The sequence below is a fragment of the Nyctereutes procyonoides genome, unplaced genomic scaffold (assembly GCF_905146905.1).
Source record: "Nyctereutes procyonoides isolate TBG_1078 unplaced genomic scaffold, NYPRO_anot_genome, whole genome shotgun sequence".
Taxonomy (NCBI): Eukaryota; Metazoa; Chordata; class Mammalia; order Carnivora; family Canidae; genus Nyctereutes; species Nyctereutes procyonoides.
Window position 1 is genome coordinate 59,423,724 of NW_026575049.1, and position 288,358 is coordinate 59,712,081.

The window sequence follows — 288,358 nt, forward strand, 5'->3', positions numbered from 1 at the left end:
AATATATGTATTATATGCATGTAAATGTCCTATGTAAATGTATATATATATATATATACATACAATACATTATAAGTAGATTTATATATTATTCACTCAAGTATGAAGGATATTTCTGGAAAGGCTCATAAGAAATAGTGGTTGCTTCTTGGGAGTAGAGGTGAGGGTAAAAAAAAAAGACTCATTTGTTATTGTATAACTTTTTGTACAACTGAACATTTTGTTGATGTGCATGAATTACCTTTTAAGTTTTTAAAAGTAAAAAGTAAGGTAAAATCTTGGAAACAATTCTGATATTGTGAGTTAAGAGCCACTGGTTAGTATAAACCACTTAGCCACTATATAGCAGAGATTCTTAAACTTCTCTGTAACATGCACGGATTTCTTTGACAGTCTAAGAGAGCCTTTGGACCCATTCCCCATAAATTTTTTGTGTTTTTTAAATGGATAAAATAAAATACATAGGAGCATAAAGGAAATAAAATTTATTAAAATTAGTTATCAAAATAGTTTTAGAAACTAGACCTGACATTGGGCCACACTTTTGTAATAGTGATCAACATAAATGATATTTTGAGGCATTTATAACAGCTCTATTATGATATGAAAACACCTCTGATCTTTTTGGTGGAAAAATCACAAGAAATGCAGATACCACATGGTTTGTTATGTAATTGCAGAAAATACTAATTCCAGTTAAAATTAGTGAAAATAAAGATATGATATTTTCCCCTTTCTTCCAGTTTCACAGAATATTCCTAAAGTCTATTCAGAATTCACTGAGTGTCTATGGACCCAAATTAAGAACACTTTCTTTAAGAGAATCCCCTGGGCTTAAATTATTTCATATTCAAAATAAAAAATTAATATACATATGTCTGTCATAAGAATTTCAGATGAATAGCTAATATGTTACTGTAGAATTTTTCTTAATTCTAGCTTATAAATATGCTTGGGATATTAATTTTCTATAAGATACCACAGTCAAAAAGTTAGAGATATTACAACAATTTTGTTTCAGTTTATACTAATGTATGAAGTGAAAAATATATCCATCAGTTTCTAGCAAATCTCTTCCACATAGACATCTATTAATGCTGATTCTTGGCTTTCTAGCTCTGTCTCTCTCTCTCTTTTTTTTTTTTTTTTTTGTAATTCAATTTCCTCTTTTCTCTACCCCAGCCAACAATCAGTGAGTCACAGTTTTTAACATTTTAAAAAAATCTTTTCCTTTATGCCCAAGTCTCAGTCAGTAGCATCTTTCATGCCTGTGTCCTGCCACACTGTAACAGATAGCTCCTGAAACTTACATCTTCATTTGACTTTATACAGCATCTTTTCATCCTGGGGTATGTGATTGGAAGAAATTGTTCAAAAATCCAATGCCCCTGACTTTTAAACAATCATTGCTTCTTCCTTTTGTATCAACCATAAAGCTGTTGATACTTTGAACCCTCTTTAAGTTGCAAAATGTCCACTTGAAAACCTTAATCAGTTAGAAAGTTGGTAAATTATACCTTCATGCTATCCATATTGAGTACCCATTACTCCTGGACATAGCACATTAACTGACTCATTAGCTATTTCAAACCATATGGACTTGGGTTTGGGCGGGTCATTTTGATAATATCCTGAGGTGAGTTTCCTAATTATTGCAATTATGTGATTTCAATCACGAGGCCAGGCTCACGAAATAGTGTCAGTGCCTTTAGAATGAGTGTCAGTGCACCCAGACAATGACTGAGATGAGCAACATGCTCTTTGGTTGTTATAAGTCCCCTGATACCCGAAAAGTAATTACTTGAAAAGTTTTGAGAAAATGCCAGAAACAGTCTGAGAACTAAGGAAGCATGGAATGTTGCGGTGCTTGACAATCATGTATAAAGTGTTCCGTGTTGAAAGTGGGAAAACTTGAATGCCTTAATGTTGATGCTGTTTCAACATTATGTTTCTAATGCAAATCCTGTGTAGCATTTTAAACAACAAACAGATAGATATTAAGGGGGGAAGCAGTGAGAAGAGAGCAAGTGCAAAAATTATGCTGTCCTTGAGAAATTCTGGGTTGGTATTACAAAACAAACATAACAAGTTTGTTCTTGTTCTCATATTGGAGGTGGTGGGGGGATGGTTCTCATACTGGAGGTGGTAGGGGGGATAGAAAGAGTTTTTTTAAACATAAAATTGTTTTTATTGTAAATATACATAAAAGTTATCATTTCAGCCATTTTAAAGTGTACAGTTTTGGATGTTAAGTGCATTTACATTGTTGTGCAAGCATCACCACCAGTCATCTCCAGAATTTTTTCATCTTGCAAAACTGAAACTGTACCCCTTACACAATCATTCCCCATTCCCTCCTCCCCAGCCTCTGGCTACAACCATTCCACTTTATGTCTCTATGAATTTGACTATTCTAAGTACCTCATGTAAACAGAATCATACATTATCTGTCCTAACCACCTTATGTCTTCAAGGTTCATCCATATTATAGCATGCATCAAAATTTCTGTCATTTTTCAGCCTAAATATTTTGTTTATCCATTTATTTGGGTTGCTTCCTCCTTGTGGCTATTGTGAATAATGCTGCTATGAGTTTGGGTATACAAATATATTTTTGAGTCTCTGCTTTCGATTCTGAAAGGTTATTTTTATTTTTATTTTTTTAAAGATTTTTATTTATTTCTTCATGAGAGAGAGAGAGAGAGGCAGAGACACAGGCAGAGCGGGAAGCAGGCTCCTTGTGAGGAGCCTGATGTGGGACTTGATCCCAGGACTCCCAGATCCTACCTCAACTCAATCACTGAGCCACCCAGTTTCCCCCTGAAAGGTTATTTTTAAAGAGCAAATAGCAAATGTGTACTTTTGAAGCCCACCGCTACACAAGTACATAGAAGTTACCAATGACAAATTAAAATTAAAATGTCTGCAATTAAAACGATCAATTTGAGAAGTGAAAGAGGATATCTCCAAAGTGCACCTCTTCCTTTCATTTTTCTGGCTTCTTACATAACAGTCAAAGATAAACATTAGAAGTAAAAACTTTTTGTTTCTAGAACTCTAAAATACATGTGAAAAGATTATCACACTCCAAGCTGCCAAGGTGGGTCAGCTGGGGACAACACCTGAACACCATTACAAAATCAGTATTGAAGCTTTGCAGGAGAGTGGTCATGCTCAGTTTGGTATAAACAACCAAGTTGCTGAAATATGGAGGTTTAGTAGAAAAAGGAAAGAAGTCAGTAACCTCACAATTGAATACTAATGATGAACAGATAACTACCTGGTAAGAAATACTTTCGTTTTTTGGGAAAAGTCCAGAGATGGCGAGACCGAAGAATAGTTTCCGAAATAAACATCCATTTACGCTGGAATTGCAGACTGTGTCAATGGGTCTCAGGTTTCTCAAGAACCATTCACACTTATGAATAGCTTAAGGGTTCAGGAGAGATCTTTTCCAATTTACAGGTTGAAATAACAGGCTTAGAAAGTAGGATAACTTAGGAATTAATAGAAGTGTGTGTGTGTGTGTGTGTTGTCATTCTGTAGAATTAAAGTACTTGATAGAATGTGTTCTCAGTTGGTAGTGGGAGTCTAATTTCAGTGGATTTATAATGTTCAACAATGAGTCAGTTTGGAAGACATTCCCAGTGGCTAGAACTCTTTTAAGTTTATTTTTGATGGGAAAGAGAATCATGGCCTTCTTGATATTTTATTTTCGAATTGGGCCTGTCCAACTTTATTCCCAGCCAGCCTATCCACAGATCCCATTGAAGCAAATCTATTACCTCTGGTATAAGGACCAAATACCCTAAAGACATTTTATTTCAAGGTGTTGATGCTTTCATAAGGACCTGATTCTTAAAATACTAAGCTCTTAGTTCTCACACAGTATTCAAGTAATGATGCACGGTGAGGGTGCTAAACTTAGTTGGTTAATGTGACAGCAATTAAAAAGGATCACATTGAAAAGGAACACATTGAAAATATGTTCCAATATTTTTTTGGAGCTAAGGATTACCTAAAGAGATTCAAATATATATAAAAAAAAACAAAAACACAACTTTTTTTTTCTGTTAAAAAGGTAAAAAAAAAACTTTTACCAGAAACTAAATGCAGATGTGAGTGAGGCCCTTGCATAGGTAGGGGTTCGTTCTGGGTAAAAGATATGTCATATGGTACTCTTTAGGTGAGCCATCTTCACTTAATCCCATGTAACACTGAACATTGTATACATATGGCAGAATTTTTAAGAGCACAGGCTCTGAAGCTAGTCTTCTAGATTCAAATTTTGTCACTGCTGCATTCAAACTGTGTGAGCTTAGGCAAGTAACTAAACTGCTTAGAGCCTCAGTGCATCCACTGTAAAATAAGGTCAATAATATACATATATCATTTCTTTTTTAACTATTAAATGAGTTAATGCCTTTAAAGTAATTAATGAATCAATAGCTCAATATGTAGTAAGCCATTACTATTGCTAGCATGAAGTTTCCTTCTTTCATTTGAACTATCAAGAATTTGAAGGCCAATTTTAGAGAAAGCCCAAATTGAAGAACCAGACAGAGGGAGAAAATCATAGGCTAATTTTTAAAATTAAAATATTTGCTATATTTCAACCATTTCTAACGTAAATCTCTTGTATCTACCTTTGTGTTCATTGCTCAGGGCTATTCTGTGAATTCTGCTCATGCCCAAATCATGGTTTTTTTTTATTGCCTAACTTCGACCTGATGGACAGTCAAGAACTGTGATTGGAACTTTTTTTTTCTAGCTGGATTAAAGATGCCCTTCTATTTTGGATTGTTTTATCATGGTGTTTTCAAGGTTGGTTCAGTTTACCAGAGAAAGGATGCCAGTTGGGTGGCTTTTATAAAAAAAGTTAAGCTTCTGCCTAAAGACCCTCAAAAACCTTTTGCCTGCCCTTTGCAGATCACTGGCTCCTGCATTAGCCTTCACAAGTTGTGCCTCCTTTATCTAACTTTTGCTCCCATATCCTAGTCCCCTTTCATTTAATTTATAATTTGTACAAAGTATTCATCAGTTTGTAATGGTCCCTGTGATTTCAGTATAGATGACTACTCTTCAGGCATTAAATGGTGCTCCATAAAACTATCTGTAAGTGAGATAAAATGTGAGTCTACTGGGGGATTTTAATAATTCAACTATTGCAAGTCTTCCCGCTTCTAGTGTACTCCGTCTTACTTGTTCCATTACATCATGGAGATGTGCAAAATGAAAATTGCCTGGTACATCTTCCCTTCTGAAAGAGTAATGGAAAAATCTTTGAATTGCTGAGATTATTGGGATGTCTATTACCTAAGAGCAGGTGTCATCAGTGAGACCAGTGGTGTGTGTATGAGTGAGAAAGGGAGAAGAGTAGTGGGATGGTTTAGTATCTAATTTATGTAATTAATTTCTATAGCATAAAGTCATACTATATATTTAGCTAAGGAGTGCTGATGTAACTTTTAAAGGCTAGGGATCCACAATACTCTTCCTATAAATACAAAACAATGAAAAATAGGCAGGTTCTATAAATAACTTGGAGGTCATGAGCAAAGCTTGTCTGTGCTGGCATATGCAGCATTTTAGGAGAGTGAGTAATGTGTGAGTAATGTTCTGTCTTATTTTTAGAATGTATGGACTTTAATAGAATAAAAGATTATTTAATAACTTTTCTTACAAGGCTGATGGGAAAAAGGGAAATCCTTGTTGACTGCTGAAGAAACATGAATCTGCAAATTTTAGTGAATTTAGGTAACCTAGAGTTGTATAGTTGTAAACTTGTATTTAAGCAAAGTAATGTTAGATAATTGTACCATTTATGCAAATTAAGGGTACCTTTTTATTCCTAACATTTTGCCTTCCTACTTGTTTAGCATCTTACTTCCTTCATACTGGAAGCCTAAGAGAACCAATCTGGGATGCTCAGTGACTCAGTAGGATGAGACAAAAACCTTTGTATGGAACCCAAGATATAATGTAAATATCAAGTGCCTCTCTGTCCAATCCCATGGACATAAATAAGATTCCATAGTATTTAAATGACATCTAGGGAAATGAGGCAGAAATGAGTAGTGGTGAGAACACTTCAACAGAGGGAAAGCAACAGCCATTCCTGAGAGCAAAACCTCTAAGCTGACTGAATAGAAATCCATGCTTGTGTTTTAAACAATACAACAGGGCTTCAGAGTTAAAGGAAACCATTGATTGTATAGTTAGTCAATTATATAAATAAAAAATTACTTTTCGTACATCTGAACCAATGGATATAAATAGTGACCCCAATACAGACAGAAATTTTTTTTTAAATTTTTTTTTAAATTTTTATTTATTTATGATAGTCACAGAGAGAGAAAGAGAGAGAGGCAGAGACATAGGCAGAGGGAGAAGCAGGCTCCATGCACCGGGAGCCCGATGTGGGATTCGATCCCGGGTCTCCAGGATCGCGCCCTGGGCCAAAGGCAGGCGCCAAACCGCTGAGCCACCCAGGGATCCCCAGACAGAAATATTGACAGAACTTTCTCACATGTGCTTCAGGTAGCAAAAGAATACTGGCTCATTCTACAAGATTTATAAAAGTTTAAGTATCCAACATGGGAAGGTGACCAAAGGCAGGATAATAGAAATGGTGACATTGATAAAGAAAAAAGTCTGTGTTCTGAATAGAAATTTACTTGTATTTCCAGGAATATGGTCAATATTTTTAAATAGAAGTTTTAAGTAATGGAATTGAGTGTGGCTAAATTTTCGCAAAATGTGACCAACACTACAGTATTTATCTACATGGTAGAAGAGGGAAATACCATGGCTGGGGCTTTCAAATGAAGAACTGCCTACTAAGGACAGCAGTAACTACCTGTTTGTTTGTTTTTTTTTAATTTTTATTTATTTATGATAGTCACACACACACACAGAGAGAGAGGCAGAGACACAGGCAGAGGGAGAAGCAGGCTCCATGCACCGGGAGCCCGACGTGGGACTCGATCCCGGGTCTCCAGGATCGCGCCCTGGGCCAAAGGCAGGCGCTAAACCACTGTGCCACACAGGGATCCCCTACCTGTTGTTAAGTAGAACTCAAACAATTCCGTAATATAGGTCTTTAATCTAGATGGGAAGTGTCTCAGTACTGTATCTGGGCTCATCAGCCATTTTTTAGAATTCAGAGCAGGAGAAATTGTTTTCTATCTTGAAACTTCTATTGATTCTAATTTAATGCTTTGTACTCCAGGGCTCCCAGAGAGAGGTGACACTTAAAAGGGACAAGTAATAACATCATTTCCTGGTCTTGTCCATAGTTCCTATTTACTATAACTGTATATCAAAGGTTAGAATTTGATATTTAAAAATTCCCTTAAAATCCTGAAGAGCTCTGCAGAAACTGATTAATTTCTATTCCAATTATAAACCAAACACAGGAGAAAAATAAAAGGCAAACCTCCAGGCATGAAGTGATCACCATAATTTGCATTCCAATTTTCTTCCACCTTCAATATCTCTCACCTTTCTGGACCACTTTCACCATTCTCTGTCTTTGGATTTAAGTTCTCAGAAATCTCTGATTTTCCCCTCTAATGTCGCTTAGGTGGGACCATTTTGCTGTGTTGTCAATTCAAGTAGAACTGACTTTTACAAAAGGAATTTTTATTAACATTATAGAAGAAAGTGTTTTTACATTGACCAAATGTAGACTTGATCAAAAGCAAGTAGTACGACTCGAAGAGCTTGCGAGATCCTGCCCTGCCCTGTTTCCTTGTCTTTTGCATTTTTTCTCATGACCAGATTAAATTATTTGAATTGCTAGGCTACAACAGACATAGGCTGCTCCCTTGTCACACTGAGGTTCTTAGGAATTTTTGTTTGTTTGATTTTGTATCAGAACCCACTTTGGTTCTGGGTTCTATTGAGCTCCTGGTCTACAGTTATCTTTCATTGTTGACTGTTACCTTTTATAGTCATCTGACTTTTCCTAAGGTATCTGGATGGAGAAGGCCCATCCCTATCTAGCCCAAAACAATGCTTTTTGAGGTTCTGAAAGAAATGCCGCCACATAGCACTTACCACTGTTTCATGCCTTTTCTAAATATTATTTGAGTTCTAGAGTCATTGGTTTGGTCTTCTAGTCCAAACATGTGAATGATCAGACCTTCAGATGATTCTGGTACTCAAGCTGAGAGTCACTCCCAGCTTGCAAATCATCCCCGCAAGAATGAGCCATCCTCTCCGTGCCTTTTCCAAGCTGCTGACACACAGAATATATGAGCATAATAACATAGCTGTGGTTTTATGCCACTAAGTTTGGAGTGTTTGTCACTCCAAATGGTAACTGAAACAACTGGGGGTATAAATTTTGGAGTTCATAACACATACATTCCATTTAAAGCGTTGGGATGAGATGGAATGAAAAAAGATCAATGTATGTGCCCTGAGCAGAGACTGAGCAGAGACAGACTAAGCGCAGCAGATTTAGAAGGAATAGCCAGTGGGCTGAAAGAGCACCCAAAAACTATGGTGTCATGAAAGTGCAAGGAAGAGAGAACTGAGATAGGAAGTGATGCATTTTTTGATAATGATACCAAGAATATGATTGTCAATTTCCTTCCTTCCCTCAAAGTGACTGACTTCAGCTGGTTGGCTTCAGTAGGAATGGAGAGAAAAAAAAAATCATTGACAGGTCAAATAAAGATAACTTTAAACACATTTTGAAATGATATTTAAAATAATTACTTAGACTTCCAATCATTAATGCTCACCACCAGCATCTTCTAGCTGTAATTTCCATAATTAATGTGCAATCCAAATGATAGCCAGGTGCTTCCCAGTTCTTCAAGATCTAGACCAAAGGAACTCAAGGCCCTTTCCTAAGTTTTTTGTAGACTTTCTCCATAAAAACACCTTGTGTTTCTATTCTTGTGGCTACCTTGGACTACTGCTTCTTCATGTTCCATCCCTGCTCTAAGTCTAACATGCACGGATATGGAACATGGACTCTTCAATTTACACACTCATTCATACAAACTGAAAAAAGTGAAAAGAAGGTGGAAGAGGAGTTAAGATCATAGCAACGCAAACAACTTGGAGTGGAACAGTTGACATCAGTCTATTATATAATTATATATAATATTATATATAATATATATAAATATATATATATATATATAATTTAAGTTCAATTTGCTAACATATAATATAACACCCTAGACATCAGGTCTTGGTTAATTCTTTGCCCATCCTACATGCAATGTTTACCTCCTCTGGCATCCAGTCTCACACCATCTCTCAGGTTGATCTCTCTTCCACTGTCTATCTTGCTTCCTCCTCTTTCCTCCTGGAAAATTCCAGGAACACCACATCATTTTTGAATTCTATGGAGCAAATCTCCCTTCGAGGTGTTCAGCAAATGAAATTCCCTTCCACAGGAGGTGGTATGGTTACGAATAGATAGAAACCCTGCTCTTACTTTTGCTTCATTTTTAATGTTTTTCCCCCAGGTTTTGGTTACTTTACTCAGAAAGTTTTCCTGGTGTATGTTCTGACTTTTGCATATTTGAAAATATTGCTATTTTTGCCTTCATGCATAAGGATAACTTGACTGTTTTAGCATTCTAAAGTCACAGTCATTTTATTTACAACTCTGTGGTTGACACTCCTTTTCCTTCTTTCACTTCGTGTCATAGAGAAAAATCTTTGCGGGCAATCTAATTTTGCAAGGAAGTAGATTTTTGCACTAAAATTTTTGAATGTTTTCCCTCATCATTAAAGTTTATTATTTATCCATTCTTGAATTTTAAAATAATTTTATATGTTTATCTTCTATGTGACTGATTTTGCTTTTTTGGATATAACAGATTGGGTTAATTTTATCTTTGGTTTATAATTTAGAGTTATGTTATTTATCTCTCTTTCTTTTGGTATGAGTTTTTTTTTTTTCTAGAATATTTGTGGTTGTCAGAATAATGACCTCCATCTCCAAAGATCTCAATGCTTTAATCCCTGGAAACCAACCTGAGACTATGTTACTTTATGTGACAGAAAACATTTTGCAGATATGATTCTGTTAAGGATCTTGAGATAGGAAGATCATCCTGGATTATCTGGGTGAGCTGAATTTAAGCAAAAGGATCCTTCTAAGAGGAAGCAGGAAGATTAGACTGAGAGAGAAATATTGAAAGATGCTCCTTTACTGCTGGCTTCGAAGATGGAGTAGGAGCCACAAGACAAGGAAATTGCAGGCAGCATGTAGAAGCCAGAAAAGTTCTAGAGGCTCTAGAAGGAACAGAGACCTACTGACACCTTGATTTTAGAATTTCTAACCTCCAGCCTGGTAACAGAATACATTTTATTACTGAAGTCATAATTTTGTGGTAATTTGTTAAACAGTAATAGGAAACTAATACATATTATCCACAATTTCATAGTTAAAAATCTCTTATTTGATTTTATTGTACATATGAATAAAAAATTTATAATGGTCTTGTTTATTGTAATAATTTTATTTTTAAAAGAAGGTAGTTTTGATTTTTCAAAGAAGGAATGGAGTCTAAATTATAGACTCTATCCTAAAATGTGGTAATTTTTCTAGTTTGGCATCTACAGAGGGCTCTCTGTGCTTTCCTAATCTTGTTTTATGAGACAAATAGAAACAGAAATAATTTTTAATCTGATATGATTTTCCTGCTAGTATCCTTCCTGTCTAGATCTAGTGATAAATGGAAAAAGTTATAACATAGTGGTGTAATTCTGATGTCTTTCCAAATCTCAAGGTTTCTGGAACAACTCTTTCCTCTCTTATAGAAATAAAGTAATTCAAGCTCTGATCCAACATGAGTGCAGATAACGTAGTTGTTTCTCAAATAACTCCTGACGATTCCAGGTAAGTTCTTATAAATTTTAATGACCACTTGCCACCTATCACTATGAATCACTTAGAGAATAATTAGTTACTCAGGAGCTAACTGTGATCTTAAAATGTAGATAGTATCAGGTCATTCCCTTGTTCAAATTCTTCAGCAGCTCCTCATTTCACTTAGGAAAAAGACAAAAATGTTTAGACTCACTAACTGTAGCATTATTTGTTCTCTGCCTATGTCTCCAGGACCATCCACTACCATTATCTCTTAACCATTGTCCTCTGGGGGTCTGGAACACACTAGCTTTCTTCCTGCCTCAGGACTGTGCATACATCCTTCTCTCCTTGGAGTGTGCTTCCTTCTTCCTTCTGCCTCCTGACAACCCATCATCCTGCAGGTCTCTTGTCAAGTGCCATTCCCTCAAAGGTTTCCCATGACCTTGCCTGCCAGTTGGAATGAGCTCTTCCTGGTACAGGGTCTAAGAGAATCCTATAAATTTTCTCAATGATTATTTAATATCTGTCCCCTCCAAAAGGCTCTGACTTGAGGAAGGCGAGGACTCTGCCTTTTGATATAATCTATCTCCAAAGCCAAGCTCAAGTAATATTCGAGTAAGTGAAGGAATCTGCATTACTTTCTGGCTTCTACATGGGGACTTCTGGACATTCCATTTCACCCTCTGTTTTATTCTATTAATGTGTCTTAGCCTCAGAGCATGTCCACAAACTCTCATCTTTGTTTCTTTATCCCTATGTCAATGCTAAAGGAAGGCTGACACCAGGTTGCAAAGTTGGCTGGTTTTGTTTTTTTTTTAACTTCATTTATTCATTCAGAATATTTACTGAGCAATTATACATCAAGCACTATTATAAATGTTTGATGGTTCTGTCTTGGTGCAGGGAGCAGGGTGCTATGTTGCCAGCCCACTGCTCCATGAGGCCTTGCGGTACCAATGATATGATCTAGATGTTTGTACCATTATCATTGAGGTTGTGATCCTGATGATGCAATGCATGGATTTCACTCTCAACCTTAATACCTTCACATTTCAAAGCTGGTGGTATTAACTGGTCAGTGTTTCATTTATTGCATTATTATTTTAGTATTATTTATTTTTATTTTATTACTATTTTTTAAAATTGTATTTAAATTCAATTAATTAACATATAACATATTATTGGTTTCAGAGATAGAGGTCAGTGATTCATCAGTCTTATTAACAGCCAGTGCTCATTACATCACATGTTCTTTTTTTTTAAAAAAAGATTTTCTTTATTCATGAGAGAGAGAGAGAGAGAGAGAAAGGCAGAGGGAGAAGCAGGCTCCATGCAGGGAGCCTGACATGGGACTCGATCCGGGGTCTCCAGGATCACGTCCTGGGCTGAAGGCGGTGCTAAACCACTGAGCCACCCGGGCTGCCCTCACATGTTCTTCCTAATGCCCATCACCCAGTTTACCCCGTCCCCCACCCCCCTCCCCTCCAACGACATTGCTCTTTTAAAAGAGGATGTTTGGCATTGATACTCCATGCTATCCTTCAATGTAGTTCCACCTGTATAACTTTTAACAGAAATGCCTCCAAGTTTCTTTGTATGGCCAGTATTCATTTTTACTTTGGTGCTAATGTAGAATTGTTTTTCCTCTTTCCACTTTAAAAATATATTGGGCATTGTGATTAAATTTGAGAGCAGGGAAATAAAAATCTGCTCTTGTCATTATCTTGCCCAGAAGCTTCCAAAGATTTCTTCACCAAACTATGGTCTCTATACACTCTCTCTTGCCTGTTGTCTATCAGTTTATTTTTGTTATGAGTAGGGACTGAATTCCAGGAAATTATTATGTATATTAAAAACTCAAGAGTATCCATAGAGCATGAAATATCCTGTAATAGATTGTCCAGATAGCTTCAGAGGAAGATTTCATGAAGCTAGTAACATTTGCATTTCATAGTTGATTGAGTACCCTTGTGAAATGAACGAGCACTGTCGTGAATGCTTCACACTGTTGATTCACTCCAATATATTGGCATTTGAATGTTCATCACCCCTATCAAATCAATTCAGCATTACTAACTTCACTTCGAGGGAATGGGATTTTTGTAGCCTTCTTCTCCATAACTTGGCAGAAGAGAAGAAAGCTCCATGAGATATAAAAGTGTTAGAATTCCTCCATTTTATTAGTGAATTCAAGTAGCATCAGATGAAACCCAACCACATATCTGTGAAAATATGAAACACTAGGTATGGATAGCATTCAGGTATAAAATGAGATTACTGTGTAAAAAACACTATCCTCAAAATAGATTTGTTCTTTTGAACTGAGTCATTGGAGAATAATATTGGAAAGAAGAACTTCCAACACTGGTTATGGCTGTTATCCATTAGAATGACTTCATAGATGTGGCTTATAAATATCCTCTTAAACATCCTTGAATTTTTCTCCTATACTCCAGAGATAGCTAAATAAAGCATGGTCTTTCGAGAACAGAGATCAACACAATATATCATTAATTTTATACAAATTTAATCATTAATTTTATACAACTGCTTCCTTGAAGTGGTTCCAGTTATGATAGTTTCTTGTCCAGTATAATCCTCAACAAAAAGTTAGAATATATGTAACATTGAATTTCATTTTCCACCAAGAAAAGGGAATATATTTGGGATATTAACTTTATTAATATAATATTAAGGGATTTAATTTTATTATTTTGAACCCTTCATATTGAAGAAGAAAATATATACCCTTTTAAACTATAAAGTGCCTATATTCTACTGGATACTTAATTATCTTCCCTTAAAACTTAAAAAAAAAACAAATGTAATAAGGCAGTGAGTGTAACATTGATTTCATTTTATAGAGATAACATGCATGGATTTTTCTTTGTTGTAGTAGGTAAAGTATGGTATAAGTCTGAAATAAAATATTAATCTACTCCTATCTTTCCTATTCCACATCCTGAGATAACTCAATGTTATCAGTATCGGGATGGTGTCTATTCTCCACATCCTTTTCTATGTTCATACCAATAAAATTATTAATACAAACTTTATATACGTGAAAGTATATGTGAAATATGTGAAAATATCTAAGACGATATAAGAAATAAATGAAATCTATTATAAAATTATTATAATCTGAAGAATATGGCATGGGCTGAGGAATAGACCTTTCACATACACAGCTCTCTATACTCTGGATGCTCACACACGTGAGCATTTAGGGTTGGTCTCCTGCTTGAGTTGCCAGTGATTCTCCATCATCTGTAGTAACACTGTCTAGCAGAACTTTCTATGATGGTAGAAATATTCTATAACTTGTTCTGTCCAATAAGGTAGCCGCTAGCTACGTGTGGCCACTGGGCACTTGAAATGTGGCTCATGAAACTAAAGTACTGAATTTTTAATTGTGTTTAATTTCAGTTAATTTAAATGTAAATGGTCACAAGTGATTTGTGGCTCCAGGACTGGAATGGACAATTTTATAACTTCAAACCCAAACTCCTTGTTAAGCATTTAAGAACCTCCGTCATTTTATCTCAACCTGGGCTCAAAGCTTATAAGGCCTAAGAATAAAAACTGAAGAGGGTTGTGCTGGTAGTACGCGAAAGGCAAGCCCAAAAGCATGGCTGACATCACTCGTGGGTAAACTGTCCTCACCTCGCCTTTGAATACATCATCAACTCTATTCTTATTGAAAGCCCAGCTTCTGCTTAAACATCGTTCAGCTGGGATCCCTGGGTGGCGCAGCGGTTTGGCACCTGCCTTTGGCCCAGGGCGCGATCCTGGAGACCCTGGATCGAATCCCACATCAGGCTCCCGGTGCATGGAGCCTGCTTCTCCCTCTGCCTATGTCTCTGCCCCTCCTCTCTCTCTGTGTGTGTGACTATCATAAAAAAAAAAAAATCATTCAGCTAGTTCCCCTTCCTCTTTTTCAAGCTCATGTTTTTGATTACTGCAGGCATGTTAGTCAGGAAGAAAGAGGATGTAAAGTGTGAATATAGTCTTATGGTTAATTAAGCTTTTATGATGCTTGTATCAGGGGAATGGACAGGGTAGGACTAACATCATTTTGGCTAGCTGTATTAGGTTTTACCACGTTCAATTGTTTGAGAGATAAGTTGATACACATTTACCTCCAATTGTTTGGCAGCAGGGCTCTACTAATTAATATCTCTGGAAAAGATTTTATCAAGCCTGTTGACATATTGACAGATGACATTTTAAATTGTTTTTTTGTTTCCTCGTCTTTCACTTATATGGACAATCAAGAACTACAATTTTGAGACAATAAGTTGAAATGGTCTTAATCATAGAGAATGCAAAGGACACAGATATTTGGTCTGATTGTATATCTGATAGCTTTGAGATTCCACTTATCTGAATACTATTATTTTCAAAATTTCTATGTCATAACTGCTTAGCTCTTATGGGTGCAAATGGCCTCCTGGATTTTTATAAAACAAAAACTAGCTCTTCTTTGGCAGGCAAAATGTTTCCAGTGAAGTGATCTCCTTTTTTTCACATTAAATTACAAAGATTGGATTTTTCTAAATGTTTTGTCTATGCAACATCTTTAACACTTTAATTGATTTGAAATGATCTTGGGCTTGTAAGGTGTGCTCACTGAATGGCTAGGTTTTTCTTTTTTATTTGAACAAGTATAAGCATTTCATAGCACCTGGTTCTTTGAAAAGCAGAACCCAAGCCATACCTACAATGTTGGCACACCGCCAAGAAAGTCCTTTTGTGTGTGTGTGTGTGTGTTTCTGGTGAATCACTCATAGTCTGTAAGATCTATCAAAATAGCTTTGTTTGAAAGCCTTGTTTTCCCTATTTTTTTTTCTGATGACTCATACTTCAGTGCTTCATGTCTAGATTCTCTTTTCTTTCTTGTTTCTCATCATGTTCATTCAGAAGACGCTCTTTCACTAGTTCCAAAATTTGTATTTCTATATTCTGTCAGTTTTCATCTTGAAACATACACACAGCAATATGCTCTGAATCATAAAATTCTGCATTAAAACCCAACACTTAAGAAAACCCCACATATTCTCAATACAGGTTTACCTGCACTTCTGTTCCCATTTTTATTTATGACAAATTTATTAACATTTTAAATTCATTGCCACTTGAAACTTTATTTCATCTGTTAGGAAGATTTTGGCTGCAAGAAACATAAAAAAAATCAATGCTAAGAGGCTTAAGCAATAAGGACATTTAACACTTCACAGAAGAATATGAAAAGTATGGTGGCTTCAGTGTCAGTTAAATGAGTGATTCAATGAAAGTCTCAACAAATCAGGTTCTTCCCGTCATTCTCCTCAGCCATTCTTTTCTTTTTAAGTCTATTTCACTGAGGCATAATTTACATATCATAAAATTCATTAATCTTAAGTGTGCAGTTAGAGGAGTTTTTACAGATGTATACTCATGTAATCATCATTACAATCAAGAAATTAAACATGTCTGTCATTCCAAAAAGTTCTACTAGCTCCTTTGGAATCAATCCACCACTTCAAAGCAATTCTTGGGAATTTCAGAGGAATTTTATGATACGTATTCTTTTATGTTTTCTTTCCTTTATACAGCGCTGCGCTTTTGGGATCCATCCAGATTATTGCTTGTGTTAGTAGTTTGTCCCTTTTTATTGCTGAGTGATATTCCATTGTGTAGGAGATATATTATATACCACAATCTGTTTATCCATTTACTTCTGGATGGGAATTTGAGCTGTTTTCAATTTTTGGCTATTACCTAAGAAGCTGCTATAAACATCTACATACAAGTCTTTGTGTAGATATAGGTTTACATTTCTCTTAAATATCTAGGAACATGAATGCTGGGTTGTATGCTAATTATACATTTAATATATTAAGAAACTGACAAATTGCTTTCTGAAGTGGCTGTAGCACTTTGGATCCCCATGAGCGAAGAAAGAGAATGTCTGTTTTTTCATATATTACCAAAACTTGGTATCTTCACAGGGCTTTTTGAAGATCAAATGTTTTTAATTTTGATGAAATTAATTTGTCAAGTTCTTCTTTTAGGCTTTCAGCTTCTTTGGGAACATTCTAATCATATAAACTCAAAGATCACAAAGATTTATCAATTCTAAGACCATAAAGGGTTTCTCCTAGGCCTTCTTCCAAAAGTTTTATAGTTTTAGCTCTTGCATATAGATTTAGGTCCACGATCAATTTTGAGTCAAGTTCTAAATGAGGTGTGAGTTAAGGGTTGAGTTTCTCTTTTCTTCCCCCCCCCCCTTTTTTTTGGATATGTGAGTAAATATTCTAACCTCACTTGTTGAACATTTTGACATTTGTGGTGTATTAGATTTATAATTTGTACCCCTATGTTCACAAGATGACTGGAGAAATTTTAGACATCACATCAGGAATGATATCCAGAAGAGAACATTTCTTTATAGAAGTATCCAGAAAACTTTTCTTTGCCTCTACCTATATTTCATATATACATACTGTCTAAACCAATCACTGGGAAAGGAATGATACCATCATGATTCCTTTTATTCATTTAACAGGAATATGGTGTGTTTTCTCTATTTGTATCATAGGGACTGGGAATTATTAGTGACGCAAAGAGTCAAAAATGTTGCCTTCCCATGGAACATACAGTTTACTGAGGAAGACTATTTGTCTATTTTCTGAATAAAGAAGTTACCTGTATAATATGTTGTTGTACAATACTTAAGTACTGAGAGGAAAAAAGGAAAGGGGGCTATGAAGTATTGTTGGTAGGTTAGAATTTGAGTTGGGTTGGTGAAACAAAAAGGTCTCCCTGAGTTGTCTTTTGAATAAAGACCTGAAGAAAGTGATAGAGTAAGGCCATAGAGATACTCTGACATTTACAGAATTTGGTAATAGTTGATTTTTGGTCATCATAACTTGGTGGAGACTGCTAGGGAGGCCAGGGATGCTGCTAAATATCCTATCTACGGGAGATAGACCACCTCTGGACAACCCCCAACACCCAAAAAGGAAGCATCTGGTCCAAATGTCAATATTGTCAGGGTTGAAAAACACTGTTTTAAGTCACAGTAAGGATTGGCTTTTATTGAATAACTTGGAATGACACTAAAGTATTTTTAACGGAGGAAGGATGTAATTTAGGCTTCTAAAAATATCATTTAGCTGTTTGCTGTGAACAGACTGAAGGCATTGAAGGGTAGAAAACAAGACAGCATTTAGAAAGGTACAACAATTATCCGGGAAACACATGATGGTTTGAACCAGGATGGTGGCAGTAGGGGTGATGAGAAATGATGGATTCTGGATGTAATTTGAAGGTTGAGCTAACAGAATTTGCCAAGTACCCCAGACTAAATGTGTGCCCCCACATTCCTATGTTGAAACCTAATCCCCAATCTAATGGTGTGAAGAGATAGGGTCCTGGAGGTGATTAGGTCATAACCTTCCTAGCCTTAAGAACCGTGAGAAATAGGGATCCTTGGGTGGCGCAGCGGTTCAGCGCCTGCCTTTGGCCCAGGGCGCGATCCTGGAGACCCGGGATCGAATCCCACGTCGGGCTCCCGGTGCATGGAGCCTGCTTATCCCTCTGCCTATGTCTCTGCTCTCCCTTTCTCTGTGTGTGACTATCATAAATTAAAAAAAAAAAAAAAAAAAAAAAAACCGTGAGAAATAAAATTCTGTTGTTTTAGAGCCACCAAGTCTATGGTGTTTTGGTTTAGTAGCCTGAACAGACAAAGACACAAGTATATTCTCTATATAAGTATGAAGGCAAGAGCCATGTATGACCCCCTCAGGAGTAACCTATTGTGGTTGGTGCTGGAGCTGCATCTTCCCAAAGAAATTAACCTAGGAAAGTGGGTAGAAACCTGAATAAATCTGGAATGTGAGAAAAAAATGCCCACATGGATGTTTGGCTAGGCAACCGATAGCTTCTATTACATATATATATGTCTTATGGAAATAGGAATGGACATTATTGGATTACTGAAGGACTACCTTAAAAAATGCAATTATTCTACAGGTAGACCACTGAATTTCTTTATAAAGGCTCTCAAATCTATAGCACCAAGTGCTTAGGAAATGTTTTCTGATGTCATCTTCCATTTGGTGATAGATGTAGGAAGTCCTAAAACCTTATTCCATCAGAGTCACTCAAGGTCTCTGATTTTCCTTTCAGTTTGCATCCCACGTGAATTACTGGCTTCCTACATAGGATGTTGACATATTGTTTAACGATTGTTTTTGGAGCATTTATTTTGTCTACAGTGAAATATCAGAGGCTCACTAGGAGTCTTTATTATGTGTTAGAAAACCACTTAATTCATTTCTCTCACTTAAGTATCATCACAATTTTATAACTAATATAGCCTGCTCAAGGTCCTCTTTGACCAAACTCGACTCAGGCTCTCCAGAACTCCTTTTCAACCGGGGATGGCTTTTGACTCCATTTGTTCTCTCTACATTGTCCACTTTTAGTGAGGATCCTGCTAAGGCAGGCCCAAATCTCCCATCTAACCACAACCCTCTGTATCGGAGTTCTCCATCCTTCCCCAGCCCCCAGGTGAGTTCGGATCGCCCAGGCCCGTCTTCAGCAAGAATCCTGTTAGCTCAGTGTAGCCAGACTGCTCCCCTCATCTCTGACATTTCCTCAATAATTTTCCATGCCCTGAACCCCCCCCCGACCCCCACCCCACCCCTACTTGGCCATAAAGTCCCACTTTGTGCTGTCTTCGGCATTGAATGCAGCTTGCTCCTATTGCAATAGTTTGGAATAAAGTTTTCTTTACCATTTTAACAAGTGTCATTACAGTATTTTTTCTTTCACATCCCTTATAACCTAAATAATAACTACGGTTATTTCCAGTCTGCAAAAAAAAAAAAAAAAAAAGCCACCTGAATTTCTGTAAAGTAATTACGTTGAGTGAAGGTTATCCCATCAGTTGCCTGAGAACTGGACCTCGGTCCGGGCCGCAGGGGCCTGGCCCGCGGCACTCGCCGGGGTGCGTGTCCGTAAGGGCTCGCGCACGGGGGACCCGAGTCCTCCTGCACGGATGCACCGCGGGGACCCGACGGCCCAGCCCGCAGCCCCCGGCGGGCCGCGTGCCGGCGCCGTCTCCGCGCAGCCCCCGTCCCCCGGCGCCCGGGCGCGGAACACGCGGCTGGGGCGGGCGCGCGGACGTCAGCCGGGCCCTTCCGAGGGCCGGCGCGGGCGGGACCCGCCTCCCCGCGGGATTGGAGGCCCGCGGCCCCGCCCGGCCCCAGGAGCCCGCCCGCCCAGGTTCCCGGGCCCCGGGCACCGCCCTCTCCGCCCGCCCCGCCGCCCCGCGAGGAGCCGCCGTCGGAGCGAGCGCCCGACACCCCGGGCCGCGCAGGCCCCGCTTCCGCGCCTGGTCGCCCGCCGGGTCCTAACTCCCACCGGCCGCCGTCGGAGCGAGCGCCCGACCTCCCGGGCCGCGCAGGCCCCGCTTCCGCGCCTGGTCGCCCGCCGGGTCCTAACTCCCACCGGCCGCCGTCGGAGCGAGCGCCCGACACCCCGGGCCGCGCAGGCCCCGCTTCCGCGCCTGGTCGCCCGCCGGGTCCTAACTCCCACCGGCCGCCGTCGGAGCGAGCGCCCGACACCCCGGGCCGCGCAGGCCCCGCTTCCGCGCCTGGTCGCCCGCCGGGTCCTAACTCCCGCCATCCGACGCCCCCTTCGCCTCTCGGCCGCCCCGAGCCCGGGCCGGCTCCGTCTGTCGCCGGTGCGGAGGGAGCTGGGGGCGGGCGGGAGGGAAGGGAGGGGTTGCAGGCGCCGGGGGCTCGCGGGGTGGGGGCTGGGCCGCCTTGGGCCCCGCGCCCGGCGCCGCGCGTGCTCAGGCCTCGGGACACCCGGGAAGGGACCCGAAGCGGAGGGGCCGCCGCCGCCCGGGGCCGCGCCCAGGAGGTGCAGTTGAACGGCCCCTTCCAGCTCCGAGTTCCGATGCCCCCGGGCTGTGCTGTGCCCCCGCTGAAAAGTTGTTCTTTGCAGACTTTAGGTTTTCAGTTCCCAAATATGTATTGGATGTCAGTGTGTATAAAGCATCGGGGGGAGGGACCCTGGGGGGGACCCTCCCCCCCCCAAAAAAAAATACCCCCCCAAACGCCTTGAGGCCCTGCTGCCCTCGTGGAGGTGAGGTCGGTCTCCTTAGAGCCGCGGCCCTCGGCTCCCAGACGCTAGGGCCTTGGTTTAAGTGAAGGAGGGAAGCCTCATTAAAGGAACAGAAACTTTGAGAAAATTGGGAAGATCATACAACGAAAACTTTACATGAACTTCCAGCTCGGTAGCACTCAACCAGTGCTGCTAAAAAAAAAAAAAAATTTTTTTTTTTTTTTTTTTTTTTTTTTGTAAATTCTTAGAGGATTGCAGTGAACCCTCGCATTTAAATTAGTTTCAGGAAGACGAGCTGTGTGTGTGCGTGTGTGTGTGTGTGTGTGTGTGTGTTTCCCTATGCAGCTTTCTCTTCCAGCCAAAAGTCTTTCATTGTGAAATCACACAAACCTGTGATTACTTATTATTGATTAATTCCCTAAGGCAGGGCAATTTTCACTTTGGTGAGGATGGGGGAGACACAGGGTATAAAGAAACAAGAGTAGAGGGGCCGGCCTTGAAGCTGCCTGGTGGCCTCGTGCTCTGAGAAGTCCTATGTCCTTGACAATTCCAGGCTCATTTAACAGAGATTTTCCTGAGTGCCTCCTCTGTGTCGGTAGTGTGACCTGCTGTGCTTGGTGATGGTCTTTGTTGCCATTGCCCATGCTTTCCTAATCCAAAGCTGTATTCTCTCCTAGTGGCCAAAGACCTCACCTTTGATGCTTAACATTCCTCAGTGAAAGGAGTAAAATTTGCACGTATATGAAACTTATTTTCTCTTCGTCCTCCGGAATTGCAAACTCATTTCTTAAGGTATGTTTTGCACCGTTAGTAGGTATTCTAGACTCCCCTGAATGAATTTTGGAAATGTTACGTGAAGTTCAAAAGGTTGGTTGGTTGGTTGGTTGGTTGGTTTTTAGATGCTAGTCTTTTTTAGGCTAGTATTTCGGTATTATAATGTATGTGAAATTCCAGTTTGAATATAATGTGTGGGCTTTCCCAAGTCCGATTGACTTCATAATCCTAACCGGTAGGAACCTGGGAAAGTGCCCCATAGAAGATGTTTTGAGAAATGTATTTTAATTGTTTTTTTTTTTTTTTTTCTAATTGCTTATCTCTTTCTGCCAACAGAAGTGATGCCACCAAGAAGAAATGAGAAATACAGACTTCCTGTTCCACTTCCAGAAGGCAAGGTTCTGGATGATACGGAAGGAAAGCAATGGGTGCTGGGCAAAATGATTGGCTCTGGAGGATTTGGATTGGTATATTTAGGTAAAGTATAACTATAAGTTACTTGGTATTCTTGTATATGTGACTGGAATGTGATTACTTAGTATTTTGAAAATTGAAACTTTGAATTACAATAGAATTCATAAATGCACTTTATTAAGTAGATGAGGCTTGTTAGTGTTTACTAGAATGTCTGGTTTAAGACATCACTGACCCCCCTCGTTGCTGTCCGTGTTTTTTTGAATGAATGAGTCCTAGAAGTCCTTTCAGAGCCTAGTTACAAAGCCCATGAAACAAATGTTAATGTTCTTTTGTTGAGAGTGTGTTTTCCTGGAAACATTGCTTTTTAGCTCAGAAACCAGAACTGTATAAATCCAAACACTGTGAATCTTAATCATTAATATTTAAGGAATACGGGGTTGCGGCCATTTCTTAACTAAGCTTCACTAGAGAATTGAGTCTTAATAACTCAAGGCTTCTGTTGTATGGAATGAATTAACTTTTGTCCTGTGCATCTAGATGGTACTAGTCATTTGCCATCCTTGATAAATGAGAAAATAGACTCTCAAAATTATTTCTTGTGTTCTTTGGTACAGATAAGGAGCTCTAATTGAGTGTATTTTTATACTAGATTTGAAAGTTTTTAAATTACATTGAATTTAAAAGGATCTTTCGGGGCTACCTTAAATCTGTAGTTTAACGATCAGAACTATCCATTACATGGCTGGATTTAATGAATAAAATAAGATAAATATTAGTGATTTAAAAAAAATTACCCTCAAGGATAAATTCTCCTAAATGGATTGACTCATTACATTTGTTCTTATAGGAGTTTAAGAAGCTGGGAAAAGACCTCCACTGGGGGAATCTTGAATTCCTTATTAAACATTTGAGACAATAGGGAAAGAAAGAGTTTCCCTGCTCTTCTAGGTTTGAGAGCTGGGTTTATGAAAGAAACTGACAACAGGAGAAAAGGTATACATATTTACTAATCTTTAATGTTATGTGCACACAGATATCACAGAGGAAAAAAGTGAATATCCCAAAAAGCTGTGAGATGTGAGAACTTATACACATAGAGAGTATTGTCTTGGAGAAGGAGAGGGAATGGAGACCACTTAAAGGGCAGTAAATGATCTTTAGGAAAGATGAATGGGCCTGTAGGAGAATAGATGGGGGATATGATAGTTTGTGACAAAGTTTGGCAACTTCTAATCTCTTGTGATAAGAATTAGTCTTTTCCGGTTGATGAAACTTCCCTGAAGGGAATTTATAACAGTTGAGTCTTTTTTGGAGAATCTGTCTTTATGCAAATAAAGGGATTTTGGAGAAAGCCTCTCCCTGCATTTGTTCCTTTTCAGGTGCTCTCAGCCCAAGATAATCCTTAATGCTGAAGAGGCATATTTTAGAAATTAGGCATATTTCACCACCCTTCACCAACATGTTTCATAGATCACAATGGATAAAGCTCCTTTTCTGAGAAAGTTGTCATTTTGAGCAAATGAATGAAATTCAGTAAAAAAATAATTCATTATTAATCATCTCAGTGTCTAATCAAATTGGAAAGATAAGACCAACACACACAAAAATGTATGGATTAGAGAACAGTTTTCTCATCGAAAGAGATTGAATTTGGGTGTTTGGGTGACTCAGTTAAGCATCTGCCTTTGGCTCAGGACATGATCTCAGTGTCCTGGGATTGAGCCCCACATTGGGCTCCCAGGGAGCTGCCTTCTCCCTCTCCCTCTTCTCTGTTGCTCCCCCTGCATGCGCGCGCGCGCTCTCTTTCTCTCTCTCTGACAAATAAATAAAGTATTTTAAAAGATTCAAAAAAAGTTTGAACTTGCTTGGAAAGTGCTATAATGAGAGTGACAAGCAGCACTGTTCAATAGAACTGTAATGCAAGCCACTTATGTAATTTAAAATTTTCTAAGAGCCACATTAAAAAAAGTAAAAAGGTGAACTTTATTTCAGTGATCTATATTATTTAATCCATTATACCTAAAATGTTATTATTCCAACATGTTATCAATATTTTTTTAAAAAAGGAATTGTTTTTAGTTACAGTCTTTAGAATCCAGAATGTATCTAGTCCCATTTTAAGAGCTAAATCTCTGTGTATAGCTAGTGGCTACCATATTGGATGGTATAGGTAAATACTCTAAGAGTATACTTAGAGTCCACAGAGAGTAGAATTCCCCATAAAATAAGTGTTGACTGAGACTTTGAATTAGTGAATTCTCTTGTATAGCAAAGAGCTAAGATCTCTAGTAGATAGTCTTGACTCAAAGCCAGGGATAAGGAGTTGAATAAATTTTTGTTGTTTCTGAGCTATAGCTTTGGATCCCATAGCTTATTAGTTATACTTTTAGATTTCTAATATTTGAATTATTTGAATAATTTCAAAGAAATATGGAAAAGCATTGATTGTAATGATCTTATCCATTTTCTTTTTTAAAAATGTAAATATATGAAATGTTAATGTGTATTTAAATTTAAGTGCATTTTAAAAATTAAGTGTAGGTCTATACACACACACACATATATATTCACTACTTGTGTGGTTCTTGTTTTGAAAAAGAAATTTGCTCAGGCATGTGACTTATTTGTCCCTGTTTTTAAAAGGTCTGTGCTTCTTTCGGTCTAAGTATGTGTCAGTTATTTTTTACTTATTTTTTCTCATTATCAAAATAATATTTATTTTACAGTTTTTTTTAAAGATTTATTAATTTTAGAGAAGATAGCATAAGCATGAGCAGGAGGGGGAGAGGGAGAGGGAGAGAGAATCTCAGGCAGACTCCACACTGAGTGTGGAGCCTGACATGGGCTGGATCTCACAACCCTATGATGACAACCTGAGTGGAAACCAAGAGCCTTACACTTAACCAACTGCGCCACCCAGATGCCCCTATTCTACAATTTTTAAGGTTCCATATATTATGCTGTATCCTCTACTATCTGAATGTTAGAACCTGGATCCTGGGAGTATTAGCAAGTGCAAACCACTGGGGAAACATTTTGAAGAAATATTTAGCTATTTTGAGGAAGAGGCTCCATACTTCAGAATGCATAATAAAGTTGTGTATATCAAATGTCGTCATTGTTCCATCCAGACTGGCACTTGTGTATCATAGGATCAGCTCTTTAATGAGACGCCATCAGCAATCACCTCATTCAACTTAGTCTTTATAGATGTATTTTCAAAGCCATCTAAGCAAATTCATATGAAATTATATATTTTTGCACTTTACCATGTTTCTTATATATAAGTGAAGAAATTGAGGTTTTCCCTAACAACACCTGTGTGTCCAGCTACCTTCTTTCCAGGTGTTCTTTCCAAATGAGTTTCAGCAGACATTCCCTCGGAGTTTGTTGCCTGAGGCTGACAAGAAACTAGCCCATGTGTCTGTGTCTAACTCATTGTGCGTGTCCAGTTGTCCTTTAGCTTTGAGATCAGTAGCCAAGGCCTTTCAGTAATCATCAGTTGAGAGTGAAGGGGAAGAGACAGAGAATTTTGGTATTTACTCTTGACTTGGAGAGATAATGTGCCTCTAGCATTAATAGAAATAGTTATAAGAGGGAAAAAGAAAAGCCTGAATACAAGAACATAGACAGGGTTCTTCTTTGTATATGAAAAGAAGGAGGGCAGAGGAAGAAAGGAAGCTGGTTCAAGTGGTGGGAACATTTGCTCTCATTTTAGTATCAAATAATTGTAAAACTTTCTAAAATTCCAGGGAAGGAGAGAGAACTCAGAATCTGAATTCTGTTTTACTGCTAGGTACAACACAGAAGCAAGCAAACGAAGGGAGAATTGAATAAATGAGGGTATGGGTTTTGGTGTTAGGCAAATCTGGATTGAATCCTGACCCAGGACATTTAGAAACTGAATGACTTGTACCTAGTCACAAGGCTTTGTTCCTATTCTGTATGACTGAGATAGTAATAATTGTGGGAATTAAATGAAGTAATGTTTTTAAAGAACTTGGAGCTTAATAGGCACTTAAATGTAATTAATTAATTTATTTAGAAACTCCTATGCTCCTTGATCAGCTGAATCCCAGGTTCAGTGTCTGGTGCCACAGGGGATTAGGATGTTGCAAAGACATCCATTGGAGGGATTTTCCATTTATCCTGCTCTACGTAGATTGTGATAAATTTAGCTGCCGATGTCATAAAACTAAGAATATAGAGAATGCCATTTAAAGACTATGACATTTTACTTACTGATCTAAATATTTTTACCAGTAAAATTTATTATAGTAGCCATGATGACATAGTAACAATTTCTTATTTGAGTTGTATCTCATGTACTTCAGATATGGAACATACTGGGTTTCAGAAATTCGTCAAAAAAATCCACAAAAAAGTTATACATAATAAAGTTAAACTGAATTCCTTTGAAGGCTTATATGAGTAAAAACAGAAATGATTTTCTGTAGAAGTTTTAGTTTTTTGATGTCAGTCATAGCCAGATGACCATTTAGCTTCTTTGGAGTATCAAGCACAGAGTAGATGCTAACAGTCATTTGCCTGAGAGATTGAGAGTCTGATTAGGATATTCAACCTACACAAACCAGTTGTCTTTATTCCCTTCCATAATTACAGATGTAACCCCTAATTCTGGCTTGTAATTTTGTAGAGGTACAATCTTAGTCACAAGAAAAACTGAGACAATTATCATGACATCTTCTGTGTATGCTTTATTGCCATAAATCAATGGCATTCTTTTTTTATAAAAAAATAACACATTATTAAAACTAAAATTAAACTCTTAAGATCAAATCTCTTATCCATGGATAAATGTGTAGACTTCATCTAGGTGATGGTCTAACATGTTTTGGGTTGTGTTTTCAGATTGGCCTATTTTGCTTTGAGACATAGAAGAAATCTTTTTTGGAGGGAAATGAGAAACAGGTAGCCTAAGTAGGATCTTTAGATTTACCAAAGTTTAACTCACTTATTGACAAAGAAACAGACTTCGATTTCTGAAGAAATAGAAAAGACTATTTATGCATATATAGTTTTTACTTACTTTACTTTTTTCCCACAATAATGGATTCCTTGTTAAGTTATGTAGAATAATGTTCAGAAGAACCCAAGGATAATGCAACTAGAGTGGAATTATTGGAACACTTATTGCTTTATTTTACATACACTGCTATTTTTATTTTGACAATGTCTTATAGAATAGGCTTTGGAATAAGCAATTAGTTTTATCTGATGCTATGCAACATTATGGTGCCATGAAGATTGTAACTAGAAAATTTTGCAAACCATACCATGAGGGTAAAAAGAAGAAGAAAATAAACATGAAATAGGGGAAACTTGTACTAGAAACTCTAGTGTGTATGATAAAGTAGTTCCCAGGTGAAGGTGAGGAAAGAGAGAACTCCCAGGAAGAAATAACTTGGGATTTTGTAAATTTAATGTGCTTGTTAGACTTATTCACAAGAAATAAATGTCTGTAGGAGATGTGTTTTCATTTTGTATTTTGCTGTCCAGAGGCTATTAATTTTGAGTTTTTAGAGAAAGAGGCGTATGCATGTGCCTATCAGTTAGGAGATCTAAATATTTACAGAAGGGTTCTTTGTTTAAAAAGAGATAGTTCTTCTAAGGCTTAGCTTTTCCTTGTCTTTTTCATTTTCTTAAGTGTCTGATCTTCTTTTTAACATATATTATGGTTCTTCATTTTCAACGTTTTTACTGTCAAAGTCTCTTGCCTTTAGGGAGGACTTACAAACTGCTGTATTCCTCCTTGATTTATATATTATGTTTCTTCTGCACCTATTACTATCTTGTGACTGTTTATAGTGGTCAAGGTTTTAAAATTTGAAACCTATTGCTATAGGGAAATTTCTTCTTCATGAAATGAACTCACCTCTGTTGCCATATAATAAAAGATTTCTCAGCTTTTGAGAGCTTCTGGCTTCCTTATGAAATATGGATAGACTTTGCTTCTGAAATGTTTTGGGTTTTTTTTTCTTTCGATATGGGAGAAGAATAAATAGTAGCTATGGTCTTTCTAAAAAGTGCTTACGTACTTGGTTTTGCGATTAGTGCTTCTTCAGAATGTTTGTCCCTTATAATAACTCCAATAGATGGACTGAGTACACTATACGATATTCTACATGAAAGAATATTTTAGGAGAAAAGGCAGAAAACTCAGCAATTATTTCAAGACAACTGTCAGAGATTTCCACCGTTCCTTTTAAAAGGATGGACTTCAATTTGTTAGACTTTTCTTTAGTGTCTCCAATCAAGTAATACTTGAGGAAAATGCTTCTGTAGAAAGACATCCATTGAAGGCCAGAAACATCTACAGATGCAATGTGATCCCAAGCAATGAAGCATGTGGCCCTTCATTGGCATTATATGATAACAGGAGGATCTTCTGGCAGAAGAGCTGACTTTTGCTGAGTTCTGCATGCTGCCCCTCCAAACCCATCTTTGATTGGCACCTATGCCCTATTGAAACTGGCATCACACCTTCTGAATGGGCACAGTGCCAGGCTAGCAGATGGGTATGGGCAAAAGCATGCCAGAAACCCAGTATGTGCATCAAGTTTAAGTATTAGGGGCCCAAACTCTCATCCAGGGATATAAAAACTGCAGTCTGTTGAGAGCTTTTTGTGCTTAAGGTTAAAGGACATGCCATTTCTACTCCAGCTTAGAGGTTGATTAATTTTGAAAGTCAAACAGGAGCTCCCGTGGCTGTGTCAGGCAAAATTCTATCTTTGGTGAATGAGAATTACTACTTCATGTAGGGAAGAGAAAGTATTGTAATGAAGTTTCCAATGAGAGTTTCTCTCCTGCAAGAGCCTCCAGCACTTAAGCAGCATGCATTCAGTGGAGATGAATATTTCTATTCTCCAGCAGAGCCAGGTGCAATCAAAGCCAGATCTTCAACCTGCTGCAGTAAAGAACCCTAAATTTAGAAAGGGCAGGCAAAGTTTGGAAGAACTCCTTGGTGGCAGCTCTCACCATGAGCTGATGAAGCTTCACGAAAGTGTATAAAAGAGATGAAGGAAAGAGTCCAAACAAAAAACCCTTCAGAACACTTCAGCCTGAAAACTGAAAGACCTTTAGCAAACCAAAGGAAAAAGTTTAGCCCTTTATCTTCCATGCAGAAATTCTTCTGAATTTTATATCAATAAAAACTTAGTTTACCAAAATGTTAGAATCAACTTAATGCATAAGTAACAAAGTTTTCTATTCTAACATTTATTTCATTGCATGTCTATCATGTATATAAACTTCACTTCTTGAATAATGGATTTTGCATAAAATTGAGTTCTAAATATCATATTCCTTATGATCGTCTCACACCAACTACAGAACTGGGCAAAAAAATGGGGGGGGGCATCATTCCTTGTGATCACTTTAATCATATCCCCTACATGCTCTTAAATTTACAGAAATGCCTATAAGGCCAGCTGTGGCCAAGAGAAGCTTTTCCTAATCGCCTTATAGCCATTGCTTTTTCTTTTCCACTGTGTAAACTTTATCTATGGAACAGATTCCATGAGACCGTTGTGAATACTTCAACGTATTCAAAACATATAACTGCCACAAATTAAACTACTAAAACTAAAGCTGGTGCATTGTAACTGCCAAGTAAAGCTGGCACGTCCCTCTGTCAGACTGCGGGAGAGTATGCCATACAGTCCTCAGAAAACACAATTCATCCAGAAGCACTCTTGTCACTTGCTCTGATATTAAAACAGAGAAAGTGACATTAATTAAAGAAGTGACATGAGCCAACAAAGGCAATGAAATTCTAAGCTTTGGCTCATGTGCAGACCTTATTCCAACTTCCTCTGCTTAGGTATTGTGGCCATTTCTGGAGTAGTGTGGCTACTCTCATCTCCCCATTCTGAAACATCATTTGCAAGCAACTAAAATTTTATATCCAAGGCTGGACTAGCCAATTGGTGCACTGGTAGTTATTGCAGGGTTTCCCAGAATAGTAGTGTGATGGCATGTGATGCATTTACCGTACTTGGTAACTGCATGAGAAGAACAACCAGAGGCAGAGGAGAGCTGGTCTAATGAAAAGGCAAGCAGCAGCTATGCGGAGCAGAGTACCTAGATTTGATAGTCTGGGAGTGGGGGGAGTCTGGTGCTAGGATGGGTTATGAAAACAAATGGTGGCTGGTGGCCCTTAGGAAAATTCTAGCACGCTAAAGAAGCGAGCCACAACTTTCTTTGTTTCCATGGTGTGTTCTTTCACAGCGCTTCTCTCGTGGTTTCATAGGATTACTGTTTGTGTGCTCTTGTATTCACCACACCCCCCTGCCCAACACTAGATTATAACCTCCTTGCAGGCCATCTTTTAGAGTGCTAAAGCAAGGCCATGCATTCGATAGTTTTCCAAAAATGATTGGTTAAATTAACTCTAGAAGTAAGAAGTGTGTTGTGGAAAAAATTTTTCCCCCACAGCTAGGTTATCTGAGATGACATTTTGTGCTGTATATACTATGACATGGAGTAAGTGTGTGAGGCCCTGTACTTTCAGATTTAGAGACATTATTTTGTAAATTTTGGGGGGAGAGGAGTATCTGTTCATTTTCTTTTCAAGTATATTTTTAAAATATGAGAAGCCATGTACTTCATCCATAGGTTATAGGATTTACTGGGAAATGTCTGCTTTGCTGATGCATAGTGTCAGGTGCTAAAAAATAGGCTTTATATTGAAGACTTAACTGTTTTGTATCTAGAACAAAACAATTCTGAGTAGCACTTACCTGAACTCATTCAGAAGCACCTAATAGCAGACCTAACAGCAAGTATAAACTTTTGTGGAGGAGATGGATGTATGTTGTTTGTTGTTAAATGAATTGATTTGTAGGCATGTAACATGCATAAAAAATCTGCTTTTCAAAGAATGTAAACACAACTTTAACAGAAAATAAATTATTGGAATTTCTTTTAATTCAAGTGAATGAAAGGTTTGATTAAGAGTTTTGTACATAGTCAGAAGCTTTTGTTATAGTTTCTGGGTGTAGGTATTTTATATTTGAGATCAGGAATTTTCTGCCTGTGTAATTAGTCATGAGGTTTAATGTACATTTTTCATATCAGGCAGACAATGGCTTCAAAGAGACAGCAATGCTGCAAAGGAGCAAGAAAAGAAGGCCAAAGTTGACACACACAGAGGCAAAACAGTGTAAGAAAAATCAACACGTTTTGCAAAATCAATCATTGAAAATGTGTCAGTGTTCAGGAGACTGTCTTTAATTTGCAATCCAAGTGAAAAAGAGTATTTAAATATGAGAGGCAGTATTATTGAGCCCAGCATGCCTGCTACCACTTGTTTGACTAGCTCAGAATAGAACACTGAGAGGCAAGGGCTCAAAGTTAAATGAACATTTATACATTTTAAAATCAAATGAAAGATTCAGAGTATATTCATGAATTAAATTTTTTTTTCAGAACCCTAAATTTAATCAGCTGGAATTACTTTTAAAGTGTCATTCTATTTAACTTTTGGGAATGATGAATTTGCCTTCTAATAGGGATGCTGTATTTTATCATGAAGATGAAACAAACTGTCTTTTGTTAATTATTCCCCAGAGACACTGGCCATTTTTCTCATCTACGCTCAATATGGAGTAAAAGCAGCTTTCCCCAAATTTATTTCAAGCAAGAGCAATTGGGAGCTACAACATGTATGAAAGAGGCTCATGGAGAGCATAGCTTCCATTGTAGGTGTTCCGAGTGCCACCTAATGAAATTCTTAGAGGGAATGTTACCAAAGCCTCACTCAGGAGGCTGTGAACATAGAACATAGAAAAGTAGAAAAGAATGAAAGCGCAAATCTACAGTAAAGAGTAGCAAATGAGTCATAATGTGTCTGTGGCATCTGAGAACTACTACGGATAGTTCTTGAAATCTTTTTTAGGAAATCATTATCAACATCAACTACTACTGAAATCTTTCACTTAGTGCGTGCCAAGCTCTGTGTTAAATGCTCTACATGCATTATTTCATTTCATTCTCCGAATAAACTAATAAGGAAAATACAGAGGCTTAAGGAGGTTAAGTAATTAACTTGCATGCCACAGTTTTCATAATGTCTCCATCTACATTTGAACTCAGGTCTCTTTGCTCTACTGATTGATGTCCTTTGTCACAGAACACTTTGAATTTATTGCTAGCCAGAGAAAATAGTTGCAAGTGACATGCTTTTGACATGCTCATTTCTAAAATAACCGTGAAATATCTAATTGATAGTATTGGCAGCTAATTTAAGAAATCTGTTAGTGATGATGCTGATAATGGTGTCATTTTCATTCAGATTGACAACTCGAGGTGTAGAGCATCAGTGATATGTTTTTAATATTAAGTTCACAAAATCTGTGGAAGAACATCTGATATTTATAGTAAATCTAATGCTAAGAACTGGAAAAATACATTAAAAATGTACTATACTTAGGTCAAACAATATTTTTATGAAAAAAAGTGAGACTAGTCAACCAGTAGTGCATACAAATTAATAAGAAAGATTTGGATAGATTTTTTTACTTTTTGAAAAATGAGTGATTTTATGCATTTGTTTTGAGTCTGATAAGCAGCAGGAAGATCAAAAGAAGTCTCTAAATCCCTATGATACCATTTTAATAAGCACCATGTAAAAATAGATCTTTTAGCAAATACTAGATTATTTGTGACCATCATTCTTTTTCATTGGGTAGTAAAGATACACTGTTGAGAAAACTAGGTCTTTTAAGAGTACCACAAAAGAAAACAATATTTAGATAAGTGGAGTCTTGATAAAGAATAGGTTTTTGTATAGGATTTGTTCAGATACCAAAATACTTAATTTGGGATAAAAGTATAATCTTTGGAAAATTACTCAATTCCTTCAAGATGTTATTACGTAAAAGTGATTTATTACACATCTATAAATTAATTTATAAAAAATCATAACATTTCATACAGAGCCATACCATTAAGTGTTTTTAGTGGAAAAGAGATATTTAATAGGTATTGCAATGCTAGTTTTTATGCCAGAATCCTTTTTTCTTTGGAGTATATACATAGCAAGGGGAAGAATGAACAAAATATAATACTACATTAAAATATTTGTTTTTGAGCACTTATGGTAGTATGGGGTTATTAATTTCAGTTTCTTGAAAATGTGAGGAAAAGCTGTTCATGATACTTGATCTTGTTTCTATTAAAAGATCACATGTTCCAATTCTAGCATAGATATCCAGTGTCAAATGTGAGTATTCCAGTTGAGAATGGTATTAGTTATGTAAACCTTCCATCCTACAAAGTGTTAGGAGGAGTAAGACCCATTTAAAAAATCCCCACATGATGCATTTCAAGAAAAGTGAGAAGAAAGCAAAAGAAAGTTGTATGTCTAATGGGCAAATGTTGTCATGTGATGAAAAGGGGAAGCAAAAAATTGTGTAGACTCTATAATATCAGAATTTCTACTCCAGCAGAAAGCTGTTGAACAAGTATAACTGTTCAGAAATTTAGTGTAACATATATTGAATGCATTATGGAATATTTGTAAAAAGAGAGGTTTTTATTGGGAGAAGGACATTTAAGTCCTTTCTGACCCTGAACTTCTGTGAGATCCTAAAAGGTTGTGAGATATCCTGAAACATTGATAGAGGCTTTACAGAAAGAATTGACTCAAGTGAGTAAAAATTAGCTGTACTGTTAATGAACAAGCAAAGCGAATCTGCATCAGAGAAAAATGACCTGAAGAAAAAATAATAGCAATTTATGTCTCTATGTAATACGTCTTTGGATGATAAGATTATCATATGAAGAGGTAAAGAACTGCAAAATAGGGGATCCCTGGGTGGCTCAGCGGTTTGGTGCCTGCCTTTGGCCCAGGGCGGGATCCTGGAGTCCCAGGATCCAGTCCCAGGATGGGCTCCCAGCATGGAGCCTGCTTCTTCCTCCTCCTGTGTCTCTGCCTTTCTCTCTCTCTCTGTGTCTATCATAAATAAATAAATAAATAAATAAATAAATAAATAAATAAATAATAATAATAATTCAATCATCAATCTAAAAAAAAAGAAATTGCAAAATAAAGACCATAATTAAAGAGAAAAAGATTTCCCTTATTTGAAACCCTAATTTCAGCATGAATATTAAAAAGTGTTTCAAAAAGTGAGGGGGGACTAAAGTTCTTACCTAGTAGATTTTAAGCAGAATACAAAATTTCCAATAACATTTTAGGAAGGGAGGGCAAGAACTATATTAGCCCGTAATTCATAGGCTGAGAATACAGAGACCTAATGATAGCTAAGAGAAATGTGGCTATCATTCCAGTGTACCATCTGGCCAAGTTAAATGTCTCTTAAGAAAGGAGGGAACATTTGAAGTCTTAGGAAATCTGAAATCATTTAATAGCAGATTACCACAAGGATAAAGTACACTTTAAAGTATATAATTGAAAGAGATTTACAAAAGGTAAATGAATTAAGCTATTAGAAGATATGATGTAAAGTACAACGGTTTTAGTAAAACCTGTTATGAACATAGAGTTTTATAATGCAATCCATATTTCCAAAGTGGATGAATAAACTGTGGTTAGGAATCATGGAGTTAAAAGTTAAACCAAAAAAAGGTGAAATTACCTATCAGTCCTTCAAACAAGGTCAAATGTATTTAGTGACTAATAATGAAAATGCCTAAACTAGAGTGTATCAATGTTAGGTGTTTGAGAAACAGGTAAATGGATTGAAAAATAGTCTACCATAAAATGAAGTAAAATAAGAGATATGTGCCACCACCAGTAAGGAATTGGCAAAGGAGCACAGAGGAATAACAATAATATAAATTTACAGAGTGTTGGATTGTAAGTGCAGTTGCCAATTACTATGTTAGATAAAAACAATCTAAAATCATTTATGGAATATCATCACCAGAAATCCCTTATTAGTTGTCAAAAGAGAAATACTTTTAAAAAGATTTTATTTATTTTTTTGAGAGAGAGACAGGGAGCAAGCAAGCAAGCTCGGGGAAGGGTAGAGGGGGGGAAAGGGAGAGGGAGAGAATCTCCAGCAGAATCTATGGTGGGCACAGAGCCTGACTTGTGGCTCTCGATTTCCCAAACCTGAGACCCTGACCAGAGAGGAAACCGGGAGTCAGCTTAATAGACTGGAGCCACCCAGGCGCCCTGCCTGGAAAAAGAAGTAGAAGTAGAAGTAGAAGTAGAAGTAGAAGTAGAAGTAGAAGTAGAAGTAGAAGTAGAAGTAGTAGTAGAAGACACTGAGTTAAATCCATAGATAAATTTGGAGAGAATTGACATTTTTACTATGTGGAGTCTTTCAATACAGTATGTTTCTCCATTTCTTTAGATCTTTGATTTCTTTCATCAGCATTTTATAATTTTTATCATAGTTGGTCCTGTACATGTACTGTTGGGTATATGTGAAAGTTATGTTTTTCTTTCTGCATTTTTGGTGCTATTGAAAGTGGCATTTTTTTTTGTAATTTTGGTTTCCAATTGTACACTATTAATATATAGATATACAATTGATTTTTGCATATTGACCTTATCTCCTGGTAAATTTATTTATTCTAGGAATTTTTTTTTGCGGGGTTTTCTGTGTGGATAACCATGTCTTCTGCAAGTAAGGACCACTTATATATTCCTTACCAATCTATATGTCTTTTATTTATTTTACTTATTGCACTGGCCATGACTTCTGGTACTTTATTGAATAGGAATGGTGATAATGATAATCCTTGACTTGTTCCTGATTTGGGGGAGAAAGTATTGAGCCTCTCATCATGTAGTATGATGTTACTATAGGGTTTTTTGTAGGTAGTCTTTATGGAGGATCCTAGCTCTCCACTAGTATACTGAAAGTTTTTTTTTTTTAACTTATGAATGGGTATTAAATTTTTCAAATGCTTTTTTTTTTTTTTTGCTTTTCTGTATCAATTATGATTGTGTGGTTTTTCTGATTCAGACTTCATATGGAGGATAGCAGTAGTTTCTTTTTCTTTCTTTCTTTCTTTCTTTCTTTCTTTCTTTCTTTCTTTCTTTCTTTTTTTTTTTAGCGTCAGTATCATGAGGGCTACTGGTCTGTAGTTTTGTCTTTCTTTTTCCTACTGATTTTGTCTGCTTTTGATTTTAAGGTGATGCTGGCTTCATAAAATGAGCAGTGAATTAATTATCCCCTCCTTTTCTGCCCTCTGGAAGTGAATATGTGGAGTTGGTATTATTCCTTTTTTAAATGTTTTTGTAGAATTCTGTAGTGAAGTCATTGGACTTATAGATACTTTTTTTCAGAAAAAAAATTTTTAACTTGATTTTACTTTCATTAGTAGTTTTAGGACTAATTTGGTTGTTTCCTCTTAGGTAACTTTTGGTAGTTTGTGGTTTTTAGGGAATAGCTTCATTGAATCTAAATTGTGAAATTTATATATGTAGAATTGTTCATAATTATACTTTTAATGTCAACAGCTTCTATAGTGATGCTCCCTCTTTCATCCCCAATATAATTTTTATCTTTTCTCTGTTGTCAGTCATGATATGGCTTTATTAATTTTACTGAACATTTCCAAGAACTAGCCCTTGGTTTCATTGATTGACTCTGTTGTTCTTCTATATCAATTACATTGATTTCTATTTTTTCTTTATTATTATCTTCCATTTGCTTTGGATTTAGTTTGCTCTTTTCCTGGTTTCTTTAGGTAGAAACTTATTTGAACCTGTCTTCTTTGTAACATATGTATTTCATGCTACAGTTTCTTTCTAAGCCCTTCTTTGGTGGCATCCTAACATTCTGGTGTGTTGTAGTTATCTTATATATTACCACTTTATTCATTGAAAATCCTCCAGGCCGTGTTATAAGCTTTACTTCAACTATAAAATATGTTTTAACTGAAGAGAAACATTAATCCATTAAATTTCCCCAATATTTACCATTTTTTATCTTCTTTTATTTCTAATAGTGCACATTTCCTTGTACATTTTTCTTTTTTCTGAGTATCTTCCTCTAGCAAATCTTACATAGCAGGTCTGCTGACTATGAATTCTTTTAGTTTTTCTTCACTAGAGAATGTTTTATTTTACTTTAATTACTGAAGAAATTTTTGGTGGATATTATTGACAGGTTTTTTTCTTCAGTATTCCAAACATGTTGTGACGCTTCCCTCTGTTCTTCATGGTTTCTGATGAAAAATCAGAAAAGTCATTAGAGGCATGTTGTTTTTGTTTATAATTAATTAATTTTTATAATATATTGTTAATATATTGTCTTACTCTGGCTCCTTTCAATATTTTTCTTTGTTTTTAGCTTTCAGCCATTTGATTAGATATATTTGGGCATTGATATCTTTAGGTTTATCCTGTTAGGCATTCCCTGCACTGTTGGTTTTTGTGTATATAAAACTTGGGTTGTGTCAGACATTAATCCATCAAATATTTTTTCAACACCACACTCTTCTTTACATCCAAGACTCCAGCACCATGAGTATTAAAATGTTTTGTTATTGCCTACAGGTTCTTGATGCTCTGTACAGTTTTTCTGTATTTTATTCTGCTGTTTTACATTTTGGATAAATTTCTATTGGTTCGTCATCAAATTCAGTGTGTCATTTGCATGTCATCTCCATAATCCTATTGACCTCACTCATGAATTTTTTTCTTTTAATTTTTGGTCATTGTATCTTTCAATTCCAAAAGAACCATTTGATTTTTCTTTGTATCTTCTATGTTTTTACTGCATTGGTCTGTTTCCATCTGTGCCAAATGGGTTTGCCTTTACTTGATGGAGCATTTTTGTAATAGCTGCTTTAGGTTCTGTGTCTGATAGTTCCAGTATCTGTGTATAATTTTGGCATTGTTGACTTGAATCAGTGTGGTACATTTGTTAACTAAAGGTCCATAGTTTACATTAATATTCACTTTTATAGTTTTATGGGTTTTGACAAATGCATAATGTCACATATCTACTATTACAGTATCAGAAAGAGTTTCACTGTCTTGAATTTCCCCCGTGTTACACCTATTTATCCTTCTTCCCCCTACCCCAAACCCCTAAAAACCACTGGTTTTCTTACTGTTTATATAGCTTTATCCTTTTCAGAAAGATATATAGTTGGAATTGTACTTTATTTAACCATTTCAAATTGGCTTCTTTCACTAAGCAATGCCCATCTAAGTTATCTCTATATCTTTTTATGGCTTAGTTCCATGTTTCTATTTATTGCTGATAATATGTCTTTGGATATATCACAGATTGCTTATCCATTCACCTGCTAAAGGGTATCTAGGTTGTTTCCTGTTTTTGGCAATTATGAATAAAGCTGATATAAGCACTCCTGTGTAGGTTATTGTGTAGATATAGTTTGTAACTCCTTTGGTGAATAACTAGGAATGTGATTCCTGGTTAACTTTGTAAGAAACTGTTAAACTGCCTTCCAGAGTGCTATACCATTTTGCATTTCCACCAGCAATGAAAGAATGTTTTTTGATTCAGAGTTTCTATTGCTCCACATCCTTGTCAACATTTGATATGGTCAGTGTTTTGGATTTCAGCCATTCTAATAAATGTGTAATTTTATCTTATTTTTGTTTTATTTTGCAATTCCCTGATGACTTATGTGTTGATCATGTTCTTTCATACACTTTCTTGCCATCTGTAAATCATACTTGTGGAGATATTTATTCAGATCTTTTGGCTATTTTCAATGGGTTTGATTTTCTTATTGTTGAATTTTAAGAATTATTTGTATATTTAGGATACAAGTCCTGTTTATTAGGTATATGCTTTGCAGACATTTTCTCTGAGACTGTGGGTAGTTTTTTTTTTTCATTCTATTAATAGTGTATTACAAGGCAGAAATTTTCAGTTTTAATTAAGTCCAACTAATCAATTTTTTCTTCTCTAGATTATGCTTTTGGTGTTGTATTTATTTACGCTATTATGCTATTTAGTGTTGTATCTTTTTAAATAAAAGATATCACCGGAGTTCACCTAGATTTTCACCCATGTTATCTTCTAGAAGTTTTATAATTTCATGTTTTATATTTAGGTATGTGAACCATTTTGAGTTAATATTTATGTATTCATTCATTTTTTTGCATGAAGATGTCTAGTTCCAGTGCTGTTTGTTCAGACTGCCATTACTCTATTGAATTGCCTTTGTTCCTTTGTAAAATCAGTTGATTGTATTTGAGTTTTTGCTATTGAGTGGTATGAATTCTTGTGTATTTTGTACTAATCCCTTATTGGATATGTGGTTTGCAAATGTTTTCCGCCCTTCCATACATTGCCATTCCATTTTGTTGATGGTTTCCTTTGTTGTGTAGAAGCTTTTAAGGCAGATGTAGTCCCACTTGTTTATTTTTGCTTTTATTGACTTTGCTTTTGGTGTGAAATCCAAGAAATCATTACCAAGATGAGCATCAAGGGACTCATCCCCTATATTTTCTTCTAGATATTTTATGGTTTCAGGTCTTACACTCAAGTCTTTAAATCCATTTTGAGTTGATTTTTGTCTATAGTATAAGATTGAGATTCAGTTTAATTATTTTTCATGTGGCTACCTAGTGTTCCTAACACCATTTATTGAAGGACCTATCCTTTCCTCATTGTATATACTTGGCTTCTTTATAAAAAATTAATTGACCATGAATGCATGGATTTATTTCTGGGCTACCTATTAGGTACCATTGATTTATGTGTCTGTTTTTATGCCAATACCATGCTGTTTTGATTAATATAGCTTTGTAATGTGGTTTGAAATCAGAAGTGTGATGCCTCTAGCTTTGTTCTTCTTACTCAAAATGCTTTGGCTATTTAGGGTCTTTATGGTTCCATACAAATTATAGGATTTTCTATTTCTGTGAAACATCCATTGGAATTTTGATAGGGATTACATAGCAATCTATAGATTCCTTTGGGTAGTATGAACATTTTAACAATATTAATTCTTCCCATCCATTAGCACAGAATATCTTTGCATTTATTGTGTCTTCGTCTTTTTTTTTTATCAATGTTTTATGGTTTTCAGTGTACAGATCTTCCATGTATTTGGTTAAATTTACTCCTAAAAATGTATCCTTTTTGATGCTATTGTAAATAGGATTGTTTTCGAAATTTCTCTTTCCAATAGTTCATTGTTAGTGTACAAAAGCACAACTGATTTTTGTATATTGATTTTGTATCTGCAGCTTTACTGTGTTTATTAGTTCTAGCAGTTGTTTTGTGGAATCTTTAGGGTTTTCTCTGTGTATAATACTGTGTCATCAACACAGACAGTTTTATTTCTTTCTTTTCTGTTTGGATGCCTTTTATTTCTTTTTTCTTGCCAGTTGCTCTGGCTAGGATTTTCAGTACTATGTTGAGAAAAAGTGGTGAGAGTGGGTGTCCTTGTTTTTTTTTTCCTGATCTTAAAGGAAAAGCTTTAAGCTTTAACAGGTATGATGTCAAGTATTGGCTTCTTGTAATTGGCTTTTATTATATTGAGGTAGTTCTTTATGTACCCAAATTTTTGAGAGGTTTTAATCGTGAAAGGATGTTGAATTTTGTCAGATGCTTTTTTTGTATCTATTGACATGATCTTATAACTTATACTTCATTTTTTCAATGTGGTGGATTGCATTGATTGATTTGCATGTGTCAAGCTATCCTTATGTTTCAAAAATAAATCTAGTTGATCAAGGTGTATGAAATTTTAATGTACTGTTGAATTCATTTTGCTAATATTTTGTTGACTACTTTTGTATATATATTTATCAGAGATACTGGCTTGCAGTGTTTTTTTTTTTTTCTTGGAGTGTCCATGTTTGGCTTGATCTTCCTAGCCTCTATTCCATTTATTTCCACTTAGATTTTTGTTATGTCCTTCTTTACTTTGAGCTTTGTTTGTTCTTTTTCTAGTTCCTTGATGTGTAAAGTTAGGTTGTTTATTTTAGATTTTTCTCTTTTATTCTTCGTGTACAAGTTTATTGTTATAAACTTTCCTCTTAGAAGTGTTGATATGTTATGTTTTCATTTTCATTTGTTTCAAGTTTTTTTTTAACTGGAAAGTGTATTTTATTTTTATTAATTTTTTTTGAGTATATGATGTTATATCAGTTCGGGTGTACAATATAGTGATTCAGTTTCTGTATAGGTTATGTTATGCTTACCACAAGTGTAGCTACCATCTGTCAAGATACAGTGCTATTATAGTACTATTGACTGTATTCTCTATGCTCGTCTTTTATTCCCATGACTTAGTCATCTATAACTGGAAGTCTGTGTATCCCACTCCCCTTCACTCATTTTGCCCATGCTCCCACCCACATTCCCTCTGGTAACCATTATTTTGTTCTCTGTATTTATGGGTCTGATTCTGCTTTTTATTTTATTTATTCATTTTTTAAAAATCTTCCACTTATAAGTGAAATAACATGGTATTTGTCAGTCTGACTTATTTCACTTAGCATCATACCCTCTAGGTTCATCAGTGTTTTGCAGATAGCACATTCTTTTTTACGCCTATGTAATATTTGTGTGTGTGTTTAAGATATCTTCCTTATGCATTCAACCATTGATGGACACTTAGATTGCTTTCTGTCTTGGCTAATGCAAATAATGCTGCAATAAACATAGTGGTAAATATACTTTTTGGAATTAATGTTTTCATTTTTCTTTGGGTAAATACCTGGTAGTGGAATTATTAGATTATTAGAACACGTGGTATTTCCATTTTTAATTGTTTGAAGAACCTCCATACTGTTTTCCACAGTGGCTGTACCAACTTATATTTCCACCAACAGTGTGTGAAAGTTCCCTTTTCTCTACATACTTGCCAACATTTTTTATTTCTTGTTTTGATTTTGGCCATTCTGACAGATGTAAGGTATCTCATTGTGGTTCTGATTTGTATTTCCCTAAATTAATGATGTTGAGCATCTTTTCACGTGTCTGTTGGACCTCTTTGTCTTCTTGGAAAAATGTCTATCTAGGTCCTCTGCTCATTTAATCAGACTTTGTGTGTGTTGTGTGGTATAACTTATTTTTCCCTTTTTTAATTCTTTAAGCCATTGGTCATTCAGGAGCATGTTGGTCAGTCTCCATATTTTTGTGAATTTTCTAGTATTCTTCTTGTAATTGATTTATAATTTCGTACCATTGAGGTCAGAAAGGATACTGGGTATGATTTCAATTTCTTAAATATGTTTCAAGAAATTTAGTCGTTTTTGGTCACTTAACCTGACTTACCTTGAAGACATTCCATATGTGCTTGAGAAGAATGTGTATCCTTCTATTGGAAGGTCTGTTCTGTATATGTCCATTAGCTCCATCTTGTTTAACATGTAATTGAAATCTAGTGCTTTTTAAAATTTTTTGTAAAGATTTTATTTATTTTAGTGAGAGAGTGAAAGGGCACGAGTTGGGAGGAGAAGCAGAGAGAGAGGGAGAAGCAGGTTCCCTCCGAGCAAGGAGCCAATATGCGGCTCAATTCCAGGACCCTGAGATCATGACCTGAGCCAAAGGCAGGTGCTTAACTGACTGAGTCACCCAGGTGTCCTGAAGTCCAGTGATATTTATTTATTTATTTATTTATTTATTTATTTATTTATTTATTATTTTATTAATTATTTTATTTATTTATTTATTTATTTATTTATTTATTTATTTATTTATTTATTTATTTATTTATTTATTTTATTTATGACAGTCACAGAGAGAGAGAGAGAGGCAGAGACACAGGCAGAGGGAGAAACAGGCTCCATGCACCGGGAGCCTGACGTGGGATTCGATCCCAGGTCTCCAGGATCGCGCCCTGGGCCAAAGACCGGCGCTAAACCACTGCGCCACCCAGGGATCCCAGTCCGGTGATTTTTAATTGACATTTTGTATGATGATTTATTCATTGTTACAATTAGGATATTGAAACCCACTAATAAGACTTGTATTGCTGTTTCCTCTTTCAGATATGTTAGTATTTGCTCTTTATATTTAGGTGTACCTAAGTTTGCTACATAAATATTTATTATTTAATATTTGTTATATTCTCTTGATTAATTAATCCCTTTTCCATTATCTCATTACAGTTTTTGTTTTAAAGTCTGTTTTGTTTGCTATTAGTACAGCTTCCCCTGCTTTCTTTTGGTTTCCATTGACTTAGAACATCTTTCTTTCTTCTTCTTCTTCTTTTTTTTTTTTTTTTGTTCCTTCACTTCCAGTCTCTGTGTGTCTTTAAAGCTGAAGTGAATCCCTTACCGGCATCATATAGTTGGATCTTGGCTTTTTTTTTTTTTTTTTTAATGTGCTATTCAATCATTCTGTGTGTTTTGATTGGAGAGCTCAGTCCATTTACGTTTAATTATCTATAGGTATGGACTTTCTATTACCATTTTGGTAATTGTTTCCAGCTGTTTTATAGTTCTTTCATTTCTTCTCCTGCTCTTCTTTGTGAATTGATTTATTTTCGTGGTGGTATGCTTTGATTGCTTTATTTTTTGTGTTTCTACTATAAGTTTTTATTAGTTACCATGAGACTTATGTAAAACATAACACTCTGTGTCAAGCTGGTAATAACTTTCAACATATTCATAAGCTCTACATCTTTATACTGCTTTTCCTTAGATTGTATGTTTTTTTTTTTATTTTTATTTTTTTTTATTCATGATAGGCACACAGTGAGAGAGAGAGAGAGAGGCAGAGACACAGGCAGAGGGAGAAGCAGGCTCCATGCACCGGGAGCCCGATGTGGGATTCGATCCTGGGTCTCCAGGATCGCGCCCTGGGCCAAAGGCAGGCGCCAAACCGCTGCACCACCCAGGGATCCCAGATTGTATGTTTTTATTGTCAAAATTTACATGCTTTTGTCCTGTTTATTTTTTAACACATTATTATAGTTATAGTTCTTTTTATATTTTTGTCTTTTAACCTTTATGGTACAATTACAAGTGATTTACCATCTATTACAATGTTAACATATTCTGAATTTAACTGTATATTTTACCAATTAGTTTTTTACTTTTATATATTTTCACTTTGAAAATTAATGTCCTTTTGTTTCAACTTAAGCACTCCCTTTAACATTACTTGTAAGGTGAGTCTAGTTATGAATTCCTTCAACTTTGCTTTGAAAACTTTATGTCACCATTAATTGTGAAGGACAAAATTGCAACTAGAGGATTCTTGGGTCTTTGGGTTTTTTTTCTCTAACACTTTTACTATATCATCTCTTTTTTCTGTCCTGCAAAGTTTCTGTTGAAAATCCACTAATAGATTTATGGAGATTCTCTCATACATAGAAAGTTGCTTTTCTCTTACTGCTTTTAAGATTCTACCCTGGACTGCAACTTTTGGGAATTTAATAATAATATGTCTCAGTGTGGGTACCCTTAGATTAATCTTGTTTGGTACTGTGTTTCCTGGATCTGGATGTCTATTTCTTTCCCCAGGTTAGGGAGGTTTTCAGCCATTACTTCTTTAAATAATCTTTCTGCTCCTTTCTTTTTTCTCCTTCAGAGACCCTTATAGTGCATATAATGGTCAGCTTGATGGTATCCCATAAATCCCTTAAGCTATCTTTACTCTTTTCCTTCTTTTATTCTTACTGCTTCTCTAGTTTTGTGAATTCAGTTGCCTTCTCTTTGAGTTCACTCAACTTTTCTTCCATTTTACCTAGTCTGCTGTTGAAGCAATCTCTCTATTGAGTTTTTTTGTTCATTTATTACATTCTGCAGCTCTGTGATTTGTTTTGTGCTTTTTAGTTTTTTCTTTCTTTCTTTGTGGAAGTCTTACTTTGTTTGGGACGCCTGCATGGCTCAGCGGTTGAGCATCTGCCTTCAGCTCAGGACGTGATCTTGGAGTTCTGGGATCAAGTCCCACATTGGGCTCCTTGCAGGGAGCCTGCTTCTCCCTCTCCCTATGTCTCTCCCTCTCTCTGTGTCTGTGTCTCTCATGAATAGATAAATAAAATTTTTTAAAAAAGAAATCTTACTTTGATCATATATTGCTCTCCTGAGTTCATTAATCATTTTTATAACCATTATTTTGAACTGTCAGGTAAATCACTTATCTCCTTTTCATAAAAATCTGTTTTTGGAAACTTTGTTTTTCTTTGGAAGATATTTCATTGTTTCTTCATTTTACTTGATTCTCTTTGTTTCTGTGCATTAGATAGAATAGCCATCTCTTCCAGACATGACAAAGTGGTCTTGTGTAGGAAATGAATCTTGTTAGCCCAGCTCAAGCTCCTACTTCAGTGTTCAAGCTGATTGTCCTAGCTGCCTTTTTTGTTTTTGTTTTAAATAGCCCCCAAAACTTAAGACTGTATCAAGACCTGTCAATGTTACAATTATGGGAAGAGCCCAGATGTCCATTGACTGATGAATGGATAAAGAAGATGTGGGATATATGTATGTGTGTGTGTGTGTGTGTGTGTGTGTGTGTGTGTTACCACTTTGTAATACAGCTTAAAGTTCATAATTGTGAGGCCTCCAGCCTTGGTTTTCTTTTTTAACATTTCTTTGACTATTCACGGTCTTTTCTGGTTCAATACAAATTTTAGAATTATTTATTCTAGCTCCTTGAAAAATGCTGGTACTATTTTGGTAGGGATTTTGATAGATTCCTGCCTCACATTTAGGTCTTTCATACATTTTGAATTAATTGTTGTAGATCATATAAGAAAGTCATCCAGTTTTATTCTTCTGCGTGTAGCTGTGCAATGTTCCCAACACCATTTGTTGAAGAGACTATCTTTCTTCCATTGGGTGGGTATTCTTTCTTGCTTTGTTGAAGATGAGTTGACCATATAGTTGTGGGTCCATTTATGGGTTCTCTATTCTGTTCCTTTGTTCTGTGTGTCTGTTTTTGACCCAGTTCCATCCTACCTTGATGATCACCGCTTTTTGATGACTGAGTAATATTCTGTTATATATAAAATTTGGTTATTGTCGATAGTGCTGCTATAAACACTGGGGTGCATGTTGCTCCTTCAAATCAGTATTTTTATATCCTTTAGGTAAATACCTAGTAGTGTAATAGTTGGGTCATTGGATACATCTATTTTTAACCCTTTGTGGAACCTCCACACTGTTTTCCACAGTGGCTGTGCCAGTTTGCATTCCTTCCCAATAGTGTAAGAGGGTTCTCCTTTCTCTGCATCCTTGCCAACATTTGTTGTTTCCTTTGTTGTTAATTTATTCAGACAGGTGTGAGGTGGTATCTCATCATGGTTTTGATTTGTATTTCCCTGATGATGAGTGATGTTGACCACTTTTTCATATGTGTGTTAGTCATTTGTATGTCTTCTTTAGAGAAATGTCTGTTCATTTATTCTGCCCATTTCTTAACTGGATTATTTAATTTTGGTGTGTGAGTTTGATAAGTTCTTACAGATTTTGGAAACTAGCCCTTTATTCATTATGTCATTTGCAAATATCTTCTCCTGTTCAGTAGATTTTCAGTTTTGTTGATTTTCCCTTCACTATGCAGAAACTTTATCTTGCTGAAGTTCCAGTAGTTTATTTTTGCTTTTGTTTCCCTTGCCCCTGAAGACCTCTCTAGTAAGAAGTTGCTATAGCCAACGTCAAAGAGGTTGCTGCATGTGTTCTCCTCTAGGAATTGGGATTTTGGTAGGGATTACATTAAATGTGTTGATTGCTTTGTGTAGTATAGACATTTTAACAATATTTGTTCTTCCAATCCATGAGCATAGAATGTTTTCCCATCTCTTTGTGTCTTCTTTAATTCGTTTTGTAAGTGTTCTGTAGTTTTCAGAGTACAGATCTTTTAGCTATTTGGTTAGGTTTATTCCTAGGTGTCTTATTGGTTTTTGTGGAATAGTAAATGGAATCATTTCCTCGATTTCTCTTCCTGCTCCTTCATTATTGGTGTATAGAAATCCAAGAGATTTCTGTATGTTGGTTTTGTATCTTGTGACTTTGCTGAATTCATGGATCAATTCTAGCAATTTTTTATTGGAGCCTTTTGGTTTTTTACACAGAGTACCATGTCATCTACAAATAGTGAAAGTTTGACTTCTTCCTTGCTAATTGGATGCCTTTTATTTCTTTTTGTTGTCTGATTGTGGAGGCTAGGACTTTCAGTACTATGTTGAACAACAGTGGTAGAAGTGTGGACATTGCTTTTGTGTTCCTGATGTTAGGGGAAAAGCTCCCAGATTTCGCCATTGAGGATGATAATTAGCTGGGGGTCTGCCATATATGGCCTTTATGTTGTTGAGGTGTGTTCCTTCTATCCCTATTTTGAGGGTTTTTATTAAGAAAAGGTGCTGTATTTTGTTAAATGTTTTTTCCACATCTATCGAGAGAATCATATGGCTCTTATTCTTTCTTTTATTAATGTGGTGTATCACATTGAGTGATTTGCAGATATTGAACCATCCCTGCAACCCAGGAATAAATCCCACTTGATCATGATGAATGAACCTTTTAATGTACTGTTGGATTTGATTAGCTAGTATCTTGCTGAGAATGTTTGCATGTTCACCAGGGCTATTGGTCTGTAATTCTCCTTTTTAATGGGGTTGCTGTCTGGTTTTGGAACCAAGGTAATGCTGGCCTCTCATTCTGTGAGATTTCTTCCAGATTGCCCAATTTACTGGCATATAATTGTTCATAATATTCTCTTATAATTGTATTTCTGTGGTGTTGGTAGTGATCTTTTTAGTCATGATTTGGGACATCTCTCTTTTCTTTTTGATAAATCTGGCTAGGAGTTTATCAGTTTTGTTAATTCTTTTAAAGAACCAGCTCCTATAGTTTTGTTGGTCTGCTCTACTATTTGTTGTTTGTTTCTAAATTTATCATTTATTTCTGCTCTAATATTTACTGTTTACTTTCTGCTGGTTTTAGGCTTTATTTGTTGTTCTTTTTCCAGCCCCTTTAGGTGGAAGGTTAGGTTGTATACTTGTGGCTTTTCTTCTTGCTTCTTGAGGAAGGCTTGTTATTGCTATGTACTTCCTCTTATGACCACTTTTGCTGTGTCCCAAAGGTTTTGGACTGTCATGTTTTCATTTTCATTTACTTCCACGTGTTTTTTAATTTCTTCTTTAATTTCCTGGTTAACCCATTCATTCTTTAGTAGAATCTTCTTTAACCTCCATGTATTTGAGGTTTTTCCAAATTTGTTCTTGTGATTGACCTCAAGTTTCATAGCTTTGTGGTCTGAAAATATGCATGGTATGATCTCAATCTCTTTGTATTGGTTGAGTCCTGTTTTGTGACCCACTGTGTGATCTATTGTGGGTAGTGTTCCATGAGTGCTTGAAAATAATGTGTGTTCTGCTTTAGGATGAAATATTCTGTAGATATCTATGAAGTCCATCTGGTCCATGTGTCATTCAAAGCCCTTGTTTTCTTGTTTATCTTCTGCTTAGATGGTCTGTCCATTGAGTGGTGTGTTAAAGTCCTCTACTATTATTTTTATATTATTATCAGTCAGTTTCTTTAAATTTGTTATTAATTAATTTTTATATTTGGGTATTCCCAAGTTGAGGGCATAAATATTCACAACTGTTAGGTCTTCGTGTCAGATACACTCCTTTATTATGATATTAGTACCCTTCTTCATCTTTTATTATATACAGTCTTTGGTTTAAAATCTAGTTTGTCTGATATAAGTATGGCTGCTCCAGCTTTCTTTTGATGTTCATTAGCATGATACATGTTCTCTATCCCCTCACTTTGGATCTAAAGTGAGTCTCTTATAAGCAGCATATTGGTGGTCTTGTTTTCTTTATGCATTCTTATATATATCTTTTTATTAGAGCATTTAGTCCATTTACATTCAGAATAATTATTGATAGATATGAATGTAGTGTCATTGTATTACCTGTAAAGTCGCTGTTTCTATAGATTGTCTCTGTTGCTTTCCAATCTTAATTGCTTTTGGTTTATCTTTTCCACTCAAAAGGTACTCTTTAAATTTCTTGCAGAGCTGATTTAATGTTTATGAACTTCTTTAATTTTTGATTGTCTTGGAAACTCTTTATCTCTCCTTCAATTCTGAATGACAGCCTTGCTGGATAAAGTATTCTTGGCTGCTCATTTTCCCCATTTTGCATGTTGAATATATCATGCCACTCTCTTCTGCCCTGTCAAGTTTCTGTGGACCAATCTGCTGTTAAACCTTATTTTTCTACCCTTGTAGGTTAAGGATCTTTTTTCTCTAGCTTTTTTCAGAATTCTCTTTATTTTTGTATTTTTTAAGTTTCATTATGATATGTCTAGGTGTCGATCTACTTTTATTGATTTTGAGGGTAGTTCTTTGTGCCTCTTGGACTTGAATGCCTGTTTCCTTCCACAGGTTAAGGAAGTTTTCAGGTATAGTTTGTTTAAATAAGCCTTCTGCCCCCTTTTTCTGCTCCTCTTCTGGGACTTCTATGATATGGATGTTATTGTGCTTTATGAGTTCCCTAAATCTGTAGTTGTGATCTAATAGTTTTCTTTCTCTCTTCTTTTCAGCTTCATTATTTTCCATAATTTTATCTTCTGTATCACATATTCGTTCCATCCTCATTGTTATCCAGTCTGTTTTACATCTGTTATAGCAGTTTTTCCAGTCAGTTTTACATCTCGCTTATTATAGCATTTTTTATTTCAGCCTGAAATAAATACTTCAGTTCTTTTTATCTCTGCAGCAAGGGTTTCTCTGGTATCTTCTATGATTTTTTCAAGTCCAGCTAAACTCTTGTTCAGATATAATGCTTATATCTCTTTTGAGCAAGTCCCTGGTTGTGATTTATTGTTATCTTTCTTTTGAGGAGATTTTCTCCACCTTGTCATTAGGTCTAGGTTTCTGTCTTTGTTGTGTTGTCTGCTCCTCAGTAATATTACTGTATTAAGAAGAACTCATAAACTATCCAAGGCCTGCTGCTTCAGGAAGAGTTTCTGGTGTATGCTGTCTGCACTTTGCTATTACGTTTTGGCTGTTCTTTCCCACAGGTCAGTCATCTGCAGAGTTCCTCCTTGCTTTCATTGGGGATATTTAGGCCTTTAATTAGGTGTGCTTTGATTTGTTTGTTAGGATAAGTCTAATTAAATAAAGGCAGTCTGGGTGGCTCAGTTGGTTAAGCGTCTAACTCTTGATATCAGCTCAGGTCATGATTTCAGGGTTGTGAGATTGAGCCCTGCATTAGGCTCCACTCTGGGTATGGAGCCTGCTTAATATTCTCTCTCTTTCCCTTTCCCTCTGCCCCTCGTTCACCCCTCTTAAAAAAACAATATCAACAATAAAAAACAAAACCTGCTCAAAAAAAAAGAGAGAGAGAGAAAAAAAAAAAGGAAAAGGAACAAAAAAGGAAACAAAGAAAGAAAAAACTATAAGCCTAATTCCAAAGCAAAAGAAAGAGAAAGAAAGGTAGAAAGAAAGAAGCCTGATCCAAAAAAATGAGAAAAGCAAACAAACAAAAAACTATAAGATTGAGTCCCAAGAAAAAAGAAAAAAAAAGAAAGAAAAGGAAAAGCCTGGTCTTATTTCCACCAGAACTGAAAGTGATCCTTTGGAGCACTCTATGATCAGGAGACTTGGTATGTGCAGGGGGCCTGTGTTGGTACTTTGAGGGAAACACCTGCTGCATTGGCTCACTGACAGACCTGCCCTAGTAAAATGTCCCTGCAGGGTGCAGGGGGGTGGGGTTTGGTGTAAGCAACCCCATCCTCTGCTGGGGGTGCTGTGTTGCTCACTGAAGTCAGACTGTGCTGGTGAGTATGGGACAGGTGGAAGATGGCATTACCCTACCCCCTAGTTCCTGGAAGGGGAACTCACGGCCCCAGCTGCTCAGGAAGCCCTCACAGAAAAGCAAACAGTCTCCCCTTCTGTGGCCCATGCCCCCTTCAGATCTCTGCTCTCAACCTGTCCATGCAAGGGCTGTCAGCACACCCTGCATCACTTTCTGTGTTTTATTTTGGCATGCAGCTGGGATTTAAAAATCCATATCTTAAAGGACTCAGCAAAGTGTGGACCTGCCCTGCTCCCCGCAAAGGAGAGCCTGGCAATGCTGTGCCTGGATCCACTCTGTCAGAAAAGCAGTCACACAGGCATGCGGATGCCTGGAGTCTATGTCTGAAGCATAGCAGAAAGCTGTGAACAGGTTATCTGCCCTCTGTGCCCTCCTCCTGTCCCCTGCTGTTGAGTGGCTGCTCAGTGGCACCTACCAGGTACCTTGTCCTTGGAGAGGACATACCCTGGGAAGGGAAACGTCCTCTCCCAGTGTTACCCAGGGCATCCCCGCGCCACATTGTCGGCCTTCCACTCCTGGGCCTCTGTCTTCCCTCTCCAGGAGCATAACTGCCTGCCCGGCTTGATTCTGGCAAAAGGCATAGACTTCCAAAACCTCAGAATTTGAGCTCCACTGTTTGTAAAACACTCACCACAGTTTCTCTCGAATCCCCAGTCAGTGGTCCTGGGGAAAATTACTCTTATGCAGACACAACACCCTGGTCTCTCTCCCTTTTTCTCCCTGTCCTCTCCCCACAAAAAGGGATCCCACCCACCACCTGGTAGTGCAGCTTTTCTGTCTCCCAATTTATGTCTCTGAACCTTGCAGCCACCATGTTCTCACCCTCTAATTGTGCAGATTATTCTCTTAATCCTCAGATCGATTTCCTAGTTGTTCAAAATGTTTTGATGCCAATCTAGCTATATTCGAGGGATGAGGCAAGCCCCAGGGTGCCTCCCACTACTCCACCATCTTAAATCCTCCTTAAAAATTAATTTCTAAGTACTACTTGCATTCATTAAATTACTCATCAGATATTTATTTATATATTTATTTATTTGAATTTTTTCAAAAAGATTTTATTTATTTATTCATGAGAGACATAGAGAGAGAGAGTCACAGGCAGAGGGAGAAGCAGGCTCCATGTAGGGAGCCCGATGCAGGACTCGATCCCGGGACTCCTGGATCATGCCCTGGGCTGAAGGCAGGTGCCAAACCAGTGAGCCACTCAGGGACCCCCTCCATTCATCAGATATTTAATGAATGCTTATTAGACCCTATTTGAGGTTCTTGCGAAACATCTAAATAAAACCAAATATTTCAGTCTTTGTGAAGCTTACATTATCAGAGAAAAACAAGTCATAAATATGTACTTATTCACTATATGCTAACTAGCTTCAATATGATATTTTTAGTGTTCAGTTTTGTGTATTTTCTAAATTCCTTTGTGATTCTTCTTTGACCTAGGTTGTAGGCATTATTCTTTGATAATTTGAGAAAGCTTGGTTTTTGGGTAAAATTACAGGCAGTTAAAAAAATGTTTTATGTTTGAAAAGTACGTATGTCCTTTAATTATTTTATCTTACGTGGTCTTTAGATAAAAACTGTTAATTGTATTATTCCAATTTATTTTTGTCTGCTTGCTTATACATTATGAAGTTGTTTAGAAGTCTTCCATGATTTTTGTGCTATTTCATTTTTTTTCCTGTAATTCTGCTGGTTTTTTATTTTTATATTAAGAAACAATATCAGGTGATTTCAAGTTCATGAATTTAGTCTTTCTATTGGATCATTTTTTTCATTGAATAATTTTTAATGATTAGGTTGGACTAACTTTATATCTAGTAATTCTTTCCTGAGAGTTCTGTAATTTTGAAAATACATATTCCAGCCTTTTTTTTTCTTCCAGGCTGTTTTGGCTAGTTTATTAATCTTTTTATTTTCTCTGTATCATTATGTTTTAGTTGTGTCTCATAGTTAGTATACATTTATTTATTTTTCTAATGATCCTGTGGTTTCTTATCTGGTGAACTTAGTCTACTCAAATATATTATGATTACTGGCATGTTTTTTTTTTTTTTTTCCACATCTAAGGTGTCCATGATTTAAGATACATCATTTTTTATATACATTTGTTGAGTCTTAGATGCTTAAAAGTTCATAATTTTCTTCTTCTTGAGTCAGTCTTTTTGTGTTTATGTAAGATATGCTTTATATCTAATACCTAATAGTGCTCATTAAACTATGACACAGTAACTTTAAAATAGTCTTACAAATGGAACTCATAGAGCACTCAGTGTTGCAGTCCTATCTTAAAGAACATTTTTTTCACTAATATCAAGTTTATGTCCCATTTTTCTGTTTTGGGCTGGTTCATTAATTAATTTTTCTACATGCACAAATCATTGTAAATGACAATTAAGTGGAACATGTAATGCTATCAGCAATGTATATGACTCAATTGAAGTGAAGACAAATAGACATCTGGGACTAGGTTTGTGACTGTCAAACTGCTATATGGTCAGCAGCAACTGTAAGATGTCTTTGGTTGTAAGATGCATTCAAATTTCAGAGGTAATAAAATATTTAAAAAGTATGTCTAAAAGCTGATATAAAATTGATATTTTAATTTATTTCACTTACAACATTTTATATTTACTCTTTTTTTTTTAGAAGAACATATTCTTTTCCAAACTTCTCTTAGATTTTTAGGTTTTCTTTATTCTTTTTTCTTTACTGATTTTGAAGTTCTGAATTTTATTTCTATTATTTTAGTGGTTACCTGCAACCTCGATACACTCTCTTGTTTTAATAAACTAGGAAGCTCATCACTGTCTACACTTTTCTCCTGGATAAATACATGGCATTTCAACACTGTACCTCTAGTCACCATGTTACTATTTTGTACATTATTGTTGTTTATGTTTTTAGTGTACCTTATTCTAGATTGGTAATTATTTTCTCTCAGCATATGAATATGATATTATTCAATGTCTTACTGCCTTGTTGCTGTTGAGAAGTCTACTGTCACTTCATCTATCTTTTGTATGTAATATTTTCTATTGTTTGTTAGAACTTTGTCTTTAATGTTCTGCAGTTTGACTATGGTGGGGTGGCATACAGATATTATTTATCTTGCCGGGAACTTGTGATCCTTAAATTAGAGGGTTCGTGACTTTTATCATATTTGATAGTTATGAAATATTATTTATTCAAAAATGTCTGTCTTCTATTCTCTCTATCCTCCAGTTCTGGAGCTTTTTGGAAAATTGTGTTTCTGTCATATTTCTGTGGTGTTTCATAATCTCATCTTCGTATTTTATGTCTCTATATTTCTGTGTGGTGAATTCAAGAGTATTTTTCCATATCTAATCTATTTTACTCTTTGTAGCTCTATCTCATCTACTATTTAGGCTATTCATTAGGTTTTAAATATTAATGATTATGTATTACATGTATTAATATATAGAAAAGTACACGCAACATAAACATAATTTATCAAGAAAATGTATCTAGTAGCAAGACTCTCATAATCCCCATCCCGGTCAAGCATATAACATATCAATATAACCATCACTCTAGAAACTCTTACATCTCTTCCATACCTTGTAATAGTAAAACACTTTCTAGGCTCTTTATGGTTTTTATTTTACTTTTTTTTCATTATAGTTATTGTGTATGTATGTATCCCTAAACAAATATAACTGGTGGGTTTTTAATTTATATAATCGTCAGTATGCATTGTTTTATGTTTTTTTCACTCAACATTATATCTAAGATATATCTATGTTACTACTATATCTGTATTTCATTTTTGATACAATGCATTTCATACTATGACTAAATACAATTTGTTATACATTCTACTGAAGATAGATTTTGTGTTATTTCCAGTATTTCACAATTCCAAATCAAACTTACTCCCATATTTCCTCTTGGAATTCTAATGTATTTCGTTTTTGGTTACTGTCTCTTAGATCTCTCATGTTTTTTGAATTTGTTTATTTTTTCATAGAACATTTTACATTGTTTCTTATGTTACTGATACTTTGTGTCTGCTACTATTTTAAGTAGCTATTTGAGCTATATGGGAGGTCTGTGTTTCTTGGGGTTTATGCCTTTTGTTTGTTTCTTTCCTGTGTTCGATCATCTACTCACCTTTAGCCATGTTTTATATCTGATAACCATGGGGGTCCAGCCTGTCTCTTGAAGATTTGTTTCTTTTGCTTCTGTAAGGTGTTTTGGGTTATCATTTGGCTTCAAGTCCCTATATCATACTGCTGGGTCAATTTGAGATTCAAATTCCTGAATGCAGCTATAAAGTAACTAATTATCAGGAAAGATTACCTTTCCTCATGCTCAGCGCCTTAACCACAACAAGGTGGGATGTTTTGTTTTTGCTTTTCTGTCTGGGTTTAACAGTGGTGAAGTCTGTCTTGCTTTCGTTCTTACCTCTGCTTCCCTTTTTCTCTTTCTCCCCTTCCCCTATCTCTCCATTTCTTTCTCTTTCTTATTTTTAATGTTTCACACTACTGAAGGCATAGCAGTGGGAAAATCTGACTTTATGTGGCTATCTTAACTTCAGATACCTGCCTGTTGCAGGCCCAAAGACTTAGTTTTTTCCCCCAAGAGGGCTTTGACACTTGATATACTTGGTTGACCAGAGTGGGCGGCCTCTTTTAGGCCTGCAGCATAGTGTAGAACATTAATCCTCATATACATTTCCCTCTGGTTTTAGAGTTCTTTCTGTTTTGGGCTATGTATTTATTTAACCAGATCAATTCTTTATTTATAAGAAAGTTTGATTTATTATAGTCAACATCTTGTTTATTTTATAGAAGAAGGTTTTCGGTTTATCTAGTCTGCTACTTTATTGACATTGTTTACCAGACTCCATCATATTCTAGTTTTTCTAGTTCCTTTCTGTGTAAGTCTTTGGTTGTCAGAAGCCGAAATATATTTAAGCAAAAGAGGGATTTCTTAACTCTTATAACTGAGAAATATAGGGCTTTTCTGGTTTCTGGTATGCACAGTGTAGAGCTTAAGCAATGTCAACAGGGCCCTCTCCCTCTTTCTGCCTTGACCTTACTTTTTTTCAGTGTCGGATTTGATTTTCAGACTTGATTTTCCATGTAGATGAGGAAAGTAATTTCTAGGATTTGGTATCCTTTCAGCTTATGGTCTTCTTGTGTTACATAGCATTGTACTGCCATCCTAGGAAATAACTTTTTACCTAGTTGGTGCACATTACTCTTCTGAACTGGTTACTGTGGCCAATGAGCTGTATATTCCAGTTAGTCAGGTTTAGTCATGTCCCCAACTCTGAGATGTAAGGGTAGGTGTACTGTGTTACACAGCCCTACTAAGTTCACATGGGTAGCAGGAGGTTTAGTTCCTCAAAGGAAAAGCCAGACAGTTCTCAGTGAATAGAAAAGAGTGCTAGGAGGGCAGGTATCCTGTATGTGCAATATGCATTTTTTAGCAGCTCCTTAGGCCTCTGGTCAGAAATTTAAATGAAGATATAAGACTCCTGTAATTTCAAGACTATCACTATCTGTGATTGATCATTCTTTTCAACCCTGAGTAGATTAATCAGTAGTAACATACTCAACAAGATCCCTTTGCCTCCTTTATCAAGTCCTAACAGTTTCACTTTCTGAAATCTCTGGAATCTGCTCATTTTTCTTTATTTGCCACTGATAGTCTAGTCCAAGCTGTGGTCCTCTTTTTTCTGATCTATCAAAATTAAATCCTTACTGATCAGTTAGTATCTACTCTGGGTCCCCTTCAGTCTGTTCTCCACACTGTGGTGTAGTGATCTGTTAAGAATACAAATCTAATTATGTGTTTCCTATCCTTCAACTACACCTCAAGTTTTCAAAACCTTTCATCAGGCAGAAGTTATTAGCTAGATTTGCATCTGGCCCATCATCACTTCTCTGACTATTCTTGCTCAGTAATTCCCTTTTTATATAAATTAAATTATATATTCTCTTATTACTGTCTACCTTTCCCCTTTACATTTATTATAATTACAGTTCTGCACTTGTATATGAATATTTGGTGAATGTCCGATTTCTCCATTAGACTATGAAAGCAGATGTCTGTTTTCCATTATTTTTTAATTTCACTAGCTAGAATATGGCTTGGCTTACAGTAGAAAATAAATATTTATTTCATTAATTAACTGATTGATTACTATAAAGAGACCTCCATGGTAACTAGGACAATTTATTTGTTCAACCTCCATCTCCAAGAACTTTCTAGTCAATTGATTTTGGATTTAGGCTTTCCAATATAATTTGACTTGGTAGTTTATGGAGAATATTATATAGCTATCAAATGCAAGTGTGGGGTGTTTTGAGTATATGTCAACATATAATCATGTGAAATCATGTGAAATCATGTGAAAGGCTATAAAGTAATAGGGCTATACTGATTGAAATCAGCAAAGAGCAGCCCTTTGAACTGGTTGGATATCTCTTTTCCCATTCGAACCCAAATAAGTTATTTATCTAGTTGAAACTAATTTTTCTTCTGTGCTTTTCTGCTTACATCTGTTGGGCTTGTTATTATGTTTGCTGATGTGGCTACTTGCTTTTAGACAAGAAGCAGGAAGTTTCTACCAACTTCTACCTCAGGAAGCAAAGACACTTGCCCATAGGAGTACTGCACTAAATGGACCAGTGTGAGGGCAGGGCAGCTTCTCCACAGGCTCAGGCTCCACACTACTAAGAAAAGTCTGCTGTAGGGTGGGAAGAAAGGCTTTTCTTACCCCTTCTTCTATAACAGGACTGGACCTCTTCTTTTGTGTAGACTTTCTTTAGTTTTTTCTTGCCTTGGGTATGGATAATCCATCCCTCCTGGATTTCCTTTGGGATTACCGCATGAGTGACAGTGAAATGACTTTACATGTATAAAGGTGAAAGGGTAAAAATTACTTGATACAAATAAATTTTGTTTCTTTGGAAAGAGGTCTGCGTTCATATTTTATATCTAATATTAACTAACCCTGAAGTAATAATTTCTTCAAATGGTTGATAGCATGCTGACATAAAAATTCTTGGAGAATGGTTAAAAAAGTTGTGCATGAGTTGGCTCACCTGTAAAGTAGAATTGATATATATTGTGATAAATTTGCCATTTTTTTTACATCTGTCATGTGAAAAAGAGGAAAGCTGATGGAGTTAGGAGAAAAGAGAAGGAGAAATGTTAAGAGTAGTCATAAGAGGATAGCATCTGATGAACATACTGAAAATATACTGGAAGAATTGATATTGTTCTCCATCTGTTAGCTGTGGAAACTGAATCATAATCAATACTAGCTCCACCTTTCTTCCTTTCATTTTCCTTTAAACATACTACTGATGCTTGACACAATGCCTTGCAAATTCTAGCTTCATGATAAATAATTATTGGTTAGTGGAATGATTGAATGGATGAAGAGGGAAGAGATGAATGACAAGATTCTAGACTTTCACAGTACAAATAAATACACACATTGACTTATCAAGGTTTGAAAACCATAACTTTTAAATAATTTAGGTAAAATAGATGAAAGGACTGATTTGATCTAAAAATTTGAACAGTGGAATTATTAGAAGTTGGATTACTATATCTAAAATGCAGGGGAGCACCTGGCTGGCCCAGTTGGTAAAGCATGTGATTCTTGATCTTGGGGTTGTAAGTTCGAGCCCCAGGTTGGCTGTGGAGCCTATCTAAAGAATAAATAAGAAATTTTTTAAAAAATATTTTATTTATTTATTCATGAGAGACAGAGAGAGAGAGAGAGGCAGAGACACAGGCAGAGGGAGAAGCAGGCTCCATGCAGGGAGCCTGATGTGGGACTCGATCCTGAGTTTCCAGGATCACACCCTGGGTTGAAGGCGGCGCTAAACTGCTGAGCCACCTGGGCTGCCTGATAAGAAATTTTTTAAAATGCAAGTGGCAAATAATAAAATGAAGTGAAATAACTTGAAATGAGATTTATAGGAGATACATATTCTTTAATGTAGGGATGATTCATCGGCAGGTTCAGAAGGTGATTTTTAAAAGAGTTTATCCTCATTTTCACTTGATTTAGAATTTTGCCATATAGAAATTGTTTTGAACTTTCTAGTTAAGATGAATCAGATTTCATTTCTGAATTGTCATAGACTTTAATTTTGTAAAATTATATCAGTAGGTTTTACTATTTATCATATACTGGGTTTAATGCTGCATATCTAGAAAATATTTTCCCCTACATTTGGATCTGTGTGATTAGTATCTGTTGGTTTCCATGTTTGAGTATTTGAATATGGTTTATGGCATGTGTGGGCTATGGTGCCCGATAGATTGAGTTTCAGTCCCCAATCTGCACTTCTTAGCAAATTATTCAAATTATTTTTGAACCTTAATAGGATCTTGTGTAACATGAAGATGATACCTACCAGAAGAGGTTCTTGGAGGATTTCATAAATAAGTATATGTAAAATGCTTAGCATGGTATCTGGATTATAGTAGACATTCAGTAATTGGGAATAACTGTCTCTCTCCTCCACCCTATGTTTTGTTCTGCAGCTTTTCCCACAAATAAACCAGATAATGATGCAAGACATGTAATAAAAGTGGTAAGTGTTGCTCTTAAATTTGTATTTCATGTATACTTCACTTTTTTGTTTTCCGCTTTATACCTTGTATCTTTGTAAAAACATTTTTTAACTTAGCTTTTATAATTCTACTTATTAATAAATGTAGTGTTATAGTACATTTTCACATTATTAAAATGTGGAGATTGGAGAACTGTGTTTCTCTGTGTTGGCATTTATCATCTTTGTATCCTATCTGTTACTCTCCTCTCCTGTGTTCCCTTCCTTCCTCTTTTCTCTAGATGGTAAGGTCCTTAAAGGCAAAGGTGAGGTTTTATATTGTTTATATCTCTTATGCCTAGTACAATGAAATATATATGAAATATAGTAGATACTTAGTAAAGGTATCATGTGTGAATGAACCCTGAGGGAGTTTGCAGTATATCTACCCTGATGTCCATATCGGTAGACATTGAATATCTTTCATATGTATATATAAAATTCTCAGTGCTTTTAGTAAGTTCTTTCCATTAGAAGACTACTTTCATATATAAGATTGTGTAGAGATATCATTACAGTGTATAAATTTAAACATGAGATTCTCCAAGTTTATTTAGTGCTTTTCTAAGATTTTTAATGGAAATTTGATTCCTGTTTTATAATGAATGACTCAAGCATTATTTATATACTATGAATATATACTCTTATTTTCACAGTTAAAATATGAAATCTATCTTTAAGATTTATTTTTTTCTTAATAAAAATTAATTGTTCTTTCTTTTATAGGAATATCAAGAAAATGGCCCATTATTTTCAGAACTTAAATTTTATCAAAGAGCTGCTAAAAATGACTATAGTAAGTAAATTTAGCAAAGCAAGCTACTTCCATACACACACACACACACACACACACACACACACACGTATATATATGGCTTGCTAAAGTGAATGTTAATATTTTTGTTTTTCTAGCCTTTTGGAAAATTCTTTCCTATTAGAAATTTTATTATAAAATGATACAATTAACTATTATATAAAAATAAGGTAGATGATATATAAATGTTGATATAATATACATATACTGGGTTATATATCTCAAATCAAAGTTATTTTTGCTACTTTATATATAATGTCCAGATCTTGTTGATCTAAGCTACCAGGCGTTCTCTAAGTATAAAAGGTAGTAGAATGATATCATTTCTTTCATAGGAAACATTTGGAACCAAAAGTTGTAAGGAAGAAATATTAAAATGGGTGGTAGATGTATAAACAAAAGGAGTGGACATAGAATGGATTAGTGTAAGGTGTATGGAAATGATTAAGCATTAAAATGATTTAGAACATAAGTTAAAAGTGTTAGAAACTTGAATGGTGGGAAATTAACTGGAGCTGGAAATCACAAGTAAGAAACACTAGTTAGAGGAATTGAATACAAAATGAATCTGAGCAGAGTTGAAGAACAGCAGAAGCATTTTTAAATACTGTACAATATAGGTGGACTAAGCAGAGCTTTTAGGAACTTGATATGAATAAAAAATGATAATAGTCAAGGTCTTCTACATTATATTTAAGAAAAAGAATGATGAGACTAACCTCAATAATTAACTTTGTTTTTCTTAATCAAACCTTCTAAATGTTACGACAGTAGTCTTTACTAACTGCTTAAACTATGTCAGAGTGACAAATAGAATCCATTAAACTTGATTGTTTATCGTAGAGCTGTCTTACACATTAAACGTATATGGTATAAAAGTGGAAAATAAGCTACCTGATGGTTTCAGTAGATTTGATTTTTTTTAAACTAAATTTAATCAAAGCAGTTTCTGTATAATAATTTCATAGTAAGATGATTTTTCTGCCCAATTTCTATTTTTTCAACTATCATGGCTTTAAATTTTTAAGTAATGGAAAGAAAAACACATCTCTCTACTGATTCTTTGGTAGTTAACATATGTTCTATTTTATTTTATTTTAATTTTTTGAACATATGTTGTATTTTAGAATTTAATGTATAAGGAAATGACTTTTTTTCAGGAATTAAAACACTTGTTGTATATGATACTAATGCATTTTATGACCATGACTACTTTTGTTTGGTTATAATTGCTTAAATTTAAAATTTCTATATATGTTTTTATGTTAATCACAGTGATAAATGAATTTGAAGCCACTAGGTAGATATATTTGATTCTTTAAAACATTTACTAGAAAGGTCTAATTTCTGTTTAGGTTAGCTAAGTAAGTTTAAGGATCTGTATAAAAATAAGAAATAACATTTCTAAAAATATATATATTTTTTTCCTGTTAAATTTGTCTTTGCAGTCAAAAGCTGGATAAAACTCAAAAAACTTGATTATTTAGGAATTCCTCTGTTTTATGGATCTGGTATTACTGAATTCCAGGGAAGAAGGTAAAATGAAATTATTATAATAAAATATTGTTCTATGACTATTTCTTTCTTTTTTTTTTCTATGACTATTTCTTATGTGCTCTAATACCTGTTTCTGTATAACCCAAATCATAGTACCTTACAATGACAGACTACTATCATTTTAGTTTCCATGGGTCACCAACATGGAAGTTACCCATGGAAACTATTTGTTCTCCACAGCTGATTCCAGCTGAGGACTTCTGAGGAAGTTGTCTGTTGGGTTGCAGACATCACATGATCTGACTGGGGAAGGATCTGTTTTCAAGGTCACTCATGTGGCTGTTAACAGGCCTAAGAAGATCCGCTTCTAAATACACTCATGTGATTGTTTGCATACTTCCCCTCCAGCAACCCTCAATTTGTTCTCTATAGTTAAGAGTCTCTTATGGCTTGCCTCGCTTTTTCCCCTCTTCCCCCCACATTCATCTGTTTTGTTTCTTAAATTCCATATATGAGTGAAATCAGATGGCATTTGTCTTTCTCTGACTTATTTCAAATCTTACAGTGATGTCACATATTTCCACTATAGCCTCTTTGCTAGAGGCAAGTCACTAAGTCTACTCTATACACAAGAGAGGGGATTTAATTAAGCTTTGTCTCTTGAGAAAAGGCACAACAAAGAATTTGTAGAGACATTTTTAAAAATCACCACATATGGCTAGTCATCACTTATAAATAATTGACTAATGATTTTTTAAAAAGAAAAAAATCAATTTGTTAGATACCCCATTTTGTCCTTTCAATAGCCTTTTAAGATAGGTGATGGTTTTTTTCCTAGGTGAGGAAATAAGCTCTGTGGTCAGTGCTTTGTTCAGATGGTCTTTAAATGCTATCAGTAAAAACAAAACGAACAAACAATTTTCTTTTTTTTTTTAAACAATAATTTTCAAACAAAGTAAAGGGCTGCCAATAGAGGACTGAGTGGCTGAGTGGATCATGGTATATCCATAGCATGTAATATTATGCAGCCCATTAAAGAAATTAATTAGAGCTATACCAGTTGATGTGGGGGGATGTGAGATACTAAAAGTATGATGAAGAAAAGTACATATAATAAGATCACATTTTTGTAAAACAAAGACAAAAATTCCTTTATGTGTGTGTTCATGTGTATATACATAGATGAATGTAGAATAGGGCCTGATGCAGGCATGTAAGTGAAAGGAAGAGCAGAGATGGAGGTGCCAAACAGAGAAGAAGTACATTTTTTTCATTATTGGTTTATGAGACAGAGAACATGAGTGTGGGCAGGAAGGGCAAAGGGAGAGAGAATTTGAAGCAGACTCCAGGCTGAGTATGGAGCCCAATGCCAGGTCTGATCTCACAACCCTAAGGTCATGACCAGAGCCAAAACCAAGAGTTGAACATTCAACCGACTGCACCACCCAAGTGCCCAACACATGTTTAAAAGTGTATAGAGAAAAGTCATGTTTAAAGTGTGTTTAAAGTCATATTTATAAGTGAGTAGATAAAGTAAATGATTTATAAGTTCAAAAAACAAATCTAATAAAATTTTCTGTAGGGACAAATGATTTGTTCAAGGTCTTACAGTGAGCGAATGATGGAATCAAAATGAATCAAACTCAGGACTCTTTAATTTAGAAAGACCATTCTCTTTTCATGACCCTAAGAGTGAGCATGAATGTTTCAGCACAGCATTCTCTTCCACTAGAAACTAACTGCAGAGTAAAATAGTGACTAGTATCTTTCTGTAAAAGAACGGCGAGATTATTAATGTACGTTCATTCTTTAATGGTTCCGATTGCAATATTCTTCATTGTTAGGTTGGGGGTGTTTTTCCTTGTTTCAAATTCATAAATAGGCAGTTTCAAGCATTGCTATCTTAAGATCTCTTTTTGACGTCTCCTTCTTATAGTTACAGATTTATGGTAATGGAAAGACTAGGAATAGATTTACAGAAGATCTCAGACCAGAATGGTACTTTTAAAAAGTCAACTGTCCTGCAGCTAGGTATCCGAATGGTAAGAATGAACGACTTGTTTCGCATGCCTCATTTTCAGATTATTTACTTGTTACAATATACAAATCGTTGCCCTTTGTGGAATTATCAGAGAATGAAGGATTATTGCCCTAGAAATGTCAGTTATTTAGAGTAGAGGCTATTTTGGTGAAATTGATAACAGTGGGCTCTGTAAGTGACAGAATGTGCTGTGTTTGGCACTACAAACTCAATTAGGCATTGGTTCTACAGTCTGATTTTTTTTTCCCCTCACAGCTTTGTTTTACATATCAGAACAAGCTTGCATTGCTATAAGAATAACCTCTCTTTTGTCAGTTGTATTTATAACAATGCAAACTATGGCAAAATATATTATTTTCCATACTAAATACGTGATGATATGGGGGTGCTATAAAGTTTTTATTACGAGTTTGGGATGGTGGCAGTAATTAGTATGGCAATGAATAATATATACTTTGCCAAATAAGAAGCAATGAAATCTTAATAGCACCCATGCACACATTTTGTTTATACTACATATTTGTCTTATCTTGTTTGTGTTTGGTTTGCCCAAGCTCCATTATATTTTTTCCATTTTAAATAGAATGAAACTGCTCATGCCAGGTTGGGATGTGGCAAATAGAACTCGTTAATGTTCCTGTTCATCCATTCATCCATTTATCTAGCCAGCACATGTTTATTGAGCACTGGGTGTAGGTGACATGGAAGGTTCAAGGGCTTTAAAGATGAAGCTAAGGTATTTTCTGTTATTGTCCAGAAGGAGAATGCCTTTCTATGTGCTCAGAGACATGGTGTTTTGTTCTGCGGTCTCCAAAACTTGATTTATAATCATTGCTTGGGTGAGGAATTGCTGAGTGGGCTTCATGATTATTTTACTTTGGATCTCTGATGTTATTGTTTTTCCTCTTTGCACAGTGTGACTTGGGACATTAGACTGTCCGGAGCATAGGCCTAGGCATTGTTGAATCTTGGTTTCTTTCCATCAGAGATTTAATTAAAACAATTGATATTTGAGGATTATGTTATTCAACTTTTTTCCAGGATAAGTGACCAGTATATATGATAAACAGATAAATATATGATTGTAGAAATGTTACTTTGCACTATGAAAAAAATACATGTTGTTCTATATTCAGAATGTTCGAAGTTGATCATGAGTTTGAAACAGATATTAACATAATCTTATATATTTCTTCCCATAGTTGGATGTACTGGAGTATATACATGAAAATGAATATGTTCATGGTGATATAAAAGCCGCGAATCTACTGTTAGGTTATAGAAATCCAGATCGGGTAAGTACGGTATTAAGCTTCTGCTTCCAGTAAGGACCCTCACAGTATCATACTGAGACATTAAAAAAAATCACTCTCCTAACCCGGAAGAGTTTACAAATGAGGATTAGCATGATGAATGTTGTGATTGATCTTACCTTGTTTATCTCATTTAATGCACTAAAGTAAAACGTACCTAGGATGGGGAAACTGAGACTCAGAGGGATTTAAATAATTTGTTAATGGACCTATAGTTAAGTGGCTGAAACTTGAACTTCTGAGCGACTATGAACAAAGGACTATCAAAATCCAGTGGGAGAAGGGATGGATTTGTGCAGAGAAAAAAAAATTAAAAGTCACAGTGGCTCCTGTTTCACTGTATAAACACTTAAGTTTTAGAGCAGCATTTGCACAGGAACTTTTTCTGATGATGGAAGTATTCTGTATGTTACTATCAGTATGGTAGCCATTAGCCACAGTGGCTCTCAAGCCCTTGAAACGTGGGTATGCTGAAAAAGATGTGGAGCAACAGGGACACTCATTCATTGCTGCTGAAAATGCAAAATGGTATACAGCCACTGCGGAAGACGATTTGGCGATTTCTTTAAAAACCAAACATATTCATAACATATAATCTGCAATTACGCTGCATGGTATTTACCCAAAGGAATTGAAAATTTACATCGACACAAAAACCTACACACAGATGTTTATAGCAGCTTTATTCAAAATTGCCAAAACTTGAATCAATGAAGATGTCCTTTAATAGGTGAATGGATAAATAAGCTGTATTACATCCTAGCTATGCAGTGTCACTCAATGTTAAAAAAGAAATGAGCAGTGAAGACATGAAAAGACATGGAAGAACCTTAAATGCATATTACTGAGTGAAAACCTGTATAATTCCAACTCTGCAACATTTTGAAAAAGGCAAAACTGTGGAGACACGAAAAAGATCAGTGGTTGCCAGTGGTTACACTGAGGATTTTTAGGGAAATGAAACTGTTCTGTATGATATTACAGTGGTGGAGACAGGTTATACATTGTCAAAACCCACAGAATGTTCCACACCAAAAGTGAACCCTAATGTAAACTATATAGATTTTTGGTTATAATGATGTGTCGCCGTGTAATGAATGTAGGTTCATCCATTGCAACAGATATAATACTCTGGTATGGGATGTTGATGGTGGGTACAGTGGGTATATGAGAACTCACTGTACTTCAGTTTTACCTCAGTTGCTCTAAATTTACCAAAATTGAATCTAAAATTCCTCTAAATGAGTCTTTAAAAATGTGACTGTGTGGCTGAGGAACTGAATTTTAAATTTAACCTAATTTTAGTTAATTATTAATTATTTTTAAAATTTGACTTTGCTTTTACCACCTAGCTTTATCAAGGTATGACTGACAAATGAAAATTACACTATACACAAATATTAACTCAGCATGGACTAAAGATTTAAGTGCAAGACCTAAAACCACAAAACCAGAAAAAAAAAAAAAGGAAAAAGTTTAATTTCAATTAATTTAAATTTAAGTAACTCTGTGTGGCTAGTAGCCACTCTACTGGACAACAGAGATTTCAAAAGTGAAGAAATTGAGTGTACAATTTTTTTTAAATTATAGTTGAATATTTAACTGAACTTTAGATGAGGAAAGAAATTTCTAAGTAATGGTACAGAAGAAAAAAATCTTAGAAAGTATTGAGAATTTCACATTTTAAAATGTCTACATTAAAAAATGAGGAAAAAAGAAAGATAAATGAACTGGGAAGTATATTTGTGGCAGATATTTGGGGATACATCTAGTAGACTTGAAAAAATTAGTAAGAAAAACACCAAACATTTTCTTAATAATTGAATGAACAGATAGAACATAGAAATACAACTGTCAGAATTGGATGAAAAAATGTTCACCATCACTAGAAAGAAGAGAGATGCATATAAAAACAATGAAGTATCATTTTAAAAGAACTTCTCAAATTGGAAAAGCCTGAAATAATAATCTGATGATATTGAGGCTGACGAGGGTGCAGGGACGTGTAGAATGCCAGCGGGAATGTAAATTCAGTAGGAGTAGAAGAAATTAAGTTAATGGAAGGGCAATTTGGCAGTATATTTAAAAATCCTTTAAAAGTCTGCATACTTTCTGTAAGGTTAGGTTTACTGAAGTATAATTTACAAACAGTAAAATTCACCCTTTTAACTACAGTTTGATGCGTTTTGACACACGTATGTCTCAGAACCACCATACAGTTGCGATATGGAGTGTTCCTGTCCTCTTCAAACTTTCTGTCCTCCCCCATTGCAGTCAGCCCTCATCTCTAGCCTGACCCCCACCCTGGCCCCTGGCAGTGATTTCTCCCCCAGGAGTTTTTGCATTTTTTAGGAATGTCATATAAATGGAATTATAGGACATACTCCCTTGTTCTTGGCTTCTTTCACCTAGCCTGATGTTTGTGAGCTTTACCCATGCTGTAATTCATTAGTAGTTCATTCTTCTTTAAAGATAGGTAGTTACCCATGGAAAACTACTACAGTTTATCTCTTTACCTGTTGGAGATTTATGTTATTTCCAGTTTGGGGGGCAATTATTAGTAAAGTTGCTATAAGCATTTGCGTAAAGGGTTTTGTGCAGACACATGTTTTAACTTCTGGGTAAGTAACTGGAAGTGGGCTTTCTGGGATCATAAGAAGTATACTTCCTCATGTTTAATTTAAAAGAAACAGCCAAACTGGTTTTCAGAGCGATGGTACTGTTATACATTCCCACCGGTGATGGGTAGTTCTCTACATCTTGCCACCGCTTGGTTTCGTTAGTTTTTAAAATTTTAGGATGCGTTGTCCTACCTAGTAGTCTTAATTAGTATCAGTTAGGTGATGACTAATGATCCTGAGCACCTTTCATGTAAGTACATTTGCCACTCTTTTCTTTGATGAATCAAGTGTGCCCATTTTTAAATCGGATTGCCTTATTTTAAGAGAGCTTTATGTTTTAAGGACAGGAACCTTTTGTCAGATACTTGTTTGCACATACTTTCTGCATTTGTAGCTTTTCTCTTATCAGTGTCTTTCAGAATGCAGATGTTTTTAATTATGATGAGGCCCAATTTATGATTTTTTTCTTTTATGATTTGTGCTACTTATAAGCCAGGCTCACAAAATGTTTTCACATACATTTCCTTCAAGGAGTTTTATAGAGCTCTTAGGTGTAGATACCTCCTGACCTGTTTTAAGTTTGTATTTGGTGCAAGGGAAGGGTCTTTTTTGGGAGGAGAGGGGACACATATATGTGCTGTTGCTCCAACAATACGTTGAAGTGAACATCTTTTCTCCAGCAAATTGCTTTGGCTCCATTGTCAGAATTATTGACCATCTATGAATGAGTCTATTTCTGGATTCTCTATTATAGTATCATACAGTCAATATCACACTTCCATGGTCTCGAAGTTAGGTAATAGGAGCCTTCCAACTTTGTTCTTTTTTTTTTTTCAAAATTATTTGTGCTATTCTGGCTGCTTTGCAGTTCCATATGTAATATTTTAAAATCAGTTTGTCAATTTGTGCCCAAAAGCCTGCTAGATTTTGATTGAATTGTGTTGAACTGTAGATTAATTTGAGGGAATTGAAATCTTAACCATATGAGTCTTCTGACTAACTGCCAGGCTAATTCACTGGGAAATGAGTTGATCTTTTTAATATGCATCTTTATTTCTTTTGTTTTCATTTTTAACTTAAGAATTTTTTTTTTAATTTCCAAGGTAATTTGTTTTTTGACCCTGGGGTTATTTGGAATATGTTGTTTAATTTCCAAATATTTAGGTGTTTTCAAATTCCTCTCTATTCTTAAATTAATTCTGTTGTGGTCAGAGAACTACTCTGTATGATTTCTGTACTTTTAAGTTTATTGGGAATTACTAATGCCTCAGCGTATGTGCTAACTTGCTGACTATTTCATGAGCCCTTGAGGAGAGTATGTTTTCTGTTGTCTGTCTTGGGGTGGAGTGTTGGCTAAATGTCTGTTAGGTCCAGTTGGTTAAGTATTGAAATTTCCTAAATCCCCACTGAAAAGAGTGTGGAAACCCCCAATTATAATTATGGATTTATCTTTTTTTTTTTTATCCCATCGGTTTTTGTTTCACATGTATTAGAAGTCTATTATTGGGATACATGCTTAGGATTTTTATGTCCTCTTTATAAGCTGTCCCCTTTATCATTATAAAATGTGAGCTTTTATCTCTAGTAATATTTCTTGTTCAGAAGTCAACTTCATCGGTCATTAACATAGCCACAGAGCCTTTTTTTTTTATTAGTGTGCACGTTATATATCTTCTTCATTCTTTTAATCTATTTTGTCTGTACATTTAAATTTCTTGGAGATAGTGTGTTCATTTTGAGGCTATTTTTAAGCTTTGCTAAGATGAATCTATAGTAGCCTATACTCTGTGGATAGTTAATTCCAACTTCTATGCTGTGAAGTTCTGTGATTCCTATGGAATTACATGTGAGGACTTATTCTGGTTGGTCAAGAACTCCAAAAAAAAAAAAAAAAAAAAAAGCTGAAGGCTCTTTGTAAGCCCTGGGAATGATTCTTCTCTTTACTCCTCATTGGTTCTTTGTTCCAACTTTTATGCTAGAGATAAGATCCTTGTGCAGATTTTTCTGGAGGCCCCCTTGCCTTGTAGCCTCTTCTTCTGAACTTCTCTCTGGAATTTGATGCTCTTTAGGAGCCTTTCTGAACTCAGGCACTCTCCCAGTGTGATTGCTATAAGGCAGTTAGGATTTCCCTTCCTGTGCCTGGGTTTGGAATTGTCACAGGCTGAAAGCTGGGGCATCTGTGGGACTCACCTAATCTTTTTTTCCCCCATTTTCACAAGGATTGCTCAGTCTTGTGCTGCCTATTTAATACTCAAAAGCAATTGTTATCTTTCATTTTACCCAGTTTCCCACAGGCAGTGAAAGTGTAAATCTAGTCATTGTATTCCTTTTTGCTGAAAGCAAAAAAGGCTAGTTTTAAATCATTTGTGTGTGTGTATGCTCAGGTCTTTTGCCCATTTTTTTCTTTTTCTTTTTTTTTAAATTCCTTCAGTTTTGAAAAGCTCTTTAAATATGTGTTATATAAAGCCCTTCATCTATTACAGATTTTGCAGATATTTTCTTTCAGTTTGCCTCCTGTCCTTTGATTATACTTGTGATGTATTATTGCCACAAAGAAAGTGAAACTTTATTTTTAATCAGGTCAGATTTCTCAATCTTTTATTTACTATGGATATTGAGTTATGTGTCTGTTTGTTTGTTTTTAAGATTTTATTTACTCATTCATGAGAGACAGAGAGGTGGAGAAGCAGGCTCCATGCAGGGAACCCCATGCGGGACTTGATCCTGGGACTCCAGGACAACGCCCCGGGCCAAAGGCAGGCGCTAAACCACTGAGCCACCCAGGGATCCCCATGAGTCATGGTTCATAACTTTGTTCTACAGACAGATTTTATATGAATTTAATTGTATAGTTTTGTTCTTTTACTTTTAAATCCCTTACTAATTTAAAGTTCATTCTTTTACATGACATGAGGTATGGACCCAATTTTATCATTTTCTAAATGATTTGCCAGTTTTTCCAACACTGTTTTAAAAAAAAAGTTGGTCCAGTGTTATTAGAAGCCACCTTTATTATATACTAAACTTCCATGTGTACTTGAGTTCATTTTTGTACTTTTTTTTTTTTTAACTTTTATTTATTTATGATAGTCACAGAGAGAGAGAGAGAGAGGCAGAGACACAGGCAGAGGGAGAAGCAGGCTCCATGCACCGGGGGCCCGACGTGGGATTCGATCCCGGGTTTCCAGGATCGTGCCCTGGGCCAAAGGCAGGCGCCAAACCGCTGCGCCACCCAGGGATCCCCATTTTTGTACTTTTTTATAAAGATTTTATTTATTTATTCATGAGAGACAAAGAGACCAGGGAGGGGAACAGAGGGAGAAATGGGTTCCCTGATGTGGGACTTCATTGCAGGACCCTGGGATCACAGCCTGAGCCAAAGGCAGACACTTAACCACTGAGTCACCCAGGTGCTCCATTTCTGTACTTTGAAACTGAATCCTTCCGGTTTGTCTTATTATGTTTCATCATTATACTAGTGAATCAATTTCTTAGGCTTTGTAATGTATTTTAATATCTGGTGATCCTTAGTGCCTTAGCTTTTCTTTTTCCGTATTATTCTATTCATGATTTTCTATATTATTTTGTTTAGCTCTACTTAAAAATACTTGTTGGCATTTTTATTAGAATTTTAATTAACCTGGCATCTTTATGATGTAGAGATGTTCTTCAACAAAGAATGTTTATGTATTTTGTCATTTTTTTCATTTGTATTTTCACTCTATCCTCACATTAACTTTTTCACAATTCTTGCTACGCTTATTTCTAGATAATATACCACTTTTGTTGGTATTGTCACTGCTCTTTTACTATACTACGTTATCTTCTAAGTTATTTTTGTTTGTATATATGATTATTGATTTCTGTGCATTTATTCTATATCCTATCAATTTGCTGGCTTTGAGGTCATTTTAGTAATGATCCTTTAGGGCTTTCTTAGGAAATGTTTCATATGCAAATAGATACAGTTGTCTTTCTCTTCCAGATCTTATATCTCTGATTTATTTTGCCTAATTGTATTGCTAGTACATCTAGTATGTAGGAAATAGTAAGGAAGATAGTGATTATCCTCACCTCTTCCTAATCTTAGTGGAAATGCTTGAAATTTACTCCATTAAATGTGATACTGGCCTCAGGACTAAGATTTCTACATGTGTGTATGTGAGTTTGTGTGCTTCTGTGTCATTATAGTCATATTAAGGAAAGCACATCAGTTCCTATGTTCTTGAATGGATATTTTGTTTCTATGGAATGAGAACTGAATTTTACCAAAGATTTATTTAGGATGTATGGAAATAATCATATGTTTTTCTCAGATCAGTTAATATGGTGTGAGATATTGCTGTGCTTTTAATATTGAACTAACCTTACTTTCCAGGAGTAAATCCCACTGTTATAGTATATTATTTACTTGATATGGTATTGAGGTATGTTTGCTAGGATTTTATGTAGTATTTCCGATAGGTATTTACAAGTGATATTGTCCTGTAATTTTCTATTTTTGTACTGTTTTTATCAGCTTTAGGTATCAACATTCTATTTCATAAAAGAAATTTGGAAGTTTTACTTCATTTCCTATGTTCTAGAAGTATTTCTATTAATACTGTTTGTTTTTCTAATATGAAACTATCTGGTTCTGTTTTTCTGTGAGTCAGTTCCTCATAACTCTCCTTTTTCCCATGGAAATGTTTAAGGTTTTTATCTCTACTTGGGTCAATTGTAATAGTTAACCATTTTGTCCACTTTTTCCAATTTATTTGTATCGTGTTAGGCATTGTAGCCTCTTACGACTTTCAGATTCCTTCTACTTCAGGGGTTGTTTCCTTCTAGTTTTTTATTTTTGCTTCCTTTTTTAAAAAGTTCTTTTAAGATTTATTTTTTTAAAGATTTATTCATTCATGAGATACACGGTGTGGGGGGGGGGCGGTGGGCAGAGACACAGGCAGAAGGAGAAGCATAGTTCATGCAGGGAACCTGATGTGGGACTTAATCCTGGGTCCCTAGGATCATGCCCCTGAGCCCAAGGCAAACGCTTAACCACTGAGCCATTCAGGTGTCCCGCTTCCTTTTTCTGCCTTAATGAATGTATTTTTCAACTCACTTGGATTCTGATTTATTAATAAGATACATTTTCCTTTATCTTCTCATTAATGTCTGATTTTGCCTTTATTATGTCATTTTTTGTGCTCTTTTAATTCCACCTTTTTTTCTTTCTCATGGCCTTTAGTTTCAGATCTATTTCATTCACTTTCAGTAATTTTTTTTTACTTCTCTAAGTGTTTAAGGCTCTTATTTTTCCTCTGATCACAGCTTTATATTGTACTCATAGATTTTAATGTTTTTTATTATTTTTTAAAGAACGTTTTGATGTCTTCTTCAAAAGGTTGTCTATTAGAAGATTTTAAAATTTTCACATAGAAGGACCGTTTTAAAAAAATTTGTTATTAAACTCTAGACTTGTGACAAGATGGTCAGGATATCGTTTATGATAATGTTACTCTTCAGAATACACTGAAACTCTTACTGGTGACTGAGAAGATCAGTTTTTGTCTGTATTCCATGTCTATTTGAGGAAAAGGACTAAGGTCTGTATTTTCATGTGCAAAGTTTAATATCTGTCCAAAAGATCTACCTTATTGACTGTATTTTTATGTCATCTATATCTTTACTTAACTTTTGTTCACTTGATTTGTTTTGTATCAAGAGTGATATTTAATAATCTTCTCTTAGGGGCACTCTGGTGGCTCAGTCAGGTCTTCATCTTGGAATCATGGGCTCCCTGCATTAGGCTCCATACTGGGCGTGGGGCCTACTTAAAAAAAAAAAAAAAAGAATTTGTTTTCAGTGTGTTTCCATGTTGCCTCTAGGGCCAGAATCATGCATTCCTATAGTTTTTGTTTCGTGAAGATCATTGCTGTGCTGCTTGGTAAATATTCATTATTTATATTTGCTCTGCTACATATATGTTTTCTTTGATCTGATGTTCTTTAAGGTTTCTTTTTTTTGGGGGGGTACTTTTTATGAGAGCTCATGTTTATTAATAGTGATTGCCTTGCTAACTATACTTTTTAAAGATGCTTTTAACTCATTTTGTGTCTGTATTTAATCCTTTACTGCTACTCTGATAGTCTTTTATGGTCATTGTTTACTTCTTACTACTAATTCACTATTGCTTGTTTTACTTTTCTCTTTCCCTTATGTTGTCACCTTAGTTTCTAGTTCTACCACGTTATCATGTCAGGGCATCTATCATTTGTATATTCTTCATTTATCACCAGCCTTGTTTTGCTCTTGGATATAATTAAATTTATTAAATGTTCACTTTTCTGTCCTTTTGCTAAAGCTACCCAGTTATCTTTAGATTGGATGAAACTAATCTTCCAGTAGATTGCTCAGGAAATGCCTGTGGATACATTTTTTTGCATGTGTAAAACTTTTTCAATAGCATTGATCCTTGCAGGATAGCATGGATGGGTTTAAAATATTTAGTACATACTTTTTCTTCTTGAATCTCTTGAAAGTGTTGATCTGTTGCTTCGTTTTTCATGTTGCTTTTAACAGATCTGCTGGTAGTTTAATTCTCTTACCAAAGTATGTTATTTTCCTTTTTGCCTTGTTGCCTTTGGGATTTTTCTTTTCTTTATTAATAATGTCTGATGGTTTTACCAGTATATGTTTAGAGTAGATCTTGTATTGGTTTTCCCAGGTATCTGATGGGCTCTTTTGATGTGTAGATTGAGCCTCTTATTTCTAGAAAGTTTGTTGGATTGTAGTTTTAAATAATAATTCACCCTTCATGTGTGTTTTGAATTATAATTATGGGAAAGGAACTTGAGCAATAAGCTGTTTAATGAGGAGAAAAAAACAAGTGGAAAAAGAGATTCAAGAATAGAGAGAATTGTTGAATGATGTGGCAAGCAGAAAAAGCAAGAAAAGTTGACATTTATACAGCCAGTTGTAAGGACCGAGATAAAAATAGGAAATACATTCAAAGAGGTGTTGCATAGGAACAACAACCATCTTAGTTAAGGTGGAACGAAAGGGTCCTAACAGGGATGACAGTCAAAGTAAAGTTCTGGATAGCTTTTTGAAGGCACACTTGATGTTCTAGCCATTTTCATCTTATTATGTTTTTTTTTTTTAATGCTCCAAACACTACTCAGATAGGAATCAGTATTTTTCCTTAAGATCAGACAAGTAACCTCATTGAGAGTCAAAATAGCTCATTGTAGGTTATTTTATTCTTTTTCCCTATGCTTTTGTTAGAGTATGAACATTTTTTGGTAGTTCATCTGGGACTCTCTAAATTTGGAATTTTGAAGACTCTCGAAGTATACACCATATACCTTCTTTCATTTTTTGTTGAAAGAAAAAAAACACTGTGGAAAAGTCTCATTTAAAAAAATTTGTGATTTCTTATGTACTTCTTTACATAATCTCTATTTTAATAAGATTTCTTTAAAAAATCTGTTTAGACAGAAGACTAAAGAAAATGCTTCAGTGGTAATAATTGTATTCAGTAGAAGAAAAGGAAAGAAATCAAGTATATTGGTTTGGTTAAAAAAAAATGGTTTAAATTACAAATTAAAATTATATTAAGAAACATCTACCTCCAGAGGAGGTACATCTTCAGAAAAGACAATTCAAGTCAATCACAACTATATTTTGTACATTTACTATTTTTTAGTGTAAAAGGCCACTTTGTTGATCAGAAGGACATTATTTTTTAAATTTTTATTTAAATTCCAATTAACATACAGTGTAATAATAGTTTCAGGTGTACAATATGGTGGTTCAGTACTTCCATATATCATCTAGTGCTCATCACAACAAGTGTACTTGTGTAGGAGGGAGGGGAGAGGGAGAGAAAGAATGTTAAGCAGGCTCTGCACCTAGCACAGAGCCCAACTCAGGGCTTGATCTCATGACCCTGAGATCATGACCTGTGCCCAAATCAAGTCGGATGCTTAACCGACTGAGCCACCCAGGTGCCCCGGACAAGTGCACTCCTTAATCCCCATCACCTATTTCACCCCGACCGATCTCCCCTCTGGTAACCATCAGTTTGCTCTCTATAGTTAAGAGTCTGTTTCTTTCTCTTACTGTCTTTGTTCATTTGTTTTGTTTCTTAAATTCCACATGTGAGTAAAAGCATTGGTATTTGTCTTTCTCTGACTGATTGACTTCACTTGTCATAGTACTCTCTAGCTCCACCCATGTCATTGCAAATGGCAAGATTTCATTCTTCTTTATGGCTGAGTAATATTCCATTTTATATATAAAATTTGTATGTATATAATTTTTGTGTATAAAGTATATATATATATTTATACATACACACACATCTCCTTTATCTTTTCATCAGTCATTGGAGTCTTGGGCTGTTTCCATATTTTGTCTATTGTGGATAATGCTGCTATAAACATTGGGCTGCATGTATCCCTTTGAGTTAGTGTTTTTATATTCTTTGGGCAAATACCTAGTGCAATTGCTGACTTGTAGGATAGTTCTATGTTTATCTTTTTGAAGAATTTCCTTAGTGTTTTCCAGAGTGGCTGCACCAGTTTGCATTACTACCCACAGTGCAAGGAGGGTTCTTCTTTCTCTACATCCTCACTAACACCTGTTGTTTCTTGTGGTGTTGATTTTAGCCATTCTGAAGGTGTGAGACGATATCTTATTGTAGTTTTGATTTGCATTTCCCTGATGACCTGTGATATTGAGCATCTTTTCATGGAAGCACATCATTTTTCAAGCACCACCTTATATATCCCTGCTTTTACACGAAGACTTTCTGGATGATTCTGGTTTATAATGATTTCCTTTTCCATTTTCCTTTGGCTTCTAATATATATTTTAAATACATAAGCCCTCAAGTCTCAGTTATCTTATGTTCTGAACTAGAATGGACTTCTTGAGGCTTATAGATAGGTTTACTTCTCTTCTTTTGTATTCCTCATAGTACTTAGGTTAGTGTTGCTTTTGTAATTACCCTTCAAGAAGTACTTTATTGATTCCTCAGGAGGTGAGGCCAGCCTTGATGCAATGCCTGCCATCTCACTTGTACCCAGAACACCCTAATTGTTCAGGTTCTCCACCCTACCACGCTCCATGTGTTTTTGTCCAAAAGCTTCCTGCTATGTCAAAGAGAAAGGCCCTCATAGGTAGAGAGAACAGTTCTGAGTGTCAACAAATGGAGGAATAAGTATGGCTTTGGAAACCTGTGGTTTTTAAAAACACTTACATGACTATTAGGACTTGTGTTGGACTGAAAGTCAGACCCTGAGATTCCAGACTCAGCCCTGACCCCTCAGCAGGATGGCAGCCTTCAGCAAATATTTTAACCTGTGAGGACTTTAGCTCTCCAGTCTATAAAATGTTAGACTTCGGGTGATTTCAAAAATTCCCTGTAGCTCTAAAATTCTGTGATTCTCTGAAAATATGTTTCCAGATGCTTAATGTTCATTGCAGAAGGTAATGTTTCTTATAATGTTTCCAAAGTGTCCATCTTGTGTTGAATAGTGAAGGAAGTTAAAAAGTTTAAATTTAGAAAAAAATTTAATGATCTGGGAGCAGGAATTGTAGTACCTGACCTGTATCTGGTGGCAAAATGCTCACTATGATCCATAGGGTAGGGTCATAAGCCTCATTAAAGCTACTTGTTCACTGTTTGCTAGAGGGAATTCTAACATAATCCATTTATCAGTTACTTGTAAGATGGAGTGTGAAAGTGTGTTTATAGGAATTTTGCATGGTATATTCACATAATATGGTATGATTTTTAGAGATAGCATTTCCTTTTTTGAATATATATATATATAATTTAGTCCTGATGATGCACCCTTGTATTTCATTATCTTTGGAGTAGTGTTGTATATCTTAACTTGATGTTACCATAATATCATTGGATGATATAGCTGGTAAAGCTACTTTAAAGTATTTTGGTATTACACGGATGGGGTTATACCTTAGATTAAATAGCGTGGTGTGTTTATAGTCACTTATGACGTGCAATAACGTGTATGTCTTTCTTCTTTGTGAAGTTCTGGTATATATTTTTAGTTGAGCAAAAGGACTTTGAAATTTATTCCTATGATTTTAGTTATTTGAACTTTTAAAATTTTATGAGCTTTATATTATTTGGTCTCAACGTAATTTGTCATATGAATATGTGTTTTTAAGATTTAATACCTTGTGTGTATCTTTACCCATAGATCAGTTTTATAAATTTACTATTTGGGATTCTTTCAGTATGATTTGTCAAATTAAAAACAAAGTCAGCTCCAAACTTTATTTCTATCTAACATTCTGTAATGTGTTAATGCTGCTATGTTTTACTGCACTTCAATTTATTGAATTACTTTAAAATTGTTTAAGTAATCAAATGTATTTTAGCTCTGTTATCTGATATTGGTGTTCCTGTTATCAAAATTTATTCTTAACATGTGTATATTAAGATGTCTGATTTTAAATCAGATTAGATCCATATAAAAAGAAAAAAATTCTTATTCAAAATGCTACACAAATGACAGTAATATGAATATAGGCTACTAGAGTCTTATTGGAAGGTGGTGATGAGTGGAAAATATTGAAGAAAACAGCATAATAATTATGATTTAGGAGCCATGGTCTCCATATTTAAAATTAATATTTTGTGAAGCTTATTTCCCACTGCTGGGACTCTGAGACAAGTGAGAACCTAGTAAGTAGATAATTGTGCCTCTAGGAGGATACAGGTTTTTTTAACCTTTTATTTTGAAAAATTTGAAGCATACAGAATAATAGAGAATTTCTGATACCCATGACTTTGACTTAAAAATTAACATTTTGAAATTTTATCTATTTTTTGGCTGAAAGGTTTTAAAATAATTAGAGATATCATGAGATTTTATCTCTAAATACTTATGTATGCATTTCCAAAAATAAGGACAATTCACCATATTATCACCATGCTAATACTTAACAAAATCACATCATTCCTCAATGTCAAGTACAGTTTATATCTACTTTCTCCGTTTTCCTAACATTCACAAGAAAATACAAATACAGACAATTTTTATTTTAATTGTGCTTAAGCTCCTTTTTCCTTTTTTAAAAATTATTTATTGCAGTAGACTTCTCTGCTATAACTTCCTTTTCTGTAATCGAAGTCACCTAGGTCATGCGATCTCTTTGACTCCCTTTTAGTTCTCATAGCCTCTGACTTTCTGGATAGAACTGGTTGTAAGCTACAAATCTGATTTAGGAAATTATTGGTACAGAACCAGGTGAGCATGATTTCTTCCAGTTGAATGTCCATCAGGAGAGCAAATCTCTAGTTTTGTATATAGGAAGATAGGGATTATGTTTTATTCACTGATGTGTACCCAGTGGCTGGCACAGAGCATGGCATACAATAAGCACTCAATAAATAAATGATGAATGAACAAGAAGTAAGTGAACAGGTTAATACGTAAATGAATTGATTAATTAGTTATTCAATTTTCAGTAGTAACATAAAGTGAACCGAGTAGAGCTGGATGTACTATAGCCACATATAGCAACTAAGGCATCTGTACCTTTCTTAAATTCCTATTGAGAGAAATCTGTCCAGTGTCAAAAAGGTCATTAGTATTTTATATAGCCATTACCAGTGTTTTTTTTTTTTAATGGATAGAGCTCTGCCAGCATATTCATGAAGAGAAACCAAAATATGGGGCTGCTATGGGTTAAATTGCATCTCCTCAGAAAATGTTGAAGTCCCAACCCCCAGTATCTGTGAATGTGACCTTATTTGGAAATAGGTTAAGATGAGGTCATTAGGGAAAGCTCTAATCCAGTACAGTTGAGGTTATAAATGGGAAAACTTGGACATAGAGACAGACCAGACATGAATAGAGGAAAGACAATGTGAAGAGACAGGAAGAATGCCTTGTATAAAGCTGGAGCACCTGAGCTCACCAGAAGCTAGGAGAGAGGCATGGAGCTGATCGTCCCTCACAGTGCTCAGGAGGGACCAACCCTGACAACACCTTGATGGCAAACAGGTAGCTGTGAGGACTGGGAGACGATACATTTCTGTGATTGCTACCCAGTTTGTGGTACCTGGTTAGAGCAGCAGCCCTGCGAAACTAATAGAGGGACATGGACAAATCTTTAGTTGGAAGTCGAGATAATAAATTTTCCAAACAATTTTAATAAAAATCTCAGGATAGCATTTTCTTTCATACAAGATGCTAACACTTTACCATGAATACCAGTTTATTTTGACCATATGTGGGCAGTAGGATAGGGGGAAAAATGGAAAGGGGGAAAAGTGAGAACAGAGGGGAGAGAAAAGTCCCCTCTTTTATTTTGCCTAGGGCCTCTCTGGACTGAGCCAGATCAGCTAGTGTTTCTAATATGATTTATTCTCACACACAGGATCTCCAGGCAGTTAATTTTTGCCCATGTGTGGTGGGCTCTTCATGATAATAGACTGCTTGTTTATTCTGGAGCTAAATGTCCTTGTTTAGAATCAGAAGATTTAAAAAAAAAAAGGGTGATGGGGCATCTGGGTGGCTCAGTCCATTAAGCATCTGCCTTCAGCTCAGGTCATGATCTCAGGGTCCTGGGATCGAGCCTCATGTCAGGCTCTCTGCTTAGCAGGAGTCATCTTCTCCCTCTCACTTTCCCCTCCCCCCAAAAATAAATAAAATATTTTTAAAACAATTTAAGTTTAAAGAAGGTTGGTTTACCATCTTCTCATCTCAGGCAAAAGGTTTATTTTTTTAAAGATTTTATGTATTTATTCATGAGAGACACACAGAGAGAGGCAGAGACACAGGCAGAGGGAGAAGCAGGCTCCATGCAGGGATCCCGACATGGGACTCAATCCTGGGACTCTGGGATCACGCCCTGAGCCAAAGGCAGACGCCCAACCGCTGAGCCACCCAGGCATCCCCAAAAAGTTTAATAGAAGAAGATGGCAACTATTTGAATCTATTCAATATAGATTCAGTGTAGAAATAGTTAAGGGTGTGAGCTCCAGAATCAGACTCCCTCCCTGGCTTTGAGCTCTGGCTCTGCCCCTTATTAACTATTTCCTTTGCCATATTATTTCATCTGCCTGTGCTTCTGTTTCCACATCTGAAAATAAGGATAATAGTCCCTCCCTCAAGAGGGGGAAGAATAAAATGATTTAAACATATGAAAGACCTAGACAAATATCAGGCACATAAGAAGCACTTAGTAGGTAACATTACTAGAAAGTAATTTCATTATTTTTATACTCATGATGAAAGAATGCCATATCTTCATTTTCCAAGAATTCTTTAGATTTATGAAAAAGACATAATGGTGTTCTGGTTAGATATTAAGAAGTTGCTAATAAATTGGATTTATTAAGTGTAGTTCTGCCGAGGTGTGTAGATGTGTAGTTTGATATGATAGACATCCTTCCAGTTGTAGGGACCAGAACATCCAGGGTCTGTCTTCTATATAAGGGAAAATATTTCACATTTTAGGAGTGTATGTGCACTGTAAATATAGGATGGCCCATTTAACAAATTACCTATTCCCAAGAATATGGTTCCCAAGACAGTTAGTGCTGTTGAAAAATTAGTGTTTTCCTATAATCAATGCATGCTTTATTGAATGCCTACTGAATCCCACTGGTCATATTATTTGTATTTCTAAAGGCCAGATGCATATACGACCAAAGAATGTTTGAACATCCTGATTCACGAAAGGGGGTTCATTTGTTGTTTGTTTTTTAGTTAGTATGGGAAAATGGTACTTTTGGATTCTGAGTCACCTCATTAAGCTGCATAAATTGGATGGGTTAAGATGTAACCCCATTTTAGAGGCTGTTCAAAAACTGTGGAACCCCAGGGGACTGTATGTATGAATGGCATTGGTGCTGGCAATCTCAAATGCTGTCTTTGAAATCAGGGGAGTTTTTAGTTAATGTAGAACAGGGGGCGGCTATGTTGAATGTTGGTTAGCTGTGTTTTATGTAGATAAAACTTCCATGTGGTGAACGTGTTTATAATATTATATCAATGACAGTCAAATTATATCAGCTAACATTTTGTATCTATTTACAGATATACAAAGCTCTGAGAATGCTTACCTACATGCTGAAAGGTCTTTGGTTCAGATTTTATTTAGACAAAAAGGAAGACCATAAATTGGATGCAATTCAGATTATCGTCCCCATTGCCTGTTTATTTTGTTAAAGGACAGACACAAATTATGTGCTTTGATATCACATTGGAAATTCGGAAGAAAGGATAGGTTCTTTCATATAATTCTTGTAGGTTCTTTCATATAATTCTTGAGAACTTATGTCAGAAGGACAAATTGGAAAGAGACTGTAATTGGAAAGGTTTTCTTTTGTGGGTGAAAGGCATTTTTAGTAAAGAAGCAATTGCTCACATATGATCTATTGAGGGAATTTCCCCCCAAAGTCTGGAAAGCATATTAAGTCACAGCCCTATTTGATCAAATGGGCTTTCACATATTGCTAAAAGAACCAGACTGGAATAGAAAAACAGGTCATGGGCTCAAAATGGGCTCAAAATCATAGGATACTTCTAAATACCTTGGAATTCTGTTATGATGCTTGAATCTATAGCACCATTTAAAGGAGCCATAGACTTGGGCCTGATGGAACAGTAGATGCCTTGAAGAGTTCATAAGAGGCACAGCTTGTCTGCCTTTTCTTCATATGTTAACCTCATGGATGAGTCTTTAAATCTCTCACTCTCAGTGAATATTACATATAAAGGAAACAGGACAAAATTCCAGATTTGAAGTAGAGTAGGTAGTTATGAGATCTAAGAGGGGAAAAAACCTCCAACACATAAAACGGATTTTTTTTTTTAAAGAATAATCGCATGTTGCATCCATCAGGAAACAAACTGCAGACTTTTTATAGCTCAGATAAGGTCAGGCTTTCGTTTTGAAAAATACATCTTCATGCTTATTCTAATAAGCATCATGTTTGAAAGTAAGCTGGCACCTCAAAAGTTGCATTATTTTGTCTAGACTGTATAGTGATAATATGACATTACTGGCAAAAACAAGGTAGGGAAGTTGAAAAACAAAAAAGTACTATACAATAAAAATAAAAAGCACAGATTTATATCAAAATGTAGTAGCATCTCTAAGGTTACATACAGGTTTTTAACAGACACAAGTGATGTTTATGAACATAAACACGCTGCTTACACATTGCATGCTTCATTCCTCTTTCAGCACATAGTGATTTTCATTAGTAAGCATTTAGTTTATTGTGAAGATTTTCACATTATAGTATCTTGTTGGAAAAATAGGGAAATATTATACCCTATTCAAATAAGATAAATGCTGGCTTTTTTTTTTTTTAAAGCCTTTAGAGTTGCTGAATAAGTCTATGTTCTTGATAGAGTTTTAAAAGTGTTTTCTAAATTTCCATTTAAAAAAGTCATGAATAGTGACTGTCTTCCTCCACAGTATAATATCCATCAGTCCCTGATAATGAGAGCTTAACAGACACGTTTCTTGATACAACATGTGTTAAGTAAAAGGATTTAATTGTATAAGTGTAAATTATGAGATATGACAAAAATAGTTCTTAGAAAGGGAATCCCATTTTGGGGGCTGAATATACATCTCTAATGTATAATCAGTCTGCAAGGGGAGGTAAAGTAGTAACGTGAGCTAATGGGTGGCCACACCCCACTGGGCAGTGACATTTGTTCACATTATGTCTTCCTTCTTTCTGTCTCAGCTCCATAACCTCTTGCACCCATTCCCCAGCTGACATTTTTCTTATCCATCACATTAAGTGTTGAGAAATGCTTCCATTTGAGCCAGTCTGACCCCTTGGTACGTAGGACTCCTGGTTGCTTGGGGAGCAGGAAGGCAGCCGATTTGACTCTTGGTGGGAAAGAGGTCCTTTACTTTTTCCATCAACTATGAATATGTCCCTCAATCTTGCATAAACTGAAAGAACCAGGAACTAGTTGGGTTAGAGTGTTAGCCACTAACCAGCCAGTTCACTTTTGGTACAAAAATGAATAAATCATTTTCCTTCCAAACCACCTCTTCCTCCTGTTTTCTTTGTTCACTGAATCCTCACTGGTGTGGAATCCAGCCACATCATTTTTAGAGTTGTCATTGGTCCTCTTTTCCAAGAACCATGGTTCCCCTTTGTCTCCCTTCTTTTGCTCACCAGGGTCCTACTCTGCCCTCCCATTGCTCTTTGCCTGGACTGTTGTTACCCACTCTTACTCTTTGCTACTTTTTCCTCATTATGGTGCTGCCAGTACTGATAATACTATTTCTTGCCAAAAGCCTCTGGTGACTGTCATTTGCATATAAAAATTATGTCTCAGCTTCTTAAAATGGTTTTAGAATCTTTCGGTGTAAGCTGATGCTAACCAGCTTTTCTGACTCGTGATGTATTTCCAATAACCTCTGTACTCTCGACCTACACTAACCCGTGCCCTGGTTTTCCTTCTTGGGTTACCTCTTTTTTGCTGTCCCCATTTGTGGAAATCTTAGATATTTGTCAAGGCCCAACTCAAATGATTCTTTCTCTGAGCCCCTCAATTAGAAATAAACTCTTCTTGCTCTAAAATATTACTGAATTTAAATCTGCTGTACTTTTCTTAAAGTAAATGTTATATTTGAACCTGTAGATGCACTTATATCATCTCTTTTCTCTATGTGAGACATATGGAAAAAAATTCAGCTTCTGATCAGACTGATAGAGGTTCACTTTCAACTTTGCCCCTTACCCTAAGTTTGTTTTGCACAGAGTACCTAACTTTACTCATTGTTTTCTCATCCTCAAGATATCTTAAAATATACCCCTTTTAGGGTCATGAGGGTTAAATGATTTGATTTCTCTAAAGCACTTCATGCTTTCACATGGCAAACACTCAATAAATATGCATTCTTTTTTTTCTTTAAATAAACAATTCTCGATAGTTTATCATGCTTGGCACTCAGGTGTCTACTGAAAAGAATTTACTTCAATTTTTCCAGTTATTACCATCAAGTCAAATCAATAAAAATTTACTTAAGCCTGGGCAGAAGGCCTTAAGAAAAGGTACTGTCATGGATACAAATATGTATACAACATTATCTTGGCCATTTGTCCCTATGGAGCTTATAGTCCATAAATGGGGAGCCAGGGCTTAAATAAAGGAAAAGCTAGGGGTCCTGTGGGTGGCCCAGTCAGTTAAGCATTCAACTCTTGATTTTGGCTCAGGTCATATATCTCAAGGCTGTGAGATTGAGCCCCGCATTGGGCTCTGTGCTGGGCGTGGAACCTGCTGAAGATTCTCTCCCTTTCCCTTTGTACCCCTCCCCACCCCAGGGAAAAAAGAAAAGAAAAGCTAAATAACTCAATTACATTTTTAAGTAGTAAGTCTGTGGGACACAAATGAAAACCCAGTAAGTTTCTTTGTGGTTGAAGGAATGTACATACCAGAATAGGATTCAGGGGTGAGTGGTGAACCTAGGAATTATGAAGTGTGAATCCAAGGTTGTGATAGGAAGCAGAAAAGAGCACGTTGGGCACCCCTAGAGGTGTGCTGGATTGAAGACAAAGGCGCTTCTTCCCATGTAATTCACTGCAAAGAGGACTTATCACAGGGTGTTCTGTAATCATTGGTTCTACCTATCCATTTGGTAAAATAAAGCAGTGTAAGAGCCTTCCCACATTTGGAAACAAAGGTGATGGGAAGTGAAGGTTTAAGTGCAGAACTTGAGAATGTGGCATATATGGATGCAGATCTGGCTGAGTAAAGGGGGAGAATGTTTGAGACAGTCCTGTTCAGTATAAGAATTTTGGGTTCTTCATGGACACCAAAGTCTAATTTGTTTTCATCTTAATTTGTTTAGTGCTTTTAATGAGGGCTATGATTTACAGGCCACCTGTGCCAAATTCAGATCTCAGAGGGTCAATGCCGAGATGGAATTAGGAGTGCAAGGCCTTACAGGGGGAAAGCAAGTATATTACCAAGGAAGTAGGAAAAGAGAAAAAACAGGATTGGACAAGCAAAGCTTTAAGAGTGGGATGTTGACATGACCCATGTGACAGGAAGGGGGGACAGGAAGAATTGGGCTAGGAGAGCTCAGATTGTGATACAGTTCTGACAGGGAGCACCAGAGGGGCTCCTGGGTGGCTCAGTTAAGTGTCCGCCTTTGGCTCAGGTCATGACCTCAGGATCCTGGGATGGAGCCCTTGGGGCTCCCCACTCAGTGAGGAGTCTGCTTTTCTCTCCTTCTGCCCCTCCCCCCTGCTTATATGCTGGCTCTCTCTCTCTCTCTCTCTCTCAAATAAAATCTTAAAAATAATTAAAGTGCATTAGGGAGCTAGATATTTACATTTTCCTATACCTAGTATGATTACAATGCAAATAATTACTTCCTACTTGACCTTGGTACTATTGAGTTTCCCACTACAGGCTTGTCTAGAACTAGGGATATTATATATATTTATACTGAAAGTGAAAAATATTAACTAGTTATTTTTTATTTCATAGAAAAAAGATAATATTTAAAAAGTTAACTGGAAAGCAAGTTTTATTTTAGATTAGGGGTTGGCAAACTTTTTCTGTAAAGAGCCAGATAGTAAATATTTTAGGCTTTTATGAGCTCTGTGGGCCACATATGGGTCTCTGCTGCATATTCTCTTTTCTTCTTTCTTTTCTTTTTTTTTTTATAATCCTATAAAAATGTAAAAATTATTCTTAGCTCAAGGACACACAAAAATAGGACCTAGACTGCAAACCTTATTGTGGATTAAGTTCTGCTTAAACTTATTTTCGACTCCAAAAAAAATTCAGAAATGGACAGAACCCCAAATTCTATACTATTTTAAAAAAGAGAGAATGGACTTTGATATTATATTGGCATGGAATTGAATCCTGCTTCCGTCCTTTACTAGCTCTGACTTGGACGAGTTAATTAATTAATTACTGGGATGCTTGTCCTCCTCATATGTAAAGTGAGACCCAGTGCTACCTAACTGGGAGATTGCCTGTATTTAATGACATACTTTGTGAAAAGTACTTTGCCCAGTGATTATCACATAATAAGAACCTCAACAAATTTTCTTCCTTTATTCCCTTCTTATCTTGTTTGACAGTATCTCCCAGTCTTTTCTTTCTTTCTTTGAATTGTTCTTACAGAATTCTAGATTGTTTTTCTACCACCAAATCTTCATAGAAGCTCTCACTTTGACCTAATTTGTATCAAATTAATTTATAAACATTTTGATACCTTGGGACAAATTATTGACGTACACCAAAATCTCTACTTACCAAATGCAGTCACTCCTAAATTTTTTCAGTAGTGTGTCAAGATCTGTAATACTGATAGATGCTAGCAGTAAAACTTACAAGAATTTTAGAGACTATATTCAGTTCTCATAGAATATAAATATTCTAAGCCATATACTGCCTTAGTAGATAAAAAACAAATTAAAAAAACAGGAGGGGTTATATAGGGTGGTGGAGATAGTTGTTTTATCACTTTGCTCGATAGCATTCCATGATTATTTGAATCCTGCCCACAACTCTATTAAGACCACTGACCGGGGATCCCTGGGTGGCTCAGTGGTTGAGCGTCTGCCTTTGGCCCAGGGCATGATCCTGGAGTCCCAGGACCAAGTCCTACATCAGGCTCCCTGCACGGAGCCTGCTTCTCCCTCTGCCTGTGTCTCTGCCTCTCTCTCTCTCTCTCTCTCTCTCTCTCTGTATCTCTCATGAATAAATAAAATCTAAAAACAACAACAACAACAAAAACCACTGACCATGCACCCAATATTGGAGCACTAAATATATAAAGCATACATTAACAGATTAAAGATTATCACCTATAGACAATAATGCAATAATATGAGGTTCCAGTATCCCATTTTCAATAACCAGTAGAACATCCAGGTGAAAAACAATGAGGAAACATTGGGCTTAAACTACATGTTAGATGAGATGGATTAACAAACATATACAAGTCATTCCATCCAACTGCAACAGAATACACATTCTTCTCAACACACATGGAACATTCTCTAGGATAGATCATAGGCCACAGAATAAATCTTAATAAATTTAAGAAGATTGAAATATCAGGCATCTTTTCCAACCACAACAGTATGAAACTAGAAGTCAATTATAGGAAAATTGGAAACTTCACGCATAGTGGAGATTAAAGAACATGCTCCTGAATTACTAGTATTAAAAGGGACATCAAAGAATACCTTTAGATAAGTAAAAATGGAAATACAACATACTAAAACTTTTGGGATACAAGAAAAGCAGCTCTAAGAGGTAAATTTATAATGATAAATGCCTACATTAAGAAAAAAGATCTTAAGTAAACAACCCAACTTTATACTTAAAGGAACTAAAAAAAGAAGAATAAGCACAAAGTTAGTAGAAGGAAGAAAATAATACATTTCAGAGCCAAAATAAATGAAATAGAGACTAAAAAGACTAGAAAAGATCATTGAAACAGAGATGACTGTTTGAAAGGATCGACAAAATTGGAAAACCTTTAGACTAAAAGAGAAGACCCCAATCAATGAAATCAGAAATGAAAGAGGAGGGATCCCTGGGCGGCACAGCGGTTTAGCGCCTGCCTTTGGCCCAGGGCGCGATCGTGGAGACCGGGGATCGAATCCCACGTCAGGCTCCCAGTGCATGGAGCCTGCTTTTCCCTCTGCCTGTGTCTCTGCCGCGCTCTCTCTCTCTCTCTCTCTCCCCCTCCCCCTCTCCCTCCCTCCCTCCCTCCCACCCTCCCTCTCGCCCTCCCTCCCTCTCTGTGACTATCATAAATAAAAAAATAAAAAAAAAGAAATGGAAGAGGAGACATTATAACTAATAAATTCTAACAATAGTAAGAAACTACTATGAATAATTATATGCCAACATATTATATATGCTAGAAGAAATGGATAAATTTTTAGAAACATGCAACCTACCAATATTGAATCATGGAGAAATAGACAATCTGACCAGACCTATTACTGGTAAGGAGACTTAAGAAGTAATCAAAACCTGTCAACAAGGAAAAGCCCAGGGTCAGATGATGTCATTGGTGAATACTACCAAACATTTATTTTTTTATTTTTCTTATTTTTTTTATGAGAGAGAGAGAGAGAGAGAGAGAGAGAGAGAGAAGGGCAGAGACACAGGCAGAGGGAGAAGCAGGCTCCATGCAGGGAGCCTGACGTCAGACTCGATCCCGGGTCTCCAGGATCGCGCCCTGGGCCAAAGGCAGGCGACAAACCGCTGAGCCAACCAGGGATCCCTCTACCAAACATTTAAAGAATTAATATGAATTCTTTTCAAATTCTTCCAAAAAATAGAAAAGAGACACTTTTATTTATTTATTTATTTATTTATTTATTTATTTATTTACTTACTTACTTACTTACTTACTTACTTACTTATTTTAAAGGAGACACTTTTAAACTCATTTTAAGAAGCCAACATTACTGTGGTATCAAAACCAGACAAGGGTACTACAGGAAAAGAAAATTATAGGCCAATATCCTTGATGGCCATAGATGCAAAAACAGTAAACAAAATATTAGCAAACTGTTTTCAGCGGTACATTAAAGAGGAATATATCATGATCAAGTGGGACTTATTCCTGGGATGCAAGGATAGTTCAACATAAGCAAATCAACCAATGCAATACATCACATTAACAAAATGGGTGCTAAGAATCCCATGATCATGTAAATAGATGCAGAAAAAAATTGACAAATTTAACATCCTCTCATGATTAAAAAGTCTCTAAAAATTACACGGAGAAGGAACATACCTTGGGGCACCTGAGTAGCTCACTTGTTTAAGGGTCTGACTCTTGATTTTGACTTAGGTCATGATGTCAGAGATTGAGCCCTGCATGGGACTCCACACTGGGCATGGCGTCTTCTTAAGATTCTCTTTCTCTCTCTCCCTCTGCCCCCCTCCAAAATAAAAATTAATATTTTTTATAAAGGAACATACTTTAATATAAAAAAGGCCAGTTATGACAAGCCCATAGACAATCATAATCAATGGTAAAAAGCTGAGTGTTCCTCCTTTAAGGTCAGGAAAATGACAAGAATGACTACTCTCACCTTTCATCCCAGGAATAAGTCCCACTTGATCATGATATATTCCTCTTTAATGTGCTGCTGAAATTTGTTTTATTCAAGAATGACTACTCTTACTATTTTTATAGTACCGGAAGTTTTACTTAGAGCAATTAGACAAGAAAAGTAAAGTCATTCATGTTGGAAAGGAAGCAGTAAAATTATCTCTGTGGAGGACATGATATTTTATAGATAGAGAAAACCCTAAAGATTCCACCAAAAGTCTATTAGAACTAATAAATGAATTCAGTAAAGTTGCAGGATACAAAGTCAGTATGCAAGGATCAGTTGCATTTCCATACACTAACAATGAGCTATTGAAAGAGAAAATTAAAATAATTCTATTTATGATAGCATGGATAAGAATAAAAGATTTAGGAATAAATTTAACCAAGAACATGAAACACCTATTTACTGAAAACTATAAAACACTGATTAAAAAAATTGAAGAAGACACAAATAAATAGAAATTCCATGCTGATGGATTGGAAGAACTAAAATTTTTAAAATGTCCATACTATCCAGAATAGTCCACAGACTGTATAGTCCTTATCAAATTTCCAATGGCCTTTTTCACAGAAATAGAAAAACAATTCTAAAAATTGTTTGGAACCACAAAAGGTCCTGAGTTGTCACAGCAAACCTGAGAAGGAAGAACAGTGTTGGAGGCCTCATACCTCCTGATCTCAAGCTGGATTACAAAGTTCTAGTAATCAAAACAATATGGTATGAGCATAAGAACAGACATGTAGATCAATGCAACAGAATCGAGACTCCAGAAATAAACTCATGTGTGTATGGTCAATCTTTCACAAGGACCCAAGAATATATATAAGGAAAAGATGATCTCTTTTTAAAAAAATTTTTTTTATTTAAATTCAATTTGCCAACATATAGTGGAACACCCAGTGCTCATTCCATCAAATGCTCTCCTTACTGCCCATCACCCAGTCGCCCCCACCCCCCTCATCCTCCCCTTTTGCAACCGTTTGTTTCCCGGAGTTAGGAGTCTCTCATGCTTTGTCTTCCTCTCTAATTTTTTTTCTTTTCCCCCCACTCGGTTTACCTCTGGGAAAGGGTAATCTCTTAAATGGTGTCAGGAAAACTGGACAGCTACATGGAAAAGAATGAAACTAGACCCATATCTTACACCATACACAAAAATTAACTCCAAGTGGATTAAAGACTTGAACATAAGATTTGAAACCATAAAACTTCTAGAAGAAAACAGGAAAAATCTCCTTTTTTTTTGTCTGTATGCTTTTATTTATTTTTTTTATAAATTAATTTTTATTGGTGTTCAATTTACCAACATACAGAATAACACCCAGTGCTCATCCCGTCAAGTGTACCCCTCAGTGCCCATCACCCATTCACCCCCACCCCCCGCCCTCCTCCCCCTCCACCACCCCTAGTTCATTTCCCAGAGTTAGAAGTCTTTATGTTCTGTCTCCCTTTCTGATATTTCTCACACATTTCTTCTCCCTTCCCTTATATTCCCTTTCACTATTATTCATATTCCCCAAATGAATGAGAACATACACTGTTTGTCCTTCTCCGGTTACTGTGGCCAAGTTCAAAAAGGGTGTTGCCTGAGTTCTCCTCTGGGATTTTGATGGAATCTTGTCTCACATTTAGATCTTTCATCTATTTTGAGTTTATCTTTGTGTATGGTGCAAGAGAGTGGTCCAGTTTCATTCTTCTGCATGTGGATGTCCAATTTTCCCAGCACCATTTATTGAAGAGACTGTCTTTCTTCCAGTGGATCGTCTTTCCTCCTTTATCGTATATTAGTTGACCATAAAGTTCAGGGTCCACTTCTGGGTTCTCTGTTCTGTTCCATTGATCTATATGTCTGTTTTTGTGCCAGTACCACACTGTCTTGATGAACACAGCTTTGTAGTACAACCTGAAATCTGGCATTGTGATGCCCCCAGATATGGTTTTCTTTTTTAAAATTCCCCTGGCTGTTTGGGGTCTTTTCTGATTCCACACAAATCTTAAAATAATTTGTTCTAAGTCTCTGAAGAAAGTCCATGGTATTTTGATAGGGATTGCATTATACGTGTAAATTGCCCTGGGTAACATTGACATTTTCACAATATTAATTCTGCCAATCCATGAGCATGGAATATTTTTCCATCTCTTTGTATCTTCCTCAATTTCTTTCAGAAGTGTTCTATAGTTTTTAGGGTATATTTTGAGAACCATTTGAATGGTAAATGGTTCTCCAACCTTTTATTTTCAGGTTGTAGGTGTCCTTCTGTCTAAAATGAGTCTCTTGTAGACAGCAAATAGATGGGTCCTGCTTTTTTATCCAGTCTGAAACCCTGCGCCTTTTGATGGGGTCATTAAGCCCATTCACGTTCAGAGTTACTATTGACAGATATGAGTTTAATGTCATCATGATATCTATTTAGTCCTTGTTTTTGTGGATTGTTCCACTGAACTTCTTCTTAAAGGGGAGTTTTAAGAGTCCCCCTTAAAATTTCTTGCAGAGCTGGTTTGGAGGTCACATATTCTTTCAGTTCCTGCCTATCTTGGAAGCTCTTTATCTCTCCTTCCATTTTGAATGAGAGCCTTGCTGGATAGAGTATTCTTGGTTGCATGTTCTTCTCATTTAGGACCCTGAATATATCCTGCCAGCCCTTTCTGGCCTGCCACGTCTCTGTGGAGAGGTCTGCTGTTACCCTAATATTCCTCCCCATGAAAGTCAGGGACTTCTTGTCTCTTGCTGCTTTAAGGATCTTCTCTTTATCTTTGGAATTTGCAAGCTTCACTATTAAATGTCGAGGTGTTGAACAAAAATCTCCTTGATACTGGTCTTGGCAGTCATCTTTGGATTTGACACCAAAAGCAAAGGCAGCTAAAGCAAAAATCAACAAGTAGGACTACATCAAACTAAAAAGTTTCTGCACAGTAAAGGAAACCATCAACAAAATGAAGAGGCAATTATAGAATGGGAGAAAACCTTTCTGAACCACCAGTGAGGGTATAGCCAATATATGCAAAGAACTCATAAAACTCAATAACAAAAACAAAACAACCCAATTAAAAAATGGGCAAAGGATTGGTGTAGAGTTTTCCAAAGAAGACATCCAGATGGCCAACGGACAAATAAAAAGGTACTCGGCATCACTAAAGCATCTGAGAAATGCAAGTCAAAACCATAATGTGATACCAACTCACTCCAATTAGGCTATTATCAAAAAGACAAGAAATAAGTGTTGGTGAGGATGTGGAGAAAGGGAACCCTGGTGCACTATTGGTGGAAATGTAAACTAGTGCAGCCACTGTGGAGGACAGTATGGAGGTTCCTCAAGAAATTAAAAATAGAACTACCTGTGATCCAACAATCCACTTCTGGGTATTTATCCAAAGGAAATGAAATCATTATCTCAAAGAGGTATTTTTACTTAATGTCCCCTATGGGGAGTAAAATGGTTACCATATGTTTTCTTTACTATATTATTAGCTTCTTGTTCTTATATTAAATGTAGACCCTGCTTTGCCCTTCAGAGTTGGTGCAAGCCAATACCATCTTGAGGCACATACCTCCATGATGATCAAGAAGACCTTCGTGTTCCCCTTCAGCTTGACTAAACTTTAGAACAATTTTCTTCTGGATTAGAGGCCCCTGTCCTTTTTTAAAATTTTACTTATTTATTTATTTTAGAGCATTTACCTTAGAAAACTTGAAATTGTAAATTCTTTCTCTGCGTCTTTGAGATGTACATCTTCTCCCAGCCTCTTGCCAGTTTTAAAACCTGGGAATGTCTTTCTCAAGGACCTGGGAGCCACCCCCTTTAAAATGTAGTCATTAAGAAAGATTGTGCCCTTGTGCCCTTGTCTCTGAGCCTGTACACCAAATAACAACATGGACAGCCTAGTCATTCTGAACAGCCTCCCCTTAACCTCCTCCAGTTATTTCACTAGCTCACCCCCTGCACTTAAAAACTTGCCCGTTTGTTGTTTCAGTGGAGTTGAGTTCAAACTCCCTACCCAATTGCAGCACTCTCTCTTATTTAGTAGCTTTGAATGAAGTCTTCCTTGTCTGTGTAACTTGTCCAGTGCAATTTCCCTCTGACAGTGATTGAATGTGAAGATTCCAGTGTCATCTTACTACACAAATCACATAATCTCACTAGGCTTCAGTTTGTACTTGAGTAAAGTAGAGGTAATGGTACCCACCTACAAGATTTCTGTGAGGATGCCATAGGTCAGTGAATATAAAGCTCTTAGCATGCTATCTGGTGCATATTAGGCACTCCATAAATTTTAGGCCTGATTTTTTTTTTTGAACTACCGACTGCATGAAAACTTGATAGGTCTTTTTAAAAATTTTTTAAATATTTTTATTTAAATTCAGTTAGCCATCATTAGTTTCAGATGTAGAGTTCAGTAATTCATCAGTTGTATATAACTCTCAGTTCTCATCATATCACATGCCTACCTTAATGCCCATCATCCAGTTACCTCATCCTGCCTTGTGCCTCCCCTCCACCAACCCTCAGTTTATTCTCTGTAGTTAAGAGTCTCTTACGGTTTGCCTATAGATCTTTTTTTTTTTCAAATAGTAAATTACTCTAGCATATTTAAAATGTTTCCTTTTGCTGAGTTACCAGTATGTACATTTTCAGGATATCTACTTCGCGAAGTGAAGTCTATTTAGTTCTCAAACTAAATAAAGTGCATCATAAATAGTGAAAGCAAGCAACCAGTTACACATCTGATCCTGGAGTCTAGTTATTTAGGGCAGAGGGATCGGTTACTTCTGAGGCCATGTTGAGAAATGGTGTCTGTGGGCGAGAGAGAGAAAACTGAAATATCATGTTTCCAGACACTCTAGCAAGCTATATTCTCCATCAGATGAAGAAAACTCTGTGCTGTTTATATTTTGAAGGTCAAATTATCTCCTCCTTAGGCTATCGTAAAACCAGAAACTTAGAGACTTAAATTTCATACTAAATTTTCTTTTAATGGGTATTCTATTTTAAAACACAGGTTGTATTGCAGTACTCTGTTGTCTTGAAGCTCTATCATGAAATGTCACCTCAGTCCCCCAATTTTAAAGAAATATATGTGAAACAACACATTTAAAAATTTAACTGCTTTCTTTTTGGAGGGAGCATGGTAACAGAGTTGGGGACTCCTCTGTTCTGACTACATGTGAGAATAAATGTCTAGTATCAGTTCCCTATTCAGTGCATGCTATATCTGTAAAACTACTTCTCCCCCCTTCTTTCTCTCTCCAAAAGTAATCTGAGAAAAATTCACTTGAATTGCCATCTGACTTTTAACAATCTATATTCTGTTTGGAGACCCTGCTTGCAATTCTGACTGACTTACAGAGATAACAGTGATGATATGGATCGGTCTGAAAGGCCAAAAGTACTGCATTGATGCTCCATTCTTAAATACAGACAACATGGTGGTTTCTTTCTTCTTCTTCTTTTTTTTTTTTAAGAGTCATTACCTCTTATAGTCTGTTCACTATTTTTATGCTTCCTGTTAATGGAGTTTCCTATAACATTGGGTTTACATTTTTAGATTATTTGCTCTCCTGTCCCCTCCCTGCTTGAAAACGTTTATATTTAGGGGAGGGGTTAAAAGAAAAGGCAGACCTCATAAGCTGTATGAATACAGATTTAAAAAAAAAAAACTATTGTAGTTTATGATATCTGGATGCCCACCTGCAGGGAAGGGAATTTAGGAGTAAAATAAAAAGGACTAAAATCTAAGTCAGCTCAGAAACAAGATATGCCCATGATGAAGTAAGGATTTAAGCTGGGAAGTTAGTTGTTATGACCCCCAGTTGTACATATTTTATCCTGAGGCACCATTTGGTTTAATAAAATGTAGATGTGAGGCTGTTCTTAACCTATCAGTTTCTTAAGACTTAATTATAAAGGTTATATTTCAGAGGACAAAAGCATTATTCATTTCTCTGTTCATGTCTTCCAGGTTTATCTTGCAGATTATGGACTTTGCTACAGATATTGTCCCAATGGGAACCACAAACAGTATCAGGAAAATCCTAAAAAAGCCCATAATGGGACAATAGAGTTTACCAGCGTAGATGCCCACAAGGGAGTAGGTAGGTTTCCTTTTTTCTGTTTCTTAATGTTATTTCAGAAGAATGATTAAAGAGTAATAAGGCCCATGATATGCCCCTTGCATAGTCAGTCTGAAGAGTGAGAACGTGGATGAGATTTTTATCACAAGTAGTGAGTTCCTGTATGCCAATGAATATTTTTCCTAACTGGGGGAGGAGACAGATTGTGACAAGTGAAAGGGCGCGGCAGGATGTCAAGTAAACAAAACTTGATGCTGATTTGGGCCAGGAAATCACTAGTTTTTATAGTTTAAATTTGGAGGTCAGCAAGTGAGTTTGTATGCTATCACCACTATTAACAGATTTGGTAAAGGTGCACATGGGAAGAATTATTCCTGTTTTTCACCAGGCCCTTATCAGAGTTTTAGAAGATAACCATCTCTCAGCAATAAGGAAATCTTTTCTGAAACTATAAAGTGTTAACTTGTGGAAATCTCTCCTAGTCGCCTTTCATATATCTTACTTATTTAAACTCACTTTGATGGTATTGGAAACACATTTGCAGGTAAATTACATACATAGTCCTTTTATTGGATATTGATTGTACTGCCTTGCATTCCAAGGCAGACTTAATTCAACAATTCCCTAATTAGTTAAAGTCATAACCTATGTCTTGTATTCATTTACCATTAATTAAACCTTAGCTGTTTATTACACTGCAGTCCAAATCCAATAGCCGACCCAGAAAGCCATGGAAAAGGAAGTAGGAGGTCAATATTGAAAATATATGGTGCAGAGTCCCACTGATGGTTGCTTTGTTCACAATCAATATGGTCAATGCAACTGTACTTTCTTAGTTGCTCTGTCAGCAAGACAAAAAGTCAATTCTAATGTTATGCTAGTAAAAAAATGGTGATTATTGAAGAAGTTTGCCTTTCAAAATCATATTCTTTGTAAACTTTATTTATAAAAGTATTTTCAAATATGCTAAACCATAAAAATAATTTAAAAACAGTGCTGAAAGGACTCCATTTCACTAAAAGACAATTAGACATTTGCACTGGTTAATGGCTGTTGAACTGTTACCCTAAGCTGATACTTTCTGACGAGTTTTGGTTGGTGCAAACAACTGTATATTATTGCCTTTTCTGTTAAAAGGACCATTGACCATGTAATATAGAGGGTCTTGATCTTTTTCCAGAGCAATTAAAACCCACACTACTGTAAGGTAAGCCAGTAAAAAGTGAAATAAGTGTGTCAGTTGTATGCCTTCTTTCCAGGAAGAATTCATAGGTTACAGTTTCTGAAATGGAAATTACCTTTTGTATTCCTGATCAGAGTAACAGAAACCACTAATTTTTTTTTCAAGAATAGGATAGTTAGAAAAGTAATGATCACTAAGAAATTTAGTGATATTGTGTAATTTTTCACCATTTACATTGTTAATGAATCAATGAGCATTTAAAAATATAGTGGGACATGGCTTTAATTAAGGACTTTAAGAGGCAAATGCTTACTGATATATTTTTCAATTTAAAGTTCTTTGACTCCAAATGAATTTTGTTTCTCGTTTTTGCTGGATTTATTAGTATGAAAGAATTTGCAGAAACTCAGAAGTACTTTTTCATAGCAGTATAGCTAGAAATTCATCATACAGATTCTTAAGCATTGGTCCAGTTATGTTAATGATATTAACTTATGTGATTCAGCCACTTATTTCTGTAGATAGCTCTAATTCTGGTCCTTTCAGATTTTAACTGTTGAAATTGCTAAGAAACAACTGTGATTGCAGTATGGAAAGTAGAATTGTCACATGTTAGTTGGGTCAACATTCAGTCTATGCTAATTCCGAATGCCCTCTATACTCTGTAGGTTAAGGCAATGATTTTTGTTGTTTTGTTTTTTAAAGATTTTATTTATTCATGAGAGACAGAGGGAGGCAGAGGCAGAAGGAGAAGAAGGCTCCCTCCTCTGCAGGGTGCCTGATATAGGACTCGATCCCAGAACCCTGGGATCATGACCTGAGCCGAAGGCAGATGCTTAACCTACTGAGCCGCCCAGGCCCCCCATGGCAGTGTTTTCATTATGCTATCTTTGTGAACAGTTTAAACAGTTTTTTATCTTGTAGTCTATTTAAGGTTTTTCCTCCCCAAATAATAACACATGTTGATGAGTTGGGTAGATTTCACCATGCTGAGTCTCTGAGGATAAGACTAAACTGAGAATGATGGTAGAAAGATGGTATTACCTCCCTGGGAGGACTATTCAGAGAAGTGCCTTTATTACATAATTTTGGTATTTGCTAGAAAGTTATATGCTGTAGTGAATAATGCATTTTTATCATGGGTTTCAGAGGATTCTTATAAAAAGTGGATTCCCTTAAATGCATTTAAAATAGAATTTACACTAAACTTCTAGGCATATCTATATCTACACATAGATATCTACATATACATATCTACTGCATACATATACAGTTAACCGTTGAACAATCTGAGGGTTAGGGATGCTGATGCCCCACATAGTCAAAAATCCATGTATAATTTTTGACTCCCCCAAAACTTAACCACTGAAGTCTACTGATAGCCAGAAGTCTTACCAGATAACATAGTCTACTAACACATATTTTTTATGTCATTTGTATTACATACTGTATTTTTACAATAAAGTAAGCTAGAGAAAGAAAATGTTACTAAGAAAATCATAAGGAGCAGGGATCCCTGGGTGGCGCAGCGGTTTGGCGCTTGCCTTTGGCCCAGGGCGCGATCCTGGAGACCCGGGATCAAATCCCACATCGGGCTCCCGGTGCATGGAGCCTGCTTCTCCTTCTGCCTGTGTCTCTGCCTCTCTCTCTCTCACTGTGTGACTATCATAAATAAATAAAAAAAAAATTTAAAAAAAAAAAGAAAATCATAAGGAGGAGAAAATACATTAACAGTACTGTATTGTAAAAAAATCTGCATATAAGTAGACCCAGGCAATTCAAATCCGTGTTTTTCAAGGGTCCGCTGTATACACATACATACATGAATGCATATATACACACACACACATGCATGAATACGTACATATAAATATATACATTTGTTGAAATTACAATGCGCAGTGTCAGTCTAATATATAAAGTGAAGGGTTTGATATCCTCAAATGTTTGAGTACTATTCATTCCTAATGTTTTGCATTTAATTTCCCAAAATAAAACATTTTACTTTAGGATTTTATTAGAAATGAAATGATCATTTAGTCATATCTAGAAGCCAGAATAAACAGGGCCATAAATCCTGTAGTTAAATGTAGAAGGTCAGATTCATAAATATTCATGTGTTTACTTTCAGTACAGTCACTATGTAGTTTAATCTCAGAAAAATCTTTTCTATACCAGTCCAGCTATGAGATCAAATAAATACTGAGAAAGATAATGCAAAGGAAAACATAAAGAGCAAAACAAGTTATCTCTAGGAAATAGAACCTCCAGTTGTCAAAGCATTTGCTATATGTCAGGTATATCTGTGTCTGGTCAGGTCCAGGGAAATATTCAGAATTTAGTGTAAAACTGCCTTATGAATTAGCCACTTAACAGAGCCTGATAACCTGATCAGACTGTCTGGTCTCTCCTACGTTTTGTAGTGAGTATTTGGAAACCAGAGCGAACTCTCATTTTTCTGTGGATTAGTTGGGTTTTCTTAATGAAGGAGTTTGTATAAGGTACCAATCACAGTTTCACGTAAGCATTTTCTAGTTCAACCTTATGTAAAAGGAAGGCAGCTTGTATTACTATAAACCAAAAAATAGGAATAGAGATATCTAGAGACGGATGGTTAATTGAATGAATGTTCCTGGGACTGCCATATATCTATGTAAATCGGTATGCTTTTTAAAAATTGCAGTTATTCTTCCAAACTCAATTCTCTTGTATGACCTAAAGGTATTTTCTGAGTGGCTGAAATGCTTCATTTAATGTAAAATTAGAGTAATATACATTGGATTTACCTATCTCTTCTATTATTAATTTTTTCTTCTTCATAAAAACTAACATGCATAAACATTGACATATTTTGGGCTTGTTGCCTGATAATTAAAGAGAATTATATCTGTGTCAAATATACTATTTTAAAATTTGTTACATTCTTAGTAATGTTAAAAAGCAATATTTGGATCAATGTGTGGTATGGATTTTTGTAGATTTTTCTACTCACTGAGGCATGCAGTCAATACCTAATTTCTCTAGAGATATACTGCATTTAACATATTGAGCTTTTTTAAATACTTCAGACCTCTGCATTGAGTGTATAATACCTGTTTTAATTTGACATCATTGATGACCATAAAATATGATGTCTAAATTGCATTTTAAATGTCCATTTGTTTGTGTAATATATTCAGTATCAAGGAAAGAGACATATACTTTTTATTTTTGCCAATTGCTATGATATATGAAATCCAAGTCTTGTGTTATTTTTTGCACAGTTTCCTTTCACTCCAATCTAGCACTCCAGCTTACAAAATATATGTGAAATAAACTGAGAGTGTATTTTCATGTTACCAAACTTGAGGAAATGATATAGTTTACACAATATTTATCACCTCAAATAATAATTCAAAAAAGGGAACCTATTTTTCAATTATGATATTAAGGTACACCATCAAGCTTGGATCCTGTTAGTAGTCAGAAAAGCATACCATTGATTTCTGTTTTTAGGTAAATTTACTGCTATAAACAGTCTTCGGTCGATATATAAATAAAAAATAATGAAGACACTATTTGTTCTACATGGTATAACCCAATTTTGACATTTAGCCATGACTTTTAAGGCCTTAATGTAGGTCTTGAACTATTTGATTGGGTTAATAATATACATTGGCCAAATATAAGATAACTTTGTGAAATTTAGGAAACAAAATAAGCAAAGGTGAAAAAAACAAACAAACCAGAAAGGGAGGCAAACCAAGAAACAGACTCTTAACTCTGAAGAACAAACTGATAGTTACCAGAGGGAAAAGGGGTGGGAGGATGGATAAAATAAAAATTAAAAGAACAAAAAAACAAAATAACACCTTTGCTCTACTAAATAACTTTTCCTAAGACTCACAGAGTAGCGTTTCATTAAAAAAAAAAAAAAAAAAAAAAAAAACTAAGACTTAAAATTTTAAACATACTGGGGTGCTTGGACGGCTCAGTCAGTTGAGCATCTGCTTTCGGTTCAGGTCATGATCTTAGGGTCCTGGGCTCGAGCCCCATGTAGGGCTCTCTGCTAAGTGGGAAGTCTGCTTCTCTCCCCGCCCCTTCCCTCCCTCCCTAAAATAAATAAATAAAATCATTTTAAAAACCGGCCTTTGAAAAAAAATAAAATTTTAAAGGTACGGAGAAAATAAGAGAGACTGAGTTTATTTTATTTTATTTTTTTTTTGAGAGACTGAGTTTAATGCTTTCTTTGAGATATCCTTTTTGAAATGCAATATATTGTGGCCACCGTGAAATTTTTCAGCTCTTTGTCAATCTGAATTGACAAAATATAATGATACAGGTTACTAGTTGGGAATGAAAGCATACACTCTAAATTTGTTCCATGGGTAGTCACGATTCACTTCTTCAGGTGAGCATCCTGTTCAGATGTTTTCTTCTTTCTTAGGTCATTTCTGGGCATAGCAACTCGTATTTTGGGCATTTCAACCCTGTCTGCTTAAGGCAGAAGTTTTTAAGTTCATTTTATTATTTCTTATTTTTCTTCATACTTCATGTTACTCTCTATAAAAAATAAAACTAAACAGAAAGCACTTTAGGCAAATAATCTGATCCATTTTGGGATTAACACTTAGAGTTTCTTTTTCCCTCAATTCCTATTTCATTCCATTTGGTGAGTTGGCCCCAGAGACTTTTACTCTGGTTTGTCTTTAGAATAAGGACCAGTCCTCCTAAGTTAGCTTCTCCTGTTCTCCTAGCAGCTGGGAAAGACATTCAAAACACTTTATAAAGTAATGCTTTAAGTAGACCCCCTTCTTCATCGAATGAAGTGATTTGAAAGAAATCATTTCATAGAAGGATAGTCGCATGGAAACTTTAGTTACTGCTGCCTCTCAGGACCTGCTGCTGATTTATTCCTTGCCAGACAACCATGCTTGCATCAGTATGTCTTCTGGTGTTGTAAGTGAAAAAGCCCACCTCAGGTACTCCCCCGACTGTAGAAGTACTATGTGTAATGTGGTTTAAAGGGTGTTAAAACTAATGACAGGGCAGAGTAATTGTTAATTGACTGTCGGCTCAGGATTCGGAAAGATTGGGATTTCAGTGCAGAGCTTCATCAATTTTTGCTTTGTGATACTAAACAAGTTGCTTAACCTCTCCGAGCTTCTCTTATTTATCAATAGGCTTAGTAGTACTTTATACTATTGTTAGAATGATTAAATGAGATAATATAAAAGCAGCTGGAGCGTCTGGCACAGTAGCAGATCCACAAATCATATCAGTTAGTTTTATTTTAATTATGCATTCTAGTGTCCACTGTTCCTGGAATCTGCTTTTTAGAAGAATAGATAGAATTCAAGTCCCCACCCGTGCCTTTTTTTTTTAATTGTTGTTACTCTTGGCAGTACTTTATAATTTAGAAATGTTAAACAATTGAGAACACAACAGGTTTTCAGTGAAGAGTCATTTGCATTGCTCCATATTAATGAGGTAAATAAAAACTAGATGCGAAATTATATTTTAAAACTAACAATGTAGTGTAGAGGAAAAGTATTAATAACAAAATCTTGCCACATTTCTAAGCAGTAGCATCATAAGTAAAATCTACATAAAAATATACTACTGTTAATGATTACATTAATAATCAAATTCAACTGAAGAATATATTATATATTACAATAAATTATACAGAGACCAAATTCTACAGAAACAAAATACTTCATATTTCAACTTTCAAATTAAAAATATTTTTATAGTTAGATATTAAGAGTTCTCTTCAAATATAATCAGTTCTTTTTTTTTTTGCTTTCAGCATTTTATTTTTTTTTTCAAATGCACAGGAAATAATAGACTAGTATAATTCCTATCCAACTATTTAATTCCTGAGTTCTATAATTATCCTTTTGTCCTATCATCTATATTTCGAAGATGCATTTTAAAGTCAGTTAAAAATATATGATCAATTCATTGTGTTAATTACACATCCACATAGCTGCTAATGTTGTCATCTAGAATATTTATTTTCAGTGAATTTAACAGGTATTAGAATGACTCTTCTCTGTACAGTAGCTGGAAAGAAGACTTAATCATGGGTCGAGTCTTGGGGTTGAACTTCATTAAAGTTCATTAAAACACAGAATTTTGCATTTGTTCCTCTGAAGGCACTTCAGGGAAAGGTGTCTCTTTCATGGTGGGAAAGAGTGACTATAGGATTTTTTTTTTTCTAACATTACATGTATTTTAGTGGAAACGTGGTAAAACATTTACGTAACTATAGTTATCAATGTATACGTGCAATAAAAGAAAATAAAGATCGAAAATGCGATAATGTATTTTAATTAGGTAAGATCAAACTATAATAGTGAAGTAAAGTTAACTCTCAAGGGGCTATTTCGAATGAAAACCAGTTTATGAAAGATTGCCTTCAGAAATCTAAAGGACTTGTCCTTACTTTTACTTACAGCTTCCTATCAAGTCATCCCTCTGTTGGAGGAGGGGGGAAGTGACTGGGAAAGTTTATTCCACTTTAATTCTGATTATTTTTCCTCAGAGGGCCTCTTGTGTGTAGTCTATGTCGTCCAAACCGGTGCCAGATTTTTTTTTTTTTTTTGAAAATTAGAGGATGTGAATTTTTTTTTTTTTCAAGTGGTGGTAACCAGGAATTGCCATAATGGAAAAGGGACTTGTGAACACATCTGTACAAATGGAACCATTCCATTATTAGTGGGAGATTTATGACTGAAGAAATCAGTACCAAACAGCGTGGTAGAGATTGTGTTTTTATTTTAATAGGAGAGCCAAGTCTTGCATTAGGACATTGTGGAAGCTTGTGAAGAAAGCAAACGGCGCCCATGGGACTGTAGCATTCTGCTAGATTGAAGGGCCTTTAATAATCCAGTGCTCTAAGAGCAGTTAAGATAGACTACGCGGAACGGCTCATCCTGTCTTCTGCTTTTATGATAACTTGTGTATGACCACCAAAAGTCGTTATGATGGGCTAGCAGCGTCCTTCTTAATAGGTGACTTTTTAAATTAAAAACTAAGTTTACTGAGTGACTTTTCAGAGTTTATTTAATGAACGTTAAGAAAATAGGATACCTGTTTACAGCAGGCTTAACGGCCACATATTGCACTTAGGGGATTTTATATCCCCGCACAGATGAACATTCAAGTAATGGCAGAAATGTAAATACCAGCCTATTGTCCTATAACAATTTGCAGTGGTTATAAAAAAAAAAAAATGAGTTTATTTTGTGGGGTCTCGTTAATGTCTTCATCGTTATTCCAGTAATATCTGTTCTACTTTGGCTTACGGTGGATTTCGTTTGTCTTGTCTTTTCACATCAGACGCTTTAAAAAACGCAAAAAATTACCATACCATTAGTCTGTAGCACCGAGTAGTTCGCTAGAAGTCATATTTACGGTGGCCTAAAAATGCTCCCCTGTATGGGTTTTTTTTTTGTTTTTTTTTTTTTTTTTTTTTTTGACGAAAAGCCACCCTGTTTTAAACCCGGAAGGCCCCCGGCCGGCTGCCTCCGCACAGCGCCGCCTCACGCGTCCGGCTCCCGTCCGGGCGTCCCGTCCGGGCTGTTGGACCAGACTCGGAGCTCAGGCTGCCCCTCTCCCAAAGTATCTGCAGGGCTTTGGCACCGCACGCCTTCAGCAGCTGATGTTTTCTCTCCTTTAATCGAGAAATCTTCAGCTGGGCCTGGTTTTTAATCCTGCACACTAGATGGCAGTTTTGTCATATTCTTCCGGCTGCCGGAGCTGCTGGGCGAGCGGAGCAGGCCGGGCCTGCGGCGGCCGCGTCCCCTGCGCCCGGAGGGTCTCGGCCGGGCCGGCGCGGCCCCGGGGCCTCCTGCCACATATGGCAGCAATTTAGCCGCAGACATTTATTTCTTTGTTTTCCTGCTTGGCTCTTTGAGAAAGTGTCGGTGCCAGGTTATGGGTCGTCTGGATCCTGTCAGAGGCCGCGAGCTCAGGTTCCCGTGACAGGCCAGACCGAGGGAGGACGGGGCTGGAGGCCGCGGAAGCCGACCCGTCCCCTCCGCGGCGGCCAGGCCGGCCCCGCGGCCCCGCGGCCCCGCGCAGCTGAGCAAACACAGCGCCTCTGCCCCCTCGGCTGCTCCGTTCGTGCTGCGTCGCGGCGCTCGGCGCGAGGCTCGGCCTCACGCGTGTCTCCCGACGCCCCCTCCCGCAGCGCCGTCCCGGCGGAGTGACCTGGAGACCCTGGCCTACTGCCTGCTGCGCTGCTGCGCCGGCCGCCTGCCCTGGGAGGCGCGGGACCCCGCCGCCGTGCAGGCCGCCAAGACCAGGTGCGCGCCCTCGGGGCCCCGGGGGGCGGGGGGCGGGGGGGCGGGGGGCGCTGGGGGCCAGACGCGGCCTCCCTCCCGGCCGAGGGCCCGTCCGCCCACCGCTGTGGCGTCCACGCAGGCAGCCGCCCCGCCCCGCCCCGCCGCGTGCAGCGCGGCTGGGGAAGGTTCCAGAGCCGGGGCAGCCCGGTGCCCGCGGGAGCGGCGCTCTGCCCTCCCCCAGCGCTGCGGGTGCCACGGAGTGTGTCCTGTTCCTGAGGGAAGCAACACGCAGAGCTCGTTCACGTATACGGAGCGTGTCTACGCCCGACACGGCCCTGCAGCACGGAGAACGCCCCGGATTCCCCCGCCACTTTATCACCTAGAATGTGCCCGCCCGAGGCCCGGGTCACCCTCCGGGGGGGGGGGGGCGCCGCCTCCGGACTCCTCCCCGCGGAGGCCCGAGGAAGGCCGCTGCGCGCGCAGAATAGCCAGGCCCCGCCGCCCAGTAGGCAGCCCGGGCGCTGCGCCCGCAGGTCAGGTGAGTCGCGGCGAGGGGGGCCGAGGGGCCGCGGGGCCGCAGGACCGCAGGACCCAGGCTCACCCCGCGGGCTCCCCTCGCGAGCTCCCCTCGCCCGCGGGTGCGGCGGGCAGACTCCGGCAGTTCCGCGAGGCCTCCCTGCGCCTGGGAGCCGCCTGGGAGCCGCCGCGCCCGGCCCCTTGCCCGGAGGAACACGTTTCTAGAAGTCAATATTAGACTTGGCTAATCAGTTCTTTACCGCGGTGATTAACTGACTGTATTAACCGACATTTTTCAATATACGGGTCACGGGCAAAGCACAGTAACGGGCATATATAAACAATCTTGATACCCAGTTTTTCACCTCGGTTCACCTCATTTGCATAATGTGCTATATTTAAAAGATGCGCGTCTTAACTCTAAAGGCGCTGTGTATTTCTTCTTTTGATAAGACTCACTGATACGATTTGATCTAGTCTTTCATCAGTGGACCTAGATGGAGGCTCTCATTGTAGATGTCTAAAGACCGTGCCTACGTGGGTCCACTCAAATATGATACGGTGTCGTGCAAAATAATGAAATCTAATGCCAGTAAGCATGACCTCATTTACATTTTGGGGACCCTTATGTGTATCTTCTTTTTGATTTGAGTACTAACCTAAACCTATAAGCCAGTAAAGCTAATACCTGATGAAGTTTATAATTAAGGTGACGTATAGACATTTTTAGACTGATGGTAAGTATTATATGACCACAGTTCATTCAGCCCGCTAAGAAGGCACGCGCGGAGTTTCCCTCAAGGGCGTGCTTGCCTGTACAGCCATGAGACCGTATCCGCCCCATGCCCTTTAGTTTCCTGACGTAGGGTGCCCTTAGAGCAGTGCATTTACTGTTGCAACTCTGCCTATGCCCGAGTTTGCCAATCAAACATTCATATCAATAACCTTGGTTGCATGTTTATATATTGGTGGCTGAAGCCACTTCAAAGAATTGTACTTGTTCAGTAAAACACCAGAAAGGGTTAGAATAATGCCTTTTCTTGTTTGTTTTGCTGTGTGGATATTTCTTGTAAACCTAATTAATCACAGGATAGCATAAAGCACTGCCCAAAGGAGAACAGTGCACATAAACAGGGAAATAATTTGCCCCTCCCCGAGGGTGAGCGCCAGAGGGAAACATCTCCTGAAAAATCCTGATAAAATTTTCCCACGTATTTTTTCTTGTTTTTAAGAAAAAAAAAAAAATCATGATAATGTCCCTACTTCTGCGTTTCTACAAGTACGGACTATGAATTAAAGCATTTACACTGTAAATCTACATTTAGTTTCTAGGTGATTGGTAGAAAATTGGTCATTGAGAATTGAGGGATCTCGCCCACCTCCACTTACCCTCTTGCCCATTACAGGTGGGTGAAAAAAAATATTGAAAGGCATAATATGGGTGACCCGCCAACACAGAGTTTGAGTTTTGTTTTCTAATCAAAACAGTGAATCACAGGATGGTAAACAGATTTCATTGTGTATCACTCTATTTTATTTTAGTCTGTTGGATGAGCTCCCTGAGTCAGTGCTTAAATGGGCTCCTTCCGGAAGCTGCTGCCGTAAGTCAAATGATAACTTCCACCACCTTCTCCTGTATGATTTACAGGTCACCACATTTGCACATTTGTCACTCTTGTTTTACAGCTTCTGCTTAATCTACCCGCTCCCATCCCCATGGGGCAGGAGAAAGTGCTGTGTACCGGGTTACTAGAGGAGAGAACGTTTAGATCCTCTCTGACATTAGAACCCAAGAAGGCTGCAAGAAAACATTGAGGCCACGTTCTAGGCTTTGCTGACTGCAATTTTTTTTTTTTTTTTTTTTTTTTTTTTTTACGGGAAGGGAAGAATCATACACAGGTTTAGTAGTCAGTTGTATCTAGTTCTTTCAGAGTTGACGTTCTGATGTTGTCCACCTGTACATAGTTGAAAGGAGATAAAGTCGATCTAGGGGAAGACTACTTTCAATCGATAATTTGAAAAACCAAATCATCCAACACTTGAGTGTTGTTTAGACCTGGGTTGCACTCTGACTAAACAGCCAGCAAAAAAAAAACAAAAACAAAAACAAAAAATACTTTTGGATTGGTGAAGGCATATAGCCTTGGGATTTGAAGGTATGTTTCATTAAATGGTTTTTCTCTTTCAAGTTAGTATGGATCTTCTTGCAATTCTTTAATTGACGGTATTATCAGTAAAAAATAGTAAGTCAATTCACAATTACCCAAGTGCCTGTCGTTTGCATATGCATGCATGGCACATTGTTCACCAATTTAATAAATGAGTTCGATTGTCTTATAGAAAAGAGCTGGCTTGTGCTGTCAGGCTCGCTTTTTCTCAGAGACAGATAAGCAGAATGAATCTTGTTCTCTCTCTCTATTGGGCAATCTCAAAGTTGGCTTTTAGCTGACTTACGAAAGTGAATGTGTACGCCGACCCTCTAGATGAGGTCAAATAGCATCAGTTTCCATCTGAGAGTTTAAATGTAGAGTTAAATTATCTTAAACTTCTATTTATAGCCCCTCTTTGACAAGAAACCAAAATGTTCATTTCCATGAGAAACGAAAGAGGAACAAAGCAGTTCTGCTTTTCCACCTCCATTCCCCAAGTCCTAAGGCTGCCCCAGCGTGAGCCTCCTGCCTCCCACTTTCTGGAGTCCCTCTTCTGACGGAGGGCACAAACCCGGGAGTATTCTCCTTCAGGGTGGATGGGTTGAAGGATGAAAACTCTCCGTTTCTGTAACTGCACTGAGTAACTTGGTCAAAATGCCAGTCTGCCTTTTTGGCTAATAGGCTTACTGGCATTTTGACCAAGTCATACAGCTTATGTTTTACTCAAGAGGACAGCAAGAGAAAGAGAAGATGTCAAAGAAAGTTTTCTCTGCGTATCTCCCTTACCTTTTCTGCCCCTCGGGCACAAAAGGTGACTGTTTGGTTCAGGATTAGAAAAGAAAGCCCTGCTGCCCTGGGTTGCACAAGATAAATGCTTGTGGGCCTGTGTATATTCTGTGATACTCCTACTACTGGAGATGAGATCTGAGTGATAACAAGAAATGACAAGAGTGCCAGGTTCTCCGTTTTCAGTACAAACCATTTATTTGAGCCCATCCTATTATTTTATAAAGTCCAGATTTCTATTTCTAAAGCACAAAACATTGAAACTTTAATATTAACCAAAGATCTCTTAGTTGGCTGTACTTAGGAGTGAATACCGCAAGCATGACAATTAATCTGATTTATAAAAGGTTTGTTACTGAGGCAATTTATGAAATAAAACCACCAACAAGTTTCCAATACACACGTCCAGCTCAGTGTAATAATAATAGTTGCAAAAGTTTCTATCTCCTGAAATGATAGTAATGATATTTAATACTTCATTAGCTTAAAAGCAGATGATTCAAGAATATCATAATTTCATACTACTCAAAGCATTTTGTTTTATAGCTCCAGAGATATGCTAGTAAATTAAAAAGTATACTTAAAATAATAAATCCAGATCTTGGAAGGCTAGCATTTAGAGCAGTAATACATCACAATAGTCTAAGCTTCAGGTTGATAATAATGAATTTATAAGAGGTGGCTTTTCTTTTTCTCTCTTTCCAACCTCCCGGATACCTCATTTTTCCACGCCTCAGACCCACGAAGACTTTGCAGCACAGCTGCTGGCAGTTGGTGGGGTTCCAGGAATCTTCCATTGTCTTCAAGCCATGACCTGTGAAAATTTTCCCATCACATTCAGCTCTCTTCTCCATTTGGGATATTTTGGTTAACAGAACTGTAATAATATATACCAGACTTGGTTTACCAATCCCGAAAGGGCCAAAGAACAACAGAATATTTACATGAAGATGGTAGTGAATGTAACTTAATCTTTATTCTTTTTTGATCATCCCTTCAGGAATCGGATGCCCGCACTGGGCATCAGGACACAGGAGTTATAAATGTGATGAAGCCATGCCATTTGCTAGTTAATAGAGATCTGGTTGATTGAATGTTAGATAGCAAGAATGTGATAAATCTTACAACATTAGAGAAGGAAAAAAGTAGGTTGCATAATTGCCACAGTATCTAAAAGAAAAAAAAAAAAAAGAAACCAAAAATAAAAAACCCTGGAGCCAAGAGTTCTCATTTTAGCCGCAGTAGCCTTATGTTCCTAGAACATAGCTGCGGATAATAGGGTATAAAATGGTCACCTTGACTTTCCATAGGGAGAAGGGGACTTTCCATAGGGGGAAGGGATGGTGACTGTTCCTTCTGGAATTTCTTCCCCCTTTAGGGAGTGAAAGCCAGTGTCTGCAGTTCCCTCTTGAATGGAGGTGGGCCTGGAGGGGAAGGGAAGGATTAGGAAGTCACTCCTGCCAACCCACAAAGCTTCCCAGATTTTCCCCGCCACGGGGATATAGCAACTTAGTGAGAAAGTAAGAGGTACTTATGTCTGCGTGAGTAACACATTTTTGAAGGGGAAAAGCTTGTAAAAACTAGTTTTTGGAGTATCTAAACACCTCTCCAAACAAAGGAAAACATCCTGGATTTTAAGCAGTATATGGTATTATTTACTTATGTCTTGATTTTAGATTGAATCTCCACCTGAAATAAAAATGCTAACCACATCTGTTTAAGGAGTGATGTTTGTTACTAATTCTATTTGTATTTAAAAGGTTTCTAGTTCATATTTTTGGAGGGGATTACTATATAGTTCTATGGAAGAGATTACATTAAAATGAAAAAAAAAAAAAGTAGCAACATCTCATCCTTCTGCTCTAAATCAGGAAGACAATGCAGTGAATGCCAGGTATGGAGGACTCGAGGGAGCCAAATGACCAAATTAGTCATGGCTAAAAAACCTAGAATTCAAGGTCATTTCTAAATGTACTGTTATAATCTTAAAATCAAAGCCTGAATTAAAGTTTGCAGTGATTTTTTTTTTCTGTCAAAGTAAGGAGGTTTATAATAAGTTAAACTTGTTTTTAACTGAATTTTTAAAACTTCAAGATAAAGTATGAAGGTACCTGGTCTATTATATTATTTATGTAGTTCTTAGTAATTGCACTCCATAAATCAAAATCATTAACTATAACTTTAAAAATTTGTGCCCTTTGATAAGATTAGTGAAAAATAAACATACAAAGATATTTAAAAAAAGAATTACCAGTTTCTCCCATCTTGTCAAGTCTCGGGGGTGACTATTTCAGTCATTTTTCAGTATCATTTGAAAAATGCTTTTCATCAGACGGTTCGTTCTTAGCTTCTTCAGGATGTGTGTTGTGTGCAAGTGTAAGAGAAGAGAGGTTTTGATGATATTGGAGCCTTGACAATTCTTGCCAATTATAACTTGTAAAAAAAATTTAACACTTCACAGGTGAAATAGCCCAATATTTGACATGTGCTCATAATTTAGCATATGATGAAAAGCCAGACTATGAAATGCTCAAGAAAATTCTGAACCCAGGTGGGATACCTTTAGGACCACTGGACTTTTATACCAGAGGAGAGAGTGTAAATGTGCATACTCCAAACAATCAAAAAGTAAGTAATTTAGTCCCTGGGATCCTATGATTTACCTTCTGTGAAGCTTTTCTACCAAATGAAGTTGTTTGAGGTCTCAGAAGGAATCTGACAACCCAGTTTCTTGGTTATTATATGTAATTCCTATTTCTCCTCAGCTCCAAGAAATTTTGTTGAAAGTTCTTTTGACCTGTTGTCTCTTAAAGAAAAATAGTAGGATCCATGGCCTATTTAGTGTTCTATTAAAGAAATAAGGCAGTGACTGATGTCACAGAGTTATGACCGGGGTCAGATTAAAGGCTAATCTGACTTTACTCCTGAGAACTTTTATTTGCTGCTTCTCTTCAGACTTCCTTAGTTACTGCCCTCTGTTTTTGCTTACCGGTTTGGCCATAATTTGGTGGCAATCACAATGATATTCTTAGATTTATAACCAGAGGACTTGTTTGTACTGATATTTCAATCTACAAAAGTAACCTTTCAGAAAACATTTTTTTAAGTTACACCTTCTCTCCTTCACTCTGTAATCTTCCAACTGACTCACATACGTCAGCTTAAAAAAACTGAACTTGAAACAACACACAAGAATTAGGACTCACATAGCATTTCGTAGAGGGCGGGGGAGACTCGAGACTGCTGTGAGGGCCCTCACTGGACGGGCAGCCAGATGCCCAGGCCTTCCTTGATGCTGTCCATACACACAAGATGGGGGCGGGGGGCGCTTCTTCCTGATGCGTGTACAATAAGGTAGGGTCAGGATGCCATTCGTTTTTAATATTTCTTATGAACTTTGGATCATCGCAAGTGTGCATGAGCCAAGAATGCAGGATGCAAACTGATGTGACTGATAGGCTGCGAGATGAATGGTGAGTCAAGTATCAGTGCACAGATGGTTCTGATTTGCTGAATTTTGTAGCTGCTGCAACTGAAGACATAAAATATCCTTCTAGTCATAAATTAGCTCTTTGGAAGCAAAACCTTGGCACCAGAGCTTTACAACCTTCAATTAGTAGGGAAAGAAGTATTTGAATGACTGTGGTATTGACATCTGTAGGCCTGCATAGTAATCATTCCTAATAGAAGAGAATATCTGTTTGAGGAGGTTTTGCATGGCTAATTAACTACCAGTGAGAATATGTAATTTTTTCATGATCTCCTGATTGTCACCTTTCTCTCATGATACAATTACATTTTATTGTAGCAAATGCCTCACAAACCAATTGTCAGCACTATTTACGTATTGCAGAAGGCAGAACAAAAGTTCATGTTTAATAAAAAGCCAGTGGATTTTGATCTTGGTAATTACTGAGACTTATTTTAACAGTTTTATTGACTTTTGTGTTTTTATCACTTTTGCAACAAAACAAAGAGCCATTTCCTTAACATAGTATTTCCCTTGCAATAATGGTCACCACTTAATCTACGCTAATTTAAGTAGATTTTTTTTCCTTTTTTGTAGTTTTTCAGTTTCATAAACTTAATTGAAATATAAAAGAAGCCATTTTAAAAACTGATAGTTATATCCTCTGATGTAAAATTCTAATTATTATCCACCAGAATTTTCAGAAGGATGTTTGTTGTGAAACCATTTTTATATGCAGAGAATAGAACATAAAACATTTGTTCCAATGAGCCCCAGTCAAAAATATTTTATTCTTCCCTTTTTATTAGAGCACTTTGATTATGAGCAAAAAGAAAACACTAAAAATAATGTGCATTCTTAAGACCTTAGTTAATTTCTAATAATATGACCAGCTCCAGTGGTCATAGACAGTAAGGTGATTTGGAGATATTTTCACAGCAGATGAATTTTTATTGAATAATGCCTTTATTTCTGTAATAGTTAAAGTGTGCAAATATATTTAATAGTCATAATATAAAAATGGGTTCACCATGTGGCTAAACCCAGTGTATCTCAATTTTTATTTTTAAAGTTTACAGATTTTGTAATGTTGCAAAAACTAAGCTTGGAAATGTTTAAAAAGCAAAATATGACAATATAAACTGTCCTGTAGTCCGTTACCCTGAATGTTACAAGTACAGGGTAGCGCAGCTGATTGCTTCCGTAACAAAAATCATTTTCGGTCCAGAATGAATATCAATCACATAGCTCCAGATTTCTCTTTTTAGTCATAGAATCCCTTTTTAGTAACTAAAAAACATTTCCTGTTACTTCATACATGGTTTACTCTAGTTATTTAACAGAATATTGGATGAATTTTGGACTTACACTTTTTGGACAAAGATAATTAAAAAGGAGTCAGTAGACCAGAAAACATACACAGTTAGATAAATAAAATATTTCTATCATTCATTCAGTATTCAAAGAAAACTTAGGATTTTTTTTTTTAATGTTATTTCCCTCAGTGTAAGTGGTTGTGCGTTTTAAATTTAGCATTCCTAACAAAAATATGTTTGGTTAGGTATTAGAAAATAGCATATCACCAAAAGAATCTTGGCAAACTTATAGCATCTTTTTGCAAAAGAAAAATGAGGTATTTTTCCAATACTGGGTTTTAGTAGGCATCATAAACTGTTTCCTGTAAACTGAGCCGCTGCCTTGCACAAGTCCTCGAATGCTGTTACTGGAGTTAAATTGGAAATGAATTTTTGTCAAGACAGGGGAGACATTGATATTTTTTTCCTGAAAAGCAAATCTTTTGGGGCATTTGCCTCAATCAAAATGATAGTCTGTATGGCTGAAATCACTCCTTAGTAGCTCTGATGGCTCCTGAGGTAACACTGTCAAATTAGAAGAATCTATCATCAGGGCTACCACAGTCTATTTATGCCTTCCACTGGGATTTAATGTCCAAAATTCACTGAAGGAAACCATATTTCAGTAAAAATGCTTATTGAGGTGAGCTAAAGCTCTCGAATTCCCAGATGAGAATGCTAAAGCCAAGTTAGAAAACCATGATTATGGAAGGGCCCATTCAACCCTTGAATAAGCTGTTTCTTCAGGAGACAGTAGTGGATCCTTTTATCTCCCTGTTAGGATGCCTGCATCCCTATTGTAATAGCACAGACACGTGGGCGTAATGAGCCACCCATCCTTCCTAAATGCTCTACCGAGGCAGAGGAGTAGCTGTAGAACAGCTGTCCTACATTTCAGACAAGTAAAACTTTGTCCTTTCATTTACTCTAAATCTGAGATTCCCACAGCAAATCCAGGGGTGAATATATCATTATTGGTTATAGTAAACTTTGTACTGAACTTAAAAATTCATAAAATTCTTTCTAGCTTTAATTCTCAAAGTAATTCTATTAAACTTGTCTTCATATTTATATTGTGTGAGAAAAGGAGAATATAAATTATCAGCTCTGAGCACGTTTTTGACTTACTGAATTTTGGGAGCCCAGCGTATTCCTGATATCTTAGAACACTGTGAAGTGCCAATGGAAAATTAAATAAAAGGTACTTTATTTGAATGGCCACTTTCTTGAAAATGACACATATTTGGACAATATCATTTTATTTGATTATGTAAGATGCTCAGTGTTTCCTGTACTACTTTTATGTCTTTGAGGAAAGTTTTACCTCTGTTCACAATTGAACAGAGGTAAAACTTAATCATCCCATTTCACTCTTACCATTTAACAGTTTCCGTAGAAATAGGAGTTTTTTCATAAACTGGATATCATTTTGTTTATTAGCTAGAAGTGCTTATGGCAGCACAATCTAACCATCCGGCCAACTGACAGCAGATCCAGTAGGCATCAGCTCTTCCAGAAAGCCTCTCAGAGGACTGAATATATTAGATCAAATTTTGTTTGTAGATCAGAGGCTCCCAGGCCAAAACCTGTTATACCTCAAGTGCCTAGCATCCAGGAGGAATTAAAAACCTCAATTAATATCTCAACTAATCCTTTATATCATAAAACACAGTTTTACAATGATTGGCAAGCCAGTCTTTTATTAGGATGAAATGGTGTACAACGGCCTTGGGAAAGCCTTTGCTTCACACTAGTGGTATGATGAGCATTTGTCACCAAAGACGACGTCAGTGGGAGAGTGACTCAGAAGGTGGTTACACATGAATTTTCCCAGTAGTTTGGGAGAGTTGAGTGGTGAAAATAAAGAAAGCCTGAGTGATGAGGGAACAATTCCAATTGTCAGGTTACTGAAAAGCAATGGCTTTGCTATCCTTTGAGAAGCTGGGATCCAGGAGGAGGGGCGAATAAAGAATGGTGTTGTGACAGCTTAGACCTAGCCACAAAACACCAGCATATATTAAAGGGAAGGAGTGAACACATTTGGCAATAGAAGCTAAAAATTGAGAGACTACAAATTAAGGCTCTGCTTGCCCAGCCTATGTAATTCATTCTCCGTTTTGGCACAGGCTACTCCATTATTTCCCCTTGTGCTGTTCCTATCTTCTGCCCCCTATTTAACCCATGAAAAAAGGTGATGGCACTTTCAGCTGCTGTAAACATGAAGCTGCTGAGCAAATACTTCACATAAGGGTCTTCACTGTGGCTTTCAATCTTCCAACTCTATTGTGGGATCTGCCCTTCTATTTCCGTGTCTACTTCAAGGTTATTAAGAGTCAGTCATCCCCGGGGTAGCACCGTGGTGTGAAAAAGAAACCTTAGAGACAGCAGGCTTGTTGTAGAACTTAACCTCTGATACTGGTACAAGGTACTGGGTGACATGAACTGTTACTCACCCGCTCAAAGGTTAAATTACCTGTTTAAAAAAGTAAGCAACATCATAAGCTCCTTTTATACGTTCACATTAATTAGGCTCACTTCAATGATAGAAAACTAAGACTCTAATTAATAAGAATTTAAACTAAAAAGATGTACTGGATCCACTCCCAGCAAAGGTTAATAATGAATTCATGTGCAGTTTTAGAATGTGACAGTTTTCTGTAAAAATGCCGTTTTCAATAAGCAAGTTATCTGTAGAGATAATTTCTAAAGAGCGTACAACAGTGACACTAATTTTAATTGGTCTTGTAGTATTGATGAGAAAGAGTCTGGATCTTGCCAACTCCTATATTCTTTCCATAACATCCATTTGTTGCTTTCCTCTTTATTTCTTCCTTTTTTCAAAGCTTGGCAAGTTTAAAATTTTCAAGAATCTGGACATGAATGTATTTTTCTTTACAAGTGTCAAAAGTTTTCTTTATACATTATTACTCTCTATCAACAGGTTGTTCCTCGAAAGGCTGCAACAAAGCAAGTCAATCAGATGCAAAATAGGTTAATAGAAAAAAACATCCATAGTGAGAGAAGTGCTGAGTCCTGCTTAACGGGGAGAAAAGTGCAAAAAGAGGAACCGCTGACTGGATTTTTTAACAGTGAGACAACTCAGGTGAGAGGCTTTTTGTTGTTTCTTTTTTCCTTCATGTTACATTAGAATATGCCCTTTGGGAATAAAGACGTTTTATTTTCTCCTGAGGGCCAAGGTTGTATGGTTTGGTTAAATGAGAAGGGCAGAAAAATATCCTATCCAGTGGATGAAATCAAAGCAGCCGACACCAGTCATCATAGAAACAGAATGACAGTGAGCACATTTGCGTACAGATCTGATTTCTTTCTTTAGCCTTAAGAATGTAATGAAGTGCACTTAAATTTTTTATGCCATCTATGATCCATTAGGGACTCTTCACATATTCCGTACTCTTACATGGCTTCCTCCAATCTCACCCTTCTAATCAAATAAAAGGGGAGAGTTTCCCTGTCAATATGGTTGTATTTTAAAATGATGTATTTTTTACGTTAGTCGATCATTTGGTTGGGTAGTGACTTACCTTTAGCAGAGGACTCATCCAGGCAACAGCAAAAGTCTTTCCTGATCTAACCCCCACCCTTTTTTTTTTTTTTTGACAAGAAGCAGAAGCATACAATGTATTTATATCTTTTGTGAAAAAAATTTTTTTTCCAAAATGACCAACATTTTACGTGATTGATATTCTGTCATTTTCCCCAACATGATTTGAGGTAGTTTAAAATATGATAGGATATTTTAATGGCCCCTCATCTTCTATCTCCCCCCACCCCCCAGATTGGTGTATCAGGCAGCTGGGATGTTAATCACGAAACTGAACACTGAATTTGGCTTTGAACTTTTTGGCAGCCAAGGCAAAAATTAGATGCGTAGAAGTTGGGCATTTCTTCATCCAACGAGCAAGTGTATACGTTTATCCACAGAAGGCTTTTTTAGTACTAATAAGAATCTTTTGCAGTTACAGTTCCCACCTTATAAAATTATAGACAAATACTGCTTGGTGATAAAATTTTTAGATCTTGAATGTTCGTTTTCAACCCTTACTGTCCACCAGAATTACTTATATATGGAGATAGGGAGGGATGATAAAAAATTGATGCCCAGGTTCTCAGCAAAGATTCTAAGCAAAGACATTGATTTATTTTAATTGGGGTGGCACTGAGATACATGCATGCAGATATTATCATTCCAGAAAGCTCTTTGTTCCCTTTCTCAGTCAGTCCCTTTACTCCCAGGCAACCACTGTTCTGATATTCTGATTTTCATCACTAGGCTTGTTTGGCCTCTTCTAGAATGTCAAAACCATGTAGTCACACAGTATGCACTCTTGGGTCTGGCTTCTTTCGCTCAGCATTGTTTTTGTTTGTTTGTTTGTTTTTTGTTTTTAATTCATATTGCTGCATCTATCAGCCATTTGTTCTTTTTCTTGTTGAGTGGTACTCCATTGTGGAACTACATCATAATTCATATATCCGTTCTCGTATTAACGACACCTGGCGGGACACTGTGGTGACTCAGCTGTTAAGCATCTGCCTTTGGCTCAAGGCATGATCCTGGAGTCCCTGGATCAAGTCCCACATCAGCTCCTTGCATGGAGCCTGCTTCTCCCTCTGCCCCTCTCTCTCTCTCTCTCTCTCTAATGAATAAATAAAATCTTTAAAAAACAACAACAACAAAAAAAATGACACCCGGGCTGCCCCTGGCTCTAGCCACCATGAATAATAGTAGTTGCTATGAACATTGTGACACAAGTCCTTCTATGGCTACGTTTTGTTTGTCCTAAGAAGTGGAACTGCTAGCTCACAGGGCAGATGTATGTTCAGCTTTATAAAAAGCTGAAAAATACTTCCATTCTGTACTCCTACCAGTAATCCTAGATCCTCCCCAACATTTGGTTTTGGTGTTTTTAATTTCAGCCATTCCAACATATGTTATCTCTGTTGATTTCAATTATCACATGCCTGATAATAATTTGGGCACCTTTTCATGTGCTGACTGCCCATTATCTTCTTTTGTGAAATGTCTTGATCAATTTTATGTGGATGATTGTCTCTTTACCACTCAGTTGTAGGAATTCTATGTACATCTGTATTGTGAATATAGTCTAGTGTGCAGCCTGACCATTTATTTATTAGTATCTTCAATGAGCAAAAACTGTTATTTTTATTTGAGGTTCAGTTTATCTTTTTTTTTTTTTTTTTTCTGTAAAGAAACCTGAGGAAACTTTGCCTATCTCAGGGTCACAGTTTGCTATGCATTTTTTAAAAACGTTTATAGTTTTAGCTTTCATTTCAAGTTTCTGAGCCATCTCAGATCATTCTTGTGTATGGTATAAGGGGTTGAGGTTATTTTTACATGAAAGAGCCATTTGTCTCAGCACCGTTTGTTAAAAATAGTTTCCTTTTCCTAATTAAGTTTTGTTGGAGTCTTTTTCAAGTCAACTAATAGTGTAAATCATGGTCTGTTTCTGGACTCTCTTCTCTTCTGTTAGTCCTTACACCAAAACCACACTTCATCAATTACTGCAACTTTACAACAAGTTCTGAAATAGGTAGAAGTCCTTCAAGCATTTTCTTCAGAATGCTTTACCATTTTGGGTTCTGTTCCTTTCCATAAAATTTAGTAACCAGTTTGTCAATTTCCACTAAAAAGCAAATGGAATTTTGATTGCGATTCTGCTAAATCTAAAGATCAGTTTAGAGGAACTGAAGATCCCAGCAGCACATTTGAGTCTTCTGATGTATGAAACTGATACTTCTCTCCATTTATGTAGATCTTTTACTTGTCTCAGCAGTGTTTTATAGTTTTTAGTGTAGATATCTTATACATTTTCCATTAAAATTATGTCTAAATATTTTAAATTCTATTGTAAATATCATTTTTGCATATTGACCTTGTATCTTGGGATCTTTCTAAATACACTTTTTAATTCTAGTAGTTTTTTTGGTAGATTCTTAGGATCTTTCTACATGATCATGTTTGTGAGTGGAGTTTTATTTCCTCCTTTCCAACACGTATGCCTTCATATCTTTTTTCATGCTTTATTACACCTGCAGTGACCTCTAATACTATATCCAGAGTGGGAATCCTTGCTTTGTTCCTGTTCTTTGCTGGAAAATATTCATTCCTTAACCATTAAACATGATGTTGTTAGCTGTAGGTTTTTCTTAAATACTCTTTATTGGCTGAGGAAATTTCATTGTAGTTTGTTGAAAGAAAATAAAATTTAGGTCATGAATGTATATTGTTTTGTGGGGGATCTGCTGATCATATGATTTTTCTCCTTTACTAGAATAATGAATTACATTGATTTTTGAATGTTAAATCAACCTTTTGTCTCTAGGATAAACCCCATTTAGTCATGATGTGTTGTCATACTGAATTCAATTTGCTATTATTCCATTAAGGGGTTTTTTATATCTACATTGATGAGAGATACTGATCTATAATTTCTTTCCTCATATCCTTGTGTGGTTTTGTTTTTAGGTCATTATATCAGTTGGAAGGGTTTATTTTCAGGAAGTGTTTTACTAAGATTTGTCTTTCATAAATATTTAATAGAATTTAGCAAGAAAATCATCTGGGTCCAGAGTTTTATCATAGGAAAATTTTTAATTATGAATTTACTCTAACATCTATAATGAAATCATTAGATTTTTCTTTTTCTTCTTGTGTCAATTTTGGTAATATGTGTCATTCAAGGAATTTGTGATCTCATCTAAATTACATTTTTCAGTACTATGTAGTTCATATTATTCTCCTTTTAGCATTTTCAGTATCCATTTTGATGTGACACTTTTATTCTTGATAATGGTAACCTTTCAGTTTCTTTTTCCTTTTTTTTTTGTTGGTAGTCTAGCTAGATGCCTGTTGTTTGTATTGATGTTTTCAAAGAACTGATTTTTAGATTTGTTGATTTATCTACTGTTGATTTTTTTTGTTTCACGAATTTCCATTCTTTATCATTTCCTTCCTTATACTTATTTTGGGTACTCTTTTCTTTCAAGCTTCATAAGGTTATAGCTAAAATTAATTTTAAACCTTTTTTTTTTCCCTAAAATATATAGTGGAACACCTGGGTGGCAGAGTTGGTTAAGCACCTGACTCTTGGTTTTGGCTCAGGTAGTGATCTTGGCCTAGTGGGATCATGCCCCAGGTCAGGCTCTGTGCTCAGCAAGGAGTCGGGGAGTCTTTCTCCCCCGCCCCAATCTTGCATGCATACACACATGCTCACTCTCTCTCAAATAAATCTTTTTTAAAAAATAAAATAAAACTATACAAAATTTTTAAGCAGTCCTTTAGATGTAGTCCACAAATTTTGATATGTTGTGTTTCACTGTTGTTTAGTTAAATATATTTTCGAATTTCCCTTGACTTCTTTGATCCAGTGGATTATTTAGAAGTATGCTTTTTAATTCCTAAATATTTTTGAGATTGTCTTTGTACCTTTTTGTTTCTGACTTCTAATTTAACGGTTATTATCAGACACATATCCTGTATTCTTAATATCCTTTAAACTTGTGTTATGGCCAAGTTGACCATCTAGTGTGGTGAATGTTCCTTGTGTACTTCTAACAAATGAATACTCTGAAGTTTGCCGTTTACTATTTTAAAATGTTATTAGGTTGATTTTTTGTCTTACTCAAACCTTCTATATCCTTACTGTTTTACTTTATTTTGTCCTTCTGTTGAGTCACGTAATGACAAAGAAATGTTAAGTCTTCAACTGTAATTGCACATTTTTCTATTTTTCCTTTAGTTCTGTAAGTTTTTGCTTCATGGATTTTGATGGCTCTGTTAATAGGTACATACAAATTTAGAACTGTTACATCTTCCTGGTGAAATATCTGTTTATCACCATGAAACATCTTTCTTCTGTCAGTATTCGTCTTGAATTCTACTTTATCTGATTTGATTTTAACAATTCCAGCCTTCCTATGATTAGTTTACATGATATATCCTTTTCCATCCTTTTATATTAATGTTTTGTTTTATATATTTTTTAAAGATTTTATTTATGAGACAGAGAGAGAGATAGAGAAAGGCAGAGACACAGGCAGAGGGAGGAGCAGGCTCCCCACAGGGAGCGTGATGTGGGACTCCATCCCTGGACCCCGGGATCATGCCCTGAGCTAAATGAAGGCAGCGGCTCAACTGCTAAGCCACCCAGGCATCTCTATTTTGTATTTTCTATGTTTTTGTGTCTGTGAGTGCTTTTGTAAATAACAGAGTTTGTCTTCTTTTTTGTACAACCTCACAAAACTTTTAATCTGTCTGTTTCCATTGAATGTAATCATTGGAGTTAAATGTACAATCACTGTTTGATTTCTTTTTGCCCTCTTCATTCTTTGTCACTTTTTACCTCCCTCCTGCTTCTTTTTAGAGTAATGAAGAATTTGTCTTTCATGTCTTCAATTTTTAAACTATACTGCTTTGGGTTCTTTTTTAGTTTCTTGGTTTTTGTTTTTGTTGTAGTGGGTACTTTAGTTCAGCAAGTTATGGCCTATGGGCCAAATTCAGCAAGCCACCTATTTTTGTAGTTATATTACAACACAGTCATACTTACTCACTTACATATTCTCTTACATGTTGTCGGTGGCTACTTTCATGTTATAGTGGTAGAGCTGAGTAATTGTAACACAGACTACATGCCCTAAAACTCTGAAAATATTTGCCATCTGTCCTTTAAAGAAAAAGTTTGCAAACCCTTGCTCTCAAACCACTCTAATAGAAATAAAGTGAAAGCTACATATGTAATTTTAAAGAAACAGGTAAAGTTTTCTTTAATAATATAGTCTGATTGAACCAATATCCAAAATATTAGAATTGTAATAAAAATTGAGACATTTTACATTATTTTCTTCATATGAAGTCTTCAAGATCTGTGTGTTTTACACTAACAGCACACCTTAATTCAGACTAGCCAAGTGTTCAGAACACTCCCAAGTGTTCAAGTCATACGTGGTCAATGGCTACTATAGTAGCATAGCTCTAGAAACTACAATATACATCTTTAACTTATCATACCATGGTCTACCTTGACTAATATACCAACCACTTCACATATAATGTAAGAACCTTATGAAAACACATTTCGATTCATCCCCCATCCTTTGTGCTATTGATGTCATACATTTTGTTTTTACATATATAATTAATTCCATAATACAGTTACTGTGCTTTAAAATATCAGTTTTAGGGGTGCCTGGGTAGCATCTAGTTGGTTAAGTTGCTTCTCCCTCTCCCTCTGCTGTTCTCCCTGCTTGTGCTCACTTACTCGGTCTCTGTCAAATAAATAAAATATTTTTTAAAAATTAAAAAATAAAAATCTCATTTCAAAGAAATTAATGAGGAAGAAAAAAAAAGTCTTAAATATCCCCATATTTACTGTTGTTGGAATTCTTCAGACCTTCCATAGATTTGAGTTTACAACTGGTTCTTGGTTTTGAAAATTATAATGTGGTTATTAAGATGATGTCACTGGGGAATCTGGGTGAAGGGTACACAGGAGTTTGCTATTTTTTCAATTTCTGAGTGTTGCAGTTACTTTAAAATGTTAATATATTCAGAAGTAAAATACAGTTCCAGCTCTCCCCACACCAAAAAAAAAAAAAAAAAAGGTGAAATAAAGATATTTTCAGACAGATAAGCGATAGAATTAGTTTCTAGGAAACCTATACTACAATAAATATTAAAGGGTTTTTTGTTTGTTTGTTTGTTTTTTAAGATTTATGTATTTATTTTAGAGGGAAGGAAGAGAGAGCATGAACGGGAGGCGGGAGAAGGGCAGAGAGAGAGGGAGACAAGCAGATTCCCCAGTGAGTGGAGCACCTAATGCAGGGCTTGATTTCAGGACTCTGAGATCATGACCTAAGCTGAGGTGGGCTTTATTTCATTCTCCATAATGCCCTCAAGGTCCGAGTGTTGCATGTTATCTATTAGTAGTTTAGTTCATTCCTTTTAATTGGTAAGTAGTATTCTAAAGTATGGATGTAGTGTTGAAGAATATGTGAGTTTTCAATTTTTCACCTTCCACCTTTTTTTTTAAATTTTTATTTATTTATGATAGTCACAGAGAGAGAGAGAGAGAGGCAGAGACATAGGCAGAGGGAGAAGCAGGCTCCATGCACCGGGAGCCCGACGTGGGATTCGATCCCGGGTCTCCAGGATCGCGCCCTGGGCCAAAGGCAGGCGCTGAACCGCTGCGCCACCCAGGGATCCCCACCTTCCACCTTTTAGTATGATGTTAGCTGTAGATTTTTGGTAGGTGTTCTTTATCAAGTTGATGAAGTTCACCTGCTTTTCTAGGATATTAAGAGTTATGAATAAGTATTGAATTTTATCAGGTGCTTTTTCTGTATCAATTAGTATGATCATATGATTTCTCAAATGTCACAAAATCTCATTCTTATTTGGTAGCTCTACAAAAACAGGTGGTGGGCTGGATTTGGTCTGTGGACCACAGTTTACCAACCTGTAGTAAAGGTTTCATCTTGATTTAGCTTTGATTATTTGTGGTTTTCTAAGAATCAGCCCATTGTATCTAAGCAGTCATATTTTTTATGTGTAGAAGTGTTCATAGTACTCCCTTATTTAATCCTTTAAATGGCTATGGGGTCTGTAGAAATATTTCTAGATCTTGAGAGTTTATCAATTTTATTGGTTTTTTTCAAAGGATGAGGGTTTTTTTTTTTCCTATCGTCAATCTCCCTGATTTCTATTCTTTTTGCTATGTATTTTCTTTTCTAGTTTCTTGAGATAGTAACTTATGTTTCTAATTGTTGAATTGAGACTTCTCTTTTTTTTCTAGGTATTTAATATATAGATTTAATATTTAATATATAGATTTCACATCTAGCACTGTTAGCCAAACCTTATATACTTTGATATATTTTAATTTACTTCAATATGTTTTTAAGTTTATCTGGGGTCTCTAACCCATTCTGAAGAATGTTTTTAAATTTTCAAGTGTTTGTGGAAACTTTCCTATTCTTTCAGCTTGATTCTTGGTTTATTTTCCTTTTCTTTTTCTAGTTTAGGTGGAAGTTAGACTATTGTTTTGAGCCCTTTCATTTTTTCTAAGTATTAAATGCTATAAATGTCTTGTTAAGCCCTGATTTAACTACATCCCATAAATCCTTCTGTATTGTATTTTTGTTAAATTTTGTACTTTTTCAGGAGACCTCTTTTGATGCTTTGGCTATGAAGAGTATGTTAATTTATAAGTATTTGAAGATTTTTCCCATTTTGTTACTGATGTCTAATGTATATTATTGTCTGAGAATATACTTTGTATAATTTTATTTTAAATTTGTTAAGGCTTATTTTATGACCTCGGGTATGGTCTGTCTTGGTGAATGTTCCAATGCCAACTGAAAAGAGCATGCATTCTGCTGTTTTGAGGCGGAGTGCTCTATCAATATCAGTTACATCCCATTGGTGTCTGGTGTCATAATTTTTTTCTATAGCTTAGCTAGTTCTCTTGTAGTCTGTTAATTACCTAGAACAGGCTTTTCTACTTAGAATGATGTAGGGGTACTGCCTTTTCTTAATGCATGACAATGATGGATCAATAGGGCTCCTCTCCAGTGCTGGAGGCCAGTGAGAAATAGAGTTGCTGCTTTTTGCTGATGTTTGCTTAATGCAGGTGGGAATGGCCCTTAGGGCTCTACTGCACGATTTCCACAGTGCCCGTTGGGGAGGAAGAGGTACTGCTTCTGCCTATGTTAGTGCAGAGGAGAACAGTCTAAAAGGCTCTGCCCTTTGGTCTCCATAGTATCTGGTAAGGAGGGGGAAGTACCACTGCAGTAATATAGGCTGGAAATGGGTGACAGGGTTCTGACTCATAAATAACCCCAGTGGGATAGGGTACAGCTTTGTTGCTTTGTTAGTGTGCGCATGGTCTTGCTGACAGGGCTCCACTTGAGTCTCAGTCCTTGGTGGGGAGGGGCAGGTATGCTTCCTGGTTAGCACAAGGTGGCAATGCTTGACAGGACTCCACCCCACAGTTTCCACATCACCTAGTGGGAAGTAGAAAGGGTATATACAGCTTCTTTCATGATGTTCATCTAGAATAGAGCAGGTATAGTCAAAAGTGCTCTGAACTGTGTACTTGCCCTCCTGCTGATCCATTGTTTAAAGACAGCAGGCTTTTTCTTGGACCTTATTTTGTCTGTGCATTTTGTTGTTTCAAATGTAGACTACATTATAGACCAGGCTGGGATAAATAGGCATCAAAAGGTGGTTGGGGGTGAGACATCTGGCTGGGTCCTTCCTTGTGTCGTAAGGTCCTTATCCAGTCTTCCTTCTATTCTGTACCTTTCAGAAAGTTCTCTTAATTGCTCTTTGTCCAAAAAAACTTCAGTAGTAATTAAGCAGAAGGAATAGAGTAATTCTACTCTATTCCTCTATACTTACTGTCTTGTCTGGAACTAGATGCTCCTCAACTTCACCATGAAGGGTTCACTGGACATGGAATTTTTCGTTCTGAACTTAAAAGATGCTGTTTCCTGTCTTCTGTATGTTTTTTTCCTAATAAGTTAGCAGTTATTCTTACTGACGTGTGTGTGTGTGTGTGTGTCTCTTCTGGCTGCTTTTAATATTTGCTTTTTTATCTTTGGTTTTCTAGATATGGTTGTCTTTATTCTGCTTTGGATTCATTGAGCTTTTTTTTTTTAATCTGTGGGTTGATAACTCATCAAATTGGAAAAGTTTGACCTATGATTTGTTTCATGCCTTAATCCTGATTCTTCTTCAGAGACCCAGGTACATGTAAGTTAGAATTCTTTACCTTTTCTCAACAGGACTTTCCGGAGGCTTTTGTTCATTTTCCAAATTAGTCTTTTATCTTGTGCTTCAGTCTAATCCTTTGCCTGACCTCTAGCTATTAAACCTAACCAGTGGATTTTTAAATTTCATGTATTTTTCCATTCAAGCAGTATTTTATGTTGCCCATTTCTCTGATGAGTCTCTCAATCTGTTCACTAATTATATTTAACTTTTCATTTAAGTCCTTGAACATACTTATGTAGAGGTTTTATGTCCTTGTTTGAAATTTTACCATCTGGGTCATATCTATTTCTCCTTTTTACATTTTCCTGTTCCTCATGTATAGTAAGGTTTTATTATATGCTGAATATTATGAATACAAGTCAGTTCTTGAAATTCCACATTTTATTGTATTCCTTTAAAGAGTGCTGACTTTTATCCTGGGAGGTAGTTTATTGGTGATTCAACTTATTAGTCAGGTCCTGACTTGTTTGGGCTTTTTGGAGGCTGATCTAAGGTAAGGGTCATCTGAAATTGTAGCCTAAGATCTAGGTGGTTTTCCTTTTTTCAAGAATGACAGCCTTGTTTGTTTTCTGTGCCTGATAGGTTGCTTCATTTGTCCAACTCTGTTGTGTTCATTTCATGGGCTTTAACAGCAGGAGAGAAGGTCTGATGCCCATTTTTCATGGCCAGAACTAAAGGAGATATTGATATTTTTAATAGGTTTTTAATTGACTCTGATATGCATTCAAGGCTAGTAACTTGCTCAGAATTCAAAGTTTCTCCACAGCATCCACTCTGGGCATACTGAGCTGGGTTAAGGGTCTATCCTGTACACTATAGGATATCTCTGGTCTTTATCCAATAGATCCAATAGTACCTTCTCCCAGTCATAGTAACCCAAAATCTCTCTAGAAGTTGCTAAATGTCCTGTGGGGCAAAATTGTCCCAGGTTGGGAAACACTAAACTAGCAAAATAGATTACTGCATACCTTAAGCCCCTGCTACTGAAAGTATGCTGTGCCAACCAGCTGCATTGGCATTACCTGGAGCTTCTTAGAAACACAGAATCTAAGGTCTCATGTCAGACCTTCTGAATGAGATCTGCATTTTAACAAGATCCCAAAATGATTTGTATGCTTTTTCTAATGTTTGAAAAACTATGCCATAGATCAGACTTTTTCTTAAAGAGCCAGACAGTAAATATTTTAGGTTTACAGCCTACTCTTTGTCAGAATAATTCAACTCCACCATTGCAGTATAAAAGCAGCCATAGACAATACATAAACAAATGAGTGTGGCTGTGTTCCAATCTTTATTCACAAAACAGGCAGCTCACAACATTTTTACAACCCATGCCACAGACTATCTTTCCCAAGCAGATCACTCAGTAAACTGAAGACAACTGGTGGTTAAATCCTTACATGAGCGCCTTCCTATTTGATATCAGTTGTTGCTTAAAGAGAGACTGGGCACACAGGTTATATAGTAGACAATTCCATCTTGAAATTCTAGTAGCTTGACTTCTGTTCTTATCTAGGTGGGTTATCATCTACTTCCACATGTATATGTAAATGCTACTTAAGTTAGCTTCCCGGTGGTCTCAGCCTTTAAAAATATACAATTTGATGGCATATTTTCTTTTTCTTTGTGGAAGAACAGTGCTTTATGGGAGTAATTATCACTTACTTTGCTTGTAGCAAATAAAGTTGAAACTTTTTTTTTAAGTAGGCTCCATGGCCCACATAGGGCTTGAACTCATGATCAAAATCAAGTGTCATATGCTCTACCCTGGGCCAGCCAGGTGCATCAAAGATAACAAAACTTTAGGAAAATGGTGATAGGATGACTTTTTAGCTCTCAGGCAGTAAAGAGTAGCTTAAAGTCAGTTATTTGACTCTCAATAGTTTCTTCGAAGTAGAAGAACTAAAGTGCTTCAAGACATCTATTTTGTTTTATATACCTTATGTAGAAGTTACTTTTTACCTTCTAAAACTCTATCCTGAAAGTGACTTTTGTGAGAGTAAAACTCAAGTTTGAAGAATGGTCATTTAGAGGTCGAGAAAGTAGCTATTGTGAGGAATGATGGTAATACATCAAATGAAGATTGAAATATTTTGCCTTGTTTTTAAATCTCTCCTGACTTGATAAATAGTACAAGGAAGGTCAGGTCACCAATGTGAAGCAGAAACAGAACTTTTAACCAGCTTATTTGAAAGCAGGAAACAGATTCTTGGAGCTCTGGCCAACAGGAATGATGTTAAAAACACTTAAGAAATTCCTGGAACTTACATATATTGTATCTGTTCAGTCTATAGTGGTTGGTCTGTTCCTAGGTAGTTTACTCTGGTTATAGATGGCATATACGTTGGGTAAAAGATGCGGATGTCATGATGAACTTTGGGAATCACTGTTTTTAAATTTTATTTTTTATTGTGGTAGAAAGCATATACCTCAATTGTGTGGTTTAGTAGTGCCAAGTACAATTCATACTGTTGTATAACAACTTCCAGAACTTTACATTTTGCAAAACTGAAACTCTAGGCCCACTAACTACCAGTTCCCCTGCACTTTGACAACTGCCCCTTTACTTTGATATTTGACCTCTTTAAATATTTTGTGTTAGTGGAATCATATACGTCCTTTTGTGACTGGCTTATTTTGCTCTGCATAATGTCCTCAAGGTTCATTCATATTGTAGCATGTGGTAGGATTTAAGGCTGCAAAATATTTCATTATATGCTTATATCACATTTTCTTTATCCATTCATCTACCTATAGATCTTTGGGTTGTTCTTCCTTTTGGCTCCTGGGAATAATGCTATGATGGGTGTATAAACATCTTTGCAAGAAACTTATTTGAATTCTGAATATATATCTGAAGTAGGATAGCTGAATCATATGGTAATTCTACTTTTAATTTTTTTTTAAAGATTTTATTTATTTATTTATTTATTTATTTACTTACTTACTTATTTATTTATTTATTTTATTCATGATAGACATAGAGAAAGAGAGGCAGAGACACAGGAGGAGGGAGAAGCAGGCTCCATGCCAGGAGCCTGATATGGGACTTGATCCCGGGACTCCAGGATTGCGCCCTGGGCCAAAGGCGGGCGTTAAACCACTGAGCCACCCAGGGATCCCTTACTTTTAATGTTTTGAGGAATTTCTGTACTGTTTCCCATAATGACTGCACCATTTTACAGCCCTACCAAGAGTATACAAGGGTTCCAATCTATCTTCACCATGTTATTTTCTGTTCTTTTGATAATGGCCATTGGTAAGATATACCTCATTCTGGTTTTGATTTGCATTTCTCTTATAATCCATGATGCTGGCATCTTCTCACATGCTTTTAGAAAACTAGTCAAGTCTTCTTTACATATTATGGATACAAGTCCTTTATCAGATAAATGATTTGCAGAATTTTCTCCCACCCTGTGACTTTTTATTTTAAATGATGTCCTTTGAATTACAAATATATGAGAACTCTTTGGGTCTACAGTTAGACAAAGATTTTTTTTTTCCCTAAAAGTTTTATATTCTAGCTATTAGGTCTAGAATTTTTGTGTAAAATGAGGTAGGGGTCTAAATTTATCTTTCTGCAAGGATGTCCAGTGTCTTCCACACCTTTGTCGAAAATTACCTGTCCTTGGTCCTTTTGTTGGAAACCAACTGCTCATTTATGTGAGAGTTTACTTCTGGACTTTCAGTTCTATTCCACTGATCTGAATACTGGTTCTTATGCCAGAACCATTCTGTCTTGATTTCTCTAGCTTTGTGGTCAGTTTTGAAATTGAGGAATGTTTCTTTCAATTCTGTTCTTTATCAAGGTTGTTTTAGCTACTTTGGGCCCTGTGCATTTCCAAAGCCTGTTAGGATTTTGACTGAGACTGTGTCCAATCAATGTGTAGGTTAGTTTAGCAAAACAAAACAAAATAAACCCACATTTTGCCTAAATAGTAATTGCCCTATGCAATCAGTTTCTGGCTGGAGTTGCTAAGATCTGAGTTCACGTATATTAGGTCCTATCCTTGGAATAGTGGCTGATTCTTCCTAAGAAATAAGCATGTTGCTTCTTGCCTTACGGAATTCCACAAATACCTGATTTTTATGTTTATCCAGAGATTTATTATGAGGATATCCTCCTTCATACCTCCACAGGTAGACAACTTGATCCTGCTTGCCATACAGTATATTCCAAGTCCCTACCAGAGTACAAAGTTAATGTTTATCTTCATGAATCTCTGGCAACATCTCTTGACAAATTTTGTTGTGTGCTTCTAGGCATTTCAGTTTAACACTGCAAAACTATAATTTGTAGAGCCTGCTTGTTTCCTTTTTGGCTAGGAGATTAGAATGAGCATCTTTTCTTGGATCAACTTTCAGGACAAATAAGGATTTTAACCAGCTGTCTTCTCAAGCTCTGTTATTGGAAGACGTCATTCTCTGGAGCCTGGGCAGGAGGCTGCTGATTGATACTGCTCTGCGGACATGTAGCACTGCCCCCACCATCTTGTTCTGCTGCCTTGGCTCCTTTAGAATCATTAATTATTAATGACCAAAAAGCTTTCTAATTATGACTGTCCTGCCCATGTAAGATTAATAAGCCCAGTTTTTTGTCTTGCCAAGAAAATTGTTTTCATATTTCATATTTTTAGAGGATAAATTACTTATGGGATGGCCTATTTGCTGATTTGAAAGAACCAATCAGTTTAACTAGATTCTGGTTGGTTAATGTGATAAAACATAGGATCCAGGACCTAAAACTTCTCGGGAAAAAATATACAAAAATTTGTTCTTTTTGTGTAACATGTTTTATTTAGTATTCTTACAGAATACACAAAATAAGTACTAGGATAACCCAAACCTAACACCATATATATATGATTGATATATTTTTTTTCTTCCCTATAGGAAAGCACAAGAAGAAGACAGAAGTATTATGAGTCTCAAGAAATTCGGAATGAAATAAAAAGTTCTCCACAACAAGCCAGCAGTATACAATTCCCAAATTCATTTTATGAACCCTATCAAGATTTTACCAGTCCAGATATATTCAATAATTCAAGATCTTCCTCTTGGTATACATATACTTCTACAACTGGTTTGGAGGTCACAGACTTTACTCTTAGTGAAAAGACAAAGGCAGACATGTATTATTATGGCTTCATCATTCTTTTTCTTTTGACTTTAGTATGTCTTGCTTTATATTTTCTCTGAAGAGCTCAAATAAAATCCTTTTGATAATTTTTAAAGTTGCCAGTTCTTCACAGAAATGTTACATTCTTATTTCAGGATTTCCTCCCAGACATTTTCAAGGTAATTGGCTTGTAAAAAGAGAACACATTTTAACAAAGTAAGTTTGTGGACATTCTAAAAATAAGACTGCTTTGTACTAGAAAATAGTGTCATGATACAGTTTAGAAAATACTTTTTTTGGTCAAAGGAGCAATTTAAAAAAGATGTAACAAAATGTTTTAGATAGATAGATAGATATAGCATATCAGCTTATCTTCCAAAACATGTTACTAAAAGCTAGGCACATTATATGAAATGTGATTAATGATTTTCTTACCTTGCTGCAATATGGGCATTCACCAAATATGATGTTAAAACTCTGTCTACTAGTCAGCAGTCCTCTCAACCACTAAAGATTTTAAAAAGAGAAGATAAAGGGATCAGTGTCAGCATGATTACAAATCACAGATACTCCAAATAGCACATCCTTTGAGTACATATTCTAAAAGATTTGCCTTCTTAATTTTCTTTTACAAAAAGTAAAGGGAACATATCCTGAACCCATACCAGACTGGTAATAATATGCTGAATAACAAGGGGAGACCAGCATGGATTTCAAGGTCAATGCCATTGGTTTATGGGCCCCTTTATGCACTTTCTCAACTCCCAAAACAGTCACAAAAATAATGCACACAAGTCCATGTGGTTCACAGACCCCACCTAAAATCATTTATTACAAATTAAGCATTGCTGCTATAAAAGATACCATAGGCTCTTGAATATTTAGGTCTTAATCACCAATACTGGGTTAATTCTCAATCCATTAATTAGAAGCATGAGGTGTAGTCCATTTTAAAAAATTAAATGAATATTCATTATTACAAAAGAAAGCATATGTTCCCTTAAGAATATCTCTATAATTAGACCTGGTACTTTATGATTTTAATATAAGGTAAATTGACATCTCTATGTTCTCCATTGTTAAAGTGCAGATAACACCAACTGCCGTCTCTAAGCACAAAAACGGGAGGTGATATTAAAGAAGACAAAGCACGATACAACTACAAGATGTTCTACATATATATGCATATATGGTTAATCATGTCAACTGTGCACTAAGATGAATGCTATAGAGACCAAGTGACTACACAGGAATGAAAGCAGAATTCATATATAGTAAATAAATAGTAAAAGGTTAATGCATTCTTCTCAATATCAAATGTAAGATTCTTACATTTAGTCTATACTTGTGCACTCTGAAGAGTAATAGAGACTTGATAGTGCTACTTCCCTTTCACCTTATTGCCACCACTACTCCCATTTGGATGAGTCTACAGAGTTTGCACTGTGGTTATTACAGGAGATATTTACTTGAAGAAACCAAGATAACATCAATTTGATTTGTGAGCATCAATAAGCAGTCCATAAACATATTCTAGGTATTTTTTTTCCCTGTTTGGGATTTCTTCATTTATTAGTGACCAGGATGAAAAAAATGAAAGCACATGAGCATCTGGAAATGAACTGGTAAAGAAGCTAATGGCAATAGAGATCACCATTCACTAAACAGATTTTAGACTCCTATATTCCTATGTCATGGTAGCCAAAAAAGTCTTGCCAAGGTTATTTTTTTATTTGTACCTCGTATAAGCATATTTGATGGAAAGGCTGTCCACAATGTAAATTATCACACACTTGATCAGGAATGGCACCATCAAGCTGATAGGCATAACAAATCCCACAATCCAAAGAAAAATCCTTCAAAAGAAAATAAATATTTATAAGCATATGTGTTTAAAACACACATGATAAAATAAGAAAAAATGAGTAATACGTATAAATATTAACTTTATATAAAGTTTTTATAAAGGTAGCTATATCACTATATTACAGAAAATAGTTACATCACTATTTAACACCTTAGAAAAGCTATTTGTGAAAAGAATACTTCCTTTTTCATCCAACAAGTAACACAGATCTCCTCAAAAAGATTCTATTTTGAGCTCAGTTTTCCCATATTGTATGTCAATATAATGGCACAGTAGTATGGAAAGAGAAGAACTGACATTAGCTAGTGATTACTAAACTTCAAAATTCTATAACTAAAGGAATAAGACAAAAATATCCCCACCACTTTGAGTCTACAACCTTTCAGCAGCTTTATCAAAAATCAATTCTAAGTTTATTATTTTTGCAACACAGTGATGTCTATTCATTTTTAAAAACTGTACAGCCACCTTTCACAAATACATCAAGCTAATTAAAACTTTATTTCAATGATTCATAAGTAGATAGTAAGAGAATATCCAAACATCTCATTAGCTACTTTGGACCTTTCCCCCTATTTTTAATAATAAAGATGTCTGTCATTAATCACTTTACTGCTATGAAGACCATGAAAAAAGTATACTTAAACCACTTATCAAAGGTTAACAAGTTCTTTGATGCTACTGTTGCTTGCAGTTCAGAAGTCTGTTATAATATTCTTCCAATTCCCTCCCTTTCAGCCTCATTTTTCTCTGGTGTCTAAAAGACGAACATTTAACTTTCATTATGCTATGCTGTTTGGAATATCAAAGCACTGATAAAACTTACAGATTTTTCCAGGTTAGCACGAGCTGGAAAATCTATTTCTAAAACATCTTTCAAGTTTTGTAACAGACTATTTTCTGGATCCCTGAAAGCATGAAAAGAATTTTGTTACTAAATTTGCAAATTAATAGAAAACATAATTGTATTGCAAAGTTACCTACCACAAATGTATGTTTCTGCTCAGTTTAATTCCCAGCGGTTTTACCACTTCAGATGGGGGGAAAAAAAAGTTTAATAATTTAGCGTCTGCTGCTCTCACTTTGTGAAGTGACATTTAGCACATAATTTTTTTTAACTGAGATATAACTGGCATACAACATTGTATTAGTTTTAGGTGTACAACATAATGATTTGGTATATGTATGTATTACGATACACTTACTACACAGTTTAGTTAACATCTATCACTGCATGTAGTTATAAATTTCTGATGAGAACATTTAAGATCTATTCTCTTAGCAGCTTTGAAATATACAATATTGTTAAATACAGAACTTGCTAATTACTTAACTATAAAATCTAAATCATGTATGTTTTAAAAACTACAAAAGTACATAGTTCAGAATGAGACATTTTCATTTAAAATGATTACCAATATATATTGATATTTTAGAGTATTTTAACAGTGCAAGATAATTTTATGACTCTGTTAAAAACACTTAAATATGAGAGCTCATACCATGGTCAGCTCCAAGAAAGCAGCACTCAGGAAGCATAGTGGGATGCCTGGGGTCAACCTCTATATTTATTGAAGCCTTATTCTCTAAAATACAAGAATATTAAAGTTTATAGAAATAGAAAAGTTCATCAGACAAAAAGTAAAGGAGCATTTATCTGGATACTTATTGTACCAAAGGATAGATTAGTTAATGTTTTATAGTTTTTTAAATAAGTATATTAGTATTTTATAATCTAATATAAATTTTGAAATTACGATTATGACTAAAGATTTGGGGATCCATCCAGAGTTTCAAAATACACAGTCAATTCACTGAGTTACTACAATTAATTTATACTAGAATTCTGGTCAGAATTTTATTGCAGTTTAAATAAAAATTATCTATAGGGTGATAAAGATCTTTAATGTTAAAAAAAATAGCAAGATTGAGAGATAATTATCTAAATGACTTCTATGACTTTCTTGAAAAGCAGAACTGTGGTCAAACATAAAAAGACAAAACACAATAAATGGTAAAAACAACATGTTTATGATTTTTTATGAAATTTTATCAAAACATTCTCTATCAATAATCACTTTTAATATAAATAGAATAAATGCTCCAATCCAAAGACAGGGTGTCAGAATGGTAAAAGGAAAAAAAAAAAAGACCCATCTATATGCTGCCTGCAAAAGACTCATTTTAGACTTAAAAACACCTGCAAATTGAAAGGGAGAGGGTGGAGAAACATTTATCATGTAAATGGGTTTCAAAAGAAAGATGGGAGTAACCATATTTATATCGGACAAACTAGACTATTTTTTTAATTCAATTAACATATAGTATATTATTTCAGAGGTAGAGTTTAGTGATTTATCAGTTGCATATAACTCCCAGGGCTCATTACACCACTTGCCCTCCTTAATGCCTATCACCCAGTTACCCCATTCCCCCACCCACCACCCCTCCAGCAACCCTCAATATGTCTTCTATAGTTAAGAATCTCTTATGATTTGTCTCCCTCTTTGATTTCATGTTATTTTTACCCTCCCTTCCTCTATGCTCCTCTGTTTTGTTCCTTAAATTCCACATCTGAGTGAAATAATGTAATTTTCTCTGACTTATTTCACTTAGCAATAATACCCTCTATTTCCACCCATGTCATTGCAAATGGTAAGATTTCACCTTTTTGATGGCTAAGTAATATTCCAACCCACACAGACAGACACACACACACACCACTCCACATCTTCTTTATCCATTGATATGTTGATGGACATCTGGGTTCTTTCCATATTTTAGCTATTATGGACACTGCTCCTATAAACACTGGGGTGCAGGTGCCCCATCAAATAACTATGTTTGTATCCTTTGGAATAAATACCTAGTAGTGCAACTGCTGGGCCATAGGGTAGCTCTATTGTTAACTATGGACAAACTAGACTTTAAACCAAAGAGTATAACAAGAGATGATAAAGATGATATTATATTATATCATAATAAAAGAAAAAATCCAACAAGAACATCTAACAATTGTAAATATTTATGCACCCAGTAGAAGCACCCAAATATATAGAACAATTACTAAAAAACAAAGGAGCTAAGAGATAACAGTAATAGGGAATTTTAGGACCCCATTTACATTAATAGATCATCTAAGATCAACAAGGAAACAATGGCTCTGAATGACATACTGGACCAGATGCACTAAACAGATATTTTCAGAACATTGTACCCTAAAACAGCAGAATACCCATTCTTTTCAAGTGCATATAGAATATTCTCCAGAACAGATCGCATATTAGGTCACAAAAACAGGCCTCAACAAATACAAAAAGATTAAAATCATACCATTCACCTTTTCTGACCACAATGCTATGAAATTTAGTCAACCCACAAGAAAAAATTGGGGAAGACCACAAATACATTGAGGTTAAACAATATGCTACTAAACAATGAATGGGGTCAAACAGGAAATAAAAGAAGAAATTAAAAAATACATGGGAACAATTGAAAATGAAAACACAACAGTCCAAAACCTTGGGGATGCAGCAAAAGTGGCCCTAAGAGGGAGGTATGTAACAGCAATACAGGAATACCTCAAGAAGCAAGAAAAATCTCAAACAACCTAACCTTACACCTAAAGAAGATAGAAAAATAATGACAAAGCCTAAAGCCAGTAGAAGGAAGTAAGATTAAAGCAGAAATAAATGATATAAAACTAAAAATAACCCCCCCCCCAAAAAAAAACCAGATCGATGAAACCAGGTGCTGGTTCTTTGAGGAAAAAAAATAATAATGATAAACCTCTAGCCAGACTTACCAAAAGAAAAGAGAGAAGGGGTCCAAATAAATAAAATCACAATGAAAGAGGAGAAATAACAACCAAAACCACTGAAATAGAATTATAAGAGAATATTATGAAAAACAAACTGGGATATGCCAACAAACTGGGATAACCTGGTGGAAATGGATAAATTCCTAGAAACGTAAATTACCAAAACTGAATTAAAAAGAAACAGAACACTTGAACAGATTGATAACAAAGAAATTGAATCAGTAATCCAAAAACTCCCAAAAACAGAAGTCCAGAGTTAGATGGCTTCACAGGTGAATTCTACCAAACTTTAAAAGAAGAGTTAGTACCTAGTTCTCAACTATTTGGAATAGTTCTTAAACTATTCCAAAAAATGGAAAAGGAAGGAAAACCTCCAGATTCATTCTATGAAGCCAGCATTTCCCTGATACCAAAACCAGATAAAGACTCCAGTCAAAAAGAGAACTTTTGGTCAATATCCCTGAAGAGCATGGATGCAAAAATTCTCAATAAAATACTAGCAAGTTGAATACAAAAATACATTCAAAAAAATCATTCACCACAACCAAGAAGGATTTATTCCTGGGCTGCAATGCAATGGTGGTTCAATATTCACAAATCAATCCATGGGATATATATACCATATTAAAAGAAGGATAAGAATCATTTCAATAGATGCAGAAAAGGCATTTGACAAAATACAACATTCATCATTCATGATAAAAACTCTCAACAAAGTAGAGTTAGACAAAACATACCTCAACATAAAGGCCATCTATGAAAAATCCACAGATATCATCCCCACTGAGGAAAAACTGAGACCTTTTCCTCTATGATCAGGAATAAGACAGTGATGTCCACTTTCACTACTGTTATTTAACATAACATTGGAAGTCCTAACTACAGCAGATGGCAAAAAAGAAATAAAAGGCATCCAAATCAGCAAGGAAGAAGTCAAACTTTGACTCTCTGCAGATGACATGTATTCTATATACAAAACCCACAAGATTCCATAAAAAAACTGTAAAGTTGCAGGATACAAAATTAGTGTTCATAAATCTGTTGTATTTCTATACACCAATAATGGTTCAGCAGAAAGAGAAATTAAGGAATCAGTGTCACTTACAACTGCACCAAAAACAAGATACCTAGGAATAAACCTAACCAAAGAGGTTAAAGACCTGCACTCTGAAAACTATAAAACAATTATCAAAGAAATTGAAGATGACACAAATAGACATTTTATTGAAGATTAAAAGAAAAAAATATTGTTAAAATGTCTATATTACCCAAAGCAACCTACACATTTAATGTAATCTCTAGCAAACTACCAACAGCATTTTTCACAGAACTAGAACAAACGATCCTAAATCTTGTATGGAACCACAAAAGATCCTGAATAGCCAAAGCAATCTTGAAAAAGACAAGCAAATCTAGAGGCATCACAATTCCAGACTTCAAATAATATTATAAAGCTGTAGTGATCAAAACATCATGGTATTGGCACAAAAACAGACACACAGGTCAATGGAACATAACAGAAAATCCAGAAATAAACCTACAACTATATGACCAGTGAATCTTTGACAAAGCAGGAAAGAATATCCAATGGGAAAAGAATAGTCTCCAACAAATGGTGATGGGAAAACTGGGACAGAAATATGCAAAGGAATAAAATTAAACCACTTTCTTACACCAAACACAAAAATAAATTCAAAATGGGTGAAAGACAACCTGAGTGTGAGACCTAAAACCATAAAAATCCTAGAACACAGACAGTAACCTCTTTGTAACACTGGCCATAGCAACTTCTTTCTAGGTCTTCTGAGGCAAAGGAAACAAAAGCAAAAATAAGCTATTGAAACTTCATCAAAATAAAAAGTTTCTGCACAGAGAAGGAAACAACAAAACTAAAAGGAAGCCTACAGAATGGGAAAATATATTTGCAACTGACATATCTGATAAAGGGTTAGTATCCAAAATATAAAAGAATGTATAAAACTTAACACCCCCCAAAAAACAAATAATCCAATGGGAAAATGGGCAGAAGATATGAATAGACATTTCTCCAAAGACATACAGATGGTCAACAGACACAAAAAGATGCTCAAAATCACTCTTTATCAGGGAAATACAAATCAAAACTCTAATCAGATACCAGTTCACACCTGTTGGAATGACTAAAAACAACATAAACAGGTGTTGGTGAGAATGTGGAGAAAGGGGAACCCTCTTGCACTCACTATGGGTTGGAATTCAAACTGGTACTGCCACTCAGGAAAAGAGTATGAACTCCCTTAAAAAGTTAAACATTAGAACTACCCCACGATCCGGCAATTGCACTATTAGGTATTTTCCCAAAGAATACAAAAATACTAATTCAAACGGATACACGCACCCTGATGTCTACAGCAGCATTATCTATAAAAGCCAAATTATCTACAGCCAAGGGTCCATCGACTAATGAATGGATAAAGAAGAGGTGATACAGATATACAATGAAATATTACCCAGGCATAAAATACAATAAAATCTTGCCATTTGCAACTATGTGGACAGAGCTAGGGAATATTATGCTAAGTGAACTAAGTCAGTCAGAGAAACACAAATACCATTTGATTTCACTCATACTGGAATTTAAAAACTTAAAAAATAATAAAAAATATAGAAAAAATCTTTACTGAGTTCTTTTGTCCCATGTGAAGCTTTCTATTGTAAGTTAACAACGGATTCTATCCATATTAAATCAGAAATTCATTCAATACATAAACAAAAACAACTAAACTGTTTATAGAATCTAAGAAAATCTATTTCTACTTGGCACCAGATTCTTTTTATAAACTCTATCTGCAGGAATATTGTATTAATTTCAGAAGTTTTACTATTTTTAAAGGTATACATTAATATAACTATAAATAAAGTCTATTTGGATTTTATTTTTACAGTAAAAATGGCTTGATAAATTTCATATACTATAGCATTAGCTTTTGGCTAAGGCTGGCAATAATATGAGCTCAATTACAACAGACCTGACAAAAAGATAATCATGTAAAATTTAAAAAATGATTACAAATCATTCATGGGAAAAAAATACAAGTTAACTTATAATCTCATTTTTTTAGACATTCTTTACCATGAGCACAAATTCCATATTAGCCTTTAGCAATGTCATGTACTAAAGGCCCCGGAAATTACTTAACAGTGGGTACATTATTTAATATACTTCAATTAATTTGCTAAAAACTTGGCCTTAAAAAGGCAAATCAATGCTTGAAGGGAAAATAAAAAGAGCTTAAAGGTATATATAGAGTGAATAAAAACCAGGTTGTTTATGCTGAAAATGAGAAATATAATAAAAGGTATATTTAATCATTACCTGATCAAAATAATTATTTAAATGGAGCCATGAAGGAAATTAATTACTATAGTTCTTTGATGAAAATATTTTCATTAATATCTATTTGTTTACAAGTACACCATAATTTGTTATTCCAAATTAAATACCATTAGACTTCTTAGATGGAGTAACAATACTAATTGTAGAACTGCTGCACAATACCTTCCTTTTCTCATAATTACATGTTACTTTTCTCCCAGATAATCTATTATGCCTGGGGGGAAAACTACAAAAATTTATAATGTGGATATGATTCACAACAGAATTTTGTAATATCCTTTGGAATATATACCTTTTAACAATTTATTTGGGCTAAGAAAAACACGAAGGAAACATAAACAGGTATAATCATCAAACTACACTACTTACTGTGAACTCAAATATAGCTTAATATATCTAAAATATTGACAGCTTGAATTCTAAAACTAACATATATTACTAGTTCATAATGAAAATACAGTAATAATTTATAATAAAGATAATATGGTAATAGTGCAGGGATATTTATAATTATATCACATATTATTCATTAATATGTATTTATAGTAAAGAAAATACTTAAAATATGTCTAATTATTATTTTCTGCTTTCTATTTACTCTTCAATGACATGCATGGCCCACTTCAGCTTTTTTTTATCCTCTCAATTTTATCAGAAAATATTCCCAGATCATTCATATCAATCTTATCTAGTTTCATGGATGAAGACTTTCATTATTATAATTTTTTTCCTAAGTAATAATGTAAGTTTTGAAAAACTTGTTCCACTATTTCTGTGCTAATTAGAAGCTAATTAAACAGTATCTCTGAATGATACTTCCATTGGATCATCACCTTTTATAATGAAATACCTCAGTACTTGCCCTTTTCTCCTCCATATATACAAATGAATATTTACATTCAAATACGAAGTAATAAACCACAGTTCATCCCAAAAAGTTTTAATCGTTGACTTCATGCAAAAAAGTCTCACCTAAGAGTCCAACGTCCTCTTTAGATCCATTTTCCTAAGTAATACAAAGTACAAACACACATATGTGAAAAGCCTCCATAATCCTTTCTCTTACCTAGTGCAATTCTGCGTGTTGTTGCACTCCGGGTAGGTTTTTCTGGCTCAAGTACCCAAGTCTTCTCATCGATTTCATCCATAACATCCCAGAATGCCTTCAGTGATTCTAAGGCTGCCAAAAACTGACTGTAAATGCTTATTAAGGAACTCTGTGAAAGACAGATAAAAGCTGCATAAGTTGCAGGACACTCTTATCAACAGCAGATAATCTTTCACTTAAAACACAATTCTATTTAGAAATTTTAAGCTCTGTTTCATTTCAGCTGAAACTATTCTAGTAAACAAGAGTCAACTCTCCCCGCTTCATGTCTCTTCATTTCCATTAGCACTGACAGAATCTTTTGATTGTCATTACAACTGTGCACCTTACTAGGAAGTGTTTTTTAAAGACCATATTTATTTTTATTATGATGCATTCTGTACTCTATTTATAGAATAATTACTAATACAAGATGACATGTAGGTACTTTATTAGTGACTATACTATATACATATTGAGCATAGTGTCTATGTAATTTTATATGAAAGTTATCAAGTTATCTAGTATGAAGTTATGAAGTGCAGCATTTTTAATTCGATTAAATTACTTTAAAAATTATTAACTTTACAGACTTATTTAGGCAGAGTATAAAAAGGTTCTACATATATTTTCCCATAAAGTTTTTTTGCCATAAAGTTTTTGATTAAATTCAAATAATAATGCAGTACATTTTTTATAATATGGATCTATTAATGAGAATAATGCATCTTTTGGTGAGTGGGGAAAAATGTTTAATTGGGGCTGAACGTTAGTGTTTCCCTTTATCAAAATCAATTGCAAATGTTTATCTGTTAGCGCCTGTAAAGAAATTTTACACGTCATCCCTGAAAATGTCTTCTCATGCACACAGGCACCATAGACAGTACTGACAAAGACCGATATAAATACAGAAGCAGGGATCCCCGGGTGGCGCAGCGGTTTGGTGCCTGCCTTTGGCCCAGGGCGCAATCCTAGAGACCCGGGATCGAGTCTCACGTCGGGCTCCCAGTGCATGGAGCCTGCTTCTCCCTCTGCCTGTGTCTCTGCCTCTCTCTCTCTCTGTGTGTGACTATCATAAATAAATAAATAAAATAAATACTACATACATACATACATACATACATCCAGAAGCATAGGATTTTAATAGAAACTTTTCACTACCAGGAAGATCTAATATCTGTAGATATTATAAGGTTCTACTCTTTTTTTTTTAAGAGGTAAAACTGTCATACATTGTATTAGTCTCAGGTATACTACTTAATTATTTGTATACACTGTGAAAAAAAAATCAGTAAGTCTAGTTATCTGTCACCATACAAAGTTACAAAAAATTTTTCTGTCCTTGTGACAAAAACTTTTAAGATTTACTCTTCCCAACTTTCAAATATGTAATATAACATTTTTGACTAGATTTTACACATTTCTAATAATTCAAACAAATTACAAATAAGATTTCTTCTAATATTAAATAAATCTTTAGCCAATGACTGAATTCAGTATTTCAGACATTGATCTTTTATGGGAATTAAATACATTTTCACTAACAATAAGACCTAAAGCCATTACTGATTTTTTAAAGATTTTATATATTTATTTGAGAGAGGGGGAGGAAGAGGAAGAAAGAGAGAGAGAGAGCACGCATACCAGGACCCTGCGATCATTCCCTGAGCCAAAGTCAGAAGCTTAAAGGACTGAGCCACTCAGGCACTCCTACAATTACTGATTTAAAAAATCAATTTATAATTACTTTCAAACAAAGACAAGAGTTTCTTATAAAGTAATGTTAAAAGGTATCACTATTTACTAAATATTTTTATATTAAAAGCATCCAAAACGAAAAGGTTAATGGAAGAATTAAATATATTATTGTTTCAAATAAGCAAAACTTATTTTTTTAAAAAACCACTGAAAATATTATAAATGTATTTAACCCAAATAACTGATAAAAAACAGTAATATGAGAATGCAGTACACCTTGAGTAATGTAAGAAAAAAGTACTCATTTCCTTAAAGGTATATTTTGTACTTCTATGTGCTTAATGAAAACCCATTTCATCTCATCACTTCAGTCAGAGTTTACACCTAGATGAAGTCATGGCTCAGTTTCACAAAGCAGGTTTCAACTCTGCAACCTTCAATAAACCGGGGGAAAAAGTTAAGAGTAGGAACAAGAACTTGTTCTCTTTTGGAATACCATACTTATCTACAAGTTGGATGCCAAAACCCAGAAATCAGAAACCAAACTCTCAAGTTTTGTTTTGTTTTCACTATGGGCTGTACTTTATTTCCTCTTTCATTAAACGCGCCACAATTCTTTAGATATCCAAACATGAAAACAGCTGTGATCCTTACAGATTTCTTTTTACACCTAATTCATTCAATAACTAAAGACCTGTTTTTATTTTTAGCATAGCTCTTGGTAATTCTATTTACTCTAGTATTATGCACTATTACAATAACCACCCCCAATCTTATTTCTGCATCCAGACATGCCATCACTGACTTCACATACCTCACCACAGAATACCCAATACCCTATCTCAAATGTAAAACTGAACATTATCAGTTGTCTCACTCAAAACAATCTTCGAACTGGATTTTGTCCCTAGTCATATGCCCCTGAAGTCCATTATTTATAATTAGCTTGATATTTGTATTCTGCAAACCTGATACTGTAACTTCCTGGCTTACAACAAACAATGTAAGGGCAGTTCTTCTCAGTGATACGTTTTCCTTTGTAATACCACCACTTAAGGACAGCAACACAAATTCCAAAAGCGCTCAATAAATATTTAAGTAAACTGAAGTCAACTACCTGATATAAAAATATTTATGACCTTTATCATTTTATTCACTAAGGCTACTGTTACTTACAGATAGCAAGCAAATTATGTTTTATGTTATTAAAATCACAGTTCTTTCTCATAGTTTGCCATTACACTGTTTCATATGTATCCATAGATATGTTTACACAGAGTAAACTGAAATACTTTCTTTCCATGCGTATATTTACCACTCCAAGCTTCAGTAACCATCTTCTCTACCTATGATCATTCTCATATTTCTTTAGGCCACGTAGAGACCTCCAGAACTGCTCAGCCAGGGCTATACAGATGATCTCTATAGGGCTAACAGACACTTCACATTCCTACTGCTCCACACTGATCTCATTATCTTCCCAGAGAAATCTTCCCTCATAGTTTTTTTTTTTTCTTCCCTCTAGGTGACAGAGGATACTACTTGCCCTGTTGCCCAAACCAGGAATCTAAGCATAGATTACTAACTAGATAACTAGATTACTAAAAAACTCTTCTAACTGAATTTTCTTCCTTTAGTCATAGCCCCCTAAAACCCATTCTTTACATTGCAATTAAATTGGTTTTTGTATTCTGCAGATCTGATACTATAATTTGTGTACGATAAGGCATTGATCATCAGATTCACATCAATCTGCTGAAAAGTATGTTGAGTTTTCAATAGCTTTATTGAGATATAAGTGATATACAAAGAACTATACATATTTAATGTGTACAGGTTGATGAATATGGGCATATGGGCATATGCATACACTCATGATACCATCACCACAATCAAGGTAATACATGTATACACACTTCCCCAAAGCTTCCTTGTGTCTTTTTTGGGGTTTTTGGTAGTAACACTTAACACTTCTCAAGTTTGAAATGCATGATACTGTATTGTTATGTACAGGCAGGTTGTATAGCAGCATAGCTGAAACTTTATTTTTAGTGAGCTCTATGTCCAATGTGGGACTCAAACTCAAAACCCTGAGATCAAAAGAGTCACTTGCTCTACTGACTGAGCCAGCCAGGCACTGCTAGCCTAGATGAAACTTTATACCCACTGAACAATTCCCTACTTCCCCCACCTTCCAGGCCTTGGCAACCACTATTGTATTCTCTGTACATATGACTGTTAGATACTTCATGTTAGAAATATGCACTATTTGTCCTGTGACTGTTTTATTTCAGTTTGCATAATGTCCTCCAGATTCATCTGTATTTTTGCAAATGGCGGGATTTTCTTCTTCCTTAAGGCTGTCTGTATATGGCATATTTTCTTTCTTTCATTTGTTGATAGACCCTTGGATTTTTTCCTATCTTTGTTATTGTGAGTAATGCTACAATGAACCTGCAAGTGCACTGGTATCTCTCTGAAATTCTGTTTTCAGTCCTTCTGGATATATACCCAGAAGCGGGGTTGCTAGATCATATGGTAGTTACATTTTTTATTTTTTGGAGGCACACCCACACTGTTTTCCACTGTTGCCACACCATTTTACACTCCCACCAATAGTGTACAAGGGTTCCAATTTTTCCACATCCTTGCCAACACTTGCTATTTCATGGTTTTTGTTGTTGCTGTTTTTAAATAACAGCCATCCTAACAGGTGTGGGATGATAGCTCATTTTAGTTTTGAATTTGCACTTGATTTGCACTTTAAGTTTTGATTTACACTTTGATTTGCACTTGATAATTAATGATGTTGAGCATCTTTTCATATCCCTGTTGTTGATTTATATGTCATTTTTGAAGAGTATCTTTTCACAAATCCGTTGCCCAGTTTTTAACCGGGTGGTGGTTAATAATAATAATTATTATTATTATTACCACTGCTACTGAAGGGTTTCTTTCATATTTTGGATTAACACATTATCAGATATATGGCTTGCAAGTATTTTCTTCAATTCCATAGGGTGCCTTATCATTCTGTTGATTGTCCTTTACTATGATAAGTCTTTTAGTTTGATATAGTCCCATTTACCTATTTTTCCTTTGTTGCCTATGCTTCTGGTACCAATCAAGAGATTATTACCAAAACTAAGCACAGGAAGTATTCCCCTATGTTTTGTATTGGGAGTTTTTTAGTTTCACATCTTATAGTTAAGTCTTTAATTCATTTTAATTTTTGTATACAATGCAAAGGGCAGGCCCAATTTCCTTTTCGGCATGTGGATAACCAATTTCCCACTACCATCTGTTGAAGAGATTATTACTCTTCAAAATCAGCACAATAATGGCTCTTTCCTTTCTCTCCACTAATAACTATATCTGTATTTAAAAATCTATTATTACCTATTTCATTGTCAACCCAAGGAAAAGCTAACCAAAAACAAAACAAAACAAAAAGTCATAAAATGTTTTCACAGTGGTATGTTTCATTTGAAAGTAAGTACACTGAAACACAATGTCCATTTCTGGTGTGCCTGACTATAAATGAAGTCCTAAACATAACTCTACTTAAAATTAACTCTGCAATTGAACAAAATAAGATATCTTTAAAAAAATGACCAAAAAATGACAGTTAAAAAGAAAAAAAATACAACAACCCTGGAACTAGAAGTCAGTTGGTAATTACAGAAAAAGTAAATTTTAAATCCTAAAAGTCATCATCAGATTTTACTATGTACTGATGTGAAGCAGATACATTAAATATTATTTTTAGGGGCACCCCGGGTGGCTCAGTGGTTAGTGCCGGCCTTCGGCCCAGGGCCTGATCCTCAAGACCTGGGATTGAGTCCCATGTCGGGCTCCCTGCATGGAGCCTGCTTCTCCCTCTGCCTGTGTCTCTGCCTCTCTCTCTCTCTCTCTCTCTGTCTCTCATGAATGAATGAATGAATGAATGAATGAATGAATGAATGATCTTTTTAAAAAAATATTATTTTTATGTCCCAGATAAAGAGTCCAAAAAGGTGAAGAGTGGGACACAGAAACATTTCTCTTAGGAATTATAAAATCTATGAGCTCTCTACCTGCTGACACTTGGCAGGAGGTGAAGAGATGCTGTCCTCCCAAGACCTTTGTTTAAGCACATGGCAAACAAAAATAAATAATGTGAAAATTTACAAAAAATAGGTACAGAAAACACAATGACCAGTCCTTAAAAATTGACCTAAATGCCTGGGGGTCTAATCTCCAGGAATATTAAGTATGCCAATGTCCAAACATCTCTCTTTGAATTCTATTATCACCACACTTCAGTATAGGATGAAGAAGGACTTGGTTGTTGAGGGAAGGCTCCAAATATATTTGCTGCAGGTAATTGCTTATGTTGCCTATTCTAACAAAAATCAAGGATGGTAGGAGTACAAAGGGCAAAACTGGGGGGTGCCTGGGTGGTTCAGTCAGTTAAGTGTCTACTTTGACTCAGGTCATGATCTCGGGGTTGTGCGATAGAGCCCCACAGGGAGCCTGCTTCTCCCCCTCTATTTGCTGCTGCCCCTGCTTGTGCACTCGCTCTCTAATAAATAAATAAAATCTTAAAAAAAAAAGGGGGGGGAGTACAGTCAATGCTGAAGTAAAGTGAAAAGCACTAAAGCACTGTGTATGGATGTTCATACAAATTATTCTGGAGGAAAAGACTGGTGGATAATTGAGGAAAGAACCAAACTTGAAAGGGTGTTGGGGAAGAGGAAGAAACAAGAAACATAAAGAGGCTTCCAACCGTTCTGTGGTGGGAAAAGACCATCAGCATGGACCTCACCTCTTTCTCCAAAGCTGTTCATGGGTGGCTGCTGGCTCTCAGCAATCTGTGAGGGCTGTTGAGTGGCCTTAGCCTACACTTTCCTGGCACTGATTTCATGACCCTCGCCTCCCCCCCACACTGTAACCTAGGTCGAGAGCACAAAGCAGGACTGATACAATTCAGTATGATATTCAGTACAGATACTGGTAGGAATGACTGCATGTAGTAAAGGGTGCAGACTAGATGGGAAAGAGTACTGACTGAAACAGGAACCAGCAGGCTTGGTTCAAATCTCAGTGCTGACACTCAAAATTTAACTTCCCAGGACCTCACTTTCCCAGATTGTAACATGGGCATGTTGTGCCAGCATCATAAGGTTGGAAGAGTAAGTGAGAGAATGTACATGAAACCATCTCACACAAAGTCTGACACGTGGGACATTTCCATCCTTTCCTCTTGCCTGGAGCCTTTGAGTAAGAAGGTATCAATTCTCCCTACCTTGGTTTTAAATTATGACTGGTTTTTTTTAAGATTTTTTATTTATTTATTCATAGAGACACACACAGAGAGAGAGAGGCAGAAACACAGGCAGAGGGAGAAGCAGGCACCATGCAGAGAGCCCGACGTGGGACTGGATCCAGGGTCTCCAGGATCACGTCGGAGGCTATAGGCGGTGCTAAACCGCTGTGCCACCGGGGCTGCCCTAATTGTTTAACCTCATACCATAGAGTTTAGGCTAAAAAAAGATTCATCTTCAGAATCTTTTCAAGTGGGACGCCTGGGTGGCTCAGGGATTGAGCGTCTACCTTTGGCTCAGGGCGTGATCCCGGAGTCTCCAGATCGAGTCCCACATCGGGCTCCTTGTGCATGAAGCCAGCTTCTCCTGTCTCTGCCTCTCTCTCTCTCTCATGCATAAATAAAATCTTAAAAAATATATATTTTCAAATGTACATAGAACATCCTCCAGAACAGGTCACATGTTAGGTCACAAAACAAGTCTCAATAAATTTAAGAAAAATAAAATCATATTAAGCATCTTTTCTAATCATTATGGTATGAAACTAGAAAACAATTATAAGAAAAAGTCTGGAAAGTACACTATACATGAAGGGTAAATAACCTGCTACTAAACAATGAATGAGTCAACCAAAAATCAAAAAGGAAACTTTAAAAAAATGGAGAAAAATGAAAAGACAATGGTTCAAAAATTTTGGAATGCAACAAAACCTGTTCTAAGAAGGACGCTTATAGTAATATAGGCCTACTTCAACAAAAATTAAAAAAAAAAACAGGAAAAATCTCAAACAACTTAACTTTACACCTAAAGCAGCTAGACACAGAAAAATAAATAATACCCAAAGCTAGAGGAAAAGAAAGATAAACAGGAGAGCAGAAATAAATGAAATCACGATTAAAAAATAGAAAAGGTCATTAAAACCAGGAACTAATTCTTTGAAAATAAAATAAAATTGATAAGCCTTTAGCCAAATTCATCAAGAAAGAGAGGTCTCCTATAATTAAAATGAGAAACAAAGAGAAATAACTGACTACAAAAATAAAAAGAATTTTAAGAGATTATGAAAAATTATATGCCAATAAATTGTGGACAACCTTAAAAGAAAATGGAGAAATTTCTAGAAACACATCATCTTCCAAAACTGGATCATGAAAAAATAGAAAGTTTGAACAAACCAATTACTACTAATAAAATTGAATCAGTAATCAAAAAACAAACAAAATTCATGATAAGATAGATTCACACAAAATTACTACCAAACATTTAATTAAAGAGAGCTAATACCTATTCTCCCCAAACTACCTCAAAAAACAGAAAAGGAAGGAAAACTTCCAAATTCATTCTACAAGGCCAGCATCACCCTGATAGCAAAACCAGACAAAGACATTACAAAAAAGAAGAAACTATAGGCCATTGTCTCTGATGAACATATATGTAAAATTCCTCACAAAAAATTTAATAATACATAAAAAAAAATCATTTACCACGGTCAAGTAGGATTTATTCCAGGATGCAAAAATGGTTCAATACTGGTAAATCAATGTGATATATTACATTAACAAGAGGAAGGATAAAAACCATATGATTACTACAATAAGATTTTGACAAAATAATGACAATCCATTTATGATAAAATCTCTCAGTGAAGTGGATTTAAAGGGAACATATCTCAACATCGTAAAGGCCATATATAACAAACTGACAGACAGCATCATGCTCAACGGTAAAAAACAGAGCTCTTCCCATAAGATCAGAAACAAGACAAGGATGTACACTCTTACTACTTTTATTCAGTATAGCACTAGAAGTCCTAGCTGCAGCAGAGAGGAAAAAGAAATACAAGCCATCCAAATTGGTAAGGATGAAGTAAAACTGTCACTCTTTGCAGATGACATGATACTATATTTTAAAAACCCTAAAGACTCCACCAAAAAAAAAAAAAAAAACAATTAGAACTGGTAAGTGAATTCAGGAAAACTGCAGGATACAAAATTAATGTACAGAAATTTGTTGCATTTCTATACACTGAGTAGCATGAGAAATTAAGAAAACAATACCATTTACAATTACACCAAAAAAATGTAAATACTATGAATAAACTTAAGAAAGTGAAAGACCTGCTATACTCTGAAAACTATGGAACTATAGTTTAGTTCTATAGAACTAGAGAATAGTGATGAAAGAAACTGAAGATAAAAGAGAAAGATGTGCCACGCTCATGGATTGGGAGAATTACTGTTGAAATGTCTGTACTGCCCAAAGCAATCTACAGGTTCAATGCAATCCCTACCAAAATACCAACAGCATTTTTCACAGAACTAGAACAAATACTAAAATCTGTGAGGAAGCACAAAAGACCTTGAATAGCCAAAGCAAAAAAAAAAGAACAAAGCTGGAGAAATTACAATGCAGATTTCAAGATATACTACAAAGCTGTAGTAATCAAAACAGTATAGTACTGAAATAAAAAGAGACACACAGATCAATGGAAAAGAATAAAGAGATCAAAAATAAGCCCACACTTGTAAGGTCAATTAATTTATGATTAAGGAAAAAAAAATTTATGATGAATGAGGTAGGAATACACAATGGGAAAAAGATCGTATTTTCAAAAAATGGAAATGGACAAGAGGTAGTAATCTCTTTGATATCAGCCTTAGCAACATTTTTCTCAATGTGCCTCCTCAGACAAGAAAAACAAAAGCAAAACTAAACTACTGGGACTACACCAAAGAAAAAGCTTTTATAGTGAAGGAAACCACCAATAAAACGAAAAGGAAACCTAGTGAATGGGGAAGATACTGGTAAATGATATATCCCATAAGAAGTTAATACCCCCAAAATATAAAGAACTTACATAACTGAACACCAAAACAAACAAACAAACAAACAATCCAATCAAAAAATGGACAGAGTGGGGCACCTGATGGCTCAGTAGGTTAAGCATCCCACTCTTGATTTCAGCTGAAGTCATGATCTCAGGGTTGTGAAATTGAGCCCCACAATGGGCTCTGCAATAGCTGTGGAGTCTGCTTAAGATTCTCTCCCTTAAAAAAAAAAAAAAAAAGATTCTCTCCCTTTCTCTCTGCTCACCTATTGCTCTTAAAAAGGGGGGGGAGGGGCGCAGAGGACCTAAGTAGATATTTTTCTCAAGAATTCATACAGATGCCAAGAAACACATGAAAAGATGCTCAACATCACAATCATCATGAAAATGCAATTCAAAACTACTATGAGATAGCAGCCTACACCTGTCAGAATGACTAGAATCAAAAAGACAAGAAATAGTAAGTGTTGGCAAGGATGTGGGGGGAAAAAAGGAACCCTTGTGCACTGTTGATCAGAATGTAAATTAGTGTGGCCACTGTGAAAACAATGTGGCAGCTCTTCAAAAAATTAAAAATAGAAATAGTATATGACTTAGTAATTCTGCTGCTGGGTATCTACCCGAAGTATAGAAAAACACTAATTCAAAAAGATGTATGCACCTCTCTGTTGATTGCGGTGTTTTGTACAGAAGCCAAGATATGAAAGCAACCTGTGTACACTGATAAATGAATGGATAATGAAGACATGTGTGTGTATACATATACACATAATGGAATACTACACAACCATAAAAAGGATGAAATCTTGACATTTGTGACAATATGGATGGACCTAAAGGGTAAGCTAAATAAAATGCATCAGACGGGGAAGACAAATACCTTATGATGTCACTTTATGTAGAATCTTAAAAAAAGAAAACAAGCTGGTGATTGCAGGGGAGGAAGAGGTGAAACAGACAAAGGGGATTAAGAAGCCCAAACTTCATGGAGATGAAAAGTACAGCATAGCGATTATAGTCAAGAGTATTGTGATAACACTGTATGATGACAGATGGTGACCACAGTTATAAGTAAACACTGAATAATGTATAAAAGTATTGAATCAATATGGTGTACACTTGAAACTAATAAATTATGTTAATTATACTTCAATAGAAGATTCAACCAGTCCTGGTTATGAGGAAAAAGGCATCCTTAAGAATCTTTCATCATAATTTTTATGTTTGTAATGTTTATATCATATTTTACTTTAATTTGGGGATTTTGGGGGGTATACAATAAATTTGTAAAAATGAACAAATTATTTCATTGTTTATGAAATGAATTCTATAAATTAGACCTATGGAAAAATTTTTAGCTTCAACTTAGAACAATTTGCAAACCATTTTCCACAAACTATCTGGGTCAAGAATTGAAGAATGCAGAAAAAGACAAATATGTAATTTCACTTATATGTGGAATCTAAGAAACAAAACAAAAATAAACAAAAAGCAGAAATAAATCCATAAATACAGAGAACAACTGATGGCTGCCACAGGGTAGGGAAGTGGGGTGACAGGCAAACAAGGGAAGAGTAGGAGATATAGGATTCTAGTAATGGGATGAATAAGTCATGATGATAAAAGGTACAGCATAGGGAATATAGTCAATGGTATTATGTTATTGTATCGTGACAGATGGTGCTACACATGGAGTGAGGCACAACATAAAGTATAGACTTGTTGAATCACTATGTTGTATACTTGAAACTAATGTAACAGCACATGCCAACTATACTTCACTTTAAAAAAAAGAATTAAAGAATGTATATTATTTACAACACACTGAAATATACAAAATTAAATAAGCAAATAATACCTAAATGAAATGTGTTGATACAATTCAATCCAGCAATAGTATCTAAGTGTTACGCTCTATCACAGATACTGGTTGACCTAAAGAAATAGAAGATGTAATACATGTTAGTTAAGATCACAGAAATTAGGGGTGCTTGGGTGACTCAGTCAGTTAAGTATATGCCTTTGGTGCAAGTCAAGGTCCCAGGGTCCTGGAATTAAACTCCAAGTGGGGATATCTGCTCAGCACAGCATCTGCTTCTCCTTTTCCTTCTACCCCTCTCACTGCTCATTCTCTCTCCCTCTAATAAATAAAATCTTAAAGAAAAAAATCAGGACTACTCAAATCTTGAGTCTGGTTCCTAGGTCCACCTCTTAAAGCTAACTGAATCGTTCTGAGCGAATTAATTTCACTTGGCTTCTGCAATATGGAAATTGTGTTAATCCGTATAAGACTGGGTTGAGATAATGTATATACAATGCTTAAGTCCTTAGTACTTAGGCTATATAGTCCTTGACCAGGAGAAATTTACATCCTGTGAACAAAAACAACAAGCTAACAATATCTGTATCATATCAAGCAATCAATATTCCTAATATAAAAGGGTTTTTGAAAAATCAGTAAAAAAGTACACAGGATTTTAAAAAAGGAGGGGAGATGAGATAATTCTCGAAAGAAAAAATACTCGTAATCAAATAAAAAGTACTCAACCTTGTAAGTTTAGACCTTACTTCTACATTGCAAAATTCAGGGTAAGAGAAAGAGGAGAGAGGAGCAAAGCCTCAAGAATTAAGGTAAGAAAAATGAAGTATACTGGATGGGGGTCTGCTTTCACCGGAGCAGCTTTTCCTTCAAAGCTGAGGTAGCTCAGTTTCACAGCGTGGCTCTTCTCCTATAACACTCCCATTACTAGTTACTGCTTGATTTTAGAACCTCACTGAAGAGGTCACACGGAACCACAATGCATGCTTTAAAATTAATCAATCAATTAATTAATTATTTTTATTGGAGTTCAATTTGCCAACATATAGCATAACACCCAGTGCCATCCCGTCAAGTGGCCCCCTCAGTGCCTGTCACCCAGTCACTCCAACCCCCCGCCCACCTCCCTTTCCACTACTCCTTGTTCATTTCCCAGAGTTAGGAGTCTCTTATGTTCTGTACCCTCACTGATACTTTCACTCATTTTCTCTTTCCCCTTTATTCCCTTTCACTATTTTTTTAGACAATGCATGCCCCCTTAATGCATTCCAGAATCATCCAGGTCGTTTTGTTCTGATCTGGCTCCAATGACTTTGTTCCAATGTTTCAATGGTCCTTAGTTAGTGTTGGCTTTAACCATTTTATGACAATTTTTATTTCCTTCTTGGCACTTTTCCATATTACCTACAATATGTATTATTTTCTAATAAAAAACAATTTTTCTAATCATAATCATTTTTATTTCATACATAAAAATCAAAATAAATGGTCTGTGAGTCATCCTTTCACTTCATGATGTGCACAGATTAGAAAAAAGCACTCTAGCCTTAATTTAATGAAACTAGTATTTCAACTATGTGTCAAGTCTATGTTGGGATCTCTGATACAAAGATAAGAACATCCTTTTACACAAGGAGGTCACAGCTCTCATCTTGATGGTAACGAAGTATTTGATCAAGACATATTCAGCTTCTTAAAGACTTAATATTGCATCAATAAATATGAGTGTGCATTAGACAACTTCTAAGGTGACTTTCAACTCTAAAAGTCAAAAATTCTATGTACAATTGTCTGAAAATCCATAAAGCAGATAGTCTGTCCACTTAAAAGTACCTAGCTTTCTTTTCAAAATGCCAATTACTATAATGTACTCCCATTTAATTTCAGTTTGTTTAGAAAAACATTTTCTCAAATTATATATAAGTATCTATCCATTAAATATGAGCAATTTATATGATTCAACATAGTCATTTCTTCTTTAATCATACCAGAACCAAACTATTTGGACAACATTTTATCTTCTATCCCCATGTATTCAAGGACAGAAGTCAATGATGCATTACACAAATACCATTATTTTCTAAAATACAGGGGAAAAAATTAAGTCTTCCAAAACTTTTAAGTTTTTGGAATACGTTAGGAACTACAAATTTCTAGCAGAAATAGCAAGCAATTATAGAGTATAACTTGGCAAAGATCCAAACACTACACCCAGAACACTGCAAGGATTAACTTACTAATCAAAAAGAAATTGCCACTTTTTTTTTGCACATATACATAATACTATGATTAAAGAAAATGAAATAGAGGAATGAAGACATAAGACAGGGAACAAACTAAAGAAGGACAACAAAAATAAGCAGGAAAAAACAAAAGCAAAAGCAAAAACAACAACAAAAAAATCCCATAAACACACACACAATAGGTTTAGGGTCCCAAAAGTAACAAACCGTCCTACAGCAAAGAAATGTATCCCTGTAACCAAGATAATGATGCAGAAGCCTAACCCCTAGCCTTCCTGAGGTGGAGAAAAGGAGAAGACAGGATGCTAAACAACCTCTTGTCCTTAAAACATTAAAAAAAGTGAAAGGGGCCCCTGGGTGGTTCAGTCACTTAAGCATTTGCCTTTGGCTCAGGTCAGGATTCCAGGGTCCTGGAATTGAGCCCCACATTGGGCTTGGGGAGCCTGCTTCTCCTCTCCCTCTGTCACTTCACTCCTACTCCACTCCTACTCTTTCAAATAAATAAAATCTTTAAAAAAAAAAGTGAAAGGAAGAGAAATTCTGAACTAGCTAGAAAATATAAAATAAGGTGGGAAAAGGACATTCTACTCTACCTCCTCCAAAGATATGCAGCAAGAGCCCATGCTGAGGCATACCAACCGCAGTCTCTATATTTCCATGTGGGGCAGAACAATAACAGGAAAAAAAAAATCAAACAGCAGGAATTGGAAAACAAACTGTAACATTACATGCACAGGGACCACAAGAGTGAAGTTAACAGGGGAGATATTCTCAGGTATGGAGTCTAATCTTCCTGTGTGAAAAGCAAAGGTCAGAAGAATAACAAGAATGTATTAATCTTGAGGGAAAAAAGTAAAAAAATAGACCTCTTGACATGATTTGAAAAGAGCAAGCCCAAAGATATTAAGAGATCAATCTAATATTAGGTTCACCTATGACACTTAATGAAATTCTCTGCAGTGAAATCAGAAAATCTAGACTAGTCTGTATATGAGCTTCTCGATGGAAAGATCTATATGTGGGATCCCTACACTGATTCACTGAAAATTTCTGAACAAACACAATGAAAAGTTTTCTAAGCAAGCAGTCTGGTCAGTGTGATAGATTTGGTATTTAAACCTTGAGATCATGAATCAACAGAAAGTCTGGTCAAAGGTCTACAGAGGCCTTACAAAAAAACCCAAAAGGCTTATTCTATTGCCTGACTAGTTTTATAATGCTAAAACACAGACTATTTTGGCAATGCCTGCCCACTTTTATCACTGGAAGTTGTACATGATCAAGTATCCTGATATTTGAGCACAGAAAGGTCAAGTTGGTTATTATAGTTCATGTTTAATAAATAAATAAACCATCAGAAAAGTAGGTTATATCATTATTCTAAAAACCTTAAATGGTGTCCTATTTTCTTATGAAACATAGCCAATGAACAGGGAAGTAGATAAAGATGTTCTTATTAGTTCCATGACTAGACATTTATAGAAGAAATCAGTGATCTGGTTTCCACACTATTTTTGTCCACTGATGAACTGTCTGTATGCTTAAGTCTAAACTCTTTTCAAAACATGCTCAGTACCAGAAAAAGGGGAACCCTCTTACACTGTTGGTGGAAATGCAAGCCGGTACAGCCACTCTGGAAAACAGTATGGAAATTCCTCAAAAAGTTGAAAATAGAGCTACCCTACGACCCAGAACTTGCACTATTAGGGATTGACCCCAAAGATACAAACATAGTGATCCAAAGGGGCACCTACACCCCGCTGTTTACAGCAGCAATGTTCCCAATAGCCAAACTATGGAAAGAGCCCAGGGGCCCACCAACAGATGAATGGATAAAGAAGATGTGGGGTGTATATTTGTACATACATACATACATAAAGTGGACTTCTACTCAGCCATCAAAAAGAATGAAATCTTGCCTTTTGCAATGATGTGGATGGAACTAGAAGGTATTAAAGCTAAGTGAAATAAGTCAATCAGAGAAACACAATTATATGATTTCAGTCATATGTGGAATTTAAGAAACAAAACAGAAGAACATAGGAGAAGGGAAGGAAAAACAAAACAAAATCAGAGAGGAAGATGACCATAAGAGACTCTTAATCATAGGAAACAAACAGTGTTGCTGGAGGGGAAGGGGAACAGGGGATGGGATAACTGGGTGATTGACATTAAGGAGGCAGGTGGTATAATGAGCACTGGGTATTATATAAGACTGATGAATCACTGAACTCTATCTCTGAAACTAATAATACATTATATGTTATCTAAATTTAAATTTAAAAAACAGTAAAAAAAATGGCAATTCCATAGGGAACACTAATCTTTAAATGCATTTAATTGAAGTCTATATTCTATAGGTTAGAAAATGCCAATAATAAATGAAATCTTACTTCATAAAAAATGAAATGGTCTATCACAAAGCCTCAAATTCTGCCACTGATAATATTTGGTCTTGTTATTTTTCTACAATTCCTTATGAAACTGCATGAGAATTGTTCAGATATTGTTTTAATTAAAAAAAAAGCAATCCCTTTTGAAATTTGAAAAAAAAAAACATGCTGGTACCTATTACTGAAATGTGGAGAAGCAATTTTTTTCTTTACAGTCTACAAAGAAACTAAGTACAAGCTAATATGTTAGTGCCTGTGGCCCACTGCTATAAGAAGTTACATACAATTTTCCAAATAGTGGTGACAAGTTAAGGAAGCTGATAACTGTGAAGATTACAATTTTCTAGCATCAAGGAAATCACCTGAGAGAAGACTAGTGTAGTCTCTGACTTATAAATTGATTTTAAAGAAGCCCTGTCAAGTGCTTAAAAAGTCCTATATAGTTGCATAAGTTTTGTTCAATCTTTAAAAAGAAAAAAAAAAAAGAAAAAAGAAAATGACTTTTTTTTTTTTTAAGAAGGTAAAGTTCTGGGCCATAGGTATGACTGGTACATATGGACCCTTGTCCCACATCACCTTTATTTGTAGCTATAAGAGTAAGTGATATACACAATGATAATTTGAGCTTCTCCCCCCACCCCAGAAAGCACTCTGAGACAAGAGCCTGAGTACAGAGAGGTTACTGGCTGTAATCTTAGGGACTGAGAGGGAATAGGGACCGGGATGAGTGAAATAGAAGACAGAAAGCCAAAATAGTGACAAGCTGGTCACAGTGTTCAATGGTGGCTCTGTGGGAAGTTGTAGAGAAAACTCAGAATTGTGGCCCTAAAAAGAGAATCTCAGAACAATTATTCACTGGCTTCTGTTCCTGTCTGGTCAAGTTGCCCTAAGAAGGTCATACAGTTTGTATGGGTATACACATGATCCCCAACTTACAACGGCTTGACTTACAAAATTTCAACTTTACAATAGTATAAAAAATGATACACATTCAGTAGAATCCATACTTCAAATTTTGAATTTTGGTCTTTCCCAAGCTAGTAATATGCAGTATGATATTCTGGTGATACTGGGCAGTGAGCCATACAATCACAAAGGTAAACAACTGATATGCTTACAAACATCCTGTGCCCATACAACCATTCTGCTTTTCATTTTCAGTATTCAATAAATTATATGAGATATTCAATACATTATTATAAAATAGGCTTTGTGTTAGAGGACCTTGCCCACCTGTTGGTTAATATAAGTGTTCTGAGCACGTTTAAGGTAGGCTAGGCTAAGCTATGATGTTTGGTCGGTTATGTGTATTAATTGCATTTTTGACTTAAAATATTTTTAATTTATGATGGGTTTATCAGGATGTAACCCCATCTTAAGTCAAGGAATATTTCTATGATAATACCACATTGTCCTGATAAAGGTAGATAGAGGTCACATTAGTCCTTTAATTTTGTTCTTTTTCAGTTTCCTATTCTAGGTCCTTTGTATTTTCCTTATGTACTTTAGAATTATATTGTCAGTTTCTAAAATAAATTTGTTGGGACTTTAGGATTGTATTGAATCCGTAGATCTATTCAAAGAGAACTGGCATTTTTAACAATAATGAATAGTCTAATGCATTAATGTGGCCTATCTCTCCATCAATATAGGTCTTTAGGCAAAAAATTTACAGATATTTTATCAAAAAAGATATAAGGATAACAATTAAGCACATAAAAAATATGCTCAATATCATTGGTGACTAAGGAAATGCAATCAAAACCACAGTGAGTTACCACTACATGATATTAGGGTGGCTAAGATGAGAAAGATGGGGGCACCTGGGTGGCTCAGTCAGTAAAGTGTCCAACTCTTGATCTCAGCTCAGGTCTAGATCTCAGGGTCATGAGTTTGGGCCCCACAGTGGGCTCCACGCTGGGTGTGGAGCATACTTAAAAAAAGAGAGAGAGAAAGAAAAAGACTGGCCATACCAAATGTGAGCAAGGATGTAGAGAAACAGGAACTTTCGGATACTATTGTTTGGAATGTAAAATGTAACAACCAGTTTCTTAAGCAATTGTTTTCTTTTTAAATGTTAGCATTTTCTTAAAAAATTAAACATACACCTCTTATCCGATTCAACATTCCACTTCTAGGTATTTGCAGAAGAGAAATGAAAGCATACATTAATATAATGACATTACATAATGTTCACAGCAATTATTTGTAATAACCAAAACCTGAAAACAATTCCTATGTCCATCAACAACTAAATGGACAATATGTGGTAAATCCATACAATGGAGTACTACCCGGCACAAAAAGAATGAACTATTATTACATGCCACAATGGAAGACCTCTATGCTGAGGAAAGAAATCTGACAAAGGAGAATATATAAATTATACAAAATTCTAGAAAGCAGATCAGTAGCTGCGTGTGGACTAGGTGAGGGCCAAGAAAGACAGCGAGATTACAAACGGGAGTAGAGAATCTTGGGTCTAATGAAAATGTTTATTATCTTGATTGTGGGATGGCTTTCACAGGTGTAAACAATAGTCAAAACTCAAATTGTACACTTCAAATACATCGGTTTATTGTGTATCAATTATACCTTAATAAAGCTGTTAAAAAATAAAACCACTTGTTCTGACTTTTGGGGAGTAATGGGATCTACATAGCAGCACCTTTTTTACAGATTAATCAACAATTAGGAGCTAAAAAATTACAAAATAGCAATATTTCTAACACCAAAGACAAAGGCAGAAAAGTAACTGCTCATAAACCCAACATGTAGAAATGAAATTTTATCACTTTCACATATATACACACACACACACACATATATAGAGAGAGGGGGGGGGAGGGAGAAGGAGAGAGAGAGATGTATAAAATGTGAATATACTGGAGAAGGAAGGAAAAAAAGATATATATGAGAATTCAGATGTTAGCTATTCTCCCATAACTGTTATTAAATTATGTTAAACTAGGAAAAGCACTTAAGCAGAAAAGTGTGAACACTGCCAATCTCAAAATGTAACGCTTATTATCTTTAAAAGCATTTTGTTACTTTTATAATACCTGAAGTGATATAATAATGTCAGTCACTTAACCAGATCTTAGAGTATAATATCTTCATCTTAAGTACTATTATTTCCAGTATTTTAATAATTTTCTCACAGTCCTGGAATGTGATCTTTTGTGCTCTGATGACACTTAAATTAATAGCATAATTTTCTGGTACTTGCAACAGTTGCTTTCCCTTCTGATTTTTTTTATACTTTCCTATAATATGTGCAGATAAATTCTCTAATAATCATTTTTGTCTTTATCTCTGGGGGATTCAAAAAGCTTCAATAGAATAAGGAAATATCAAGAGATTAAACTTTTTAAGAAATTTAATTTTAATATTAATTGCAATATTTCTAATCAGATATCTTTAAAGAGATAGCAAGTCTCTTAAATATTCAGCTCATTTGATCTTATTTGCAAGCTTCATTGATGTTCTCCACACTTTCTGTAAGTAGCTCTATAACTACATCTATTTAATCAAATGCTATTCTCTGTCAAGCAATCCACAGAGAATGTACCAACTCTTCTTATACTTACATTTATTTTGTTTACAACTGACCACTGGTCAGTTGTACACTGGTGAGGATTATTTAAAAGATCTGCTACTATTTTTAGGTCATGTGAACAGGGTATCTACCCACAAAGTCAAACGAAAAATATTCATTTTAAATGTAGCCATTACAAAATGACTATAGCAACTACCTTTAAAAAAAAAAAGATTAAGAAAAGAAACATCTGTCAAGTGCTGCTGAAAATTAGTAGGCACTTTCATACAGGGTCCTTAGCTATCCTATATTGCAGACATTAAGAATCAACACCAAGCCAATTAGGAAAGAATTTTGAGTAGAGGGCTAAGCAGGAATCTGTCTCCCCACTCAGACAACATCTACACCAACAGAATCTGTCCGATACATTTTGGACCTCAGGAGTCTACTGAAGACTTGCAAATTCTATCAACTTCAGTTCTTAGCTTGACAGAGGCTACCTATCACTAAGCCCAGGACCAGCAGCCCTGCAAGTACTCCAGGAATGACTTACACACAGCTTAGAGGAGGTAGGGTAGGTAGAGGGATCTGTGCTCTGATACCAATGTGACTTCTAATCTCAGAAGGGTAGACAAAGAGGCAGTCAGTCAGAAATTGTTGACCTCCTTCCATTGTTGCAAGCCCCTCCTCCTCCTGCAGAAGTGACTTGCAGAATATTTAAAAAGCCAGTGTCCTCCCCTCTTCATTTTTCTTTTTTTTCCCCCATTTTGGGAGTCAGACATTAAAGACACAAACATTTAAAAATAACTGCATATACGCGCCAGTGGCCCAGCGGTTTAGCACCGCCTTCGGCCTGGGGTGTGATCCTGGAGACCCGGGATTGAGTCCCACATCGGGCTCCCTGCATGGAGCCTGCTTCTCCCTCTGCCTGTGTCTCTACCTCACTCTCTCTGTGTCTCTCATGAATAAATAAATAAAATCTTTAAAAAATAAATAACTGCATATACAAGGGAAATGTGAAAGTCACTGTCAAGCCCAGGGAAAGATACAGGCTCAAAAGAGACCAGGAAAAACCCTAAACTTATACCTCAAGCTGTTCCTCAGCACAGAGATAGCCTATGATAATAAAATGATAGATAGATAGATAGATAGATAGATAGACAGACAGATAGATGAATAAAATGAAAAGGGAGATAACTGATCTTTCCTCTTCAGGGAGAAAGGAAAATTCAATTTCTAGAGTTAACCTCACTAATAAAATATCCAGTTTTCAACAGCAACAAAATTACAAGCCTAGAAGAACAGGAAAGTGCGGCCCTGATCCAAAGAAAAAAATATTAAAGACACTGTCCCTAAAAAAGACCTGAGGGTAGACTAAACAAAGAATCTGAAAAAAAAAAAATGGTCTTAACTATGCTTTAAAAATTAGAGATGTGGAAAAAGTCAAGAAAATGATGTATTAACAAAACAGAAATAACAATGAGAAAGAAGACCTAAAAAGAAACCAAAAAGAAATTTTGGAGCTGAAAGTACAATGACTGAAATGGAAAATTCACAAAAGGAATCTAAAGGCCAATTTGAGCATACAAAAGAATTTGAGATCTTAAAGACATAACAATCCTGACTATCAAATCTGAGCAACATAAAGAAAAAAGAATGCAGAGGTGTGAACAGAACCTAAGAGAACTGCAGGACAACAAGTTGACCAATGTATGCACTGTAGGGAAAGTGGCAGAGAAAATATTTGAACAATGCCTTAAAACTCCCAATTTTGATGAAAGACATGAATATAGACCTCCAAGAGATCAACATAGTCCAAGCAAGATGAAATCAAAGAGACTTGTACCAAGACACATTATGATCAAGCTTTCAAAGCCAGAGACAGAGAATTTTGGAAAAAGAAGCAAATCATCAGACACTAGGGACCCTCAAAAACAATCAGAGTTCTCATCAGAAATTTTGAAAAGCAGAAGGCAGTAGGCTGATATATTCAAAGTGCTTAAAATAAGTGTTTACCCTGTATTAGCACCTTTTAGCAATAATGTATTTTTAATCAAAGTATTTATTTATTTTTAGACCTATGTTATTGCTAAAAGGTGCTAACTATCTTCTGAGCTTTCAGAGTTATAATCATTCTGATGGAAGAGGGTCTTGCCTTAATGTTGACGGCAGTGGATGGATCAGAGTAGTGGTTGCTAAACGGTGGGATGGCTATAACAATTACTTAAATAAGACAATGAAGTTCGAAGCATTAAGGGACTCTTCCCTTCACAAACCATTTCTCTGTAGCATGAAATGCTGTTTGATAGTATTTTACCTACAACACAACCTTCAACATGGGTGTCAATCCTCTCGAACCCTACCACAATTTTCTCAGCTAAGTTTACGTAATATCCTAATTCCTTGCTGTCATTTCAACAATCTTCACAGCATTTTCACCTGATATAGACTGCATCTCAAAAAACCACTTTGCTCACTACTAAGAACAACTCCAACTATTAAAATTTGATCATGAGATTGAAACAACCCTCTTCAGGCTCTACTTCTAAGTCTAGTTCTCTTGCTATTTCTACCATATCTACAGTTACTTCCTCCACTAAAGTCTCAAGATTCTTAAATTCTTCCAAGAGGGTTGGAAGCAACATCTTCCAAACTCCTATTCATATGGATATTTTGACCTGTCCCATGAATCACAAATGTTCCTATGGCATCTAGAAGAGTGGATCCTCTCCAGAAGGTTTTCAATTCACTTTGCCAAGATCAATCAGAAAAATAACTATCTATGGCAGCTTTGGCCTTACAAATTTCTTTCTTAAATAAGACTTGAAAGTTGAAATGACCCTTTGATCCATAGGCTGCAGAATGGATGTTGTGTAATAGGCATGAAAACATGAATCTCCATCAGAGCTGTTGGGTGACCAGGTAACACTGTCAATGAGTAGTAATATTTTAAAAGAAAATTTTTTCTTTTTTTTCTTACCATATTGTAAATAAGTGTGCTGTCACTCGTGCTTTGTTATTCCATTTATAAAGCATGGGCGGAGTAGATTTAGCATCATTCTTAAGAGCTCTAGGATTTTCAGAATGGTAAATGGGCACTGGTTTCAACATAAAGTAACCAGTGGCATTAGCCCCTAACAAGAGTCAACTTGTTATTTGAAACCTTGAGGCCAGACATTGCCTTCTCTCTCTGAAAGTCGTAGATGGCATCTTCTTCCAACAGAAGGCTGTTTGTCTACACTGGAAATATATTATTTGGTGAAGCCACTTTCATTCACTATCTTAGCTAGATCTGGATAACTTGCTATCACTTCTATATATCAGTACTTGCTCCTACCCCTTGCACTTTTAAGCTAGACAGAGACTTCTTTCCTTAAACCTCAAGAACCAATCTCAAGCCTCAAACTTTTCTTCTGCAGCTTCCTCACCTTTTCTTTCCCTTCACAGAACTGAAGAGTTAATTAAGGCTTTGCTTTGGTTTAGATTTTGGCTTAAAAGAATACCATGGCTGGTTTGATTTTCTATCCAGGCTCCTGAAACGTTGCATCAGCAAAGAGTTGTGCTTTCTTATCATTTGTGTGTCCATTGGAGTAGCACTTTTAATTTCCTCCAAGAACTTTTCCTTTGCCTTCAAAACCTGGCTAAGTTTTTGGCTCAAGAGGCCTACCTTTTGGCCTATCCTGGTTTTGCCATGCCTTCCTCACTAAATTTAATCATTTCTAGCTTTTGACTTAAAGTGAAAGATGGGTGGCTCTTCCTCTCACTTAGAGGCCATTCAGGCATATTAATTGGCCTAATTTCAAAATTTTTGTGACTTGGGGAAGAGGACAGCCAAGAAGAGGGAGAGAAATGGGGCCAATGTGAAGTATGTACAGAGGTCAAAACACATACATTAAGTTCACCATCTTATATGGGTGCAATTCATAGTGACTCAAAATAATTACAATAGTCATATCGAAGATCACTGGTCACAGATCATCATAACAAATAATAATGAAAAGCTTGAAATACTGCAAGAATTACCACAATGTGAGAGACACAAAGTAAGCAAATGCTACTGGAAAATGGCACCAACAGACTTCCTCAAGGCAAAACTGCCACAAACCTTCAATCTGTTAAAAAACAAAACAAAACAAAAAACAAAACAACCATTATCTGTGAACTACAATCAAGGTATGCTTATACACCAGGCTCTGCCTAATTCTAGCAAAAGCTCCAGTCTTATCTCTAACTCTGACCAAAATGTACCAAATGCTGTGTAATTCATGCATCATCTCCTATAATTTCATGTATTTGTTCTTTGGCTAATGCAGTTCTCTCCTGAAGTATCATCTCTCCTCCCAAGCCTAACTTCTCATTCCTAAAAATACACTGAGCTCAAGTTAATAGCTTATCCAGAAAACTTGCTTGACCACATCAGGTTAGATTACATCTTCTTTACCTTATCAAAACGGCTCATCAAAACACTCAACAGATTTTACTGAAATTATCTTTTAAAATATTTCTTGCCTCATCAGACCGAAAGTTAATCCTGAAAGCCAATCCTAGGTATTCACCTAGGATTCACCTGTCTATTCACCTTAACAGCCTCAGAATCCAGCTCAGTGCTCCACATATGGTGGATAATAAATGTATGTTACATTTATTTCCTACTGAAAAATGTTGCTCCTTGCTTTTCTGTTTATGTACTTTTTCAAGGTAACTATTAAGAGAGACTTGACCATGGCAGCTATACAACTTCATCTAAGAAAGCACTAAAAATAGGATATAACTTCCCTAGTAGACTTCTGTAAGTTCTTCTTACTAACCCTATGAAGGTCCAAGGAACCCTGAACTTCCCATACTAATCCTCTCCATATTAAAGAAATGGGTGGGAAAATAAAAGGATTTATTTCTATTGTTATTTGCCAATAGTTGGAAATGTGAAACCCCATTTATATTTCACATACTTATTTAGAAATTTCAATACTTCTATTTAACTAGTAGCCCACTGGTGAAAGCAATAAAAAAAAATTTGAACATTTCATGTTCACAACTAGTTTATACAACAGAAGTCAAATAAAGTATTAACTACACATTTAGTATTCTATGAAAAGAGGGTAAAAGCTACTAGGTAAGGAAAGTGAACTAAATACACACATCTATCACAGTTGTTGTTAAACAGGAAGAACTGGAGAGACAACACAAACAAAATTCGGAAGCAGAAAAACAAAGGGATTGCTCATATAAGCATAGGTGCAAATTCCTAAAAAAAATAAGAAATATAATCTGGCAATATACAATATACATTGGAGATCACATGTGTGTGAGCAATAGATAAATATAAAATACAGTGTGACGAGTATATTTCAAGAACACAGGACTGGCTTAACAGTAAGGAATCAAACATTTAATTCACCACATTAACAGATTAAAGGAGAAAAAAATTTGATTATCTTAACAGAAAGAATATATTTGATAAAATGCAACTTTCATTCACAACAAAACTCTCAGCAAACTAGAAATCGAAATAAATTCTATTAATTATTGTTAAAGGAATTTAGTACAAGAAATACAGACACATAAATCTAAGTTTTTTTTTTTTTTTTTTTTGAGGTCTGGAACAAGATAAGAATGCTTGGGTTTACTCTTTATATTTCATATGGTATTGGAAAGTCTTGCCAGAGCAATAAAGCAAAAAAAATAGCTGTACAGATGAGAATGAAGAAAATGAAACTGCCATTACAAATGTTCGTAGAAAATTATGTTCATAGAAAATCCAAATGAATTTACTGATAAATTATTAGATAAAAGTTTAACAAGGCTACTAGGTAGAAAATCATTTAAAAAATAGATTTATATACATCAGCAACAAACAAAACTGAGGAAAAAAGAAAAAAAATTACCACTATATATAACTAAGAATGGCCCAAATTTAAAAGTCTGAAAATACCAAAGATAACTAGGATACCATTTTTTGCCTCTTAGCTTCAAATCTATCCTCATTACCTGCTCTTTGATAATAAAGAGATATGCTTACAGGGCAGGCCTTCAACAGCTACATGATGTTCAGCCCTAACAGAAGATGCCATCAGGTTAAGTGCTTCAGGCTGTGATTTCCTGTCCACCAGCCTTGGTAAACTTATACCTCAGAGGAATGTTTTCTGCTTGCTCAAAAACAGAAAGGTGGAAGAGTCTTCTCCAAGAAATCAGACCAACCAATCAATCTTTCAAAAAGAACTAAAGGTATTGACATTTGGCATTCCTCATTATGAGATATAGTCAGATGACTTTACAATAAAGTTCACAGTTGGCAAGCCCCATCTATGCACTCAGAGCTTTCAAACAACTTTTTATATCTGATTTTTAATCACAAGCAAATACAAAGATTGTAAGCACACACACACACACACAAAAAGAGCAACTCAAGGAAACAGAAACTACTCAGAGAAGGAAAAATAGTATCTCTGGAGAAAAAAAGAATGTACAACTATGAAGTAAGCTCTTAAAAATTAACATGACAAAAGTAAAAAAAATTCAACAGGAAAGTTATTAGGTAAGTCTCATGAAATTTCCCAGAAAGTAAAGCCAAGGGAAAACCTAATATAGATGGCTAAGATATAGACAAGTAATGAGAAAAACTGAGGTCTGAAAGAGTTTTATGTATAGAGAAAACTACAGAAATGGAAAAGTAAGATAACGGTTAACTCTAGGAATAACAAAAACCAAGGTAACAAAGGAAAAATAATAGTTAACTAAATGGCTTATCTCTGCATAGTATACATACATTTTCATAATGTGAATATGGAGTACTGATATAATCAAAATTAAGATAACTGGGTGCTCACTTCAGCAGCACATACACTAAAATTGGAACAAGATAGAGATTAGCATGGCCCCTGTACAAGGATGACATGCAAATGTGTGAAGCATTCCATATAAAAAAAATAAAAATTAAATAAAAATAAAAGATATATATTTGGGAAAAACAGGTAGATAGGAAGCATGCATGTGTGTGAAGTGGGAACAGGTAGAAAAAATAGCAAATCCATCTATATGGGAAAGTTAATAATAATAATGGCTAAACACCAAGCAAACAAAAGGCAGTATAATTATAAGAGCGTGTAATAATATAAATATCATAACACCAAAAGTCACTGACCCCACAGAAGGAGAAAAAGGAGGGAAGGAGGCAAGGAGATGCTCTTTGGTCTAAAAAGAAAACAGCAACAAAAAAAAAAAACCTGTAACCTAACTCTTTAAAATATCTTCTTGTGTAACTCTAATGAAAGTAATAACTTTAAAAAGATAGCTTGCCCATATTCACATGGTAAACTACAAAATATGAGTTTTTTAAGAAAGCATTCACAGTAGCAAGAAAAAATTTTAAATTATTTAGGAATAAAATCAACAAAAATACGCAAAATGTAGATTAGGAAACCACTGCTACTTAAGTGAGTGACCTAAATAAATGTGTTCACAATCTAGGAACTGGTTATGTCTACAACAGTTCTTAATTTGATGGATAAATGTAAACCTAATTGTAATTAAAACTAAATAATTCTAAGGAATACCTGGAATAAATGCAAAACATTATCAATGATGTTTTAAAAACAAATATTTTAAGTGACAAGCATAGTTTCAAAGCTATTCTAATGAGAACCAAATTCTAAATGAAGGCATTAAAGGTGATTGGATATTTCCTTAATTTTTCTCAACTGTCGTTTTCTAGGGGGTGGGGGAGGGTTTGTTTTGTTTTGTTAAGAATCAGTGCAGAATACTTTTAAAATACATTATTGAAAAAGAAGAAGATAGGTGGTTAATAGGTTACTGAGTTCAATAGATCACACTGATACTCCTCCTACCTTATCACATGACCTCAATAATGTATTCAGTTTCTTTTCTGGTCCTTCAGGTCTTTTTGGTCCTTTTGATGTATTTTTTAAACATTACTACTATGGCAACAATAAAACTGCCCAGGCACCCAAAGCATATTTAATTAACCAACTTAAGAACGAACAAAAAAGTCTAGTACTGGGAGTTCTCCAACAAAGATAGCAAAGAGATAAATGAAACAAAAGATAATCTAGTATTGGGTCAAAAAGAAGTTCCACAGGATCCTTAGAGTGGATTTTGAGGGTTCTTCTGCCACCCTCCCCACACTGTTTATTTTAAATCAAATTTATTTTTCTTAACATCTCCGTAAAAAAAGAAAAAGTTCATTATTTCCATACACATATGAACTGAGGCAAAGGGCAGTCACACAACTTGTTTGAAATTATACAATTAAGTCAATGACTGAACTGTAAACAGAACCTAAGATACCCAACTGCTAGTCTGCTGCTCTAACTAATGGATCATGCTCCCTGCTATGTAATAGGACTGTTTCCTTTAATCATGAATTCTTCATTCACCATCGGCTTATCAGTCAGAGGCTTCATTATTAATTTTACTGTTCTTGCATTCACGGCATTATTCTAAGAATAGGAGATTTCTATGATAAAAAGAAAAAAATATATATATATAAAGACCACTGCTTTTTATATTATACCAAATCTGAAAATTCCAACAGCCATGGCAAGGATACTTTACCAAACCTGCACTTAATGGCACATTTACATGTGGAACAGCAATATTTTTTTTAAAGATTTATTTACCTGAGAGAGAAAAAGAGTGCATGTGCATACCAAAGAGAGCAAGGCATGAAGGGCAGAGGGAGAGGGAGAGTTTTTCCTAAGCAGACTCCATGCTGAGTGCAGGACCTGACACAGGGCTCGATCCCAAGACCCTGAGATCATGACCTGAGCTGAAGCCAAGTCAGACACTTTGACTGCACCCCCTAGGCACCCCAGTTAACAACTATTTAGGGTTGGTCAGTGACCTAGAATAAATTAATTTTGTTCTTACATACCCCAGTATCAGAGCACTTAAAATCTTACATTAGAGTATTTTCTGGTATCATTAGTCAACAAAATTCACATATATGATCCGTATGTAAAAGTCCAAAATGGAGCAGGTTGTTAAAGATACATGGAGGATCTGTGGTGCTAGAAGATAAAAAAGATAAGATAAAAATGAGATGTTCTTACATTTTATGCTAAATCTATAAAAGAAAATTTATTGGGTAAGCAAAGTAAATATCTGAAAAGAGGTATGTAGTCACTTGTCTTTGAGAAGCACTTTGTGTTTCTTTGGCACAGATCACGGCAGCAGTAGTAGCAGCAGCCTTGCCCTTGGTGCTGATTTCTTACTACTCTAAATGTCTCCTCTGAGCCAGAATACACTGGCTGTTGCTGATCATGCTGTGAGACACCTGCACTGGCTACTAGGCTTGTCATGACGCACAAAACCCTACCATCTTCAGCTTGACATTGTGCAAGTTATAATTATTCATCCAAATGAATATGTCAGAGCAGCAGCAGCAGACCTCTCATCAGAGCAAAAGAAAAATACATCAAAACATTATCAACCCAGCAGGAAGACAGGGACCATAAGGAAAATTACCCATTTTTAATATGGATGCCACAAAGCCATGCCTATTATTTCACAAAAAAGAAAGGAAAATAAAGATCTTCCAAGTTTAAAGTCCAGAAACACTGAATCCAAAGAGGAAATATACAAAACAAAAACAGACAAGGATTTTTTTTAACCAATTATCTGGAACTTATGTACAGTGTCTTAAATATAAGTTTGCTGTTAGACTACATTTATTTTGCTTAAGAACCACAACTGTTTAAAAATTGCTAAGAAAAAATAACTCTCACAAGCAGAAATGCTTCCAACATACCAATGAAAACAGATCACACACAGCAAAGTAGTCTGATATTGCTTACTTTTAAAACATAAACTAATATTGCCAATACTCTTATGTCTAAAAGACTCAAGAGTTCATACCACTAGCAGTATTATCAAAATGCTTATGGTGTACTGCCAGACTCTAAACTAGTAAGTAAATAATATATTTTGAAACTTTTCTAAATTTTAATGGCAAATGTAAAAGAAAAACAGAAATCACCCCCAGATCTACACAAATAAAGACACAGCCAGATTATCTGAGCATACATAAAGTAGGCAAGTGTAAATAAGATTCCTATCTCCTACTTAAATATGAAAAAAAATAACTTTTAGAATGATAGGAAACTATCTTTTCAGAACAAGATAAAATGATTTTCTCATTCAAGACACAAAAAGCAGAAATCACAAAAAGAAATTGATAAAACGGGACCATACTGAAAATTAAACTTCTGACAAAATAGATTACATGCAAAAGATAAAACTATGCTACAGAGAAAAGATACACCCTATGTAACAATATCCAAATTAAAAAGGAATGCTTATAAATAAAGAAAAAAATCTAAATAAGAACAATTATAAATAAAACAAGAATTATTTCAATTTTTGTAAAGAATTAAGGTCAGACTAAGACTTGGAAAGGATCTGGAAAAGTAGATACACATGCATTACTGGGTAGGGATATAAACTTATACAACCAATGTGAGAAGGCAATGTGGCAATATTTAGTAATCTCAAAGAGGTACAGTCTCCTCAATCCAACATTTTCATTTCTAAGCATAAGCCATACTAAAAGACTGACACGTGTACAAGGAAACATAGATGTTCACTAGAGTACAACTTAAATTGTGAACAACCTTATCAGTAGGGCATTGGATAAATTAACTGGCGGAGTCAAAATAATAGAACTATAAAAAGCATTTGATATACTAAATGTGCAAAGATCACAGATAAATCTCAGAAACAGTGCTGCCTAAAAAAATTCAGGCAACCAAATTCTAGAATATGGCATGAACAAATGTAGGAAAAATAGGCAGGATAGCACACACATCAGTTTCAAAGAGGTGGTTACCTCCAGAAAGGGAGAGAAGGAAAGAAAGAGTAAGAAAGGGAAAAGAGAAATAAAGTCTTAGTTGTTCCTGTAACATTTTATTCCTGAGAGAGAAATAAGCGCTAGAAATGAAACAAATGTGACAAAAAATTAACTCAAATCTGAGTTGTGGATGAAAAGGTTATCTAAATTTTTATCTGTGCTTTACTAAGAATTTTAGTATATTCTTTAATTTAAAAATAGAATTTATGACATTCCAATTATTACTAATCAGTTCTATTTTCTTGGAGCTAGTACAAAACAGAAAACTTGCTAACTAAATCTAAAACTCATCCCATGCTTAAATGTGCAAGGCATTGAGCTGGTATTAAACAGGGACAGAAAATTTGAAAGAAATTATCCTCAGAGATTTTCCAGCATATTGAAATCATAAAATAATTTTGCTAAATGACAGAATAAAGGTAAGTGCTAAACAGTCTTTTTGTGGAGATGCAAACTCTTTCACAGATTTAAAACTGGGGAAAAAGTTGCAGCGTTACCTACACTGAAAACACTAAAAACTCATCAAAAATACAGTCTTCGACTTGCAGTTTTGATACACATTATATTTAATGTAGAGATAGCATATCTGGAAAGAATAATACAATCTAGGTATAGGGTTATCTCATAATCTCGCATAAAACAAAAAGTTTCTAGAGTCTAATAGGGAATTTATATTTAAAAGAGGAAAATGTTTATTTTAAAAAGAGGAAAGCCAAATAGAAAATGTGTATTTTAAAAAGAGGAAAGGCTTCTTTTTTTTAAAAAAATGAACACAGTATTTCTTAAGTATTTATAATATATATTAAAATACCAAAAGCAAATTACAGGGTTTTTCCTCTCCTTTACTTTGCTGTGCTTTCTCAATTTCCATTGAAAGGAGGGAGACAGTTGTTTTTAAAGAAAAAATATGAAAATAAATTTTAATATATAGGGATAATTAAAATGACATTTGAACCTACATGATACTATTTAAATCCTATTTTTAAAAACTAACTTCATATACAATTACTATATGTATATACTTAAAATAGTAGGCATAAATTTTCACTTGACCCTATCAAAATTTCATTTAAAAAATATGGGCAACCTCTAGAGATTATTTATAAAATGTCAGTAGGAATTTTTTCCCCTCTTTGCACAAGAACAAAAATGTTCTTTCCATTTTGCATCCAATTGCCACAATTTACTTGGTGAAAGAAGGACCATGCCTGTCATCATTAGATTATTCCCTGAATCTAACCACCAGTCTGTCAGATCTTGAAAAATCACACACACATAATGTTGATGTTGATACCACTGATATCATACTACCATCCATCTACATAATGTAACCATTTACAAGGTGTACTTCTAATTTCATTTTCTTGTTAGATATCAACTTTTTGAGAAATTAAAACTGACAGAAGGAGAAAGATTCTCCTATATTCTTTATACAAAATATGAATGCTCCAAAAGGCCCATACAAAAATATTATCTACATTCAAGGATGAATTATGAACAATCACTTTAAAACAATGAAAACTGTGTGTAAATGATTTGTATTTTCAGGTATAACTCATTCTCCTCTGAAAAAGATTCTCTGATATTATGCCATTAACAGTTTTAGCAATTTGAAAAATTCACCCAACTTCCACTTATTGCTTTATAGAGTTCTTTACAATTTAAATTCAAAGGAAAATTTCTGTCAATAGACCTTCATATTTATCTAATATGAGGTATAAACATCTAAAGACTGAATGGTGTGTTTATGTGTGAGGGGAGGGAAAAAGTAGACATTACCTACTAGGAAATATGAAAAAAAAAAAAAGCACCCTGAAAGTTCTGCTTATAAATAAATGCTTACAATATATAAATATATATATATATATATATATATATATATATATATATATATATATATGGCTTTCTAAACTATAATGGCTATATTGGCTATAATCTATAACCAATTATGATAGAAAATGCTTTTTAGCTACTAAAAATAAATTTAAGAACTTACCTGTGGTGTCCAGGAAACAGAAAATGAAACAGGAAAATCCACAACACAATCTGGTGATTCTGTAGGGTACTATGAAAAAGCATAAAATTAAGTGATTTTTGCTGTATGGCAATTTCACATGAAGTATTCTAGAAAAACTGAATAGGAAACGTTTTATTATAAATGCAAATGTATAGAAATATTTTGAAAAAAATAAAAACAAATATTTTGATTCTACTATTATAGAAAATGTCAAGAGCTGATTAATAGTCAACTTATGCTCAGGAAGTACAAAGTTTGGAGATTTGGGTTGCCAAAGCAACAGGCTTTGAGTAAAGAATAGAGAATTATCCAGTTTCAGGTCAGCTGCTAACAGTAAACTGAGGGGTGAACCACACAGAATCTCAGTTTATCTTTAAAATGAGAGATCAAACTGGTTGATATTTCATTTCCTTCAACATAAAATTTAATCTCAGTCTCAGTCACTACGTAAAAAGGCAGCATCTCTTAAAAGAGCCAAGAAGTGTACAAAAAAGTACCAATCAATTAAAAGAAGTATTTTCCACAATAAAGCAATTATTCTTAGCAAGAATGTAATTTAAAAAAAGAAACAATGAAATGTCTTCTGGTTATTAAGGAAAAATAAAAATAATAGTTTTAAGAAAAATCTTTTCATGGTTGATAAACAGAAAATTAATTCAATAGCTTCACACAAAAAGTGATAGTCATTAAGGACAAATTAGGTGTCTAAGTTAAGAAAGACAAAAGGCAGTTTTTCTTAAAATCAATTTTTTTATTAGAGAATTATACAACATAACTGCTATAAAATTTAATTCTAGATTCTTGAAAGTCACATGTAATTAAAGAACACTCATTTCTTTTCATTAAAAAGCAAAGTTTACTAAAAGAAGATTAGTTTTGGGAAAACTCTCATTTGACAAAATGTTTAAAATAAGTTTTAGACTTTCACTTTCTTTAGCCTCTTATTTTTTACTACTTCAATGAATAAGCAAATGGGTTCTAAAAATTATCACTAGTATTTAGCAAACATCAGCCCGTCTGAAGTCAATGTTTTGATAAGAAATAGTTATACTAAGTGGTTTTATAAAAAGAAACTTATCAACCTATATTCCAACTGATGGTTATCTGGAGAACAGAACTAGTAACACAAAAGCAAATATATAGGAAGTCATATAAAAATATAATAATGCTCCAATTTGAAGAAAAATAAAAAAGAGAAAGGTCAAGCCGAGACTGAGGGAGCTCTATTACAATTCAAACTATCAGATGATGTACTTCAGAGTGTAACTGCTATAATCACAACAGAAACAATCTCTATGCCACTTTAACAAGTCATGTGATTATCTCAAATGAGTGCAGAGACCTTAACTTTCTATGATTTCCAGTTCAGCTAACTTGTGTGATCTTGAACAAGTCATTTTAACTTCACTGTTTGATATGTAAAATTGATGGAATTCAACTAAAAGTGTTATCAAGTTTCTTTTCCCTCTAACATGTTAAGATTCTATAAAAATAATAATGCACACTTGAAACATCCATGGGTCAAAAAATGGAATACTTTTCATTTTGAGTTGCTACTTTTTATCTCCTACTCATATTGACACTAAATAGCATCAACTCTTACTTAAATTATCAATCTAGGTAAAAATATGAAGGTAATATTTACTGTATTTAGAGCAGATGAACAAAGTAAAATATCCAAGACTTTGGAAGACATTTAGTACAAACAGCACATTATTTTAAAAGAGAATATGATCCTACATTCAAATAGGATTCAGTATAGAAAATAGTACACATATACTGATAAAGAGACCTACAGGGGGATCCCTGGGTGGCGCAGCGGTTTGGCGCCTGCCTTTGGCCCAGGGCGCGATCCTGGAGACCCGGGATCGAATCCCACGTCAGGCTCCCGGTGCATGGAGCCTGCTTCTCCCTCTGCCTGTGTCTCTGCCTCTCTCTCTCTCTCTCTCTCTGTATGACTATCGTAAATAAATAAAAAAAATAAAAAATAAAAAAAAGACTTTAAAATATATTAAAAAAAAAGAGACCTACAAAGAGTTAAACAAAAAAGCAGGTTATAATAAATTTAATGTGATCCCATATATATGAGTCAAATGTAATTCCTGAGATGATGACATCTTCATATTTTTATGTGTAATTATGCAGACATATAAGTATGTATATAACAAATTAGACTGATTTGTAGGTGGCTTTACCGTATACCTATTACGAATTAAATGCAAATACATTGTATATGTTTATTATATTCATGCTCAAGATCAATTTCGCTTTTTTTTTTTTTAAGATGTTACTTCTTTATTTGACAGAGAGAGAGAGAGAAAGAGTGCAGTCACAAGCAGGGGGAGTGGGAACAGGAGAAGCAGGCTCCCTGAGAGCCTGATGCAGGGCTCAATCTCAGAACTCAGAATTCATGACCAGAGCCAAAGACTGACACCCAACTGACTGAGCCACCCAAGCGCCCCCAAATTTGTTTATACAATAAACTTTATAACTGTATACAACCTAACAAGCAAACTGATATACTTCTAGATAATTAAACATGAGTTAAGAAATAACACCCTAGATATTTCAGAATCATTTGTATTGTATAACTAACATAGATACCTAAATGCAATATTGTAAAATAACTATTAAAATCCAGGTGGTTTTCAATAGTAAGCTGTATAGGTATATATAAAACCAGAGACTAACTGGCCAAGTTTTACTTTAGCAGTCTGATTTAAAATAGTGAAAGCTCCACATAAAGGAATATTAATTCAAAAAGTTTATTTTTAATCAACATACAGTTTATCAAATCTCACCTGAATCCATCAAATCAATAACTACAAAAGAAAACAATTATAGTATTAAGTAAATATTTTTGTCATATACAGTATTTTTTAGATTCCATAGCATATTGTTCTAAGGAATACTTAACCCAACCTCTTCCGTAATTGGACCATCTACGCAGTAACACTTCCTCAAAGTTTATTTACATACAAACGGCAGCAAATTATAAAAATGGCCAGCAGACACAGAGTGCCCAGCCTCTGAAACAGATCCGCGATTTGTTTTTCAAGTAGTTCTGATATTTGCCAAAGCTAAAGAAGCCCTAATCTACTTGTTTTTTAAAGAAAAGATAATTGTTCCATCCCATAGTTCAGCATGTATTATAAATGCTGCATAAAAATACGCCTATAAAAATGACAAAATTAAACTATTTCCCTTATTATATATTTTTTACTTATAAATTCACTTTTAATAGTGTTTCGTTAAAATTGGTATGTTTTCTTTCAGGATTGGAGACAGTGAGGAGTAATGGCAAAATTGGGAGAACAGGAATTCAAGAAAAAAAATGTGTTCCTTTACATATATATAAAAAAACATCAAATAAAAGAAATAAAGGTTTGTATATTTATAATAATAAGCCTGCATTAAGGTTTAAAAATCAGCTTGACCTTTAAAATTTAGTTTGAATTGTGATTTTGCACTATATATTCTTAACATATAGCTTCAACTATTACTGTTTTTAACTGACAATCCCAGACCCAAATACTCTTAAAGAAAGCAATTACCATATCTAAAATACAACTTTGGTCTATGAAAATTGAACAAAATGGACAATTAAAGACTCTAATAAATCATACCAACATAAGATTCATTCATTTCCACTCTTTTTTTTAAGATTTTATTTATTTATTCATGAGAATACGGGGGGGGGGGAGAGAGAGAGAGAGAGGCAGAGACACAGGCAGAGGGAGAAGCAGGCTCCATGCAGGGAGCCCGATGTGGGACTCGATTCCAGGAATCCAGGATCACGCCCTGGGCTGAAGGCAGGCGCTAAACCACTGAGCCATCCAGGGATCCCTGTTTTTTTTTTTTTTTTTGATGCATTTTTTTTTTCTTAATTCCTTCCTAATTTAAATAAAGCTTCCTCTTTTCTCTTGCCAGGGCATCCATAATAGTGCTTCACAACTATCAATGATGCAAAAATTTAAAAACATTCTTCACAGAAATATTAAGTGTCACCTTATCTACCCTGAAATGGTATAAGAAAAAGCAAACAAGTTGGGCCATACAAGCAGCTATGTCCTTACTCTCAATACTACTACTACTGCCATTAACTGGAATTAATAATAAAATTTATAGATGTAGCTCTAGACAGAGAATCTCCTTTGTAAAAGTAAAGCTTATAAAAATAAAGCCATCAAAAAAAAAAAAAAAAAAAAAACAGAAACAAGAACAAAGCACACCTTTAAAAATTAAAAAAAAACTGGGTGCCCGGATGGCTCAGTTGGTTAAGCGTCTGCCTTCAGCTCAGGTCATGATCCCAGGGTCCTGGCATTGAGCCCACACTGGGCTCCCTGCTCAGCTTCTCCCTCTCCCTCTGCTCCTCCCCCCTGCTCATGTTTTCTCTTTCTCTCTCTCAAATAAAATTTCTTTCATTTTAACAAAAATACCCTAGTAACTTCTTTTACAAGATTTCTACCCCATTAATTTTTTCAACACTTATCACACATAAATCTTAAAGTTATACCTGAATATTCTGTGTGTAAGAAAAAGAGAATGAGTCATTTCTCAACTTGTCTGATAAAGAGGCACCATAAGATAGCAACTTTTCTGTGTCACCCAGTTCAGCTTTATATATTAATTTTCTCTCATGGAAAGCTTAAATGCCAGACACATTTTTAAAACGGACAACACAATTGATCTTTCATCACTACAATCTTCTGAAATAGAGTTGACTGATGATTCTTAAGAACAATAAAAAAACTTAAATGTCCTGGTTTTCTCAAATTCTAATGTGTCCCTAGTGATTACTAAGTAAATGGTTAATATGCTGAACATGCTTATTCTACTTATTTTTCAAAATTCACAATCTAGAACTAAAAGACAAAACAGCTATGTTTTGTGCCAATAAAATTAGTAACAGTAGATCACTAGCTTGTAAAGTGTCTATAAATGGAGGTATAACCTTTGCAAATTCTTAAAATACAGAAGTAAAATTTCAGCCCAAACAAGGAATAAAAAGGTATGCATATGGATGTGTTTGAAGAGTGTTTGGTGCTCAGAGGAAGAACTACAAATTTTTTTTTAATTTTATAAATTAATTTTATTGGTGTTCAATTTACCAACATACAGAATAACACCCAGTGCTCATCCCGTCAAGTGTACCCCTCAGTGCCCATCACCCATTCACCCCCACCCCCCGCCCTCCTCCCCCTCCACCACCCCTAGTTCATTTCCCAGAGTTAGAAGTCTTTATGTTCTGTCTCCCTTTCTGATATTTCTCACACATTTCTTCTCCCTTCCCTTATATTCCCTTTCACTATTATTCATATTCCCCAAATGAATGAGAACATACACTGTTTGTCCTTCTCCGGTTACTGTGGCCAAGTTCAAAAAGGGTGTTGCCTGAGTTCTCCTCTGGGATTTTGATGGAATCTTGTCTCACATTTAGATCTTTCAAGAACTACAAATGTAATTCATAACAAGACTTGAAGACAAGAGACTTCAGTGAAACTTCACTTGGAATGGTAGAAACTTTCTTTGTACAATACTACAAAAATGACCAGCAAGGTACTTTGAGACTGCTGAATCTTATTTGTAATATTTCTTTATTATGAAGTGTATGTTTTGAACAAATTTGCACTAAAAGAGTGACACAAATTATCTCTAGGCTTTTGGAAACCTAGTGAGTGAATTTTTTGAGCTTTCCAAAATAAATTTTTTAAAGTATCAGATATCTTTTTAGAAGCAACTAGCACATCTTACATTGAATACATTCAGAATTCATTTCACAAAGTATTTCCTGACCATAATAGTTTAATAAGCACATACCTTTGTCTTCAACTTGAGAGTAATGAGATGCTTTCTACCAGAAGCATCTTCAGCTTTTAACTTGATAGTACTGAGACAAGTATCCACGTATACAAGTCTGGTGAGTAGAAGGAAATAAAAAATGATCAAACTAGGGAGGACAAAGGTGGGGGGAGGGGAGGTTCGAGGATGGTAGGATTCAAAATGAAAATATTTGCTGTATTCCTATGAATCCATTACAAAAATTAATCAGAGGAATTTCTGCATGCCAGCCCTTTATACAGCTATAGATTTACTGCCGTTAATACACCAGCCTGGTGCTTAATGCAGTCATAGATCTCTGGATTATTTACAATGTGTGTCAAGGCTCATGCTGTGGTCAGTGAGCACTATGTTTCGGTTTTCCATCACTGGAACCTTTGGCACACACAGCATGTTGCTGTCAGCCTCTACTTATGTACACATTAAACTTCCTGTCAAACTCTTTGATCCATTTCTGTAGTTTCATACAATATGAGACTTTTATACTTTATTTGTTTTTCTCTTCAATGAACCTCTCCTTTATTATCAATAATGTTAGTGTACAAAAATCTGGCTAATATTAGTTCATCTACTCAATTCATCCTCCATGGAAAATGTTATATAAGCACAGGTACAGTCTAATCTGCTAACAATAAATTTTCTTTCTATGCAATATATAGCTTCTGACATTTAACCTAGACACATATTCAAGATGAATAATATTTTAAACCTATGGCACAGCACAACTGTTTTTGGCTTTAAGTTGTTCTAAATGCATGAATTTTCTACGACGGAAACCAATACCCTTTGAAATACATCATTCTGTAAAAATACAGTCCCTTGAGTAGCATAAGCTACTGCCAAAAAGGTTCAAATTTAGCAGTATATTTACTAGTGAACTGGGCATGTGGATATTTTTTGACATTTTTACAATACTATTCTCTTGTAAAGATAAAAAGTAGCCTAAGAGTATTGCACAACTTATCACCCAGACTGATGGTGAGATCCATTAGAGTTCAGAACTAACATTAGCCTCCTAACCCAGGAAACATTTCTTTTAACATCACTATATGCCATTTAGTCACTGGCCAGATATAATGGTAAAATGGGTCAATTTCAAGAAATGCTGGGCAATAGCTATGGAACCATGCTTATAATGAAAAATAGATCTAAATCTGAAGAAGATATATATCTTAAAGAGGAGAATAAAAAGTAAAACAAGACAATCTTTATCAACAGAAGAAATTTGTATCATAAACTATGAAAAGCCTAGGGTCTTAGAAAACAAATGAAAGTAAAACTATTCTAGAAAAAAATATTTACATTAAAATATCAATGACTTTATATATATATAATCATTATTTTCCTATAGCTATGTCTATAAATATCTCAGATCCTCCCTCCAAAAATTTAGCACTTGAGACTTCATCACATGTTTCATCAATAGGACTCTAAGGTTTAGATATATGGACATCAGACTCTGAATACATTGACAGTTCAGATTCAAGATGTTGAGACGAGCACATGCATTTATTTCCTTCATTCACCAAACAAAAGCAAAGGAATTTTTTAAAATTATAAATAAACTCTCAGTTAACCAAAAGAACAAGAAGTACTAAGCATCAACAAAGAAATTTCCAACTGATATTATAAAAATGAAAAGTGGTTAGAAAAGCACTGTAAAACAAATTAGAAGAAAGAAGGCTCCAGAAAGGAGATAGTAGGCAAAAAAAGTCTGTAGAATATGTAGACTAGAGGGTATGACTTATATACAAGACAAAATTACAAAAATATTTTTTAAAAATACAAGAAGCCAAAGGGATAAAGGAATTTTAAACCAAGTTATAAACAATAAAGCTATGACGAAAACTGTAATTGCTCTACCATTAGCTTTTCAGTGAAAAGTATTTATGTAGTCATTAAAAATTTAACTGCTTACTAATTACAATTTTTAGAATCCAGCAATAGACAAAAACTAAAAGACTTAATTATAGCTACAGAAACTAATGTAAATATATTTGACCATGGCAGTTTAAAAAGTAGAGATGACAAAAATTGAGAGGTAGAAGGGAAAAGATGTGAGGAAGATTAGGAACACTAAAATTTCTAATTGCTAATGAGAGTAAGAGATAACATCTTTAATTGAAGAAACATGAAAAAAGTTTAAGAAATTTTAAAGCTAATAGAATAATAGTGAAGAAGGGAAAGAAAAGGCAGTATATGAGCCAAATCCTTTTTGATTACAGTAGTTAATCAGTTTGGAATTTCTAATACTGGTAAGTTATATTGAAAAAGGCATATTATTTAGAAACATGAAAGTTGTAAACATGAACATCTTAGAGTATCTGCTTTAAAGAGTCAGAGCAGGAATACAAAATGGTGTGGAAAAAAAATTGCTCTTCATCGTAAGACTTAAATAGTTTGCAATCATGATAAATATACACACAGAAAGAGGGGATTGTGAGAAAGAAGAGACAATCAAATCACCAACTAGTACTTTTCATAATTTACACTGCTGCTCAGCATCAAATATTAGAAATTATTGAACATCTATAAACTAAGACATAAATAATAGTTCTAGTCTTTATGCAATCACACAAACAAAAAATCGTCACCTTCCCACAAAGTTTAAGACAAAGATAACACTTTAGAGATCATCAGTGGTATGCTCAAAATATGTTAATTTTGTTGAACTTTAAGACGTAATTCAAAAAAGTGGCAAAAGATGTTTAAGATTATCGGTTAATCTCAGCATAGTCATTTAAAATTAAACATTTTACCCATATTGATTCCCTGTCTACTTTGTATGAGGAACAAGAAGAAACCTTATTGTAATTATTAATACCTTGAGTACATCATGTACATGTGACATAGATTGCCAAATGTCCTCTGCTGCCTATTCTCATCAACTTCCTTTTGAGAATAGGATTCCTGCCTCCAAAACATCCTTAACTAAACCAAATTTTAACAGTTTACATTCCACTCAGCTAACAACCCTTCTTCTAGCTGCCCTTGGATATCAGCATATTACTAAATCTTGGTCAATGAACTGTAAGCAGTAGGGATATATGAATCTCTTGAATCATTTATAACAAAACTGTGCCTTCTCCCCATGCCCCTCTCCTTCTCCCTACCTACAGACTAGAACCTAGGCCAATATGAGCCAGCAAAGACCAAGCAGACAAGCACAACACTCTTAGAGCAGCTGACCAACAGAACTCTCTATGATAGAGGGGTCTCTACCTGCGCTGTCCAAAATAGTAACCACAGCCATGTGTGGCTGTGTCTTTACTTCTTGTATCTTCTGTACATCAATCTATTCTGCCTTTCATGACTAAATTAATCTTCCTACGTCCTCTTTTTTTTTTTTAAGATTTATTTATTTGAGAGTCCCAAACCGACTCCCCATTGAGCATGCAGCCCAAGGCAGGGCTTGATCTCAAGACCCTGAGATCACATGGGCCAAAACGAAGAGTCAGGTGCTTAACCAATTGTGCCACCCTGCATCCCAATCTTCCTAAGTTGTTTTTAAATCATATCAACCCCTTCCTCAAAAATAGCCAATGAGTCCCCATCACTTGCATATATAGAATCCTTAGTCTCATGGTTAAGATCTTTCAGTCTGACCCTGGTATTAATTCTTATGTGAGCAACTGATCTACTCTTAAGTCCAAAGAGGAGTTAGTTACACATTTCCATCACTACAAACTTAACTTCCACTATTACCTCCTTTTTAAGGCTCTCTACATTCCTCTGAAGCTTATCCCAATACCTACCTCCTCTAAGAACCTTCCTAAATCATCTGTAGCCCAAAAGGACTTCATCTTTCAAGGGGAGCTGGTGCAGCTCAGTTGGTCAAGCAGCCAACTCCTGGTTTTGGCTCAGGTCATGATCTCATGTATCATGAGATCAAGCCCCATCGAAGAGCCTGGAGTCTGCTTGAGAATTCTCTCCCCCATCCCCTTCCTATCCCCCCCCACCCCCATCCCTCTTGCACATATATGCACACTCTCTGTCTAAAATAAATAAATAAGTCTTCAAAAGGACCTCACCATTCTCAAAACTGTCAGTTTTAGGTAAATTTTTGCTTCCCAAATAAGCTTTTATTATAAAGAATATGAAAAGTTTAAACTTCTATACATATACTAATGCTATATGTGCTTGTTATATGACCATGGAGAAGCTGCTATCCCAATGGTTCATATTTATTGATTCATATGCAAGTTTTAAACAACTGAATGCAAATTGTTTAAATTACATACTATAAACATATTACCAATGTAGAAAAAACATAATTTTTTCACTATTAGGTAATTCGCACTTATTCAGTGATTTGAATATATATGAGGAAAAAGCACTCTATGATAAAGGTAATTTAGAATGAAAATCATACTTATTAACATCTATGTTCTTATGCATTATGGAATGAAAATTATCATTACTAGTTATAATTAAATCATAACACTCATTAAGAGCTGTAAAACTCATATATAGTCTGACATTTTTAGGTGAACTAGTGACTCAACTTTATACCTACTTTGCAGAAGGCATTATTTGAATCAAATAACATGTGTTTCTTTTTAACCCTTATTATTAAGTATTAGTTTCATTTGAAAAATAAAGAAAATGTGGCTCAGAGGGGTTACATTACTTGCCTAAGGTCACACAGCTGATAAGCCAGAATTAAAGTTCTTGGCTGGTTACTGGAATTAATTTCATCTTAACAAGTATCTCCATTTCTTCCAATATGGTATACAGATCTTTGAAATGCATTAAAAATTATAGAAAATACCACCAATGGATTAATAAGCCCATTATAAGGTACTTATCCATTATAAGGTACTTAATTAAATATCCAATTCAATATATGTCTACAATCTTTCAACAGCACAACAAATTTAATAAAACTCCGCTCTTTCCCTAGACATATTTAAAAGGCCTAATAGTTGAATTCTACTTACTCTAATTGATATATATGCTGTCTTATAAAAGAATAAAACCATCAGATCACACTCCCCGTTAGAACAATTTAATCTCTGAATTACCTATGGCCATGTGATTACTAAAATAAACAGAAGGTATCTAAGATGACTATGCATTTCTTCCAAATTGAGACAATCTTGAAACTGAAAGGGCCAGGATAAAAGGCATAAATTAGGATTATCCTAGGTAAAGTGGGATGTAGATGAATCTACTTATAAAGTATTCAGTGCTCTCAACTCCAGGACATTCTTAATGTCCTTAACATCTTAACAGAAAATCCTGTTAAACCCCAAGGATGTTAATTCTTATCCTTTTAATGAGTCATTCTGCAAAACAACACCAGTAGAAGTGAAGAGAAACCCATCAAGACAACTCTTTGGATCACTTACCTTTGTGAACTGTGTAACTCCCAAAATCACAACTCGTCTTACCATCATCTTTTTACCCTCCAGACAGCTAGCTGTTTTTATACAAGTTGAAACAAGTACAGAAATTACACCAATAGCAATCAAACTTAAGGTCAGTTACTAATCCTCAGTGTCATTTCTATTTAAAAAAGTGTATGTGAATAAAGAAAAAAGATCTCAATCATATTCTAGATACTCTATTTTTTCCTAATTTTTTATAATGCCTCATCCTATAGAATTGATTAGATATGTCAGATATGTAATTTTAAAACATAGCAAGGTCTTCATTACCTTAAAAAAAGATTTTTCATTATCAGATTTTACCCATACAATAGTAAATCTACAAAAATATGAATTTAGGTATGAGGAAAATATAGACATACCGACATGGCCTACTAATCATTAAGATTCTGACAATCCATTCAAATCGATTTGTCATGCAAATCACTGTCTGTGTCATTTTAAGAGATATTTTAAATTAAGCTGGCCAATTGCTCAGGCAGGGGCTCAAAAGGTAGCAATTCTAGTATGCAGACAGCACAATTTAAGTCTTGGTGTTAGCTCTGAAACCCAAAACCAACACGACCTAATTTAATAAATAAATCACAAAAATAAAATTGATAGATTTTCTTACTCCAGAAAGCACTGAATAAATACTGACAAAATCTTATTCTCTGGCTTCTGACAATCCATGCAAACAACTTCTCTTCTGCTAACACAGTCCTCATTTGTAAAGACTAATGAAACAAATGACTCAGTAACAGCAGCTATATTCTAATTCAATCATGCATACTCGTACTATAATTAAACTTTGATCTTTTCACAAATCTAAGCAACAGATTTCAAAACTCTCTCTCAGGATGGGTTAATTTTGCATATGGCCAATTTTATCCATGATGAGATAGTCACACAGGGAGGGTGAAACTAATAAAAACTATCTCCAAGTATTTGAGGGAACTTTATTGAAGACTCCATATCAGAGCTTCCCCACAGCACAATTCCAGGCAGCATCATTCACACAGAATCCCTGAGGACTGTTATATAGCCAGTGTTGGCTACCATTTTTATATATAAAGTTGAACATAAAAATATGTATCTTGAAATTTATTCTGAGAAGTAACTAAGAATATATAAAGTGGCTATAGCAGGCAGTGGCATATAGCAGAAACTTCGTAAGTGGAAGTTCCTGTGTATAATAATCTTAGTGTAAGGGAGAGATAAACATTCAGTGATCAGTGCTATGATAGAGGCATTCATAATCTTCCTTTTGGCTTCCCTTTTGGCTATTATCCAAGCTAGACATTTGTTCCTTTTTCTCTCACATCAGAACAATGTGTACAACGCAAAACTCAATACTTTCTATTTGTCCCTAAAAAAAGGCTTATTCCATAAAGTATTTTAATACTTGCACTATTTTGCTTATACCTTTGTTGCTAACAGCTCCCAAGAAATCCTATAATTATCTTCTGTAGTACTTATCACAGTTAGAATTAAGTACTACTGTGATCATCTACTTAAATTCTGACTCTCCCACTATCTAGCTCACCTCTAAGTTCCTTGAGGAATTTTAAGCTTAACTATGTATATCCACTGCCTTACATTATAGGCATTCAATAGGTGGGGGAGAAAATCAATGATTCACAAATCTCATGTTTGTATTCTCAATGCTTCAACTACTTTCATTACTGGAATTCTTCCAAATATGTCACAACCACACAGAAAAGAGTTTGCCTTCCCAAATCTGTCCTACAATTCTAATGATCCTCTAAACACTAAGATCTTAACATTTAAAAGCATCTGAAAATAAGTCATGATTTTTCTCTATCACCTTAAATCCAAAGACCGAGCAGGTCCATGATGTCGGTGCCTCAAGACAAATCTTCATACTTTCAGCCAAACTGCTTCTAATTCATCTCAATTCGTTACTTGTCTTCTGTCTCCCCTCTTTCTGTCATGCTAAATTTTATTTAAAAGTTCTATCTTACCCAATCCTATTTAGGAATGGCGACTTATCAAAAAATGCCTAATCACATGAATAAACATTAACCAATCCTCAATAACACAAGAATAGTACATTTAAAGTTATATATAACACCCATTTCTGGCTAAATTAGACTAGCTTGCTACAAACCTACACTTTCACTGAGAAGTACTAGAGTAGCCTGATGCAAAGGAAAAAAAAAAAAAAAAGCTTGAAGGCATCAAAGAATTACTAAGGCAACCAAGACCTAAAGAACCAAGGTCCTGAAAAAGGGGAACAGAGGAGAGACAAGCCAGTACTAATAGAAGCCATTTTTCTCTCAGCTTATTTACCAATTTATTTACCAATTCTGGTCACAGGGCAAGAGAAGAAGAATTTGGGCAAAGGGCACAGATAGAGAGCTGCTATTAAGTGGCAAACCAAAATAAACAGACAAAAAGCACAGAGCAGCATTTCTTTGAGGTTAGGGAAATAAAAATAACAGACTTTTAAAGGGCCAGAATCTAGTAGAAACATAGGGCCAGAGACCTTGTTCTAATATTCAGGCAATTTTCCATCAAAACTTTTGATAGATCCTTGAACTGCAAGTGATGAGGATAAAAAACTAAGCAGAAAGCCAATAAAAGCCAAAGAATATTCAGAGATTTCATAATACTGAGGAGAAACTATTAAGATTTAGAACCCACCACCAGGAAAAGCCCCAGTGAATATCCCCAAACTTGCAGTGGGAATCCTTGGAAGGCTACCCCTAAAAGCTAAACAAACAAGAGGCAAATGAAGCATTATCAAAAATGGACCCCTGACTCCAACTGAGAGGTAAACTGGCCTTGTGAAGAGACACACGTTAGAGTTTAGGATCTACCAAGGGAGAAATTCCAATGAACACACCTAGCTCTTGTGTAAAAGTTCTAAAGGGTTATAACTTAGGAAAGGGAGGGGAGCAATCATCAGTACATGGAGTCTTACAAAAACTATAGCCCAACCTGAACGAGTTCAATCTTTAATAGGATTATAGCAACCTGTCCCTACTCCATTTTTTTTTAAGATTTTATTTATTTATTCATGAGAGACACAGAGAGAGAGAGGCAGAGACATAGGCAGAGGAAGAAGCAGGCTCCATGTAGAGAGCCTGATGTGGGACTGGATCCTGGGATTCCAGGATCACGCCCTGGGCGGAAGGCAGACACTCAACCGCTGAGCCACCCAGGTGCCCCTCCTACTCTATTTCTTAACAAAGGAAAAAGTAAACCCTTTGTAAAAGAAAATATCATCTAGAACCTCTAAACTTTTTTATACACAATTTCTAGCTGAAAGATCATTAGGCATAGCACTGCAGCCTTAATGAATAAGGGCATATACTAAAGAACAGACAGCAAGAGACAGTGAGGAAAGGTGCATTAATGAAAATACCTGGAAATTAGGTCAGTTTCCTCATTTCTCCCCTTTTATCAGTTTTTCAGGTTTTCTGTCTTTTGGGCTCCTTTTTTTTAAAAAAAAAAAAAAAAGAAAAGAAAGAGTAGTCATCTTGTAGAGCAGAGACCAGGAAAGTTCAGGTTTTACATTTTTGTTGTTACAGAGTATTCAATTTTCTTTTTTTTTTAATTTTTTTTCTTTATTTATGATAGTCACAGAGAGAGAGAGAGAGAGAGAGAGAGAGAGAGAGAGAGAGAGAGAGAGAGGCAGAGGGAGAAGCAGGCTCCATGCACCGGGAGCCTAACGTGGGATTCGATCCCGGGTCTCCAGGATCGCGCCCTGGGCCAAAGGCAGGCGCCAAACCGCTGCGCCACCCAGGGATCCCAGTATTCAATTTTCGATTGATTCAATTGTGAAAATAAAGAAAAACTCTTTACTCCTTACTATTAAAAAGTAGTAGACTCACATGAAAAGATGCTCAACATCACTCACTATCAAGGAAATACAAATCAAAACTACAATGAGCTATCACCTCACACTCTCAGAATAGCTAAAATCAACAACACAAGAAACAGCAGGTGTTGGCAAGAATATGGAGAAAGGGGAGCCCTCTCACACTGTTGGTGGGAATGCAAGCTGGTACAGCCACTCTGGAAAACAGTGTAGAGGTTCCTCAAAAAGTTAAAAATAGAGCTACCCTACGACCCAGCAATTATACTAAGTCTTTACCCAAAGAATACAAAAATACCAATTCAATGGGATTTGGTGCACTCCAAGGATTATAGCAGCATTATCTACAATAGCCAAATTATGGAAAAAGCCCAAGTGTCCATCAACTGATGAATGGATAAGGAAGATGTGGTACATATATAGAATGGAATACTATAGGCTTAGAAAATCTTGCCATTTGCAATGATATAGATGAGCTAGAGAGTATTATGCTAAGTGAAATAAGAGTCAGAGAAAAACAAATACTGTACAATTTCACTCAAATGTGGAATTTAAGAAACAAACAAACAAGCAAAGGGTTAAAAAAGAGAGAGGCAAACCAAGAAAGAGACTCTTAACTATAGAGAACAAACTGATGGTTACCGGAGGGGTGGAGGTGGGATTAGGTTAAATAGGTAATGGGAATCAAGGAGTACACTTGCTATGATGAGCACACAGTAGTGTATGAAAGTACTAAATCATTATTGTATACTTGAAACTAATATTATACTGTATACTAAATGGAATTCATTTTTTAAAAAAAGATTTGATAGAGAATGTGCACCTACACATGCATGGGGATGGGGGAGTGGCAGGAGAGAGGGAGAGATAATCTTACACAGATAATCTTAACCCTTCAAAGGGTTCAATCTCAGGACCCTGAGATCACAACCTGAGCCAAATCCAAAAGTCAGACCCTTAACTGATTGTGCCACCCAGGCGCCCTTAACTAACTGGAATTTAAATAAAAACTTAAAAAAAAAAAAAAAGGTAGAAGCCTCTGGTATTTACCAATGTGGATTTAAATGGATTTAAAAAAACACAAAACTTCCTGCACACAGATGTTCATAGCAGTTTTATTCATAATTGCCAAAACTTGGAAGTAACCAAGATGTCCTTCAGTAAGTAAATGAAAAAACTGGTACATTCAAACAATGGAACTATATACAGTGCTAAAAACAAATGAGCTAACAAGCCATGGAAAGACTAAGAAGAAATTTAAACACACATTACTAAGTAAAAGAAGCCAATCTGAAAAGACTATATAATGTACGATTCCAACTATAGGACATTCTGGAAAATCCAAAAATGTGGACACAGTAAAAAGATCAGTGACTACCAGAGGTTAGGGGAGAGGAAGGGAGAGAAATACTTGGAACACAGAAGGTTTTTAGGGCTGTGAAACTATTCTGTAGAATGGCAGATACATATCATTAAACATGTCTAAAACCATAAAATATATATGACCAAGAGTAAACCCCAATGTAAACTATGGTTTGGGGGTAATAACAATGTATCAGTATAATATAGGTTCATCCACTGTAACAAATGTACTACCTCAGTGCGGGGGGGCGGGGGTCGGGGGAAGGGAGGGTGGCAGAGCTGGATACTGATAATGGGGTAATCTGCATACAGATATAGGGGCAGAAAGTAAAAGAAGAATCCCTATACCTTCTTCCTTTGAATTTTGCTGTGAACCTACAACTGCGAAAGAAGGAAGGAAGGAAGGAAGGCAGGCAGGCAATTTGGGGAAAAAAAAGAAAAGCACTGGGTATGCTAAGATCTAGGACTAGCTATATTACTGAAAACCAAAAAAAAAAAAAATTAAAAACAGACTCCAGTGGATATAGATTATGGGAGTTAGTAGAAAAATATTTTTAAACAACTATGAAAGAAAATACAGAAAAAGGTGGAAAACTTTTAAAAAGTTTTGAAATCTAGTACAGTTATACTAATATCTAACAAAGTAGACAGTAAGGCAAAAAGTATTACCAGAGATGAAAAGAAACATTTAATGATAAAAGAAAAAAATCCACAGGAAGATACAGTGATTATAAATCCGTACACACTCTCAAATTAAAAATGGAACTGCCATATGATCCAACAATTCCACTTCTGGGTATATATCCAAAGAAAACAAAATCACAATGTTGAAGAGGCATCTGCATCCCCAAGTTCAATGCAGCAATATTTACCATAGCCAAGACAAGGAAGCAACCTAAATATTCACTAACAGATGAATGGAGAAAGAAAATCTGGCATATATGTATATATGTGTGTGTGTGTGTGTGTGTGTGTGTGTGTATATATATATATATACACACACACACACACACACATACATACCCATCCACCAAATATACAATGAGATGTTTAGCCATAACAAAGGACATGCTCCTATTGTGACAATATGGATAGACCTTGAGGGCATTACACTAAGTAAGACAAATAAGAGAAAGAAACACAATATGATCTCATTAATATGCAGAATAAAGAAAAAGAAATGAATTCACATATACAGAGAACATATTGGTGGTTTCCAGAGGCAGAGGTGAAATGAGTGAAGGGGTCAAAAGCTACAGACTTCCAGTTATGTAATGTATACCATAATGACTATAATTAATAAAACTATATAACTGGAAGTTGCTGAAAGAGGAAATCTTGAAAGCTCACATAAGACAAAAAAAATGTGTAAGTATGTGTGATGATGGAGATTAGCTTGCCTTATGGTGATCATTTCATAATATATATATATATATATATATATAATCACTATGTTGCACACTTGAAACTAGTATATGTCAATTATATCTCAAAGAAAATATTAAAAGAAATTCTTTAGTCAGGAAGAAAAATATTCCAGACAGAAGGATAGAAATGCACGAAGTTATTAATTAGAGGGGTGCCTCAGTTGGTTAATTATCTGCCTTTGGCTCAGCTCATGATCCCAGGGTCCCACATTGGGCTCCCTGCTTCTCTCTCTCCTTCTGCCCCTCCCCACTTATGTGCATGTACACTCTCTCTCAAATATATAAAATCTTTTAAAAAATAAAAGAACACTGAGAGAAATTTATACATATATATATACACACACAGAAATATTTATATATAATTTCATATATACACAAATTATATACAAATTTTTCTTGCCAATTCTAATATAGGATAAAATGCATGATAACAATAACACGACAGGTAGAGGTTAAAAAATACATTAAGGAGTTTTAGATCCTCCCTTTATAAGAAAATTGGTAAAAGTACAAATATATATTTTGCTACACATGTTGTAATTTCCAAGGTAATTCTAAGAGAATGTATAACAACTTAATTCTTGATTAATTCAAATAAGGGCAGATAAAGAGAAAAAAAAAACACAAAACCCGTAAGAAAAACAGTAAACAAAAAAAAAAAAAAAGAAAAACAGTAAACATACAGCATGATATCAGTGAAAATGGCAGTAAATACATGGAGTCATGTCAGTAAAAATGGCAGTCAGAAGCTCCTAAAGGTCTCCCTTCCATAATAGTCGCAAGAACATCAGGAAAAAAAAAGTATTTGAAGTAATGGATATGTTAATGAGTTTATGGGACTCCTTCCACAATGTACATGTGTAAATCAAATCATCACATTGCACATGTTAAAAATATTATAATCTTATTTATCAATTATACCTCAATAAAACTAAATAACATGTTTATGTTCAGTAAAAATATGGTAACATCTTACTGCATAAATAAGTTTTCTTTTTCCAAATTACATTTAGTATTTTACCTTGCAGATCACTTAATGATGATATCCCTTTAATTCATACCCACAATAAATGTTACTATAATTAAGTTCTAATTATAATGAAACACTGACTAAAAACAGGTATAAAATAAACTGCTAAAACTGCAAATAAACTGAAATGTGGAAAGAAAAAAAGACATTTCTGAAACATTTTAAAACAGACATACTTATCCCAACCAAGAGTTCCTATTTCTTCCATAAGGCTTGAGTAGAACTGGGGAGAAGGAGGTGGTGCATACAACTCTTGTTTATTCTTTAAAGCAACTTCCTGTTTAAAAAAAAACAAACTTGGATCTGCTGTGGAATGCTAGACAGTAAATTGTTACTATCTGATTACAAAACAACTTCATAATCTCCTTTGTGCCTCACTAAAAGTGTCCATTATTTTTATAGAAATTCCATCTGAATCATTCCCCTTCTTATATAAAGACAAAAAAGTTAAAGGACTGTATTGAAAATTATTATATGAAAATGCCAATTACTATACCATTAAAACTTCAGATTTTAGTATTTTCCTAGACTATTATGCCTATCAGAGATGCCAAGAGTTTAAAAATATCTTCAAAGCTTTATGAATATTTTTCTGTTCCTGTGGAAAAACTTTGATATAAAGAAACATATATCTTTAAGAAAAGCCTGAAGTACATTGTTTAGACAGATCTATATGTATACAGTTATGAATCACACTCTTATAAGTAAACCCCTTTATTACCACAGTAAATACTCATCTGCTACTTTCTTTCACTGGCTTACATTCTGTATTACTCCCAGACCAGGTTAAGTGTTTTTTCATCTATGTGGCTAGATCACAGTTCCTTTCCCTGCAAGACCCACCTATATCTTCAAGATGGTTTATGTACCCTGCCCCCCACTCCAAAAAAAACCCCTAACATTTTTTTTTTACAAGCAATACAAACATCACTAGAATTGCTGAGGATGAGTATTACCAATTACTTCAAAGGTGCTAACCTAGACAAATACCTTATTTGTCAAGTAAAAATAAATGTATCTGCAAATTACACATGTTCATATGGACTGTTTTATCAAAAGAGATAAAAAATAAAGAAATAAAAAAGTCAAACACAGTAAATAACAAAACCAGATGAGAACAAGTATAAAAATTATAAATATTAACTGTAGCCCTAAAAAGAGGTATAAGTTCTATTTCTTTAAGCATATTTTTAATATATTAGTCCTTACACTTTTTAATTTTAAAACAAGAATAGGATACTATTAAATTTAGGTAATACTAGAAAGAATAGATTTTACAAAACAGTATTTCAAAATCAAGACTATTAACTGAAACTACCTTCTAAATCTGCTTTAGGATAAAAACAAAACTAGGAAAGCGGGTTTCTAAGGCCCAAAATGTCAATTTGGATTTAATTAGAAGGTAAGTTCCTAAAAGACAAGGAGTATACTGCTTTTTAAATAAAACTAAATACCTAATGCTATCTGTAATTTGCCATATGGTCCAGAAAAATAAATTTTTACTATTAAGATTATCCTGTTATTAAAAAATAAGTCAGTATAGTTCCTGTACTTATATATAAAACAGCTTCAGGAATTCTTTTGAACTTTTTGTAAATCCAGAAATATTAAATACTACTATCCACATACATGGAATGTAAAAATAAATTTGAATAACAATAAAGTCTTTTAATTCTCGGTTTATGAACTTTGTAAACTCTACCTTCTACCTTGGGTCATACAAGTTACTCCTATTCCAAAGCCATAACAGGAAAAAAGGCAAAGGCAAAGAATCAAAGCATTCTTTGTGGAGAAGGGGCAAGATACATAGTAGAAAGAACAAAGGTTTTAAGGTTTTACAAAGGTTCTAAGTCCTAATTTTACCATTTCCTAGTTTTAACACCTTAGCTATGCAGTGACTAAGCCCTAAATAGGAGTTTCAAAAAAACCTGACCCGGGACGCCTGGGTGGCTCAGTGGTTTAGCACCTGCCTTCGGCCCAGGGCATGATCCTGGAGTCCCTGGATCGATTCCCACATCAGGCTCCCTGCATGGAACCTGCTTCTCCCTTTGCCTATGCACTGCCTCTCTCTGTCTCTCATGAATAAATAAAATCTTAAAAACAAACAAATAAACAAAAACAAAAAAACCCGACCCACATCAGAGTTCTCTTAAAATACAGGTAATTGTGGGGCGCCTGGGTGGTTCAGTCAGTTAAGCATTCATCTCTTGATTTCATCTCAGGTCATGCTCGAAGGGTCCTGGGATCAAGCCACCATGCATTGGGCTTTGCTCTCAGCTTGGAGTCTGCTTGTGATTCTCTATCTTTCCCTCTCCCTCAGCCCCTCTCCTTGCTCGCATATGCATGTTCTCTCAAATAAATAAATCTTCAAAAATAAATAAATAAGTAAATAAAATACAGGTAATTGTTCATTTATCAAATATATACTGAACTCTTACTATATGCCTAGTTATTACTAAGAAACTGTGAAGATTTACCAAATTTCCTGAAAAGGTTCAAAAACTACTGATTTCATTTGGACATCATCCTCAATTCTTTCATTGAGGATTACATTACAGGAACCCTGTTACTGACAATACAGCCCAACAAATAAACCAATATAATTTTCTCTCACTCTCTTTAAGTACACTGTTCATAAATGTGCAATAGTATCACAAATTCTGTCAATTTCTTTAGAAAGCTAAAATAAGGCATGTCATTTTATTCAGAAAGGTACTAAATAGAATATTCTTAGAAATCAATGTCATTATTTTATTTTAAACTAAAGAGTATTTCTTCAAAATTAAATGACCAATAAATCTGTTCTTACAACCTAATAAAGTTTGCTAGTAATAAGAGCTTAATGGGACATGGTATATATAGTTTTACTCTGGTTCCTGAGCCCTTTTATTTGCATAGCTTATGAAAAGTATGATAAAAAGATAAAATTATTTTCAGACTTTTTTGCAATGCCAAGGGTAACTCAAAATATGCTTTACTTCTTCACCTTTTTAAAGCTTATCATGAAATCTGGCCTTTGATGAAATTCATAATCAATTTTGATAATTCTAATTAGTTAGGGTTTACAAATTTGTAAGTCAAAATTCAAACTTTAGAAATTGGGATCAGAATAAAGAGTTTAAAGTCAAACATTTTACCGAAGCCCGACCTTGGAGTGTTGTTATAAGGATTAAAAAAAGGACTCAGAACAATTTAAGCAGCTAAGCTCTTTGTATGTGGCAGCTACTGCTAAGAATAAATAACTCAAAAAGAACTACAAAAAAAATAAACTGCTTTTAGTTGTTAGTAGCAACATATTGGTACTGTAATTTTGTCAAACAAATATAGAGATACAGGAAAAGCATAAGAAACCACAACAAGTACAACATAATAAATAATTGCTAATATTAGAAACCAAGATTTTCAGAGTAAAATACAAGCATTAAAATCAAAGTAAAAATGTTAGAATACCAAATTTGAATTGGAAATATCAATATGAACTCATGATAAATTACTCTTTCTAAATATTATTTTTTCCTAACTCTGTTCATTGAAAAGGCCTAGGAATAATAGCAATAAACACTCCAGTTTCCTAATCGGTGGCATCTAAACACCATTTCCTACAAAGAAACCATGGCTCTTTGGAGAAGTAAAATTATAGTTCTTCAAAAGGATGAGTAAATTAAACTGGGGCAAGTTGTGTCAGAAAGCAAAGTTTTGGCTATGTTAGAAGAACTAAGGAGCCAAGATAAAGAGGCATACACTGACTAAAAATGATACAAAATTTAAGCATCAAAAGGTATAGTGATTGCAATGGATTAAAATCGATATATAAAAACCCATGAGTTCATAATGATACTAAAAAAAAATCATTATTTCACTTTGACAGTTGCTAGGCACTAACTCATTACTCTAAAAATTGATTTTTTTAAAAAAGGAAAAGAAACAAGCACTTAACCTATTTCTACAGTATGAGCTATACCTCAAAATTAACCAAATAACTGATGAAGGGAAGTTGTTCTCCAGATAATAATGTATCTCAGGACAATAAATATAGAGAATGGAATTTTAAAAATCACTATTTGATACCTGTAATGAAATAGTGAGTGTAGGCAATGATTATCATTGGATACTAAAATCATTAGGTGATAGGCTGATAAGAAACTTTATATTCGATGGATCTAAAGCCTATTGGCCAATCTTAACTCTACCTAGAGAAGAACTATCAGATACCATGTGCCTCCTCATGCAATAAAGTACACAACACAAAGTATTCTTACCAGAAATGAACCCACTCTGCTGAGACTAGATCACAAAAAAAGGTAGAAAAATATGTTAAAAGATACCATGAGTATCTAATAAGCCAAATCCAAAATGCAAGAAATGTTATAGGACACATAATCTAGTTTATTTAACTTGTAGAGTTAAAAAAAAAAAAAGGTATAGGAAAGATGAAGCACTGTTAGAAATTAAAAGATTTAGGAGACATATCAACATAAAACGTATGGACCTTGTTTGCATACAAATACAAACAAAGAAGCCAAAAAAATTATCACTAACTTTGTCAGGGTTATAATAGCATATTTAAAGCCAAAATAAAACAAAATGACACTTAGCTGTTACAAGTATACACCAACATATTCATTGAGAGATGGATACAATGTCCACAATTTCCTTAAAAATACTCTAGACTGGGGCTCAGTTTGGTAAGAGACCAACTCTTGAGTTTCAGCTCAGGTCTTGATCTCAGGGTCCTGGGACTGAGACAGGTGGCTGGCTCCACAATCAGCAGGAAGTCCTGCTTGAGGATTCTCTCCTTCTGCCTCTCTCCACTATCCCCTCATGCATGCACACACACGCTCTCTCTCTCAAGTAAATAAATCTAAAAAAAAAAAAATAATAATACCCTAGGAGAGTAGGGGAAGAAAAAAATGGCAAAATGTTGAAGTTAGGTCATGGGCCTACAGGTTTGACTATACAGTCTTCCCTCTTCTGTTTATGATGAAAACTTGCATAATAAAAAATTTCTTAAACACAAAGTCTATAGGACAAACTAAAAATTCAAGTATTTTATGCATAACTGACAAACTGAATAGTCTATTATATATAACTGTATGTATGTAATGAAGTCTAACAAGTTCTTCAGAAATCTGCAGCTACATACAAAATTTTTTATATACTGTATTAGATCTTTAATTGTGGCTAACTAATCTCACCATAGATTGTTAAAATTCTGACTGATTAGGAGGACATTTTATTTCACCACCTGTCCAAGAATAGTGTTAAGCGCACTCAGTTTGACAACATCAATTTGGTTCCTATACACAGTTCTGTTCCTCACGGAATTCAAAAAAAGCATCATCCACATTTACGCACACAGGAAAATGAAACATTAAGTGACTAGAAGTTGAGACGTTTTAAAATCTAATCATGTTAAGTTTTGGCAGGAATTTAAAAAAGAAAATCAAGACTTACAGAATATAACAGTATTAGAAAGCAAATTCTTACCAAAACCATCTTCAACTCCATCATAAAGCTCATTAAATCAGGAGAATGCTGCATTCTCTAGATCAAAACATTTGTAATTAATTTCACTTGTACAATGAATATTACATACACTGAAATTCAAATGAGATACAGGTTCATGTGAACGTGAAAAAAAAATATCAGAAATTGAAATATTAGTCACCATCCCTACTACACTCACCAATTTCATTTTGAAAGAATAACTGAAGCCTTCAAATCTATTTTGATGAGTTATACTGAATGTAGTTAAAATCTTTTAAAATTTCACATACTCCTTTGTTCCTTCAGCACTGACCACTGGTCAGTTTAGCAAATCTACCAAACTACATCATTATTAAAAAAAAAAAAAAAAAAAAAGATGATATGAGGTGAAGAGGAAAGAACGTAAAACATAAAAATTAGGCATATCTATGCAATTAAAAAATCTAAGAGTGATAAATTATCAATATCATATTTTTTATTTTTTCCCTTGACCTTAAAAATTATGTACAATTGTCGATTTTGTCTTTTCATAACTAACCCATATTAATTCAAGAGGAGTCAATCTTTAAACAAGATAAAACCATCAGAATAAAAAAGCAAAAAGAAAAGGACTTCTAAAGTTGAATAAATATTTAAGAGTTATAATTCCCTTTCCTAGAAATCTTTGATTTTTAAAATAACCATAGAATAAAGGAAATCAAAGAAAATTCTCAAGTGTAACATTTTTTATTAGATGAAACTCTACATCACTTCTCTGCTTGAAATCAAAACATTGTATTTTTGTTACTTTTTGTGATAATGCTGCTGCACTACCAACACACAGTTCTGAACAAAGCTAATCTGTGAATTTGTTCCCTCTTTTATATGAAGAAAATAATAATCTAAGATATTTCAACAATGCATGAGACATATGAATCACATCTTAACACAGTTTTGGGCGGGCAAGTCTGTAAAACAAATTTGACTTTCCCATCTTCTATATGATATTTTCCCCCCTTAGCTTACTAGTAATGAGCAATAAATTATATTAGATTTTTGTGAACTACAGCCTAAAGGCTAAATCCAAACCAATACCTATTTCTGTAAATAAAGGTGTATTGAAACGCAGCCATATCCATTCATTTACCACTTATGGCTGCCTTGGCTCTACAAGTTAAGGAGCTATGACAGAGCCAACTACCAAAGCCTGATAAATTTACTATCTAGCCATATCACGGAATTGCTGATCCCCGACCCATATTTACTGAACTTAAAAACAATACACAGAATGAATTAGTAATACTAACTCTGGGTTCTATATGACCAACTGGAGGGCAGGAAAGAGATTAATAAGTAATTGGGACTTTCTCTAGGAACCCTCTTGGTGAACTGATAGAGTAAAACAGTTATAGATATTATTATACTTAGTCTTTATTAACAAGTTTTTTCCAGGCTATTTAAATATCTCAGTAGATTCATTTCTTAAACTCTAGTATACAATATAGTCACAGCGGATAAGGAGGAGGCAGTGGAGAGAAAACAAGAAATAATTTAAACATCCCCTTAAAAAACTACAGTAATTATGCTGCCAGCAATGACAGCCTATATTCTACAAATCAAATAGTTTATCTCCTATATTTCTTTGTGGTTCAGTAATGCTTTATGTGAGTGACTGTCATTGTCAGTTATCATAGATAATAACCTGCTTTTAAGATAGAAAAAATATATGAAATCAGGAAAACATACAAATGAATAAAAGCATTGAAAGAAATGCAGTTCTACTTTCATTTATTTTTCTACAAGAGGCATTTTATTACTTTTGGTTTAAGTAACTGATTTTTTTTTAAAGTTCTTCTAATTTGTAAAGAAATTTTCAGGTAGAAGAACCTAAACTTTAAGAATAATTACATTGGAGCAGGGGTGAAATGGATGAAGGTGATGAAAAACTTCCAGCTATTAAAAAAAATTAATCCTGCCTATTTATTTACTTGTGCTATATTTACATCTATGCTCATTAAGTATGTATACATGATCCTAAGTGATCTCCACAACACCTTTTCTGTTACTAATGTAGAACTACATTCCTAACTTCCCCACAGATACTCTACAATTCCATAATGGGTCCTGGATTTCTTATTACTACCCATATTCAGTCTCAGCAGGAAAAAATAAATCACTCAAAAAGTGATGGATATGGGTAACGGTGACTACATTTGAAGATCCTAAATTCTCCAGGATGGAAATCAGTTTCAGGACAAATGCTACCTAGAAACGTGCTGAGGATTCCCAGACAGAAAAGATTTTAAATAATGCATGGATCCTTAAAATATTTGAGAGAGATAAAACCTATAAAATTCAGCAATTACTAAACCAGTCTGTTACAACATTCTACAAGTTGTCCACTAAAAAGAGTTAATTTAGTAATTTCATATCCCTGCTTAAAATAAACCTTTTAAAGAACTTACCTGTTGCACTATTTGATGGTATCCATTAAGTATTGTTTTCAGTTGCCAACTACATAATAACCTAAAATTTTAATAGAACAAAATGGTTTGTTCACTGTTCAGTATTAAAAGGAAAAAACTTATTTGTATGCTAACACTAACATGCATATACATAGAAAAGAATGACAAATATAATTCTGACAAGTTAATAAAATTTTTACCACTGATACTGTTGAAAGTCTTGTCTTCAAACTGTCGGTACTACTTTTATTTCAAACTATAAATAACTACGATCAGTAAATGACATGCAAACAGTAAGTCTTTTTTTTTTAACATATCCAAAGCAAAATTTTCTATTGAACTAGATTCTTCTCTAAGGTAAGTTAAATAAACCAGTAGTTTTGATCATAATATACTGAGCTTGTATCTGAGAAGGCATATGTAGCAATATAATCTTCACATTCAAGACTAATGTAAAGATATACTTAGTGTTCATCTATCCACTGGCTCACCTCAGCTGTGCTACAATATTGCTTAGGTAACTAACTCTTCTAAAAAATGCTTTTCCTTATCTAAACTAGGATGCCCCTCTTAGATTCCCCCAATTATAGCCCTTTCAGACCACAAGGACTCTTCCATTTTTGCTATGCTAACCCCCATTTCCACCCCTATTTTCTCTTTTAATGGCAAAGTAGTTCATTCATTAGAGTTTCCCCATTTGCCCATGGGGAAACTCCCTTTCCAAGTGTACTTTCCATCCCTTGCCACCAACTTGGTCATATTAACTTATTAATCAACACTATTGGGATACTCTTATTTTCTGCTAGTATTTTCCAATGGAATATATCAACTTGTTCAAGCAAATCTCAATCAAAAAAAAAACAAGATCATTGTAACTCTTCCTTGGCTGCATACCCTTCTCTATCACCCCTTTCTTTAAACTACAGTTGATCCTTGAACAATAATACTGCTTGAAGTGCACAGGTCCACTTGCAGATTATTTCAATAAAATATACATACAGCAAAGCAAACACGTTTCCTCTTATGATTTTCTTAGTAACATTTTCTCTAGTTTGCTTTAAGAATAGTCTATAATAATAAAAAAGAATAGTCTATAATACATACAACATACAGTATACAAGTGTTAAAACAATTTGTTCAAGGTATTGGTAAGGCTTTTCTGGTCAACAGCATCCTGCTAAATTTCTGGAGAGTCAAAAGTTACATGCAAAATTTTCAAGTGTATGAGGGGTCAATGCCCCCAACCCCTAAGTTCAAGGGCCAACCATAGTTTACACTGTTTACATTTACTTTCTACTCATGCACTCCAAAACCCAATAAAATCTGGCTTCTGCCACTACATGAAACCTAATTTAACCTAATCCCTCTGCAATACTCAACACTATGAACCATTTCCTCATTAAGCTTCTACTTGGCTTCAGCGACAACTATATAGATTTTCCTCTTACTTCTTTGCTCAATTCTTAGCCTTCTTCCAAGTTCCTATTTATCAGTGCTTTACATGTTGGTATACTCTCAAATCTTTTAAATGTTGGCTTTCTCTTTTCACCCCACACATGCAGGCACTAGAAAATATCCATACTCACAGCTCCAAATCCCATGCCTACCGTGACTTCTATGTCTTAGACTTGAGTTCCATGCCAATACATTAAACATCTCCTCTTGATATTTCACACCCAATATATCTTAAAATGATGGCTCTCCTACTTCTCCACTGTGACCTCTTCTCTAGCTTAGTGATCTGAGCCAGGAATCTAGAAAGCATGCTTCACTCCTCTTTCTTTCATTTCTGCTACTTCTAATCAGTCACAAAATCCTGTCAATTCTACTAATAAATGTCTTGGATTCTTCCACCACTTCACCCCCAAAGATGCTTAAGAGCAGAAAAGAGATTCTAGGTACTACCTAATTCCCAGTCTCATCTCTTAACATTCCTTGATGGGCTGTCTGTACCAACAGATATCTTACACAATTGCTATTTACTGCTTTAAAAGGAAAAAAAAATAGAAAATTATTGTGTTACCTTTAAAAGTACTTCACAAGGAAAAAATAATTTACAAATGTACACTGATTTGGAAAAATTAGAAGTTTCTGGTTGACTCTAGTCAAAACTCTAATGCTTAGAATAAGCTTTTACCAGATTAACTCAATGCCCATCCCACCAGGATGCATGTATATAACAAAATACTATATCACCTTGCATTCTTCATTTGTAAATCTTCAGGCAACAATATTTTAAGGTGAAAATCACGTCCCTGTGGAAAATATTGAAAAGATTCACTCAAATTTTCATCTTTCACAATATTAAAAGACAAACACAAAAATCACATAGGAAAGGTAATGTTTTCCTTTGTTTTCTAAAAGTTTTCAACTTTATCAGAATCTTTACATTTGTTAAAATATATGCAATGGAATATTGATTTGAAGAAAAATAATATAAAAATGTCAGCAACTTTGTAATCATTGGAAAACCAAAACAGAGATAAGGCTTGATTTTTAAGAGAGAACAAACTCAGATAACACAAGAAATATTAAGAAATTAATGCAAACAAAGAAATCCAAATATTTCTTATAAATATATAAGAAAAGAAATTCTTTCAATTGCTTTGACTGTGGAAGGAAAAAAATCACAGTGTAAAATAAGAATATATAATACATTACAGGCTTCATATTTTCCATTTCCTCGTTTTAATAAAATGGAAATACATTTAGTTCCACAATCCAAATATACAGACATGAAAGAAATATTTTCAAAAAACAGAGTATTTAATTTTCCCACATTTGTGGACCTCTAATAAATAAAATCACTAACATTTATTTTAATTTAAATATTCACTAGCTATACATTTAGACAGACCAAATTTTACTTGAGTCTAAAGAAAGAACTGTTCTCTAAGAAATATATTCAGTTTTACTTTCTTGAGAAAGTGAATAGGTAAGCAGCTTAAACTTTATATCTTAAATAGGATAATACACATGATCTGAGCAAAGGTAAGCAGAAAAAGACAAACAGAAATATAATCTTTTACTCCAACAATATAAAATGAAAAAGAGTAATAAAATTCTTGAAAAATAATCACCATGAGAATTTTAACACAGGCTCCCTCAAAGCAGATTCAAAACTAAAGGAACACAATTAAATGTACCCCATAACCTTTACTTTCATGATATTACAGTTCTGACTTTCATTACATTTAAATGTCCTTTAAAAAAATGAAACAAAATGTACTACTGACCTTTTCAAAAGGTCAAGTAACAATAATTCACTATTTCATTAAAGCACTAGAAGGTATTATGTAGTAACTTTAACCTAACTTTATAGACATCCCACACATAGGTGTAAGAACAATCTGGAATTCAGAATTTACATGAAAAGTAGTAAAACTACTCTACTGATCTGTTATCTGAAAGAATAAAATTCCAAAGCCCCTTATTTGCAAAATCCAGCCATTTTAAAAGGTCAAATGCCATGTTACATGCCATAATACTTTTCTGATTCAATAAAATGTCCAAAATTAGTTTTTTTTTTAAGCTAAAGCATATAAAAAATGTTAATTGCTCTCAAGAAGCAAGTCTTCCAGGTTGCAGGGAACAAAGTACTGTCAGTTGCCTAAATCTGAATCTCTCCACACATCCTCCTAAATAGGTCAATATTAAGAACATTTAAAACAGGGTCACCTGAGTGGCTCAGTTAAGCATCCAACTCTTGGTTTTAGCTCAGGTCACAATCTCAGGGTCACCAGATCAAGCCCCTTATCAGGCTCCATGCTCAGCATGGAATCTGCATAAGATTCTATCCCTCTGCCTCTCCTCCCACTCTCCATCTCTCTCTAAAAAATAACACAAAATCTTGAAAAAAAAAAATGTCTCCAGCAAAATCAGAAAACAGAACACTATAAACTTCAAAATATCTATAGGAAATATAATATAAACCACTTTCCAGTGGTTTCCACTTGGGCTCCCATATCAAATCCTTTTAAAGAATTAGGGGGTTCAGAAAAAATACATGGAAGAGAAAAGAGGGGACTGAACTAATGTTAATATTAAAAAGTTTGGTAGATCACAGCATTGACTGCAAGAAGGGGCCTTAATATAAATACAAAAGTCAAGAAGACTTGGAAAAGAAATACACAAGCATAAGATGATAAAAAGGGAGGTAAATACATCCCTTGGAAACTGGGTGCTAGGAGGAAAAAGTAAAAGTGGGAAATTGAGGATTTTACATAACAAAATAAAAACACTCAACTCCTCCCCCTCAGCACTACTTTAAAAATTATCCATTAAATAAGCTATACTTTGCTTCACCTCCAGAAGAAAGTATTCTTAAACTAGGAATCTTATAAACTACTGCCAACAATCAAATTCAAAAGATACTGTTTTCATCAATGCCAACCTACTATGAGTAAAAATAAGAACAAAAGAAATAATTTTAATTGATGATCACCTATTCAAACAAAAAACACAAGGCATAAACAAATTATAGTACTGAATTATATTATCAATACCATTTGTACTCAGATTCAGAAATTCAAAAAGAACAGAAATTATAAGGGAAAAAATTAGTTCAGAAAAAATGATATTAAAATAGAAGAATAACTTAAGAATTTCTCAAAGAATAGAGTAAAATAAAAATTTTCTAAGAGGCAGGGTACCTGGGTAACTCAGGTGGTAGACTCTTGAGCTCAGGGCTGTGAGTTTGAGCCTCAAGTCGAGGGTAGAGATTATTTCAAATAAAATGGTTAAAAGTGGCAAAAGTTATGTGTACTTTACCCCAATAAAAAAAAAATTAAGATTTTAGAGAGAGAAAAAAGGAGAGAGAGAGAGCAGGGGGAGGGGCAGAAGGAGAGGGAAAGAGGCCTAAGTAGATTCTGTGCTGAGCACGGAGCCCAATACAGGGCTTGATCCCATGACCCTGAGATCATGACCTGACCCAAAACCAAGAGCTGAACCTTTACAGACTGTACCAGCCAGGTGCCACTCCCAAAAAAAATTTTTTTTAATTTCTTAAGAAGCCCCCCCACCCCCAAAAAAGCTAGAAAGTTACCAAAGGAGAAAAAAAATTAAAAACCATCAAGGAAAAGAGGCTGAAGTGGAAACAGGTAAAGAAAATCCAATACACAAAGAATTGGAGACTCTGAAAGGAAAACAAAAGAGTAGAATATTTTAAATTATAATCCAAGTATACTTTCTGGAAATTCAAATAAAAAGAACTGAACACATGAGAAATGACTCCTAATGATCCACTCTGAAATGTACCTTAATATGCAGGCTTTAAAGAAAAAGTCCATAGCTTCTGAGATCAAATAATATACGGGAAACAGAATAAGAGTAGCATCACACTTTTCAAATCAAGATTTTTAAAAAGCAACAATATAACTTTTAAGAAACTGAAAGAGGATTTCTGCTTCTAGCTATGATGTAATAACAGTGGCAGGATTTGTCTTCCAACATTAACTAAAAACTGGACAAAATATACGAAACAAAGATGCTCAGACATCAAATAAGCAGCAAAAAACAGTGGTTATTGAAAGAAGGGAAACAAATGAGAAAATCTTTATAATTATCCTGCCTTACTACCGGCAGAATCTTCAGGCTACACAACAAGGATGGAGAACCAAATGGAGCCTGACATTCTTCCTGATTTGGGAAAAAGAAATGATTTGGGGGATGCAAAAGTATGTGTAATTCACAAGCTACAGTACCAAAGAAGAAGAGAGAACTATACAGAGAATAAACCTAGACAATGTCAGTGTATTCCTGCAAAAGAGTCATCAGGTAAGTATGACTGCTGCATGTATGTGAGAAGACCACCGAAAGCCAGAGATTCGTAAGAATGGGCCATACAATTTCAGAGCTCACATAAGGCTGAGAGTAGTCATGTTTTCTATTAGCAAGAATAGAAAACTTTATATTATAAAATTTATCATTAAAGAGAATACCCTGAAGAATACTGCCTAAGTGGCAGAGCCAAATTAATCTAGGCTAAAGTCTGTGTTGGTTCTGCCTAACAAAGCTTAAAAGCAAACTATGACAATATTAAACCTTTTCCAAATAATTTAACTACTGCTTAGAATAAATCAAGAATACTTAGGAGAATAAAATGATCTAGCACACAATAGTTACAGATGCACAATATCTGGCAACCAGTCAAAATATACCAGGCATGCAAACACACACACACACACACACACACACACACACACACACACACAAAAGTAAGATTCAAAAAGAGAAAAATCAAGAGAAATACAAAAATGGCATATGATTGAACTGCTCAAAAAATTTTCAACAGTGGTAAATACATTATATATATTCAAGAAGGTAAAGAAAAGCATGAGCATGCTAAATAGAACATGAAAGATAAATACAAACCCAAATCAAAGAGGAAAAAAATACAATGTCTAAGATGCTAGAGAGTATTAATAGCAGATTAAGCCTTGCAAAAGAAGGTATTAGGGTATCTGAGGTACAGAACATTCAAAATAAAACAGAAAAAGACTGAAACAAACAATTAAAAAGAACCATTAGTGAATTATGTAACAACTATACAGTGGCCTAATATACATGTATTTTGAGTCTCCCAAAAAAAGGAAGGAGAGGGAGAAACAAAAAAGATTTTAAAGAAATAATGGCTGAAGTTTTTCCCAAATTAAGTATAAAGATATACTCACAAATCCAATGAGGTCCACAAACCCTACGGAATAAAATCATAAAGAAAACTACACCAAGGTACATTATAATCTAATTGACAAAAATCAATGATAAAAAGAAAAATCTTAAAAGCAGTCAGAGAAAACACAACATTTACAAAGGAACAAAAGTAAGAAACAGTAGAGATTTCTCATAGGAAATAATGCAAGACAGTTAAGCAACATCTGTAAAGAATGAAAAAGGGGGAAAATCAATCTAGAATTTTATACCTAGTAAAAAGAATCTTTCAAAAGGCCAAGTAAACACTCTGTCAGACATAAAACCATTAAAAAAATTATCAGTATAAGATGTGTACTACAAGAAATGTTAAAAGAATAACTTAAAGAAGTAAACAAAATAGAATTGTGGATATAAAACAAAGAGTACCAGAAACAGTAAGTATATAGGTAAATACAAAAGACCTTTTTTTCTTATTTTCTAAATTGTCTTTCAAGGCTAACTGTACCAAAAGTGGACAATCTGAACAAATAAATAAGTAGTAGATTACAACCCAAAGTATAAAATTAATATGTAAGAGTCCATACTGATATAAATGACTGATTTAATAAATGAGAGAGTTAAGGAATAACTAACCAAAGAGGTGAAAGACGTTTATTCTGAAAACTATGTAATAATTAAAAACTGAAGACAACACACGCACACACAAAGACATTCCATCCTCATCTCATGGATTACAAGAACAGATATTGTTAAAATGTCTATATAGAATATGCAAGGTTTGGGGGGGGGGGATCCCTAGGTGGCTCAGAGGTTTACTGCCTGCCTTTGTTCGGCCCAGAGCATGATCCTGGAGTCCCAGGATCGAATCCCACATCAGGCTCCCTGCATGTAGCCTGCTTCTCCCCCTGCCTGTGTCTCTGCCTCTCTGCCTCTCTGTCTCTCTCTCTCTCTCTTTCTCTCTGCCTCTCATGAATAAATAAATAAAATCTTTAAAAAAACAGAATATGCAATGGGAAAAAGACAGTCTCTTCAACAAAAGGTATTGAGAAAACTGGACAGCTACATGAAAAAGAACAAAATTGGACCACTTTCATATACCATACACAAAAATAAACTCAAAATCGATTAAAGACCTAAATGTGAAATGAAACCATAAAAGTCCTACAAGAGAACACAGGCAGTAGTAATTCCTCTAGCATCAGCCATAGCAACATTTTCCTAAATAGGTCTCCTGAGGCCAGGGAAACATTAAGCAAAAATAAACTATTGGAACAACATCAAAATAAAGATTGTGCACAGCAAAGAAAACAATCAACAAAACTAAAAGGCAATCTACTGAATATTTTCAAATGACATACCTGATAAAGGATTAATATCAAAAACATAGAAATAACTTATACATCTGAACACACACAAAACCTAAATAATCCAATTAAAAATGGGTGGATGACATGAACAGACATTTCTCCAAGACATACAGATGACAAAGACACATGTAAAAATAGATGTTCAACATCACTAATCATCAGGGAAACACAAACCAAAACTACAATGAGGTTATCACCTCATACCTGTCAGTAGCTATAATGAACAACACAAGAGACAACAAGTTTTAGAGAGGATGTGGAGAGAAAGGAACCCTCTTGCACTGCTGGTGGGAATGCAAAAGGTACAATGATTTTGGAAGACACTATCTATAGAGGTTTCTCAGAAAGTTAAAAATAGAACTACCCTATTATCCAATAATTGCACTAAGTATATACCTAAAATTACAAAAATACTAATTCAAAGGGATACCTGCACCTCTATGTTTACTATAGTATTATTTACAATAGCCAAATTATGGAAGCAGCCCAACGGTCCACTGACAGATGAATGAATAAAAAAGATGTAGTACATATATGCAATGAAATATTACCCAGCCATAAAAAAGAATGAAATCTTGGCATTTGCAGCAACCTGGAACTAGTGAGTAAAATGCTAAGTAAACTAAGTCACTCAAGAAAGACAAATACAATGATTTAACCCATATGTGGAATTTAAGAAATAAAACAAACGAGCAAAGAAAAAAAAATTGAGATGAACCAAGAAACAGACTCATTAACTACAGATTACCAGAGGGGAAGTGGGCAAGGAGGTATGGGTGAAAAAGGTGATGGGGATTACAAAGTACACTTATCATAAGGGGAACTGAGTAATGTAAGAATTGTTGAATCACTCTTTTGTATACCTGACACTAATAGAACATTGTACAGTTCTCTATACTGGAATTAAATTTAAAAACTTAAGGGAGTTAAACTAAACTTCATTACAAAATTCCAGATAAATTATATACTCTACATTAAAAGAGAGGGAACATAACCCTGCACTCCTTAAGTAAGAACAACTGATAGAGATTTTTCTTCCAAAGAGTAAGTATGCAAAGGGGAGAAGAGTTAACTCTGCTGTAAAGAAACCTGACAAACACTAGTACAGCTAAGGTCAACATCAACAGTGGTAAATCATATTGACAGTTTGCTCCCTTTATATATGTGATGAAATGGTACTTAAACTTTGCAATGTTCCTCTCAAAAACCAATAACATAAATTAATGAAACAGGATAGAAAACCCAAAAATTAACCCACTCTAAAACTGTCATTAAAAAATAAAAGTCTCTTGGAGCGCCTGGGTGGCTCAGTGGTTGGGTGCCTGCCTTCTGCTCAGGTCATGATCCCAGGATCCAGGATCAAATCCCATATTGGGCTCCCTGTGGGGAACCTGCTTCTCCCTCTGCCTGTATCTCTGCCTCTCTCTCTCTGTATGTTTCTCATGAATAAATAAATAAATCTTTAAAAATAAATAAATAAAAGTCTCTTAATAAAAGAAGATAATTGTTTAAAAGAAAATAGAAGTATAAAAAAAGAAAGAAAATAGAAGTATATTGGGACGGTTACAAGATAAATACGAAAAAATATATACATATAACAATAGCACAAAAGCCAGACAATGAGAAACAGTACATTATGGAATGCCTAGGTGGCTCAGTGGTTGAGTGTCTGCCTTTGGCTCAGAGCATGATCCTGGGATCTGGGATCAAGTCCCACATTGGGCTCCTTGCAGGGAGCCTACTTCTCCCTCTGCCTGTGTCTCTGCCTCTCTCTGTGTCTCTCATGAATAAATAAAATCTTTAAAAAAAAAAAAAAAGAAACAGTACATTATAAGATTCTTAGACTATAAAGGAAGTGGTATACTTGAAAGTGTTAAAATACAGCTCCATATTGTAAAGCCGAGAACAAACACTAAAAAAAGAAGAAAATGATATAGCTGATAAACCAACAGTGCATATAAACTGTAATCCTAATATTACTTTAAAGTAAATCATGACAAGTTTAAGATGTATATTATAAACTCTAAAGCAACTAATTAAGGGGAAAAATAGCTAAAAATAGGCTGATAAAGGAGATAAAATGCACTTATATTTAATGAAAATGCAGAAAAATAAGAAAAAGATAAGAAACAAACACATAAGACAAATAGAAAACAAACAGCAAGGTATCAGCTTTAAACCCAACCATATCAATAATCACATTAAATGTAAATGGTCTAAATACCCCCAAGTGAAAAGCAGCAATTATTAGATTTTTTTTTTTAAAAAAGCAAGATCCAAAAGAAATCTTTTTTAAATAGAGACGCAAATAGGTACAAAATGATGGAAAATGATTAGGCCATGCCAACACTAAATCAAAAATGAGCTGGAGTCACCACACTAAAGAGATTCTAGGACAAAGATTACCAGAGATAAAAAGGTTATTTCACAATCATTAAAAAAAAAAGTCAGTTCAAGAGTACCTAACAATCCTCAAAGTTTATGTACCTAATAAAAGAACTTCAAAATATATGAAGCAAAAACTGACAGAAATGAAAGTAGAAATTGAACAATCAATAATTATAGCTGAAGATTTTTAATACCTCCTTTCATTAATAAAACAAGTAGACAGAAAATCAGTGAGCATATAAAAAACTCGAATAGCATTATGAATGAACTTGACCTGACATAGAACAATCACCCAACAGCAGCAGAATGTACATTCTTTTCAAGTACAGACATAACATTTACCAAGACAGGCCATACTCTATACCATAAAAGAAGTCCAAATATATTTAAAAGACTTTAAAACATACAAATTATGTTGTGATCAATATGAAAGTAAATTATAAATCAATATCAAGGGGCACCTGGGTGCCTCAGTGGTTGAGCATCTGTGTTTGGCTCAGATTGTGATCCAGTGGTCCTGGGATCAAGTCCTGCATCAGGCTCTCTGCGGAGAGTGTTTCTCCCTCTGTCTTTGTCTATGTCTCTGCCTCTGTGTGTGTGTGTCTCTCATGAATAAATAAATTCTTAAAAAAAAAAAATCAAATGGGTCACCTGGGTGGCTCAGCGATTGAGCGTCTGCCTTTGGCTCAGGGAGTGATCCTGCAGTCCTGGGATCAAGTCCCACATCGGGCTCCGTGCATGGAGCTTGCTTCTCCCTCTGCCTCTGTCTCTGCCCCTCTCTCTGTGTCTCTCATGAAAAAATAAATAAAATCTTTAAAAAATATATATCAGGGATCCCTGGGTGGCGCAGCGGTTTGGCGCCTGCCTTTGGCCCAGGGCGCGATCCTGGAGACCCCGGATCGAATCCCACATCGGGCTCCCGGTGCATGGAGCCTGCTTCTCCCTCTGCCTGTGTCTCTGCCTCTCTCTCTCTCTGTGTGGCTATCATAAATAAATAAAAATTTAAAAAAAAAAAGTTTTAAAAAATATATATCAAATAGATATCTGGAAAATCCTAAAATATTCAGAAAAGATATAGTGTTTTTCTAAGTAACCCATGAGTCAAAAAAGAAATTAACAAGTATTTTGAACTAAAAAAATGAAAACACAATATGCAAAAATACATGTGATACACCCAAAGTAGTGTCTGAAGAAAACTTTATAACACTAAACATCTATATTATAAAACAAGAAAGTCCTCATTATCAATGAGCTAACCTTCCACTTGAAGAAACTAGGAAATTTAAGATCAGAAAGCAAAGACACAGAAAAATAAGAAAAATCAATAAAAATCAAAAGTAGGCTCTTTGAAGAGATCAATAAAATTTATAAACCTCTGGGGATCCCTGGGTGGCACAGCAGTTTGGCGCCTGCCTTTGGCCCAGGGCGCGATCCTGGAGACCCGGGATCGAATCCCACGTCGGGCTCCTGGTGCATGGAGCCTGCTTCTCCCTCTGCCTGTGTCTCTGCCTCTCTCTATCTCTCTCTCTCTCTCTGTGTGACTATCATAAATAAATAAAAATTAAAAAAAAATTTATAAACCTCTATCCAGTTGCACCAGGAAAAATATCATCATGAATGGAGACAAGAGGTATGTATAAAAAATGTCCACAATTTCTTTGATATTTCTACCTTTAAGAATTGGTGTTAACTTTCTCTCCTTTTGAATATGGACTAGATTTGAGACTCACTATTAAAAAAAAAAATAGAGCAGAAGTAAATATGTGTAACTTGATCTCTGTTTTATGCTTGATCTCTATTGTATCATTCAGGGGAAGTTAGTTGCCATGCTGTGAGGACCCCATGCAGGTCTATGCAGTAAGGAACTGAGGCCTCCAAGTCAAGAGCAGTAGAACACAGAGGGCTCCGGCCAATAGCCCTGTGAATGAGCTATCTTGGAAGCAAATCTTTTCCCTCTGGTCAAGACTTAAGAGAACTGACACACTGGCTAACATCTTCATTGCAAGTTCATGAGAAATGCTGATCCAGAACCATCTACCTAAGTAACTTTTAAACTCTTGATCCATAACAAAGGTAAGATAATAAATGTTTGTTGTTCTATGCCATGAAGATTTGGAATAAGTAGTTATACAGCAAAAGACAACCAATATAGGCAACATCATTACAGACCCTAAATGTATTCGCTGAAAGGACAATAAAGGAATATTAAGTAACATTTAAGCCAAGAAATGAAAAAATCTAGAGAAGATGAACAAATTCTTTGAAGAAAACAAACTGCAAAGCTCACTCAAAAGGAATAACCTAATCGAGACAATATCTTCTTTAAATCACAGGGATCATACATGCACGCACACACACAGAATCAGTAAGTTTCACAAACTTTAATTTTTAGAAACAGTATCTAATCACAAAACAAAAATAATAAAATTAAAAATTTAAAAAAAAAAACTTCCGTAAGAAATTTTTAAATCTTTATTAAGTAACTCCTGGGTGCAAGGGATCTATAAAGTAAAATTATGTTAATACTAAAAAATGATTATGATAAAACGCCATGTGTCAGCATATACAGGGTACTTTAAAAACAGTGGTGAGAGGAAAATGCAGAGCCTTAAAAACTTTTATCAGTAAAAATGGGCTCTCACAACCAAATCTGGGACAATTTACATCAAAATAAATAAGGAAAGTAACAATTACAATCCACTAAATAAGTTATTTTTAAAACCTACGATTCCTTTCTGATACAAATAAGTGGGAAGAAAAGAGAAGGTTACTCCTTATAATACAATGACAAGAAATAAAGAAGAAATAATGGAGTTAGAAAAATCACTTGGAAACCACAAAAGTATTAATTGGATCAATCAGGATGCTAAAACTGCTACGTCTACCTGAAAGTCTGTGATGCCTCAGAGTAGCTCTCTAAAAGTACTTACGAATTACAAAAGGAAAATCTCACATATGCTATCTTAAACAGATAATCAGAAGTAACATCATCAAGGAGAGGCATTGACTTCACGCCCTAAAAAGGACACAACATTCTCTGCCAAAATTACAGAATCTGAATTTAATGAGGAGGAAGTATCAGTCAAACCCAAACTGAGAGACAGTCTGCCTAATAACCAAACGTATTCTTAAAAAATGTCAAGTTCATAAAAAGTAAAGAGACTAAGGAACTATTCCAGATTAAAGAGAAAATACAACTAAATGCAATGCGGTATCTTACCTTACATCAGATGGGGGGGGGGAGGCTAGAAAGGAATACAAAATATGTAATTGTAACATTAACAAAATTTGAATTTGGACTCCAGATAATGCATTATATCATGATTAAATTTCCTGATTTTGATAACTACTATGGATATATGTGTGTCCCAGCTCTCGTGAAATACATGCTGAAGTGTTCAAGAATAAAGAGGAACTATGTCTGCAACCTCATCTCAAACTGTTCAGAAAAACAATTTATATATACACGCACCCACATACCATACACTCAATAAAATCAAATAGGGCAAAAGTAAAATGGCAAATCTGGGTAATCTTCATCCAAACTTGTTATTTTCTGTAAATCTGAAATTATATCCAAGACAAACACCTTTAAACAAAATCCACTGCACCAAACAAAACAACGTTAAATAAAGCGTTTAGGCTAAGATTTCAACAAGCTGCTCAAGGCAAGTACAAATCAGAATTATAGCTACAGCAAGGTCATAAGAAAATTTCATCTAATCTCAATTCTTATGTTTATACATTTTCTAAGAGGCTTTAGCAGATAGACACATATAAGACCAAGTACTTTCCTTAAAATGCCTAACATTAGGTATTAGGTGGTTCCTGATAAAAATGTAACTTAGTATCTCTTCAATTTTTCTAAACGTTATCTGAGAATGAATCATGTTTTCAACTAAGAAATTCAAGACCGATACTTCCAATTGAGGAAAGAAAAGGTAGATTACCTTTACTCCAGAAATAATAATGAAACTTAGCCTCTACTTTCTGTGACAGCCACAAGAATTTGAAGAAAAAATGACTAAATCCGTATGTACTCTCTATAACCTTTCTTTAACCAAAGTGCATTCTGATTAGTTCTATATTTAATATTCTGAGGGGTAGGTAAAAGTTTCATTTAGCAAGTACATCTGATAATTCACATAGTATTTTTAAGAGATCACTACAGGTTTTGAATAAACGTCAAAACATACAGTAATTCCTAGGATATGGCCCCTACCCTCAAAAAGTATGTGGGCTGGCAGGGGAGAGGATGAAACAGGTAAATTTTGTAGACACAAGCTCCCAGTCATAAAATAAGTTATAGGGATGTAATGCACAGCATGGCAACTATATTAACACTGCATTGTATATTTGGAAACTGCTTAGAGGCTTCTCTTAAAAGTTCTCATCATAAGAGGAGCGCCTGGGTGGCTCAGTTGGTTAAGTGGCCTACTCTTGATTTTGGCTCAGGTCAGGATTTCAGGGAACTGGGATAAGGCTCTAGTTAGGCTCAGGGCTCAGCAATGAGTTGGCCTGAGGATTCTTGCTCTCCTCTTCTTCTGCTCCTCCCTCCACTCAAGGGCACACACACCCACGACTAGCATTCTCTCTCAAATAGATAAATCTTTAAAAAAAAAAAAAAAAGTTCTCATCATAAGAAAAAAAAATGTTTTAAACATTTTATTTGAGAAAGAGAGAGTACATGAGAGAGATTGCAAGCAGGGGAGAAGGATAGAGGGAGAAGCAGACTCTCCGCTGAGCAGGGAGCCCTAAGAGGGGCTTGATTCCAGGACCCTGGGATCACGACCTGAGCCAAAGCAGATGCTTAACCCATTGAGCCACCCAGGTGCCCCAGGGAAAAAAAAACATTCTGTAAGGAGGGCACACGGGCAGCTCAGTGATTGTGTGTCAGGCTTTGGTTCAGGTCATGGTCCTGGGATAGAGTCCTATGTCAGCTCCCCATGGGGATTCTGCTTCTCCCTCTGCCTATGTCTCTTCCCAGTCTTTCATGAATAAATAAAATCTTAAAAAAAAATTCTGTAACTACATATGGTGAATCCGATGAACAACTAGACTTACTGCGATCATTTCACCAGATACACATACATCAAATCATTGTTGTACACCTGAAACTAATGTTGCATGTCAGTTATACCTCATAAAAAACCCCACGAAATAGGCTTCTCTTTAAAGTTAAGTATCAAGTTTTCATATATCCAATACCCAAACGCTTCTGAAAGTTGAAATCATTCTCTTAATCACTATAATTAAGAGTTAAATTTTACCTCCATCCCACTCTTTTAATGCTGACAATGTTTTGATGAGGATTGCTGAATGGAGTGAGTGTTAATCAAGGTAAGGTGGAGCAATGCAATTACTCCTTTTCCTTTCAGAAAATAAAAATACTTCTGAGAACAGAAATTTTTATCCATTACCATGATTTTTTTTTCTTCAAATTATCTGGTTAATTACTAAATTTTAAATTTATTACGATACAGTTGCATAATTCGTGTTTCTATATAACTGAGTTCAAATAATTGAAAAAGTGCATGTCTGCAAAAAACTCATACACATTTTTTCCAGAAAACACACTTATGTTTCAATGCTCCATGGCTTTACAATGACCACTTTGTTTCTTTTTTCTTTAGGAACTTGTCCTTACTTTACATAGCAAATCAAACCCTCAGGTTGGTCAGTGAGGGGTTACATTTTACAGGTAAAAGGTTATTGCTGGTAATTTAACCTATTCGTGACCCATATTCCAAGTGGCAGGTGGTTAATTTGTGTGGTTTCACCAGTTTTTCCTCAAGCAGACTGTTAAAGGACAAAAACAGAAGAAGAAAAAAAATCTATACTCAAAATCCCAACCTCGGGTATCCTGGTGCAACGGAAAGAGGCACCAATGCAGGAGTGGGATCAGATGGCCTCGCTTTCAGGGATTCCGGCGACCACGGACATGGAACTTAGCCTGTGCGCTTGCCCATGCCCTGATTTCCTCGACTATGAAGACTGAGAAGGACTTTAGGAAAAAAAAAAAAAAAAGAATTCTGCCTCCAAGGGCCAAGGATCAGCGAGAACATGTTTTTGGAAAGCGCTCTGCAAACTTCCAACCTGTACACGTGCGTTACTGGGTGTGATCAACTCCACCGGAGAAGCCGCCCGGACGCTGCAAAGGTCGTTAATTCTGCTGCCAAGACTCCGTGCAAAATATCGCTACCGGCTGTGCTCAGGGACACGGCAACTTAGTCGAGAGCCAAAAGGAGGTTTTCCTCCAAAATATATTTTTACGGCAGAAAACTAAAAGAAGGTAGATTCCCTGGTGAACGGGCCACCAGACTTCAGGCGGCTTGGCGGGTGGGGGTGGGGGGGTGGGGGGTTGTTAGAAACGAGGTAAAAATTTGCAAAACAAACGAAAACAAAACAAGCCAGTGACAGGTGGGACGGACGGACGCTGAATTAAAAAAGGAAAGCAAACCCCCGGAAGCGGGCGCGGGGGCGTGGCCTTCCGCCTTGGGCCCCGCCCCCCGCTCCTGTCGGGGCTCCGCCCACGGCATCCCCGGCGGCGACGCAGGCCCAGGCAGCGGCTGGGGGCGTGGCCGGGGGCGTGGCCTTTCCGCCTTGGGCCCCGCCCCCGCCCCGTCCCGCGCAGGGGCTCCGCCCACGGCGTCCCCGGCGGCGGCGCAGGCCCAGGCAGCGGCGCGGGGGGCGTGGTTAGGGGCGTGGTCGTCCGCCTTGGGCCCCGCCCCCCGCTCCCGTCCCGCGCGGGGGCTCCGCCCACGGCGTCCCCGGCGGCGGCGCAGGCCCAGGCAGCGGCGCGGGGGGCGGGGCGCCGGCTGCCGACCACCGCACGAGCCCTCCAACCTCGGGCCTCGCGCGCCGCGCCTCTCCATCCCCTCACCGCTCCCGCGACTGACTTCCAGGGGCGGGGCTGCCCCGCGAGAGGGAGGCCCTCCCGGCCAGCGAGCCCCAGGCGGGCGGGTACCTGAGCCGAAATGAATCCCTCGTACACGGTTTTCTCCCGGTTCTGGGGCAGAAGCAGCGGGAACTGACGCAACAGGCTTGCCTCCATCTCCGCCATGGTTCGCCGTCTGTGGAGCTGCGGGAGGGGGAGGAGGGCGGGTTATCCGCCGGCCGAGCCCCGCACATGCGCAGTCTCGCCTGCGCCCCGCGCTCGGAGGGGCGGGAACTGGGCTTTGGCGGGAAAAAGCCTCGACGGCGCTGCGGGGTGAAACGGAGGTCAGGCCCAGCCAGATGGGTGTGGCCAGGCCGGCGGCAGCGTTGGCCCCAGCGCGGTGCTGTCGGGTCCGTAGAGCTACCTGAACAAGATCCTTCCAGCCTTGCCTGTCCCAAAACTCCTTCGGTCATTTTGTTGGATTTTATTGAAAGACTGCTGCAACTTTGTTGGAGTTGCATTTCTTGCCGCATAAGATGCCCCAGCTCGCCGCCTTCACCGTAACCAGTCTCCTGTTGGCCTGTCCTACAGGATCTCCAGTGTGCCGCCAGCTTACAGAATAATGTATTATTCCACCCATGTTAATAGTGTATTGAATCCATTCAACATATGCAACATATGCAGTGTGATTCTGTGGTTTACCAAGTGTAGTCAGATACATAGTATTGGAGGGATGCACAAATGGGTGTGTGTATACACATACCTACATTCACACACGCATCTCCAAACTCAGGTCAGCGTTATACTCCGTTTTGGCGCACTGCACTCACAAATATCTAGAGACAAAACATGAGACAAGATTGCTAATTAACTTGATGAGCCAGTTAGTTTTTCTTTGGTAACCCTTTCTATACATTTTTTGAACTCAGGGATGGTAATGACCCACTTACTAAGGGCCGATTAAGTAAGTAACACGACTATTTACCACAAAACCATTTGACATCCCAGTCACTATTCAAATGCATTGTATTTTTTGAGCCCTAGTATTTGTAAAACACGATCGGGATATGCCAAGGCTATGCAGAGATGACCAAGATGTGCCCTCTCCCATATTTATTGCCCTCAAAATGGAATTTGACATCTTGAAGATTAAAGTTTCACAACCACTGTGACCGTATTCTGGATACTTATGGGGAAAACAAGGATCCTACAGCAGTGTTTAGATATAAATCACACTAAAGCAGTGGTTCTTAAAATGTGATCCTAGGACCAGTAGCATTAGTAACACTTAGGGACTTTGTAGGAATGCACATTTTTTGCCCCCTCTGTCTCAGATCTAGGGAATCCTAAACTCTGGGAGTGAGGCCTAACCATCTGTGTTTTAAAAGGCCCCCAGGTGATGGTAATGCACACTGAAATTTGAGAATCTCCTTCTTAGGGATATGACCTACCCACACTCAATTATGCAACTCATTCCTTAAGGATGATACTGTGTTCAACCATCACAATCATGTTAAACTATTTACATAGATGCCCAGGCTATATCCTTGACTGGTGGTTTTCAAAGTGTGGTCCTTGGATCAGCATCATCAGTATCACCTGGGACCACGTCACCCCAGACCAATTGAATCATTTAACTCTAGGAGACGAGCTCAGCAATCTGTATTTTAACAAGCATGTGTCTAACACCTCTGTTTTAACAAGGAATTCTGATGCAAACCAAAGTTTGAAAAACATTACCCTAGACTTAGTGAAGTTACATTTTCACACCTAATTCTGTTGTGTAGCTAGTTGAAAGTCATTGCACTAATCAAGTGAATAATTGCCAAAGGTTTCAGTTCTGAGCTCAGACTTAGCCACATTGTAAAGTTTAGAAGATATTAGTAGATGAATAAACATAGTTTATTGTTGTCAATCCATTATTTAAGAGACAGAGATAATTTTAATTATAAAAAGAGAAACTTTAAAAAAAGCTGAAAGATTAATCCCAATTTGGGTTTGATATTAGGGAGCTGAAATTTTCTTGGCTTTTCTATTATGGTCTCAAGGTCACTACTGGAGTCCTAACCATCTGAATAGGTGGACAAACAATGATAGCTTTCCCAGAGGTCCTTTTGAACAAGTCTTATGTCACATTGGCTATCCTGTATGTAAAAGGTCTGGGAAACACAATTTTTTGGCTAAATATATTGCTTAGAATGCAGTTAGTAAGAATAAAGGAGAGAATATTTGAGATGGGCTGCTTTCCATTTCTTCAACACTGCAAAATCCACCTGCCTCCCCCCAAGACAAAGAAAAAAGATTTTAACTTGACATTACGTTATTAATGAAATGCATACTTTATATGACAAATTTTCATGTATGTCTACTTCTAAAATTATGGTAGTATATTTTCCTGTTTTTTATTTTTTCAAGATAATTTTTCCTTCAAAGAGTACTAATTAATTTATATTTTGTTGACTAACTGAATTGAACATCATCTAAAAAAAGTATTAAGGATTAGAAATCATATGAATAAGTAACATTATAAAAAGCAATAAAGAACCAATTTTACATTTTGGAAATAGTGTAATCTACATAGTAATGAAATATCCTACAAATAGAATAAGGAAGCCATGAAATTACAAATATATTTTCATCCAAAAATGTCCTTCAGCTATGAAAAATAAATAAGATATGGTTGTGGTTTGTGACATTCCTGTAAAGAATTCTTTCTTGATGGGAATAGGATTTGCTAAAATAGCAATTTTGTTTCTATTTAGTAAAAGAAAACAAGTAAAGTAACATGATTAGCCATGTGGAAACAGCTGATTTTATAAAATTTTGAGAAATAGCTAAATTAACAGAAATAAATTAAAATTTACTCTAAGGGTCCTTGGGTGGCTCAGTCAGTTAAGAGTCAGACTCTTGGGCAGCCTGGGTGGCTCAGTGGTTTAGCACCGCCTTCAACCCATGGCATGATCCTGGAGACCCAGGATCGAGTCCTACATCAGGTTCCCTGCACGGAGCCTTCTTCTCCCTCTGCCTATGTCTCTGCCCCTCTCTCTGTGTGTGTCTCTCATGAATAAATAAATAAAATCTTTAAAAAAAAATAGACTCTTGATTTCACCTCAAGTCATGATCTCTGCGTCTTGGGATGGAACCCTGAGTCAGGACACATACTCAGTGGGCAATCTGGAATCTGCTTACAGATTCTCTCCCTGCATCCTCTTTGCCCCTCCCCACCTCAAATAAATAAATAAATCTTTAAAAAATAAATAAAATAAAATTCACTCTAAAATTCAGAAGTTTGTAAATAATTTTATACATATATAGTCATTTCAAAATGTTTGAAATTTTAAGTATCTGTATCAAAAAATTAGTAGTAACCTTTTTATTCTCTAAAATCTTACTTATTTAATGTTAACAGGTCTATGGGAAAACAGATAATTATACACTTCTGATTATTATGCATAATTCACAAAGTATTTCTAAAAAGCACCATACAATAGAAAACATAAAAGTTGTTCTCTTTTGAACAAATACCACTTATGGGAGTATATCCCAAGAATAATCCAGAAATATTTAAATAGGAGATGATTTAATGTCCAATAAGTTAGATATGATCGAGTTATATAACATAGAATGTCTAAAAGCCATTAAAATGACATATGTGAACATGCAGTATTGTTACATAAAAAGTATATATGAAATATCAATATGCGAAAAGAACAAAACAATGTCAAGAGAAAGAGAAGAAAGTTACATAATTAGTTGACATTTTAAAGATAAAAGATCTTTCATTTTTCCATGCAAAGCAAATTAACAGCACCATGAATTTTTTAAAAGAAGGCATTAGCAAAGATTTTTATAGATGTAAATACTGTCCAACTTAAAATCATCTACTGAGTTAGAGGAAGCACAATAAAATGAAAAAAGAGCCAAGAAACTTCAAATACATAACTTTGTATAAATCACATTATGATCTGTAGGGTTCTTTGCAATTCTAAAAATGTATTTGTAAGAAATGAATGGACTTGGGGTGGCCTGGGTGGCTCAGCAGTTTAGCGCCTCCTTCAGCCCAGGGTGTGATCCTGGAGACTGGGGATCGAGTCCCATGTCAGGTTCCCTGCATGGAGCCTGCTTCTCCTTCTGCCTGTGTCTCTGCCTCTCTCTCCGTGTGTCTCGAATGAATGAATGAATGAATAAATAAATAAATAAATCTTTTAAAAAAATGAATGGACTTGAAAACAATAATTACAGTTAAATATGGATTATCTGAATAATAAATCTGAAAAAGAACTTAACTTTGAAAATGTCATTCACATTGTCATTCGACTTAATGAGAATGTGTTTGTGAAATATAAAGTGGAATACTGATACTGGGTGTTTTTACAATTTTGTCAACAATTAAGATAATTTAGTCTTGTTCACTTTTAGTTGGACAATAAATGCTTTCAGGAAATGATGGAAGAAAGTTATGAACCAATTATTGCAGCGAGATGAAGTTCATGGTCAGTACGGAGGGAAAAGCAACAGAGCTGAAACAAACATCTTTACATAAGGCTTTATTATTTTGTTTGATGGACCAAAAAGATTCATCCTTTAGATGCTCATGTTCAAATTATGAACTAAAAACCTTACAAATTCCGATGTACATAATCTCCCTTCTGGAGGTACTTGCCATTCAGAAATTATTATATATCATCAGTTCAAAATTCAAAGCCATTTTATATACACCCATAGTCATTTCAAAATGACAAAAACATTTTAAGTTTATAAAAAAATTAGCACGATTTTAAAAATATCTTTCAGAATCTTAAGTATATAAAATTATTTTTTATAAAATAGTTATATTCTTCAAATATTCCATCCGAGGAGGATTCATTTTAATCTCATTTTCCTTTATAGCCTTAAATGGGTTACAAAGGAAAAGATGTGAAAGAAAAAAGGCATAAAGGAACAGAAAATCATGTGTTAAAGTTGGCTGGTCTGAGTTTTATAGCTGGGATTCCATATAAAAATCTGACCAACAAAGATAAAAGATGAAATCACACAAATTTTTAGGACTCTTTACAGCAGCAATACTTATTCACTAGTTTTATATATTAATATAAATAAATATAGTTTTATACTATCATGTTTCATATAAATTATGATAGTATAAGTTATTTTCTATATTTAAAATTTATTCAGCTTTCTGAAAAAGAGTACCTTAGCTCACTTTAGCGTGCATGGTTTGGTAGAAGTCACAATCTAAATTATGTCCTCTTCCCCAATTGTCCTGAGACTCTAAAAGACAAATGTAAATTCAGAAGAAAATTGAATAGACTTGTTAGATAAGCAGTTTTATTCAACAAAGGTAAAGCCTCAGAGGCAATCTGTTCCCAGAAATAGTCTTGGCTTATGCTTTATTTAGTTGATTTTCAACAAACCTAATTTAACTCAAATGCAACTTTATGTACTGTAAAGGACCTCCCAATGAGCAGAATGAAAACTAAATCAAGAAATATTTTCTGCTGCTAGGGCAGGGGCTCCTTATTGTCCCTACCCTAAAGAATTTCCTAGCTTCTGTTGGCAAATAACTGCTTTGTATCTTCTACTATTCTTCTCTCCAAATGGGTAAGCTTATTGTATTATCTGATCCCTGGTCCTCTACTGTATTTTGCATCCATATGTTTGTGTGTGATGGGGACATGGTGGCAGTGACCAGAGGAATCAAAATCTGGATTCTAGTAGAAAGAATGTATACCACTGAGAAATCCTAGAGTTTGAAATGAATTCAGTGACAGATGAAATACTGGATTGTGTACTTGGGGATGGGGGAGGGGTGCATTTTATGTGTGAAAAGAGGAAGGGTATTTGGTGATCAGAAGAGTAAACTGCAGTGGAGACTGTTATGTGATCATCTAACCCATTTCCTCTGTGTCCTGGACCTAAAACTAAACTGCATTTCTACCCTCTCTTGCAGGTTCATATAGCCAGGTGACTGAATTATAGCCAATGGAAAGTGGGTGGCTCACTCACAAAACTTTTCTATGCCTGATTCGGCATTCTCTTTCCTTGTTCACTGGCTTGAATCAAAGTAATCTAAATCTTTCCATGAGATGGAAAGAAGCTGAGTCTGAAATGTCTTCCAATTGACATGTGTGATGGAGAAATAAACATTATTATATTAAGGCACTGAAATTGGGGGTTTCATTTGTTACACTAGCATATAGCATGCATTATTCTGATATGCTGGGTATCAAGTTGCTTTGGTATTTAGATTCCATTCGAACATGTAAAAGAATGAAATAACAGCTTTGTTGTAAAAAACAAAATACTACCACATGCCAAAATTATATCCTTCGGATCTATTTAAAATTATAATAAAAAATTGTAGACATCAATAGAAATATATGTAATTAGAAATTTAATCTGGGGTGTATGTGAGTGCAAATGTGTAAAGACCACTGCTATGAGGCTTCACTATTATTCTACTTATTATTGCACTATTATTTTTCCATGTATTTATATGATAAGCTTCAGATAATATTATGCAGATTAACAATCCACATTTAAACACATTCAATGAAAAAAAAACAAAAAAACACAAAATAAACACATTCAATGAATCTGAAACAACTACCATGGGATAAACATTTTATCTATTTATCAAAGTTCGTTTTTGTTTTGTTTGCTGAACTTCTGTTTGGAACACTTTATTAGTCACCTTTCATTTATGAGTATAATAAAACTGAATATCTTAAAGAATAACTGGTACTATAGACTAGTAACAAGTTCATATTGAATTTCAGTAACATTTGATTGTATGTGAATTTGCTCTTACTTTTTCTTTTCTTGTCCCATCAGTTTAGCTGAGCCTTTTTGGCTTGATACATCTATTGTTCTGGAAAGGGCATATATAAATTGGATATTTTTCTAGGGTCACGTAGTGATAGCTACCCCATTCCTTTTTTTTTTTTTTTTAAATGTTCTTTTTTTTAATTTTTTTTTTTATTTATTTATTATAGTCACAGAGAGAGAGAGAGAGAGAGAGAGAGAGAGAGAGAGGCAGAGACACAGGCAGAGGGAGAAGCAGGCTCCATGCACCGGGAGCCTGATGTGGGATTCGATCCCGGGTCTCCAGAATCGCGCCCCGGGCCAAAGGCAGGCGCCAAACCGCTGCGCCACCCAGGGATCCCTAGCTACCCCATTCCTAATGGTATCATGTCCAAGGATAGTAGACCCAGGATCACAAGAAGCAGACTCTGACAGTTGTGTTCCTGGGATTGACACAGGGAAGTGTTTTGAGCCTCATGGCCTTGGAAGAACCAAGACATAAAGACTGTGACTCTGGGAACCCATCAAAGGCATACCAGCAGAACTGAGCTCTGACCAAAAAAAAAAAAAGAACTGAGCTCTGACAGAGTAACATTTCTCTCTTGAAGATCTGTATCAGCTTAAGTAGAGGGGTGCATCGAAAGCAGATGTGCATTACCTAAAGCAGTGGTTTTCCATTAGGGCCAATGTTGACTCTCAGGGGATATTTGGCAATACTTAGAGACATTTTGGTTGTCACAGCTTGGGAGAAGGGTACTCCTGGCATCTTGTAGTTGGAAGCCAGGACTGTCACTAAACATCCTGCAATATATAGGACGGCCTCCTCCAACAAATATTTTTCCAGACAAAACGTCAAAAATGCCAAGGTTGAGAATCTCTCCTCTGTACAGATATGCAGCAAGACTTCAGCCACCACGTGTGGTTACCAGCTTTACTTACTAGAATCATCAAGACTTTATACTCTTCCTGCTTCGTGTATATATCAGTCTAAATTGGCTACATTGTTTGGTGCTAACAATTCCAAAAGCTCAGTGGCTGAACACACAAAAAAGCTTATTTCTTGTTCATGCTACATTCCAACACAGATTGAAATGCTTATCACACAGGGACCCAAACTGATAAAGACTCCATTTCAACATATGCTTCCCCAACCACTACAACAGAGGGAAGGGAAGAACAAATCAAATACTGGGCCTTAAAATCTTCTGCAAGGAAGGGAAATGTGTCATTTCTACCAACATTTCATTGTCCAAGCAAATAATGCAGCTACTTCTTCCTTCAAGGGAGCAGAAAAGTATATATTCATTTTATGTTTAGATGGAGAACCAGGATATTTTTTTTAATAGCTCTAATGACTATCCCAGCATGTCTTCTGAAATATCCTTTAAATAGACTGTGTGAGCCTCTAGAACTGTGGAAAATTTGAGGGAGGGAATAAAAAGGAGATGCCTTTTTCCCCCTATTGCAGCATTTAAGGTATACTCTGAGTAATCAACTGGAAAGAAAATAAGTGACCATATTTATTCTCAGTTTGTAGAGTAGTGCATTAAGGTCACAATTTTAGGCACACACACAAAACAAGGGTGGTCAATTCGACCTTGCTGAGGGTCAGGAAAGGCTTCACAGTTGCCTTTAGAACATGAATTAGGTGAAACAAATTCCCCTGCAAAGAGTTGAATAAAAGTTACAGAAACATTAACAGTTTAGCATGTTTATAAAGAAACTGCATCCAGGTAAAGGATGTCATCTAAGCAAGCAGGAAAGATATACATCAATAGTCTCATATGGTAAAAGTAGACATTCAGGCTTTATCCTAAAGGCAATGCAGAGCTTTTAGAGAGAGGATTTTAATCTGGAAACTAGTAGAACTAATAGATTTAACTTTTTGAATAATTAATCTGAATCTTCATGCTACTGCAGAGCATGAATTAGAAGAGGCAAAACTAGAGGCAGTAAGATCTATTAGATTTTACCATAGTCCAGAGAAGATACTGAGGAAAAAGCCATGAGAAATGATATTAATGAAGTAGATCCTGCCTCACAACCCTCTTTTGGTTCCTCCTCTTCATCCAGTTATAACAGTTGGGGTGCCTGATTGCTCACCACTGGACCCTCTTCTCCATCTATCCTCTCCCTTTAATGATCTCATCAAGTTTATGAATAGTAAATGTCAGTCATATACTGATGCCTTCTAAATTTCTCTCTCATGCCAACTTTCAGATATGCATACCTGCTATATGACATATCCACTTTAGATATGTAATTGCCATCTCAAATTGTATCCAAAATGGACCTCCAGAAAAATGGCCATTGATAACTCCTAAATAAACTTAGGCAATAAGCATCAATAGGTGCTTAAACCATTATATGGAAAGTTATGGTGAAATGGATAATCACACGATGCAAAATTAGCGACTTCATAATGATAGAGTCAGGGTTATTATCACCTGATAAGTGGGACAGCTTTATGTGCCAACTGATATATTACAATATGAATTATTGTACCAAAAATATTTGGCATGAATCTAACCAAGCTTTTGGATATAACTTCTAGTTTACTGGTAAAACAGAGGTGGACAAACGAGCTAAATGAAGTCATGTGGGAACAATCAGGCAAATCCAGAATGTCAGGTATACTATAGAACAATTGAACCAATTTGAACCAACAATATGAAACATTGAATTTTGATCTCTAGATAAGTGAAGTCTTGATAAATGGGACAAACATCCAACATCAGGAACAATGAAGGGAAAATTATTACTCAGTATATAAAATGTTAAAATGTAAGTTATTGTGAAACCTTTATGTGAAGATGACCATAGACCAGTGGTTCTCAACCAAGGGCAATTTTGACACCCAGGTGACATCTGGCAATATCAAGAGGGGAAGGAGTAAGATGTTACTGGAATCTGGTGGGTAGAGGCTAAGAATTCTTTTCAAAACCCTACAAAGCACAAGACAGCGATTCTTAACAAAGAATGATCCATACCAAAATGTTAGTAGTGCTGAAGTTAAGAACCCTGGGGTGCCTGGGTGGCTCAGTCAGTTAAGCATCTGCCTTCAGCTCAGGTCATGATCTCAGGGTGCTGGGATTGGAGCCCTGCCTCAGGCTGGCTGCTCAATGGGTAATGTGCTTCTCCACTCACACCCCTACCCCCACCCCCACCCCGCGCTCCCACCTCTAACAAATAAATAAAATCTTTAAAAAAAAAAGACAAAGAAACCCCACAATAGGCCATCAAATGCCTACACAAAGAAGGCAGAGACCAGAGTTAATATGTTTACTTTGATCTTTGTGCAGTTCCTGGCACATGGTAAGCAAAAATGTTTGATAATCTCCTTTATATTGTATAAGCCTCTAGATTCTTGGGAAACTGGGGGCAGAGAGGTAAAGAGAGAAATAGTGTTTGGGCGGGGGCAAAGCTTAGAAGACAGAGCATAGAAGAATTTAAGACATGCATCAGTAGCACAAAGGTGATGATGAAACCTTGGGAGTGAATGAGAACTTCTATAGCAGTAGTCCTCAAACCTCACTGTGGATCGCAATCACTTGGGCAGTTTTGAGAAAATGCAGATGCTTGGTCTAAACCCAGAGATTCTGATTTAAATGTCTGGGAGTGGAGGGTATAATAAGCATCATATTTTTTAAAAACTCATATTATTTTAATGTGTAGCCAGTGTTGGAAAACTAAGTTTTTTTTTTCTAAACACAAATGAACTGTATTCATTATGATGGGTTTATTCATAAAACATACTGCATTCAGTGCAGTAGCTCAAAAAGTTTTAGCAGATTTTGTGGGTTTGGCAAAGCAAACAGGAACCCACTGTTGGTTCCTTTTGGTAAAATAAAGGCTAGAAAGTCCTTGGCACAACATAGAGGAAAGAATTTAAAGACTTTGTGAGGTAAGAAAGTAGATTACATGGATCATGTGTCTTATTCGTATATCTTGCCAGGGCCCCGAAGATTCCTTTCCCCTGCCAATAAAACAGAGCTAAAAAGGAAATACCCAAATATTTAAAAGTACTTTGCTGGATTTTATTTTTTATTTTTATTTTTTTTCTGAGCTGGGAATGCTCTGGAAATAGCTGCAATAAAAACCGTATTCCTGATCTCAGTGGATCGCAGTGAGAAGCCAGCTGAGGCCTGGCCCAGGTGATGACTGTTAACCGTCTGAAGCAAAGTGGGTATTGTTTTAATAGCCAGATGCTACACTCAGGGATCAGGGAATGGCTTCTGTAGCAGAAATCTCTGGCTATGGTTAATTAATCATGGGGTCCCCAGGAATGAAACAGAAAGACAGCCAATTAAGGTGTGTCATGATTTATTTAACCAAAGCTATTCTAGGTCTGGTGAACAGGGGCCTCACTGGAGCCAGTATGCTAGAGAATTTTGGGTCCACAGACCCAGTATCACCCAATGAAGAGAAGGCTAGTACCTATGAGGAAAGATCCTGCTGTAACCTTTTGCCTTATCTTCCCTAACGGGGCTGACAGCTGTTAATCTGAATGCTTGTGCACTGAGGAAGGGGAAATACCTAAAGTTGGGAAATTCTGGATGTTGGCTCAAAGTTAGCACTGATTCCCAGGGACCTGTAACTCAGCTCTAGATAGTCAGCTAGGGCTTGGGATCATTATGGGGTCTGGGTGATAAGTAGAGTATTGATTTGAATTTTTTCATGGAGGCCACATGAGATTCCCAAGCACATCTTGGGATCATTTTCTCAGATCCTGAGGGAATTGTTGGAATAGATGTTTTAGGAAACTGCCAGAACCCCGCACAGTTTCTTACTTACACCTATAAAACAAAGGGCTATTATTTTGGGAAGGGCCCAGCAGAGGCCATTTGGTACTCTCCCTCCAGCCAAAACAGAGAATAAACAGGAGCACTACAGGAGGCTGCTTCCTGAAAGTGAAGATTGGTGATTAATTTAACAGGCTGGTTTGGTTCTTGCTGTCCCATAAGTCATGGGGAAGGACAGTAGATTTCTTTTTAAGATTTTGTTTATTTATTCATGAGAGACACACACAGAGGGAGGCAGAGACACAGGCAGAGGGAGAATCAGGCTCCAAGCAGGGAGCCTGGTGTGGGACTCAATCCCGGGACTCCAGGATCATGCCCTGAGCCAAAGACAGGCGCTCAACCACTGAGCCACCCAGGTGTCCCAATGACAGTAGATTATTGAAAACAAAATCAATTGAGGCTCCCATTGTGGGTGCTGTTGCAATTTTTTTCCTTCTTACCAGAATAAATTAACATATCTTCTAGCACTAAGTGTGCAGTTATCAATCTTGCCAAAGCATTTTTTATCCATTTTGGTTTATAGGTATTACCAGAAATTTGCCTTCATTGACCTAAACACCAATAAATCTTTATTATTATGCCTCAGGAATACATCAGCTTTCCGGTTCTATGCTATAGCCTAGTTTGCTGGGAATGTCACCTCTTTAATCCAAGTGGTACATCACTTTGATCCAATAGCCACAAAACATCATGCTGATAGGACATGAAGATCAGAATGTAAGAAATGTTCCTGGTTGCTTTTATAAGTCATATATGTCGAATTCTATAAAAATAAAAATAATAAAAATTCTGATATGACCCTAAAGGACCTGGGTGCTTGAGGATCTATGACATTCCAAGATACTCCTTTCAAAATGGGTATCTAAATTTTGGATGCATGTATGTCTTATTCTGACCACTTGTATGTCTTACTCTGACCATCAACAAGATGATCTGAATTTTATCCATCTGTAATTAGGGTCCATAATAAAAGAAAGCTGAGTACCTGGTCCAGAATTTCAGTGCAAGTAACTGTCAAGTGGTCATTATGACCTGGAATCTTTTATTGTGCTTGAAATTTTTATAGCCGAATGAAATATTGAATGGACTTGCTAACTCCAGGTAGGAGATAATCAGGGAAGGATCCTCAAGTCTAGACAAAGTCCATGCCCCCTTCAGTAGCTTTTTGTTTAAAAATTCCTGCCTTAATATTAGCTCTGGAGGAAATTGACTATGGGGTTCCATGTGGTTCATGCTGTCAATAATAAACTGTGTACTATTCAATAAACCCAGCAACCAAATAATTTAATAACGGAACAGGTCCTACATTCCTATGCCTTCTGCAAACTGCCACACTTGCATAAACTCACATCTATAGCCTAGAGGGAGTTTCCTATGAGCAATTGATCGATGATATAAAGGTCAATTATACATCCCAGTTTAAGTACTAGATGGAGTAGAGCATCCCGATTTAAAGATGGCTCCACAAAATATGCCTATACCAGATGGAAGAAGATTGCTGACTCTTAGGACAATGGAGAATAACAATCACATTAGTAGGCAGAACTTGGCCTTTACATGTTAGACACTTTTTATGGAAGAAGATCTGGCCTGAGGTCAAGATATATACTGATTTCCAGGGAGAGGCTAATGGTGTCGATTCTTTAGGATTTGGAAGTAACCAAATCAAATTTTGGTAAAAAGCAAGCTTAGAGAATGGGTAAAACTATAAAACTATGGGGTGGATCACTTAAAATAGTCCTAAAGCCTGGAAATATTGTGTTTCAAGCAAATATTCAGCAGGAAGCCAATAATGGAGAAGAGGCTCCTTAATAATCAAGTGGACAAGATGACCTTCTGGCTTGGTATCTGATCAATGATCTCGTCAACACAGCCATGTTGGGCTAGGAAACTAAGGAGGCCAATTAGAAGGGAGTAAAGGGAAAATGGGAGAGGACATTGCAAAAGATGAGAGGCATAGAATTTTTGCCAAATGGATCTGGCAGCTTAGATGAAGCCAGAGATGATGGATATGTAGCTACAACATGAACAGGTATGAGTTTTTCTTTAATATCCTAGATTTAAGAGCAGAGACCTCCTGAATTTGGGGGTTTACTGGTAGGTATAACTAGAAGTACAGCTAGCAGGGCAAGTTGGATGGGAAGTAAAGGAACTATTGCTGTCTGAGGAGAGTCTCTGCCTTCCAATACTGGCAACTGTTTGAAAAAAAATGTTTTACAGAAGAAACAGTTTGGCATGAAAGATGTTAAGATTATGATAGAAAGGTACAAGAGGGAGCAGTGTAAGAGCAGGACTGTGAGTCACAATAGATAACACACATTTGACCACCTTCGTTCAGTTCACCAGCAACCACCATACAGGCCTGTCTGCAAAGCTAGTTTCTTGAATTCTGAAACCGGCCATGCCTGGGCAGTAACAGGATCAGAGGCACTGAGCATTCCAGCCATAGCATGGCTCCTGGGATATACCACAGGGTCTATGTGGAATAGGCAAAGAAGTGATAAGAGATAGGCTGAAAGAAAGAGGATTAGAAGCTTAAAGAAGTGCGTGGGTCAAGAGCAATATATTCTTGAACCCGCCTCTGCTCTGCTAGTAGGATTTTCTTGACCCATCCTACAATTGCTCCTTTCCATGTCTTTCCCCTGCTCTTCTCACTGGAAAACCTGCTCCCATCTTTGAATTCATATATTATAACTTTTCAAAACCTTGCTCAAAACTCATCTCCCAAAACAATTTTTTAATCACCCTAATTATAGCTTAATTTTAATCCACCCTTAATCTACATCTTGATTTTGTGCTATTTGAAGACTGTGCTTTATAGTAATTTGCACCTGTTGATGTTTCTCTGAAAGTATTTCCACTTATCAGTGCGCATCTGTTCTGCTCCCCTATCCAAACTAAAAAATTGCTAGCAAATACTCGGTATTTTCTTTTTTACTTGGACATGGTTGAGCTTATTGATAGAAAAGAGACGTTTAAAGTGTTTACTTTGATTTGGATCATATGGGTACACTCTGAATTGTTAAATCCAAGATTTTACTAATAAATCTAAATTTTTTATTTTTATTGGAGATGAAAAGTCTGAATTTTAACTTTGTTTTTCTGTTTTTTGAAAACATAAACTAAATCATACTGTGAAGGTATTTTTGCCAGGGCCAAAACAGTGAATTTTAAAACCCAGAAGTGTGGAAACCAGAAAAACACACCTTTAGAGTGCTTTACTTCAACTTACAATTCAGCAAGGGATATGAAAATATACAATTAAGATTATACCTTTCAATTAAAAAGAATTCAATAAAAAATAAAATAATTTCAATGAAAAATAAAAAGATCATAGTAATAGTAATCATTTTTTAGAGGAGCTCTCATCCATAATTGCAAATTATGTGGAAAATACTGAAATTATTACTAAAGAGGAGAATATAAATTAATCGACGATGTTAATGAGATAGTTCTCACACCAGAAATTATTTTATATTTTAATACCAATAATGTTAGCTAATACAATACTAGCATTTTTCATTGGGATCCTTTTAGAAACTAAAACCTTGATTTCAAATAGATTTATTTCATTTTGACAAATGTGACTTTAAAATGCTACAGAAACGATTTCTCTGAAAAAAAAACACTTTGTTTACTCCATTCATAAAAGATACTGTCTGGGCTTGATAAACTCTCTTTTTTTTTTTTTTGAGACACAACCCTTAAAATAACATGTTACTTGCTTTAGGCTTATATATCTTATGGGGTATATCAAAGATTCTGAGCCTTACATTTTAGAAGATCTGTTCAATGACAATACATATGGATCTAAAAATGACCTGGCATCCAAGAAACTGGTTTAGTTTAACTAGTTCCAAATATGATCATTTAAGTCTGATCTAAAATAATATTTTTTAAAAAGAGTATTTAATGTCATTCAAATGGCCACATACAGATTGTGGATGGATTGTTCAGTTGTGCTGAATTATGCAGAGAAAATTCTCCATTTAGGGGAACATTTGACAAGATAGACAATTCTTCCAATTCCTTTGTTTTTGGGTCTATAAGTGGGTGAGAAAAAGCACCAGGAGAGGAATCTTGAGACTCAGGTTAAGCTATGATCTTTCATATGTAAATATGTGTATATAGTGTGTATGCATGTAGTGTATATAGTATGTATGCCTATATGTGTGGTACATGCTTTTATTTTTATGACATGGTTTGGTGGTAATTATGAAATTTTTTAGCACATCAAATTTTAAAATGCGATTACAAAGCACTGTAATCATAGGCCACTGACCAAAGCTTAGAAACATTTTCAGTATTTGACTTCTATTAAAATTGACATCTATATCAAATTTTAGCTATTTTAAAAAGGTTTTTAGTATTTAAGTTTTAAATCTGCAAATTCAGAATGAATTGCTTCAGGTTGCTACTTTAGGTTGTTAGTATAGATTGTTTGTTCTTTATTTAACCTTTAAGAAAACATCCCAAAGAACATTTCTAATCTCACCTACTAGCATTAGACACTCTTTAACTGCTGTATCTTTTATTCTGCAAGAGCAATCTCCTATCTATCCTGAAGATCAATTTCTGTTGCTACATATAATGATTAGGCATGAAATCTGGTGAAATTATTTTTAAAACACAATCTGATTGCCATAAATTTTAAATATAAAATTTTAGGGAACCAGGCTATATCAGATCATAAATACATAGTATGTTATTCTAGGCTAGGTAATAAGTCTGATTCCCTCCATAAAAATTATTCTTATTCCATTATAATCATACTCATAAAATTAATTATATTATAAATAAGTTGCTTAAGGCTGGAAACAAGTATATTTCTTTCTATCCCCTAAATCAACTGATTAACTATGTTGTGCAATAATAGGAATTAAGGAAATAACTAGGTAATGAATTTACAAATGAATATCACAGGTTTCCAAATTATCTGAATAGCGTGGTAAGAGAAAGTAATTCTTTCTGGACTCTACAAAACATGGCTAGGTGCTTGTTTACTCAGCAGCACCCTATCCCCATCAGCCAGGGAGCTGCCTTTAACATTTCTCAGGTTCCACAAGGAAGCTCTACCATTTGCAGAGAGGAAAGAACAGTTAAGTTGAGCCTATTTAATTTATTTTTAGTGTTTCTCCACTAGGTCTTCAGCTGTATGAAAAATAAGACCTAAAATTCATAACAGTAACATAACATTATTTAGAATTATCACTGGAGATGTGTAATAGCCTAGTCAGTAAGTTAGTAAAAATTGTTCTCCAACTAATCTCCTAACTGATCCCTGCTTCCACCTTGTATCCTCTATTCCCAACACAGAGTCTCTAAGATCCTCTTTTAAAGGAAAATCGCATTCTTTTACCGCGTTGCTCAGATCCCTGCTCCCCATTTCAATCAAGTAAAAGCCAAATTCCTCAAAATAGTTCACATGGCCTTACAGGATTTCTCCTGACCCTCCTTTTCCTTTCTAATCCCATTCTCTGCTATTCTCTTTGTACACCACTCCAGTCACAGTAGTCTTCTTGCTGTTCCTTGACCCTGCCAGGCGCTTGCTCCTGTCCCTGGGCTTTGTACTGGTTATTCCCACTGTCTGGGATGTTTGCTCCCCAGATGGCTTCTCTCTTTCTCCCAATCTTCAAGTCTCTGCCCAAATGTAATCTTTTCAGTAAGACCTCTCAGCCAACCCTATGTTAAATTGTGGCCCACCACTACATCCTCTATCCCTTAGCCTGATTAATTTTTTCCCCTTGACTAATTATCTTCTAACAATTGTAAATTTAACTTATTTATTCTACTTATTGTCTGTCCCCCGCCCCCAAGAATGTGTATAGACTGCAAAAAGAGGATTTGTTTTTCTGTTTTATTTTCTGTCATATCTACAGCACTAAATTACTTTCTTGAACATAATATACACTCAAATAAATATGTGTTGGATGAACAAACAGATATGCAAGTTTTGCCCTAATTTTTCAGTTTTCAGTTATGGTAGAGTCATAAAGCTACTAATGAAAAGATGAATAAATAAGCTACATAATCTGAAATATGAAAATGATCTGATACAAATGAATGCCACATTTTACAAATGAATATAATCATGAAAATGAACATCACATTTTCTTATAGTTTATAATATATTGAGACTTTGAACATATCTGAGGACTATATTCAACAGTATGGATCACCCATTCTGAGCAGAATCTATTGCCCTGTGGTGATAGAAGAAAGATCCATCCCCATACTGCCTCAAACTGCAGCTAAGGTAGAAATTGTTCTGGCTATAAGATGAACTATCTCCAGATCCAGACAAATGTGAATTAAAAAAAAATTAAGTTAGTCAAGACTGATTTCAGCAATTGGGCCTACTGTGCTAATTTGGTTAAGAATTAACTGACCACACTGTCTGATAGTTATCCAACACTTCCGAGTGTGCCATCGCATGGCCTTATAAAGAAGTCCTGGCCACGCACACTTTTATTTACATCAGAGGCTAGAATCCAGTGAAACCCTTAGCTGTAGGTGGGGCTCACATGGAGAGCAATGGGAGAGGAGAAGGACATTTGGCCACATCAGTCAAGTTGAATATGGTGATCAGTAGGACGATAGAGATCAAAGCAATGTCATCCTGCGGATTCTTCTGCATCCCCAGCACCTGGCATAGTCTACGTATTCATTCCTTCAATACTTTATTTCTTTGTTCAGAAATGTTTATCAAGAACCTACTTGTATTAAAAATGTACTACAGGAGCTAAAGTAGTGAACAAGAACCAATATAGTCCTTGCCAGGATGGAACTTGCATCTAACTGGGGAGGACTGGGGGTAGGGAGGGAGCAAATATAGCTGTAACACAATTGTGGTATCTATTACAAAGGAGAATTAGACTTTGATAAGAAAGCATACAACCTAGATCTGATCTAGTTTGAGATGCAAGATACAAAGTTTCAGAGGAAGTTATTAATTTAAGAGCTGAAGGATAGATAGAAGTTAATAAGGCAAAAGAGGAAGACAGGGTAACAAGGGTGGCAGTCTGAAGTAGGAAGGTAAGTGGCACTTTCAAGAAATTAGGGTACATAGGATAGGAGAGGTCTGGGAACATACCACTAGATTTGTCCCTTACCAGCAAAACAAAATGTTTCCTTGTAGTGCAAACCCTCTACAAGGGATATGGATGGTGGTGCCCAATTAAAGTGCATCGAACTTGGGTGCTTAAATAAAGGGCTCCACCACTATGGGCTTCATGCTCCTTAGGTGCCTTCTCATGCCCTAAGTTCTGAAGTACTTATTCCAGGAGAGTCTGAAGAATGATGGAAAGCAAAGTTTTCATGGGTCAGCAGCATCTTCAGCTATGATTTTGCTTGGGAATGTCAAGAAGATTCCTGGTGGTAAAAGCAACGAAGAAATTTTTCTAGCAAGAAAATTGGTGTATAGGGGTGCCTGGGTGGCACAGTCAGGTTAAGTGTCAGACTCTTGGTCTCAGCCCAGGTTGTGATCTCAGGTTCATGAGATTAAGCCCCACGTCGGGCTCCATGCTAAACCCGGATTCTGCTTGAGATTATCTCTCTCCCTCTCCTTTTGCCCTTCTGGCTTATGCTCTCTCTCTCTCTCAAAATAAATAAAAATAAGTAAATCTTTAAAAAAAAGATAATTGAGTCCACTTCATTTTTGAAAGTGCAAATGTATAAGATACATATTATGCAATGAGTAATTATTCGTTTTGTGCATGAGGAAGCTGTATTTGGATCAGGAGTTAAATTCTAAAATACAGGCATATTTCTACACCTGTATAACTTTTCTCTTTTAAAGTATGCTCAAAGTAAAAGAAACAATTGAAAAAAAAATATGACACTAAGAGAGAGTAAAAGGAACTAAAGAATATATAATATAAAGAGAAGCAGATAAGGAAAATTAAAAGAGGATTTTTACAGGGAAAAACAATTTCATTTTATTGTAAAGACCTAAATGAATAAAAGAAGACTTTGAATGTGAAGATGATTAAAAAGACAAAATCATTAGCTAAAGATATTTACAAGTTTAGACTCTTTCATTTTGATTGTAATTTTAATTAGCTGGACACTGGGGGGGAAGAAAATGAAAGCCTACATCATCTACTTACTCTTTAAATTGCATTCCACCTTAATTTTCTGCTCTTCAGTTCTTAATTTTCTCTATTTTTGTTCTAAGTAATCCGGTTATCAGGCTAAAGTGATTTTCCCTCAGCCAGGTTTAGCATTCAGTATTTGCGTCCATAAACCAAAAGTTCACCCCATCGCTTTAGTTTTTATTCTTTCAATAGCAAAAACTCTCTACAGGTAATTTTTTCCCCAATCCTTTGTCTATACAGCAGGGCGCTTTGTATACCCATGACAGTTAGATGACTAATAACAAAGACTTCTATTTTTAAAATAATTATGCTCTATTTACACAGCTTTCCACAAAATTTACTCATAAAATTTAGAAGGCAGCAAAGCTTTAAAAAATTCTGTAGTTTTATTATTCATTAAAACCCTTTTGTGTGTGTGTGTGTGTGTGTGTGTGTGTGCGCGCGCGCGCGCGCGCGCCGGTGAGTTGCTTGTTTCTGTTTCTCTGAAAAAGTAGTAGCCAAAAAAATCAGCATTAGTTAATCAAGCCTAGGATTTATGTCTGTGTGAATAAAATTTTTAAAAATGATATTGATATTAAACAAAACACATCTGTTTAAAATAACCTCCTTTAGGAAGGGTTTATCTTCAAGATATTATCTGGCTTTTTCGTAGGCTATTTATTTTGCATTTGTTAAAGAAAACAAAATTAGCATAGCTAACCATGCATTATGTGTCTCTCAGTTTGCCCTGTCTTCCAAAAGAAATTCTCTCAAATAATGCGAAGTAACAATGTTGGAGTGCCCTGAGGTCTGTGGATGAAAGGCACTATTTAAGTGGTGACAATTATTATTATTATTCTGCCATGGATAAAGAGTAACAATTGGCTTTAAAAACCCATTGTGGACAATTTCATTTTGCTCCCCTATACCTCAGATATAATCAGAGAACAGAGTTCTCAGCACATGATATACACTCAAACCAGAACAGCACATACACAGGGATGAGGAGTATAAATGTAATTATCCTAGCAATTAAATACCTTAAATACAGCACTGGCTGCCAGTCAATAGCCATTCAGGGTGGTATAATTTAAGGAACAGCAAAAAATAAATAAAACAATAAAACAAATAAAACCCAGCTAAATGTCACCAGTGGTCTCAAAATCCCCAAATTTAGTTTGTATTTTTTTAAGACTTCCCTTATTTTAAAATACAAATACTCCTTGAGATGAATGATCCTTTGAACTGTATTCATTGTTGTATTATTTTGATGAGTTCCACATACCTTCCAGATGCAGTGTGGAGAAAAGGGGTGGAATAAGAGAGGGCAACTAAGAAGCTGAAAGAAGAAATTATAGAAGCTGTAGAGGGTGAAAAATGCAGAAAATGAAATTTTAGAGCGAGAGTGATCAAGGTCTTACTTTTGCCCAAGAATGTGATGATGATTAACTTCATAATCATTAGAAAGTGATGTCAAGGATTGCTATTGAATCCTCTTACCTGGAAGTCTTTTAAAATAAGATACTTGGAGTAAATAAGATAAGATAGATTAGATAAGATTAAGATAAGATAAGATAAGATAGATAAGATGCTTGGATCTTTCTGGCATGGTTCTACTGAATAGAGGGCAGTGACATTGATTAATTGTCCCGTCTAGGCTAGACCTCTTTGAAAGCTCTGTACCTGAAAGGTCTTTTTCTTTAATGCACTATTGGAAAGATATCCCAACTTGTTTATAATTTGGATATGCTGCAGCAACATTGAGATTTTATTCCAGTATTTCTGGTCCTTCCCATTTGCTTAAGACTGATTGCAAAGTGTCTTCCAGACTCTTGCAAAGAAATCAACTGGAATACTTCCTAAGTATTCAGATCCCTGAGGCCCTGTTTTTTTGGACACTGTGTGGATCTGTAGACACCTACGAAGACAAGAGGGGAATGTTTTAGGATGCAGAGAGTGGCAAAACATGGTGTTCTACAATAAGATGACATTACTGACACCTTGCTGGGGCTCCCCACCAGGCGTGTTCTCCAACATGGGTTGGGTATACATCCTCTGGCTCCCTGCCACCCCCACCATAACACTTAATAGCACTGCCTTGTAATGCTTGCTTAGTTGGGAAGCCCCTTCTTGACTCTTAAGGCTGAAAAATAGGGCCATAGGCTTCTTACTCCTGTGTCTCCAGAATCTAGTCCAGGTCCTGGAACATGACAAATGCTCAAATAATCTTTGTTGAATAAAAGAATGAATTAATGAATAAACTTCTTAAAGGAGAACTGCTTGGGTAAATTATATAAATTTTTTAAAAAGAAAAGCAATTTGTTAACTACACTAGAATTAAAACCTTTTTTTTTTTTTTTAGTATATGTGCTGCCAAAGCAAGCACAAAACCTAAAAATTTTTAAAAAGGAATGTACCTTCGAGCAAAATGAAGCAGAGAAACAATAATAATGTTAGCAACTAACCACATTTAAATTCTTACCGTGTCAGAAAGGTCTAAGTGCTTTAAATGAAGGATGTAATTCCTACAACCCTCTCTATGAACTGGTACTACTGCTGTCACTTTATTTCAAAATAAAGGAAGGTCCTGTGGCTTGCCCAAAGTCACATATCTAGTAAGACAGAACCAGGACTGAAGTCAGCTAGCTGGACGCCAGAACTCTAGCTCCAAGCTATTACTCCGCAGAATGTAGGTAATGATGAAGGTGCTGTGCTAGGAGCCTTGGAGGATGCTAAGAACAGGCTCTCGCTTTCAACGGAGCTTACAATAATTAGCAATATATGTTTAATTTGCTCACTTTTTTTTTCTTTGAAATTTAAGAGAAAATGAGGCGGGTAGGGGAGCAAGTGTTGGGTGGGAGAGAGGACAAGAGAGGGAGGGGGGGAAAGAGGAGGTAGGAGGGAAGCAGCTTTAGTTCTTCACCAGCAAGTTTATGACCCATTTTATCCATGTTTGATTCTGTTCCCAACAAGCAACAACAAATGAAAAACTCTCAAACCAGCAACCAGCACTTACCCCACAATATTTTTCACCGTTCTTTGAATATTAAAATATCTGGGAATTATTCTTTCTTAGAAAAATAAATCTTTTCTTTAAAAATAACTTGAATTTTTTTTCTGCTGCCCAAGTAACCAACATAAACTTTATATGTCTCTCTCTCTATATATATATATATAAATATGTATATATAAAATTTTTCCTAGACCTTTAATTTCATGCTACCATTTCAGTACTACCATCATAGTGTTTACATATAGTCTAAAACTATCCAATAATGTGGCATAAAATAGCTAATTCATTTTTGTTGATGATCATAAAAACCTTAGAAGAATTTAGGGTTATCAAATCTTTAAACAAAAATAGTTAAAATGATATAAGGTAAAAGAGAAATAACTTTTGACTTGTTAAGAGTAAAGAGTTCAGGTGCAGGATGAAGCATACATATCAAAGGCATAGGAAATGTCATTACTTTAAAAAAAAGAATAACAAGTTTAGAAAATTAACTATCAAATTACATTTTTTTAAGAGGGGCAGTTAAAATGTTGATGAACAAATATAAGATGATGACTCAGGGGCACTAAAAATACGAAATGTGTGGGTTCTTCTAGATAATATAATAAGTACTGGGAGTTTCACTTTATAACCCATTGTGATTAAACAGCATATTGCTGAAAATGCAGACGTGATACTGCCATAGTAAAACCAGCCTTTTAAAAGATGTTTCTAATTAAATCATGAAAAATCAAAAAGAAAATGTTGAGAGAAGCCATTTTGAAGATTTTATTAATGATGCATTCATGGAGAGGGCTTTATTAGATTTGAACTAGCAAATGCTTAATGCTACTGCACAAAATGATAGATAAGCATTTTTCCCTAAAAAGTTCTTTCTTTCAGAGCAAAAACTTTCTTATAATACAAATACCTTTTTATTCAGTTAAATTCTAGTAATTAGAACCTTTGATGTTTGACTTAATAATGTTTTAATTAATCCATATCTGCATATGACTTAGTTGTATTGATTTCTATCATTTCTCACACAGCTCTCCACTTCTAAACAAGATTCCTTTTAATATTCAACAGTTTCTCTCAGGAGGTATAGAAGGCATTGACTTTACTGGAAATTGATATCAAAGGATCAAGCATAAATTGTTCTGCTGCAGAAGCTCTTATGAAATGTTTTCTGAAGAAACCCAGGGAAGATCCAATTTAGGATTAACCTATGAAGTGTATTAATAATGTCAGAATGTGGAAAGTAAATGTCTTCCTATTTTAAACACTGGTCAATGGCTCACTATCCTGTGAGACTCAGCTCAAGATTCATTGTAACTGGGAAACTTCACAGTTCCTCTCTTCCTTTTTTGACTTCTATGTGATTTCCTATCAAATTGTGGACAGCCCATAATTTTTAAAAGTATAATCCCTTGGGGTACCTGGGTGGCCAGTTGGTTAAGCTCTTGATTTTGGCTCAGGTCATGATCTCAGGGTCCTGGAATCAAGTCCTGAGAGGAGACCAGCTCCATGCTCAGCAGGGACCTACCTGGGATTCTCTCCCTCTCCCTCTAAAATAAATAAACAAATCTTAAAAAAAAAAAAAAAGCCCTATAATCCCTTATCTACAGTTCTTAATTCTAAAAATCTGTTAAAAACAGTAACTTTCAAGCTTGGTGCAGATTTATTTCAAGGCAGGACCTGAACTATATGAGATCTCTGTAGAAAAAATAATGTGCTTGTTGATTATGGGAGCACTGCCCCAGAGCACACTAGGACATTGGCGGGATCTATGGCATATGCACAATGCCCTTCTAAAATCTGAGGAATTTTGAAACACATTTGTCCCGGGAAGTTTAGGTCAGTGATGTAGACCTATATTAGTATATTATATTGTAGTTATTAGTTAATTGTCTGGGAAGTCCTGTGACCAAGTGCCATATTTAATAGAACTTTGTAGGGTCATCTTGATTTGCCCAGAACTAAGGGATTTTCTGGGATGTGTAGCACTTTCAGTGCTAAAACCAGATAGGTCCCAGGCAAATAGGGACCTTTGATTTCCAGCCCCTAGCACAGCATAAAGTATATACTGGATATTCAAAATATACTTGCTGAATGAATGCATGAATGAATGGGTCTTTAAACATTCTCTGGTCAGGAGGAAAAAGCCTGAAAACATTCCATCTAAGTGAAAAATTCACCCAAGTCAATTCAGACTGCTCCTTACCAGAATGAGACCATTAAAGTGTTAACTTTTAAAATATTTTAACATACACCTTTTAATTAATTCTTATAATTTTCCCAGCTATCCATTTAGTTAAATGAAAACACATGGTTCAATGTGAGTCAAAAGTCCTTGTTTATGTGTGCTGGAAATTACTTATATGTACTTTGATACTTATAGTGATTCTAACACATATGACAGATGTAGGTGAATATTAAAGTGAATTTGTCAGTCAGCTTTTTTTTTTTTTAGTCTGAGGCTGAACTGAACCCTGTGAGTTCCCTGTCCCCTTTGGACTCAGTGACTCTTTAGCCTTACTACCTTTTACCATGTTTTCAATTTCCTTACCCAAACAAGCTTGCCTCCTACTTTACAGAAAAATTAAGCCTATGAGGTTTGAGATCTCTACTTATTCTCCCCTCACCTCTAGTTTACCTGCACCTTTACTTACTTTTCTCAAGTCTCAAAGGGTAAAGTCTACTTCTTTTTGTTGAAAACCCCTCCGTCGCTGCTTTAGGTCTCACTTCTTGTTCTCTACTCCAAGAGCATACCACCCTCTGTGATTTTCATGTTTTATTTTCTCTTGTTCACTTTTATCCTATAAATATGTTCATGTGTCTCCCAAGTCTTATTAAATGAATGAATCAGTTAAATAGCCACTCCCTACACACAACCTCTAACCTCCCCTGCCTGCCTCCACCACTCTCCTTCACTCTCCTTTATTGTTTTGTTTAATAAGCTGCATTTAAAGAGGAGGTGGCTCTTGCTCCCTGTAATTCTCCAACACTTAAACTTCTGCACTTAGGTTCTACAGAGACTAGTGCTGGGGGAAAAATTACTAACAACTTTTGGGCAACCAAGTCATGTTTTATCCTCACCTTCATAGCTTAATGAATCCCCCTACTCCATTTGTCACAGCTGACATTTTTTTGAAACTTGACTCCATTGGTTGACATCTTACTGTTACTTCATTTTCAGCTTACCTCTATCCACTCCTTCATTTCCTTGTGGACTCTTTATCCTTGCCTGCCACTTTCATATTGGTGCCCCAGTAAGTTCCACTTTGTATTCACTGTTATTCCTTTTCTTTTACACAGTCTTGTGTAAAGTGTATAGCCATCTTGTTTTCATGGTTTTAACTCCCATTTATGATGCTAATGATTTCAAAAAATTTAAATATCCAACTCCCCTTAGATGTTTTATAACAACCACATATATTCTATCTCCTAAAACTGAACTCATCATCTCCCATCCCTCCCCCTTGTCCCATCTATTTCTACTATATCTATAGTGCGCTATTGTGATTTATATTTAGAAATGCATATTCAGTCTTCAACATCTTCTTGGCACAGGCACAGGACTTCTAAAACCACTGGCGTTTCCTAAGTCATGAGAGTGATAAAGATGAAAAGAGCAAGGAGAGTCTTGAGTTATTCACAGAAAGTCCCTTTCAACCACACCTGAGTTCAGGTTAATATAGTCACTTTGAGGAAGTTCCTAAGGATGGGGGGACTGGTTGCCAAGGGAACCAATCTGATGATTAGAGGGTGGGAACTTTAGCTGCACCTCCTGGAGGGGAGAGAGCCTGGATGGCTGAGTTAATCATAAGAACCAATGATTCAATCAGTCATGCCTACATGATAAAATTTTCATAAAGAAACTCTAACCAAAGAAGTTCAGAGAGCTTCCTGGTAGATGAACACATGGAGATGCTGCCTGGGTGGCATACCTGCAAGAGGTATAGGAAGGCGAGGGCAAGGAAGTTTCATGCCCTTTCCTACATACCTATGCATCTCTTCCGTCTTCCAGTACCTGAGTTGTATCCTTTTGCAAGAATGGCTCAGGAAAACTCAGGAAGACCATTTACTGCTCCATGAGCCATTCTTGCAAATTATTAAATCTGAAGAGGAAATCATGGGAACCCCTGAATTGTAGCCTGAAGGTCAAAAGCATAGGTGACAACCTGAACTTGCAATTGGTGAGTAAAGGTGGTGATGGTGGAGGCAGTCTTGTGGGACTGATACCTTAACATGTGGGATCTGACATTATCTCCAGGTAAACAGTGTTAATATTGAGCTAAAATGTAGTACACCCAGTTGATATTCACTGGAGAGTCAAATTGGTAGGTGTGGGAAAATCCCCACATATTTCATAACCAGGAGGATATGAATGTAGAGAAAGGAAATAGCTTTCTCTTTCATATGGCAATGATGATGTATCAAAACACAATCTGAAATAGTCACTCCGCTGCTCAAGACTTTTCATGGCTCTTCATTATCTAATATCAAAACTTCCTAGCCTGGTGTATCATAAGGCCCTCTTTCACCTGGCACTCCTTTATCTATCTGCCTGGCCTCATCTCCAACTTCTCCCAGCTTTATGGTTTAAGCATTAGGAACTCCAAGCCATTCATAGTTCTTTATGCAATTTTACATTGTGTACACGCGCTCATGCTCTTCTGTGGTGAGAACTTCTAATTTTTCTTACTCTGTTTAGCTTTTATTCATTTTCAAAAGCCATCCCAGGCATTATTTCTTCTAGGAGCAATTTTTGACTAACTTTTATTTCATAGCAATTATGAGAAGAAAAGACCAAACAATTCACTTCCAAGGGTAGATTCTACAAGGATAGTGTTGGGGGAGATCTTAAATATCCTCAGTGATACTTTGTGGATATTTCAGAAGTACACTCTGAATAGTCCGGGTTCATTCAAGAGCAGCTATTGCAAGAGCAATATTTTACTCTTCTCAACACCATTGTGATGATATAGTTGGGCACCACTTCCTATATTTTGTTTTAATTTCCTTATACCTTCCATGTAGATGATTTTTTGGCCTACTGCCAAAACTTTGTTTTCATGTCTCTTTTCTGATACATATTGCCACCTATTTTCTGAGTTGTACAAATATATAATACCACAAGCAGATTTTTACTGTATCCTCCCCAACATTAATCTTATTAAAAATTTCTTTTGCTTTTGTTAATAGTGAACAAAGCAAGCATTTTGTGCTAATCTGCTTAATTTACATACTTGTGATGCTGTTTTCCCATACATTTGTTTGCTAGTGTTAGTTCTTTGTTTAGCCATCCTATTTTATTTTTTTTATTTTTTATTAAAGACTTTTTTTTTAAGATTTTATTTATTTATTCATGAGACACACACACACACAGAGAGAGAGAGAGAGAGAGAGAGAGAGAGAGAGAGAGAGGCAGAGACACAGGCAGAGGGAGAAGCAGGCTCCATGCAGGGAGCCTGACAAGGGACTTGATCCCCGGTCTCCAGGATCAGGCCCTGGGCAGAAGGTGGCACTACACTGCTGAACCCCCCGGGGCTGCCCTAGCCATCCTATTTTAATTTCCATGAGTTTTTCCCTGTTCTATGATTGACCCTCCTCTTTTAATAGCATCAGTTCATATTTTATAAATACGGTATTTTCTGAAATATTCATGAGGTGTTATTAGATTTTTTTTCTTAATTTATTTCCTTTAGCCTGTATTCTGTCTTTGATGGTTGTTTCTGTTCATACTTTGTTATCATTCTCTTTCATATTACAAGCTTTGCTCAATGCCAGGTGATCTTTTTTAAAAATTTTTTTTATCTGTTTGTGTTTAAGAAGTGACAGTGAAACTAAATGTGTACTTTGTGTACATGAGCACAGTTTATCCACTGGAATGCTTTGTTTTAGAGTGAGTAGGGTGGAAGCCAGCCACCATGCTGGGCAGCCCTAAAGCAGGGAAAGAAGGCTTTGCTATGAGGCAGTGTTAATGACACTCCTGAATTCTCCCCAGAGAAGTGGCTCATTTTCTTTGGAAAAGGAAACTCTGATTTTCTTTTCTTTTTTAAGTTGGGCAATACATCCTTGACTTCTGGGGATTGTGCATGTGTGTGCACATGTGTGTATGTGCATGAAGGGGGGAGTGGGATGGGTGAATAGAAACAGCAATAACTGAATTTTCTGTACACTGTATCTAGGAGCCCTATCTTTCCAGCCCCAGGCCTTACTCCCTAATGCTTCAGGGGTTCAACTGTGGGGCTCAGGAGGGCAGATCCATCAGCCCACTCTCCGTGTTCTAGGCTCTACTCCTTCTTCACCCTGTCTCTAGTCACCATTCCACCATCCACCTGCCATTCTGCAAGAATTGGTTGGAATTTCTTAACCACAATCTCTTTATTGTTATGGTATTTATCAAGATTTCCCCTTTGGACACTGTTGTCCAAATAATGTCTTTTCTAATATCAAGATCTTTTTATAAAAGATTCTTGATAATTTATTCATGAGAGACACACAGAGAGGCAGAGATATAGGTAGAGAGAGAAGCAGGCTCCACACAGGGAACCTGACATGGGACTTGATCCCAGGACTCTGGGATCACGCCCTGGGCTGAAGGCAGGCACTTAACCGCTGAGCCACCCAGGCATCCCTAATATCAAGATCTTTGTCTTTTAATTTATTTAATAAAGGATTTTATAATTAAGGAACTAATACATTAAAATTCACATTTGATACAAGTATGTCCTCATTATCTTTTCACTTTGGTTTATTTTGACATAAAGTTTTAATTTTTTATCTAGTCATCTCAGTCTTTTCCTGTATTTCATTCCATTGCAACCTTATTTGGAAGACTCTACTTATTTCAGATATTTACTACTAGTGTGTTCTGTGTTCCCTTAGATTGTCAGTATTTTATTTTCAATAATAGACATCTTATCCTTCTGAATATAGAATTTTAGGTGAAATATTCTGTCTTCAATCAAAATCTTACATGGAAACATAATTTGTAAAAATGCATAAGAGAAATGGTTTCGGTGAATGGATGTGGTGGGGGGTGTTATTCACTCAGTCCCATCTCTCTGCTTTCTTTTATTCTGGTCCTATATTTGAAAGTGTCTTGAGTTTTGTTTGTTTGTTTGAGAAGTAGATTAAAAAAACACTGTTATATGATGTAAAGTGAAAGTCAGAATTGATCCTATTCCTAAATTGCCAACCAGTTATCCAAAAACCAGTCACTAGGAACCATTTTCTTCCCCCACTGAATTGTGAAACTGTTATGATATATTAAATAATTATACATAACACTCTAGTTGGAGGTTTGCTTTCTGTTCCATTGACCTATCTATTTTTACACCAGAACTCTGACTGTTTTACTTAGTATAGAATTGTTTTCATGTACAGTAAAGCAGATACCCATTCATTACCCATTTTTCTTATAATTAAAAAAAATACTCTTGCCGATGCATTATACCAGAAGGTCCTGAGACAAGTCATATTACCTTTGGGTGGTATAATTTTCAAAATGTCAGAATTCCAACCTGTTAATTTTTATTTGATTCTCTGAGATCTTATTTATTTAGCCGAGTTGCCTTACCCTAGCTTGATAGCACTATGTTAAAATATCTTAGCATAATTGTGTTTCTGTTAATCTCTTTTTGGTTCTGTAATAGATTTTTTCCTTAGGTATTTTGTTCTTCTGATTCTGTTATTTGGCACTCAGTATCAGTTCTTATAAGATGACTAGCCTGGGGTGGGCTAAAATCCATCCATGGGGTCCGTCCACAGGGTGCTCAGAAAGAATGCAATCAGGTTGAAGACCAACAAGAAGATTGTTTGATGAGGATGGAATTACATTGCCAAAAACCCTAACAGAGGCCAAGGCTATTAGAATGTAAAAGTCCTCAGTGCCAGAGAGTCAAAGAGGAAGCCAGGGATGAAGTAGAGCATTGGATGGGTAAACAGTGGATACAAAAGAATAAATAGCCTGAAACAAGAGCTGGGTATGTGTTACAAGAGAAAATATGAGGATAGGAAGTTTGAGTAGCTTCAGAAGTATGAGGTGCTACCAAGAAGGGACTAGGAAGGTACAAGAGAGAAGTAACCCTGAGCTTGCCCTGCCAAGAAGCAGAATCCTATTGGAAAAGGAGGGCCCTACTATACTCTCAGTTGAATTTGGGTCATATTTTTTTTTCTCTTTTACAAGAAAAAAAAATGGGAAAAAATAATATATCCACTTTTAAGTGAATCTTGTTATAAATTCTACTTTGTTTGAAATTAACACCATGCCTTCATTTCCATTTGCTTGAGTTTGTTTCATCTAAGTCCCTTTTACTTTATGCTTGGCCTATCTGTATATTATTTGTTTAAACCATATCTTTCATAATCTGAAAATAATTGGATTTTTTAAAAAAAAGGAATCCAATTTGGGAATCTTTGCTTTTCAGTTAAATGAAACCACTTACATGTATGGCTGTGCTAGAGATGGTGGGCTGTCCACTGAAGACATGTGTTTCTCTCCCATAACGTACAGAAAGCTGTTTAGCCAGGGGCTGAATCTCGGGATGTCATACTGTGGGCAAAGTGGGCATGTCCTCTCCACCCTCCCTCCTGTCCCATATTCTAGCTAGACATTAATGCCCAGGGTGATATTTGAAACTAGAGATGTCAGAGCCTTTCAACTAATTCCCTGAAAGACCCAGTACAGCAACCCCCACATCCTTTATTGCTAATATGGGCATTAAATTGTTTGGTGAGCAAAAACCAGACTTTTATTGGCAAAAGTGCCACTATCTTAGAAATTATCTGTTATAGCATCCAGTGTTACCCAAACTTACATGATTGGTTAGCTTTTTCTATGTGTCTTGGCTGTTTATTTTTCAATTGTTGTTTATTGGCAAAGGCTCCTTTGTGATACATACTACATTCTGTATTCTGTTGTCTATTTGAATGATTTGTGAAACAAATATCTTGTTTCAAATATACTATTTGCCTTAAAGCTAAACGTATAGTTGTCTTATTAGCAAAATTGAAATAATGAGTTACGACTTTTTTTAGGGAGACAAGGAACTTCATGTTTCACACTTCACTCAAACTCATTTCTCTTTTACTGGTTTTGCTAATTTAATCTGGAGTCATGGGTTCCGTCATTAAAAACTTATTTTTCTAATTTTTTCTTCTAGTTTTGTAACTACTGTGACAATATAAACCATTTCCTGATTACTTTCCTCCACTTCCTGTTATTTCCTTAGCTAATTTTGGTTCTCATTTCTTATCCCTATCTGACACAATTTACCATCGATTCACTTTTCAGTGAGAAGAGCATCTTTTTGTAACTTTTCCAAAATTATACCTGGCTGATGTATTTTCTGTGGCTTTTGGCATCTGAAAACGTCTTCCTTTATATTTGACACATGAACAACAACTTAATTATAAAATTATTGGAACATTGTCTTTTCCTCTTTTCTCTCTAGAAGTTCTATAGAAACTTTCTCAATTGTCTTTTGATATTTATTTTTGTAGAGGCCTATCTAATTTAATTATTTCCAAAAGCAAAGGTGTGTGTGCACATGTTTGTGCATGTTTATACAATTGCTTACAAGTTCCTGCATAAGGCAAAAAATTAAAGCTTTACCAGGTCTAGGTATTAATCTCTGTTCCTAATTTTGTCTGCTACATATTTAGCTTTGTTAATGTCTTGGTTCTTTATTAGATCTTGAAATTTTTTTTATATCTTTACTTATTGTTTCTGTTCTTTTTGCTCTGTTCTTTATAACTATTTAGATTTTAATTCATATTTTCTCTTTTTATATAGTTATTTAGATGTCTAGGGACTTCTCTCAAATTTAGCCTCTGTATATCATTGATTGGCTTTTTTGTAGTCTTCAACCTTATTTTTTTCTGTTTCTAAGGAAGTTAATTTTATTTTGTTAAGTGTGTTTTTTATTTTATTCTACTTTCTACTCATCTTGTCCTGCTAATCTCAGGGGATGGCTTGGGCTACCTTGAGGAGGCTGGCACGGGTAAAAGTTTAGGCTCTCCACTTGGCCTTTGCTAGAAGGGATGAGGGATGAGGAGCTGTAGGTTTTTTTCTGTGGTGTTTGCTGGAGTACAGCTGTTATTGTCTAAATGTTTCTGTCCTGCTAAGCTATCTCTTTCTGATTTGTTTTGTTTCATTTTGGCAAGACAGAACAGGTTTTGCTGGGACTCTGTGGTCTGCACCCACTGGTGTTTTCTGACATTCTCCACCACTTAATCTGGAATATGATGCACAAAGAAAAACCAGGTAAATTTACCACTGTGTCCTTCCTTTGGTCCCCAGGTCTCTAGCCAGTCTGCATTCTTCTTTCTATCTTTTTGTCTTCTTGTGTTTGTTTTATATATAAGGCTCATGGGTTTTTAGTTGTACTCGGTGGGAGGAATAAGGAAAAGAGCATCTACTCCATATTCAGGAAGCAGAAGTCTTTAGCTGAAAATGTAAAGATAAATCAGAAACAATGGGGCAGGGGCAGTGAAGTCCTGCCCCTTCTTTTCTTCTCCAGTCAAATCACCATAACTTATATTGTCAGAATTGTCTGTTTTCCTGGTTTGCTCTACCTTTACTAGTCAGCTGTACAAAGAAAGCTAGATCACCTCTGCAAAATGTGGTCAAGCCACACAGTCTTGGAACAGTTGATATTTTAATTCTATAGTTAATTTCAAAATCATTTTTACTGCTTTCCCTACATTACAGCGTTTGACTCATTTGTCTTTCAAAGGACTAGTAAACCTTGATTTGCTTTAGCAGCTTTGAATGGATTTTTATTGTTTCTTACCACTGCCTTTCAACTCGTGTAATTTGAAAACTAAATGCAAACTGTAAAACTCAATCAATCTGGTAGTATTCTTTTAATATCAATTTTTATATAATTAGCCCCCAAACTGTGTTCAATTACCGACAATTAATCTTATGCACTTTGAGGGACAACACTAATTTCACACTTAGCAGCATTTAAAAGGAAGGTGGTGCGAATACTATAGGGGGAAAGTACCTCCCTAAGGAGTTCTGCTTTATTATCACTGCCTAGAGAATAAAAGTGCTTTCCCATTGTACTCCACTGTAGGGGCCCACGTGTTCTATAACTCTAGACCAGTAGAATTGTGTAACAAACACACAAGCAGAATCACACATAGTTTAATTACAGTTTTCAGTGAGACTGCCAGTTTTTTAAATAAAGATCCTGAATTTTCCCTGTTCTTTTGACAATTTTCTTGAGTTAGTATTCTTAATGCTATATGGTTAATTGCTCCATTGAGACTGATTGTGAGAAGCCAAACAATGGAACCACGATAGGGCGAGGAGTGAGAACAACAGCTGGTGGAAAGGTAGAAAATTGTGGAAAACTCCTTCTTACAGAAGAAATGTGCCTGAAAATCAAGAAATTCCAAAATGAGAACGTCAGTTCTTAACACGTTATAATGTACATGACTTTTTTATATATTCTCGATCTTAAAAAAATTGTACCAATTTTCAATTGATGAGTTATATATCTTATTAGTGACTTGGATGTACATAAGTACTTTCCCCTAATAGTCAGTGTCTAAAGATGATATCATCACGTCTGAATCATATTAAAACAATTTTAAAATACCATTTTAATGTCTCCTAATAATTCAAAGTCAAATAGTATGAATAAGCCAAAGTTTGAAACATCTCCGAGTGTCAAAAAATTATGAATACATGTCGCATTGTATGCATGGTGTTTAGCAAAAGGTGCACACATATCTGTTTACTTTGGTCTTTCATGACTTTGACCTTTTAGGCGCTTCTTGTTAGTAATTGGGTGATGAGGAGTTGTAGCCAATTTTAATGTTTGTAATTCATACTCAGATATGCAAATTGATGAACACATTATAAATTTTTAAAATTATAGGGACAATTTATAGTGCTAAATGGCATTGCTCCAGGGGCTGAGCAGTGGCCTGGGAACTCAGAGCTGTGCATTTTAATTTCCATTAACTCTCAGTGTGATCACAGGCACAGTACCTTAATTTCCCTGTACCTTGGACCATTCATCTGCAATATATACGTAACAATTCCCTTCCTGTAGTTGAGGTGAGGACTAACCACAAAGCACAGTGGCTCAAAACAAAAGAGCTTGCTCTCTCTCTCTCTCTATAAATATATATATATATATATATTACATAAAAGACCAATATGAGGCTAAAGATTATAAGGGTTTAATAAGCATTCCAGTGAGTCATTTACACAAAGATAAGACAAATGGCCCATTGTCATGAGACGTATGGAAATCACAATATCCCAATTTACAAATTTTATTAAAGGTCATGTAATGTAAGAAATAAATATTTTCTAATAGCCATCAGACACTTATGTGGACATTGATTATTAAATGAGCTTTATTCTCTGTGCTATGTTTTCTTCAATGCTATATACATCTTCCAAATGTATAACAATGCATTTAAAAATGCTTTCTTAGGTATATTCTTTTAAAGGAGACTTTTTCCCCCTCTCCTTGACAACGACTAGGTTTCCATTAAGCACTTAAACTTTACACGAGGAAAACAAAAATCATACAAAGAAATTCAACTTAAAAGTAGGACATTATAAAATCACACTCCAATTCACAGCCAAAAGTAAACTTGTAATTTTTAAACTTATCTAGCCCTACCTGTTAAATGATACAGTGTATCCTGGGAGCCACAGAATATGTAAGTGCAACTGGTGAGTTGCTGATGGAATTTGAGCCTCTTTACTTTCCCATATATTGAAATATCCATCTTTTTTAGCTTAACAAATAGCTCTGCAACATTGGATTTCAGCAGGGAGGCCATTCTCCAGTTGTGGAGCAATACAATTTTGAGTCCTAGTGTCTTCCTGAGGTTCCCTTGCATTGTGAAGCTGATATTTAGAAAGCTCTAGCAAACTAACACCTGCTAAACATAAATCACATGCAGAAATCTACAACTGGACAAGCTCAGGAAGATATAATAGATCAAATTCACGAAGAACCTCACAATGAATTAAGAAAACCTTAAACTTAATCCTATAACCTGACAGGCAGTCAGCAGACTGACTTATGGAGAACTGTAATGTGGGAATTAGACTGAATGCCAGATGGCTTCTAGAAGTCAAATTAAAAAAAAAAAAAAAGAATGACTGCAGTCAATGATAAGCACAGGTAGGAAGCCTGATGAAGAAAACACGGTAACTACATTCTGAAATAACACACAACTAATATTTTATGCTATAGTCTCTTTCTTTTGTTTCTCCCAGCCAGCTTGACAGAAAGTAGTAATGTTTGACTAGTTACACACCTAATACCAGATGCCAGTTTGAACAGGTGCAAAAACAAAGAATAGAACATTTCCATTTGGAACATCATCAGCCTTCCTCTTTATATGTAGTCCCTGATAATGCTTTGCAAGAGCTCACCTACCAGGTTTCTTATTGCTATTCCCCCGGTTGGGTGAAGTTCTATTTGCCGAATGCCTAACATGTTTCGTTAGTCAGTGGAAAGAGTTAAATAAGAGAAATGACCAGCTAATTTATCTGGGACCTGGTCTAGTTCCAACAGTTCACTGTGAGAGGATGCAGTGCTGGAATTTTGAGGTCAGCCTGAGTGAAAATGTGCTTGTTAACCTGTTACCATTCACCACATAATTGTAAAGTGCCACGGCATACTTCTACCAACGAAAGACAGTGGAAATTGGCACTGCCAATTATCACTGTTAAATGTATGGTCAGTCAGTACTAGTGTCACAAACAAACAGGCAACTTGTTCCATATAGTCAGTTGGTAAATTGGATGCAGGCAGACAGAGGAACACAATATCCCTTCTCTGTAGGTGGTCTCTGTTTCATTAGGTTTCCAATTGATGTTGCTGCACAGTAATCCAAAAATGTGTGATGGGGACATCACTCTCATTTTTCATTAACACTCCTTCGCAAATGTATTGGAGGCAGGTACAAAACAGATTTTGCCAGGCTTACTTTTATCCTTTTGGAGACTACTGTGTATCCAACATCACTGTGGGGTGCTTAGTTTCTACTTTTTAGAGTCGCTGTTTGATATGATCAATTTCCTTAAAGATGTTGTGGGAGCAGTGGAAGTGCTGCTGATCGTTAAAAGACATGTGATTTAGGAAAATCAGCTTATATATAATAATGAATAGTAATATGGCTATTGAAGTTTGGTGGAACAAGAAAAAAACTGAGATGGTGCTTATTGTATCAGGAAATCTACTGGAAATGCGTAAACCATGGAATTTTTTGAGACATCTTAGAGATCATCCTGACTGATTTTCATTTCGTAAGTGAGGGAATTGAGGCTTACACTGGTTCTGGCTTTCCCAAAGCAATGCAACTATCGGCAACAGCTAAGACCAGAATGTAGGGCCTCTGACTTGTGTTCTGTTCAATATTCCATGTTCAGCCTATCGTATGTGGGTGTGGATAACTACCAAGAACTTACATAATTCATTCCTCCTGCTTCCATAAGCCTCCATCATAGCTTCTATTTACAAAGCTATTATCAACACATCATCTAAACTATTCCCCAATTTGAAGCTTTATGAGAAGTGATTCAGCCTTACGGAATGAGTAGCAGTATTCATTTCCTGGTGGAAAGGGTAAAGTCCTACACGTTTCTGGTAGATTTCCTGAGACAATAGGCGTCTTCTCTGTTTTTCCTTGTTACCTGACTTCGGTACCGGTGGTACTAATGGCTTGAAAGTCTGCCCTGAATCCCCACCTGGTGATGGAGAGGATGCCATTCTGCTTGACTATACCCAGATGCCTCATTCCCAAGATGAGGGTGAACACCTCTCACATGGCCAATCCCTTTTGTCTGCTCCAGACAAATAGCTGCTTCCTGCATTCCTGGCAACTGTACTCTGTCTGTATGATAGGACTCCGGTTGAAGCATGTTTCGGATTAATGAAGGAGACCCAGTACATAGGGCTTACCCCACCTGGTGCAATCTCAGAGCCAACTCTGACTAGATGGGTACCATGTTTTTTCTCTTCTGCTTTCATCGAACCGTATCTTTATTCCCTGTGCTCCTGGGAATTTCTTGCTTCAGTAAGTAGGGAATCGCTATCTCTCAGTCCTCGGATTTGACATATGCCCAGACTTATTGAATCACAGCACTTTTTCTTCCTCTTAGGATTATTCATCTAGCTAGTGTAAAGACAATGTAATCATTCCAGAATATGAATATCAAGGAAAAGACTGAATGGATTCAAACTGTTTAAAGTGCTTGAGAATATATGCATAAATGCAGAATATATACATACAGACTTTGCTCAAGTTTTCCACCATGTATTGTATTCATTTCTTTGCCACAAATGTTAGGAGTTAAACTGATACTACCTACTGTGGTTCATCTTTGTTCTATTGTGAGAGCAGCCAATCCTCACCAACAAGAAGAGTGCTATATAGGTAACAGTAGCAGATAAAAAATAATAATAGATAGGTTTCAGTTGAATTATTTTATTATAATTAATAGTCATGAAATTAACCACATCCTATTTCTTATAGTATGAGTAAGAAGAACGTGCTAATCAAATAATCAAAACAAATGGTGAGTGTACTAAGTGCATCACAGTGCCTCCAGACATACATTAATTTCATTTATAAAATTCAGCTGTTTCTTGCAGACTTATCAGTAAAAGTAAACAAACAAAAATGATTAGTAAGCTGAGGAACTTAAAAATATGTGTAAACATCACTCAGGTTTTTTTGAAAATTGTTTCCCTGATTCATATCAATACTAATGCTATTTTTATGATATGATTAAATAGAATTATTTAACTGCAGATATTTGTTATTGTGTCACTTTGTTTAATGTTATATATATATATATATATATATATATATATATATTTTAAAATTCACCTTAATGAGATCATATTAACATCACTGTTTCAGGATAACATTCAAGTAATTTTACTTTGCTTGTATGACTTGCTTGAGTAAAAGGATCTGTTGAGTTTCAACAGAGTGTACATGGTATGGACAAAACCTTCTGCTCTCATTAGAAGGTTTCTCTGGCAAGACATTATCTTTCATGATACCTTTACATTCCCAGGTTCAGAGTCACTTGGGAGGTAGTCGGACGTAAAAGAGATATTTTTGTAATCTGATTTCCAGATGAGTTATAATGTTAGAAACAATGAAAACTCCATTGAGAAATGAACTAGGAATTTAAATATCCAAATAGTAGGATTTAGAGTATGACTACATTATCACAAGGAAACCATATAGTTTGCCACAAATGATCTATGGACAATGACAAAATGGCAAAGAAATATACTTAAAAAATGGGTAGTTTGAGTATCAGTACTTATAATGTTGCAAATAATAGAAAATGCAAGTGAAGACAGCCTAAATGATAGATAAGAGTGATTATTCAAGCAAGGGGGAAAAAAAAACAGGTAGAGCAGACTATAGAGGTGCTTGATCCAGAGACTTCAATATGCTCTCAAGGGCACAGTGTCCTTCTGCCTCTCTAGTCAGTCTCTGCTTCCTCCCAAGGCTGCCTCCCCTGTGGTGAGATGATAGTGTGCAGCCTCAGGAAAGTTCCATGCCTCCACATCATGGAACAAAAAGTTGTCAAGCAAGTCAATGAGATTCTCCTAGAGCTAGGAGGCTGGGAGTACGGTCAACTTTCCTTGAATATATGTTTTATGTAGGGAAGGAGTACATACATACCCCTACCTATCCCAATTCTGGTTTCTGAAAGGATGGGGGATGTGGGTAACCAATATTTGTGTATTATAAAGTTAGAACTTACAAATTAGACTTGACATGTGCCAATGAAATGTATTAGTTCAATGCCCATCATTTTATTTAAGGAAATTATCAGAAATTTAAAACCTTAAATCTTAGCAGATGAAAGGGCCTCTATTATAAAAATATGTAAATTGAACCTTACAAAACATGAGGCTTTAGGGAAGCCTCACATTTTTATTAACAATAGTATTAAGGATATATGAAATACTTTTTTTTTTTTTTTTTTTGCTGTGGTCACTTTTAAGTTTCACATCCAATAACCCTTACTGCTTTTCTTTCTTTCTCTCTTTTTAGGCCATGAAAAATATGGAAAGTCTCTCAAGGACTAACAATCAGAGCTGCCTGTTTGACAAGGGAGGTTTTGGTTGCAAGAAGACCTGAAGCAAGGATTCTAAATCAAAGATTCAGGGGCAATTCGAGTTTGCATTTAAGATCCTCTGGCTGTAGCAGTGCCTTATGTGTTACATTCAACTGATAAATAGGCACCGTGCAGAAATACTCTATTATGATCCCTGATGCTATTAGCATTGTGTACCTCATCATATAATTGTAGAGAGAAATCTGGTCTACTTAATTCAAACTACGACTCTTCCTTAAAAGCAGAACTTGAAAATTAAATTTATCCACATAATTGATCAACTTAAGTCTTTATTGAATACCTATTCCATACCTAGTAGTGAGCAAGGTCCCTTTTCACAGACTAAGTATTTCCCAGTTCAAATAAGAAATTTGATACAATACCCTGAATAGTTGTTCAACTTATATGGCAAATATCATTATTTTGGCTGGAGAATTTTATCAATATAGGTGGAAGCAGTGAGGAATTGTTATGAAAGGCAGACAGACAGACTACACTTCCCACCTTAAAATTAAAAAATCAACTTGATATATATGAAGAAAGTTAAATCCTTTGGAGTCTGTATTTCTGAGGAGTTGCAGTTGGCTTTGCACAGAGTGCTTATTCTCCTTTACAAAATGAACTTGCATGTTCAAATCAGGGACAAGGGGAAAGCAAATTTCTTCTTCAGTCAAACATTCATTGATAGGAAAGAACGTTGAAGGAATTTCTAAGTCCTTTCCTCTTTGTACTTAGTGAATGCATGTGCATTGCTGTAGTAAAGAAAAAAATAAAGGAAAACATTCTCAAGAATCTCTCTTTGAATTTCCTATGTAGACTTAGAAAACAGTACTGCTGGCATTGTTTACTCCAAGTAATACTTCTCAGTCACATGTAAGCTACTTTATTTGGGGAACACATTTATTTACCCAATAAATAAATTTTGATAATTTAGGTAAAAATATTTAAAGAAAAAAAGAAAGTGACACATGTATTTCTTTACATTTTTGTTGTTCATATGGTCAAATATTAGATAGAATTTCCTCCAATTTTCATTTTTTTTTTCCTTTGTAAATGTCTTTACAAAGCCAGTACAGTTTTGTGAAAAACTCTTTCATTTATCGATTTCACTAGACAACTCAAGTTCTAAACTGTGTCTAACACCTCGGCATTTTAATTTCTATTCATTTCCTTTTTGATAAGTGAGCATTCTTGTTTAATTAGTGGAATGAGTGGTAGAATTTGAGGTCTCAAATTATTTGCCAAAGTCACTGGGTTATCTCCTTAAAGCTGATCAGATGGGCTTTCTTTCTACCATCCTATTATAGGAGGTTTTTGTAAACTAGTGTTATAAACGATTATTTTTAGTTAAGAGAAGCCCCAGGAAAGATTAAAAAAATGGATATAAAGACATTCCAGTTCTTGATCTTATCTTTTTCTCATCTCAACCTTTAGAGAGTCTTGCTGGAAGAACACAAGGAAAGGCAGGAAGGCTTCTTACAGATCTTTGAGACCTCCTTCCACTCAAATCCCAGGGGAGCTAGAACGCTATACCTCTGTGGTTCAAAAAGTCTTTGGACCAGAAAAGGGGCCTTTATCTGCCAACATTTCAAACATATTCAATCAAATATTGATCTAGAAAATCAGCTACTTTTTCCTCTAGCAAAGAAATTAAATTAGTACTACCTACTGAAGGCCTATACATGGTCCTCGGGAAGATAATGATGGTACCCTAGGCTATTCCTAGGATCAAAAGTTTATATGGACACCAAACTGATTTAACATTTTCTGTAATGCATGGAGACAAAAGGGTGAAAGATCTGCTTGCCAATAGTAATGTGCTGGAGATTATCTCATGTGGCGAGTCCTTGCATCAAGAAGCCAGGTTATGGTTTTCAAATCCATCTCATCTCTGAAAATAAAAGAAATGGAATGTGGCCTGTTTCACCTCACTGAAAGGTTTTCATCACCAGAAATATCTGATGGCTCTTATTCAAGTTGACAGTGGCACATGTTTCTCTGACTCATAAACAGTCTCTCTCTCTCTCTCTATTGTGTCCTGTTTCCAAGAAGTACCTGATGTTATGCTATTAAAGAACAGGAGGTTTGTCTGACTATTCTTCCATAAATACGAGGATATCAAAAAATGACAAAAAGCTTCCCAAATTCTAAAATCCATGGAATTTCAAGCTTCATTTATGAAATAATGTGTTCAAGTTGGTATGTGATATAAAAGATAATCTTTAGCCACCATAAACTATAAAACTGTCACAGCCCAATTTTAATTAGAAATTCTAGGTTGCAGAGAAGCTTGCCTCTTCCTATGATTTATTTTCAAGTTATGTTTATACTTTTAAATGGGTGTTTTCTTGGGCAATGTCTTTATACTTTCCTTAACCAAGGAAACAAGAAATTGTACTTGCTCAAATCAATATTCTCATGAGGGAATAAAACTAGGAAAATAAAACATCACCCTTCCTCCTTTGAACCTGACGTGTGGTAGCAGTAGCCATCGGTATTGTGAACCTATGAATTACAAGGCAGCGTTAAAGAGATTAAGCATGTGAACAGCCACTTAGTAAAAATAATTCTTCTCAGGCTATGAGATTGTTAATTGTTTGACACAAAGGTTAGATTCTTAGGCAAGATGGGGCATGATTTGGAAATCCAGTGCTGACTTCGGGTTTTTAATGGCACTGACCTCAGACCCTTCTTTAGGAAGATTGTTTCAAACATTGTCACCATGAGGACACTTGGTTAACTGTTTTGAATGAGTTGACTGATGATAGAACTACACTATTTCTCTGAATTGACTTGTTTTCAGCATCATGGCAATGCAGCCAAAGAATTAAGGGAAGAAACGTGTTCTTAAGCAACCATTATGTGTCAGCCACTTTGCTAAATGAAAAGATTAATTACAAGTTTAAGAACTAAGGAGATCTGGCTTAACAGGATTCATACAGAAAAAACATATAAGAAGAGTTCAACTTATGGCAGGTTTAGTAAAAGTCTATGATATAATGTAACTTTCAAAAGAACTCAAGTATTTTAGAATGATTAACATAAGATCAAGTTATAATGAAAGGAAAAGACATCTCTATATTTGACACCAGTCACATATTTTAGGCTTCTTCTTTGGGAAGCATAAGTTAAAATGAATATTTAAAATATGGTGGTGTCCCAAGGAGTTGAATCCATATGGTGAAAGGTCCAGAAATCACATCTATGAGAAACATTTAAATAAAGTGAAATGCTCCACAAAAAGACAAGGGAGATTGTAATAGTGTCTTTAAATAATTAATATGTTGTCACAGAAGATGAATTAGATAATGTTGTATAGTCATACGTGACAGAACCTAGACAAATCAAATGGTGGAAGTTACGAGATTATCTGGTTTAACATTAATGAGGAAACTTTCAACAATAAAACCTAGTTGAAAATGTAACAAGCTCCGTTCTGAGGTATGGATTCTACAGCATTAGAAATGTTCAAATAGTGACTTGAATAAAGCATTTTTTTCAGGAACATTATGGAAAGATTTCTTACATTTATTGAGACATTAGACCAAAATTTTCAGGTCTCTAAAGTGAATTTCTATGATTTCTTATTATAATTGCTAGAAAAGCCCGTCTTCTAGAATGTACAAATGTAAAATTTTTATCTGTTTTTACAGAAACATAGTGAAGGTCTATCACCTTGGAGAATAGGAAAAAAATACCAGTGTCTCTGATCTCAAGGTGCTGCAGTCTACTAGAGACAACAAGCATTTGAAAACAGAAATGACTTGGATGAAATCAATACTGTGATGCAGTTATACGCAAAGTTCTCTGAGAAAACATAGTATTTAAGCCTTTTGGAAGTGGTAATAAGGGAGAAGTAGAAAAGCTTAACAGAGAAGTCAGTAGATAATTCTCCCTGTTTTTGCTTTCTTTTTTGGATATGGATAAAGAGTAAAAAGTGTCAATAATCCAAAGCAAAGAGCACATTTTATTACCTTCCACCGAGGTACTTCAGTTTTCTATGAGAAATACTTATAAGATTAATAAAGTATGGTTCTGCACCCAATATTGAGTCCTCTAATACAGAATATCAAGAGGTGGTGCATAGGCTCTGCTATAAAGGTTCATATAAGAGCTACAGGACCTTTATACCCATGTTGGGCATAATATGCTTTATAAATATATATACAAAATTTCATAGATCCTAACACATATAACTTTTGCACCCAAGGTATTTTATTTGCTTTTATTAAATATTTATACCTAGAGATGTACAATTTCCTTTCTCTAACATGCTTTTAATTTTAAAAAAGCTATTGAAATTTAATTGACATTTAAATTCACACATTTAAAGTGCATAATTCAACTGTTTTTAGTATATTCACAATATGTACAACTACTACCGTAGTTAATTTTAGAACATTTTCATCACCTCAAACTTTATTCATTCCATTCAGGTATGATCCCCCATCCTTCTATTCCCCATAGTCCTAAGTAACCACTAATCTACTTTCTATATTTGTCTATTCTGGATATTTCATGTAAATGAAATCATATAATATGTTGTATTTTATGATTGACCTTTTTCACTTAGCATAAAGTTTTCAAGGCTCATCCATATTGTCACATGCATCATTATTACTTCATTCCTTTTTATGGCTGAATAACATTCTATTTTATGGATATACCACATTTTTTATCCATTCATTCATCAGTTGATGGGCACTTGGGACTGTTTCTGTCTTTGGCTATTAGGATTAATGCTACTATAAACATCTGTGTAGAAAGTTTTTTTCCCCATTTATCTCAGGTCTATAGCTGGAAGTGGAATTACTGAATCATACGATAATTAAACATTTAACTATTTAAGAAACTGCCAGACTGTTTTTCATAGTGACTGCACCATTTTACATTCTCACTAGTAGTACATGAAGGTACCAATGTTTTCCATGTCTCCATCAATACTTGTTACTATTTGACTTTTTACTTCTAGGTATCTTAGTGAATGTAATGTACCTCATTGCGATTTTGATTTGCACTTCCCTTATGGTAAATGATGTCAAGCATATTTTCATGCCATTTATTTATCTTTGCAGAAATGTCTACCTAGACAATTTGCCCATTTAAAAATTAGTTATTTACTTTATATTATTAGTTGTAAGAGTACTGTATATATTCTCGATAAAAGTCTCTTATCAGGTACATGATTTGTAAGTATGTTCTCCCATTCTGTGGGTTGTCTTTCACTTTCGTTCCAGTGTCCCTTAAAGTATACACATTTTTAACTTTGATCAAGTTCCATCTATCTATTTTGTCTTTTGTTGCTTGTACTTCTGTGTCATATCTAAGAATCTATTGCCAGATCTGACATCATTAAGGTATATCCTATGCTTTCTTCTAAGAATTTTATAGTTTTAGATCTTGCCTCTAGGTCTTTGACCTATTTGGCATTAATGTTTATATATAGTGTGAGGTAAAGATCCTAGTTCACTCTTTTGGATGTGGCTACCCAGTTGTCCCTGAACCATTTTTTGAAAAGGCCATTCTATCCCCATTAAATGTTCTTAGGACCACTGTCAGAATAAGTTGATGAAAGTCACATGGATTTATTTTTGGACTCTCAATTCTATTTCATTGATCTATATGTTTATTGTTGGGCCAGTACCACTCTCTCTTGGTTACTATTGCCTTGTAATGAGTTGAAATTTGCAAATGTATGTCCTCCACCTTTGTTCTTCTTTAAGACTTTGTAGCTACTCTGAGTTCCATGCAATTCCCTAAGAATTTTAGAATCAGCTTGTTAATTTCTACAAAGAAACCCACTCAGACTCTGATAGGAATTCTATTGAATCTATAGATTAATATTGGCAGTATTGTCATTTTAACAATATTAAGTCTTTCAATCCATGAATATGAGATGTTTTATTTAAGTCTTTAGTTTCCTTCAACAATTCTTCATAGTTTTCAGAGTGTAAGTTTTGCATATATTTGGTTGAATTTATTTGCAAGTATCTTATTCTTTTTAATGCCCTCTTAAATGGAATTGTTTTCTTAATTTTCTTTTCAGATAGTTTATTACAGGTATATAGAAATACAATTGATGTTTGTATCTTGATCTTGTGTCCTGCGACCTTGTTGAACTCATTTATTAGTTCTAATAATTTTTGGTAAGTTCCTTAAGATTTCCTATGTACAACCTAATGTCATCTACAAATAGAAATAGTTTTATTTTCTTCTTTCCAATTTGGATACCTCTATTGTGGATTTTTAAAAACAATCTACAATAGAGAGGAGAAAGGGAGGTGCTGTGCTGAAACATGCATAAGTGGCAAAGCTGGAATTACGGAGTTAATGATCACCACTAACAGTTGGATGATACTGCACAACTTACAAAGGATTTTCAAATAATTCATATTTCAATTAATCATCAATATAACTAAACAGGAAACGTTTCCATTTTACAAATGATAAAACATATTCAGAGATATTAAATGATTTGAAAGAGGTCTAGAATTAATCTGGAAAAAACAGAATTGAAGTTCAATTCTGACTTATGACAGGTTTTATTTATTATACCATAGGCACATTTCTGAAAGCCTTTTCTATATATTGGAAATGGAGAATTTTCTGGAGTAGGCCAATGCCTTGTATATTGGGTAGAAAATATTGCTAACTATTTCAGTCAGGATTCTTTGGATGCATGGAACAGAAAGCTTTCCTGGCTAATCTAAGCAAAAAGGAAAAAGGGAATTTATTGGAAGTGCTTAGGGTAGCTCATAAAACTAGATAAAAAGCATGCCTATGAAGCCTTGAGAGGTCAGATCTCTGGATAGGCACTTGGATCATTCACAGGAGCTAGTGAACAATTTTTCCAGGACTCTGTGATGGAGAGGAGTCAGATCTAGCAATTTTCTATTCTGGTTGACACTCTGTTCAAGATTCTAATTCCAAGAAGAGTCTAATTTGATCAACTTAGCTTGGTCTGTAGGCACATTCATTGGCTTCCAAGTTCCATAAAGACTAAGTTCTATGGAGGGTAGCAAAGAATTGATGTGTTATTATTAAGATGAGGTAATGGACATTGTACCAGCCTAGCTCTTCTATTTATTTAGTGAATGTGCACAAACCACTTTTCCTATTACTATCATAGGTCACAAATCTCCAAGGTAGGAAAAGTAAAAAGTAATCAGAAGGCATGTTTTGGAAATTAACCTTTTAAAAGATTCCTTGAGATTTACATAGGGGATATATTCTATGATATGAACCCTATACTCATGGCGTCTTATAGTCTCTCCTAAGGTGTATATATATGTATATATATGAATTCTATTGAATCTGTAGATTAATATTGGGGGTATTATATTGATATATATCAATATCAATATATATATCAATATATATGAACTCTATTGAATCCATAGATTAATATTGGGAGTATTGTCATCTTAAAGATATTAAGTCTTCCAATCCATGAATATGAGATGTTTTATTTAGGTCTTTAGTTTCTTTCAACAATTCTTCATGGTTTTCAGAGTATAAGCTTATACGATAAAATATATATATTATAAATTATATTACATATACATATAAAATATATGTATATGTTATATGCATATATATGTAAGATATACATATATACTCACAATGAAAAATGACAATGTATTGTGCATCTACAAAGGGGTACATGAATTTTTCCACTTTTCATTGGACAAAGAAATACCCATTATCAATTTACTTTGATTTTTATTTTTCTCTTTTATCCTCACCTCAGGACAAAGAATAGTTATATTATGGGGAAGCCATTATGAGTGCACCCTAGTTCGATAGTTTATCAGCATAAAAATGTGCCTTAGTACAGCAAAAGCTTTTCTTATAGATATGACCAATATTGTAAATTGCCTTTATTGCTTCATGCAGAAATGTGCCATGGACTGCTTAATTATAATTTTTTCCCATTAGTTTTGTTTTTCTTCATTACCTTACCCTCATGGTAAGATTCTATAATGCAACTTACAAAAGAAAAGCCACAAGATGCTGGGGATAAAATGAGAAAAATCAAGAGGAGGTAGAAAGACAGGTAAATGAAATTATTATGAATGGTGCATTGCGAGATTTCTGCACTGTGCTTTTATATATAAAGGCACAGAGCAATTTTTAAAGCTGCATTTTAAATGTGTTGAAAGAGCAGGTTAATTGGTTATGAGTAAGTGTATATTACACAGTGCAGTTGGGTTGCTCCTAGTGAAATCAATTTGTATTCTAGTGTTTCTTAAGAAAGACTTTTGTTTTTCTGGATGGTTATTTCCATTGGTTTATCAGTGAGGATATTTGTGAATTTGGCTGCTGAAGGTGTAGACTGGCTAGTGAGCAAGGTGCAAAGAATGTAGGCTTTAATAAATAGGAATTCTAAAGGATTTTGCAGGTTTAGTTGAGTGGTGACATCTGCTCTCCTCCCTGCTGCCACAGCATGGAATATGATTTTTGCACTGCCATGTCACATTGGCTCATGATAAACAAAGCTATTTATTTTATAAGAAACAATAGCAACATGATATGACAACTTGAGCTGGCCCAGTGCAATTCAATTGTGTTATTTTCTGATAACAGGAGTATAGCTTGTGTCATCACTGTATATCACTTTCTCCGTGTAAATTTGGTGGGGTTTTTTTTCCAAGTCTAAAAGACAAATTCAGCTTTTATTGCTTTTATTATCTTTGATAAGTTATATACAAAAGCTTCTGCTCCTTATATTAAACTTACATTAAAAAATTATATAAAGAGATGTGAATTAAGAATGAATATGATTGCAGTTTATAATAAACAATTAAGCTGCTTTCAGATAGTAAGATTGCCTGCCATTTGACTTCTTGTTTAGGAGAGAAGAGAGGAGACCTGTCTACATCCAAAGAAACAGTAGTTTCCAGCTCTATTCTATCTTGCAAAACTCTTATCAACTGAGATGCTTCTGTTTTAGGTAATCTAGAAGAGTAAATTACCTTTGTAAAAAGTACAGAAAGCTTTTGTTGTGTCATGAAAATCGTAAATGACCTAGATATTCAAATGAAAAAAGATGCATTTAAATTTCACACATTTAAAAAAATTACTGTGAAGTTTCGATGATAGAAAGTAGACTTTATCAGAAAAGAACTTCCTGTGTTTAATCTCTTTTGCCACCTCCAGAAAAGTACAACAAATGTGTATACTAGACTTTGAAAGTATTATAGCATGCTTTCATTTTCAAATTCTGCTGTAAATTCTCCATGCCCTTGTATTGAGAAACACCAGGTGCCCATAAAAACCAGAGAATATCTATGTCTGTGATAATAACAGACCTTATATGTGAAGTGCACAAAACAGGTACAAAAATTTGAAGAGCAGAAATAAAACACACAAAGTAAATCCCTGTTTTTGCTGATTATTTAACAATCAATATTCTTTTTTTTTTTTTTTTTTTAACAATCAATATTCTTTTCCAGTCATCTAACCTAGTCATGGGTGGTAATGAACTTTGTAACTTGACCATGATATGGCTTTTTATTTTGTCGTTTTGGTAATATGCATTTACCCTATGGAACTTTACTTTTAGGTATTCTTTTCTTCCTAACATTACTCTTATCCACTCACAATGACTTGCACTGATTTACATGAGGTTGAAACTTTCTACTCTGGCTGCCACACCTTGTCTGACTGGGCTATAGCTGTAGTGACTGTAGGTCAGGAATATAAAACAAGAAGCAAAATCTAAAACAGCAGTAACAATACACACCAATCACTATGGCAATGTGTCTTATTCTGGGAGGGGTGCTTGACTATATATATAAATCTTTTTAAGATTTTATTTTTAGGTAATCTCCACATCCAACATGGAGTTCAAACTCAAAGAGTCACATGTTCCCCCCACTGAGCCAGCCAGGCACCCCAGCTGCTTGACTATATTTCAGTTGAGAAGGTGATAGGGGTAAAGGTGAAGGTGTTTCCCATTGTCCATCCTTTGATACAGGGAAACTGGAGATGATTATCCGAACCTGGCTGGTGTATTGATTTACATTCGCCTTCCAGGCTCACAAATGACAGGTTAGCCTGTCCTTTGTCTGCACTCAAATGAGAAGGCTTCCCTGAGTAGTTCATCCAGGGTGTGGCAGGTTGGAGCTACAAAACTTTGCCAAGTATGATTCTTCCCCTACCAGGCCTAAGGAACGTTTGAGGGCCAGGAGGAGAATGGGGACTCAGAGAGAGAGAGAAAGTGAATGTCCTTCTAAGCATCCCAATGCAAGCGAGGAGGATGCCACAAGGTAAGGAATTTATAACCTTGAGAAGTACATTGTACTTGCCCCTACCTTCAGTGAGACAAAAGGGTACCTATTTGCAACTGTGAAGAAGTAACACCGGTGACAAAGAGACAAATTGCTCAGATTAAATGAGATGATGTAGATGGTGTCTGTCTATGGTATTAAAATAAATCATCACTCTTATTATAAGGAGGCAGATTACATGATTTCTAAGGTTCTCTCTAGCTTTGTGTCTTATAGTGTCATGACTCAGTTCAGTGTGTGTGTGAATGCACTTCGATATACAAGGTTTAAAAAAAAGAACATAATGGAGATCAGAAAAAGGTGGAATAGATGTTTTTTCCCCCCTTTTTTTTAATGTCCCCTCGCCGATGGCGCCAGCACCGAGTCAGAGAGGGGCCGGAATAGATGTTATTTCCAGGCACTACTGTTCTAGTTCCATCTTTGTTACTGCCCAGCTTTATGACCCTTAACCTTTCTATGCCTATTTCCGCGCCTATCAAATATGAAATGAAAATAATATCTGTTCTGCTCTTGTACTGGTTACTATAAGGCTTGAAATAAAAATAGAAAGTACTTGAAAGCACTATCTCTTTTTAATTTAAATTCAATAAGCCAACATATAGTACATCATTAATATCAGATGTAGATTTCATCTGTTGCATATAACACCCAGTGCTCATCGCATCATGTGCCCTCCTTAATGCCAGTCACCCAGTTACCCTATCCCCCCACCCACCTCCCCTCTAGCAGCTCTTGGTTTCTTTCCCATAATTAAGAGTCTCTTATGGTTTGTCTCTCTCTTTGATTTCTTCCCATTCAGTTTTCTCTCCTTTCGCTTATGATCCTCTGTGCTCTTTATTATATTCCTCATGTGAGTGAAACCATATAATAATTGTCTTTTTCTGATTGGCTTATTTCACTCAGCATAATACCCTCCAGTTCCATCCACATTGATGTAAATGGTAAATACTCAACTTTTCTGAGGCTGGGTAATATTCCAGTGTGTGTGTGTGTGTGTGTGTGTGTGTGTACACATGCACAACATCTTCTTTATCCATTTATCTGTCAATGAACATCTCAGTTCCATCCATAGTTTGGCTATTGAGGATATTGCTGCTATAAACATTGGGGTGCAGATGCCCCTTCAGATCATTATATTTGTATCTTTGGAGTAAATACCTCATAGTGTAATTGGTAGGCTGTAGAGTAGCTCTATTTTTAACTTCTTAAGGAACTGCCATACTGTTGAAAGCACTGTCTTATATAAAATTCCTGGATTTGCGTTCAAGCAGTCCTCCTCTTACTGCACATACCACTCTCCCTTAGCATGACATCTGTTGCTAGAACTTGTTTTCCAATGGTGGGCTAATATAGTGCTGGAGAACTTCATTCATTCATTTATCATCTCATTTACTCAACAACTGCTTACTGAGAGACATTTTTTTGCAAGGCACTATGATACATGATGGGGAATCAGAGAAGAAAAAATCAGATTCCTCCCCTCAAGCAATTTATATCATAATGAGGCAAAAATGTGAAGATTGACAAAATGATAGCATGTGAAAATTACAGAAGGAAGGCAGGTATCAGCAGCAATGGGAGCATGAGAAAGAAGCACGCAGTATGAATAAAGAAATCTGAGAAATCATCACAGAGTAGAAAACAACTGAGCTGGCCCCTGAAGGAAATGTAGAACTGTGCCTGTGGTGAGAGGTGCAAGGGTAATTCAAAGAAGCAGGATGATCATGTGCTAAGACTTGGAAGTGTGAAAAGGCACAGTCTATTCAAGGAATAGCCTGTATTTACTCTATGGCTAATAGAGCAGACGGCATGAGGAGGGTATGATATTGGGGAATAGTGGAAAGTTAGCCAAAATCTCTGTCCAGGAGTACCTTCCCTGGGTAGGAATTTGAACTTTATCCACTAGGTGATATACTGCAATTGTTGAATGTTAGGTAGTTATATGATTGCATTTGCATTTTGGAAAACTAACTAAGGATATAACTACTAGAAATAATAAGGGTGAATGATAATATCTCTGCATCAAGGTATTCAAGGAATATAGAAATGTGTTTTTGTTAAGGTAAAAAAGAGTAAAATCATCCCAAGGTAGTTGTTTAGATGGTGTTTAAAGGTTGTTTCAGAATGAGAAAGAGGGCAGTTAAGGACAAAAACCTGAATGGATCTAGATGGTTGTAAACAGTTTGTGGAGAAGAGAGAAAAAGAAAGGAGAGGGAGAGAATGTTACCTCATGGGGTCAAGCTGGCTAAGATTGAATGGACTTATAAGTTTTAAAATGAGCTTTAATATCAATAACGTACTAAGGCAATACTGGAGGGTTGTTTCCCTCTCTCTCTTAAAAGGACACAGTTTCTTAGATAATTAGTCTGCTCCTAGTAAGAGATTATAATTTTTAAAAACTTTTTATTTATTTATTCATGAGAGACACAGACAGAGAAGCAGAGACATAGGCAGACTCGATCCCAGGACCTCGGGATCACACCCTGAGCCGAAGCAGACGCTCAACCACTAAGCCACTCAGGTGTCCCTAAATTTTCTTCCTTACTTTTTGAGGAATCTCAGTAGTGTGGGGGCCAAGGGTAGGCTGACCCAAGATGGACCACTTTGGCATAAATATTATTTTGAGTTAAAAGTTATCAAAACCCACAGATGAAAATAAACAAACAAACAAACAAACTCTCTTCCTGGTCCTCAACTGCCTAAATTTATGCTGGAAGGGAAAGCCTGTGGAAGAGATCCATTAACAGACTCCCCTTTACCTAAGACCCTTCTCTGCACAAGAGGGCAAACTTTGTTTTTCAAAACATCTCCTTTCACCTTCCTGCTAATGGCCTTCCTCCTCCTTTGTATCCTCACAAACCGTCCCACTCTCCTTAGCACATATAAGCGTCATGTTGCCTCATTGTCTTTGGAATTTCATGTCTGTGTGGATTCCCCTTACACATGCCTATTAAATTTGATTTTCTCCTGTGAATCTGTCTCCTGTCAATTCGATTCAAAGTTCAGCTGGAAGGACGTTGTAGGGCAGAGGAAGGTCTTCTTCCCCAACAGTAGAAAACAAAGAATCTGTATCTTTATATTGTGCTTTATGTTGTCATTATAATGTCCTTGATTATGTCAGGGAGCAAGAATTCCTGTCCCCTCAAAGGTCCTTCTAGCTGGACTAAGAATCAAATTGACAGGAGGCAGATTCACAGGAGAAAATCAAATTTAATAGTTTACGTACAGGGAATCCATACAGCCATGGAAATTCCAAAGATGGTCCGGCAAAATGAGGTATAAATGTCGTCCTGAATGAAGGAGAATGGAGTAAGGGTCTGTGATTTCAGAGGAAAGAAATGCATTTCATATGGTGATAAGACGAGCAGATGTTTGGTAATTAGATGTTTGCCCTACCATACAGATGGGTCACTCAGATAAAATGTATCTCTGATAATAACCCTTATTCTGGGAAAGACCTCCAATTTAGATTCTTCTGTGTGGTTAAGGGAGAGACAAAAGTTTCTCTTAAGCCTGCAGGGTCTCAAGTGCCTTCAGCTCAAAATAACCCACATGTCAAAGTGGCACATTGTGGGGGTGAGCTGTTCAATTATTATTGAACCCTTCAATTATTTGAGAGAACTGAATCTTCTCAATGTTAAACAAGCTAGGTTTTGTTTCGTTTTGGATTTTTACAGTCATGTTACCTCCTAAATTTACTTTTAAAGTCTTGTCAGTTTGGTTGAATACTAAGTATTGTTTCATAATGGTCTCTGATCCTATTTAATTCAAACTTTTTGTCATTTTTGACAACTTTTCCTATTTTATCTTCCCCAAATCACATCGTAAATAAAATCCTGATCTTGAACTGTCTTTGACATTTCCCATAGAGTCCCTGGAATATCTCAAAGGATTTGATCTATCACTTTGTAAAAAGAGGTAGTTTTAAAAATAGGTTTTTTAATATGTTTAATTGCATCAATAATATTATCAAATAAGAAGAATACTTAATCTTCCCTGAATTGTATTAGTATAGGTGTATGTTGTTAATATATTTCAAAGCTTATAAAATTCATAGAAAATTGTCAGCTGTCCATAATATCTTGATATGTTATCAATCATAGTTCCAGTTATTACCTTAAATGTTGTATGTTACAGAAACATTTGTCAGTTGCATTATTTTTATAATAATGAACTCTCATCAAATTAGTAATGGCAGCCATTTTAAATCTTTTGCTATTCACAAATAGCTATTGTTTTACTCTAGTGCTTTCTTAAAAGCTCTTGCAATCACCAACAAAGCAGAACACTTTGTCCACAAAAGTCATGGATCTCTGTCTCAGAGATCCATGGAAAAGATTATGATAGGTACTCTGTGGTACAGGCTTCTGATGGCAATACTTATATACTTTAAGATCATACCATGGGACTGAGTAAGAATTTCTAGAACATTAGTAGAGAAGCTCATGGGTTCATAAAACTGCTAAACCACAATATAAGCAGAACAAGAATTAATTACATGGGACTGAAGGAACTGACAAACAATGATTATAATTTTTATGACCTTTTGTTTGGAACATTGCTAATTCTATACTCTTCTATTTTCTGGATCTAAGGAATTCCTTGCTCTTTTATCTAGAACTCCCAACAACTTAATAGATTATAGCTTTGTAAAAACAACCAAACAAAAACAAACAACACATCTATTTTTCTCTCCACCTGATTCTTCCAGAATTCAGAAACTCTTATTGATTATTCTTAATTTCATGGCAATATAGTTATTCACCTAAGTTCAATAAGAATCTATTCTGTTATAGGTCATAGTTGGGGAAATTGGTTGTATTACTAAGATTTTGACCGGAATGTCATATTTGAGAAAGATGTGCATAGAATCAGGTATGAGCAGACAGTCTTAAGGAACAAAGGTTGGCTTTATGGAACCAATGTTTATAAAGCCCTTTTGGGAAAACCAACCTGCTACCTGACTTACAAGTTTCTTTGTATCATAGGTGAGTAAGGAAGGTTACTTCCTGGCAGGTCCAGGAAACTTAAGCTATTTTGGGGACCCTAAAAAGAGAGGAATTCACCCAAATCTGTAGGTACTGCAGGTGAAATCTGATAGCGACTTCTTAGTTTGACACATTAGTCTTGAGAGGCTTTTAAAAAGCCCAATCTGAAATTCCTTATAAAAGTTCCAGCAAAGCAAACTTTAAAAAGCCCATGTGGTCAATTATTGTTCTTGCTGTCCTTATGTAAATGTTCAGGCCAAATGTAATGAGACTAGACTTATTTTGTAAACAAGAATTGTTTTACTTTATCTTTGATCAAAATGGGGGTGATTATAGAGAGAAATTTTGCGTTTCAATGGAAAACTATACTCCATTCTTGTGAGTTATCAGATTCTAGTCTTGTTCATGGTCTTTAAGCTATTTTTCACCTCTTTGTAAACCGGATCCTGCCATCTTGCACATTTTGTCAGTAATTAATGCTTCTTCCCCCCCCCCCCACTCTCCTGATATGACATCACTGAGAACTACCCTTGCCTTTTTCCTAAATCCCTGTCAGCTGAAGTTGGATCAGCTACAAAGGTTTTATTACCGCAACAGTGGGAGCTGCTCAGAAAGTTCATCTTCCAGTCTCTGCACCAGGAAATGACCATTATTGTGACATTACCATAACTACTCTCACTAAAGATGCTTCAGTTCCCAATGTTTAGAAATCTTGACTAGCTGCCCTCTGGACATAAAAAAACTGAGTTTATACTCTGCTCCCAGCATTAATGTTTCCTTTTCTCTCTCTTTGCAGAACTCCCACCTCACAATTTGTAACCTGAATCTCTCTCCACAGCAATCAACCTACCTTCTTTTTCTTTCAAACTTACAGTAAAATTTTAGTGGAAATATGGAGACCCACTTGGGCTGCCAGTGTTGGCATACAGATTACTTTAAAGTGAAAACATTTGTACTAAAAAGATGCATAAAGTAGTCTTATCTGAATTTCTTTTATCTGACAGAGGCAGAGCCTCCAGAAAATAAAGCTGCCAATAACCCCCACTCCAGGGGAGCTTTCTGTGAATTCAGCTGCCAAGGAGACAGACTGCCCATTTCCATTAGTATCAAAAGCCCAACAGAACCTTCCATCCCTTCTCATTGAAACCTTAAACATCTCCCTCATAGCCCCCCTGCTTTGTAAACTTTGGAACATAAGCCCTTTTTTTTTCTGATTGTTGAGTGAAATGCTCATTGCTAAGCACTCTGGCACATATGCAGGGCACCCATAAAGAAGTCCTGTTTCCTCTTCTGTTAATCCATTATAACTTAATTTGCAGGCCTCCAATCACTGAACTCAGGTTGGAAGAAGAAAAGTTTTCCTCCCAACAGTGACAAAGTAGTTGGTGGAATGTGGATGAAAGTATGACACAGGGCAAGCAGAACACTTAAAATGTATAGAGCTGCAAATGAAAATGTATGTGATCCACAGCGGAGTAGAAGAAAAACATGGCATTAAGGTCAGCTGATACCAGAAATGTTTCCTCATAGGAGCTTTTGATGATTCATTCTTCACAAATCAGGATTGCTCTCCAGTTTTAGAAGCCCCTTTTGTCATCATGCTCAGAGGGGATCCAGTTCTCACAGGTGAACTTAACCTTAAGTAAACTCACTAGACTGATTTTTAAAACCTTAGGATCATGGTTAATTTATTATAAGAACCAGATACTTTAGGAATCAGCAATCCAACCCTAATATTCAAGAAAGATGAAAACATATTCACAAAAAAATTTGGACATAGTGTTCCTAACAGATTTAATCCTAAAAGCAAAAAAACTAAGAAAACCCATATATTTAGGGGTTAAAGCCATACAACAGAATGCTATTTAACAATAAAAAGAATGAACTATTGATACAAACAACATAGTCCCAAAAACATGCTAAGCTAAAGAAATCAGACAAAAGAATTCACACTATAGGGTTGCTTTTACACGAAGTACTGGATCAGGAAAAACCATCTGTGGTAATAGAAATTTTAAAAAGTTTGCTTGGAAGTGCAAGCAATTACCTAGACAGGTACTTATGAGAACTTTCTGGAATGATGAAAATGATCTGTATTTTTTTAAAAAGATTCTATTTATTTATTTTGAGCAGGGTAACTAGAGAGAGGGAGAAAGATAGAGAGAAAGAGATTGGGGGGGGCAGACAGAGAGGTAGAAGTAGACTCCCCACTGAGCAGGGAGTCCATTGTGGAGCTCGATATGGGGCTTGACCCAGGACCCTAAGATCATGACCTGAGCTGAAGGCAGATGCTTAACCAACTGAGCCACCCAGGTGCCCCCAAAATGTTCTGTATTGGAGAGGTAATCAAAGTATCTATAGCTCATGGAACTATACATTTAAAAACTGAGACTTATACAAAAAATCTGGGACTTCTGCAAAATATAAATTTTACCTCAATAAGACACCTATTACACCTCCCACCTAAGGGGAAGTGACACCACAATGGAGTGAATGTAAGTAAGCTGATAACATAGGAACGGTGATTTGCAGCTGAAGTCCAAGTTTCAAAGAACCAAACAAAGGATTTGACAAGAGAAAAAGTAGGCAGAGTAGAAAAACAAGACAAAGAAAAGGGAGCACAGATCAAATATAGAAGCATTAGGTGACTAGAAGAGTTTGCATATTGTTTATTGTCCTACAATTATAAGCCTGAGAGACAGAGTTAATTGGCCCTTAGGGTGCCAGAAGTGGCTGAGGATTCCCGACAGGTCCATTTGTGGTCTCTGCTGATTTGCCTTTAGTGTCCTGATGGCCAAGTGCAAAATGCCAGTGGCTGTTTGGAGTTATAATACATTCTGTCTTGGATGTCATGTCCCAGGAACCACTGTAGCCTGGCTCCTGGGTGCAGGTGTTGGGAGGGCTCAAGCTTTCAGAGAAATTGTCTGGTGTGGCCACAGCCGACTCAACCTTATTTATAGTATAAAATGTCACTCTAGTCAAAGTCAAAGTCATGGCAGATGTGGCCTGAAAATTCTGGAGATTTAAGGGCATTTGAATAAATATAATTCACATTCTTATCCAACATTTGATGGGAACATTCCACGCACTTTATGTCTGCAGTACTCAGTCAGGAATCCCTTGGGATCTTCTTTATTTTGGGATCCCAATTAAACTGAAACAGGAACAGGTTTTTTTTTTTTGTGTGTGTGTGTGTGTGTAGTATTTGGGTATATTCACTCAACTCAGGGAAGGCAGAGATTAGTGAAAATGGAAATTAACAAAGGAATGAAATTGTCCTGTCACACACAAAAAAGTGGGAAATTTGTTATTGCAGTACAGTGTAAATGTTTGTGTGGTTCTGATCTCTCTAAATGGATGGTATGATTTTTACTTTCATTTTCAGGCTGTACTCCCCCCATCCTGGATAACCCTAGTATGTACAGCACATGAATCTCTATGATTTAATTCTGACATTTCCTGTCATCTCACTCTGAAATCGTAAGTCATTACTTTTTAAAAAGATCTACTCGACATAGCATTTCTTTTCAAATTCCCTGTAAATCTCATAAAGAACTATATTATTGCCTACTTCAATTTACAAAATGAATTTCATGTTAGCTAGGTTTTTCCTAATATATTTTCACATATATAACTACATATATAATATATATTTTCATAGATTCACATATCATGTCAGAATTTATGATTTGAGGCATTGTGCCCCTAAAATTTGTGAGGCTTGAAAAACACTTTTGATAAACAAAATTCATACTGGTGTTGACACATATAGAACATGAATTTCAGCTTAAAAAAATCTAATGGCTAAGATTTACAACCTATACAATTCTTAACAGTTTTTATACCTGTACTTCTCTAACTTTCATTAACATTTAATTTCAATTTATTTCACATATGGGCATTTTTTTATTTGACTTAAATTATATTTTTTGTATGCTTGGTATTATTTGTAGTGTGATCTAGCTTTCACATTACTCATTTTCACCATTTTAAAGTATATGTTATATTTTCTGATGTCATTACAGGATTGTATATCACATGTTTATCTGAAATTTTACCACACAACTATAGTTCTGAAGGCACATTGCTGAGTTACTCTAATGCAATCAAATAATCCATGTAAAAATTTAGTTTTTAATGTATTTGCCATATAAAATATATTCATTTTAAATCTCCTTGAAAACATACACATTAAAAATATTTTGTATTTGTAATGTATAAGCTAAGTGTAATGAGTAATTATAAATTACACAGATAACTGCCCTTTGAAAAATGCTGAAATACACTTTGGAGGTTTTTGTCACTTATTTGTCATTACCCACATTAATCATCCCTATCAAGGATATCTGGTTACTTTTTCCCTTTATCAGTAGAAGGGAGTTTCCTACTTAAGACTACATTATGGTTAAGTTTTTATTTACAAATTGGCTATTATAAACTCTGAAATCATTAAGAAACCCAATAAAATGAAGTTTTAAATACTGGCCAGATTCAATTTGAGGATATTTCCCAGCCATAGCCTATTCTCTGAGAGTTGTCCATTACCATACAGGTGATAATGCTTCAATATGGCTATCACCCTATGGCAATAGTTGGTTGAACAAAGGTAGGGATGTCTGGTTAGAGGGAAACCAATTCAGAGGCTCAGCTTGGCCAGACCTATTCTCTTTCTGAGTAATTCAGGATTAAAGGTTGAGACATGAGCAGAATGGGTCCATTATAACAGAGCATTTACCTGGAAAGTCATGCTAAACTGGCGCTGGTGGATTGGTGGGGATAGGGCAATGCATCTTTTGGCCTTGTGCTTGAGGAGTAGAGAAAAGCTGGTCTACACAGAAAGAGAGATAAATTAGAGAAGAGAGCCCATGGTACAGCAAACTCCTACACCCTGGCACATGTAAGTTTCTGATAGATTTCTAAATCCTGGCTCTAAACACTTATGTAGTCAAATAGTAATCTCTACCTTGCTGTTCCATGAGATTCTTTGTTCTTTAATAAATTTGTATTTTCATTTTAGTTCAAGTGGATTCTTTTCCTTGTCATCATGAGATTCCACCTAAGTCACCTGGCTGAAGATGGCTCTATTAAACAGAATATAGCTGAATTACCACTACTACTCACCAATATTTTGGGTCCCAGAAAAAGAAGTATGTGAAATAGGAAGAAGGAGGAGGAAGAAAGTCTCAACTTTCTCATGAGTTTCAGGCCAGCTTTAGACAAAATTTCATAATAGACAAAACAAGACGATAAGACTTTTCTCCTCCTTTTCTGAGCTCCAATTTCTCAGTTTTTTTTTTTTTTTTTTTAATGCCCTAAGCCCTCTACCCACCACATTCCTATTTTGGAGAGGATAGAAGAATAGATCTATTTAGTTTCCCAAAGTATCTAGCACCCCAAAACTATTTATGTTTCTGCTCAATAAAATTGGTATAGCATTAAAAGGATGACTATAATTAATTCTTAGAATGTGAGATTATAACTAAGTCACGTATCTGTAGCTTACCCTACATTTCTTAGTCAAGTTCCTTAACTTTTTGAACCTAGTTACCCTACCTCTAAATCAAGAATTTATTTTTTTTTATTTTTTATTTATTTATTTATTTATTTTTTTATTTATGATAGAGAGAGAGAGAGAGAGGCAGAGACACAGGCAGAGGGAGAAGCAGGCTCCATGCACCGGGAGCCCGATGTGGGATTCGATCCCGGGTCTCCAGGATCGCGCCCTGGGCCAAAGGCAGGCGCCAAACCGCTGCGCCACCCAGGGATCCCTAAATCAAGAATTTAACCAATACACATGTATCGTTGTGATCTCAGTTAGCAGGAACCAAAAACTCTCAGTCACCTTAAACAATAAGGTTAGACGAGGCCATTCATGTAACTCCAAATCCTAAGGGTGTGAAGCTACTGATATATTTCAATTGGTAGCTAAATAACATGGCTAAGGACTCTGGAACTTTCCATCTATCTGTCAGCCGTTTTCAGTATGGTGACTTAGCAACTTCCTTGCTTATAAGATGGCTTCCTCAGTTCTTCTTTTCTTCTCTCCTAAAGTGTCTCACATGCAAATATAACATATATTGATTATTTTATGACTCGATATGTGATGAAAGAAAAGGGACTTATTTCTTTCTGTGCATCCATTATCCGTTTTCCCCATAGATCAAAGTAACTGTTACTGGAAGCCTTTTAACAGACCTCTCCCATATCTCATTGGGCAGAAATGAATTACATGCTCACCCTAAACTAGTCACTGGCGAGGCAGGTGATGCACCATGATTATTTTAGAATTTTCTTGCTAAAGTCCTGAGTTACAATGAGGTGTGAGGCAAACCCCAAATCAGGACTTTACGTGCAAGCAACTGCTAATAGTCAATTAATAGTGTCATTTCTCACATAACATTTATGACTATCAAACTAGCTAACATGTGACAAATTCTTTTTAAATTTTAAAGTTCTGATCTATATATATGTATCTTATTTATATTATATATAATAAAATGTATATATGTTTGTTGTTTCATAGCTATTCTAAAAAGTAAAATCTACCATTTTGACAGTGTAGTTGCTTAAGAGGAAAACAGTTACAATAAACATTTTAAAACAAATTCTCACTAGCTTATGAATAACTATTGGCATTCTTACTCTCTTAAAAATTGTTTGTATTTTAAAAAGATGATGCTTAGTCAACTGATTCACTAGCAAATAGACGTCCCTGGATAAAAGAGTGACCTGGAATATGTTGGCAGTGTGGAAGAAATTATTAGGAGGGCTGGTGATGAAACACTTTCCAGTTGCCTCCAAAACCCACCTTGAGAGTCCACTCTCCTACAGTACTCCTCCTTACCACAGCTTCTTCCCTTTCTCCAGTTTGGACCTGGAACTTCCATACAATGCCAACATTGTCTTGCAACTTTCATTCCTATGCTAAAGGACTCTTTGGAGATCTCAGGAATTTTTAACTATCTATATATTATTTCCAATTTGGATTTGGTGACTTGCTTTACCAAATTTGGGAAAGTTTGAAAATTGTGGGAATTATATCCTGCAGAGCTTCAAGGTTGTGAAGAAAAATTTAGAGCTACTTAGATATTTTTAGGATTGCCTAGAGGAGCCTCTCTTTCTGAAGCCTTGGTTACTCAGCCTAGTGAGAAAATGAATAATCCTTGCAGTTTTAAGATTGCACCCAAAAGACATGCAGACAAGATTGGTATGCTTTAGGCCAAAATTGTATTTTGTTGAGCTCTAACTGAGCAGAAATTCTCCTGTTGCACTTACTTATAAGGCCTAGTACATTGCCTGTGGCTCTAGCACAGTGGCTGTCACAATATAATTTTCAATAAATATTTGTGAACTTTAGAAAGAAATTAAATTGAAAATGGTCATATTTTTATAGGCCTCCTGCATTGAATTGATAACAAAATGTCATTCTTTCAATATCACCAGAACTCTGTCCTTTGTCATTTTATATCCAGTTTTATAGCATCTGAATCTATTGTCTACCAACAACAAACTTTGTCTTCTTCCTGAAAACTTCCTAATTAGTTATAGAAGGATTAAGTACTTATGCTCATCCTCTCTAATCAACAAAGTTCAGATTTCTTCCTCCTGACTACAAAATGCTTTTGATTCTATCCTTACGTGGCCTCTCTATAACATAGTCTCTTTATTATGTGTTATGTATTTGTTAGTACATGTATGTAGAGTGGAACAAGTCTTATCTACATGAAAGATTTTACTATCTGATGAAATCATTCAAAACATCTGTGAGCATGGGGGAGAGATATAAGCTTGTTCCTAATTTTAGACTCATAACCCACTCCTTATGTTTTCATTCCTTTTTTCTAGGTAGTTAATGAATAACTTAGAATTCTATGTGTCCACTAAGCAGTAATCCTTTCTGCAAGGCCAACAAGGTTGATAAGGTGGATGTCTTTACTGACATCCTTTACTTTACATCCTACCTTTCAAAAGGCCAGCTTTTAACTACTTAGAGTGTATAAGTTGTGTACAGTCATGCAGGGAAATTGACCTTTGTCCTTGATGACACATTGAGATCCTTTTGCTTCAAAATTTAAAATTTTAACTGAAATAATTGTATATTTGTGAAAACTAGAAAGGCATGGGGGAAAGTGCTTACTCAAAATAATTTTTTTTTAATTTAAAGAATTTGAAAGAATGTTTAAATGTGAATTTATTTAATAAAGACTCTATACATTTCAATTATGTCCAAAGAAATATCTTAAATGCATTTTTACTGGGACGCCTGGGTGGCTCAGTGTTTGAGCATCTGCCTTTGGCTCAGGTTGTGATCCCAGGACCCTGGGATCAAGTCCCACATCAGCCTCCCTGTGGGGAGCCTGCTTCTCCCTCTGCCTATGTCTCTGCCTCTCTCTGTGTGTCTCTCATGAATAAATAAAACCTTTAAAAAAATAAATAAATGCATTTTTATTGAGTTTAAATTAGAGATAAACAGAATCAGCCTAAATAACTAGCTGGCTCCACTTCTTAGATATTCCTTCTGACATACTTGAGACTTAAAACAGTGCCAGCTTTATGTAAAAGCAAAAAACAAAACAAAACAAAACATAAATCTGAGGGAGGCTTTGAACTTCATAAGCTAGTTTAATTTGAGGCATATTTTGGTTTTGATTTGTTCATTTTAGTCCTTTGGCCTGCAGGCCTATCTAAAGAGTAGAAGTTGGATCATTTTTAAGAAAACTTTTTTCTCCTTATAGTTTGCTTCTGCTGAGAGTGGGAACAGGGTATGAGTGCAAATGAAAGATCTTTTTTGAGCAATGAAAATGTTTTAAAACTGGATTGTGATGATAGTTGCACAAGTCTGTCAACTTACTAAAAAGTGTTGAATTGTACACTTACAAGTATGTTTGTGGTAAGTAAATTATACTTCATTGAAGCTGTAAACTACAGACAGATAAATAAAATAATAAACGACCCCCACACAAAGCAAACAAACAAAGCCCTGCTTCTAGAGAGATAATATGATTTACATATCTGTTAACAAGCTAGATTTATAGCATATTTGGTTACATATTAGGTATACTAGCCCGCTTTAGTAAGAACAGATTAAAGTTATACAGAAAAACAAAACCTACTTTAGTTATATTGAATATTAAATGGTCACTATTTTAGATTCATCGACAGGCTTCTTTTTCTCCTCGAGTCTTTTTTTAAAAAATATTTTAAATATTTATTTGAGAGAGAGAGAGAGAGAACAAACGAGAGAGCAGAGATCCTGGGATCATGACCTGAACCCAAGCAGAGGCTTAACCCACTGAGCCACCTAGAAGCCCCCCTCCTGGAGGCTTTTTTTACAAGATTCCAGCAAGAACCAAAGAAAAGCAAAAGGTTGATCTTCAAAATAAACTTGACCTCACATTTTTTTACTTAAATTTTGAATTCTCCATGTGTAGGAATATCCCCATAAAGAAAAGATATAAATCCCAGAATTCATGAAATAAATAAAAACAAAAAAACTTATTTTCTAACCATTTAAATTATATTCAGGGGCCAATTTTTCATATTATTCTTTATTCTGGAGCTGTAAAACATATGTAAATAAGGGGAAGAGTTAAGATGGCAGAGGACTAGGGGATCCTAAGTTTGTCTTGTCTCTGGAACACAACTAGTTATCAAATCGTTCTGAGCACCCACAAAATCAATCTATGGACTGAGAGAGCAAAACTGCCAATGTACAAGTAGAAAAGTGACCACCTTTTGGAAGGTAGGAGGTATGGAGAGTTGACTTAGGGGAGATGTAGCTGTGGTACCCCCATGGGGAGGAAGCCCTGCTTAGGGAGGCTAGTACCACAAAGTATTATAAGCAGCAGAGTACAAAGTCTGAACTTTTAGAAGTCCATGAGGTATGTGCATGGCTTAAAGATACACAAGTGATGAAGCAGGGCAGAGCCCCAGGAGTAGTCATGTGATCTGAGGAACTCCTGGGTTGCAAGAAGAATGGGTGGTGCCTAAGTGCAGCATGGTTCCCAGACATAGGAGTGGGCAAGCAAGCTGAGAGCAGTGAGTCTTGGTGCCAGCTTTCTGCTCTGTTTTGCCACAGACTGTGAACTGCTGCCTAGTTGTTCCACCACTGCCTGATTTTGCCATCCCTTTCCTGGACTGGCTAGCAAACAGCAAAAGAATGGCGAGACCTTCCCTGGAGGAACAACTCCGGTCCTCCCTGGGGTAGTCCCTAAAATTTGCAATTATGAAACTTAGTTGTGCACCTGAGGTAAAAAACAACAACAACTCATACACAGGCAGGGTGAACACAGGCTTCTGATGGAAACTGGGGATACAAGAGGGGTGACTGATTGCTCTTCTTTGGGCCCCCACAGAAGAGTGGGGAGGGGCAAATTCTGGGGCTAGAGAGCTGGGCATAGCCATATTCACCAGGACCATGAGCACTGAAAGCCTGCAGGGAGCAAAACGGTGCCACTTAGTGGAGACTGGAGCTGCTTACACCAAGTTCTGCCCCACTATACCCTGGAGGCACATTTCCACTAGGGCAAGTCTACCTGAGAATCAGGACAATAGGCCCATCCCCCAGAAGACTGGCACAAACAACTCATGTGCACTAAGTCTACTGCTCATTGAGTGCTGCCAAGGTTTAGCTCGAGGGGAAATAGGATCTAGCTTCCTTTTTACTTTTATTCTTTATTTTTTTATTACTGTTTTTTCTCACAGCCAGGTATTTAATCAATACAGATATAAGTAAGATGCCTGAACTAAAATTTAAAATGATGATTATAAGGATACCAGCTGGGCTTGAAAAAAAGCATAGAAGACACTAGAGAATCCCTTACTGCTGAAATAAAAGAACTAAAAGCTAGTCAAAATTAAAAATGTTATAATTGAGATGCAAACCCAAATGGATGCCATAAAAATGAGGATGAACAAATAGAGGAGCGAATCAGTGATATAAAAGAAAAAAGTTATGGAAAATAATGAAGCTGAAAAGAAGGGGGAAAGAAAGGCAATGGATCACAAAGGTAGACTTAGGGAACTCAGTGACTTATTAAAATGTAGTAACATGTGTATCATAGAAGTCCCAGGAGATAAAGAGAAAGAAAAAAAGGGGCAGAAGATTTATTCAAACAAATTATCACTGAAAACTTCCCTAATCTGGGAAAGGACACAGACATAAAAATTCAAGAAGCACAGAGAACTCCCATTAAATTCAACAAAGCAAGCAGTGGCTAAGGCATATCATAGTCAAATTCCCAAAATTCACACACAAGAAAAGGATCCTGAAAGCAACAAGAGAAAAAAAAAGCCCTTAATGTACAAGGAAAGACAGATTAGGTTTTCAGCAGATCTGTCCACAGAAACTTGATAGTCCAGAAGAAAGTGGCAAGATATATTCAATGTGCAGAATAGGAAAAATATACAGCCAAGAATTCTTTATCCAGGAAGGCTGCCATTCAGAATACAAGGAGAGATAAAGAGTTTCCCAGACAACCAAAAACTAAAGGAGTTCATTACCATTAAGCCAGCCCTGCAAGAGATTTTAAGGGGAACGTGAGAGGAGGAAAAAGACCAAAAGCAACAAAGACTAGAAAGGATCATAGAACATTACCAAAAAGACTAACTCTATAGTTAACACAATGGCATTAAATTGATATCTTTCAATAAACACTCTGAATGTAAATGGACTAAATGCTGCAATCAAAAGACATAAGGTATCCAAATGGGTAAAAAAATCCATCTATATGCTACCTACAAGAGAAACATTTTAGACCTAAAGATACCTGAAAATTGAAAGTGAGAGGATAGAGAACCATGAACTATCATGCTAATCAACATCAAAGAAGAGCTGGAGTAGCACACTTGTATCAGACAAACTAGATTTTTAAAACAAAGACTGTAACAAGAGATGAAGAAGGGCATTATATCATAATTAAGGGGTCTATCCATCAAGAAGATCTAACAATTGTAAATACTTATGTCCCCTACTTGGGAGCACTCAAATATATAAATCAATTAATAATAAACATGAAGAAACTCATTGATAATAATACAGTAATAGTAGGGAATTTTAACATCCCATTTACAGCAATGGACAGATCACCTAGGCAGAAAATCAACGGGGAAATAATGATACACTGAACTGGATGGACTTAACAGATATATGCAGAATATTCCATCCTAAAGCAGCAGAATACATATTCTTTTCAAGTGCACATGGAACATTCTCCAGAATGGATCACATACTGGGTCACAAATCAGGTCTCAACAAGTACAAAAAGATCAAGATCATACCGTGCATATTTTCTGACCACATAGCTATGAAACTTTAAAGTCAATCACAGGAAAATTTTTGTGAAGACCTCAAATACATGGAAGTTAAAAAACATCCTACTAAAGAATGAAAGGGTCAACCAGGAAATTAAAAAAGAAATTAAAAATACATGGAAGCAAATGAAAATGAAAAAATGACTATCAAAAATCTTTGTATATGAACTATATGGGCTACAGAAGATCAACTAATGTGAAAAACAGAGAAGAATGACCAACATGAAAGAAATGTCAAAGTAGGAAAGAACAGAAATATTTTCTCCTGCCACTGTTGGTTGAGAAACTTCTGCATTTCCTAGTGAGGAGAATTTAGCCACTAACACCAGAATTGATTATTCGTTGGCTTTGGTTGCTAGATTATAAACTATATATAGTTTTCATTCTATAATTCTAAACCTATCATGCTAAATCTAACTCGTCATGATTTTATAAAGTTCTGACAGCATGGTACAGTAGGAAAAGGACAGAACTTTGGGTTTGAAAAACAAGTGTTCTTTTCTGAGCTCTGTATCTCATTCAGCATGCCCTTGAGTGATTTACTTAATCTTCTCATCTGTAAAATGAGGATAATAGTATCTTTGGTGGTCACTACAGATTATCTTTCTAGGAAAGGCTTAGGGATGGCAATCTTATTGGTAAGGAGTGAAGGGATTTGCTTTAAAGCTGAATTTGGCGAGTAAGCACACTGTCTACCTAAATTTATTAGAAGTGATGGAAATTATAGAGAAGTCAAAGATGGCTCCCATGCTCAAGACACTTATTGGTACCACCAAGGGATGTGAGGTAAGTGGGAAAGTTTGGAGGGGGTGACCTAAATACCAACCTCATTTAGGTACTAAGCAAATATTAGTTCTCTTCATCTGTATTCTCTTGTAACTTCAGATTTTACATAGGTAGGTATTAGAGTAAAAATTCTGATACCTGGAGAAAAAACATCAGGTAAGCTGCACATCTGAGAGGCTAGTGATCCTCGAAGACCTCCTTCTATCTTGGTGTACAAAATCAACAGTAAGTAAAAGCATGTTGAATTACAAAAGAGAACGAAAAGGTTCCCAATATCAGAATATCTGTTTCCTTTCCCCTTTCTAGCTACTGACTGTGAGTTTATGGAAAATAACAACACAAGTACCGAACCATTTGAAAATTTGAAAAGATTAGAGAAAATGTGGAAAAGACTGAAGAACACAAAGAAGGAAATAACACTCATAGATAATCCCACTGCATAGATACAACCACCATTAATATTTCATTTATCCAGCAGTTCCTAGGAATGCCTACTGGATGCCATCTGTTCTACGAAAATGGCTGCTACAACCTACCCTCAAGACAGGGGTAGAGAAAAGGAATTTTGCCAGCCTTGCACATTAAGTGCGTAATGTGCAGATTCAGAATTTATTTTATATTCCCTACTGTCTTAAGTCTTTTGATAAAACTTAGTATTAACATTGTTTATAAGATAAGGGCATGATGTTGCCCGGTCTCACTGAGGTCCCTGGAGGTACCAGTTGGCAATGTGAAAGCACACTGCCCAACCAGGGTACTCAGGAAGTGTGGGTCAGAGGGTGAAGGTTACTTATAGAGCCCTTTCTCTGCCCTGCAAACCTAGCATTTCTCATCTGAGTTCATCTTTAAAGATGTCACAGGGCTCTTGCAATGTTTTACAGCATTTTCCATTAAAAGCATGTCATGTAAATCAATCATGGCTTCAATTTTTCTGTCAGACTTCTATAACCTTAAACCAAAGCTTTCAAAATTAATCAAAAAGAGTAAGTCAATTTAATTTTTCATGAGAGAATAACAGTATGAAGTTTGTCTTTGGCTCTCTCAATTATAAATATTTATTAATGAATTTTGGTTAATAAATTTTTACATAGGAGCTCGAGGTGAATGATATTTTTAAGCATCGAGTCTTCATTTCTGCATAAATAGCCAATTGCTTTTTTAAACACAATTTTCCCTTTTCTGTGAAAAATACAGAAAACCATCACAAAATTTAGAAGTTAACCATCCTGCATTCTTGATATATCTATGAGATTCATTCTTTATTCATCTCCCACCTACCCACACAGTCTACAAATATTTATAGAGCATCTAGGCAATGCTGGGCTGTGGCTGGGCATTAGGGATACACAACCAAATCAGGATCAGTCGGTCTTTGTCTTCAAACAGCTCACATAGTGAAGAAAGACGTAAATAAAATCCGATAGTTAAAATATGATCAATTAGAAAAATGATAACCTCAAATACTGTGGGTGTATAAGGGAGAGGCTAGTACCAACTTGAGAGGCAAGGACAAAGGCTTGTGGGAAGGTTTCCTGGAGGAAATGCACCTAGGCAGAATTTTAAAGGGGAAGAGTGATGGAGCTACAAGTTGGAAGAATTCAGA

At 35.7% G+C, this 288,358-nt stretch overlaps 2 protein-coding genes and 1 non-coding gene across 3 annotated transcripts; 2 read left to right on the forward strand and 1 right to left on the reverse strand.

Annotated features, from left to right (window-relative positions):
- The first annotated feature begins 20,375 nt into the window (after positions 1-20,375).
- Positions 20,376-131,734, forward strand: VRK2 (VRK serine/threonine kinase 2). The gene is made up of 14 exons (XM_055328182.1): positions 20,376-20,579; positions 21,643-21,757; positions 22,076-22,216; positions 59,420-59,469; positions 60,214-60,283; positions 61,750-61,837; positions 63,735-63,840; positions 65,042-65,134; positions 95,843-95,975; positions 105,317-105,431; positions 107,469-107,527; positions 111,324-111,490; positions 116,628-116,789; positions 131,394-131,734. The coding sequence occupies exons 3-14, from the start codon at positions 22,081-22,083 to the stop codon at positions 131,697-131,699; spliced, it is 1,485 nt and encodes a 494-aa protein (XP_055184157.1). The 5' UTR covers positions 20,376-20,579; positions 21,643-21,757; positions 22,076-22,080; the 3' UTR covers positions 131,700-131,734.
- On the reverse strand, positions 131,679-218,762 carry FANCL (FA complementation group L). The gene is made up of 14 exons (XM_055328183.1): positions 218,652-218,762; positions 203,475-203,533; positions 201,279-201,339; positions 198,835-198,891; positions 193,524-193,624; positions 180,295-180,391; positions 174,454-174,522; positions 141,749-141,899; positions 134,989-135,072; positions 134,471-134,516; positions 134,313-134,394; positions 133,359-133,475; positions 132,055-132,126; positions 131,679-131,806 (listed from the first exon to the last, which is right to left on the reverse strand). Exons 1-14 carry the CDS (start codon positions 218,745-218,747, stop codon positions 131,771-131,773), a joined length of 1,128 nt encoding a protein of 375 aa, XP_055184158.1. The 5' UTR covers positions 218,748-218,762; the 3' UTR covers positions 131,679-131,770.
- LOC129512273 (U6 spliceosomal RNA) lies at positions 168,413-168,516 on the forward strand. The gene has a single exon (XR_008665010.1). It is a non-coding gene; the product is annotated as a U6 spliceosomal RNA (small nuclear RNA).
- Positions 218,763-288,358: the final 69,596 nt, after the last annotated feature.

Bases quoted from the DNA above. Each gene is read 5' to 3' on its own strand.
- FANCL (XM_055328183.1), bottom strand. From the start codon at position 218,747: ATGGCGGAGATGGAGGCAAGCCTGTTGCGTCAGTTCCCGCTGCTTCTG. The intron at 180,392-193,523 runs GTATGTCTGTTT...TCTACTCACCAG, and splicing joins GGAACTCTTGGTTGGGATAA to ACTTGTATACGTGGATACTT. The intron at 133,476-134,312 runs GTAAGTTTTATC...TTTCTTTTGAAG, and splicing joins GTGCTAACCTGGAAAAATCT to GATTTTTCTTTGGATTGTGG.
- VRK2 (XM_055328182.1), top strand. From the start codon at position 22,081: ATGCCACCAAGAAGAAATGAGAAATACAGACTTCCTGTTCCACTTCCA. The intron at 61,838-63,734 runs GTAAAATGAAAT...TCCTTCTTATAG, and splicing joins ACTGAATTCCAGGGAAGAAG to TTACAGATTTATGGTAATGG. The intron at 116,790-131,393 runs GTGAGAGGCTTT...TCTTCCCTATAG, and splicing joins TTAACAGTGAGACAACTCAG to GAAAGCACAAGAAGAAGACA.